A 244,764-nucleotide genomic window follows, 5' to 3' on the forward strand; every position below is an offset into this window, starting at 1 on the left:
CCCACGCGCTCGCTCGGCAACGCACGCGGCATTACTCCCCTTCTTTAAAAGCGCAACGTCTCGATGCGACGTGCCAGGAAAGAAAACAAACCAAAATAATGGCTCACTACGGAGGCTTGTAGAACAAAGTCCTATCAAGCGTATTAAAAACAGCAGTTCATAGTCCTATCGATCGTAGTACGGCTTGAGGCGTAGGACGTGGACGACCTCCGGTCGTGGAGGGTGGCTTGATGAAGTCTGTTCCGTCGGGCATCACCTCGTAGGTCAGATCCCCTAGTGGCCTAGTCGATGAAGCACTTTGTAGGGTCCGAAGTAGCGTTTTAACAGCTTCTCGCTGAGACCGCGGTGGCGAATCGGTGTCCACATTCACACCCTGTCTCCGGGCTGGAAGTGGACGCCCCGACGACGAAGGTTGTAGCGGCCGAAGTCGACACGTTGTTGGCTTTGAATCCGGAGTCTGGCGAGCTGACGGACTTCTTCTGCCCTTTGGGCAACCACCTGGGCATCGTCGCTTCCGTCGACAGCTGGTTCGTGGAGTAACATGGCGTCCAGCATTGCCGTTACTTTGCGACCATGAACCAGTTGAACGGGTGTCACCCCGGTGGTCTCTTGCACGGCCGTGTTGTCGGCAAACGTGACGTACGTACGGCAACAGCTCGTCCCATGTCTTGTGTCCCACGTCGACGTACATGGAGATCATGTCGGCGATGGTCTTATTCTCTCCATCAACCCGTTGGTCTGCGGGTGGTACGCCGTGTTGCGACGATGGCTGGTGTGTGGTTGAGATGAAGGATTTCTTGCGTTAGCTGGGGCAGTAACGATGATCCACGGTCTGTAACAATTTGGGAGCACCGTGCCGGAGGACGATGAACTCGATGAAAAACTTGGCGACTTCCACAGCAGTCCCTGCAGGAAGCCCTTTCGTTTCGGCGTTCCACGTGAGATAATCTGTGGCGACGACTATCCAGCAGTTTCCAGATGTCGATGGCGAAAAAGGGCCAAGTAGATCCATTCCGATCTGCTGGAAGGGTGCAGCTGGCGGAGGAATTGGCTGCAGAAGACCGGCCGGTCTCGTCAGAGGTTACTAACGTCGCTGGCACTCGTGACACGATCGTGTGTATAGGTGGACGGTTTTGAGGAGCTTGGGCCAGTATATTTTTCGCGAATACGGGCCAGTGTCCGGTTGTGACCAAGGTGTCCGGACGTAGGGTCGTCGTGGCAGGCTTGAAAGATCTCCTCTCGAAGGTCGGTCGGGATTACCAGCAGCCACGGCAAGTTGTCCCCGAAGATCTCTCTTTGTAGAGTACACATTGTCGAATGGCGAAGGTCGGCAGGGCTTGTGAGAAAACACGAGGCATGGTACTTCCGCGCCCTTCCAGGTGCTCTATTAGTGCGCGCAGCTCAGGATCATCTCGTTGACGTTGTGCCATGTCATCGGTGTTCACTGCGCCTAGGAAGCACTCGTCACTTGGCAGCAACGACGGTACTGAGCTGAGCAACCACGCTCACGACTGATCATCGTTACAGATTGCCCATTGCGTTGCTGGCTGACGGAAACTTCAACGTGGCGCTGCATCAATCTCCCTTGCACATCAAGCCCGTCGTCGTCGTCACTAACATCATGACTGTGCTCTTCTTCCTGCCGTCCTGCCATTGCTCTGTATTACGGGACTCCAGCGCCCCTGCGCTACAAAAGAGCGACGTGTCTGCTCCTCCTGACACTTGGCAGCAGCGACACCGTGGCAGCGACGGTACTGAGCAACCACGCTCACGACTGATCATCGTTACAGGTTTGCTGGCATTTTCCTTTCTCTAATAAATTTAAGTAAGGATAACCATCGCTGCTGCCTCAGCTGTTATCAGTTGACCTGCAATTATAATGTTTGTTCACTTTTGCGCTTTGGTTTTGTTTCGGCGTTGTCAAGTGACATTCCATGGCGAAGGACACTGCCAAATAATTTAGTGACTTCAAAGAAGAATTTCGACAAGAGTGGAAGTCTTTCAGGGTATCATTAGAGAAATGAAGGCTGATATAAATATATTTAAATACAGTATGAACTTCATGAACCACGAGTTCGAAGACGTCAAGGCAAAGTTTGCACAGTTTTAAAGGAAGATGCCGAGCTGAAGAAAGAAACGAAAATCTTTCGGAAAAAATCAGCCAAATAGAAAAGCGCCTAATCGACTACCGGGATCGGCTCACAGAAGCTGAGCAATATTCAAGAAACACCAACCTAGAAATCAAGGGGGTTGTAAAGCATGATCACGAAATACTTCCCGACCTGCTCAATAGGCTGGGGGAATCAATCGGCGGGTAACCGGTGTGGGAGTCACTGGTTTCCCTCCCCCGAGAAGACGTTCCGGGCGAAGTCGTCTGACTTTGAGCCCGGTCGCTCCGTATCGTGTTGGGGAGAGTTTGTCATAATCCCGGCCTACTCTCTCGCACTCCTCCGCGCATCGCCCGTTTTCGGAGGCCAGCGAGGGTGTTGAGCAAGCTCTCGGGGGGGGGGGGGGGGGGGGGGGAGGGTGAGGGAGGGATGGAGGGAGGGAGGGAGGGGAGGGGGAGTTGGGCCTGCCCTCCGAGTGAACGGCCGTGGTCGAGGAGTCCTGGATTGGACTCCGGGCAACGGGTCGAGCCGCGGCGTACGAGCTCGTCCGACCGGCGATGATTCGACGCTAGTGTTCCCCCTGGCTCTGACAGTCGGCGTCCCCACTACCTGTGGACGTCCGTCTGCCGAGAGCCCTGGCCCCTGGCCCCGAACTCCTGCGACGACGGGTAGCGACGTGAGCTCGTCCGACCGGCGATGACTCCGCTCGCAGTTACCCCTTTGGCTCTCAGGTCGGCGGGCGATGCGGGCACACTGTGTCCGCGGCTCGCTTGACTGCAGTGTCTTGTTGGGGACCCCTGGTACTCAATAGGGAGTTTTCGTAGATCGTTTTCGCCGTCCCGCAAGGCCCTCCGCAACCCGCTACGATAGCGGGAACTCCACAGTCAAGGCTATCGGCGCGCGGGCGCAGTAGCAACTTCGTTGCGGAACGCTTAGCGGAGGGGGCAGCGCGGTCTACGAAAACTCCCTATTAATAAACGCTGTAAGATACCGGGATCATCGTTGTTGGCATGGCGTTGGCCAAACCCGGCGCGGCGACCGCGCTCGCTGGTAGCCGTCGGCCGCGCGGTGGGGCGGGCATCGGATACCCCTTTGAGCACCGGTCCTCAGACGTGAAGGTGCGTAACCCTCCCTCCTTTATTCCCACACCGGACAAAAGCTCACCCGACAGAAGCTCACCAGACAAAAGGTCACCAGTTTTTTCACAGACACAGACAAAATCTCACCTCATTTTTATTTATTTTTTATTTTTTTTTGCTACCAGGGCGAAACACTGGCTGGGATAAAGTGCGGACGCGATGAACATTGCACCATTTTTAGGAGAACTGGTACCCCATCTCATGCAAAGGTGTCGACAGATAAGCCATAACAGGCGGAGAAGCCACGATTTGAGGGAACAAAAATAGGTCACCGAAATTGAGTGGAGCTGCAAGCTTGATTCACTCAAGGTATGCCGAAGCACCCTTGTGCCACGCCGAAGAAACTTTGTGAATCGAAGTTCTTAACCCGAAGAGCGACCGAAGAGGCGAAGTCAGCCTTCGGTGACCTTGCTTTTTCATTGTGCATATGTCACGCTAAACGCGCACATAAAGATTAAGCAGAAAGTCTTCATGACTAATAATTTTTTTTTCTAATCTCAGGTTAATATTTGAAGTGGGTGAATGGTTAAGAAAATTATATTGTTTCCTTCGTTGTGCATCGTAAAAGTATTTAGAATCAAGGATTATCTCAGGGTGATGTGAAAGGGAAACTGAAGCAAAACTGTATTGAGTTGCCAATTTTTAAAAATATTTTGAAGAAACGGGAGTTGGGCCTTTTGGGCAAATACAAGACAGATGACCACTTTAGGAAGCTGTGCGGAATTTTGGATAGGCTGGCGTTGTTTCCACCACAGCTTGTGTTCGAAGGACTATCCTAAATCAGGGAAAAGTCTACCGGTGACATAAGGTGACCTGCTGTGCTACTTGATTGCACGTATGTCAACGGCCCCTTCCGTTATGCTTCTGCTCCTTTCCATTGGACCACGAATATCCGAGGGACATCTGGTTTAGATCCGAACGTCCATGACCCCAACGACCGAAACGGGACGTCCAAGGGACCAACGCGGGACGTGTATTTCAGGTTATAAAGAACGTCCATTTTCTCTGCTCCTGTGGATGTCCTCTAGATGGCCGCTTTGGGATTTGCCCGATAGATCCCGGGCATGATATCCTCTGGACGTCCATTGTAACACAACATAAATCACTTCGATTAGAGGGTCTAGGATAGTGCATTCCAAAAGCCAGAGCAGCACTGAGCAACCGGAAAGGCCCCCAAGTTTAAAAAACTAGCGAAAAGACAGCGAGTGGGCACGCAAGCTGGTGGTAGCTAGCCAATCGTGTCGAATAAAGCCTCTGCGCTCGCAGCATGCAGTCTCAGGTGTTGAAGTTGCCTCCCATGGCTTTACCTTCGGCTTTCAGATTTTCCTACCCTAAACTTATTAATTTAATGGTGATGCGTCCTGTTTTCATCCCGTGTGTTTTTGTTTCGTTTTTGGAGTTATTTGCTGGAGAGGCTGCTAGATCGCCATCGTCATCAATCCTGTTTTTCCGGCTCCTCTGCAGCTAGTGCGCGCGCGAACGTTTTGGCGGGTTTTCCACTTCTGGTTTCGTCGTCTCGAAAATAAGGTGAGTACTTCATTGTATTCATTTAGTCCGATATGTATCCTATTTACGTAAGAAATCGGCTATACCGCCATTGTCTACTGAGGCATGTCGTAGCGTAGTAGCCCGCGTTGACTGTGAGTACTGTGCCACCATGCCTGGATCACGGCCGGCATACGCCTGCGAGAAAGCCTCCCGAGAAAAAAGAAGAACTTTAGCGCTTCTTGAGCATGCCAGCAAGGACATACAGGAGGTCGAGTGCAACCCCAGTGAACGTCGTCTCGAGCAACGTAGCACGCCTGCCGCTGCTGAACATGCCTGCGGATCCTCGCGGGGGATCCGCGGGCATGTTCCGCGGATCCCCCGCGGGCGCACCAGATCAAAGGAGGATCCGCGGGCACCAGGCTAAAGGGGACAGGATAATTTCGATGGTGAAAATAGCAGTGCCACCAGATGCGTCGTAGAAACGATTTGCTGTGGCGATGAAAGGGTTATTCGGTATGGACAATATTATAATGTGGTGTGGTGCAAGAAAGCTGACACTACGGATGCTTGTCCTCTCAGCAACGAACGAGCAGGCACGGAAGAAGCTGGAGCGTAGCCAATACACATCGGAACTAAGCAGCGACTCAGAAAGGCCGCAAGGCAAGAGGATGCGGAGGCCACCGCCCCAGTGGTCGCAGTCTGACGAGGAACCAGTGCGACACAAGCCAACAAAGGCAGCCCCCCGAAAAGTGCCCGCAGTACTGGCAGATTTTCCTCAAGGTGATTTGCTAAAAAATGCATCCTGTCTCGTGTTACATAAGACAGCCCTGAAAGTAAGGACAACTTGCTGCAACCAATGCAGTGTCGAACACTTCTTTCCAAGGCCTTTTCACTCCTGAATCAAAGGAGGAAAGCAGTTCTGCAGGAAGACAAAGTAAGTGAGCTTCCTCATGCTTGGCTCACATGTGGCTCATATCGAGGCATCACGGTGATGCTCAACACTGCAACACTGCTCCTAGCCAGTGGCTTGGCAATAGTAGTCTTTACTATGATTCCTCCTAGAAGTTTTGAAAAAAAAAAAAAAAAGCTTCCTAGAAGCCTGAGAGTGGCGGTCAAGTCCGAGGCTTCAGGAGGTTATTTTTCAAGTTCTTTCTTCCAGCTCCGGTACCCATCATGATTTGTTGACACTCCCACAGGTTTGTCGTGTATGAACCGAAGTTGGTACCTAAACTTCAGTTAAGCTGCCGATTTCTAAATATTTCTGTTCTGCTTTTGGTATCCTTCAGGCTCCAGTGTGCCGGACGACCTGGGAAATTTCGCTCCTGAGATTTGTGTGCAAGGTAAATTCTTAAAAAAAAAAAACAATATGTGCTGCAATTGAGTTTATCCACAAACGAATTTCTAGGGTAGGAAGAAATGTCATAAGGTTTTCTTTGTTAAAATTCAGATATGTACAGGATTGGTTAAAATTCAGATATGTACAGGATTGAGCAATAACATTACCTTCAACTATTTTTGTATGCTGTGCAGGTAGCAGCCACTCGCAAGCGCCCTCAGATTCCTCCGAGAACTGCAGCATTTTAGGCACAGGTAAGCATTTTTGTAATTGTATAGTAATGATGAGATTTATCAAAAATTTAACCCAGGGAAAACTTATGCTATTGCTGTCATTTCATACACAGCGATAGTCCTATTAGGAATCGTAGCTAAATGTTGTGTTCTATTAAACACTGCGGGTCTGTGTTGTCATTACTCGCAAACATGAACAAGCACCGGTGCTGCTAGTCTTGACTTCTTTTTCTACAAAAGCTCTCTCTTTTTACTAAAATATCTATCGCTATATGTACCGGTGTCTAGCTAAGATGAGGAATTTTGCTCATAAAAATGTAATGCACTGTAATCAAGAATTAAGCTGTCTCATACCAAAGGAAGTTTACTGTACACAGGTTACATATTTTCAACCTCCTATTGAACAACCTCAATGAATTACGTTGTTTTATATTTCTTAACAATCTCATGCCTTGTAGCTCAGAAACGAGTTTCCTGGAATTGACTGCTTTTTTCCCTTTCACTTACAGACATAAGGAGCTTGCAGGAATCCAGTTCACCTGTTGAAGGTAGTATTGTTTAATCATCTCCTATTCGCAACTCCAAAGGCTTCAACGTCACCCAGCGGAAAAGACGTGAAGGATAGCAACAGGTTGTTCGTGCCTGTTCAACTGTGCTGCAAAAACTGGCGCAGCATGGCAACTAATACGGGTAACAGAGAAATGGGGATTAAATGTGAACCGTTGGAGCTGCGAATATTAATACAGAAAATTTAATCATATATATGCTTTTTACTTGGGCAGTAAACTTGTTGCACTACAGCCTTGCATCAATCAAACATTAAATTGCATTAGATGAGGCATGCTAGGGGAGATCTCCTCAAGATAACGTCTGGACATGATCATGGCTTGTTGACTAGTTCTGAGACCTTGTGAGATATATTATCAATATCAAGATAAATAATAGTACAACCTTTTTTTTGCATCCCCAGTTGATTGCAGGGAGCATATTGGCAGCGACTAAATTTTGCAAATCCCAGGTGCCAGGAATGTGTATGTTAAAAGACCAAAAATTTTGCTTCCCCTTAAATTTTATGAACTCTTCAATTCACGAACAGTAAGGGCATGCAAATGCTAATAGTCTCTTGGTATCTCTTTTTAGGAGTATCAGAAAGCTGTCTAGAGGACATTTAGTAGTCTTAAATAGCATTTCTAAAGCCTGTGTACTTGTAGGGCTTCAAGCAAGCGAGCTACAGGATCCACAAGGTCAGGGTAAATATTTTTCACATTCTTTCTGGTAAAATTTCATTAAGTTCTAGATTTGGGGTGTAGTGTAAAAAAAAGCAGGACCAAGAAATAAATGACGCTGACATTTGGCAAGCTGATTGTGCTGGCATGTTTGGTTTTGTATGCTGTGCCTCTTTTTTGTATTCCTGTTTTCTTCTGCTTCTTAATTTCTTTTTCTAACCAAAGATCGTTTTTTGATATATCTGGTTGCCATAAAGAGTTACGGATAAGGACAGCAGTGCTTCCAGTGAAAGGGATAACGTGAGCTATCTAAGCCTTCAAAAGTGGTGAAGCCTGAGTGCACAGAAATGTATTGGGCATGGAAGATCACAAGGTTGTGTTTCTAACTATACTCTTTTCTACTTTTTCCCCAAGCAATTAATTTGAAGCGTCATTCAAGATTATATGGACCTCGTCATTTTTGCCCTTTGGATTTGTTGCTCAATTTTTTTAAGTTAAACAATGGAGTAACTATGTAGTTTCATTGCAGGAATTGTGCCATGCCCAATAAAAATGCAAGTGTAAACTATCTCTATCCTCGTGTAAAATATATTTTCAATTGCTTTCCTTTTTCATACAACAAGCATTCAAGCAGCACGTCCTGCGGCTGTTAAACATCATGCGCTTCACGCTGCAGCAGCATGGCGAGATGCTCAACAAGCTCTGCGCAATCCTTCCAGTCCACGCAGTTATTGCACACCCATCCCTCGTCGAACAAGCGTTCAACACACTACTTGACCTCCTGGCCTTTGAGAAAGAGTTGGATGAAGAGAAGGCTCTACGTCTTGTAAGTATTTTACTTTAATACTGCTATACAGCTGTGCGGCTGTTTAAAGGGTAACTTGGCTTAACTTCAGTTTAAGAGAACACTTCAGTTGTCTTTTGCATCATATTGAAAACCACATGACACAATCCCCTGAAAAGTTCATTAGACATTGTACGTAGAGAAATGTTTTGATGGGTATGCAGCTGTTGTTCGGTTTCTATTAAGCAGCTGACCACCCAGTCAAGTGAGGTAAAAATGGGGGCGCTTAATTAAAAGCAAAAGATGCCAGAGCGAAATGATCAGCGATGACGCGCAGTTCTGCAGTGGCTGCTGAAGAAAGAAGCCGGGTGATTCTCGCTAGAGCAGTTCCCATTTCTGCCGCGAGAAAGCGAGCAACGAACTGGAGACGCAAATAGGCAACATGCGGTGCAGTGAAGAGCTCCGTCAGTAGTGCTGTATTTGCGTGGCCAACACTGCACTAGTTGCGTTCGAGACATTTTACCACAAATATTTTTTTTTCACATAATCATGCCTGGGTTATGCCATGCTTTCCTGAATTAAGTTACATTCACTCAAAATATCCCATGCTGTCTATGCAGGTTCATGAGCTCAAGCAACTCGGGGGCAAGACTGCAAGCAAGGCCACGAAGCGGATGCTGACGTATCTGCTAACTGATGAGCTAGCTGCACAGTTCTCGTGGATCGGAAGAAAGGGAAAACTCAACTTTTCAGTTTTAAAGACTGCCACTGCAATTACTGGTAAGCAAGAAACTTGAGAAAGTGACTATTTCGATGTCAAACAAAACTTATCTACAGGTTTACTCTTAGATGTACGACATCACTTTTAAAAAGCTCAAAAATCAAATTTTTTAATATTTGTCCATCTTCCATGTAAATAGTAGCTTACTTATTTTGACAGCAAGAAAAAAGTCACGTTTGTATTGTTTACCAGCTTTCCTGTGAATGTGAAAACATTTTCTGGCTATTTTCATCTCAGACATTGAAGCAATCATTGCTGAATGTTTACCTCCTTTTATGCTACTTACTAGGCCAATGGCAAAAGATGTGGGCCTTTCGAGCCAGTCACAGTGCCTGGGAAGACATTTTCTCTTGAGTTGGACCTTTCTGGGAAACTGAGACAACAAAAATCCCTCGCACTGCTTTTCCCTCACTTAAGTAATTTTGTCTTTTTACCAGGTTAGCATGAAATGGACCTGGTTTATGTCCTACATAATTCTGTACATTGAATCTTTAGATACTTTGCCCATTTTGAATAACTTGTGTGGCCTGTCATTCCTTTGTAAGATGCACATTTTTCAAGCAGAAGCAAGTTAGACACTAGACAGCATAAAATCGGTCTTGTAGTGTATGGCAACGCTGGCTTGTGTTGTGGATGAGCAATGTAGCCAGTGCGGTATGACTATGGTGCCCGGGACGCGTCTCTGACTGGTGAGTGGTAAGAAGTGACAACCGCAAAGCAAGCAGTTCATGCTGTCAATTGTCACCATTCCGGCAGTTGGTGGTGGAAATACCAGAACACCAATGGATGTAAGGATTTCTGCTGTTGCGACGTTTCGAACCGTGTCTGGATAGTTTTTGTCAGCTGACTGTCTGCTGAGCGAACTGCAACAGGCGTTTGCCCTCCTGCTGTGCCACCACCAGGGCGCAACAGGCAACAACACGAAGGTGTATGATGCCACGAGCCGGAAGACGAAAAGCCAAAAATAAAAACTCGATAAGCACACCAGGTGAAGATGCGTTTCAGGCACTGTAGTATGACTGCTAAGCTGTGTTTCTTTAAGTGCACCAAGCAGTAGTTAATTGCACAAGCGCATGCTGGTATGATTCTTACCCTAATTGGAATGGGGACAGCTAAGGACTCGACTCAGGATCCGTGGGTTCTGCCAAGCAAATGTTTGCTCCATGTGCTCTGAGCTGCCTTGCACTAACATGATCGACCACTGATCCCCTTTCTTTTTTCAAGCATTTTTGGGTATAGTGTTTTTAGTGTTATGCACTAATCTGGTTTCAGATGCTGCAAAGAAGTTGCCAGGAGGTAAAGATGCCATCGAGGACACAATCAAGTCTTGGCTTCGGCACGCCCCTGAAAGGGCCAAGGGCCAAAGGTGCAGAGCACCTGAAGCGCACCAAAATGAAGGTACGCTTTTCATGCATGTGTAGCCCTAGGGATTTGAAAATGTTGCTTTTATGAGGCCAGTGCAAAATAAATAAGATACCGTAAAATACTGAGCATCTGCCTACTAAATACTAAGCACCCACTCCCAAATTTTGCAACATCTGAAAAAGAATGCGCAGCACACACTGTGGGTTCGCTATTTTAGCAAAAAGTCCTCATCGAGGTAACTATCCACGCCATAGTCCGCTCTTTGCGCAGCTACGGTCGGGTTCGTCCATTCACTGCCTCTTGGCTCCGGTGGACGAGAGACTGCACCAACACAGTGAGTCCATTTTCGACGTGTCTATTGACTCATATGCCAACACGCTTCGCTCTAGGACAGTGAAAGTCTGGACGCTGGCTCAGTTGCTAGTATCACCCGGTCGGTTTCCCGCGCTGCCGCAATAGACAGATTCACGGGAAGTTGGAAGCCCACAAAGAAAAACCGAGCTCAATAGAGCAAGAGCTTCCGCCGACTAGAGCCTCCGGCCCAAGTTTGGGGCCGGCTTATATAGCCTTTCGGGAAATGGACGCGCCCTGGGGAGGCCGGTAGAAGTTTAGCCCGGAAACGGGACGCATCCACAATCACTCCCAAGGGTGCGCCGGCGGCACTTTCACCTTACGAGGGCGAGGGAGAGCTGTCCCCTTCGGGGAATACGGCCTCGAATCCTCGCATCTGGGAAGCCGTCGCTATGATGGCAACGACCCCCCATGGCCTGCGCGTGGCTAGGGCCTAGATAGGGAAGAGAAACCTAGTGATTTCCACAACACGTAGGAAAAATTGATGACCTAAAGAGCGCCCATTCCCCAATTTTTGCAATTATCTCCTTACTTTGAGTGGGCGCTTGCTCAGAATTTTATGGTAATTCATCATCCCACTGATTACTACAACCATATTGCTTAAATGCAGTTGAAGTTTTTTCAACCCCCTCTGTGGAACAGTAGCTAATGCATCCCATCCCAGCCTGAGCCATTCATTTCCCTGCCAGAGGCTGCGTTTCTTTAGGGCAAAACCCCCGGTGGTTAAACAAATCAGGAGACTGCCACTATGGCATTTCTCAGTGCTGAAATTTGGGCCATAAAACTCCAAATTTGGATTGCTTTGCAGAATCTCATTTGTTAGTGTACCCCAGCTAAACAGACGGGACGGAGGAAAGGAGACAAACAGGCGCTGACTATGGTGCCCGGTACCCCTTCCGTGTGCTGTTTAGCTTAACAATACTTTTTTATTGTTCTCTTGTTTAACCGCTACAAGCCGACAATGTCCTTGATAGCATTAATTTTTTGGCTTTCAGTTGAATAATGTATAGCAGCCACAGTTTCTTGTTTATTGACCTGCCAGTTTTTTCTTTTTTTGTGAGGGTGTATAATGCATACCATATTTTTATTCTTTTTGTGCACCCCTTTCTGGATAACTATTGTACTATATTTGGACCGTACTTTTTTTTGTCTAGAAAATAAAATGTACTCCCCTTTATCTTTGAATTTCTAGAGTCGGATTGAGAGGCCTTGCAGCACTTCCGACGCTGGAACACTGCGATCTAGAGTCGGATTGAGAGGCCTTGCAGCACTTCCGACACTGGACACGGCAACCCAGCCGTGATGATGTCGCCTAATGTACCACTACTCATGCAGGTTTGCACTTGGTGCCTACTCATCGCTTCGGGCCAAACGTCGTCTTCATCGCCTATCGGATATCGCGCTGACATCGCTCATCTGCAGTTGCTACACGTGGCCAACATCTACAGCGCACCCTTCACGGGCACGATGACGTCAGAAGAACTTCAAGAAGCAGCGCCACCACTGCCTATAAAGGAAACGCAAGCGGCTGCGGGCGTCAGTGGACACGGCAACCCAGCCGTGATGATGTCGCCTAATGTACCACTACTCATGCAGGTTTGCACTTGGTGCCTACTCATCGCTTCGGGCCAAACGTCGTCTTCATCGCCTATCGGATATCGCGCTGACATCGCTCATCTGCAGTTGCTACACGTGGCCAACATCTACAGCGCACCCTTCACGGGCACGATGACGTCAGAAGAACTTCAAGAAGCAGCGCCACCACTGCCTATAAAGGAAACGCAAGCGGCTGCGGGCGTCAGTGGACACGGCAACCCAGCCGTGATGATGTCGCCTAATGTACCACTACTCATGCAGGTTGGTGATAGAAAACATGTTTTTCACAGCGATTACCACTGTTTGATTGTGTTGCCGTGTCCACACACAATTGCAGCTTGTGTACGCGATTGTTTCTCTGTAGCAGGCCTGTTGCTCATACTAGCTGGAGATGTGGAGGAAAACCCTGGGCCTATTACGCAAGAAATGTTTAATGATATGATTCGGACACAAAAGGAGATCCTTGCTAAAATTACTGAGGTACAAGTAAAACAGACTTCTTCGGAAGAAAGTATGCTACAAATGCAAAACAGGCTACTTGCGATAGAAAAAAAACTTGAGAGCGTAGGTGAAACTGAGAACAGGCTTGCTAAACTTGAAAACTCTGTTAGTGGCTACGATGTCGAAATAAATACTCTTGTAAAACAAATTGATGACTTAGAAAATCGTTCACGACGAAATAACGTTATCGTAAGGGGAATTAAGGAAGAGTCTTCTGAAAACGAGGATGTACTAATGAGGAAAATCAACAATGAGGTGTTTGACGCTATACTAGGTCAAAAACTGAACTCTATCCAACGTATACATCGACTTGGAAAAAAGATGACTGGTAGAGATCGCCCTGTAATACTTACAGTTGGGGATTTTAAAGAGAAAATGGCTATCATGAAAAACTGTGTCAAACTTAAAGGTACCCAAATTAGCATCAATGAAGACTATTCCAAGAGGGTTGTTGAGCTTCGAAAGAACCTGTGGAATTCAACCGCAGAGGAGAGGAAAAACGGTGCCAAAGTCAATCTAGTCTTTGATAAGCTGTGGCTTAACAATGTTCTGTACGCCTGGAATGAAGTCAGCAATGAGAGATACAAGTGTCGCGTTCCACCGGAAGCAAATAACGAGTGACTAAAACAAAATGATTCAGCATGTTTTAAAATATTAAACATAAACGCCAGAAGTATTGCAAACAAGGTTGACGCGTTCGAAAGCATAATGCTAGAGCACGATCCTGAAGTGGCCGTAATTACCGAGACATGGCTTCATGAAAATATCTTAAACTCCGAAGTTACTCCACCGAATTATTCAATAATAAGAAAAGATAGAGAGGGAAGGGGAGGCGGAGTTGCTATTATGATTAAAAATAACATCAAATTTGAAGTCCTTGAGGAAGTACGGGATGTAGAAGCATTATGGATCAAGACAAAATTGAATAACCGTACAGTTTATATTGGTGGCGTGTACAGAGCCCCGAATTCGCCAGTTGAAATGCTGTTAAAACTAAGGGGCTACATGGATTCCAATTTACGTTACGGAGACAACATTTTGTTACTGGGAGATCTTAATTTACCTGGGATTGACTGGTCATCATATTCTCATGGAACGGCGGAAGTAGCTAGTTGCGATCAATTATTAGAACTTGTATTTTGCTATAACTTATCCCAGGTGGTAACAGATTACACTAGAGTATGTTCAACAACGTCAACAATTTTAGATCTAGTTTTTGTTTCCGAGAGTTTAAAACCATATTTTTCGAAATGTGAAACCGAAGAAGGCCTATCCGATCATAGGATGGTACTCGTCTCATTGAATGTTACCCCAGAAAAATCGCACAGTCATTCAAGAAAGATGTTTTTGGATTTTAGAAGTGCTGATGATGTAAGCGTACTTGATTGCCTTGAACAATCGTTTGATGATTTTATGTTTCTTTACCAATCAGATGCTAGCCCAGACACGTTATGGGACTATTTTTCAAGCATGACGTTACGGTGTATTGAGCGATTTATACCAAAGCGCCCTAAAAAAATCGCGAACAAAAATCCTTGGATTACAAGGGAAATAATCCACGCAAAACGACAACTGAAGCGGAGACGAGCGAGTTCACATGGTACAGGTGTAGAAAAAAAAACTTGCATTCAGCGATTGAGTCGGGAGCTGAGGCGTCTAGTTAGAGAGTCTAAAGAAAGGTTTTATAGTATAACACTTAAAAAATTCCTTAGCGAGGCACCTGAGAAGTTCTGGCGGTACGTCAACCCTTCGGCTAAGTTCCAGCAGCGTGCCTCTGACCCAAAAAATGAAAAGCAGAGCGTTGAAAATTTTAGCACTTTTTTTTCATCCGTTTTCACCAACGATGATGGAAATTTGCCAAGCTTTAGTGATTCTTCCAACAATCCTCCCATCAATAACTTAGATATAAGTGAGCAAGGAGTTTTTAACCTTCTACTTAACATCGACTCAAAAAAGAGCCCAGGTCCAGACGAAATTCCGAATGAATTTTTAAAAAGGTATGCTGAGTGGGTTTCTAAATACCTTACTATCATCTTTAGATTGTCTATGAGTAGCGGTTCTTTTCCCAGCGCTTGGAAAATAGCAAAAATTATTCCCATCCACAAGAGCGGTAGTGTTAATGACGTCTGTAACTTTCGCCCCATTTCCCTTACTAGTACATGCTCAAAGCTCCTTGAACATATCATATCTAAACACCTACTGGCTTACCTTGAAAAATATGACATATTATTTAAATCGCAGCATGGTTTCCGCAGAGGTCTTTCCACGACTACCCAGCTCATAGAAACTGTTCATGATCTCTCTCAAAGGATAAACTGTCGTGGTCAAACTGATGTAATATTCCTAGATTTCGCAAAGGCGTTCGACAAAGTATCTCACCCCAAATTGCTATTGAAAATCAGTGCTGTTTTTAAGAATCCAGCCATCACGAAGTGGTTTCCTCTTATCTTTCATCACGGAAACAGTACGTTAAAGTTGGGGGTAGCAAATCCACTATGTCCCCAGTTGTTTCAGGCGTACCCCAGGGCAGTGTCTTGGGTCCTCTTTTATTTTTGATTTACATTAACGATCTGCGCAATGACATCTCGGTTCCAATCAGACTATTCGCCGACGACTGTGTGATTTACAATAAAATTGAAACATCGGCTGATCAAGTCGAATTAAACTGTAACTTAGAAAAAATTAAAAAGTGGTGTCAAAATTGGCAAATGGTGCTAAATCCTGAAAAATCTGTCTTCATGTCTATTACGAGAAAAATAAATGTTTTGGCTTATAATTATTGCATTGCGGGTGCTGAGTTGGAGAGAGTTAAAGAACATAAATACTTAGGCTTAATATTTACTCCTGATCTAAAATGGAACACTCACATTGATAACGTATGCATCAAAGCTAATAAAGCACTGTGGTGCCTTCGACGAAACCTCGCTATTGCAACTCCTGAAATAAAAAGTCTAGCTTATAAGACACTGGTAAGACCCGTCATCGAGTATTCTAAAATTGTATGGGACCCATATACCGTCACAAATTGCAATAAGCTGGAGAAAATCCAGCGACTCGCATCCAGGTTTATTTTTAATAAATACAGCCACGTTCATTCCCCCACAAAACTATGTGAACTTGCCAATCTTCCTACATTTGAATCAAGAACGAAGTATGAAAGGTTAAAGTTTCTTTTTCAGATTATTCATAATTGCGTAAAAATAAGGAAATCCGAGTACTTTGAAATTTCCTCCACCGAATCCTCAAGACATCGTCATAGCATGTACATTCCTAATCCATCTGTTAAAAACGATTGCTTTAAGTACAGTTTTTTTCCGAGGGCTATTAAAGATTGGAATATATTACCTGATTCTGCTGTGTCATCTATGTCGCTAAATGAATTTCTGGACCGTGTCAGTGATATTATTGTATGTGCTACAAACTAAAACCACTACAGCTTGTGTAAAGAAATGTTTCACAACTACGAAGTGATATTCGTTTCGTAAACTGCCGAAATGACGAAGCCTCTCAATATGTCTGTAACCTTTGTGTATGCTTGCGTGTAAGCGTACATGTTTGTTTGTTATTGTCCTTTTTTTTCTCCACCCCTGTAATAGCCCTGTGCAAGGGCTGACAGTATCAATAAATGAATGAATGAAATGAATCAGCAAGGAGCAGAGTGCCAGCGGGGAGTAGGAGGTCAAAACAGCTTTCCTTTGTGTGCATCTGAGGTTTCGCTTGCAAACTTTATATATATCAGACCACAGCAGTTTCTTTTGAAGTTCATTATGCAAGGCCTCTTCTAGGTGCATTTGTTTTTTCTTTCATACTTGCCTTTCACTGCCTGTGAACATCGTTTCTGTGCTCTTGTGGATTTGCACCGCAATATTTTTTCGCACATCTGATTTCAGGTGGAGTGACTTTTTTTTTTACTTTTCAGTGTACAAGTTTTTGCTGTGCTTTTTTTCACAAAAAAAAGGTTCTTTAGGGAAGTTGCATATAGTGTGGTGCACCTTGCAGTGGTTAGCTACCCTTGGTAATGTTGCAGTAAAACCACTGTGATCCACTGTGCATTCCAGCTGAGGTGTTGTTTTTGAAGTTGCCTTTGATGACAGGTGAAATAGATTTTAATAGAAAATTTTAAGATTTTTTGGTTTGAATTTTTGTGAAGAAATGTGTTCTTCCTTACACTTAGCATAACATTCGTCAAGGTTGTAATGCTTGTATAGCACTGTTTATTCATACTGTGATATTTTGAACATATCGAAGTTTAGACAAAGTGAATGCTTTTGAAGGGGTTTGCTTGGAATTTTTTGTTAACATGCTATAGTGTCGCTTATTTTTGATAAGATGTTACCAAAGAGGCTGCATATAGCATGGTGTACCTTGCAGGGGTTAGCTACCCTTGGTAATGTTGCAGTAAAACCATTGCGATCCACTGTGCGGTCAGACTAAGGTGTTGTTTTTGAAGTGGTCTTTGATGACATGTGTTACATTTTAAAAAAATTTTGTTTTGAATTTTTGTTCTTCTGTACATTTGGCATAATGCATGTCAAGGTTGTAACGCTTGTATGACATGTTTATTCATACTGTGATATTTTGAACATGACTAAGTTCAGTTGGATTGAATAATTTTGAAGGGGCTTGCTTGGCATTTTTTCTTTACAAACTATAGCATTGTTTATTTTTGAAAAAGATGTTACCAAAGAAGCTGCATAGAGTATGTTGTATGGTCGCGATCCATGTGCAGGCGATTGTCAACTGCTTTGTACTGGCAGCACCGGACAAAAGCGGCCATTTATGCACATTCTTTTTAATTCTCAAAGGCTTTGCGAACCAGGCGCAGAAGGGCATCCGATAACAAGAGTAAGCCGCCACTGCATTACGTGCCAGGACAGAGTGATCGACGATCCCCTGTTTTCCTTCGCATGAATCATGACTACCTTGCAAGGACTGCATGTTTACCCCTGCTAACATTGTTGCAGTATGATCATTGTGATCAACTGCCTGTTCCTACTGTGTTTTTTTTTATAAAGTTGTTTAGGTGTGTAGTTGCACTTAAAAAGTGTTGCTTTTAATTTTTGTGAACAAATCTGTTCCTCCTAACTTTTAGCATATGGTTCTTTAGAGGTACAAAGTTTGTACAGTATAATGTTCCTCGTTATTTTTTTTTTATTTTATTAAATCTTTTTAGAGTTAAACGATGTGACCATGCTGTTATGCATCATCTAGAGAGTGCAGCACAGTTAGCATGAACATGCCTTTGCGAACTTTTCCTGTTTTACTATGACAAGCAAAGCAAAGTCGCCAAAACGATTTATATGGTCGAAAGGGCTCAACTGGGACCAGACTTGTACCGTACGCATTACAATTAAGTAGTCAAATTACTTGTAATCGATTACTTTTTGGAGTAATTTAGTAATCAGTTGATTACTTTTATTAGGCAGTAATCACAAGAGTAATCTGATTACTTCTTAAAGTAATAAAATTACTTGTGACCGTTACAATTTGTCCATGGGACAAATTGTAACGGTCACAATTTGTCCATGGGACAATCAGGCTGCGTAAAAAAAGCTTTTTCTTTTCAATGCCCTCTTAAGCCACTATAACTAGTTGCTGCATCAACTGCAGAAAACTGGATGAACAGACATTTTTAAGAAATAAATGTGGGAAAACACGAGAAAATATGGCTAAGGAAAGTTCTGGCATGCGTAGGGAAAGGCATTTTGATGGAACCATCCTGACCGGTACGGTCCAGGTGAGCTCCAGTTCGGATAAAAAAAAGGATGTCCCGTGGATGTCCGTTATCCATAAAAGGTTATTCTTTGGACATCCGGTGGATATTTTAACGGGGAATATGTCTCTTTCTAATCATCCGAGGGACGTCCGAAAGTCCGACTTGGATGTACGTGGGATGTCACCTGGATGAACAATTTCTTTGCACAGGCCCATCCTACGGACGTCCCCAGTACGTCCCTGGGATTTCTGCGGATATCCTACGGACGTCCCAATGTTCTTTGCAGGATGTCCACCGGATGTTCCTTGGATATCTATTGTCCAATGGGTTCTGCGGCGGCATCCAGAGCGAATTATTCCCTTTGCCTGACTGTGCATCGACCACAACTGGAGTTTACCCTTAGAACGGTGGAATATACACAACGCCACTCTTCAGGATAAAGACTGGACGAACAACGCCTTCGAAGGATGCAATACCGGGTTCCAGAAGCTCGTCGACGTTCGATAGAGACACCGTTATGTCCTTTAATTTAAATGCGGTCTTCAAAAGTGCAGATTTTTCGTCTAGAGAAGAAAAGCGTATTAATATTAGTCGTGTTTTATAGTCCAGATGCCTTCCGAGCCTGTGTACTTTTTCTATCGTTGATACCTTCACACCTAGCTTCTCGTCAAAAATCTCGGTAACCACTTTCTGGTTCAACGAAACGGGTGATTCAGTAGTGTCTTTCACCACACCGTAAACAATGAGGTTGTTATGCCGGCTCCGGTTTTCAACCCTTCCATTGCAGTGACGTTTCTTCCTAAATGCTGGACATAATTCTCGCATCTTTTAAGGTCAGGCTCTAGTTTTGAGAGACACTCAACTTTAGTTTCAATCGAGGATAGCCTTACTTCTGTTTGTCTAATGTGTTCGTTGAGTTTGTTCTTAATTTCTGATCGACATTTTAGCGAATAACGGGGGCGCGCGTTAACCCATCCGCCGCGCTGCGCTTACGCCGTTTCGCGGCGACAGTCTGGGGCGGGTCATTACAAATATGTGAACCTATTTGGCTCACCCGAAAACGCCGCTCCGCGGCGTCCGACTATTCGCTAAAGCGTCATTCGGAGAAACGCGGGCGTTCGCTAAAACGTCATTCGATCAAGTGAGTGCCACCCCACCCGCACCACTACCTTTTTCTCCTAATTTTTTCCCCGAGCAGCCAATGACTGAAACGGTCTTTCCCACCAGACTGCTGCCATCACCTTCCTATCAACTTTCATAGAGCATGGAACTTATCATTACCTTTAATGATTAAGATCTGTGGTATTTATGTATAACTTACCCTTTATGTAGTAAGTCATGCATGTCTCGTTAATATGGACCCCCTCAATATAGACATGACACCATTTTCAGGACCAAGCTGGGAATATACGTGCATTTTTGTCTCGTTAATGTGGACAACTCACAGTATAAAATTTTTTTTTTTGTTTGGGGGGGGGGGGGGGGGGGGGGCCAAAGATGTCTATACTAATGAAATGTCACTGCACCTCGAAGGACTTTTTTTATGTAAAGTGAAGTGGTGGGGTTATCAGCTGATTTGTGAGTACAGTGTTGCGATGATTTTTTTTTTAAAGACACATACTCGAAATTTTGCGGCGATGTGCGAGGTCGCGTAGAAATGAAGTGCTTTAATGCGAAAGCATTAACTGTCCCATGGAGCGAAGCCGGCGTTGCCCGTAACCGTCTGTGGCAGAAAAACAGCACCTAAATTTCCATTCCCAATAAGACACAAAGAAAACCACAGCAACACAGATGCCCTGTCAAATGCCGGCAGGTCCATTCAAAGTCAAAGCGAACGAGCTTCAGAAATAGAACACAAAGAAAAGCAAAGCAACGCAATGCTTCGTCAGGGAAGCCTTCGTGTAGCCGGCAGGGTTTGCCGCTCCTGCGCAGTGGGGTAGCATGTAGGGTGACCACCCTCCTGATAGTCAAATGCGGGACACGCTGACCGGGTGGAGGAAATGTATTACCATGCACACCACTAAATGTGGCTGAAAGCATATTATACACCTGCACAATGTATTGCGGCCATAACGCTCAAATAACTTTCACACCCAGTGATGTGTATATATATATATATAACGGGCATGGTGGCGGGAGGCCGAAGGCGTGGGTATGAAACTGAGAAGAAAAAAACCCTAAGTGAAAAACAGCAACAACGGACGATTTAATCTTCGACGTTTCGGCCGGAGTCCGGCCTTCGTCAGGAAGACGAAGGCTTCCTGACGAAGGCCGGACTCCGGCCGAAACGTCGAAGATTAAATCGTCCGTTGTTGCTGTTTTTCACTTAGGGTTTTTTTCTTGTCAGTTTTATATATATATATATATATATATATATATATATATATATATATATATATATATATATATATATATATATATATATAAATTTTAATGACAAGTAAGCTATTAAATGTGTCTAAGTTTAAAACATCAAAATTGACTGCAACAAAGCTCAGTGCATCAAAGGTAAAGAAGAAACAGTAAACCTTTTTTTCGGCTTATTGTTTCCTGTCGATATACTTTTACCAACATACTCTTACTCAAATTTAGAACATTATGTTTTTATTAAAACTTGGGTTTCGGCTAGTTGGCCCACACTGAATTAATAGGATAAAAGCGCGAACAAAACGAGGACAGTAATAAGGTGGAGAACTGGGCCAGTTGGTTGACGTTATACATGTACTGTCGTGTTTGTTCCTCTTCGTAGTCCGTGTTTTCTGAACTGTTTTCCCCATCAAGTAAAACGAGGACAATAAAGACACAAAGACGACAGGACAGGCGCTACCTCTTCACTAAAATAGTTCATATCAACCCAGTTGATGTGAACCATGACACAGTTTTACTTTAAAATAATTGCAATAATTTATATTTCACATTTTGGTCCACAATTTTCCCTTGCAATGCTTTTCCAGCAGGGAGAGGGGCATCACAGCACATGCGCGTCAATCTCCTGCAAGAACGACGGTCGCTTCCCGCAATGCTAGGATAGTAAATAGCGCACCATCGCATTTACACGATTATCAGAGACCTCCACGCTTCCCCGCGCCCCTTTGTTCGGCAGCGCCATGAGATAAATTGTGAATTTTACGACAGCGTGAAATACGGGACATTTTGAACATTTTTGGATTATCTTGCGGGACGCGGGACACAAGCCCTCAATGCGGGGCAGTCCCGCGAGTCGCGGAACGGGTGGTCAACCTAGTAGCTCGATGTCACCGCCAGAGCACCGTATGCGAAGAGAGACGTGGCACGCCGCTTGTAGGAATGCTTTCGCATTAAGTGTCTCCAAGCACGTCAGAATCAAAAACTTTCCTTGCTTCACCAGATCGTTTCTGGACACTGTTGGGGTTGGACACCGTTCTGGGTAGGCAAGCCCGACAGATTGTTTTAACGCCTCGACATGTATCACATTGATTTAATCACTGAGCAGCATGGGCACATTGTACTTCGCCCAACACCACCGCAAGCTCAACCCTATTGAGCTCGCCTGGAGTCTGCATGGTCAAACGGCATGCTGCAAGCCTGAATACAACGTTCAAGTTTAAAGACTTCGAAGCTCTCCTGCCTGCTGCCATCAACCAGGTGACTTCAGACAACTGGGCAGCTTACGTGAAGCACGCCCTGACCGTCGAGAAGAGGATGTGGGAACTTGACGGCTTGGGCAGCAATGCCGGACACAGCGTTGTGGTGCCGTTGTGTGAAGACTCCACCCCAGATGACTCAAGCGATGATCTGGGATGTGAATCACTACTTTGGTAATGGAGACATTTGCAAGGAGCTGTGCCAATCGACACTGCAGTCTGGCTTCACTATTTTTTAAACGGCTCTCTCAGAGCCACTAACATATCAAGAACAGAGCGACTCCGAATGCAATGCCCTGCGTGTCTCTGGTTTGTTGATCATTGCACGACTTAACTGCATACTTAAATTAAATATAATGAAATATTCTAATAAGCTACGGAGTGCCCGGTAAGATGATAACTCAGTAGATGATGGTTCTTACCTTTTCAAATTGAACCAGATACAGATCCAAGATTACGCCAATTTTCACTGAAACTTGGGCGCATATCTGTGTGCTTTTCTCCACAAGCAATCAAACTGAAATGGGTCCTTTGATGCGAGAAAGACCACTGTACAGGCGGCCGCGTTAAGGGTTTGAAAGGTAATCTGATAAGCACACATCTTTTTTATGCTTCTCTTCGTGTGGATTTGTCCCATGGAAAAAAAATCGAAATTCTCAACTCCGAAAGGTATCCGAGCACAGTGCTAAATACGAAAAGGTAACTTTATTCTCAAGGTAACTCTCAAGTTCAAATTTGTTGTGCAAATCAGTCAACTAACCACAAAAAAACTGAAAACAACTTGCAACAGAGAGTAGGAGTCTGTAAATGCTCATCATTTACATTCTCCTCCCCTTCACACCCCTGCATGGAAAATCACTCTCGCGCGAGTTGTTGATATCTACCAGTCTTCTGCAGCGATCCCTATCGGTATGATATTTGGAACTTAACAAAATAATAATAGAAGTAGGGCCTCGGAACAAAAATAGCTTCTGCAGGTCGACCTGCGCTTGTTTCTGAAGGAAACCTCAATTCAACAAAAAAAAAAAAAGAAAACGCGAGGTGTTTTGTCCCCTTGAAACCAAAACATTGCAAAAGTACTGGATGACGGTGTAAATATTTAACGTCATTAAATCAGGGATGGAACTGGGCAAAGCAGATTTGGAGCAATCTTGGGAGCAGAAAAAACTGCAGTTTGGAGCAGGCTGGGAGCAACACGAGGTCTTGGAGCAAGTTGGGAGCAGCATACGAGTTTCAAGAATGTTGAAATAGAGGCTAAATGTCATAGCTGGTTTCCAAAATTAAAGAAAATATGGCATGCAAATACCTTTAATAAACTTTTAGGTGAAAATATTTTTCACAAAATTATGTGCAAAAATGCGCAAAACATGAAGCAAAACTGCACACGACAGTGTGATACGTGATAATCCGACTTGGAAAGAGGACAGAATATAAACAGGTACAAATAGCTTTTATTGCTCAACACCGATTAGTAAGGTGTACTAAAAATAAAAATGCATGTACAAAAATTTTTTTTATTTTGGTGACTAGAGTAAGATAATAATTGTCCTTGTTCATATAAATCTATTGGGACTTCGTCTATTGGGCGTTAGCCTCCGCTACAGCACTTGTCCAGACTCAATCCACTCTATCTTTTTTTCTTTTTTTTCGAGACCCGATTCAATCAACGATTGTGCATGCGCATGCTCAAGCATAGTCCGCGAATAGATGATGCGCTGTTCAAGCTGACGGTCTTCTTCCTGAGGAGGAGAAGGAAAAACTTTATTTGTCTTAGGGTGATTGTTGTGCGGGCAGGATAGGGAGCTTATCCCCGCCTGGTGGCTAAGAGTCCATGAACCCCAGCGACCCACTCAGCCCGTTGGGTGACCCTGTCCTGAAGGACCGGGTCCGAGCTGAGCAGCGTGGCCTCCCACTGCCCCAGGGTAGCAATGCCAGGCCCGTCGGACCAAGGGTCCTTCGGGCAATTCCAAATGACATGGGTTAGGTCTGCCCTCCCATGGCATAGCGCACAAGAGGGGTGAAGAGGCCTGGGTGTATATGGGAGTAGAGGACTGGATTGGGATATGAGTTGGTCTGGAGCTGTCGCCACGTAGTGGCTTGAGCTCGAGGCAGGGAAGGGTGTGGGGGAGGGTAGATGCGGCCGCCTTACTCGATAATGGCTTGTGATCTCGTGGAAGGTGACCAATCGGTCCCGGGCCGTGCGAAACTCCATCCCAGGAGGTGCGGGGTCCCCAGCCCGGTCGGCGAGTCCTCGGGCGGAAGTATGAGCGGCCTCGTTGCCAGGAAGGGAGGAGTGCGCAGAGGTCCAGATTAGGTGGACAGAATGGTGAGGAGGGTGTGTGGTGAGAAGGCGTTGGGTGTAGGGGGAAACTCGCCCCTTCATGAAATTACGGATTGCTGTTTTGGAATCGCTAACGATTGTGGTGGCGGAGGTGTTGGTCATCGCCAGAGCCATGGCGAACTCTTCCGCCTCTTCTGAAAGTGTAGTCTAAAGAGTTGCGGAGGTCAGAAGGGAGCCTGCATCGTTAACCGCCGAGAGGGCAAACGCCTCTCGGCGGGTGTATTCAGCGGCCTCGACGTAGGCCACGTCCTCTCGGCCGCCGAGGCGCTTATGGAGGGCCTCGGCGCGTATATAAGGCGCCTCTGTTCGTGATATTGAGGGTGCATGTTTCATGGGATAAGATAAACCTGGAGTGATTGGCGGATATCGAGGGGTAGGGAGCATTTGTGAGATGGGTTGGATGGGAAGTTAATCTGCAGCGACGTGAGGATGTGTCGGCCCGCCTGAGTAGTGGATAGCCGTTCGTATTGTGCGGTGAGATGGGCCTCAGCTAATTCCTCGGCCAGATAACTTTTACATTAAACCGTCAATGTTCACTGAATGCCGAACAGGCATCCGTTTTCGTCTCGGTTTATTAACTTCTACACAAAAAATTAATGAAATATCGACTTTTTCTTTCTCTCCAACTGACCGCAAAACAAGCCGTGACGTACGCTGTTTCCGGAACCGGAAGTTCTCTCGGCAGTAGGAGAATGGGAGCGTTAGCGGCGACGAGTTGGGAAGCGCCGGTAGGTTTTACTGCGCTGATGTCACCAACGTATTTTATGAATCGGCGCATCGCAGCTGAGCGAAATTCAATGAGATATGTTGCGCTACAGCGACAGCATGGGGTCCTATACCCCGGTATGCCTGTTGGGAAGTGCGGCGAGTCTTCCGGTGAAGACTCCAGAAGTCAACCCAACTGTCATTGTTGGTAAAAGGCGTCCCGTGTCAGTCGTTTGCAAAGCGACGTAGATGGAAACAAATTGCCGCGGCGTTTTTCGTTCCTCGGAGATGCAGGAGCGAGCCGACGTTAAAAAAGATACGTTTGAACTACGAGTGTCAGCAAGAGCCACGTAAATACCTGTTCACACTCGGAGCGGATGCGCGCGTTTGATGAAAGTGCTGTATTCACGCTGTTGGTAAGCGCTTCGGGACCGATCTTTTACGATTGCAACTCGATACTGACGCGACACTCGGCAAAGAAAGGTTGGACCGGCATTGGATGTATACCTTCCACGAACTGTTATAGCTCGACAGTGACGTGCAGTCTGTCAGAATAAAAATGGCATACCAATAACAAAGTGCACATACATTGTTACGAAGGTAATCCATACGGCGTTTATTTCAGCTTTATGTCACACAAAACAAGAATATAGAATCGACGAGAGTCCCTTTTCGACGAGTGTTCGTCAACACTGCCCCGGAAAACAAGGGAAAGAGATTGACCTCACCTCTTAATCTAAAATTGAGGTCAGCGATCAAACTATAATACGGGAAGGGTCCACAAGGGTAGCGCGGGCATATTCCATTCAGCACGCCAGCCGGTCGTAAGCAGACGGTCTTGCGACGAAGCAACGCTGCGCCGAGTCGGAGTGCCTGCTAGGCCTATATTCTGTGCAGCTCGCTTCGTCGGAGTCGGTGATTCGTGGCCATTGTCGTTCTTCTCGAGTGTTTGCGGATCCAGCGTTCTTGCTCGTCAAGGTCTGTTTTAAGTACTTTTTTTCTTGCTGCTTGAAGTCGGCACGCGCGAGAAGAACACGTAGAAAAATGAACGTTCAGTCAGTCAGAGTTTTGAGAGGAAGGAAAGCAAAGGAAATAAACGTTCGTCGCGACCCAAGCGACCCAAGTAACTGAAGCCGGCCCTGCCCTACTGCGCACGCGCAGTAGTTGCTTCGTTTACCACACGATAGATGGCGCTTGGCTCTCAGCATTATCAAATTTGGCAATTTTCGCCACACATCTCTAATTACGCTACAAAATGTGGATCTGAATATTATTTAACAAAACTTTTAGGAAACATTCACCGTCTATTTATTGTTTACGATCGCGGTGCTGGTGAGGTAGGCTCTTACCCAATAGGCGACATGGATTCGGCTGATGTGCTCCGTTTCCGCGGATGCATCGTAGGGAAAAGGCGAAGGAAAGAAGGCGCAAAAGAGTCCAGTTTTCTTTTAAAAGTTCTATAGCAAATCATTTTTTTTTGGCTCCCTATTTTTGTGTTTTTGTGTTTCTTTTCACACCTTTTACGACATGCGGTGGATGAAATTCGATATTAAAATCATTTCATGGTCCCTTTAAGGAGTCTATCGGTGGAGGTAGAGGGCGAGAGGCTGAGGGCCACCTTGTAGGTTTTTCTAATAAGGGCGTTAACTTTGTCGAGCTCTGCTCGCGGTAGGGGAAGGTAGGGAGTGGAGAAGACAAGTCAGCTAATCACAAAGGCTTGGACCAGCCGAAGCATCTCCTGCTCCTTGAGGCCAAGATGTCGTGAGGAGATTCGATGAATGAGTCGCAGCGTTTGATCTGCGCTTATTTGTAGTTTTTGCAATGCTTGTGCGTTCTTGCCATTGTTTTGGATTAAGAGGCCCAGAACTCGTATGGTAGGAACTTCAGGGATGAGATGGTTGTTTACTTGTAACCTGATTTCGGGAGGGGTCATGGCCACTCTGCTGGGGCGCGGTAGGAGGAGTTCGGACTTTTGTGGAGAGCAAGATAAGTTGGCCGCTCCCGCGTGTACTGCTACGATGTCCACAACGGACTGTAGCGTGGCCTCAATGTGTCCATCGCTGCCACCTCCCATCCACAGCGTAATGTTGTCTGCGTAGAGACTATAATGAGGTCCCGGAAGGGTTTTAAGTTTAGCAGGAAGGGGTAAAAGGGCTAAGTTAAAAAGGAAGGGGGAAAGTACGGAGCCTTGGGGGTACCGCAGCTTCCCAGTTGTATAGACCTTTTCATTTCAGTAGTTGCCTGACCGGCGGGTAGAGGGCGCTGGCGCAATCGCCGCCATTAGGTTGCTTCAATTTGGTCGGTTTCGGTTTCAACGTGCACGCGATCGTGGTGCTGTTTCATGCCACTTTCGATTAATTTTGCGAAATGAATTTCTTTCTAGTAGCACACAGCGAATGAAACAATAGTATTGAGCCACTTGGCAAACCACGAAGTGGTTTCGAGCCTAAATTGCGATCTTTTTTTTTACGAACACTATATGCGTCTGATTCCGTCCATCCTTAAATGCGGCCAGTTTCGGCGGTGAAACAACTGCGCTGATGCACAGGGAGGAGTACCGTTGTCTACAGCCGTACCCGCGGACACTAAGTTCAAGAAGAAAAAAAAAATTAAGAGCAGGACAAGCTTCCCCTGCAGCGTGCGCTCTTGCCTGCCGCAGTGCTTTGACTGTGTGTGCACCGAGCGGTACGGAAGGTAGGTAGCTCGCACTCAAGTCAGATATCGAACTGATCATCTTATATTGCAACAGACTATATTGCATGAGTGCTTAGTGAAAAAGCAGGTCGACAACATGATTACCAATCTGCTGAATCACCAAGAACAGATGAACTGACATGTGGTGTTACTGCAATCTAGTTGAGTTTGGACTTGCTAGGGTTAGCCGCATCGCGTTGGCATCAGTCTGTGCCGTGTGTTTTTCTTCCTTTTTTGTTTTGGACTCGTTCGATCTGGGATCACCATGTAACGCGCTACTACGAAGCACCGTCTTTTACGGTGGTTGTTATGGATATAAAAGTACAGTTTTTCTATGACATCCAGTCGTTCGCTACCTGAGGAGTGGCCGCTCGGAGGCGCGCCATGGAATCAGAATAGTAAAAGACGGTGAACGCCAAGTGAGCGCGTCGGAACGTTAGGCCTCGCCACCTCGGTTCAGCTCGAACTCGAACGCGGGACGCCGCCACGCAGGCTTGGACGAGATGGACCCTTCGGACGGGGACTCGGCGGCTGGTCACGTGAGTGAGAACGCCATAAAGGATCAACCGCCACAAGACTCGAGACCGCGAAGAAAAAAAACGTTGTCGCAGAAGGCCTTGCTTAACTACGAAGCGAACCGGGACGAGCAACGTCAAAAGCTCGACTGCGTCTGGGAGGGCATCGCAAACGACCTTCGGGAAGTTGAACAGGCTACAAACGCCGAAACGCAGCAAGCGGCGACGGGCCGTATCCGAAAAGAGTACGGTCGTTACCAAGCGCTGTCGGAACGCTACGTGGCCTACTTGTCGGGGATCAACGCGGAACAAAGCCAGCTAGAGCTAGCCCTTCAGAAGACAACGGATCGCGACAGAGCTCGCGCGGTTCAGAAAGCCTTGATGGACACCGGAAAGACGCCCGACCGCGCCACGAAGTCTCGGGACTTGGAACACGCTAACTCGGAGCACTCGTCGAAGTCTGCCGGGCCACGACTTCACGGCTCGAGACGTTCTGGAGGATCGACGCGTTCGGAACACTCGATTGCGACCACGACAAGCACGGCTGCAACGAGGGCACGCGCCGAGGCTGCAGCGGCGCGCACTCGTGCTTCTTTCACCAGAAAGGAAGTGGCCATGAAACTCGAAAGAGCAAGGCTCGAAGAAAAGGAGAAGAGTGCGGCTGCGGCTAACGAGCGCAGAAAAGCAGAACTAGACGCTGAGTTACAGATCCTACAGCTGGAAAGGGAAGCGGCTGCTATGGAAGTTCAAGCAGAAATCCTGCAAGCGGCTGCAGAACAGCACGGCGGGGAGCATCGCTCTGACCGAACCATCTCAGATGTATCAGAAGTCCGTGCTCAGCGCACTGTAGACTATGTGCACAATCAGGCTGCCGTCCACGATGGCTCAAACGAACTGCCTGCTGAGCAGGTTGCCCCAGAATTGAGTGGTGTGCTGAAATATCTGGTCCGTCGAGATTTGGTCAGCACAGGACTCGTCAAGTTTGATGATCACCCCGAGAATTACAGAGTATGGAAAGCCACATTCAAAAGTATGGTGCAAACTCTGGAAGTTACGGCAAATGAAGAGTTAGATCTTCTTGTGAACTGGCTGGGCCGTGAGTCTTCGGTCTATGCAAAGAGGCTGCGTTCAGTACATGTCGACAACCCCGCGGCGGGGTTGGAGATAGTCTGGGAAAGACTGGAGGACTGCTACGGGCGACCCGAAGTAATAGAAGATGCGCTCTTCAAGAGGATCGGAAGCTTTCCTAAATTCTCCGACAAAGACACTCACAAACTACGGGAACTGGGAGATCTGCTTCTGGAACTGGAAGCCGCAAAAGCTGATCCCCACTTGACAGGACTCAGCTATTTGGATACGGCAAGAGGGGTGAACCCCATCGCGGAGAAGTTGCCACACCGTCTCCAAGAGATGTGGATCTCGAAAGGCTCAAGGTACAAAGAAGATCATCACGTCTCTTTTCCCCCTTTCTCGTTCTTCTCGAAGTTTGTCCGAGACCAGGCCAGGATGCGGAACGACCCGAGCTTTGCTTTCGGCACAACGGGAAGCACCTTTCCGAGGTTCCCAAAGAATGAGAAGGTCACGTCAAGAGAAGGCTTCAGAAACACGCCCGTTTCAGTCCATGCGACCGACGTTACTCCAGGAGCCGTCGACCATTATTCGCCAGCCACAGCCGAGAGGATGGAGGACCCTAACAGACAGTGCCCGCTTCACAAGAAACCTCACCCTCTACGAAAGTGCCGTGTGTTCAGAGAGAAACCACTGCAAGAACGCAAGTCTCTGCTGAAACAATTTGGGATCTGCTTCAGGTGTTGCTCCTCTACAAACCACCTCGCAAGGGACTGTAAAGTTGTGATCAAGTGTGACGACTGTGACAGCACTGAACATACCAGACCGCTTCACCCGGACAGTTCCAAACCTTTGTCTTCGAGCCTCGGACAGGATCCCGAAGACGACACCATTCATCACGGACTATCACCTGACGTATCTTCCAAGTGCACCGAGGTGTGTGGGGAAGGTTACGGTGGAAGGTCCTGTTCCAAGATTTGTTTGGTGAGTGTGTGTCACTCAAGCACACCTCAAAAGGCTGTGAGAATGTATGCCATCTTGGACGACCAAAGCAATAGGTCACTGGCAAGGACAGAATTCTTCAACCTCTTTGATGTCCAGGGAGAGAGTTCGCCGTATACCCTCAAGACATGTGCTGGAACAGCAGAAACGACAGGAAGGAGAGCCTCTGGGTTTCTGGTTGCAAATATTAATGGCAGCGTGAAACTGCCTCTCCCAACCCTGATTGAATGCAATCAGATGATCCACAACAGGAACGAGATTCCGACACCAGACGCTGCACGTCATCACCCACATCTAAAGGCTATAGAGAGCCTCATACCTCCATTGGATGCGGAAGCTCAGATTCTGCTTCTACTGGGAAGAGACATCCTGAGAGTCCACAAGGTGCGTCAGCAGTGCAATGGGCCTCCTGATGCGCCCTTCGCTCAACGACTAGACCTAGGATGGGTGATCATAGGAGACGTCTGCCTAGGTCGCACACGCAAGCCGGACTGTGTCACCAACTTCAAGACCAATGTGCTTGAAAATGGACGACCCTCCCTTTTTGAACCATGCCGCAACCATTTTCTTGTCAAGGAGAAATTCACTGGTCCCGTCAATCCAACCCGGCATGTACCACCTACCCAAGGTGTACCCATCAAAGACTACTCCGTCGAAGAAACGACAGACACGTTGTTCCAGACGACAAAGGACGACGACCAACCAGCTCCATCGGTGGAGGACAGAAAATTCTTAAACATCATGAACAATGAAGTCTTCAAAGATGAGTCATGCAGTTGGGTAGCCCCTCTCCCTTTCCGCGTGCCAAGACCTCGGCTTCCTAATAATAAGGAGCTTGCACAGTCTCGTCTTGCATCACTGCGACGCACACTGCAGAAGAGACCAGAGATGAAGGAGCATTTTGCGACATTCATGAACAAGATGTTCAGGAATGGCCACGCAGAAGAAGCCCCACCGCTAGGAGAAGAAGAGGAATGCTGGTATCTTCCAATCTTTGGTGTGTATCACCCACGCAAACCAGGCGAAACCAGGGTCGTGTTCGACTCAAGTGCTCAGTTCAAGGGAACTTCTCTGAACAATGTTCTTCTCACAGGACCAGACTTGACCAACAGCCTGCTGGGCGTCCTGATTCGTTTTAGGAAAGACCTCTTCGCTGTCACAGTGGACATTCAGCAGATGTTCTACTGCTTCCTGGTACGAGAAGACCACCGAAACTACCTGAGGTTCTTGTGGTTTCGCAACAATGACATCCACGACAAAGTGGTGGAATATTGGATGAGAGTGCATGTCTTTGGTAACAGTCCATCACCAGCAGTGGCTACATATGGACTCCGGAAGACAGCACAGGAAGGAGAGGAAGAATTCGGCAAAGACGCCAGGGAGTTCGTCGAAAAGGACTTCTACGTAGACGACGGGTTGAAGTCTCTCCCTACGGCAGATGGTGTCATCGACCTGCTGAAACGCACGCAACAAATGTTGGCAGTTTGTAACCTAAGGCTTCACAAGATAGTATCAAACAGCAGTAGAGTGATGGAAGCTTTCCCCAAGGAGGACCACACAAAAGATCTAAGGGAACTCGACCTGAGTCACGACATTCCACCGATCCAACGCAGTCTTGGAATTTGCTGGGACGTAAAGAAGGACGTCTTCACCTTCAGCGTTCCAGTTCAGGACACACCATTCACCCGGCGTGGTGTTTTGTCAATGGTGAACAGCGTGTACGACCCATTTGGATTCGTGGCTCCAGTTACCATACAAGGGAAGTCTCTCCTACGAGAACTCGTCACAGAAACCTGCGAGTGGGATTCCCCACTTCCTGAAAACAAGAGGAAAGAGTGGGAGAACTGGAAGGATTCCCTTCAGGCTTTCGAGCAGCTAGAAGTGCCTCGCATTTATGCGGCCGTTTCACTTAGCACGACTCAGCAGAAGGAAGTGCACATCTTCTCAGACGCCTCGACCAAGGCTGTAGCAGCTGTGGCGTATCTGAGAGCCACAGACTCGGATGGTGCGTGTCATGTCGGCTTTATAATGGGCAAGGCTAAGCTAGCACCACGTCCACAACACACCATTCCAAGGCTCGAACTGTGCGGTGCGGTGCTGGCTGTGGAGCTGGCAGAGCTCATTCAGAAAGAAATAGACACACAACTAGATGTGGTGCATTTCTACACCGACAGCAAGGTGGTTTTGGGCTACATACACAACCAAACAAGAAGATTTTACGTGTATGTCGGCAACAGGGTCGAACGCATCAGAAAATCTTCACAACCAGAACAATGGCATTACGTTCGGACCGATGCAAATCCTGCAGATCTTGCTACAAGATTCGTGCCCGCAGCCCGGCTACAGGAGACGGCTTGGCTGACTGGTCCAGAGTTCTTAAATCGTCAAGAAGAGTCTTCATGCGTCTTGCAGAACGAGTTTGAGCTGATGGACCCAAACACTGATGCCGAAATCCGGCCCGAAGCAAGCGTCTCAGCCACCAGTGTGACCACAAATGGACTCGGGACTAATCGTTTCAGTCGTTTTTCAAGCTGGCCTAGACTGATGCGTGCAGTGGCATACCTCATACGTGCTGCTGGCAACTTTCGGTGCCCTTCTCGAGCCGACGAAGCTGACCTGCCACGTGGCGGCCTTCAATCAGGACAGCTATCTGTCGAGCATTTGTCTCTTGCAAAGAATCTCGTCATTCGCTCCGTCCAACTAGAAGCATATGCAAATGAGCTCGAGTGTTTGTCACAGGGGAAAGGAGTCCAGAAATCAAGTCCACTTTGGAAACTGGATCCTCGTATTGATGACAAGGGCTTGCTGAGAGTCGGTGGTCGCCTCAACAACGCACAGCTGAGTCAAGAGGAGCGGAGACCTCTAATCATACCTGGTAAACACCACGTCGCCTTGCTGCTTGTAAGGTACTACCATGAGCAGATCAAGCACCAAGGTCGACACATTACTGAGGGAGCAATCAGATCCGCAGGTTTCTGGATCATCGGAGCAAAACGCTGCATAGCGTCGTACATACACGGGTGCGTCATGTGCTGCAGACTGCGAGGAAGACAGCTGGACCAGAAGATGGCAGACTTGCCAGTTGATCGACTCAGTACAGAACCTGCATTCACATATGTGGGGGTTGACGTTTTTGGACCATGGAACGTGACTGCACGTCGAACTAGAGGTGGAGAAGCCAGCAGCAAACGCTGGGCTGTGCTGTTTACGTGCATGAGCATTCGGGCGGTCCACATTGAAGTCATAGAGTCCATGGATGCTTCAAGTTTTATTAACGCTCTCAGGAGATTTTTCGCACTCAGAAGACCTGCGAAACAGCTGCGATCCGACTGTGGAACCAATTTTGTCGGAGCATGTTCAGAGCTCAACCTGAGAACTAGTGGTCTCAACAACGACAAAGTACAAGCATTCCTTTCAAGCCAAAATTGCAGTTGGGTGTTCAACCCTCCTCATTCTTCCCACTTTGGAGGAGCTTGGGAGCGGATGATCGGAATCGCACGTCGTATTTTGGATTCCATGTTGTTGGAACACGGACCGAGCCGTCTCAGCCATGAAGTTCTGGTGACATTTTTGGCAGAAGTTTCAGCAATCATAAATGCTAGACCTCTTGTTCCTGTTTCGATGGATCCGGAATGCTGGGACATCTTGTCTCCGTCTACACTCCTTACCCAGAAGGTTGGTGGAGACACGTTACCACCCAGCGAGTTCAACGTCAAGGATCTCTACAGAAGTCAGTGGCGTCAAGTGCAGTGGTTGGCAGACTCCTTTTGGCACCGTTGGCGACGTGACTTCCTGACAACGCTTCAGAGCCGTCGCAAGTGGCAGGATAGCCGTCGAGACCTCAAGGAAGGTGACATTGTGCTCCTAAGGGACAAACAGGTTCACCGCAACGAGTGGCCTATGGGTGTGATTGTGAACACTTTCCCGAGTGCGGACGGAAAAGTACGGAAGGTCGAGATCAAGACGGCGACCAGAGGAGAACTAAAAACTTTCCGACGGCCAGTCACTGAGACTGTCCTTCTCATCTCAAAAGAAGACTGATCCAAAAACTTCAGTGCGTGTCCAGTTTGTAAACTTTGCGTTATGGTGTCATAGTGGTATCTCGTGATACCAGACGGGGAGTGTGGTGTTACTGCAATCTAGTTGAGTTTGGACTTGCTAGGGTTAGCCGCATCGCGTTGGCATCAGTCTGTGCCGTGTGTTTTTCTTCCTTTTTTGTTTTGGACTCGTTCGATCTGGGATCACCATGTAACGCGCTACTACGAAGCACCGTCTTTTACGGTGGTTGTTATGGATATAAAAGTACAGTTTTTCTATGACATCCAGTCGTTCGCTACCTGAGGAGTGGCCGCTCGGAGGCGCGCCATGGAATCAGAATATGACAAGTTTACTGTTTTGGTTTCCGTACACCAACCTTTTCTAACTTCGAGACTGGAAACGTCTTTTATGATGACTAGTTTCATCTAATCACGTAGATAATCTAAAAAAGTGATATTGTCTCAGTCTGTTTTATTTAAAGAAATTAAGCGCTCAAGAAATATTTTGATAGACTAGTCTAGGCTGACTAGAAAATTTCTTTAACTAAAGTACTCATTTACAGCATTTCAAGATATTGGCCTTATGAAATAAACTTCTTGTAATATGGACATTTGCTTACGACGTTCTCAAGTTATGAGAATGGTAAGATAAGTGAATGCCAGACTTGAAATAAAGTCTGCTGTTCATCTTTCGTAAAATTTGCCGAATGAAATTGAAGAGCGCAAAAGAAATGATCTCCGATAAGTTTGGCTGAAGTCGAACGCCAGGCGCCACCCGCTGGTACTGTGTAGAAAGCTGTTCACTGATTTGAAACGGCGCTTTGCACATTTTGACGTCGCCATCTACTGAAAGTAACTCCCTATTCGAAGTCGAACACCGGCTGCACACGGGTGATTTTCATGCAGGATTCTTTTCGGCGTCACATTTTGTGAATCATAGGCACTATCAAGCTGTCTGTGGCAGTTTCTTACGCGGGGAGTTGGAATATTTGTGTTGAAATAAATTAATTGAAACTACATGGTTATATTAAAAAAATGACTCAAGCAACTGAAAGACTATGGACAGGGGACCAAGCACGATATACAGTTCCGCAAAATTCATAAATAAACCGATAAAGCGAATGCTTATATAAAACACGCGATTAAGAACGTAAAACAGATATAGGTGTGATATTGCGAACAAACAAGGTGCTTAATGTTAAGGTACCATTATTTCTAGCATAAAAATAATTCAAACAAAAGGTTTGTTCCCGAGTCTTGTCCACAAGTTCCCTAGTGTAATCAAAAGAAACTGTTTTCGATCTGTTGTAACTACAAAATACCATGCTTTCAGGAAAAACACGTGGCTAATTATGCTGAGTCTTTTTGTTTCGTTCCTTGACACCAATGCGCACTCATATATATAATAACATTAGGCTTCCTGCTGCAAATGTTCCGCCCTTATTAGTAACAAAAACCTCAGTTCTCATAAGTTATTGGTATTTGAACCCTCGAGGCTCTCTTCAACTTATATATGTATTCAATGTGCGCAAGTGCTAACGCTGATACCTGTTTCTATAAAACCTCTTCACACGTATTTCGCACGCCGACGGTAAAAAAATATTCAAAACGTGTTACAAAATCAACTACAGAAGTTGCGCGCATAATGATGTAATGCAATTGCGTGGTAAGTATGAGTATCGGACGACACTTTACGGAGTAAGGCAAGAGACGCGGTCAAACGCGACGAAAAACACGATTTCAACGCATCCGCCAAGGCGCGGACGGGAGAGCGGAGCAACAAGTTGAAGCAACCTAATGGCGGCCGCATCACGTGATTCCAAGATGGCAGCGCCCATGCGGCGGAGGGTGAAAAGGTCTTAGGTGAGGGACCCTAGAGTAATGGTTGCCTGCCTGTCAGTTAAGAAAGCCTTGATGTACCCGTACATGCGGGGGCCTGGGTTAATGGCGGCTAGGTTAGTAAGGATTGCCTCGAGCGAGACATTGTCAAAAGCCTTGGTGAGGTCGAGGCCTAGGATGGCTCGGGTGTTGCGAGAGGTAGTGGGTTGTAGGATTTGATGCTTAAGCTGTAGCATCACATCCTGGACTGAGAGGCCGGCTCGAAAGCCCACCACCTGCGGAGGGAGGAGATGGTTGTCCTCCACGAACGCCATGAGGCGATTTAGGGTGACGTGCTCCATCACCTTCCCGGCGCAAGACGTGAGCGAGATCGGCCGAAGGTTTTCTAAGGCGAGGGTCTTACCCGGCTTTGGGATAAAGATAATTTTTGCGGTTTTCCAGGCAGGGGGAAGATTGCCTGTTTCCCAGCATTCATTCATGTATTTTGTGAGAGCAATTCTATGGATGGGTCATCCAGGTTGCGAAGGGCCTTGTTAGTGATTTGGTCGGGGCCGGGCGTTGAGTTGGTATGGAGCTGAAGCAGACTCAGCAGAGCCGCACGAACCTCGGGGACCGTAATGTCCAAATCCAGGAGGGGGTTAGTGGACCCTGCATACGGGGGCAAGGAAGTAGTCCGGGGGATGCCCATGTATCACGATTGGAGTTCCAGGAGGAGTTCGTCCTCAGTCCCCGGCCATTGGTGCAGGAAAGTATTAAGTCGATGCTGCTGCTCGTGCTTGCTTGAGGTTGGATCAAGGAGGTGACGAAGCAGAAGCCATGTGCGCTTAAGCCCCAATTGCCCTTGCAACTTGTCGCATATCTGGCCCCATTGTTGGGTTAGTAACTTCAGAGAATATTGTTAAATTTCTCTATCTAAGTAGGCTATTTTGCGGCGTAACGTGCGGTTGTGCCGCTGGGTTTTCCATTGCTTATGTAGGCTGAACCTCGCCTCCCAGAGACGAAGGAGGCGAGCGTCTATTGCCTCTAAGTGGACTTCGTCTGGGATGTCCGTGGTGTTCAGTTGAATGTCTGTCAGGAGAGTGAAGGTCCACTCTTCTAGGTTGGTAATGGTTTCGGTTGCAGATGCCTCTCTACTGGCCCTAAAGTCGTCTCATTTAGTAATGTGGAGGCGGTTGCGACGGGATTTCCCAAGGCACCCCCCTACCGTGGTTTCTAGTATGTAGTGGTCACTACCTAGCGGTTCTCCGAGATTTCGCCAGTTTAAAGGGGCACTGACACCCCAAAGGTCGTATTTATTTTTATTGTCTAAAACGATGCAAGTTGCAGCCATAGACACGCAAAAAAAACCGCAGCGCGAAAAAAAATTTTCCTGCGCGCACGCGCGCCTTTTTATTTTTGGCGTTTGATTTTCCCGCCTCTCGCCTCCTCGCTTCTTTTGATCGGTGACGTCAAAAATCAGGAAATTTAGAAGCTTTGTAGGCGGCATCTTTATAACATTTAATGACGGCAATCCTAAAACATGTTTTTTAACGCAATTGCGAACGCACTACGGCCCTTCTTTTTGAAATACCAAAAATCGGGAGTTCGTTGTGGTGCCGTCTCCTGGATTTGTATCCTCCAACGGAAAACAGGCGACACCGCTCAAAACCGGTCCGCCGCAACGCCGGCGCTAGCCGGCGCTCGCTCCTTTCCTCCTCGCTTTGGGTCGCCATGGCAACAGCAGGGAGTGGTGACAGGAAAGGGGACTCTCAGGTCTCCGCAATTTTTGACGTCAAGGCACCGGCGCCGATCGAGCGGGAACTTCGAATTCGGCATTTGGAAATTGTTTTTTTACTTCACGAATACTGAATTCCCAAATTTCAAATTTTGAGGGTAATGTCCCGGCATCGTTTTCGACCGTTTCGGATAATAAAAAAAAAAATGATTTTGATGTGTCAGTGCCCCTTTAAGAGGGCTGTGTTGTGTGTGAACGTTAGGTCCGGTGTCGTGTCGACCGTTACGCTGGTACCTATTCGTGTTTGCTGGAGGGGGTCGGTTACCAGGGTGATACGGTGTTGTTGCACTTGGGTCCATATATCCCGACCCTTGGGAGTGCATGTCCTGTAACCCCATGCCGTGTGGGAGGCATTGAAGTCTCCCACTATGACCAGGCCGTGAGGACCCGCCTCCCTTAGGGCACGGGAAAAGAGAACGGCAAATCTGTGTTTGCGAGCCGACGGGGGGCTGTATACGTTTAGTATATAGAGACGGGGGTCGCCTTTCCACTGCGGAAGGATTTTCAGGAAGACGTGCTCGACGTCAACTCCACCAAGGCTTTTGTATGAAGCGGTTAGATGTCTATGTGTGAGGATGGCGGTATTGGGTTCCTTATTACCAGGATTTTGGAAAGTTCTATAGCCGGCAAGTTTGACCGGGCCGCGGGTTTCCTGAATCGCTATGATATCGGAAGGTGTTTCGAGGGATTGTATGTAATGTTGGAGATTGCCACGTTTCCGTTGGAAGCTGCAGCAGTTCCATTGCCAGATAGTGGTTTGGTGTCTACTGAGGCGTGGCGGGGGGGGGGAGAGGTAAAGCCATACTCAGGGATGCACTGTTGGAGGTAGGGTGCGGATAGCGGGGGTGGTGGAGGATTGGAGGACCTCGCCTGGGATGATAGGTTGGTGAGTTGGTCCATTTGACCGGTGAGTTGGGCCAATTCGGAGGAGCGCTTTGAAACAATGCCTTCGATTGCCGTAAAACGGCTGTGAACGTTTTGCTCTAAGGTTTGCAGTCTGGCACTGAAAGTGCGAGACATTTCGGTCATTGACTCTGAGAGTCGGCGTAATTCGTCTACGATTTGGACGTCATTAGTATCGATTGCTCTACGCTTGGTAGGCTGGGCGGCGCTATCAGGCGAGGGTATGGCGACCACAACGGGTTGTGGGAGAGGGATAGGAGTGGGTGCTGGAGGGGTAACCTCTTTCTGTTTAATTAGGTTTCGTAATTCAGTATTTTCCTTCAGAACGGCAGTGATTAATTTCGTGAGGGTTTGGACCTCTCGCCGTAGAGCCGCGAGCTCGTTGTCTCTGGCATCACCACTCGTGGGGCCGGAGGCCACATTAGCCCAGCGCACCTGTTTGGGGGCCGCTGGTTGTCGGGGCGGCTCGTCGTGCGGGACCTGGCGCGGTTTGGACCTGGATCTGGATCGTGGTCGGGGTCTGGAGCGAGTACGGGACCGGGATCTGAATCCGGGCTCGGAGGGTACTGATTTGCGTTCCCTGGACCTGCCACGAGGGGGCGGTGGGGTTGAACTTTTGCTGAAATCGCCCACCGGGCGTTGTGCCTGACGGCGGCGAATGGCAGGGTGTTCTTGAAAGCGTTTCTTGCACCTCGGGAAACCCGTGGGGTGGGATCCTCGGCATACGGCGCATTTCACCTCACAGTCGTGGTCAGTGGGCGGATTGTCGATTCCGCAGCGTGGGCACTTATTGGCTCTCGGTGAGGGGCACACATCTGCCCTATGCCCGATCTTCCAGCAGATATTGCAGGCCTCAGTCTTGTGTTTGAAGAGTACGCAGAGGTAGGGGGCCCCGTGGTAGCTGACCCAGTGGGGCACCTCCGGGCTGTCGAAGACTATTAGCACGGAGTTAGTTTTTCCCATCCGGCGGGCAAGGAGAATAGCCAGGTCGTGATTGTAGTCGATTAGGTATCGGCTGATGTTGTCCGGTGTATCGTATTCTGGAACATCAAAGATGATTCCGCGTGAGGTGTTGGCAGGATCTGCCACGTATGTGGCCAGGGGATAGTTCTCCTCCCCGATGCATAAGGTGTGAAGGTTGAAGTACGTGCGCGCCCGCTCTACGGAGGGAGTGCTGATTAGTATAGAGTTTTGAGTAGCGTTGATTCGGATTTGGTCGGCGCATGCGGCGTCGTAGTTGGTCTGGGCAGCGTTGAAGATAAGGTCTTGCAGCTTGCCTGTGCTCATGGAGCTTAGGTTGAGGACACCACGTGAACGAATGACGATCTTGTAGTCGTCGTTAGGTAGTCTTGGGAGCTGCGGCGGGCGCGGTTTGGAGCCAGGCCTTGACGAGCTGCGGGAAGCCAGACGCTCGGCTGGGTTCGATGGCTTCGGTGAGGGTACTTTCGGCTGTCGAGCCTTCTTTCTGGCCGTATGGACTGGGATTCAGTCCGCATTGAGGTCCTCCGGGGCGACGACTTCTCCCTCGACGACGACCTCCATGTTGGGGCAAAGGGCTGGCAGATATTCGCCGCTCGTTGAACGAGACGCCGATCTCTCCGCGGACGTGCGGCGGCGGGCCGACGGATCGGGGCGGTGTTTACGCCAGGATCACGTTCTCCTCCGGGGTTCGCGGAGCCCGGAGAAGTCGACCGTTCTCGGTGGTGCCTGGAACGCGTCTCCCCTTCCTGAAGATGAGCTCTCTTCGTACTCGCTTCCCTCACACACTGTTCCTCCTCTTCTGCCTCTCGTTGGCTTGCTTCTCGACCTCTAGCATTTCCATGTAAACTTTATGAAACTTCACAGCTTGCGGCAAGTCTGCTGTCAAAAATTTTCGTGACATCAATGCCAAATCGTTTGAGGTAGCTCTTGACTTTGTGCATACCATCTTCAAATCGCTATCACGATCTGGCTGCTCGTATCTTGCTCCGTCATACGCCTTACTGCTCGCTCGCCTTTATTCCCAAGTTTTTTGCACGGGGCCGCGGGGCGGAACAATGAGAGCTGCGGGATTGCAATAGTGACAGGTTTGCACCACTATTCAGATCTTCAGCTGAAGTGACTCCAGGACTTCAGAAAAGCACGGTGAGCATGCAGCAACGGCAGCTAATGTTGGCGGCAGGTGTAGCAGCAGCAGCCTTCAGATACAGATCTTCGGATTCGGATCCACTGGCGTCCCATTTGGGCCGGAAGTTCCGGTGTTAACGTTGCCAACAGAAACTGCGAGACGGCTAATTTAGACGAGGCTCGTTTATAATTTCTGTTTGGGCGCAGGTTGGTGCAATTTTGTCCTGATTTATACTTTGGTATAAGTGTGAAGCATGAAAAGTTATTAGGCGCACAATGGCGCAATTGACGCAGCAGTTCCATCCCTGTTAAATATAAAAATATAAAAAAACGAAACAAAAAAGACAATATTGAGATATGCATTTTCGGTACGGCAAATGCCTAATCCGCCGATCAATCGTTCAACCAACTGCGCTACCCGAACACTTGCACGGGACGGGTGAGCACTGTAATATACAGCCACGTGAAACGTAAGTGCGACTAGCGCGATACCATTTCTTCTACTAAAGCCACGCTTAGCACAGACTCTTCTGACCGCAACACTACACGACGCAGAAAAAAGATGTAGACCTGTTCCTTTTCAACGATATTTCCATTTGGATCAACCCTTTTCCGGGAAGAACATGGCTTTCGAACGATCCCAGCCGTGTAGTTGACTGCTGCCATTCAAAACAACAACCAGGAATTAGCATCCCTTCCAGATTTGCGGCTAAATTGAGCGTATGCTTTCTCATCAACTGCTCCCGAAGCACTCGCTACTCTAGCGAACGACAACGTTGTGGCGGTGGACGTTCATCTGAAATTGGTAGGTCTCGCAGCAGATGACACTTTGAAAGCAGACGATAGCCGGTTCCTCCGGCTCTCGCATTTGGCGCAGTGACACAAATGCTCCCGCCGAGTGGTGTTTAATGCCTCGCTCCAACGCTCCTATTGGGTCGCATTGGCCGTAGCCTCCACAGTTCGCCAAGTTATCGTGAGACTGAGTATAAAGGCCCGTTCACACTCTTGCGACCGAGCTAGACCGAGAGAGACCAGACCGGTTTTTAAGCCTCTTGCGACTTCTTAGGACCAGCTCCGCTGCAACGGATCCGGTCCTAAGAAGTCGCAAAAGGCTTAAAAACCGGTCTGGTCTCTCTCGGTCGAAGTCGGTAGCAAGAGTGTAAACGGGCCTTAAAGGGGCCCTGCAATCATATTTAAGTGTCTACCTTTTTTGCGGTTTCCACGTCTCTTGGGGTTCAGGCAAGCTAGCGGGCACGGAGAGAGTAACTAAATATCAGTGCATCATATTTTCACCGGGCGACGCGAAAACCTCCTCCACCGACGAGGGTGACCCGTGGTACCGAAAGCGCGCGAAATGTGACGTCTTGGTCCTGGGCTTACTACTGGTTAGGGGTGTCGCGAACCGGCCGCGGTTCGAGTTCGACCAGGTTCGACTTTTTCGAACTTTTAGTGGAAAGTTCGACGAACCTTGCATCGAGGTTCGACTCGTGTGCGCATGCGCGTCAGGCTGGCTCGTTGGCTTCGGATTGGATGGTAATGGCTAAGAGATGAATTAAGTGCAGCGCTGATTGGCTATTTCAGTTAATACAGTACTAAAAATTAAGTTTTTAACTTCTTCAGTGATTAGATTCAGTTTCTTTTAATTGCAGCTGTTCACAAAATAAAATAACCCTTTGCATAAAAAAAAATTCTCCAAACCTAGACATGCTTGTATCAAGGGCTGGCCACACTGTCCACAAAATCGAACCGGTCGAATCTGGCGAAAAGTTCGAAGGTTCGTCGAACCGGTTCAACCCAGTCGAACCCCGAAAGTTCGACCAAAAAATCTGGTTTTACAAAAGTTCGCGACACCCCTACTACTGGTCAGAGCCGCAAGAAGCTTCTTTTTAGTCGAAATACAAAACATAAGTGGCACGAACCGTTTCAATTATTTATAAAAGTAGTTTTCGTTCAGTATTTTAGATCAGAAAAGAAACAAATGCAGTTTATAAAGTACGAAAACAAGAAATGACCCGTCGACATACCCGCCACCAAGCGATGGAAAAGGCGGCGCATACTAGAAAAGAGTAGTGGGATCAGGCGCCAACACGGAAAGATCCCGGATGTACGCAGCGGCGCTGCGGTCGTTTACGGATTGGAGGATCCGACCGGCTCCGAGCGTTCCGAAGGCCTTCAGCGAGTAGCTTTGTCTTGCGTTTTGGCCATTTCGCGGTACGGCAGCGTGAAGTGGGCTCCCATTCTGAACTGGTCTTTACCCCGTGTTTGCTGTCGTTGGTGGCCAATGAAATGTCATGCTGAATTAGTGTTTAATCGCGCAGCAAATGCAATGAGAGCCGCTCTGGCTGCCCGCGGTATACAGCCTATCCAGAACACGCTTTAGTGGCGCCCTCTCGCGCCGTCGACACGCAGCGCGGTAGTCGTGAGCGCTCGCTGAGCCGACTATCCCTCCTCTAGTTCACGGCCACTCAAGCAACCAAGGACGTCATGAGAGAAATTATTTTTTGCTTGTTTTTGTAATTTTAATTTGCCTATAACTTTTAAAATAAAGCGAAATTCGAGAAAAAAAAAGTTACATTACGTTACTACGGTCAGTGCGCTCAGGTTCGGTGCAAATTAAAAACCAGTAAAAAAGTGCTTGCAGGGCCCCTTTAAGCAGTCTTCATCTGCATTATCAAATAGCTGACTTACTAAATAATCACGCAAATATAGTTTAAATGGTACACAACTGTAGCAATCTCCAGATGTTTAAGAAAATGATCAAATTGTATTTCCTTTCAATCGAATAATATGCACCTGCTACTTGTGCCATTAGTTCAAATATGAAAATGTGATCAATTATATTATATGTAACAGTGTTTGTTCTTTTTTACTCAACTTTGTGACTCTTCAAATGTTTTCATCTGTGGACTTATTTTGATGTGAATTAGGCAATTGATGTTAATTTTTTTTTCGGTATCCTTAGAGGTATGTGCCGAGTGTTGTAATGGGGGCTGGTGGCCACGTCAGAGGACTTCGCGTCTTCTTTTGCCGCAACCGCCCAGACATATGCATGTCGAAATAAACTTATTAATATTATTATATCTGAAGCAGAAATTTCTCGCATGCTCACGGTACGGATATCACTCAACCTTGATCAAGCGCACCAGTGACCAATAGGGGAACCACTAGTTTTCGCAATAGGCTGGTGAGAGTTGTTACCTATGATACTACCGAATGAATGGATGGTAGTGCAAGCTACCACCTTTTGTATCGGGTGGTAGCTTGTGCCACCTATCCTAGGAACTTCACACATTGCCAGAGCAGAGTCGCACAACACTTTAAGCCGATCCACAGGCAAGTACTAAACTTACTCGCCCCGTGCCACTTCCATGATGCTCGACTCAAGCAAGGAACCAAGTGCGGCTTTTTCAAGTTTCGTTCTAAAGAGAAGGGAAACGCCATGAACCGAAACCAGGAACGAGGTCACCAATAACCACACTTTTAAGGCCAGATTAGCGAGAATTTTCTTATGCCCTGACAACCTAGCTAAGAAGTTATTAAGTCGCACGTATCGTAAGCTATGAAACACTTGAGTTGTGGTCATATTGCTCATACATCATTCAAAAGACACGACGACAGAATTATCTGATGCACCGCCTTTAACATGTTCGAAGAGTGTTTCTGTTTCACACATATGCATGCTTCGAACATGTTTGCACACAGCTTTTGTACGACCAATGTGACAAGACACAAGGAAGAAACATGGTCTCTAATGCCCGAAGTTCTATTTCGATCACATACTCTGGAAAAAAAAAGTTTGTGTTCTCAAGGCTCCATCGCGCGATTTTAATAAACTGTCGCACCGATGACGAGCTTAGGAATATCGCGAAACTCACTTCCCTAGAGAGAGCAAAACAACCACCGTTGTGTACCCGTACATGCAGGACTCGTTTGTGGAATGGCAACCATCTGCGCGCAGCGGGAGATGCTCATTCCCGATCTCCCCGTTACCAAACAGCCCAATCAGGGGCACCCCCGGAAACACCCTCGCAAACGCGTCTGCCTCCACGTTCGGCCTGCCGTGGTGCCCGGCGCCCCTTGCCACACAGGCAAATGCAAACCCCAGCGTCTGTTCCGCACCCCAGCTCCCGAACCCGCTGTCCACCTTCAGCCGCCGGAGCTCCTTCTCCACCGCCTGTGCGCCCCGAACCTCCGGCGAAAGCACGACCGACGCCGACCGAACCCCGTCGCCCGAGAAGCAGAGTCCGGCGCAGACGACGCGATCCGCCTGCGCCGCAGCGAGGGAGTCAAGCACGGCGCCGCCGAGCGCGAAGCGGTGAGGCCCGCAGCTGGCCACGAAGTCGTCCACCATCTCGGCGGCAACGTCGTTCTCGCCTTCGTCCAGGTCGCTGCCGATGAACCAGAGCACACACTTGACGTCGCGTGTTGCGTCGCCCACCGGCAGTCCCGCCAGGGTCTTGAACTCGTCGGTGGCGTACCAGTCGTCGCCGCGACTCTGCTTCCGGACGTGGGCTTGGGTGACCGCAAAGGGCCGGACTCGCGTTCCGTCCGGGAGCACGGAGGGCAGTAGTAGTCCGGAGAGGCCCTGGCACCGCTCCAGCTCCGTTGGGTTGCCGTCGCCGGGGGTGCCCACAACGCCCGAAGCGTGCCCCAGGAGGAGGTGGCAGGCGGAAGGGAGGTGCGAGCCGATGACTCTCGCAGCTGCATGAGAGAGAGCGGTTTTCGGGTGCAGCTCTAGAGACCGGTTTGCGCGTGCCGCACAAAGTCGGCGCTGCGTCGGCACTCAGCATTGCGTTGCGAGTGTAAACTCGAAAAGGCTGGGTCACACGCAACAGCTCACCGATGCGCTGGTGATATGGCGCAAAGCTAGTGCTGTGCCTATACACCTTTCCAAAAAACGCTCCCAGGCTGCCGCCATGTTGCTGATGCTGATGCGGCTGGTGCAACTCTCGTGCCCTCTATCAGCTAGAAATTTTTTACCACTTTCTTGGACTGTGAAGACCCGCTCAGCGCAGTTCTCAACCTACGTTTTTCCGGTTTTGCATTCAGCGTTTTCTCGCCCCTTTTGAAAGCTTTCACTTAATTTTTTTTATGCGTGCTGCATACCCTTTTTGTGTTATCTTCCATCGTGAGAAATAAGGCTGGTAAGTGCCTGCCATTCAAGCTTTTCTGAGATAATCCGCGTAGAATCCTCAGTCATCTCCAAAAATAGTTGTCGGGGTTGGGGTGGGAAACGGGTCAGTCGCGTTCGTTCCTTTGCCTTGGTGCTGTTGTGAAAAAAGGAAGCTCTCCCCAAAAAGTGCCCCAAAACGAAGTCCGCTTGAATTCCGTCCGATCGTCAAAATATGATTGTCGTCGACTGCGACTGTGTTATTTAAGATTTTTCTCAAATGAATTTTTTTCAGATAACGTTGCATCGTGTGGTACATACAATATATTGTTCGAATGCTAACACTTTCTAAATTGTATGTCCGTGTCCTGCCCATCGGTAAACACGTTATTTGTAAGCGTGAAAAATGCATGCCTTTCGGCTCTCTTCTGTTGCAATTTATTTTTGACAGCTAAGCACTTTGTCGTTTGACAAGCGGCAAATCGCCTGGCGCCGTCAAAACTTATCGTAAAAAACAAACACACTAAAAACTAGAACTATACATTCCAGTCGCACTCGTTCTGTTGTGCGCGTACCCCGCAAAAGTAGTTTATAGGTTTTTTATTGCTTTTTTTCTTTTTTTTCAAATGTGGTACAATGCTTTCTCACTGACCTCGGGAAAATACATGCACCAAGGAACACAAAATACAGCGGGAAAAGACGAGAATTTAGCCGCCAGCAGTGTTTGAAACTGCGCCTATCAAAATCGCAGTCCACTCGGTTAGGGTTACCAGGGACGCGGGGTGAGAATCTAGCCTCGAACCCAGGTACCGGGCTCAAAAACGGTTTGCTGCCCCTGGGGTCGAGTGTTTCTTGGAAAGGTCTATAGCACCGAGTTGAAGGTACACTGACGGGGATTTATGCTCGCCAAGGTTATTACTTGTACATGACATATAAGAGCCCTAATACCCAAACACACTTTGCGGCTCAAAATTCGTTTCGATTCCACCCGAAAACAGCCGGTCGAGAACTGGCAGGTTTAGTCACGCTAACTCTCTTCTTCATGGTCCCGTGCCGTTTTCTATTGTTTAGAAGGCACATACTCAATATTAAAAATAGAAAGAAATGATACCCATTTTTTGTTGCTTCTAAAAAGCTGCAAATACACTGAGTGAAAAAAAAAAAGAAAAAAGAAGTTGCACAGAGAATTGGAAGCACTCTATGCATTCTTTGCCTAATTCTCAACACGCATCGTATCGCGGGAGTCGCGGGCTGGACGAAGCGGACAAAGCGATGGCGGCGGATGACGGGCGTTGGACTTCTACTTCAGAAGTGTTGTTCGTGGTACCGGCGAATCTATCTAGCCCGGAGCGAGAGATCATTTACCAATCAAAACAATTAAGATTCATTCCGTACGACATGTCGACCACCAAGCTGATTCTCACGAAGACGCTGCCGAGTCGTCACCCCTTCTGTTTGAAGACATTGCTCACCTTACAAACACGAATTGTTAAGAGCTTGAAAAAGCACGAACGTCAAGCAGGAAGTGCTTGATCTTTCCGTTTTTCGTGTGATGTGCAAATTTTTCATTTGTTTCACACGGTTAAAAAAAAATGTGGTCGGGTGTAGCTTTGCGAGTTTTGGCAACTCTTTCCTCCCCTACATCTCTTCTCCCACCTCAGCCCAGTTTCGGTTTTGGTTTTGAGGAGTTGCGTTTTTGACTTTATCAAAAATATACGAGATGCTGTAGCAAAATATTGATTGGGTGGTCTTTCCACACCATATTAAATCGCCTGAACAAAAAATAAAAATAAATATTTTAGGGGGTGTCAGTGTCCCCTAAGGATGGTCCACACATTTGCATTTCATTTTGCTTGAGTGCATAGCTTCATATGACACCTTGAGCAATGTGTGCACGGCGTCCATGATTGTTCTTCTGTGTGAGCCCTCAAGGCCGCTGCAGGAAAATTTGTTTTAGTAGTCAGCAGAGTGTGGGTTGTGCTTTCACACTAGCCGAGCACGCTAATGTTTCTTACATGGTGCCACTCACTTGCTTTGGCTACACGAGGCTTGCCAATACTGGCGCTTAAATTGAAGTGTGATTCGACGGTTGCTGCTTCCACTCTCTCGCTTCAAATGCGAGGCAAAAAAGTTTGTGACATCGCAACTTCTGCTCCAAGGAAAAGCTGAAATACAGTCAAACCCGTTTATATTGAACTCACAAAAAAACGTTTACCAGTTCGATATAGCGGGTAATTCGTTATAAAGGTTTTAATGAATTCGATTCTCAAAAATCCACTTTATGCTGACATATTACACAATAAAATAGTCTTGCATCTTCTGCAGCTTTTTCTTCATTGCATCCGTGATATCAATATTCTTCTACGCTATCGACAGACTCCAAAAGGCTGAGGCTGCTGCCTTCTATATTTGCGCATTAGCGCCGAACTATGTTGAGAGCACGGAGCACGTCCGAGCAGGAGCACCTTCTCCTGCAGAGCACCGTTTTGCTTTGCAAGTTGGCTTTCCCCTAAGGAGGGCGGCTGCATCGGAGGAAAGCCAGCCAGCAGAGCAAGCTGGCTTTTTTTTCTTCCAGGCGGCAGCGTGAACTGCCTGGAACAAAAGAACGGTCTACGAACATTCTCTATTAGGGAGTTTTAGTAGACCGTTTCCGCAGCCCGCTAAGCATCTGCATAGTGCTCCGTAATCCGCCACAAGACTTTGAACTATGTAGACAAGGCTGGCGGTGCGCATGTGCAGCTGCGGCGTTTTCTTTACGGATACTGCAGCGTAGGAGAAAGACGATCTACTAAAACTCCCTATTCTCTTTTGCGGATGGAGCGGGGAGAGGGAGCACGGAGCCAACAACTCCTAGAAATTAGGCCACAGCACTCTTCCTGTGACGTCGCAATGGAAGGCCATCGGGGGCGCACGTCGAAGCGAAGGCAACGCGCGTGGACCTACCGTCGTAGCGTGCTTTTAGTCACATACGCGTGTCTTATTAGCGAAAATGAAAGCTGCACATAGCAACGGGTCTAGAAAACATGATTACACGGGCAAAATATTACAGCGCTAAATAATCGGTACGAAATGGCACGAGGTATGTGTATAAGACGTCTATAGAAAAATACGATTGTTCTAGGTCGAAAACATTGAGTCTGCAATTACTGCTGTAGGAATGCACATTTTAAACAGAAATACTTTGACAAAATGGCGAGGCACGCAGTGATTGGACACAGCAAAACAGATCACAGTTAAAAATCAGGTAGACGCAGTCAACGCGGACACGGCTAGACAAGTGCCACGATCATGTAAGTTATGTTATCGTGTGCAGTCACTGAATTTTTGCATTATACCCTGACCACATGGCAAAATTAATGTAATTTCGATTGAACGACATTATGACGTCGACAAATCAGCTTGTGACGCTCGTATAATCACTCAAGACCGCGAGCTCATTCAATCTCATATCATTTAATGAAAATATATTAAAGGGCAACTCCGCTCAATTCCGAAAAATTTAGGCTTCCATGTGATTCACATTCACAAAGCACTACTAAACAACTCTACGTCTTCGGATTCGCGAAATGTGGAATATTATTTGTGTAATCCTAATTTAAACATCAGCAGATACCGAAACCGAAACTTCGGTTGCGTCAGGCAACGTTGGTCTCGGGTCGTCAGAGTCATGGCACGTCACGTCGAACTACGTGGTCTTGTGACGTTCGGGAGGGAGCAAAAAACCAAGCGAGGTCTTCTTTTTTTTTTTTTTTTTTTTATTGGACGCGGGCAGGTTGCTTTGCATAACGTGGACAATGATGGACCGGGGGCGAGAGGGAAGGGGAGAAGACGAAAGAAAAGAAAAGGAGCGGAGACGCGCGCAGGGCAGCGCATCCCAGGCGCATCTGTGTTACGGTGATCACGTGGACGCCGTACAGCCAACACTGGGAGGAGAAACTCATGACGTCATCGTTCAATTTCGCTCTGAGAAGTAAAAACAAACAAAACGTGAGGATGACGTACACATGCCTCTGACGTAGTGGCTCAACGTTGGCCGCTCCATCTCCGTGGCATTGACTGCGCTGGTGATTGCGCCTCGCGCCGCACGCTAGAGTTGGCAGATTTCGGCGACTTGGCTCGCTTGAAGGTTTGCCGGCCAGTTTATTAAATATATAAACGGAATTAGATCGTAATATTTGACAGGGGGTCTTCCTATGTGATACTGAAGAGGGCTACATAGTTTTCTAAATGTCAAAAATGAAGCGGAGTTGCCCTTAAAGGTGAAACCCCACCCTCACTTAGTGTGACTCTAGAACAAGAGATGGCACTCGCATCTTCATCCAGACCTATATATGAGCAGATAAAGTTGTGTATGATGGCGCCTCAATAGAGTGTGCATTTTGCCTTCTCTTTGATTTCGTCATCCATGGTCATTGTTTAGTTTCTCCAAACTTGATGTTTCTACGAAGTGCGATCTGGTTTGTTTGCGGTGTTATGCAGATGGACGATCTGATAACCGACGGCACCGTGCGCCCAAGAGCGTCGCTTTTTGTTTTTCATACTTTTTGTGTTCTCGTATTTACTTCCCTTTTTATGCTTCTATCATCATCTTAGGGGCCTCTATGAAAAAAAAAAAAAGTTTTATTTTTGGCAATGACGCGCCGCGCTTTCTTTTCCTCGGAAAATCAGCCTGGAAATAAATTACGTGCCCCAGCGAGGAGCGTTGCTTTGTCGAACGCCGATAGACTACGCCGGCCCTCATGCAGCGGAAGCATCCCTCCGATTGAGATAGAAAGAAAACTACAACAGAAGCGTCAGGAAGCCGTCAAAAAGTGTGAAACGCCCCTCTGCCCTATCTTTGGTGGTGTGGTAGTAAAGAGAAAATCATTTTTCAATACATCTATTGTAGTTTTTTTTTTGTTATTGCGGTCCTGGTTTATGCCTACTATTACGTTTTATTATTATACCGCCAGTTGTTTAAACTTGCAAATGACAGATTCCCAATTTTCTTTTTGAACTAGTACTATACGCCAATAATTAGCACAAAAGCATTTATTTTTATTATTTTGTCAGGAGCCTGGTTCCAGGTTTCTTAGCTGTTTATTTTTATAAAACATGGAGGATGGGGAACACCTATCGACATGGAGGTTTTATAGTACCATTTTGTGGTCCAAACCTATTCCAGAACAGCTCTCAGTACTTCCTTTTAGCGAGGAAAGGAGTAGGTTGAGTGCTATATTGTTTCTGTTTCTGCAATGTTTAGTTTGGTAAATACATTAAAGGGCTCGAGAATCTGTCACATACTATACATATAGCAAATAAAAAGAAACAATCACAAAATAACTCATAACACTATTTTATTTGGCGTGATTTGACCTGTACACGGGTCGTCAAAGATAAAAAAAATAACGGATTACAAATTTGTGTTTTGCGGTTAACTATTGAGCATGTATTTGGCAGTGTAGCTGTTGTTGTTGTTTGTATTTTTGTGGACTTATTGGGGGTTCGCACATAACAAACAGCACATAAAAATGAATGGCGACGTTAGAAAAATTAGTTTACCCATTTCGCACAACCGCCGTAGAGGTGCGCGGCATCACTTCTTCGTTTTACGCTAGCTTGGTACAACTACGAGTGTAGCGTCTTCTAGCTGCGATCAAATGTTGCACCACAAATATTACTTCACCAAAGAAACACGACGCACAAAACGGGTTTTGCTGCGTCACCCAAACAATGCACGAAGCGAGCCGACGAATCTGCTCAGTCTGCTCGGCCAATCATGCCCGCTGTGTCACAAATGATGATGATGACATCTAACAAATGCCCTTGCAGTTTGTGCACGCTGACAGTTTGCTTCCATTACTGCGTGGATTCGTAGGTGTGTCCGTGTCTGTGGCATTTTCCTTACCCACTGCAGCCAGGGCACCGACGGGGCTTGCAGTAGTGTGAAATAAAGCCACTATAACTAAGCTAGGCTTAAAGTATCGACAACCGGTTCCCTCACTGCCTTGTGAGTGCCCCCATTTGTTACCTAATGCAAAGCGGGTGCAACCGACGATCGTTAAAATTAGAAAATGCGATTTCCCGATAATTAGATATGGTGTCGGAAAGCTTGGGTGATATAGTTGTCGCGCTCTGTTGTAGACCATTCTAAAGAGAGATGCGGGTTGAAGAACATAAAAAATGTGATTTTTGGTTTTATTTTTAAATTTTTATATTCTATGTATTAAAATAATAGTTACAATTGTGAAATGAGCCAAATATGAATTTGAAGTCATCCCGGCAATCCAGAATGGCATAAATTTAAGCCACTTCCGTGTGCAGCTTCAAATTGAGCCGTCGCTTGCCTTCCTATTTATGTTGAGAAGTAGGCCTAGCCATCTGATATCCATAGGGTTGTTCGTTTTCGGGTAAAACCTGATTTTACCCGATTTTTACACCCCAAACATGTTTCGGGAAAATCGGGTTAAACCCGATTTCTCCCCGAATTCCAAAACCACATAACCAACCTCTTTATTTTTACGCCGCACGGAGTTTGTCGTGCACACACGCTATCTACCCTACTTCGGGACAACAGTGACCTGTAGTTCATTTCGCAAGCTGCGTGCAGCACTGTGGACGCTACACGGCTCTCAACCAACCGCCCAACGAACGCGCCTAACTCACCGTGGCATTCTACGGAGGCCGGCTGAGGAAAAGCGACAATAGGCGTTGGGGCCTCGGAGGGACATTTTCGTTCCCCCGCTGTGCAGGTGGAACCGCCTCGGCACGCCACGTAGCTTCGGCCCTGCTGCACGCAGCTTGTGAAATGCACTATGAATCCCGCCTTTGATCGCTGAGGTGTCGACGCTCAACAGGGTCTCTCTGGTAGCATGGCCATCAAGCTGACGTCCAACCTTTCTCACGAACAACGTTCGAGCCAGTCAGTCGCGTAAACAGATCGGGAAAACTTAACAAGTTTATTTCATAGCGAAATATCTGATCGAGGACGACCATCCCTCGAACGGTCGGGATTTTTGTTGGCACCTGAGAGAGAGGAGGATTCCTTGGGCGGTACTTCCTTTGAAGCGACCGACGGCAGTCGAAGCTGGAGAACCCTGATGCACCCCCCCAGTTACCAGCTTGAAACACATCCATAATTTTAACGCATTAGCAATAAACAGCTCGTAATACCCTCCAATAACAAAGAAAAACTAATGTATTATTGAGTACATTCGTGTATTTAACCCGAAAAAATCCGAATTTCCAAATGTTTCCTCAAAAAACCCGATTTCTCCCCGATTATCAGCCTGAAAAATAGCACCCGATTTTTACCCCCCGAATTTAGAAAAATATAAAACCCGAAAACGAACAACCCTACATATCCATCGCAGTCTTCTGTAGCTTCAATTTCTCACTGAAAATGATAAACAAAATGTTCCTATTCCCACCGCAAAAGATTGTCGCGACACATCTATGGTAACATTTGAAAGTGTCTTTCTTATACAATTTTGGGGCATCTTCACAGTTTGAACACAAGAATTTTTGCTCTTAATATTGTCCTATCACAACCAACTTTGGCATGCAATAACAGTAATTCCTCATTATAATAAAGTGAATAAGACAGCAAAAAAAAGAAATGACCGCATCTCCACGTGGTGAATGATGTTGATTGGGGCGAAGCTCTGGTGGTGCGGATGATACTGATTTTGTTCATAGGTAGTGCTGATGGTGCCGATTTTTTTTTATTGCTCATAGGTAGTGCTGAGTTCCGGGTTGCATTTCGACTTCATTATTACTGCTTTATGGTCGGTGAAATGCAGAGCCAGTGGTTCTTCTAGCGAATCCATCCTAGAGTTCGCAAAGACTAGGTATATACACGTTGGTTATATACGCATTTAAGCATTTGACCGCAGCGTCCTCTCGTCTATAAGCGTTGAGCCAATGCATGCAAAGTTTAATGCGATTTTATACGCATTTGACCGCAGCGCCCTCTCCTGTATAGACGATGAGCGGCTACATGCAACGTTTCATCCATGACATCCCCAGCTCTTGAGTTACTACCACATTTCAGAGCCCCCTACTCATCCCGCAGTCGTGGCCGAGTGGTTAAAAAGGCCCTGCAATGACTTTTTTACTAATTTTTAATTTGCACCGAACCTGAGCGCACTGAACGTAGTAACTTAATGAAACATTTCTTTTCTCGAATATCGCTTTATTTTAAGTTATAGGCAAATTAAAATTACAAAAACAAGCAAAAAATAACCTCCTTCATGACGTCCTTGGTTGCTTGAGTGGCCGTGAACTAGAGGAGGGGTAGTGAGCTATGCGAGCGCTCGCGGCTGCTGCACTCCATGTCGACGGCGCGAGAGGGCGCCACTAAAGCATGTTCTGGATAGGCCGTATGCAGCAGACAGCCAGGGCGGCTCACATTGCATTTGCTGTGCGATTAAACACTAATTCGGCATGATACTTCATTGGCCACAAACGACAGCAAACACCAGGTAAAGATCAGTTCACAATGGAAGACACCTCGCGCTGCCATACCGCGAAACGGTCAAACCGCCAGACAAAGCTGCTTGCCGAAGGCCTTCGGAACGCTCGGAGCCGGTCGGATCTTAAAGTCCCAACGACCGCAGCGCCGCCACATACATCCGGTACCTTTCCATTTCGGCGCCTGATCCCACTACTCTTTTCTAGTATGCGCCGCCTTTTCCATCGCTTGGTGGTGGGTATGCCGACGGGTCATTTCTTGTTTCCGTACTTTATAAACTGCATTTGTTTCTTTTCTGATCTAAAATACTGAACAAAAACTACTTTTATAAATAATTGAAACGGTTCGCACCACTTATATTTTGTATTTCGACTAAAAATAAGGTTTTAGCGGCTCTGACCAGTAGTAAGCCAAGGACCAAAGACGTCACATATCGCGCGCTTTCGGTATCGTGGGTCGCCCCCGTCGGTGCAGGAGGTTTCCGCGTCGTTCGGTTAAAATATGACGCACTGATATTTAATTACTCTCTCTGAGCCCGCTGGCTTGCCCGAACCCCAAGAGACGTGGAAACCACAAAAAAGGTAGACGCTTAAATATGATTGGAGGGCCCCTTTAAGGCGATGGACTAGAAACCCATTCGGGACTCCCCGCACAGGTTCGAATCCTGTCGACTGTGCAAACATTTTTTCTTTTTTTAAGAAGACAGATGGGATGGCAATCGATGTGAGCACAGACACCGGATGGACGAGGCTAAACCCTAAGGAGCTTCGCCCCTAAAAATTTGATGAAAGCGGTAATTCCATAAAAGCGATAGAGCCATAAAAACTGCGCCAACAGCCTTGAAGGTGGGCGGGGTGTATGAACATCGGCCAACCTTCTCGGGGTCACCTCGACGTAGAATCCGGGAAGAATGGCCACATCCCTAGCAATCTTGAGGGAATGGCTTTCACTTTAACTCTGAGGAATCTGCGGAGCAATTGTCCTGTGTGTGTTGGTGCGTGTTCGCGGCCGGAGCGGGACCGTAGGGAGCGCCGCTACAAGCCTGGGGAAAAGACGGAGCAATTGTCTTCTGTGGGTGTTTGTGCGCACTCGCAGGTGGTGCCAGACCATTTGAAGAACAGCGTCTCGGCTGCACAAGATTCCTGCCTAGGGACGTAGGGAAAAGGGACGTTATAAAAAGGGCGGCCGAGTGTGTGCTCTTTGTGTTCTCTGGTTGTCCTCATGCCGAACGGCAGACTGTATATAGGTTGTAAGTAAATAACCAGTTTGAAAAGAGACACCCTGGCTCGCTATCATCCCTGCCCAATGTCCTGGTCGACGCGTGGCTCCAGCGGAGTTAGACTACGTGGGCAAGCCCGGAGTTGCAACAGCAGCTTGTAACCGCTTCCTGGTACGTACCCAGATTCAATTTTACCTCGTGCGCTTTTTTGTTTCTGGTTTGAGCATGATGTTGTCATGTCGTTGAGCAAACCCTCTGGAGTGGAGTTTAAGAAACTATGGGAAAAGAAGTCTGCAGAAATCGAAACCCAGTGGAAGCGCCTTCTAACATGGCTTGTTTAACCAGGTAAGTTACAATCTCTAAATTTTTTTTTCTTCGACATTTTAGAAAAGTAACGTGTGCAGCTAACACTACCTATCCCTTCTAGTGACCAGGTTTAAATCATAGCCGTTTTGTCTGCAATTTGGGGGTAAACAAAGGCGGCCTCAGATTGACATCTCGGTAGCTGAGCTCCACTTCGCTGTTCGACTGACTCGTGTCCAATCCCTGCTTCGGTGCACACTCGGTGACTACCTAATTGTGTCGGCACCGTCGTTGTACATGCGCACATCACAGAACACTAGTGATTGTTTCATAAAAAATAAACAGGCTTTGACGATGTCTAGGTGCTGCTCGTACAGATTGAACTAAACACTTAAATTTTTGTTACTGTCCATTTTGCAGATATATCTATTTACATTGGAACCTCACAATGTATATTTCAGTTGCTGGAGTTTTATAGCAAAATTTATTATTAGAAATGGGTAATTTTTCAAAATGTCTCTGTATGCTGTGGGAAGCCTTTCCATGCACACTTTGGCAACTTCAAAGGCTTTGTAAACTTCGTCTCATACTGACATTGACTGTTTCAATGTTTCTTTGGTCCCATTTCATATTCTTATCTATCCCAGTGTATTTTTATGGCTTTTAAGTGCCTCTATATTCTGTTCTGCGCGTGATATTTCTTGCATACATTGTGTTTGTGACGGCTGCGCGAGCGCTTGTTGAGGAAGAGTGCTCATGCAACCAACGAGGCACGATTCAAAGCAATTGACCTTTTGCAAAGCTATCCAAGCGGCAAAAAGCGCAGCACGAGTGTAGTTACACGCGCCGCATATATGATATTAGCGTCTGCAGCGTTAGCTTTTTAAAAGGAAAAAATACAAAAACTAATAGCGCTTCATACGTGCTTTGTCAATGCACCATAACCATAGCCTACACTAATATCAGTTTTGCCTAACAATAACTTTACCTGCGGTATTTTACTAAAATATTAGGCTACCTTTTTTTGCTAGGGAAATTAAATGATTTCTAGTCGAAACGAGTCGGTTTTGTGCACCAGCCATTAGAACGGCACAATAGTTGTTTTTTTTATACGTCTGCAGCCCAGTCGACCAGAAGCCAAGAGCAACACGAGCCAAATGCCCAGGAAAAGCTGTCCTGGCAGCAGCAAGCTGATGACTGTGCCACGAGGTCCAGCGACACCGGTGGTAACTCACCAGATGAACCCCAGGGGCCATTTTCAACGAATTCGAGCAACCAGAAACGCGTGTCGGACGACGATCCGTCAGGGGAAATGCAGTCTAATGATATAGGCAAGAAAGCCAGGCAAGCACGCGGACCTTTTCAGCCTCATCTCAGTAGCTATGCCAAAACAGAAGCCAATGATGGGAAGAAGCACAGTTTTTGCTTACGCTGGTTTAAAAAATTTCGCTGTCTTGAATACAGTCCAAGGAAAGACGCTGCATTTTGCTTTCCTTGTCGCGCATTTTCGCCAGAAAGCGGTATATCGAAACGGAACCCAGACACGTCATTTGTGTCGACTAGGTTTCGAACCTGGAAAAAAGCGATAGAAAGATTTAATCGGCATGAAAAATCTGAGGGCCATGTAAACAGTGTCATGTTGTGGAACTGCTCAAAGGCAAGCAAAACAACTGCTTATGAGAGATGAAAGCGTTGAACGACGAGCGAGTCAAGTTGAAGAAAAACGCCAACAAAACCACGAGATTTTGTTGAAGCGCCTAACTGACATCGTAGTTGTTTTCACGAAAGGGGGCAGGCCATTTAGAGGGCACACTGAGAAGGACAGAAGTGCTGAACAAGGTCTCTTCTTGGATGTAGTTAATCTCCTAAAAAAATATGATCCCGTGTTGCGCGATCACCTAAAGTAAGGTCCAAAAAACACCACCTACACCAGCAACAGAATACAAAATGATATCATAGAGTCACCGCATGAAGCTATGATGTATTCGATAATCCAGGACGTTCAGGGGAAAAATATCTCACTCATGTGTGACGAAACGAGTGGCTGCGGTCACCACGAACAACTTTTCTTTGTTATGCGGCATTTTTGCGACGTCAAGGACAGGGCAGTTAAGGTATTTCTTGCTCTCGAAAAGCTTACTTCTTTAGACAAGTAGCTCAATGTTTTCCATGCCGCAAGCAGTTCTCACTGGTCTCAAGGTTTCCTGGGATTCCGTAAGCTCTGTCTGCTTTGACGGGGCCTCTACTATGTCAGGACATGTTTCTGCGTTCAAGCTAAAGGCAAAGAGTAGAACAATAAGATTGTATACGTTCACAGCTATGCCCACTGCTTAAACCCTTAAACCTGGTGCTTGTAGATGGATGCTTGTCACAAGCAGAAAACAGAATGTTGTTCGATTTTTTTGGCACTCTACAACTTGTGTACAACTTCATTGAAAGTAGCGCTCTACGCCATGCTGTCTTCGAACGGATTTGTCAGACTGCCGGCATGCAGTTGAAAACTTTGAAATCTTTGTCCACAACTTGGTGGGCATGTCGGGCTGAAGCTGTGAAGGCCATTCGAGAGAGCTATACTGAACTGTTGAGTGCGGTCATTGAGATCGTAAATTCAACGAAGCACCCGGAAACGAGAGCGAAAGGCAAGGGACTTCTCTCTCAGTTGCTGAGCTTTGACTTTGTGTGCTGCATGGAAATAGCTCACCCAGTTCCACAGCTTATTTTGAAGGTTAGCAGGGCTTTTCAGGATTCTAACATCAACCTCACTACTGCACTCAATGAAGTCAGACATTTGCAAACGGCACTGCAAAACATGAGAGATGATGAAACAGTTTTTACGAAGATGTTTTCCGAAGCTTCTTCGATTTGCGAGACGAATGAAATTGAGATACCTGATGTTGGAAGAAGAAACATCTCAAGGCGAATTGACCAAACTTGGGCAAATGAATGTTCCTATGCGACAAAAGAAGAAGGGTTTCGTGTGTGTGTCTTCTTTCCTATGCTCGGCGCCTTTATTCAGGGTATTGAGCAAAGGTTCACGCAAGAGACTTTTGAGCTTGTATGTGCCATCCAAAACCTTTTGTGTGTCACTGCAGGGGATGAGCAAATAGCTCTTATTTGTAGTTTTTTTTAGACGGATACTAACAGCTTGCGGACTGAGATGCGACTTCCGAAGTCTCGAACAAACAACGAAACTGCAAAAGACATGACCGCCTATGACTGGCTGGATTCACTTCGAGAAAATGGATTGGGCGAATCTGCTCAAAGATTTTTCTCGTGTTCTTAAGCTTTTTTCCAGAATTACTATCACTAGTTGCTCATGTGAAAGAACATTTTCCAAGCTGACAATTGTAAAAACTAAGTTGAGATCCACTATGTCACAGGAACGGCTTCGCTGGCTGATGCTGCCTTTTGTCGAGCAGGAAATCGCAGCATCAACCAGTTTTGAGAATATTTTGAAGTATTTCACAATGAAAACACGCAAACTTTTGTTCTGAATGTCTTTCATACTGGCGGCGATAATGGTTGTGTTACTCCTATTGCCATTTGTACCCAAGTTCGATTCTCACATGTATAGTGTTTTTATACAGTTAACATTTGTACCTGCTTATTATAGTTTAGTTCTCATTTTGTTTCTTTTTCTGCCAGCTGAGTTGTCATGTGTTTTTACTATCGTGTAGAGTCCATTGCATTTGCCTAGCAAATGTGTAATGCTTGAGTCCTCGTGCGCTTCATTTATTTGTGTGTGTTTTTGTAAAAGCGCTTGCGCACTACAACTGGATTTGTTCATCGTTCTAGTGACTGATTATTGTGTAATAAATTCCTTTTATAAGTGCAAAGAATATGTCTCCTTCATGTTCTCTCCTCTCACAATGATTCTGTTCCCCAAAGCGTGGATATATTGCTCGGATTCTCCGAAGTGTGGATATATTGCTCGGAGAGTGGTCTAATAGCGAGTTCGTTTGACAGCACTCGTGCCCACGCGTGCTCACTCGCAGCGAGTTTGTTTCGGCCGACATTCCACGAGTTGTCGCACCCTCCGAGTTTGTTTCAGCGCTGACACTCCACGTATGCATGCACTTTCTGCACCGAAAAAATCGAGCGAGCGCCTAAATGCAATCCCGCCATGCCCCACTCTGGCGAGGAGTGGGAGCAGACGACAAGAGGTCGTCTGCTACGATGTGGAAGTCGTACAGCGAAACCAAAAGGAAAAACAAAAAGTGGATTTTCTGTTAAAAATCGTGTCCCGCGGGCAACGCAATCAAACGCGAGCTTAAATTGTGAGCGTCTGCTGTTTCATGAAGGAAGCAATTGACAACCCGTGCTTTATTTGCAAATTTTTAGTCGCTCTGTTGCCGTACAGACGCTGAAATATACCAGTGTGTAAAGAAATGCTCAGAACAAATGCATCAGCAGCCCCCGAAATCTTTATCACCATCCGTGTGCGAGTGAAAATTGCAACATTTGTCGACGAAGCTACCCCAGCAGAAACCTGTGTCTGCCCAATAAGCATCCGAGAAAGCTAAACATAGTGACTTTACCCGAGGCTTGGGCAACATCATCATGTTTAACATTTAAATGCGTCAGCTATCTTGCCCCATTGTATTTTGTTTGAGAAAGCTCTCGTTATCTACGCCCTCACCAAGGCTAAAATCTGGTCGACCTGGATGACGATCGAAATGAATGTCCCACTAAACGTTTCGCTGGATATTCCAACAGACTAGTTTTAAGCCGTACCCTTTCAGTGGTCCACGCATAATACCATGCTCAAACGAATCAAGCTTCTGCGCAGACAGCATCATCAGTTTTCTCCAGTATAAACGGTTATAAGAATTGAAAAATCGCAATCAGCTGCTTTGTAGTCAGCTGGTTGCGGAAATTTACGCCGTCTGTAAATATCTCTACGACACCCGAGTTGCTTGAAGTCATCACATATATAAACTACAGGTTGCAGCGACCAACGTTTATATATAAACGTTGGCAGAGAATGCACTCTCGCATTCCCACCGATCACGTCAAACAGAAAAACGCTAGTTTCGGTTTGAAGTCGGTATTCTTTCGACAACATAGATGGCGACAGCATCAGTCTTCTGCACTCGGTGCATTTGGCAAGTTTGTTTGAGGCCAGTTTTCCGTGCGACACTCCGCGAGTGCGATTCATTCTGGAAGAGAAGTCGAACAATGCTAGTGCGTGTGAAACAAACTCATTATAAGTTTGTACGTATGTAAAATAAAACTCTAGGTAAGCAGTTTGTTATAGTATGCACCTTTAATGTGAACAAACGCAAAAAAATTAATAGCACGAGGACACAATCATGCAGGCTGTAAGATGATTTTTAAAGTTCCAAGATACCCACATACTCACAAATCTGTCGTTGCATGTCTTCGCGAAGTTCAAAGACTTAAATTTTGGAGGAGAACCTAAAGAGATCGGGCGGGGGGGGCGCTCTTATACGAGTCGGGCCCCCTCTGACGCGGAACTCTGCGCACGCCTATGCTAACTATACTACACCTTATGTGCCGCCAACGCCACTTGTCAACGGCCCAAGCAATTAAGATTTATCTTCGTAACACCATTGTACTCCAAGGTCAGTGATTTCACCGATTCGGGGCTGACAAGGTGCTTGATCCAGTCTAGGTAATAGTATGCACCCAAAAAAACACCTAAAACAAAAACAAACAAAAAAAATTCAACAAAAATTTTTTTTTTTTTTTTTTAATTTGCCAGAATGTTTTAGAAATTAGTGTTGTTCGGTTTTCACCATTTTCTATTTTCTATAGCGGCGGATATTTACCAGTATTGTTTGGTTAAAACCGGACACTCTATGCCCCAGCTATAATATGCAAGATAAGTGAACGATGAATGAAAACCTTCGAGGTGGTCATCAGTGCAGGTTCGCTGGGAGCGGCCAGGACTCAGGAACGTGCCGGCCTTGCTGGTGGCAAACACCAGCGCGTGTCTGGGCTCGCACCAGGCTCCCCGGAGCTGCCTGAGGAAGCGGTCGGCAGCCTCCTCCGAGATGTCGCTGCTGGGTTCTCCGCTGGAGCCCGACGCAGCCTTCCGCTTGCGTTTCAGCATCTGCACGGTCGCAAGAGGGTAGCCATGTAAACTGTTCATCAGCATCGGGCAGGCTCTACTGGGTTTGAGAGAGGAAATGAAACCCGGCTTTCCCACCCGCATCGATATACCATGCATTGCAGAAAGCGGAAACTTTGTTGGAGTAGGATGCTAGCAGTGGGGACAGGATGTGAAAGTTTAAGACATGACGTCATCTGGATCAAAAGATGAAAGAGAAAGATGAAATTTCTCTATGGGCTGATATCCACCTAAGACTAACTTCTTTAAAACAAAATATGACACGGTGGTAAGGTGACCAGACGTCTTGATTTAGGCAGGGCAAGTCTCGGTGTCCCACCAGCATGCTTCTGAAACACCAGGACTCCTGTTTTGTCCCGCTTTGGCTTCCCTGAACCCCCAATAGATAAAAGATGTGGTTAAAAAAAAAGGATGCGCGAGTAAAGGGAGCTTTCTCCGATCATTGAATGTTGAATTCTTGCGACCAAGTATAGGCAACCGGCAATGCAGTATGGCACCACACGTTGTGCCATCTAGCGGCTGCAAAATAAAGAAACTGGGTAGGCTAGGACGACGCGAGTCGCGGGGGCTGCGGACGGGCGCATTCAGAAACCACGTGTGAATGTGGCATTTCGGATCGGCGTGAGCTTTTTGGAACACCTTTCCGTAGAAGTCCCAACTTCACGTCTCTATGAACTCACCGAGTTTGTGTCATCTGGTTTACTCCTAGAATTCCCCCCAAAATTAAACGTTGCTACTGCTGCGTGAAAGACGGCCACAGTCACGAAGGTGACTCAAGCGTAAAACTTTACCGCTTCCCTTCGAGATCTTGGGAAACGACATGGCGACAGAAGTGGATTACTGCAGTGCGATGCATCAAGTAAGTGAATTTTACAGAAACTGTTGAAGTGAACGAAAATATATGTGCAGGCTTGGAAAGTGGTCTGACGAACTCGTTTTGCAGACTACTCGGCAAAATAACGTATCTATACAAGTTGTATTATGAGTCGCTTAGACAGCCACATAGGGAAATATGGTAGGAACAATCAGGCCGATAGTTGCTTCGCTGTAACGTCGAGAATCGGGCGATCGGGTCTTCAAGCGAAAGGCCCGTCGGCCCGTTCTGGCACAACTAATGCTGTCCAGCACGTGCGGTCGCAGCCAAAATCTTCTAAACCTGCGAGTTTTCAAATAGTGGATTTTTGTGGCACAAAGTTTTGTTTGTTTCAGCAAATAAATCTAATGCTGACAGGCAACAAATGTGACGGCGTGCAGAAAGCAGGATCGGATGCAAAAGTTTTTCTATAGAAAAAGCTCTTGCAAAGCGTAAATATTCTTACACGTACGTACACTTTGTTGCCTGTCGCCTTTTTACACCAGGCTTTGCAATGCGCGTATGGTTATTCTCTAGCATGCAGAGTTTGGTTCTAATTACCCAAATTTTATTCTAGTGTGGGGGGGCGTCGGGAGGAGAGGACGGCCGAGCAAGGCGCGAGCGGGGGCCAGCCGGCGAGGAAAAAGGAAGAGCGTGCTGCACGAGGCTGGGGTCGGGCAGGAACAATAGAGCCGTTCTGGCTCGTCTGGCCCATGGCAATCCCTCGGAGCATTCCACCAGCGAGGTTCGGATCAGGACTGGCGGAAACGGCGAGCCCTGGCCATACCGGCCTGGGCTATGACAATCCCGGAGTGGCTCCGCAGCGAGACCCTGGCTGTGATAGCCCGTAACAGCTAGCCTACGCAGCACTGGCGTACAGGAAGGACGATCCGCAGGTCTGGACACGGACTCCTACTGCAAACTCAGAACGACGGGCGACAACTAGGGTTTGCGGGTCTGGACTGCCGGCTTTCAAAGACGGGCAAACAGGTAGTACAGTAAACCGATTCGCTGCCTTCTCATTGTGTTGTGTCACTTCCTGCGAGACGAGCGAAGCACATACCGATCGGGCGGCGATTATTACAGAGCAACCCCACAAGTGGTGAAGACAACTCAATCTGGTGTCCAAATGACAACTCTAGGATATGCTCTAAACACTTCGACCTATAAAGACTCCTGATGGTCTTAAAAAAACTGCATAAAAGAACCAGAGACACGGCGTGCACTTTCACACAGGGGCGGATGCAGGAATTTCCTGAGGGGGTATCAGGTGTTGGTTAGTGTACCATATCTGTATGTAGCCCCTCTCCCTCGTTTCACGCCTTAAATTTTTGCACATGCAAAAATCAAGAGGGGGGTCAGGACATCCGGACCCCTCCTCTAAATCCGCCCCCGCGTGGACTGCTGAAATCAGGGTTGCCGCCACTCTCCATGGCCCGACGGGCAGACTGGCCGCCCCATTAACACACACGCCTCCACTTGGAGCTGAATGCAGCACTCTCGAGTTTTGCGAGCTCTGATAACTGTAATTTCAGCGGAGTTTTCTCAACCAACTAGGCCAACAAATCATTTTGCTAGAGTTTGCTCAGGCCAGGCACGTAGCCAGGATTTTGTTTCGGGAGGAAGGGGGGGGGGGGGGGGGGGGGCGGCCATGGGCCCCCCCCCCCCCCCCCCCCCCCTGGCTACGTGCCTGGCACAGGCTATGCTGTTGGCTCCCTAGTCTTAAAGATACCCTGTTACAGCTGAAAGGTTTTGGTGCCTTCGAGTTATATGGTCAAGCAACCTGCAAGCATCAACGGAATGAGTACTGCCTGAAACACCTGACGGGTACTGCTTCGCGATGAACTACTTTATCAGGGAAGAAGAGGTTCAGCATAGGGACATCGGCGCCCAGGATCCACATTTCGCACAGCTTACCTCGAAGCAATGCGAGAACTTCGCGCGTCTGCACTTCAGTCGCTGCGCTGTCGAGTTCCATAGCGAGCACACTCTGGCGCAAGTGTTGAGCTGACGTCCATTCATGAAGCGAAGGATCCGCTCCGCGATGTCCGCCGAACTGCTCAGCAAGTGCCCAAACTGCGAGCTACACGCGTACATTGATGCATTCGGAGGCGAAGAGCTCACAACTCCGGAGCGGGCTTTATCGACAACATCGGCCATGTTTACGGTGGTGTCTACCTCGATGGAGATGGTCACGATGAACGGAGTAGCGATCCAGAGCACTGATCCAGAATCTCACAGAATCTAGACTCCCAGTGCCAACGTTCTTTCCAGAGCATCAAGGCAATGCACGAAGGGCAATTCTATTGTTCAGACCACGACGTCGTGGTTCAGACAGACGCTTTTTTAGCCAAGAATCAGGACGTGCGTGAATATAATGCGCCGAAAACACCGAAGGCGCGAAGCTTAAAAAAAAAAAAAAAATATGCAGGCGTTTACGTTTGTTACATGCGCCAAGCATCGGATGAAGATAAATAATATATAGTACACATTCCGAATATATATTTGGCAGAGTCGAGTTTACACTTCAGCGCCTTCAGCGCCCAGGGGATTTTTGCTGCTTGATTGCCAAGTGATGGCGGACGAACCCAGAACCAGAGGGCGGCTATGGTGGCTGGCGACGGCGGCGGCGGCGGCTGGGAGATGGTGGCAGGGACTGGGGTCCATATCACATGAGCGAATGGCGTTTTAGCGAACAGCGACATTTGAGCGAATAACGGGGACCCGCGTTAACCCATCCGCCGCGCTGCGCTTACGCCGCTTCGCGGCGACAGCCTGCGGCGGCTCATTACAAAAATGTAAACACATTGGCCCACCCGAAAACGCCGCTTCGCGGCGTCCGACTATTCGCTAAAGTGTCATTCGGTGAAACGTGGGCGTTCGCTAAAACGTCATTCGATCAAGTGAGTGCCTCGCTTGGTGCTGCTTTGAGGCGACATGTTCAAGTATTTTGCAACAAGTAGACGTTAGAGAGATTGGTTTGTAAATTTTGATGACTAGCGTTTCGACTTTTAAGAACTGGTAAAATCTTTGCAATGGACCTTTTCCAAATACCGACGGCACCAGGCGGTGGCTGCACGAACTAAAAATCGAGGAAGTGACCTAGCTGTGCTACCAATCGATAATGGGAGCCGAGCTACGCTATCAGTTTCTTCGCTCTCTGAGCTGCGTCCCGTGCCCAACGCGACTTTAAAGGGTTACTCCACCGATTTTTTGAGCTACCTCAACTAACTATATTTTCTGACTGCCCGGCCTTTACTCCCTCCGGTATGCTATTTAGAATCGCGAAATTCATAATAGTTATTTCGAAATCGGCAAATGAAAATGATGCAAAAACCAACATTCAAATATACGCGCGCTTTTCAGGGCCGTGACGTCAGTGGCAGGCAGGCTTGTCAGTCCAGCAAGCAGTCAAAAAATAGAATATGCCAATCATTTGTTCCGTGCTGGAGCGCGGGTACTGCAGCGAGCTTCCCAAGCATTCTTTTGCCACCATGAAACTGCTTCGAATCAGTTTAAAACAAAATCTACAGCCCAAAGAGTGAACCCCTGCTTTCCACTGACGTCACTTTTTCATTGTTGCCAGTAGAGACTTCGATCTTGAAAAACACGGTGAGGACCAGAACTGTAAATTCAATAACTTCGCGAAAAAACAATATTTTGACCTAATATTTGGGATACTATTTTCGCGATGTTTGTTGGTTAGTTTAGCAAAATTTAAAGCAAATCGGAGACAATGAAAAAATCGGTGGAGTAGCCCTCTTAAAGGGATACTACAACGAAATTTCGGCGCTCATTTTTTAGTCTATATGTGTTCAAACGAGCAGTATCACATGGAACATACCAATATCTTGTTAAAAAAGTCTCGAAAGGGAATTTTAAAACGAATTAAACGATTAGCAAAGAGCACCTGGTGGATGTCGCTAACGCCTCGTTTGTAATGCTCGTCTAGGAACCTTGACAGCTAGTGACGGAGGTTGTCTCGTCTCCGGCCACGACGAGAGAAGGGGGGAAGGAGGGTCTCCTTTCTTCCCGAGAACCCCTTTTGTGTGTCGCAGAAGTCGCTATTGTCCCCCTAGAAGATTATAGAAGATTAACCCGTCACTCAAAATTCGTACAAAAGCAGCCGCTTCGGCGGCTGGAACGACTAGGCCATCCTCTCGACGTCAGCCTCGCCGTAGCTTTGCTCGTCTTGAGACGACCTACGTCACGATTGCGTTGGATGTCACGTGCTCTAAGCTGGGCCTTCTCCGAGCGCTTGCCAGAGTGGGCCTTTATAACGAAAAATACAGCCACCAGAACACGACGGGAATATTTCAAATTTCGTTGAAGTATCCCTTTAAAGGCCTGTTCACACATACAGCGGAGCGCTAAGTTAGCGCTACGTGAGCGCTCCAAGGAGCGCTCATGTGGCGCTTCCAGCGCGTGACTTCGTTCTAATATAGCGCGTGGTTAGCGCTTTAGTAGCGCCTTGTTAGCGCTCCAGTAGCGCCTTGTTATCGCTCCAGTAGCGCCTTGTTAGCGCTTCAGTAGCGCCGCGTTAGCGCGTCATTAGCGCTTCTTGTACCGCGGTGCTGCGGATTAGCAGGTGCACTGCGGTTTCGGTTCCTGTGGTTGGGTGTGCATCAGCAGCACCATGGCGGACATGTGGGATGCTCAAATATAAATGCGACAAATGCTCTTACATACGCGATTAGTGCATATCTGTGTGGACGGCTTAACTCCCAGAAGAGCTTTCTGGGTGCGCGAAATCTTTCGCCACCGAGATACCGACGGGTCCCCGGCGAACCTTGTTCTTAGGCTGAGGGACCGAGACACAGAGCTCTTTCGAAGGCGATCATGTTTACCTGCGTGTCCTTGAAACCAGCGTCACACATATCGAATTGAAAGATATGAGGTCGTACCCAATCAATTAGTCGCTCAGAGTCCATGACTCTGGGTCGCCTGCCCGACCCTCTGCTTAGAGAGCGGCTCTATTACTTCCTCTTTTTTCAATGCCAAAGGAAAAACAACAACAAAGGAATCGCCGTGCACGCGCTATTCCGCAGCAGCAAGCACTGCACAAGGGGCGTGAGAGCGCTAACAGAGCGCTTCTGTAGCGCTAACAGAGCGCTTCCGTAGCGCTAATGGAGCGCTAAGAAAGCGCTTCTGAAGCGCTAACAGAGCGCTACATCACGCGCCAGGAAGCGCCACATGAGCGCTCCTTGGAGCGCTCACGTAGCGCTAACTTAGCGCTCCGCTGTATGTGTGAACAGGCCTTAAAGGGATACTTCAACGAAATTTGAAATATTCCCGTCGTGTTCAAAAATAAGTTGAATATGATCCACAATATCCGTAAATGACAATCGCACGTTTCTATTTTGAGCCTGGTGGCTGTATTTTTCGTTATAAACGGCCCACTCTGGCAAGCGCTCGGAAAAGGCCCAGTGGAGACCACGTGACATCCAACGCTATCGTGACGAAAATCGTCTCAAGACGAGCAAAGCTACGGCGAGGCTGACGTCGAGAGGATGGCCTAGTCGTTCCAGCCACCGAAACGGCTGCTTTTGTTCGAATTTTGAGTGACGGGTTAATCTTCTGTAATCTTGTAGGGGGACAACAGCGACTTCTGCGACACACAAAAGGCATTCTCGGGAAGAGGGGAGTTCCTCCTGCACCTCTTCACTCGTCGTGGCCGGAGGTGAGACAACCTCCGTCACTAGCTGTCAGGGTTCCTAGACGGGCATTACACGCGAGGCGTTAGCGACATCCACCAGGTGCTCTTTGCTAATCGTTTAATTCGTTTTTAAATTCCTTTTCGAGACATTTTTAACAAGATATTGGTACGTTCGATGTGATACTGCTCGTTTGAACACATAGACCAAAAAATGAGCGCCGAAATTTCGTTGTAGTATCTCTTTAAAGGGATACTACAACGAAATTTCGGCGCTAATTTTTTTGTTCTATATGTGTTCAAAGGAGCAGCATCACATCGAACGTACCAATATCTTGTTAAAAAAGTCACGAAAAGGAATTTTAAAACGAATTAAACGATTAGCAAAAAGCACCTGGTGGATGTCGCTAACGCCTCGCTTGTAATGCCCGTCTAGGAACCCTGACAGCTAGTGACGGAGGTTGTCTCACCTCCGGCCACGACGAGTGAAGAGGGGCAGGAGGAACTCCCCTCTTCCCGAGAATGCCTTTTGTCTGTCGCAGAAGTCGCTATTGTCCCCCTACAAGATTATAGAAGATTAACCCGTCACTCAAAATTTGTACAAAAGCAGCCGCTTCGGTGGCTGGAACGACTATGCCATCCTCTCGACGTCAGCCTCGCCGTAGCTTTGCTCGTCTTGAGACGATTTACGTCACGATTGCGTTGGATGTCACGTGGTCTCCGCTGGGCCTTCTCCGAGCGCTTGCCAGAGTGGGCCGTTTATAACAAAAAATACAGCCACCAGGCTCAAAATACAAACTTGCGATTGTCATTTACGAATATTGTGGATCATATTCAACCTATTTTTGAACACGACGGGAATATTTCAAATATCGTTGAAGTATCCCTTTAAAGAGAAAAATCCGTAGCGTTCACCCAAACGTCGTGTTTTTCTTTCCGTCCACTTTCTTTTTTTGTGTAACACAATTATATATATGCTGCAATTACGTGTTCTACTCGTCGATCTACAGCCTCATTCCGAATTTCCTCGATTTTTCGTGCCGACTTCCACCGCTTGGCATCGGGCGCTCGGGCGTGCGCGCAGAACGCTTCTCGGAAAAGGTCCATTCTCCAATCGGTCGGAAAAGATCCGTCTGATAGTGATATCTTAAAAACGATACCTAGATATTCGAACGCCATTCGCTATAGCGCTTTAAGAATTGATTTTGAACATCATCCGGTCCTGCGGCTTTCTTAGGATCAATACAAAGAAGCTACGGAGGAATCCCTTCCTCTGATACTTCTACGTCTGCAAATAAGGGAGCATTTTGAAACAAAGCAAATGTTGGTAAGTCGTCGTTATCCGCAGAAAAAAAAAAAAAAAAAAAAAAGCACTGACAAAATATTGGTTAAAACAATTCCCGATTTCTTCCTTGTTTTCAATAACCCTGTCATCTGTTACTACCTTTGTAACACTCTTTTGTGTTAATTGTCGCCAAAACCTTTCGGGTGAATATCTTATAAAGTTTTGCAGTTTTACATTAAGAATAAATAATTTAGACCCCTTTATTTTTGCCTTTAGTTTTTTACTCAATGATTTTACTCTGGCCCGTTGACAACCATTATTTTTCTTACGAGGTTTGCTCTACACCTGGATAGACGTCTCTTGTGATGTATAATGCATCTCTTGATACAAGGACTGTTCGGATTTCCTTTTTTTTTTAACTTGTGTTGGAACAAACCTAAGAGTGCAATCGAGGCCAATTCGTTTAAAGCTATGCTCTAGGTCATCCACTTCTACTAATGAGTTTCTAGCAAGACGTTCGAATGGGTCATAATTTAGGTCCAGCTAATCGACAATTAGTTCGTCATCAGCCCTTTCGAACTTTTGAAGATGTTTAAAGAGTCCTCCTCGGAGCTTTGAATCCTACGGCAAAATGCACGGTACTATAATCTGAAATTCTGGGATGATTTTCGCAATATTACGAGTGGTTTGAAAGAATATCACTGACAAATATCAGATCTACAGGGTGAAACAAGGAGACGCCAGGCTCTTTAAATCGACCGGAAAATTCGGTTTCTTAAACTATCGCGCTACGACTTTGTGCAGCGTTGCCCACAGATGGTGCATTTTTTTTTTTTTTTTTGTAAAATTTGTGAAAAGCTAACTTACCTGAGGAACAAGTAAAGAAAGAAAAAGGCTTAGCTCCTATGGAAACGCAGCGACGCCACCGGTCTGCAAACATCACGGCGCCGTTTCGCCCACCAAAGCAACTCCTTTTGAACTTACTCTAAGTCTATAAGGAACTCAATTAACTCATTAAGATATCCAGATGGAACCTGTGGAGGACGATACACGATATGTTTTTAATTGCGGTGGCGCCTTCCATCGCCGAAGCATTAAAAGATGACGCACGAGGACACAGCGCACATGAACTACCAACTCGCCCGAACTTCTGTTTTAACATTAAAAGATGCTTTAACTATTAGGGCAACGCCTCCTCCTCTACTTATCTGTCTTTTCAAAAAAGATGATAACCATCGTCCGTCCCAGATGAATCCAGCCATGTCTCAGTAATAACCACCACGCTAGGGTCATGTTCAATTAAGATGCGTTCTAGTTCAAGCATTTTATTTACATTACCTATTTGATTGAGTTTAATCAGTAGGAAGCTTTCTCTGTATGATAAATGAAATCGTAAAATTTCATGCTCATGAGTATGTACATTATACGTAAAGAAATCAACTCTGGTTCGTTGCGACATCTCATCCGTAAGTTACACCATTGATCTTTAGCTTATCGCATGCATGAAAAAATACCTTTTCTCCTCTCCTTCTATTTTCGTTCGCACTTTCCCAGAGCTTGCTCATGATCACTCTTACATTTTTGGAAGTCTTCATTAATAAAGAGGCGCGTACCTTTTAATTCTTTTTTCAGTTCTGATAACATGCTGCTTTTTATTATAGTTTCCAAGACAAAAAAATTATTGGCCTCGGCTTGCCCCTTGTCATCCTTCCAAGACGGTGGATTCTTTCAGCGGATGTAACTTCAAGCGCATTTTTGTTTTAAAAATACTTTCAACTACTTTCTCCACTAAGTCTTGTTCTGTTTCCCAGTCGGATTCTGTAACACCGTGGATTTCCAAATTATTTCTTCTACTCCTAATTTACAGGTCATCAATTTTCGCTTCGAGTTTCGTTACGGTCGCTCTCAATAGTGATATTTTTATTTGTGTCTCACGAATTGTCGTAAACAGACTACCCATCTTAGAAGTAGATGCCTCGACAGACTACAATCTTTTATCGAAGCTTTTCTGACTTTGAGCTATTTTTTGCTATGTCAGCCGCCATCTCTCTCTGGCAGTTCAGAATCTGCTGCAATGGGCCAGGATTGGGTTCAACATCCCCGCACATTATAAGCCTTATGATCGGCTTTCAAATAAGCGTGTTTGCTTACATTCTGCTGACGTGGAAGTAGGAGGTATGCCTCTTAAATCGCTTGTATTACACTAAAATTAGAAGTACTTACGCGTCGCAGACCCAACCGCGTACCGCTGTTCTACGACGATCATCCGGTTGGCAGCCATCTTAATAGAAACTGGCCTATTGACCTTTGCAAAAATCACCTTCTGTGCGCTGCCATTTTTGTCTGCTGGGCTGTGGAACGCCTTCTGAGCATGCGCTGTTGCTCTGCTGTGCGGTATATCAGACGCTGCGCATGCGTCCACAGCTCAGTGACTCGGCATTTTTCGCCCACGTGATAAGCGATGGAAAGGTCTATAGGCCGTGAAAGTTGCGGATACTTCGTTTCAGCTTAAGTCAAGATGCAGCCGACGCTACGAGGTCCATTCAAGTAGGCTCAAAAGTGCAAGTCACGAGGTTTATGATTGGTTCAGCGGTGATAGAACACGTGACAAACAGGATGATGCTGTTCTTTTGATTGGTTCAGTGGTGATAGAACACATGACAAACAGCATGATGCTGTTCTTTTGACGCCGTCTGATTGGTCTCATTAGCTCGTAGCGTCGCCTGCGTTTGGACTTCAAGAGAAACCAAGCGTAGTCCTCGCGCCTATGAATTTCATAACACGCGGAACATCATATTATTTTAATTTTTTTTTTCAGATATGTGATAATCATATTGGGGGATCCTCAGAGCTGGCCTGCCAAATCCCGAGGACGTTAGGCTTGGCGTAACCAAAGGCTAGTAAACCAGGGTACGAAATGGGGCTTCATTGAACTTGTACAGATCGTACCATTGTCTGAAATAGATAACCGGACGTCTCTTGCAATACTCCAAAATGTGCTGATTGCGGACACGTTTATTGAGTTCCAACAAAGCAAACAAGTAAACATCCAAAATCAAGTGAATTTTCATCTAAAAAATAACCTTAATCTCTTTGCAAAAAAAAAAAAAAAAAGAAACAGGATATTAGGTGAAGAAACAAGGATAACATCGACAAGTGAACCAATAAGTCAACGATGTAGTTTACACTTTTAGTCCTCACCCCCCCCCCCCCCCCCCCCCCCAGAAAAAAACAAAACCTTGGTTTCTTCAAGCTATGACGTACTCTGTTTCATTTCAAGGACAACCGCAGGCTATCATGGAAAACAAGAAGTACCAAAAATGTATCGTCACGGCGCTCATAGACATTTTTTTTTATAGAAATCTATAACGCACAGAAACAAACACTGGATCTATTCACTGTGCGTAATAGGCTTAGCCGGTGCGAGCAGGCCACTGATCTCTACTCCAAGGCGCTGGATGGCGCATGGTTGCTCTCTGAGCCTGGAGCAGGTGAAGCCACCGGAGTTCGATGCTCGACCCGGAAATCTGGTGTCTGCTGGGCTTCTTAGTTGATGTTTTGCTTCGTGCTTTCCTGAGTCTTTGAGTGGGTTTTAATAATTACGTTCTGACTTAAATCCCAGTAGGAGGGAATTTGATCGTGGGACATATGCACACTTGATCAAATAAATCTAAAAATTTGCAGATTCAGTGGCTTTGGGGGAGACTTCTCTGGTCCACACGCGCCTCTACTGCGCAACAAGCTGTCTCTCTTGAGATGACAAGAAAAAAATCCAGCGCTCTGGACGCTTGTCACGCTCATCAAACTATAGCACTCGGAACAGTTGAAAAGCCTGCCAAGCGCTCACTTCAGGGACAAGCCATTTACTTCCGGTGGCTTCATACCTGTTTGGTATGACACCGCCGGTTAATGAAGATCAGTGCTTGATCCTTAAATAACAATGGGGGTCATTAATCGCCACTAAACACTGACAAATTCGTCAACTATTATCTTTGCCTTGGAGTATTTTTTGTTCCTTCATACACAATAAACGCCAGAACTCCAATTACTGCCTGCTGCGCACGAAATGTCTCGGTGCAATGGCACAAAAATCACTGGTACAACAGCATAGAAGCCCTGCGTTGAGTATTCGTTAGTCCCCATACTATCCTGAACGCATACTTTTACCGAATACCAGCGGAGCGCTCAAGCAACTGAGCCTACCAGGGGCTGGCAGTCACTAGCAAACTGATGTTAAGAATTGCCACCAGTCATAATCATAATCACCGCAAGGGTGCTATCAGTGTACGTCTATAGCACGTTGCAACTCAAGAAGAGGAGGAGGCGAAGCCTTTTCCTTTTCCCCTTTTAACACAGCGAACGCTGGAGTCCGCTCTCCTCTCCAGCATTTGCTCTGCTAATGTGGAAAGAGGAACGGACTCCGCCTCCTGCTGTTTTTGAGTTGCAACGGACTACAGTTCCGGGGGCTCTGGAATAAGTCACACTAATCTATGGGACCATAATTCTGGGGATCAGTTCCGGGACTGGTCCCGGGAGTAATTTTGGGGGTACAAGCAAGATCGGTCCTCCTCCTGCCGAAACGCCGACGACCTTGCGACCTGTTTCCCAGTGACGAACGGCCCCCTTCGCTGAGTGTTTCCAGGAAGAGTAGTCGGTACATTATCTGGAATTGCTCTAACCGGTCAAAAAACTTTTTTTCCGAAATTGCACGCCATTGCCTGTCCGCCATTGTTTGAGCACGTACTCTGAGTCTGTACTGGACACGGCGAGGACTCGAATCCAATCATATGCTTCGTGCTCAAGAAGTAGTGAGCGCCAATGTTGCTTGCTGTACTTTTGAAAAGGGTCAATTGAATGAGTGAAGCGTGCCTGGCTTCTGATGCAGCACGACATGGCAGCAGTTGAAAAAGTCAGCGTAAAGACAACGAACTCGTTAGACGTTCGTGTTTATACAGCGCAAGGTCGGTCTGCCTTTAAGGTGTGGTAAAAAGGGTTTACGTTGTAGCTGAGAAATTTGGCCAGTACAGTACGAATGCTAGCCTGATGTATTTAACGTACGTAACGCAGTAGTGATGCACGACAGTACGCCGGCACGATTTTCACCCAGCTCGAAACGGGAAGGGGTTCGCGCAGTAGACCACAATGATGAAGGTGCGCGCATGCCGTGCAAGGAAGCTGAGAACGGGAAATGCCGTCGTTTATTATACTGGACTGGCAGCCGTCGGGTTCGACTACGAGTGAGTTCGCAAATCTGACGTATGGCTCACTGGGCAAGTTTTTCTGTGCAGTGTGGCTCCCAATCATCATCAGTGCAATATTAATCAAGTGTGTCCTTAGATCGTCAATTTGCGGTGATAACTCAATCTACGGGCTCTAAGCATCCTAAAAAAACCCGAAATTAGGCTTATGGGTGGCTAATTTTTTTGTTGAAGATTCAATCGAAGATCGTGACACGCCTCTCTTTCTGCGCCCTGGAAGAAACGCCAAGGGGCGCCGTCGGAGGACGTTTTCAAACAATAATTGCTGTAGTACGTCTTCTACACCCACAGATTTGACTTTGTTGTCAAAATATAATCGCAACGCGCCTAAAATATGCAAATTGGTCATGTTTTATGCCGGTGGTGGACTCTCAAGGACCCCCCCCCCCCCCCCCCCCCCCCCCATGAAAAAAACGTGTCCGCGTATTTCACTTATTGTGAGTGAACTAGGATATCTTGCGACCTAGAACTGGTAATATTTATTGACTAAGGCCCCAACAAACAATGTGCTTTCAAAAACAAGCTTCTGCGAAAGTACTTCACTGCTTTATAGGCCTTTTGATCTACATACCACCCTGCATTTTTCCAAACCGCCAGAGGCAATCTTCATAAACTTTTCAAAAGCCTTCAAACAGGTCCCCCATAACAAATTAATATCCAAACTCACAAATCAAAACGGCAACAGTAACGTTGTCTCCTGTATTGAAGCTTTCCTGTCCCATCGTACTCAATCTGTGATCGTCGATAATGTCACTTCCCGCCTCTGAATGTCATCTCTGGGGTTCCTCAGGGTTCGGTTCTAGGTTCGCTACTTTTCCTAATTTATATAAAGGATATTCCATCTTCATTATCCTCTGCAGTCTGATCATATGCTAAAGACCTCTTGCTCTATCGACATATTTCTTCCATTGATGACTTCACAACCTTGCAACAAGATCTAGAGGCATTAACAACCTGGTGTCTTTTATGGCTCATGACCATCAGCCCGGATAAATGTAAAATAATGTCATTCTCAAGATTACAAAATAAAGTTCTTTTCTATATATTCTATTTTATCTGGCGACATTGAGCGGGTAAACGCGTTTAAATATTTAGGGGCGTAGCTCTCTGAAGATTTATCATGGAAGTTACGTCAACTACATCTGTTCAAAAGCTAACAAAAAACGTTAGGAGATTTAAGGCATATTTTTCTCGCGAACTCTTTTGTTGAAGTTTAGCTTATATCACACTAGTCTGAAGTATGCTCTAGTAATATGAAACCTTCATCGAAGCTATTTAATTAACCTACTGGGAGCTGCCCGAAATCGTACTACTCATTTTATCACTCGTAACTACTCCTGGAGAAGCATCTCTCATTTAAAGCAATCCCCATTCTTACAAACTCTCAACACTCAGGAAAAAAAAAAAGGTTGCCTGTTTTTTATGAACAGATTGTATAGTAATCCCTGATCTCCCCGAGCCTTTCTTTCTCCGGCCCGCCATATTTCATCTCGCCTCGATCACCTGCAAAGCGGAATCCATCTTTTGCAAAACCAACAGATTGAAAGAGTCTGTCCTCATGCTTGGTAACTAGCAGTAATTACAAATGTTTTTCGCACGAGATTCCTAAATTGTATTGAATAATGTGTATAGACTGATGTTTCCTGACCATCACTTTCTTTTTTCAGTGTGTGGTTTTCGTTGGTTTTAGATATAGAAAATTGAATTTGACACACCCCTTATGTAATGGATTTTCCAAGAGGCCCTTAAAGTAATACACTGAGATGGAATAAAATTGCTAAGGATACATTGCGATTTTTCGGTGGAGTCAGAAGGACTGCCAGGAAAATCACAATATGACTCTCCCTGATGGCACGTAACGCTGGAACCGTGTCACTCGCCAGCCGATTCAGTTAGAAGAAGAGAGAATGTTTAGTAAAGATTCGCGGCTTTGTTTCATTTATTTAGCAATTCCCTGGCTCAGTAAAGGTCGTGGCAGAAGCACTACATAATATCGATGAAATACCGTAACAATGCGCCAGGCACTGCCTACGGCACAGTTGTTTTTAGCCCTTGTACTTACTTTTCGGTCACTTAATTAAGCCTGGCCCCGGCTGAAGAAAGGTTTCTAACGCTCACCGATGTCTTGCCATCAATGCAGAAAAAGGTGCGGACAAATCGGTTCCAACTGACGACTGCAGGTTTATTCCAAATTGCAAACACCGACACAAGTATAATAATAATGCCTTTATATTTTCCATCAAAGCGATGGGGCAAGTTGAAGGAAGAGAGCTGACCAGTCAGCTTGACGGGCTCCCCCCTCTCCAGAAATTACACAATTAAAGATCACGAAGGCATACAGTACACATTGAAACATATAGAGCACAATAAAACAACTCTATAAATGCTCAACACAAATTTAAAAAACTGAAATTTTATATAATCATGTTTGCATCAAAAAAATAACCTCGAATTTTTTTTTGATGTTGATTCAAGTCATATATTGCAATGTTTAAAAATTCAGCAATTTTGAAAGTTCACGTTTTATCGTTCGCTCTCCGCAACTTGTTTCGCACGATTAATTGTTGCAAATATCGGTTATACCGGTATTATATGTGACTGTTTTTCTAGATTAACATGCTAATCGAACAAAAACATGCGCAAGGTTTAATGGTTCGTGCTTATACCCTAAGTTTAAACGATATACATACTTGTGAAATTACATTATACAATATTTCTGAAACAGTGGAGCAAGACGGGTGGTCATACATAAAACGTTTCATATATTCTTACGCATAACTTCCCGTGTAACACGCGCATTGTTTGTAAGCTCTGGAGTGTGATATTTCCTAAGACTAAACGACAGTACTTTAGGTGCGAATAAAATAGTGTGTTGTATTGACTGTGGTCACAGCAACCTTCGTAAAAATAGTCAGACTGCAGGCGAACTGGTGTAAGTTCAGCATGATTGTAAACCTGAGAGTGGGGTAAGAAAAGGAAAATGCAAAGGGAAACAAAAAAAGACAAACAAGAACTCTTTTTTTTTTTGTCTTCCGCGTTTTCTTTCTTCTAACCAAGTGTCACGCTTACAGTCATGTGAAACTTTCGTGTCTTTTAGGCGTTCGACAAAACGTTCTGATTCAATTAGAAAGGATACGGGAGACCCGCGGTGGAAGAAAATACATAACCGCTGGCCTAGCCAATACTACCTAGAAGACAAGGCCCGCGCATCACGTCTTCGTTAGCGGATCCCCAACCCTCCTCAAAAGTGCCAAACACGCCAAGCTCAACAAGAGAAACCGCAAAACGGCAGACACGTCCATCTTGGCGTCGCCGCGTGCTGGCGTCACGATCGTTGTCAGACGCCGCACGATGCGCTGGCAGCGACGCCGACACAACCTAGGCGATGCTGTTTGGATCCCCTAGCGATGACGCTTGGTGCGAAGAAGGGGGGGGGGGGGGGGAGGAGGCGCGTACCTCATTTTCTAGATGGTATGGGCGAAGCCCGTGTTTTTGTGCAGTCAGCGTGGCAGCTTGCGTTCCATCTGACCCACCATGTGAAGGAGGCCGGCCAACATGGCGGCGCAGAGGTCCAAGTCCTCGGCATTGATGCCGGACACCGTGTCCGCCTCCGTGTGTCGCATGTCCTCGTGGTAGTACCAGGCGGTCACGAGTCCTGCGACGGGCACGCCGGCGATCCTCCAGTGTTTGAGTTGCGTCGCGCTGCCGCCCTTCAGCAACTGGTTAGCGCCGATTTGCTCGAACTCCTTCAGCATCTCCCTGGCAATGCACACAGTGTCGTTGTTCTTGACCGCCGACAGCGCCAGGCCCAGGGGCGCGAAGGCGGCCAAGTCGAGCTCCAGGGCGAGGCTGACGTTTCCGCTGTCCGAAGCGTGACGACGGTAGAACTCGGTCGCTCCTTCCCCGCCCTGCTCCTTGGCCGTCCACACGACGAAGCGCACGGTTCTCTTGGGCCGCAGCTGGAGCTTCTTGAGCGCCGACAGCGCACTCCAGATGACGAAGATGGCGGCCGCGTTGTCGACCGCACCCTGACCGATGTCCCAGCTGTCGATGTGGGCACCCACCATAATGTACTGCCACACGAGAGAAAGAGCACCCATTTTAACGTTCAAATAATTGGCATCTTCTACTTTTGACATTGTTCGCCTTGTCACAAATGACAGAAAACACACCTCCTTTCATCGAATTCTTGTGATTCCGCCGCGTAACAGCGAGGCAAAAATTAGAATATTCCACGACCTGCAGCCGCGGGCGGCGGCCACGAGAAACACGCGGCATGACGTCAATGGGATTCTTGTAGAAAGATAGCAAGTTGTGCGAATACCTGCTGGATAAAAGGTAACTTTTTTATAAATCTTGTCGTTCCAACATAAATATAAATGCGTCAAAAACCTGGTATCATCGACAAAACTTTTATTATACGGAGTTTTAGTGGCGCCATCTATCTTAGGTCCACAAAACCGTCAGCTTTATCTGCTACCGCGAACAGCCCCCAGAAGCCGGAGGTGGAGGGGTAGGGCCGGACGGGTATGGCCAGACCCGGATGAGACTTTCCTCCTTTCACCCTATTGTTCGCGCTGCGCCTGCCAGCACGTGGTCACGCGGTCGCGAGCGGATGAATTCTCGCTGCTCACTGATGGCTCTAGAGAGAGAACTTTACCAGAACCCCGTGCCTACCCCATCGACTTGACTGCGCACGTGACCCGGAAGACGATGTACGAGTTGAGAAATGGCAAAAACCTGGATATTTTTCATTTTTTAAAATAAAAACTAGGGTATCCAGACAAGATCTGTTTTCTGTAGTTCACTTCAGAAGTGTCAGGCATCAACTTCCACAATTATTTAAGCAAAGCCCTGAAATTGTTGCACAGCTCCTTTAATGTCGCAGACACACTGGTCTACATCGAGCAAAACGTACGGTGTTCGATGCAGACATGACGAGAGAATTGTCTTCGCCTCACACATGTTCGAAGCATGTTTGCTTTAAACATGCACATGGTTCGAACACGCACAAAGACAGTCTCGTATGACCAATATGACAGGAGCGTCACGTAAGTAAGAAACACGCCTCGGACAGTGTCTTCAGACTGTCCTTTGTATGATGTATTAGAAGTGGGACCGCCGCTTTAGGCTGGTTCAACATCTACGTTCTGAGTAGGACCAACTACGTGGCAACTTCTTGCGAACGCTAACGACGAACGTTACTACAGTAACCGAGGGCCGAGGGATGTTTCAGCACAATCAGCGTCGATGTCTGAACCATGGCTTCCAGTACGAAAGGATAATCGTGGCTCTGTTGTGTTGCACCAAGAGGAGGGACTAGTTTTCAGGTCATCGTGAAAACTAAAGGCCTATAATGTCAGTGATGTGACGAAAATGACGAGCCGCGTCTTCCCGCAGGTGCAGTTCAGAGGTCTCATTTTGGTCACCGCAAGCGCCAGAGCAAGGTCTAATTTGCCTCTCTCGGAGAGAGCGAAGATAGCGTTTGTAGACGGTTCGTCCGCTAACGTGAGTGAAGAACGCAGATCGTATTCTACAAATCGTCAATTGCAGACGGAAATGAAACGAGAAAACACCGTCCGTCGTCTGCATACAGACCGAGAAAAAAAGGACGTTTATCGTTTGCTACCTGTCTGTTGAGGTTGGAAGCAGGCTGAAATTGTGATCGTCTGCTATTTCACTTTGGAAGCCATTGACAACTCGCGGATCGTTTACAAACTTGAAGTTGTTCTGCTGCCGTACACAAAATGACACCAATCGGTGGGTGAAGGAGTACTAATTAGGCAACCACGTCAGAGGCCACCAGACCTTTCTGGCGTTGTGTGTTAATGAGACGTTTCCATCAACTTTTTGCACGATTGTGAACTCGCGAATGGGTCAAAAGTCGCTAATTGGTTGTTATGCATGCGCAAGTTACGGCGCCACGGCCAGTCAAAAGCTGAGAACGTTCTTGCTCTCATCTTAACCAAGATAGGACCCCGGGCCCGAGTTCCTTCCGTCCCACGCGGCGTTTTGTTCCACAAGCTCTAAAGGGCTAGTGAAACCTCGTTCCAGAATGCATCAGAGCTGAGTGGCCCTGCCTGCGGTCAGCTCAACGCGTTCGAATACCCCTCTCACCTCCTTGGGGTACTTAGTCCCCATCCAGTCGGCCACGATGTTCCTGGAGACGACCTGCTCAGGATCTCCGGGCTCCAGCTTGAGGTAGACCTGCACCTCCTCTCCTGCGGCAGACAACAGACAACCGTCACGCAACCTTATTATACGCAAATGGTTAATTTAAAAATACATTATGATTGTGAAACAAATCCACCTGGGGCGGTTTGCTGATTAACGCGGGTACCTCTCCCGTTGACCCAAATCTCCGCAAGTGGGATTTTCTGGCCAAGCAACCGGCTCATGAACCGTTCATAAATAGTGCACGAAGCCCTTGTGCACAATCTATGAGACGTTCTTTGATTCGCTTCAGGATAGCATTAGGAATGTTGTTCTGCGCAAATCAGAAACAAAAATATCGCTTTGCAACCATCCTGATAATAATGCAATTAATGCAAAGGTTCAAGCGAGCTGGACAAGAATGACGATAATAATTAATGGAGAAGAGGAAGAAGGGGGACAAGGAACAAACACAAATCTCCAAACACAGCTAGGTGGCTGTTGCGCGACGAATTTTCTCGGTCGCGCATCAGTCACATTACTATGTTTAGAGATTTGTGTTTGTCTTTTGTTCTCCTTGTTCCCGTTCTCCAGGTAATATTATCGTCAACAACCATGCTCAACGCTTTGCGCCGGCTCCAGCACTTAATTTTCTGTTATTCCTTGCGGCGCGCTCGCTTTTCAGCCTGTAACTTTATGAATGCATTAATATTTGCTACAGATGTTGTATAGCTAAAAACGGGCTGCAACTTTGGTTATTCTTCCAAACGCATTTAAATGTGGTAGTTTTTTAGGGTGGATCGTCCTCTTATTTAGGGTTGTGCATATGGCAAGATGATCCATCGTCTTTCGGTGCCTGGAGTGGGTTGTGCTCTCAGTTCAGGTGGTTGCTAGGGCAGGGTTTTTGTATAGAAACAGATTACGTCATGCCATCCTCTTTGCGACGCTGCGCGCACTTCACTTTAGCACCACCCGGATACAAAGCGGTGCGCTGAATTTTCTGGATCACCAAGAGAGGGAAAGCGCGCTTTCCTGCCCTTCTGCTCCTCGTTCCGCGCGCTTTTTTTACGTCACCTGTTACTGCTCCTCTTTTTCTGGCCCTTTCCACATATTGTCACGAAAGACAAATGATGAGGCGATGAAAACTGAAGCAAACTAAACGTTTACTGGGAAGAAATTGTTCCCAAAACACAATAGAAAAAGGCTAGCGTCGCAGGCGTCGATTTCGGCTAAACAGCAAGACCGAACCGCTGGGGCGATACTGACCGTGGCTCGCCACGTGGAGACCCTTATGTGCACGTGTCGGCTCCTGGAACAATCGACGTAGAAGTTTCGTCGTGTAGAACATTCGGACCTCGAACAAGCAATAGGGTTCTCGAACAAGCCAGTAGGGCTCTCGAATTTACCAGAAATCTAAATTGAAAGAATAAATAAAAGACGCGGCGCTCCCAGGAATCGAACTCTGGGTTCGATTCCTGGGAGCTAGTCAAGCGCGGTAACCACTCGGCCACGCACGCGCTCGCTCGCGGACGCGCGTGGCAATAGCAGACATGTACAAATTACTCAAAAAAGGTAGTTAAGTTAAGTTACTGAGTATCGACGCCAAAAGTAATTGGAGTAGAGTAGAAATTACGCATTCGTAATAGTAATTGAGTGAACTACTAACTACTGTAAAAAGTAGCGAGTTACTTTGAAGTTACTTTCGAAGTTACTTTTTTATATATTTGTGGTAGCAAAATGAACAGCAGTTTTGATCAATGAAAAACCCTGCGAGCCTAAAATAAATGCAGTCTATTTATGGCTTGCGTTTTCGCCAAAATAGTTTACTTGCTCGCAGAAGCAATTGACTTTCAAAGTTCTTGATAGGAGAGTTTTCCCCTTTTCCTTCTAAGGACGTCCCCAGCCCACCTAAATAGACGTTCCACCGACGGGCTGGATGGAACTGCAGCGTTGAATTTGAGAAACAGGCTGTGCAGGGTCGGGTAAGCGAGTGTCGGCATCTTAGGTGTCCATGACGAAACTTGTGAGGTTTGCCTCGGGTAGAGGATCTTTAATAACAAACTTTCCTCCTTTTTTTTTTTTTTTGTTCGTCAAGTTGAGATTGTTATGTCTGGCCCCTCTTCATTCCGACGTCGTTCTGAGAGTACGCTGGGCGAGTGCACCAGACCGTCAAGGGTTCAAGTGTCGCGGCACGACGATGAGATCATCCGGACGACTGCGCGTCCCGTTGTAGTGCTAGTACTACGCTACTGAAAAAAAAAAAATTGTTTTGGTTTAACAGATAATGAATCGAAGTATACTTCGCCGCTAACGCCGGGTCCAACAAAAGGATCTCCCAAGGGTAACTCGCAATCCTCGCCGGCGACTACAATATTCTGACGCGCCTCAATCATTTTTAACAAAAAGGAGGTCTCCCAGGCATAGATGGTCGGAAGGACGCGAAGGATTACGTGAACAAGCATCGTCGCTCGTATACAGTTGCAGCTGTAAGCGGGAACGTGCTCCCATGCATGAACGGATTATCCATACCAGGGTTTGTGCGCGGGGCAGTCCGGCTTTGCAAAGGCGTATGCGCTGACGACAAGGCGCCCAGCTGCGAGGTCATTCCTGTGGCGCCTCCCGTGGAACCTACCGCTTGAGTCAGAACTCACTAAAGACAGACAGCACGAAAACAACAACTCTCAGAGTGCCCCCCCCCCCCCCCCCCCCCCCCCCCGTCTTTCACGGTTGCTGCTGGAAACGCGGCGCCTGCGTGCATTACCGGATTAGGTCAATACCCGACCAAGGCTTGTTCAGCATCTCTTCCCGCGTTCGTGCGCGCCGGTGTTATGTTTTGGCTGCTCGTCGCCACCTTGGCCCAAGGACGCCTTCCCGAACAAGGGGGCCCCTTGTTCGGGAATGCCACTTCATCTGCCGGCGTCTTATTCATTTCTGCGCTCAAACTTTCGTAATGGGCAAAATTAGCACTATATAATTTCGAAAGTAGTTAGTAATTTGAGTAGAAGTTACCTGAAAAAAGTAGTTAAATTAAACTACTAATTACCCAAATAGAGTTGTAATTGAAAGTTACCAAGTTACTCGAAAAAGTAGTTAAACTACAGTAGTTTGAGTAGAGTAGTTGAACTACGTCCAAGTCTGGGCAATAGGGAGTTTTAGTAGACCGTGTTTCCCGCTCCGCTAGCCCTCCGCTACGAAGAAACCGCCACTGCGCCTGCGCGCCGATGGCCTTGGCTGTAGAGTTCCGGGTAGCGGAGGGGCTTAGCGGAGCGGGAAACACGGTGTACTAAAACTCGCTAATATCTCCACTCTACGCGCTTTCTCACACCACCTGCTTTTGCTCCTCCCTTTCCTGCCTGCTGTGTCCGTAGCTTTATTAGCAGGGCACTCAGCATCCACGCCGGTGACCGCTGTTAGATCCCTGGCACTGGTTGCCGTTTTGTTCCAAGATCGTTTAGAAGTTACCGATGGACCGACCTACGCATTTTGTGCTTACGTGACTCATGAGGTTAATTGGACCCATAAAGCTACGACTTTAATAATTTAAAACTAGCGCTCTGAAAGCAAATCAGTAAAACAGTAGTAGCCTCTTGCGCTGCCACGACCGAGCCAGACGAACGTCTCGCTCTATTTTGCTACGAGAGTGACGTGCCAACGCCGCTGATTACCAAGGTTGCCGTTTCTCGAACCGGCAGTTTCGGTTTTGACGTAGAATCCCGAAACAACATGTTCAGGCAAGATATCTACAAAACTACAAAAGACACCGAAAAAAACAAAAATTACACCTCGTAATTCAGAGACGCTTCCTGAACGAAACCCCGAGATCCAGAATATGTAGCAAAGTTAGCCTGTAAAGAAAATCATCGTCTATTCGTTTTCGGTGAAACGTTGTTTCTGACCTTCTACTTGAGAATTCACGGCACTTGGTTTCGGAAGTCTCACGTTGAGTGAGTTATTTTTTTATTTTTTTTTTAAATATTGAATGGGGTCACGCAGACTAGCAGCTTGTGGATTTCCAGAATCCTCGAAGCAGGCAGTTCGAGACACCTTTCAAGAGGAACTCTGGCAAAATTTTGAGACACTGATTTGACCCGAAATCGGTTAAAGGCAGCAATAGGCACGTCTATAGACTATACTCTCTATCACATAAAGAAACTTAGTAAATGAAATCCGGCGCTCCTCGCGGAGCATTACTGATTTCCCAGTTGGTTGGACTCCCTCTTTATGTGGGGAATTAAGATATATGTAGGTGTAGTTTAGATTAGATATACGCTTATTATCAAGACGTACACCTTTCATACGCCAAAAGTATCGCTTTTTCCTTGATCTTGTAGGAACTACTTCGCACGGCGTATGAACAACGCGCAAAACTTGCTTTTTGCTTGAGGTCAAAACAAGTAGAGTAACCCGAATGACCAGTAACAATAATTATTTTTTTTCGCGATGTTAATGAAGTTTAATATTTGGGCCGAAAAGCTGAGGCTCTACTGGCAACACTGAAAAGGTGACGTCAGATGTTCTAGTGGTGGGGTGAAACGAGTGCTACTCAAACTCCGACAAGCTAAAAAAAAAAAAAAGAAACGAGGGGGGGGGAAGTATGTGCCAAATTGTTTTTTGTTGTTGTCGTCTATTCGATTTGCAAGTTAAACAACCCGTCACGTCACCTCACTGTAGAGTGCGGAAAAAAATGAATATTGCTTTTGTCACATAACCTTCATTTGTCGCTTTCTCAGTGGCTATCTTGAACTTAGGCATAATAAATGGCAGACCGGAATAAGTAACGCCTCGGTATTCCGAACAGCTGGTTAGTTTGGGTAGGTCCTAAAACCGCCTTTACAGGCTCCGTATATACGTTTGACTTTGTAGCACTACGGTGCCTGGATCCCGTCGGCGACTAGTGTGTTTACCTCGTCCCAAAAAGTGGTTCTCGATATCCACTCGATGACGTCACAGAAATGCCACGCTGTCCCCGGCCGCGATCCTGACGATGTCGCGGCAGCAATGGTGGATGTGGCAGACAACTGTTCAGCTGCAGGGCACTCTCCAACTTGACAGCATGCGGGAGTTTTGACAGCGAGGGATTGCGACGTCGTGACGACAGCGACACTCGCGTTCCCTGGTGCTTTCTACCGGAACTTCTACGGCCAACCACCAGAATTACGACATCTGAGAGCATAACAATCCGGCTTTTGTGACGTCATTTCCGGAACACTTTCGATGCACGGAAGGGATAGAACACAGTGAATGAAATAGAACATATCAGTCGGAGACGCGTTCCAGGCACCGCATGCTCGGTCAGTCGGCCGTAGTGTAACGCCCACCTCTCTTGGTCATCCTGGCCAGCAGGTCGGCATCCAGCTTGGTGAGCACGGCGGCCGCGATGCGTGGCGTGCCCTTGTCGTAGCCCGTGAGGCCCGCGTACAGGGCCGTGCCCGTCAGGGGTTCGGGGGCCCTAAACAGGCAGGCCAAGGCGCCCTGCCGGGCCGCCTGGCTGGTGCCCCGCAGCAGGTAGCTGGCGTAGTTGCCGCTGCCCTTCCACTCCGGCAGGTACAGCACGATCCGACCGCTCACCTACGACGCCACGGGTCCGATTTGGGTCACCGCGAGAGCAAGTGCGAGATCAAATGGACCATCCAGAAATATGTGGCGCATTATAACGATCCCATGTACGGCACGTGATACATCACCCAATGAACGGGAGTCGAAGCCAGTTATTTCAGAACTCAAAGAAAGCAGAAGGACAGCGAAGCAAAGTTGGCGATGACCTTCTTTTGTTTTCGTTTCATTTTCCGTGTGCTCTGAACACCCAGTGATAAAAAAAATGAATCGTGGAGTCGGCCCCAGTGGACAACGGAAGAGCTCCACTATTTCCCTCGCCGCCCACCTAAATGTGGGATAACCGTGAGGTCTCCTGGAATTTTCCGGCAGGATCTATTTGCCACTTGCAGAGTGAGTGAGGATAGAGTACATAAACGGTTCGTCTGCTAACGCGAGGGAATAGCGCGATTCGTTTCTTACAAAGCGCCATTCGCGCACGGAAATAAAGCAAGAAAGCATCATACGTCATCCGCTACCAAATTGAAAAAAAAAAATATATATATATAATCTGCTATACGAATCGAGTGCTGTGGCGAAGTGAGATCGGACGCGGGCTGAAATTGTGGCCGTCTGCCATAACCCGCGTTTCGTTTGCAAATCTCAAGTTGTTCTGCTCCCGCGCACAAGCTGACATCGGCCGGTGGACGAAAGAGTACTAAGGACAAGCACATCAAACGCATTGAGACCTTTCTCGCTATTTCTAAGTTGTTCAGTCGTTCCTGCCAAAATATACCAAACGAGTCAGAAATTTTTCTTCAGTTGATTACGCAGTAAGCTGTGGCGCCACGTCCAATCAGCAGCCGAGAACGCCCTCGTTCTCACCTCGACCAAAATCGGACCCCGGAAGCGAGGGCGTTCGACCGACTCACTCACTGCCTGGAGGTTGTCGAAGGAGCGGACGACGCTTAGGGCCGCCGTCACGCCTCCGGGAGGCGTCCCCACGGAGCCGCCCAGTCCCAGGATCTTGAGCCGGCGGGACTCCGGCTTGACGAGTCGTGCCACCTCTCCCTGGCGCTTCCAGCGCACGGCTAGCACGTCCTCGGTGTGCACGTCCTGGAAGCGATCCAACCGAAGCTTCTCGACCAGGTGGTCGATGGACTTCTCCAGCGTGGCGCTGCCCAGAATGCGCTCGCTGTACTTGTCCACGAATTGCACCATCTGCTGGTACGCCACGCCTGGGAGAAGATTGGGGCAGTCGCCAAAACGTACGACTCACCAAGTACCGCGCCCTACCAAAGCCACCTAGAAGACAAGACCTGAGCACGACGTCATCGGTAGTGGGTCCCCGATCCACCCCAAGCGGCAAACACGCCGAAGCTTGCAAAGTGGCAGACTTGGTGTTACCGCCTTCTGGCGTCGCGTTCATTGCGAGAGGCTGCAAAACGCGTGGGCGGCTATGCTGACTCATACGGCCTCTTCCTCTCGGATTACTATAGTTCATTTCACTTCATGTCTGTGGAAGCCGAAGCTAAAAGCACGAGCATATTGCCCCGAACGGTGCGTGCACTGCAGGAGCGCGTGCTTTTGGCAGGGCCGGTGAAAGACCAAAGCTCATACTTGTACCTTGTGCTGCGCTCACAGGGAAACGAAGCATACACAAGAGGAGGTGGCCGTGCAGTTCTCGCAGAGTTTCAGTATGTGGCGCTCTTGTACGTTGATGAAAGGTAGAGACGTTCGCAACAAAATGTATTTGCCTATTTAAGCCGTAAAACATTATCAGCGCTGCTCCTGATCACGTCGTGTGAATGCGCCAGTTTTCTGCCAAATACTCAACAAAAGCATTTAAGATAAGATACTAGATACCCATTTGAAGATGTATTTGTATTAGTATTCATGTCACTTTTACTACGAACTATCTTGAGTACAGTTCAATTTTTTGAAAAAGTAATTATATTACAAAGATACTTGGCTAGTCTTGCAAGCTGGTAATATAACAATGAAAAGTCAGATGCATTTGTGATGACTTTTCTGAAAATCACATTTTGCTGTGATCTTAATGAATTTCAAGAAGCGCCTGGACTGCTTCAATTAAAGTTTAATTTGAAATAATTCGGGATGTGCAACATAATGCGTGCCGAAATATCTTAGGAACAAACGGGACTCGTGTATTGTAGACATGGTACCTGCCGTGCTTTACTTTCACAGCCTGCTCTGCTCATGACGCATTCATGAATAAGTCTGGGATACACCTCGCCTCAATTTCGGGGGGACTTGACATATAGTCCGGCATTGTATATCCATAACAGCCGAACTAGAAGTTGATCAGGCAGCCAGACTTGTTGATGAGTACAGGAGTGAAAGGCACACGTGCACGCTCAGGAGAAGCATCGCATTCGAGGACAGCATCCTATGTCGCTGATTAACCACCAAAAGTGAGTACTTTGTCCCAACAGTCAAACACAAGAAGAAGCAACTGTACCTTTAAACTGTCAAAAACACATTAAAGAGGCGAAGGGGGAAACACAGGAAACACAGGAGAGTGTCCACAAGACCAGACTTGTTCCCGTTAATTGAAAAAAGTAATTATTTACAATTACAATTACTTGACCTAATATGTAACTGATTACCCTTCCTTACAAATTACTCGCAGTAAAAGTAATCGATTAATCGATTACTTTCGATTCGTTACTTTACTTGATTACTTTTCCGTTATTCCAAAGAAACTTACCGTGTGTTTTGGGGGCGGGATTTACTGCCGCATCTAAAATAAAACCCGGATCAAATGCGCTTCATTAATTTTTCCACATGTTTAGGTTAAAAACTTTAAGGGGTAAAATCTATGAAAAATAAATGACTTAAACTGGTGTTTGAGATAAATGGGTGCTGCGCTGATCGGCCGAGACAGTGGTGCATCACATGAACATACCACGAATACATTTTGGGCATTCTGGTGGAGGCCACATGCACACACCACTCCAAATAATCCTTGTTTGTCATCAGCGTACTGCAGAACACTGCTTCCACATGCTTTCACTGACTGCTTCGTGTTGGTAAAGGACTATTTTTGTTAATTTAAACGGTTTAGGAGTAAGAACAAAATGGTCTACTTGCTTTTGGATACGTTTCCAAGACTGTTGTTTGATGAAGGATGTTATCCGACCAAATGACTTCTTTTTTTCTAACAAAATGGTGAATTGGGCCAGTTTCTAGTTCACACAATTGAAATGGTAATACTCAAATTCACAGCTGAATTGAGTATGCCGTTAGGAAATTATCAAAAAGTATCATCATCAGCTTTCAGCACTCACCCACGTCTCTCACACGTTTACAGCCGCTCTCCTGTCTCAACTCGAGTATCCATGCCAGCCACTGCTTATTCCGCGTTTCCCTTTCCCCAAAGGTTTGGTCTAACTTCCGGCACGCGCAGTCCGCTGACGAGAACCCCCATCATCCCCAACTGGAACTTCCAACATTTTAGAGAGCAGCTCTTAAGGCCCTGTCACACTGAGGCAACAGTTGGACAACTCTATCCGGCAACACTGGGAAGTCGTGTTGCCGGCGACCCTGTCACATCAAGGCAACAACAACAGTCGGGCAACATGCTGTTGCCGCCCGGCAACCGTGTTGCCCGATCTGTTGTCCGACAACCCTGTCACACCGCGCTGACGGCGGGGACAACGCGGGGAACACTCGGCCATCTTGATTGTTTACCTTCGTTCGTGTGCGGCGCGGAATCGCTGCAAATGTGACTCTACAAAGTGCTAGTGCGCTCGAGAGGCCGGGAATTACCACGGTACGACATCAACCAGTGACTGTGATTAGAAAACTTGACACGGGGAGTATTTTCCGCTCTTTATTTTATCGAAATGATCTTCATTCGCTGACAAAGGAGATAGCCCTAACCGAGGAAAGTGACATCGCTGATATATGTTCGGGATTTACGCCACCGTATGGAGTGTTTCTGTCCGGTTCTTTCATGCAATTCCTATTTCTACTGTAAAATTGAGTTAGCGCCGGCAGTACCCCAAAGCGTCTTTTGTAGCGCGGTGTTGAGCCGAACTGACAGTGCTTCAAAACTGCGACACCGACACGATCGGCCTTCATAACAATCGGTGGAATAAATATTTTTCAACGCTGTCTACTTGATCGCTTCATTCCCCCAAAACGTCATGGGAATTTCGAAAACAAATCAGGTGTCTGGTAGCGGCTGTTTCCAAGTTCCAAGAATCGACAATCATGATCAGAGTGGTCGTATTATGCTTCGATTTTTTATTATTTGGTTTTCTGGATCATTTTTATTATACTTTATTAGCGGGTGAGTAGGCATGCCATTTTATTTCCCTATCAGTAATGTGAGCTGGTCTCTCGGCAGTTCTAATTTCAAAACCAGGCTGAACGTTCACGGCCGTAGCTGCGACCATTTCGAAAATCGTTTTCCGTATCTACGCAGCAAAAACAGTAAACGAAAATATTGTAGCTGCACGCCAGCCCTAATTATTGTTAAATAACGTTTTCCAAGTAAGACTTTATTGATAGGGGACTAGCTCTGCCATCGAAGCTATCTATGTTGTCGTGTTGCCGGCCCGAAATTCGCTCAGCCAGCGATCAGGGCAACACACGTTGTCGAACACAAGTTGCTGCTGTTTTTGTTGCCGAAAGCTATCATACCGTGGCAACATTTTAGTTGTCGTCCATGTTAATTGTCGTGCTGTTGCCGCGATGTGACAGGTTTGTCGGACAACACGGGGAGTGAGCAACAAGTTGCCCGACTGTTGGACAACGTGTTGTGTTGATGTTGCTGTCGTGTTGCCTCAGTGTGACAGGGCCTTTAGGCGCCCGTTTCCGGCTTGAGCGGCGTCGCCGTCAGCGTAACCAAGGTCACCCCAAGGTTACGTGACCCCTCCCAAGGTCACCACAAGGCCACGTCACCCCCGAGGTCACGTGACCCCTCCCAAGGTCACGTGGCCCCCTCCCCCCGAGGTCAGGTGACCCCCCGGAGCATATTAAAGAATGAGGGGAGGAGGAGGAGGGGTCTACCCTCCCCTCAGTACCCTTCCCTCCTCCTCCTCCTCAAGAGCTGCGCTCCAATTCGGCGTTACAGGGAGTTGTAAACCGTAACCGTAACCGTAAATTATTTACTGGTAACCGGTTTTAACCGATATTAACCGAAAAATAAAAATACCAGTTCTTCTCAGGTATGACCTGGAGAAGGGATCTTGAAATGTCGTGGCCATTTGACAGAGTTACTGTCAGCGAGCGGTGCATCTGGTAATACATTTCCATTCAATCTAACTTTAGGATTAAGAATACTTCGTTAAAATCAGTGTTCGAGCTTATAACGAAAAAGTCGAGATTTTTTTTGGTTCTCAACATGCGGCTTGGACGTCTGAAGCCATTTCGGCAGTAGCACCCCCTGCCTGCTCATTGCCCGCCGTCGAAATTCACAAGGGTTTTAGACCGATCTCCGTTTAAACTGACAGCAGAGTTTATAATGCAATTTTGCTGTTACAATAAGCTGCCGGTGTCACATCGCCGACGCATGTTCTGCTTCACGAACCCACTAGTGGGAAGTCACATGGCACAAAGCGCAAAGCTGGTTGGCCTGCAGTATTTAGCTTTTAGAAAGCTCAGGCGTGAACAGGGGCCAGGCCCCACGCTGTTGTATGTGTGTTTGCGGGGTGGGCGCCCTTATGCTTAAACTTCAATAAACAATCAAGAGCAAAAACAAAACGCAGACAGGGGGGGGGGGGGGGGGGGGGGGGGATAGTTATCATTTGGGTTCGCTCTCGTTTCCGACTTCTCAAAAGGACCATTTTTGAAACGTCCTTCTAAGTTGGGCCGGCCGCACTTGGTTCGCTCTCGCTGCATCCTTCGCGTTTCATCTTAAAAAAAAGGGGGCATTTCAACCTGTCGGTGTCGTAGCTTGGTCACCGCATATGCCCGGAGAAGCTTCTTCGAGTACGTCCCTCCCTTCTTCCAAGTGAACTGCACGCACGCGCTCACATACACGCAAGCACATGCTTTGATCCCCCGGCTTGGCTTAAGGTTCCTGAAACACGTCCGTTCTGCTCTTAAAACATGCAGCGAAGGTCAGGACAAGGTAGTTGGGTTTTGCCGAAGTGGCCGTAGGCGCTGGGCAATGAAGCACCGAACTGCGCCTTTGTGTCAAAGCACGGTTTCTGTGCCTTCCTTCTCCCGAGCCACAGGAGGGTGCACTGGGACTAGTGAACCCCACCCCCCCCCCCCCCCCCCCACACACACACACGCACACTCGCACACACGCACACACACATACACACTCTATTGCTAAGAACACTGCGCTGTCGTGTTTTCCGAGAATTCCCCTTCTCTCCTTGGGGCTAACACTCCCTTCGCCGCGAACCCGCATCTAGTGTGACTGCGTTAGAAGAGCGGATATAATTGCATCGTAATAAAGTAGAAAGTTGGGCTAGTTGGTTTTGGTTATACATAATGACAAATACACAGCGCAAAAGGACAAAAAGGGAAGAGACACACCGGGTAGAACAGAGCGCTGACTCGCAACTAGATATTTTAATAGAAGAAAAAGAGAAAGAAGAATATTTAGGTCACCATAATTCGCACGTGTAACCTGTGCCATGATATGTGGTCGCTATGGCACGCGCTGGGCCTTCATAGTCAATTCCATCTGTCTCGTTGTCCAACAAAGAGTTGGAGTTCATGAAACTGACTATGAAGGCCCAGCGCGTGCCATAGCGACCACATATCATGGCACAGGTTACACGTGCGAAATATGGTGACCAAAATATTCTTCTTTCTCTTTTTCTTCTATTAAAATATCTAGTTGCGAGTCAGCGCTCTGTTCTATCCGGTGTGTCTCTTCCCTTTTTGTCCTTTTGCGCTATGTATTTGTCATTATGTATAATTGCATCGCCCTTTTTCCACCATATCTTTTTTTTCGCCGGATGGTGGAAATGTAATGAGTAATTGCGTGTAATTCGTTACTCAAAAAGTAAAGGGATTACTTTAGAAATTACATTTCCAAAAAAGTAATGGATTAATTAGTAAATTACAAAAAAAAAAATGTAACGGATTACAAGTAATCCCGTTACTTGTAACGGATTACTTCCATGTCTGCACAAAACCACTTCTAAACGCCTTCTCCTGCCCCCTTCTGCACCGATTCGAACCATCCTTCACGAATTGAGATCAAGATGGTCAAGATTCTAGTCATGATCAACTAGTTTATAAATGACTTCACTTGGTGGAAAACTAGTATCAATGATTTTGGGGGCGAAACATTGCGCGCATTTGAAAGGAATTGAAAAAAAAAAAAAGCTTTTGAACGAGCTTTATTGCAGCACAATAAAGCCAGCACTGTTTGGCCGAGAGAGTGCCGATGCTACCATGAAAACGTGTTCGCGCATTTTCATACTGGAATCCTCTGAACAGGCGATTTCCGAAAATGGTTCATCGTAATCATACCGAGCGTCGGCGTCACACTCCTCCGCTGACGGAACCACTCTAGCTCTAGACAAAATGTGGGGTCTGAGTGAAAAATCCCGATGACAAAACCAGCACTTTGCTAGCCTTGAGCGTGACGTGCCATTCAAAGACAGCTTGAAGAAAACTTAAGTGGGCAAGAGGGGCTACCCATTTGATATTTCTTTGGCATTTGGAGACTGCGTTTTGCTCGGGTTTTGTTTCCTGTTCTGTGTTCGGTCGCTTGACTCCAAGTTTGCAATCGGTTCAGCTTTGTCCTGGAATCTGACGATCTCTTATTCTGTAGATTGTTCCAGCGCAAATGTTTTTTCAAGGTTACAAAATGTATTTGAGATACCGAGTAGAAGATTCAAGATAGTGAGACTCTAAACAACAGACTAAGCGTATCTACAAGATACCAAAATACTACCGAAAGTATTTGAAATATAGTATCTTGAGTAGAGTATTCAAGATAGGCGCAAGTCTGTAATGCGCACACTCGAACCAACAGGGAGCACAACCAACACCACCTGGAAGATAAGGCGTGCACCTACCGCCGCCGCCCCCCCCCCCCCCCTCCCCAACGTCATCAATGGCGGATCTACGCAGCGCCGCCTATTCGCAACTTTCAGCGATGGTGATACCGCGGAGTGAGGATCGCGCTCCCTAGCTCCTGGATGGTTGACTTCACAATAAATGTCCCTGCCTACACCTTCCTGGGGTGAAAAAATGAAAGCCGATTACAACTCCTTGTAACGCCGAATTGGAGCCCAGCTTTGGAGGAGGAGGAGGGGAGGGTACTGAGGGGAACCGTACTGAGGGGTCACGTGACCGGGGGGGGGGGGTCACGTGACCTGGGGTGGGTCACGTGACCTTACAGTTATGCCGACGCCGCTCAAGCCGGAAACGGACGCCTAAGAGCTGCGCTCTAAAATAAAGTAAGGCTCTAATACAGCTCGCATATAGCAAAACTGTAACTACTTACCGTCGCAGACCCAGCTTCGTCTGTTATTCTACGACGATCACCCAGAGGACAGCCATTTTGATGGAAACTAGCGCGCCCCCTATAGGTCATGAAAGTTGCAAATAGGATTCCAGAAACATACGAGCGCTTTTTATCTTGACAGTCTACGAATAAAACCATACCGTGTGTCATCCTAATATGTAAAACATTGAAGGCCACAAGCGCGAGGTCCTTGCTTTCTGTACCTGTGGGGCCACGTGATAAAAATGATGTTTGGAGATAAAATGCTGGATTTTTTACGTATTTTATTCATTTTCTGAATTATAGCGGTCACTTATATCATACTGTGTTTCGGTGATTGATTTGTTTTAGAGCGCAGCTCTTAGGCGCCCACTTCCGGCTTGAACGGCGTCGCCGTCGGCGTAACCGTGAGGTCACGTGACCTTCCTGAGGTAACGTAACCCCCCTGAGGTCACATGACCCCTCCCTGTTGTCACGTGACTCCCCTGAGGTCACGTGACCTTCCCCCAGAAGTCACGTGACCTTCCCCCAGAAGTCACGTGACCTCAGGGAGTCCCCTATCCCTCAGTACCCTTCCATCCTATCCCTCAGTACCCTTCCCTCCTCCTCCTCAAGAGCTGCGCTCTAATCCGGCGTTACAGGGAGTTATAAACGGCTTTCATTTTGTTGTAGCGCTTAGTCAAAACCTTCGAAACTGCATTTTAAAGCCGTAGCCTCACGTCATGAGGTTCTGGCATGCGGCCGGGGGAAGAAATGAGTAAGGTGGTGCGTACATTTTTGGCTTTAATTTATTCCAAACACCAGCATAGCGTTCTGACTTGGCTTTTCTTGCAGCGCTTGATATTATTATTTGGCGAAGTTCCAGAGTGTTAGTCGCATATTTGCCGAGTTGCAGGGATGGGCAAATACATGGAAATATGTATCGAAATACAAATACAAAATACTTCGTCAAAAATGTATTTAATTACAAATCTAATTACATTTCCAGAAAAGCATTTAAATACAAGTTACAAATACAACCAAATGTATTTGGTCTCCTCCAAATACTTTTCCAAATACAGTCCTCAAAATTTGCGTCAGCGACTTCAGGGCACCTGCAACGGGTTTCTGGGTATCTCATTTTAATTTTGCATCGCACACTCTCGAGTTCGTGTGCGAGGCTCTAGTAACGTAATAAAAATATAATCACAAAAAAATGTAATCAGCTTGGACGTGATAGGTGAAAGAATTACAGTTCAAGCAACTTTTTTTGTCGATCACATTTTGGAATAGACAAACAAAGAACTGAGACGGCCAAGAGGCGCAGCACTAGCCAGAGAATTTTTTATTGTTGCAACTCTCTCCAGTTAGGAAAATCTGGACGACCCGCGCATTTAGAATGTTCCAGGCAAAAATATGGATGGAAATCATGCTGGAAAGCATCACAAGTTGTCACAGGTACTTATTTAGCCAGTCTGCCTGTGAATGTCGATTTCGCCACTATTCTTGCCCTGGACTAGCACCGTAATCACAAACCACCGTAATCACAATTGACTGGGAAAATCTTAGTTTCCCAGTCAATTAAACTTTCTGAAATTCCGAGAGATTGGAAAACTGGAAACATAACCCCTGTGTTCAAATATGGTGACCGCCAACTAATTACAAACTATCGGCCAATCTCCCTAACTAGCGTATCATCTAAGCTCATGGAACACGTACTTTACCCCAATATAATCAATTGTTTAGAAGATAACAACCTCCTTTTTAATCACCAACATGGTTTTCGAAAAGTGTGCTCTTGCGAAATCCAACTAACGGCGTTTCTTCATGACATTCACGTAGGTTTTAATACCAACATTCAGACTGACGCCATTTTTCTCGAGTTTTCTAAAGCGCTTGATAGGGTCCCTCATCAACTTCTTAAAACAAAAACTTAACGAATTTAAGATCCATCCCGCTATCGTAAATGGGATATCCGAATTCTTGACTAACCGCACCCAGTACACCACCATTAATAACTCTAAATCCCCCTCGTGCCCTATAACCTCAGGCGTCCTTCAGGGTAGTGTACTCGGGCCCTTACTCTTTTTAATCTACATCAATGATATTCATGAGCACATCTCGTCATCAGTTCGGTTATTTACAGACGACTGCGTAATTTACAGGCCCATTCTCTCGCTCGACGATCACCATACCTTGCAAGCTGAAATTTCACAAGTTATTCAATGGTGCAATAAATGGCTGATGACTCAATTTCGACAAATGTAAATCCCTTTCGTTTTCTCGCCGTGCTCTTCAACCTTTTTCTTACCATTTTGACGCGTCCCCCATCACTGTTTGCAGTTCATATACATATCTCGGTATTCATTTAACATCTGACCTTTTATGGACGTCTCACATCAGTAATATAGTAGCTAGCGCAAACCGTACCCTCGGTTTTTTGCGCCGAAACCTGAAACCCGCAACACCAGAGATAAGACAACTAGCATACTCAACTTTCGTTCGGCCTGAGCTTGAATTCGCTTCTTCTGTGTGGTGCCCTAGGCAATCTTACCTATCTAACAAACTTGAATCCATCCAAAACAGGGCTCTTCGTTTTATTTTTTCTGATTACTCACCATTCACGAGCATATCTGGATTGCGCGAAGCAGCTAAACTTCACATGCTTTCATTGAGGCGGCGAGTGTCCCGTCTCTCTGTCCTTCACCGAATCTTTCACCATAACATGTCTCTTCGTGAGTCTCTGCTTTTACCCCCGTGGCAGATTTTCCCCCGCTTTGACCACTCCTGCAAGTTGCGGCCCATTTTTTCGTCAAATACTTCATACAGTGATTCAACTTTACCTTTGGCAATAAACGATTGGAACATACTACCAAATGACATTGTTACCATAACTGACACACATAAATTTGCCGCCTTTGTAACCACTTTCATCTCTGCTTTATCCGGCTAGTTCCCTCTTTTATTGTGTTAAAATTGCGTGCGGAAGTGTTTGACTAAGAAAAAAAACAAAAAACGAATGTACCATTCCCTTGTGTAATGCCCGTAAGTGCCTTCAAGGATAATAAATGATGATGATGATGATGATGATGAAAGTCACTAAACGCTTGTGCTTGATTGAGAGACACTGCATTCGGTGCAGAACGTAGTTTTCTTCCTGCTCTGGACAGTGACAATAAATTTGAAGGATGTATTTTCGTCCACAAAATTGTATTTAATTACAATTGTATTTGAAATACGCACGTTTTAGTATTTAAATACACACGTCAAATACATTACCCAATTTGTAATTAAATACAAATGCAAAATACACAAAGTATTTGAAATACGTATTTCAAATATTTGTAGTTGAAATACCGCCCACCCCTGCCGAGTTGCTATATATTGTTTGACCTATGTTTGACTACTTGTTAAACAATTCAAAGTGCTTTACTTAGTCCAATTTGAAGCCGAGACATTCTAACATTATAGTATGCATATTTATCTAAGTGGTACGTTAAATACGTAGTTCAAGTTCCGTCACACATTTAAACAACACTCCTGTTAAAAAAATAAGCAACAAAAACCAGGTGTATATAGTGTGACAAAAAATTACATGTTTTTCTTTGTTTTTTTTTATTGCAAAAGTAAACTAGGCATTGCCGAACGCTCATCCTCCGTCCAAAGGTATACAGCTAGATGTCCCAACCAGATGCCAAAGTTTCAGCTCGGACAGACACCTTATTCAAAAGTTATAAGTGATTTTCTGAAAACTTGAATGGGAAAATGGAGCCCCTTTTTTGCCCGTTTTCGGTTTCTGGTGCCATACAGACCCATGTATTCGAAAACTCCGTCGGCCGTCATTTTCCCAATGAAACTTTCAAAAAATCACATAACTTTTAAATAAGGTGTCCGTTCGGGCTGTAACTTTGGCATCTGGTTGTGACCTCTAGCGCTACCTTTGGGCGGAGAATGAGTGTTCGGCGATGCCTAGTTTATTTTTGCTGTAAAAAAACAACAACAACAACAAAAAACAACTGTAAAATGTTTGTTTGTGACACCCTGTAAATATTTTGAAACATGATTAACACGCTTTTTAATTACTCCGCCAACTTCTGGTCCGCGAGCAACAGGCTTCGCACCATCTTATTTTTCTCGTAACGTTGTCTTTAGTTTTGTGGTCATGTTGCAATTAACCAACTTGGTAGTCAATAAATATTAATTAGCTTCTACTTTTTTCGAAGCAAACTTCGTTAGCATATTTTAAGCCAGCCATATATCACGGTGACTTAAGCCCTCCGAATCGTAAATATTCACATAAAGGTTCGTCATGCAAATATATTTGCAAGAGAGAAAATAAACAAAAAATAAAACACCCTTCTTGCAAATGTTTACCAACAAGAAATAATAATGTGAATAAATATAACCTTACCTCGAACACCTTTCCGAGTTGCCGCGAAGTAAAACATGCTGTATACATATAAAAATAAACAAAAACTAAGGGAAGACATAGTGCTAAGCACAATGATCAGCACGCACCTAGACGGAAGTCAACACGATACCTTGTTGCGTGAGTGCCTTCTGCGCCAGAGTGCACAGGAAAAAAATACTCGTATGCGCTCGCGCCTTGACGAATTAGAAGATGGAAACAGACGAGGTAACTTAATCTTTCACGGAATTGAGGATTCCGATCGTGAAACATGGGCTCAATCGGACGAGAAGGTAAGAACGGCGTTGAGTCAAGCCATGAACTTGCAGATTGACGTGGAATGTATTGCTTGGGCGCACAGAATAGGTGCCTTCTTTGCTAGCCGTTGTTGTCCGCAAATCGAAAAATTTGCAAACCTAAAGGCTCGTGATAATATTTTGAATTCAAAACCAGTACTAAAAAATAGGTGTGTTTTGTAAACGAGGACTTTTCGCCGGCAACCCGTCACGCACGACGTAAGCTAATGGAATTCGCGAAGGGTACGTATCCAAATGTTGCATTTACTTTGTATTATAACAAGCTTTATGTCGACAAAAAAGTCTTTTTTATTTTTTGGAAACTGACTCCGCCGTTCAGCTTGGGGGTCATCAGGAGGCCGTAGCAAGCGCTTAAACTAATAGGTCATCTTCTAGCCTAGCACAAACATCGTCATAGCAGATTAACAGCAATAACAGCCATCGTCCGCCTGTTGAACAAACTTCGATTATTTTTACTAATATGCGGAGTGTCATAAAAAACCGTGACGCAATTAATGCCGTTTTAGAATCATCATCTGCTGATTTAGGTATACTCACAGAAACGTGGCTCTCTGCTAAAATACGTGACAGCGAAATTTTCTCGTGTGGTATGCGTTTCAATGTGTGCCGCTATGATAGGGAATTGAAATCCGGTGGTGTGTTAATTGCTGTATCTGAGAATATGACATCTTTCTGTGTGAACATTTCAACTAATCTTGAGTGTCTTTGTGTATGCGTTAGTGCAAGCTATAAACGTATAGTTCTTTGTGTTTGTTATAGACCGCCGAATTATTCTGCTACCTTCCCCAATGAGCTACACGACGTTCTTAATTTTATTTTAACCAGGTTTCCTGACTCTCCCGTCTTTCTCTTGGGAGATTTTAACTATTCTAGTATAGTGTGGACTGGTGTGTGTTCCTCTGTTCCCCTAACTCCTCAGAATGTTTGATTTTCTAAATGCATGCGTTGATTTCAACTTAACTCAGCTTGTCACAAAGCCTACACGTGTTACAGCCACAACTGCCAGTATGCTTGACCTTGTATTAACTTCCTCACCCGATCTTGTTTCTTAAATGTCTCATCTTCCTGAACTCAGCGATCATTGTACGTTACACATCACCTTAAATTTACCTGTAGTTATTTCCTCGAAAGGAACCAAATTCATTCTAGATTATAAGAAAGCGAATTTTGACGCCATTAACAATGAACTCGCTCTCTTTGTGGATGGCTACATCGATTCTTTTTCACAACAGTCAGTTCAAGAAAATTTGAACCTTTTTAAAAATATTGTTAAAACACTCATGGGTACATACATTCCGCTTCGATCGATATCGTCCCACACTAATTCTCCTTGGTTCAGTGTCCAACTCAAGCGGCTTTCCAATAAGAAAAAACGGTTGTTTAGGGCCGCTAAGTTTTCTAACAAACCGGATCGCTGGTCAGCCTATCACGACGCTCTTGTGGAGTACAAATCTGCTATTCAAAGCGCAAAACATTCTTTCTTTAATATCACCTTGCCGACATTACTAGGCACTAGTCCTAAACGATTTCGGAACACTGTTAACAGTAAAGACAAGTCGTCTATTTCGCTTTGTGTTGACGGCTGTGCGATCCCCAGTGATGTAGATCCTGAACAATGTTTTTGCTGACTCATTTTCAAGTTTTGTTAATTCGCCATCTTGCTTACTCCAGGAATATTATTTATACCTATGGACCCCATTGTAATTGACCCCACTGGTATTGTTAAACTAATAGAAAGTTTAAAACTGTCTCCTTCAGCTGGTCCTGATAATATTACCTCATAGTTCTTGAAAAACTTAATTATGTATTAATCTATTATATTTTTCTAAACAATTTTTTTAGTCTCTTGAACGTGGTATTTTACCTGACGACTGGAAGGTAGCCAGGATAATTCCATTGCACAAAGGAGGTGATGAGCATTCCCCCCTTAACTATCGTCCAATCTCGCTTACCTGCATACTATGTAAATTACTAGAGCATATAGTATACTCCCAACTGGTTAATTTCCTGGAATCAAATTCTTTTTTTTTTACAAGGGCCAACATGGTTTCCGCAAATTTCATTCTTGTGAGACACAGCTTTTGTCATTTACTAGCGATCTTCATTCCATCCTTGATTGTGGGTCCTAAGTTGACTGTGTTTTTCTAGATTTTAGCAAGACTTTCGATACAGTCCCTCACCAGTTGCTTCTATTAAAACTTAACAAATTAAGTATTGATCCTAACGTAGTTTCCTGGATAGCCTGTTTTCTAACTAACCGATATCAGTTCTTTATTGCTAATGAGAACACGTCTCCCCTCACTTCCGTCACATCCGGTGTTCCTCAAGGATCCGTATTAGGCCCTCTATTGTTTTTCATTTACATCAATGACCTACCTAATTGCGTCTTATCATTAATAATCTTTTCAATGACGACTGTGTAATATATACTAAATCTACTAACGACTTTGATGTTTTAAAGCTCCAGACAGATATCAAAGCTGTTTACCACTGGTGTGAACTTTGGAATATGGAACTTAACATTACTAAATGTAAAGTCATGAGAATATCACGTCCTAGTCCTAATGTGCCCTTCTACCATCTCAACAACGTTCCTTTGGCCCCTGTTTCTTCTTATAAATATTTTGGCGTTCACATTACTTGTAACCTCTCATGGAAACTGCATGTTAAATATGTCATCAATAACGCTAGCCGCATGCTAGGCTACCCGAAAAGAAACTTTGCTATCGCACCGTCAGCCTTAAAATTAACACTGTATAAATCTCTCGTTCGCTCCAAACTAGAGTATGCTTCTTCTATCTGGGACCCCAGTCAGTCTAATCTAATTAATATCCTGGAAGCGGTCCAGAACCGTTCTGCCCGTTTTATTCTAGGTAACTATCACCGCACTGCGAGTGTAAGCTCCATGAAAATCACCTCGTCCCTGCCTAACCTCTCTCTCCGACGAAAAGTTTCTCGTTTGTGCCTTTCCCACAAGATCTATCATGCTAACCCGTACTTGAAGCAACGTCTTTTCATCCCACCGTTCTACATTTCACCTCGCATCGATTATCACCTCAAAGTTGGAATTTACAAATGTAATACCAACGCATTTCTACTATCATTCGTCCCTAAAACTTCTTTGGAATGGAATCACCTTCCGACTTCCGTAATTTATATTATTGATACCCAAATGTTTAAAAATGCTATAAACACTCTTTACTGTCCTGAGCTGCCATGATACCTTATGTACTCTGCCCTTTTGTTTCGTTCTGCGTGTTATTTTGTTACTCCCACTCCCATCTTTAATGCCGATTGGCCTTGAGGATATTTAAATAAATAAATAAATACATAAATAAATAAATAAATAAATAAATTGATTATCCAGGATATACCCGGAGCATCATGTCCAAAATATCAAGAAACAGCTCAGTTCTACCTCAGACAAACCAGTCGCTACGTTTATAATATAAGCGGGTCGTACGCAATCAAACAAGAGAGCGCCGCGAATGGGGCAGGAGAAGCAGACGACGACCCGGCAACAGCCCATCGTTGCGCTTCTTTGCCGGTGGAGGCTCTGGCTATCGCCAGACTGCGGCGACCTCTAGACATGTACTCTGGTTATATAAGCTTCTGTGCACAACGCATTGGAGAGGTCACGTGAATCCTTGCAACGCTCTCCTTCAACACATACCAGACAGCTAAACAACAACAACAAATGGTGGACGAAATTACGACAGTGAAAACGCCCTATAGACCTTTTCTACGCTGGCACGCCATCTTGAATCGCGGAATATGCGGTATGCGGGAACACATCGTGTTGCTCTCTCTATCCACACTACTGGAAGAAGCTCCCGTTTTAACCGCGAAGGTCTATCATGCCTTTTCTAAATTACTTTACTTCTTCCAAGTTGTAATGCCTTGTTGTTGTTTTTATTGTTTGTCATTTTCAATATTGGATTTCCCAACTACGTGGCTGAAAATAAGTGCAAAATGTAATATGAACCAGTGTTGCGGAGTTGCCACTCCGGAGTTGGAATGATTCCGGAATCATTCCGCATTTTCTCGACCCCGGAATGGAATGGGAATGGAATGGCGGCAACGTTGAAGGGAATGGAATGGGAATGGAATTAGATGTCTTTTGCCCGGAATGGAATGGGAATGGAATGCGCCAAGTTCTTTTTCTTTATTTATTTATTTATTTACGTTCAGCTATATCGAGCCAGGCATCGAGTCAGCTGTTCAGAAATAAAATGAGCGGGAAACTACAAACCCGCGTAAGGCCCTAACAGACTTATACGCAAAAAAATGCAATAAAAAAGCGTCAAAGCAAAGAACAAAGGGGGGAGGGGGGGGGGGGGGGCGGCGGTGGCGCCTTTCACCAGTGAAGTTCAACACATATCCGAATGCATCTGCGCCTGTAATATTGCACAGCTGAAGGGTACGTCATCAGCCGACGTGAACGTGACCCGCAGCTCTGGTGATCCGATACCCAGGAAGGAGGCCAGACGTGGCCTCGCTGTGCGGACCCAGACTTCGTACACCTGCGATTGTCTCGAGCGGGCTGTTTCTCGGAGAGCTCGCACCTGTGCCGGCCATCTCAGGTCGATCGCAGTCCACGAGGTCTCTGTTTGAATGATGCTAGACGAAACTTGAGGATTGCCATTCATGCGTTGGAAGCGGAGGGTCGGCAGATAGGACCGTCACAACAGGGATGCTACCGTATCGATTTTTCAACCGTAACAGAAGATAATACGTGTGCTTCAAGATGCTTCAGGCGCTCCACTTTTCTCGAAAATTCCAAATGCAACTGCCCGCATGGTCTTCAACGAGGTAACCTACAACGAGAGTACGTACTGGCCTTTCATACAGCAGCGTGGGTAAAGTTTCATGTTCAAGGCAACACCTACAGATACAAGAATACTAGCAATATTAGTTCATCCCACCGTGACGTCATGTGATCAGTGTTGACAGGGGCGCCCTTATTGGACAGGGGAGTGGTGATGTTTTGATGGAATTTATTTAGAGGTCGAAATCTTTTCGCATCACTGGTCATACAGACAGGATGCCATGGAAGGGAGCGCGGTCAATCCTTGACGGAACCTTTTTTCAACCCATTGAAGCCTCTTCGTCCGGAACCACTGCGTTCAAGGCAAAATGCCAAGCCTGCGGGAAAGTAATTTCGCGACAACAAAAAACTTCCACTTCAAACTTAAAGCCTCATCTCAGTTGGTGTCTCAACGAAATTTGAAAAATTTAATGCATTATCAGTATTTATATTTCTGTCCTCCCTAAAATGTATTCCTGTATTTGTATTTCGAAAGACTTTTTGCCTCTTTTTAAAATGTATTTCCGATATGTATCGTGATACATTTTTACAGATATATTTGAGACTTGGGTATCACTATTTTAGCAACTATTTTCACATATTCCAGTATTTGTATTTCTAAATACATTTTTGAATATTTCTGCCCAACCCTGCAACGCAATGCGGCTGTTAAGTGAAATTATTCATAGTAAAACATATCAAATAGCGCAACAGAAAGACAAGGACAAGAAGTATACAGGACAGGCGCTGTATACTTGTCCTGTATACTTCTTGTCCTTGTCTTTCTGTTGCGCTATTTTATATGTTTTACTAAGATGAACCAACTAGCCCAACAACTTACCTTACGAAACTATTCATGTTTAGGAATTAGAGGAATGGAATGGAACGATTCAGCCATTCCAGGAGTGGGAATGGGCCCATTGTCCCCATTCCTAGGAGTTGAAAGGAATGGAATTATCGAAAACTCTAATTCCCCGGAATGGAATTGGAATGGAATGGAGGTGCCCATTCCGCAACACTGATATGAACCTTTCCAAAAAGAGCTTTCCGGCCGCCGCCGTTTCGCAACTCTCGCGAAACCTATCAGCTAGAAATGTCTGCCACCCCCCTGGACTGTAGAGACCCAATCAGCGCGACTTCCCACCTGCGTTGCGCATTCAGAGTTCGCCGGCCTTTCTTGAACGCTTTAACTTTATTTTCCTGTTTAGGATCCTTACCTTTTCTGTGTTATCTTCCAACGCGAGAACTAGAAAAAATCGGGCAAGTAGCCTGCTAGGCCTTAGCGGGAAACGAATGAAGAGAGAGCCGTCAGTAGAGATAAAGGATTATCTCCGCTGAGATAATATGCGAAAAGCCTTCACGGCTATGTTCCCGGTCTTCGCGAAAAATTGCTGGTTGGGTGTGGAGTAGGGGACGGACCAGACACGCCTGTTTCTTTGCATTGGTGCAGTGCAAAAAGGGAGATCTCCAGAGAAGGTGCCCTAAAACAAGCCAGATTCCGCCCGTCGTGCAGTGACTGTCGTCGAAAGTGTAGATTGAATATGCTGTGTTATTTTAGATCTTCCAAACAAATCCTGTGGGGATAACGTAACATCTGGGGGGGGGGGGGGGGGGGGGGGTGTTACATGTAGTATGTTGTTCGACTGATGAGACACGTTAAATTTATTGTTGTGAGCAGGCGATCTTGTGTGGCCATATATTTGCGACAATTGCTGTCGTACAAAATCTGCGTAAAATAAAACCAACATTGCACTAGCATTCGTTTTGTCGCATGCGGTGTCAACACAAAAAGCATTAATTGACTTGTTTTAGTTCCCAAACAGGGTACAATGCTTTCTCAAAGGCCTCGAGACACCCTACTTGCCAAAAAACACCCAAAAACATAAAATCGTACTTTTCGCCCACAGTGTGCGAAGAAACGAAAGCGATAGCTGCAGCAAGGTCGCAGAATGCGGGTGGAATGATGCCATCACGTACCTGGGGGGGGGGGGGGGGGGGGGGGGGGGGGGGACGTAGTTAGCTCTCATTGCCATGGTGGTTGGCGTCGTGGATACCACTGACGACCGCCACCAGTGCATGGTGATCTGTAAAGTGGGTAAGCGCGGTGGAAGTTTATTAAACCATCCAGCATTATGCGTAGCAACTGGATACTGCCAATGTGGGGTTTCGGATGACGCGAGGAAAGTTTGAAAACAAGTCTTTCAAGCAGCCGAGGCGGAAGCCTCCTTTCGTCGCGTCGTTACTGGTGGGAGGCCAGGCCCTTCCCATCTCCGCGTTGCGCGACCGTCGGAAAATCCCGACTTCCCTGGTCTCGCGCCAAGAGCGTAGAGAAGGGTTTTTCCGTACCGGCGACGACAACGGACGAGGTCGAAATCTTTACTAAGCGTCGCCCGTAAAGCTATCGCTTTGAAACAGTTAAACGCAGAAATCTACCCGCCATCAGTGCGAAGGCTGCCACAGCACCAATCAGTCGGGCAACACTGACGGCTCTCGTCGACCATCAGCTTTTTTTGCCGCTTGGGGCAGGTCGGGAATCCACTAATATTTACCTCATTGACGACGCGAGTTCAGAGGACGAAGCGAACGAATCACAGAGCCGATATTTATCCTTTTTTGTTATCATCATGTTTTCTTTGCGTTCTAAAATCGCAAAATTTAAAACAAACATGAACCGTTTGGATTCCAGTAGTGCGTCGAAAAGACGACAGGTGGCGCTGCGTAATTCCGGAATGGTTCATTTTCTGGGCGCGGTCGCCCGGCGGCCTGCACCAGCCAATAGACCATTTGCTATATTCCCCAAGCGCCCCGGCCCGCGCTAAAAGAATCACTAGAACTGCGTTCCTTCAACTCCTTAGTGAACGGTGATTTCAACCCTATCCTTGGCTACACAGCTTTCCAGCGTAATTCGGAGTCAAGCTGAACAAGCGCCTTATAGACCCTTTCAGGCAACATTTCATGGGCGCCGCCATCTTGACGTCATATGACCCTGCCGCCATAGCCGCCCTTCAGTTTCTCGCCGTTCCTCCGCGTTGTGTGCTGCCACTACCGGGGCTTTGTTTTCGCGTTCTTTTACGTTCCGCGTTGAAATCGTGTGTTTTCTTTCGGTCTTTTCGATACTTCGGGCTTTCATTTAATCATTTGATATCTATATTTCAACATATCTCTTGTATTTTCTTATTTATGAAATGAAAGCGGACAGCGATTGGATCGACGATACAAGATTATGGCTTCAGAGACCATGTAAGTTCATCCCATTCTAACGTTTTTTTCGCTAATAAAGGGCAGTCAACACCATTGCGACATATGCAAATTTCAACTGACGCAATAAGACTATCCAGTCGTGCTTCTCGCTGCATGTGCGCGCTTGTTTCAGTAAAGCCGACCCGGATGTAAGCGATTTAGCGTGCGACGGAGACGAGCGACGGCGACAACGACAAGAGTCAGTGACGATGGTTTCTCACTGCCGCCTGTTGCATCGCTCGGTTTTTTCGGGTTTCTAGAAAACGTCACTCACCGTCTTGGTCCCTTGCTCCCGTCGCTTTCATGCGGTTTGCCTCGTCGCGCGACTGCCCGAGCGACAGCGAAGCGGGTCACCGTCGCTTGTCTCGTTGCTCGCCGAACCGCTTGCATGCGGTTTATACTTAATATCGAGGCGCCAATGGTTCAATGCTATGTGCATGGAAATAATTGAGTATAAACCGCGTGTAAGCGATTTGGCGAGCGACCAGAGAAGCGATGGCGACCCGCTTCGCTGTCGCTCAGTCAGTCGCGCGACGAGGCAAACAGCATGGAAGTGACGGAGCAAGCGACCAAGACGGTGAGTGACGTTTTCTAGAAAACCAAAAAACCGAGCGATGCGACGGGCGACGGTATTTGTAAATAAATAATAAAAAAATAAATCTCCTTCGCTCGTCTCGTCGCACGCTAAATCGCTTACATGCGGGCCGGCTTTACGGAAACGAGCGCGCACATGCAGCGAGAAGCACGACTGTCATAGCCTTACTGCGTCAGTTGCAATTTGCATATGTCGCAATAGTGTTGACTGCCCTTTATTAGCGACAAAAACGTAAGAATGGGATGAACTTACATGGTCATTGAAGCCTCATAATCTTGTATCGTCGACCCATTCGCTGTCCGATTCCATTCCATAAATAAGAAAATACAAGAGCTATGTCGAAATATAAATATCAAATGGTTAAATGAAAGTCCTAAATATCGAGAAGACCCAAAGAAAATACAAGATTTCAACGCGGAACGTAAATGAACACGAAAACGAAGCTCCGATAGTGGCCTGTGCAGCACACTGTTATGTTGCTAGTTAAGCTCAGGAGGATGGTTTAAGAAAACTGTTTAATATGTAACACACGGGATCATGGCAGCAGCTATGGCGATTGCTCGTCAGTTCTAAACGCAACAGCGCGTGCCACCTCCTGCGAGCGTGCTCACTGGATGTCCTCTTCTTCTAAGATCAGAAAGCCTCATGACATCATAACATGCCCCCCTTCTTCTTTTTTCTTTTTTTAAATAACGCAATGCGATCGCGGCACTTGTCAGTCTCTGTATCGTAGCGGCTTCACCACGACGCGTCGACTTCTTGTTGTTTTTTGGTTATCCTGTTGACCTTGTAGACGTGGAAATGTGTTCAAGTGATTCGTCATTTCAAGCTGTATGGACATAGTCTTCAGCAGCTTCGTTTGAGACTGTAGGGAAATAGTTTTCAGCAGCTGTATTCGTTTCTGCTGTTCCATGTGCTTTGGTGTGGTACCGGTTGCGCCTGTAAGTCCTCGATGTGTTTCTGCTGCTGCTTGTCCTGGTTCCACTTATTCTCCTCGGCACGAGACTGCTCCAAAAGGGACTCATACCGCCGGGAGAGTTCCTCTATCTCGACTCGGCTTGCTGGTGCCTCCAAAGTTCTCGCTGTACCCCCAGTGCCCTCGGTGACATGTTCCATCGAGGCTTCCACTTTTTGGTTTGGCGCCTGTACCAACCGTTCTTCAGCCTTGAGATGCTTGTCCTTGAAGAGGCGACAGCGCTTTTGCAGCTGCTGGTTTGCTTGCCAGAGCTCTTGCAGCTCCTGCATGGTCTTTTGTCTCACTGCGCCCTGCTGCTCCTTGAAGACTGCGAGAGCTCGTCTGGCTGTTGCCCCCTCTTCTGTGAGCTGAGCGCACCTGCCCTCCAAACTGCGTTTCTCTTGGGCTGCCGCGTGAAACTCTTCCTGCAGGTTCCTGTGTCTGTATACAATGTGGTTATACTTCTCCAACAGCTGGGAGTGGTCTGTCTTCAGCGCTGATAGTGCTGCCTCACACTTGGCCGCTTCGTCCAGCGCAGTACAGTGATCGTTCTCCATCTCCTTGGTGACCTTGACGTGCTGCTCGCGCTGAGTCTTCAACTCCTCCTCGAGGCAATGTCGTGCCTGTTTGAAGTTCTCAGCTAGCTGTTGGAAATGTTTGTTGTCGCTGACGAGCATCTCAGCTTGCTCCTCCAGGCAGGAAAGTTCTGACAACAAAACGTCGGCTTCGCTTTCTAGCTTTCCGTTGCGTTTTAGGAGGCTGCTGACTTTCTCGTCTAACCTCTCGCACTCAGTTTCTGCCTTCTCGGTAAAGGAGCTTCCGTCTGCTTCCGTTTGCGACGAATTGTTACACCTAACAGCATTCTCTCTCTCTCGCAAAGTCTCCGCCACCTTTTCGTGTCTCTGCTGCCAGAGGCGACTTTCATTTGACACGCATCTAATTTTTTCATTCGCAGATGATTTCCACTGCTGACTTTCTTGAGCGAGGAGCTCGTTCCTAACTGTCAAGGATGTGACCCGTTCCTGAAGCACTGCCAGCATACGGTTCAAGTCTTCCAGCTGACTTGCTTCAAGAGACACTGCAGCTTCTGACGACTGGTTGGTGTGCTCGATGATGCTCCGGACAAATGCTTCGATGATGCTCCGGATAAATGCCCCGAGATCTTGTAACGGCCACTGGTACCGGTCCTTTAAGTACTGATAGTTTTGCTGAAGTAGATTGAACTGCTCCTCTTTCTTAGCAAGCTGGTTTTCCAGGGCCTCTCTTTTGCGTTTTGCGATGTCCAACAGCTTCTTGAGGTACTGAAAGGCACTGAACTCTCTTTGTTCGGAATCATTCTGAACTAGCGGCAAGTCCTCGCCACAGTCTTGAAGAAGGACATCTTGCAAGATGCAGTACTCGGCAGAATACCTTTCGAGCTCAAGCTGGGATGCTTCAAACTTCTCCTTCAGGGTGTTCGCTTCCTCCACCTTGGCATCTACAAGCTCCAGCTGCTTTGACAAATCCCCACTTAGAGAAACTAACTGGGCTTTCAATGCTTCAGACTCCTGATACTTGGCACGAGAAAATTCTGCTTGCTGCGCTTGCATCTTCCCCAGGAGAGCCGAAGCTGCCTTGCACTCGCATTGAAGGGCCTGCTCACGGCCAAAGCTCGCTTCGATATTTCTCTCGTGCTCCAAAGACATTCGCTGCATTTCTGCCTTTGCCAACACCAACTCTGAAATCATGCCTTGTCCCTCTTCTGAGCGAGATGCCAGCATGCCCTTTTTTTTCTTTGACCGCCTCTCCAGCTCTGTCCCAGTTTGCGCAAACTTGGTTGCTTTGGTTGATGGAAGAGGCCCAATTGCTATGCCTCCCAAATGGATCGTTTCATTGCGGTCATTGTTCATGAATGAGTTGGAAGTTTCTTCTACTGCAGAGACACGTCGATATCCGTAGGTTTTCTGCTGTGTCTGGTTGCACATTCGGGAAAAATGTCCAAACTTTCCACAGGAAAGGCAGTGCTTTCCGTAAGCTGGGCAGTTTCGGGGTTGATGGGAAGTACCACATCTCGAACATGAACTTTGCTGTCGGTTGCTGGATTGGTCTTTTTGTCGTTCGGATGGTTGATGCCTTCGTTGCGCTGCTCTGAAGCTAGATGGCTGACGATAAAGTCCATCAACTCTAACTTCGTCTTCAGTTTTCTGAATATCATTCACGTGTTTCTTTGAGATTTCAGCTGCTTTACAGGTTGAAATGATTTTGTCTAGGGTTAGACTCGGTTCACGAAACAATCGTTCGCGCAAAGCCACATCTCGTATCCCAATGATGATACGATCACCAATGAGCCTGTTTTCTTGAGCTCTGTAGTCGCATTTCTGAGCCTGCAGTCTTAGCTCAGTTACAAATTCGTCAATGGTTTGCTCTGGCTTTTGGCTCATTGTGTTAAAAATGGCTGTCGCTTGTGTGACGCTTTTGTAAGGTGCATACAGTTTATCAAATTCGTGCAGTATCTGATCTACTGCATTCTCTCTTTGCCCGCTTTGACCATCTCCCGTTGGTTGCAGAGGAAAGGTTTGCGTAATTCGTCTTGCCTGAGGTCCAAGGCAGTGGAGCAGAAAAGCTTTCCGAGTTGCGATAGGCTTGGATGCATATTCACAGGCTGCCTCGAAGATAAGGTACGATGATTTCCACTCCTCCCATGCTCTTGCTGGGTCGTCACCAGGCTGGAACGGAGCCGGCGGTTGTAGGAAAGCAGATGCCATATTGTTGCTGCTGTTGCTTGTTAAATGAAAAATATGGACGTTGAGCTGCATCCCACTTCTGACACCATGTTATGTTGCTAGTTACGCTGAGGAGAATGGTTTAAGCAAACTGTTTAATTAGTAGCATACGGGATCAAAGCCGCAGCTATGGCGATTGCACGTCAGTTCCAAAACGCAACCGCGCGTGCCACCTCCTGCGAGCGTGCTCACTGGATGTCCTCTTCTTCTAAGATCAGAAAGCCTCATGACATCATAACACACACAACGCGGAGCAACGGCAAGAAACTGAAGGTCGGCTATGGCGGCCCGGAAAGCGCGCGAAGGGCGCGCCGACTGGTGGCAGCTCGAGTAACTGACTCGCTGAAAGCGTCTATATATCCCAATGACCTCTCATATAGCTTTTAAAAATTCTCCTCAGTGTCAGCGTTTTAGGGGTGAAGCTCCTTAGTGTCTATCTAGACTTGTCCGTCCGGCGTCCGTGCTCACATCGATGCCATCCCATCTGTCTGTTAAAAAATATATATATATATATGCGCAGTCGACAGGATTCAAACATGTGCGGGGAGACCCCAATGCATTTCTAGTCCATCGCCTTAACCACTCGGCCACGACTGCGGGACGAGTGGGGGGAAACGAGGTTTGGGTTTCTATATGCTGCCTACGAGAACCAAGTAGCGATAGCAGACGACAGAGTCTAAACGACCTCCTCTCTTGAGCTTCTCGGCGTTACCGCTACAATGCGTCGATTTCGCTGGAGTCACCAATAGCCGCGTCAGCATCGCTACCAGTGCGTCCTGCAGCGTCTCAAAACGACTGCGACGCTAGCACGCGGCGACGCCAAGACACACGCGTCTGCCGCTTTGTGGCTACTCGGGTCAAGCTTCAGCGTTTCTGCCGCTCAGGGTGGGTCGGGGATCCATTAACGATGACGGAATGCGCCGACCCCGTCGTCTAAGTGGTATCCGTCGAAGTCGCCCAGTAGGCCGTGGCCCTTGAGGAGTAGCCAGCGTGTCGATGAGCCGCGTGCGGCGCGCTTCTTCGGGTGCCACCAATACCACTTGGAAAAGAAGGCCTGGACATGACGTCATCGTTAGTGGATCCCGCTCCAAGCCGCAAACACGCTGAAGCTCGACGACAATCGCCGTGGCAGACGCGTCCGTCTTGGCGACGGTGCCTGCTATCGTCGTGCTCGTTCCGAGGGGCTCCAAGACGCGCTGCCGGAGATGCTAACGCAAAGTATAGGTATCACTGCGTGGATCGACTAGTGGTGACACGTTTATGGCGAGGGGGATAGGGCACACGCGTTGTCTTCTAGGTCAGTCGTCCTCAAATAGGGGTCCCCGAAGCTGCCTCATCAGTCAAGCCCGGCAATAAATGTTGTATTCATTCAGGTTGTTAAGAAATGTTCCCATTTTCGGGTGAGTTTTCTCGTGTTTAAGTCAATGAGCGAAGTATTCTTCACACCAGCCCTTAGTTATATCCATCTATCAAATCATTACTATAATTACCCTATACCTTTCCCTTCCCCTCACCACAAACGGGCTCCTCCGTCATCCTCGCCGATCCACAAGGGGTCCGCGAAACATCAAGGGTTGAGAACCACTGTCCTAGGTAGCCTGGCACACCTCACAAGAAACATTCGGCTGACTGGCAAGGGTCGTTACCTTTCTCGTTCCCGCTAGTGAAGAAGGCGATGATCTTGCGCACATCTTCGCTGGCATTCCGCAGCTCCGCAAACTGCTCCTCTGGCACGATACACACGGCGTTGGCCTGACGCGACGCCAGGAACACGAGCACAAGAGAGACGAGGAACGCCGCCATGCTGCTGCCGCGCGTCGAATGAAGCAACGCGACCTAGAAGACAGGGCCCGCCCGTGACGTCACCGTAAGTGGCTCCCTGACCCGTCCCAAGCGGCAAATAGGCCGAAGTTTGACGAGATCAGCGGAAGCGTCCGAGCGTCAAACTCCGTGTGTTCTAAACTCCCCGGAGCTTGTCATGTATGCGGACGATACTAATGCATTTTTTACTTCAGCTTCTAAAGCATCCCTAGAATCAACGGCAAACAGCTATTTGAAGCATCTCTCAGTATGGCTTCCAAACAATAGATTACAATTAAATGCAAAGAAAACAAAATATATAATTTTCTGTCCTGTAAATAAACTCGACAACACTACGGTGACTATACGTTTTAAACATGAAATTATAGAGGAGGTTAGCGAACAAAACTTTCTCGGTGTGTGGTTCATTAGCGAATTAAATCGGAATATTCGCATAAATAGGCTAAGCACCGAGTTATCTAGAGCCGTTAGATGTATATACAAGATACAAAATCTTGCACCCTTTTAGCTAAAAAAAAAAAATAATTTGTATTACTCACTATTTTTCTCAAAACTTCATTACTGTATTTTAGTTTGGGGAACGACATCGCGACCACAAAGTTTAATGGACTGGCCGTCCCACAAAAAAAAAAGTTCTACGACATATTTTAAAACCATAAAGGTAACACCCAAGTTCTCCCACCGGTTCATTATTCAATAAACATGGCCTACTCAAAGTCAATCAAATCTATTATTTTCAGCTATTACAAAAAATACACAACGAAACCCTTTTCATGATTTCGCCAGATGACTGTAAACATTACACACTTCGACACACCTATAGACGACCTCCTAAAATACGCACACGGGAGAGAAACCGCAGGTTTTCAAGTCGCTAAAATTTGAAATAGTACAGAGGGACTAACTGATGTTAAATATAATCTACTACAATTTAAAAGAAAGATAAAAAGAAATCTTGGTAGGCAGTGACACTGCGTTAGAAAACCTATGTAATTTCATAAATTACGTTCATATTTGATATTTGGTGTTTAAGTATTTCGCTCAGACTTTTAACCTTTTTCTGACAAAACCGTTGTGCGGCTGCTTGTTTTACTTGTTTCTATGTACCTGTCCTTACATCATGCTGTCGAAAAGGCAAAGAGCGCACAGTAAACGGGGACTAAAGGAAGTGCAAACAGGACAGGACTTTGGTCCCCGTTTACTGTGCGCTGTTTGCCTTTTCGTCACTATGAACCAACTAACCTACATCGCCACCCTTATTCACATCATGTTGTCTTGACGGTATTTTTTTGCGTGAACGTTTTGTCCTATCTTACAAGGCTGTGCTAGAGCTGTAAGGGGGGCAGAGACCTCGTCAGGCATCACGCCTTTAGTCCCCGCCCACCTCCAGACCCGATCGGAAAAAAGAAATAAAGAACGACGCTGCACGAGACGCTGGCGGGGATGCTGGGTGTATCCACTAGCGATGAGGATTTGGGGAAGAGGAGGCGCGAGCATCGTCCTCTAAGTGGTATACGCTTGTGTAGCGGTCGTGTTTCCCACTTTCGAATCACTGCTCGCAATCGATGCGACGTCTACTTTCGCTAACCAAGGGAAGCTTCGGACGCTTTGCCCGAGCAATACCACTTAAAAGACGGTGCCCGCGCCGCCTCCTCCCCAACGTCATCACAAGTGGATCCATTCAGCGACGCGTCTTGCAGTGTCTCTCAACGAGCGCAACGCTAGCACACGCCGACGCCATGGTGGACACGTCTGCCCCTTTTGCGGCTGACGTCGACATTTGGGTTATTAGGTATTTCGCGGTTAAAAGTATAAAAACACAGCGCAAAGACACGGACAAAAACGAGAAGGTTAGACGAACAACAGCTCTGTTGTTCGTCCGCCTCCTCGTTCTTGTCCGTGTCCTTGCGCTGTTTTGAATGTTTAACCGCTCTGCGGCATCTGCCGTCGAGCTTTAGCGTGTTTGCCACTTGGGTCGCGTCGGGCGATCCACAAAAGATATGACGTCATGGACAGGCCTTGTCTTCTAGGCGGTATTAGTTTGCCCGAGTCCACAGGAAAAGCTGCTGGGCCCGCGTCGAGTTCCTTTTGGGTGTCTTAGCTGGTCGAAGAGAGAGCGGCCGCCCGGAAAGCGTCGCGTTTCCGAGGCATCACGAGAACAATGGACCAGTATCGGTTCGTTGCGGCGGGAAGTCAGGGCCGGCTTGCTGCGAACAGCGTCTTACCTGAGACTGGGTGAAAGAAAGCCTGCCAAGCCAGGGGCCCGCGAGTGCTTGAGATTCGACCTGAGACGCCACTCCGCTCGTGCGCTAGCTTTGGCGGTACTTTCTTTCGCCCTGTCTTAGCTAGGGGCGAATTCAGAGGAGGAGGGGGGGGGGGGAATAATAAAATCCTTGGTATATACCAGCCAAAGCTTATATTTTGGTGACGTAGCAAATATTGGGTCAACAAACTAGATATGGGCAACGTTTCGGCCGTAACGTCATATCCCAGCAGACTCCCCCCAAACACACACACACACACACCCCGGCCAGCCGAATGCCTACCGCCCCTCCAAGGCCTGACCCGTAAATCCGCCCCCGGTCTAGCTGAGACACTTCTGTACTTCTTTCACTCTGTCTTAGCTGAGACGCTTCTTCTATACTGCGTTCACCCTTAAAGGAGCGATGCAACAATTTTTGTACTGTGCACAAATACCGCTTAAATCGGATCCCTAACGTTAATGACCTATGAAACACGCGTTCGTTTTTCACCCCACGCAATAGAAGTCCCAGAAAAAAATTTAAGAAAAACGAGCGGCGTTCACCCCCTCAACTCGCAGCCAGAACAAGCGGCCACGTGATCTGGAGCCGATTATATGCCGCCAGTGTTGATCATAGCCACGCGCAGGGGTTGGCAAAGCGCAGGACACGCGCTGAGTTCCAGACATTGTTATGGCTCGGCTGTTGTCGTCGTTGCAGCGATTGGACACGGGTCACAACCCGAATGCTTCTCGAGCTAGCAATTGTCACGAGCCCAAGTCGAGTGCCCACGCAATGCTCGGGTCCAACCTATGAACCGCATTCAAATATCGTCACTTGGGTGTACTGCGATCCCCGAGTTACGTCATCAAATTTTGCAAAGGAGAGATTGAATGAAAATGATCGCTTTTGTCCTTGAAATTACACCACAACAAAGGAGTTTCTTGGCCAATGGTGTTGCGTGTGAGTATCCTTGAGTCCGAGGTGTGCCAGTAAGCTAGTGTAGAGAGAAAAACATTCCAATTGAATATCGTTGCACAGCTCCTTTAAAGGAGCGGTGCAACGATATACAATTGGAATGTTTTTCACTTTATACGAGCTTACTGGCACTAGTGGGACTCAAGGATACTCGCACGCAACGCCACTGACCAAGAAACGCCTTGGTTACGGTGTAATTTCAAGGTCAAAAGTGATCATTTTCATTCAATCTCTTCTTGGCAAAATTTGATGACGTAACGTGGGGATCGGCAGTACACCCATATGACGATATTTGAATGCGGTTCATAGACTGGACCCGAGCATTGCGTTGATGACACTCGATTTTGGCTTGTGATAATTACTAGCTCGAGAAGCATTCGGCTAGTCACCCGTGTCCAATCGCTGCAACGACGACAATAGCCGAGCCATAACAATGCCTGGAACTCAGCGCGTGTCCTGTGCTTTGCCAACCCCGGCGCGTGGCTGTGATCAACTTTGGCGGCATATAATCGGCTCCAGATCACGTGGCCGCTTGTTCTGGCTGCGAGTTGAGGGGGTGAACGCTGCTCGTTTTTCTATAATTTTTTTCGGGACTTCTATTGCGTGTTGTGAAAAACGAACGGGTGTTTCATAGGTCATTAGCGTCAAGGATCCGTTTTAACCGGTATTTGCGCAATGTACAAAAATTGTTGCATCGCCCCTTTAAGCTGAGACTAGAAGCTCCGCCTTCAGCGCGAGCTCGCTGGCCTCCACAGCACTTTGGTTGCTCGTGCGTGCGCATTCACACTTGTGTCAGCAAGGGTAGAAAGCTCGGGCTAAAGGCGGAGCTTCTAGTCTGCAGCTTAAGGGTCAACGGAGTAAAAAAAACCGGTCCAGGTTCCGCTCTTTAAAGCCGGTCGATAGCGCATTCCCCGAGTGAGACAGAGGAAATACCATGCCGTTTGGACCCGGGGAGACGAGGCATAAAGCTCCTCGGTGTGTTTGCGTTTGTCATGCAGGTAGCGTCAAATGCGCCAGTGCACGAGGGCCATGTCTCGAGCGGCCCTTGGAAGCAACTTGCGGCGGCCCTTGGAAGTGAATGGTGGCGGGGCACCCGCTCGTGGTACGTGTCTCGATCGCATTTCCGCAACAATGCTTGGCGGTACTCCTAAGCGTGAATTATTTTCCAGGGACATTAAAGGGATACTGAACCAAGGAATTTGGTGTCCATAATAAGTGGCGCACGTTCTTTCCACGAGCCAGCAGCCGCCGGTGTGCGCGAGCACAGGCAACAAAAATGACGTCACAGACCTCCATTCGTGGTTGAGATGACAGTGAAATGTATGGGCTTCGGACCAAAGGAGAATAAAGACAAGTCTTTCATCTACACAGTGGTGCCTGGTGTAAAAAGTAAGCGATGAATTGGTCTAACAAGCACGTAGCTTTCACTTGTAGAGATGAAAAGCCTGTCTTTATTCTCCTTTAGTCCGAAGCCCATGCATTTCATTGTCCTCTCAACCGCGAATGGAGGTCTGTGACGTCATTTTTGTTGCGTGTGCTCGCGCACACCGGCGGCTGCTGGCTGGTGGAAAGAACGTGCGCCACTTATTACGGGCACTAAATTCTTTGGTTCAGTATCCCTTTAACGCAGCAAGATACCAAGCGACTCCATCGGCGGCCGCGGGCCCGCCAGCCTCAATAGAGTTTTTTTTAGTAGACCGTTTCGATGACTCCGATAACGATACCCGATATTCCGGCGTTGCCTTTGCCCATGCATCGTATCGTTATTGGGGGTATTGGAGGTATCTGAATGATCTACTAAAACTTTCTAATGATGGGAGGCTAAATTAGGGTGATGCTAAACCCCATTTCACTTTGAAGCCACAGCCCCGCCGTTTATACATCATACAAAAGACACAGAGATTTATCTGCAGACGTGATGACATCTGCGAACGCTGTTCAACGAGTGGACTTTGGACTTCGGCTTTTACGCGCCCGAGGAAGAAAGAACAAAAAAACAGACGTGTACAGCCCAGCACACGTGTGTTTGGGCGCCGCGGCCCACGCCGGAGAGCCTCAAAGCTTCGTGTCTGGGACTGACCCGCAGCGCGAAAGCGAGAGGGCCCCCAGTACTGTACGTCACTAGCAGCGCGGCGTAGAGCAACGCCGCTGCATCCACGGAGGCCTCAATGACAATTTAGGCCTAGCGACGAGTACGGAAGACCCCACGCACGGCGGCAGCCGCGCGTGGGGTCTTCCGTACTCGTCGCTGCCTTTCAGTTCGTCTTAATCTTTTTTTTTTTCTCTCCTTTTTGTTCTACTGTGCTTTACGATTTCCCTTGTTCCTTCTCCTTCTTACCTCAAATTAATCCAGTCCGTTTATATTTTCTTCTTTTTCTTTCTAATGATGGGAGGCTAAATTAGAGTGATGCTAAACCCCATTTCACTTTGAAGCCACAGCCCCGCCGCTTATACATCATACAAAAGACACGGAGATTTATCTGCAGACGTGATGACATCTGCGAACAGGACTCAAGCATGTCCGAATCATGTTTGCTTCCTACATGATGTCTACAGACCGTTTTTGTATACCTTAGTGACAAGACCGCTGTACCAGGTAAAAAAACGAGTCGCCCCTTCGCCGTACTATCGTGCCTGGGTTTACCGCGTCTAATAAAGTGGTCCCTTAATTTTCGCCTGATGACGTTATAGAAATGCCATGTTGTAGCCGGTCGCGATCCTGACGGTGTCCCAGCAGCGGTGGTTTATATGGAAGAGGCCTGTTCTGCTGCAGGTCACTCTCCAACGTGACAACCCCCGGAAGCTTCGGCAGCCAGAGGTTGGAACGCCATGACCACGGCGGAAAAAACACATTTGAGTGATGCCACTAGCCGCTCTTCCCGCGGGGAGCGAGCGAACTGATCGTGTTTGGAGCTATAGCTGTGAACCTGGCTTGGAATCGACAAAGTTAAGAAAAGTCAAAAACCAAGAAGGATTAATGAAGCGTTTTATATAAAAAAAGACACGTCACAATTGCATTCGCACACCATCAATTTATTTACTTAAAGAAGAAGTGAAGTTTCTGGATGGCTGTTTGTATTAGTGGTGATTGGTTGTGACGCGGGTCGGGCAGAGGAGGGTGTGTACATGTGATCACGACTTCTGATGAAATCTGTTGACAGTTAGCGCCTGTTCTGTTGTCTTTGTGTCGTCTTTGTCCTCGTAGTGTGAGAACTTTTTTAATCTTTTAATGAGTATAAACCAATTAGTACAAACCCAAAGTGTTTGTGTCGTTTGCATCTGCAGCCTTGGGCTTTATGTCATGTTCAAGTGCGAGGAGCTTCCACTGAAGAGGAAGCGACCCCCTCTTCAGCATTCCCTCTGCTAAAGTGTAAAGAGATGGGAAGAGCTTACACTTGACTTTTAACCTGTCACCGACTATAGCAGTGTTGCGTTTTGTATACATGTTCGTGCTCAATGTCAGAGTTTTGACGCTCGCACACCCGAGGAAAGATGACATGCGTTCGTCGTGCGCACGACCGGATGGCAATTCAGTGGAATGGCTAGGCCGTCTGGAGTCCCGTCACTGCGTGAATCCACTTGAGTAGGACCCCTACTTTGGTGAAGACAGCGGGCACGCCGTCCTGCGCGCAGCCCCCGGCCTTGCCGGAGCTCGCCAGCCCAGCCGCGTAGTAGCGGCCGGCGAAGAACTGCATGAGGGGTCCGCCAGCGTCTCCCTGGACAGCACACAGCGCCCTCACCGTCAGATTTCGCGCAACACCACATAAAAAAAACTAGTTTCTCAAGTGTTTTTTGTAGCGTGAGCTACACTGGTCGAGGTTGAGCAGTTTCGCGTGGCTGTCAAAGAGCCGTGCTGTGCAAACGCAAGGAGCAGTGACGTCACACGGCGCACAGCTGGCGCGCCGGAGCCGCCGCCGCCGCGCGCGTCTCGCCGGTTTGCGCATGCGCGAGGAGCACTGACGTCACACGGCGCACAGCTGGCGCGCCGGAGCCGCCGCCGCCGCAAAGCGCGCCTCGCCGGTCTGCGCATTCCAGAGGAGTGGCGTCATAGCCGCAGCAGACGCATTGGCGCCGCCGCGTGCCCAGCTGTGCGCCTCCGTTGCGCAGTAGCCAAGTCTGACGCTGCACCGGAGCCGCTTGATAGCGCCTCTCATTTCGTGCGCATAAGCTCACGCTACGTATATCCTGGCATAGCCGAGCTAAGCCACCGCAATTTGTTTTTTTTTATTGATAGACGAAGCACGCCCACAGAATGGTTCTACATTTCATAAAATCTACGTAAATTGCTCTTATTTTCAGGCCATGCATATATCTGATCTTCTTAGTAGACAATTAGATAGGAATTATTTTCTATTCGGATGTTTCAGCTAGGGTGTCGCCACCCTGGCGGCCCACCTAGCTCAGAAACGAAAACAGGGAGATTGTTTTGCTGTGTAGGCTCGCAACGTAAATGACGGTGGCTCACAAGTACCGCGAGAACTAATATTACGCGGCGATGGTACGATAAACAGGCAACGTGCCGTGCTATTAAACCCCATGCGGCAACAGGACGTCGAGCGATCACCGCCGCTCGACGGTGATCGTTCGATCCAGTGGCATGGGTTCCCCCCCTCCAAGAAGATGTTCTCTTACTTTACACTGCGTCTTCTTCACGGTCTGTGTGTTCTTGATGGATGAATGATTCTCATGGAACTGCCTTCGGGCGTAAAAGTAACCGTAAGAGCGTAAAAGTCGATGTTATCATCGCCGGTTCTCCCCGCCTGCCGAGATCGCACTATCTCTATACGAAAGTTGCCTCGGTCGACGGATGGTCAGCGAGAGCTTCCGTGTAGATTCTGAAGATTAATTCTTACAGCTAAGGTGGGTTAAACGTTGCTTTATTTTGGATATAACGAACGTAAGTAGACCAAGTGCATTAGAAAGACTTAATTGCGGTTTTAGTGCGTACGCGTAACGGACAACTCTGCTCCATCGCTTTTTTCTGAAAGCTTTGCACGTTTACCTTTGCAGCTGGCAAACCCATTTCGGTCCATCGCAATTTAATATGCGCGTAAACAGAATAAAGCTCTGATTGATGTTCACGAAACTGAAATGATCTTAGACGCGCGCTTGTCTGGTTAGTTGTTTCCGAACGTTTTGAGCGCTCACCCATTAATCAAGGTTCGGTCGCTGGTCTCCGGCCACTTGTTGTCTTCTGTACCATACTGCCTGTTGGCGATCAACGCTTACCCCATAAAACCAATAGACCGATGTCACCATTGCAAGCGAACTGCGCAGGAGCGCGATCCGGAAGTCATCCCTTTCCGACTTCCCGGCTACAAAGGGCTGCGCGTAACATCATCGTAGATTATCGTTTGGGACGCCCCGGTATCAGCTTGATTGTTCTACATGTCTGTTCTTCATAAGATTCTTTTTTTGTGATGCCTTAGTTTGTCTGCAAGCGCAGAAAAGCAGTTCCAGTCGTCTTATCGTTTTAGAATCGCACTGTCGTCTGCTTCGTCGTCGTCTGCTTCTTCGTCTTCGTGAACGCGCGAGCCCATTGCCATTCACGCGGTGGTTCCACTGTAGCCGGGGGAAAAAACAACCACGCCACTACTCGAGCATTCCGGCTGCTCGAACGTCTCAATTAACTTGGAAACAAGTGAACATCTAGTGTAATGGCAAAGAACAAGAAAATTTGAGGAACCGGCGGCTCGGTGATAGCACAATGGAACAGCGTCAAATGTGTTGGCAAAAAGCTGAGCGTGGTAGTGGTTAGTCTTTTGCATAACGTTTAATCAATAATGATGAAAGAGGAGCTAAAACGACTTTCTCGTTGAGGGGTAATTTTCTAAAAGTTGTTTCATTCTGGCTGACAGCCTGTGTATTCGGTTTTATTTTGCTTGCGCAAGCTCCAAACGTAACAGTCGCCCGACGGGGGAAGCTTTTTTCTGCGGTCTTGATTGGTGTTAATGCAGAATGGATCAGTAACGTCAGCCTAATAGACCACCACAGAATGGGTGAGGTTCGTTTGCTACGTTGGCGGTAAGTGTTGCACTTCTAAATTGCATTATGTTGGGTTTCCACGTTTGTATAAAAAAAATAATAATATTAAGACTGCTTCCGAAAACACTCAAGCCTTCGAAGTGTCGGTTCGCCTATGATGAGCTGAAATTCTTGGGCCACGTCGTGAGCGCTCAGGGTGTAAGCCCTCATCCTGCAAAGACGTCCGCTGTCGCCGAAATCCCGCAACCATCAGACAAGATTAAGGCCGTCCGAAGGTTCCTTGGGCTGTGCGGCTACTATCGTTTCGTTCATGACTTTGCACAGATTTCTGCACCGCTGACGCATCTGACGAAGGATGACGTGCAGTTCCAGTGGGGAAAGGAGCAAGAACAAGCGTTCGACGAACTCAACCGAAGGCTCGAGTCCAGTCGCCCCCTGTCCTCGGGCATTTTGATCAATTTGCGGAGACAGAAATCCACACGGACGCCAGCAATACCGGTCTCGGTGCGGTACTCGTTCAGCGACAAGAAGGAGCGGAGAGAGTAATTGCTTACGCAAGCCGGGCGCTGTATTTCGGACCCCACAAGGCACTTCATCGACTTGGAGATCTGAACTACGAGGTGATGCCCGACAAAACAAGAACATCAACACGTCGCCCACCACGACCTGAAGTCGTCCACGTCGTGCGCCTGAAGCTGTACAACGCTCGATAGGACTGTGGACCTTATGTGTTCCAGATGACTCTGTAGTTTATCGTTCTTTATTATTATGTTTTGTTTTGTGTTGCATCGGGGCGATGCACTTTTTAAAGGGAGGAGTAATGCCGCGCGCGCAGCTGGCCAAGTAGGCAGCGCGCGCGTGGCCTAACGGTTGTCGTGTCGGCCTTCCGCGCGAAAAGCCAGGGTTCGATTCTTGGGAACAAGCACCAGGATTCTCGAATTTACCAGAACACTAAATTACAGGGGTAAACAAAAGACACGTCGGTCCGAATGTTCTACGCGTCGAACTTTATGCGGCGATTATTTTAGAAGCCCACGCGTGTACATAAGGGGCTTCGCGTAGCGAGCCAGAGTCAGTTTCGCCAACGTTCGACCCTGCTGTCACGCCGACCTCGACGCCCGCGACGCTCTGTTTTCTTCTGTTCGCTTTTTATTTTTTGGCACAAGTTCGCCCTATTAAGCGCTTAGTATCTTCAGTTATTATCGCCTCAACACTTGTCATTCGTGACAATATTTTCGGCATGTTTTTTGTGTACTTATAAATAAGAACTGTACTTGAAATACACTCCAAATAGAATGTAGTATATTTCAAACGTCTTAGTTTTCGCTAAGGGAATTTATAAGTTAAATTATAATATTTTCTACAGTAATGCTGCTCAAGATAAGACAAAGAAACGGAACAAGGAATGGGGTTTTGATAGGAAGGAACAACAGCAAGGATAGTGCAGTGCGGCTGTGTTCCGGGTCAACGAGGAAAAATGTAGGACGAAGAAGTTTTTTTTCGTAAAGATGGATTTTTTTCCCCCCCTTGGAGGAGAGTTTAACTTTGAAGTTTTTTTTTTTTTATTTTAACCAATTCAGTGAAAACCGTCTCGGAGTTAATTTTCGGTGTTTATCGGTATTGACCAATAACACAGAATCCTAGTCGTAAGCAATCTTAAAAGGGATCAAAACCGGTATTTAGCCTCTCCGGTTGTAAGCAGTCGCCAGTTTGTGAACAAGTCTTCAGTTTAAAACTGTCATAACCGCAAAACAAATCGTAATTCCCCTTAAAAAAGATTTATTTTACAACTTTTTTGTTGACTTAATATTAGGGTTCCGTGTTTTGGGTATATGCCAATAAGCGCCGCAAATTAGCCCACAAGGCGGTTTTTTCTGAATCGATGGAAACCGGAAAACCCCAAATCTAAGCTATACTTAAAAAAAAAAAAAAACAGCTTAACGGAAAGAAATTTTCTACCCTACTTTGATTTTTCTCGTTGACCCGGAACGCAGCCGCGCTGAACTGCCGTTTGTGTTCTTCCTTTCTATCACAATCACATCGCCCCGTTCCCTAACCTTTACCAGCATTAATGGAGAAAATATTATAACTTATAAATCGTAGTATTTGTCACGAATGACAAATGGTGAGGCGGCGAATAACTGGAGAAACTAAACGCTTAATGGGGCGAACTTGTTCGCAAAACAAAATAGAAGAAGGTTAGCGTTACAAGCGCCGGATGTCGGCGAAACAGCAAAATCGAGCGCTGGGGCGAGACTGGCTCCGGCTCGCCACACGTGGGCTTCTAGAACAATCGGCGTAGAAAGACCGGCGCGTAGAACATTCAGACTTCGAACAATGAACACGGTATTCGAATTTATGAAAACACGGCATTTCCAGAAACAACAAAAAGGTGCATCTGCGGTCAGGCATCAAACCTCGGCCTTTTGCGTGGAAGCCGAGCAAGATAACCATTCGGTCAAGGGCGCGCGTTCTCGCAGACGAGTGTGGCAATATTCTCTCCACAAGCCGGATAAACACCGAATTCGCTCCGAGATTAAAATTGGACACAAAAAAAAAAAAAAAAAATTCAAATGTAAAAAATAGACACCGATAAATAACCCCCGAGTTTGAAGAAAAATAAATTCCGAAAACACGGAGCCCCACTTCGTTTTGTTGCGAACTATGTATCCACTCATTTTATATTGCGCTTTACGCACCTTGAAGATAAATGAGGTAGTGAATGCATAAGTCAATAATGCTCAAAGAATAATGCTTTTAAGAATGGGCAGCGACCAAAGTGATATAATGCAGGAAGTGCAGTAAATGCAGTATTTAATCCCTTAGCGAAAAGAGGCCGTACTTCAAACGAATTTGAAATATATTGAATGCGAATATTCATTTTGTATTTATTCTGTATTATTTTGGCCGCATTCGAAATACGCGCGTAAGGTATTTAAAATACATCATAAATATGGATCAAAACAGATTTCAGATATACCAAAAATATACTTCCTTCCCACTCAAGATGCCATTTGTGTATTAAAAACGGGCTATAGAATTTTTTTTATATCAGATTTTGTTAATAAATGCTGTTCCTGTGGTATTTGAAATACATTTCACAACTACACATTACAAACGAACACAAACACCATGACGCACTACACACCTGATTCACAGTCCCGTTGACTGCCCTAGAGCCTTATATAGCCTACATATTGAAGGTAATCCTTTGACCGGTGACCATCTCTGCACTTATTAAGGTTCCAAGTATTCGATCTTCTCCTCGGGAGTCTGTCAAAGGGGAAACAGTGTTTTGAGGTTCGTGGATGATATCTCTAACTAAAAAGCATTGTTACAACTAATAATAATTCGGCGCAGTCGCTGAGACAATATCCACACAAACGGCTCCTAGAAAAAATGTTATTGCTTCTCTGCATAGCACCACTCAGGACGAAGCGAGTCAAGGCAGTTTCTTCACTTTAAAGGGGCGGTGCAATGATTTTAACACTGAACGAATGTGCAGCTTGTATTTTTTATAACGTTTACTTCGGCATAAGTAAGAGAAAAAGTGCCACCATACCCCAAAATACCTCTATTTTGCTGCGTAATCGCAGAAGAAAAACCCCTTTTTTTTCCCAACCTGCGGCCACATGGTGGCCGCAAATGGAACCTGTGGTGTGACGTCATTCGGAGTGGTTTTTGTAGGTGATAGTGTTAGGCAATTGTAAGCTTGATTTAAGGTTAAGTTTAAAAAATCTTGTTGTTTAGGCATGCAGAAACGCTTCAAAAGCCTAATATTGCCGCTAAAAGGGTATGAACTATTTGTGGCGCCATCTACCGCAAGTCAACAGAACCTGCCGTCGCCGTCATCCGTCGACGCCCGTGGCGCCTACGGCGGCTACACGAGCAACCCGGACGTTTTGTCTTTCCCTCGCTCGACGGAGTGCGTTGGTCGTGGTCCGTAGTATCGTGATATCGTTATTGTTCCTAGTGTCTCGACCTCGACTTTGACTTTGACTGCCCGCTGCGCCACCATGTTGGTCGGGAATCGACGGGAGAGCGGGAGAGCGGCGAGCCTGGCGAGCCCCGGCGAGCGCTGGGGAAACGGAAGCCAGAAGAACCCAACCGGAAACCAACGCCACTCCGAATGACGTCACAGGCGAAGCTGGTGCCGCTTCAATGTTGAGTTGAGGGGTGCCGCAGATACCAATTTCTTTTATTTTTTTTAATGAAAACTAGGGCAAGCAGGAAAGAATAGTTTTCGGTCCTTCGTTTTATATGTGGCCGGGATCAATTCCCGCAATTAATTAGCCAAAGTCCGCAAATTGTTGCACCACCCCTTTAAGACACTGTAAACGACTTCATTTTCGCAGGACCTTTCGCGAATTTCGCGAATCGCCTACGATTCCGAAAAATAGGCCCCGCGAACAATTCCGGTAAAATGTCAACACATTAAAATCTATATTTCGATCCCAACGCGTCGCGCAAATTAGAATTCGGGAATCATTTCAAAACTCAAAATTTGACCTAAATCGCAAAATATTGAGCCCGCGAAAAATAAATATTTTAGAGTAGTTATTTTGCTTTCCTTTACTAGTTGACTATTTAATATGGTCGTTAACGTCACTATATTAAAGTCACTACTCAAATCACGTACAATGGTGAGTATACACATTCAGTGAACTAAAATTGTGCTAACACAACCACGCCAAACATATCTGCTCACAGCACTCGCTGAAGCTTTCCAGCATCAGGAAGTGTTGTGGTTGTAGTTCCCGAACCCCATTTGTGATTGGTGTGCAAGAAACGCATCACGTATGTCCTTGATAGAAAACAAGCAAACAATAACATAAACTGGGCTGATTTATGAGTGTGATGCTGCAGGACTCAATTGAAAAACGAATCAAATGTTGTTTTTAGGCACTTCAGTGTACTCCATATCTGCTTGAAGTGAACTTCTAGAAGCGAGCTTTTCAATACTTTTGATAGTTTAAGTAAAACTACCAAAGTATTGCAGCCAAAACGTACTTAGAGTACAACACAACAGTATTTACGATTTCCAGGTATTTTAAGAGTATTTTGCACGTATTTTTGATCGCTGCATTTTTTATCGGGGTTGGAGTATATTTTGCATGAAATAAATAAATATTTTAAGAAATCTATGTGAAAGGTATTTTGTGCCTACTAATTTAGTATTTGCATATTTCAGGACGCATGAAGGGAACTTCAAATGTAGTTTAAATAACGGTATTTCAGAAATATTTTTAGAAGTATATTTTAGTTCTAAGTAAAAAAAGAAAAGAGGCGTATATTTTTGGTCTATTTTTGGTGTACTTAGAATTATGAAATGTATTTCAAATACACTCAAATTAGAATGTGGTATATTTTAAACGTATTAGTTTTTGCTAAGGGATGTGCGATCTTTTAAAATTGTTTAGAAGACTTCTAACCAGTCATTGCTGGGAGTGAGAAAGAACATTTATTTGTGTAAAGTTTCTAGCTAAATTTAGCAGGGAAACTGACACGGTACAAAGGTCACGTGACGTCAATTTTCCCGCTAAATTTAGCGGGAAAACTGAATTGGTTAGTAGGTCACGTGACATCATTTTTTTTCGTCAAAACTAGCGGGAAAACCAAATCGGTTTATTGGTCGAGTGATGTCAATTTCCCTGCGTAATTTAGCAGGCAGACCAAATTAGTCTGCAGGTATTGTGACGTAAAGTCAGGTGACATTACTTTTTCCGCAATATCTAGTGAGGAGACTGAACTGATGCTTCAGTAACGAGATGTCAATTTCCCCGCTGCATTCAGTGGGGAATGGACGACCAAATGGACGAAGGTTCGGGATTGGGGGAGGGCAGGTAAATGCATTTTCTGTTGGCTGGCTGTGATGATGATGGTGATGATGTTGATGATGGTCCGCTCACGTCACAGATGTCTCTTCCCTTGTTGGTGGCGCAGATGAGTCCTTCGACCGATCGGTTCTTGAAGTGATGACTGCACGCGCTCCTGGGCACCACGTTCAGGTACACCTCGTTCGGCGTCGAGCTCAGCGGTCCGTCTGAAAATAACCGAGGGTCAAGAGGACTCTTGCACATGACGTCACTTCCGGAGATGGTTATACCAAGCAGCGTGTTCGAAAACTACAAAATTCGAGGTCATTAACATAATTTTAGACAAGCCCCGAGACTGGAGAAAAGACGAAGGACAACACACAGAGTATCAAACACAGCTGAAATTTATTCCACAAGGGTTCCTGCTTGTTAGGGTTTTTCTGCCCTCACAAACCAGAAGAAAAGAGAAGGATTGTTAGAACACTCTTTACACAAAGGACTTGGCACGAAGCCAACATAGGTTGGGTTGAACCTGAATTAATTCACTCGAACATCCTGATAAGACACACAAACTACGTAGAACCCCTTTTTTTCGTAACAAACCAACAGGACCGTGGGCAAAACCTCGAATTTACAAACACTCAAAAGAGCAAAACACGAACAAGTATACAAAAAAAAAAAGACGAAAATATCCTTGGAGAAGGGGAACAAGAGGGACAAAGGACAAACACAAACCTCCAAACACATCTAGGTGACTGGTGCGCGACCGAAAAAATACGCCTGGTCCGCGATACCCGGACCAGGTGGATTTTTTTGGTCGCGGTCGTGTTAAACTTTTCGGTCTTGCTAAACTTCGGCTCGAGGTTCCCTCCCCTACCCCCCCCCCCCCCCCCCCCCTCCCTCCCGATCACAGGAGTACTTCCCAAGCAGAGAAATGGAACGCGTTTTAAATCGACAGACTGGTCGCGGTTTGGTAGTCTTGGGCCATACAGCTACCTTATGCAGAGTTGGAGTACTTTTGACTCGGGATTATTGAAAGTAGTTCGAGTTTTAATAATTTCTCGGCGTGGTCACGCGGTCGCGAGCGGATGAGTTCTCACTGCTCACTGATGGTTCTAGAGAGAGAACTTTACCAGAACTCCGCGCCTACCTTATCGACGTCACTGCGCACGTGACCCGGGAGACGATGTACGAGTTGAGAGGTGGCGAAAACCTGTATCTTTTTCATTTTTTAAAATAAAAACTAGGGTATCCAGGCAATATCTGTTTTTTGTAGTTCACTTCAGAAGTGTCAGGCATCAACTTCCACAAATATTTAAGCAAAGCCCTGAAATTGTTGCACAGTTCCTTTAAGTCATATCGCCGACGTGGTAATCGGATTCCCGGACGTCTTCGAGGATCCATAAGGCTTTTAGCATGCAATTTTCGCATATTCTTGGCTTTGTTTCAACGTTGGAGTGTTTGAGAACCGATGCAAAATGTATTAGTCGCAAGGTGGACTTCGGGGAAGTTGTTTAAGCCCCAGGTAACAGCATAACCACAGAAACGTTTAGCGAGGAAGTTCCTGCGATTTTTATTTTTGTACTATTCAACTATTTTACGATAAAGTTTTTAAGATAAAATCTTCGCATTTTTTTAGCTTCCTTTGAAAGTTTTAATTTTTTGAAAATCTAAACGAAAGGTATACCTCGCTTGTAGGGCCTAGGGGAAATTGTTTCAGCCCTGGGTCACCGAATAACCATTGCAACTGTGGTATCAGTGTGATAACAGTGTAACAGTGTGACAGTGTGACAATGACAAAGCTACACGTGGTGTGCTCTGGTTATCGGTGACGTCCGCGGGATTGTCTGTAAAAGGGCTGACGAAATAAAACACAGGGTTTCCTTTTCCCAGACGTCCCGTGCGAATGGTTCATTCTTCGTTGCTCGCAATCGCACGCCGATAGTACGGCGGCGCGACATGGTATCAGAAGTGGGCGTATCGTCAGTCTAGGTTCGCGCAGAGCCGTATATGTAGAGAGTTTGGTCAATGGGAGGCGCGGGCAGAGCCAGGGCGTGCGGCAGACTCGGAAAGAGGGATTGGCATGCTCTCTTGACCAACCAGAAGCCGAAAAGAATCCCCTAGCGGTGGTAGCGAGAAACAATTCTGAGCCGATCGATCATCGAAGGACTATGTTCGTATATGGTTTTAATAAGTGCGTAAGAGTGAAGTGTAGTAACTCTTTGTGGTTAAAAATAGGGTGCATGTGTTGTTTCATCATGATCATGCAGAATGATGTAAGAAACGAATGCGCCGCTCAACTCTGTTTTGCGCGGACAGAGTGTGACCGCTCGGACGGCAGATTCCCGGCGCTCGGCGTTTGGCGTAAGGGTTATGTCGATCTTTCCGCTAGTCGCACTCTTCCACCATCATTTCGGATGAGCGTAATTAAAACATCACGTGTACCATATTTTCAGCCATCGAGAGTTACTCCAATGCAGTTATCAGGTTTGTTTCTTGCGACCACCGCCAGGGTATTATTTCCGGCTTCTGGTTGGTCACATTCGAATTTCTGAAGACGCCCTGGAACACGCCCAGCCCGCTTTCGGCCAATGGCGCCGCTTCATTTGTCTCCTATACTTCCCAACGAATGGCCAAACTCTCTACATATACGGCTCTGGGTTCGCGAAAGCAAGCGTAAAAGACTATGGTGAACGAAACACCACCGGCACCTACGGGAACGTTTGGACTTCAACAGCCACCACAGCTGGACTTTGACAACACAACAGAGTGGCCGGCGTGGATAGAACATTTCGACGATTACCGCTTCGCCACAGGCATCAACGAAAGAACCGGTGAGGCACAAGTCCGCACGCTATTGTACACAATGGGCCGGCAAGCAAGGGAAATTTTTGCCACGTTCGACCTTTCGGCAGAAGAGGCAAAGGACTTCGACCTCGTCAAGCGAAAGTTCGACGAGCACTTCGTCAAGGAACGAAACGTCGTGTATGAAAGTGCGTGTTTTCACCGAAGGCTACAGAAGCCAGGAGAGTCCGTGGACCAGTACGTTACGGCACTGCACGTCCTCGCAGACCGCTGCGAATTCGGTGAGATGAAGCGACGCATGATCCGGGACCGGTTTGTCGTGGGGCTCCATGACGAGAAGCTTTCCGAAAACCTGCAAATGGACGCCAAGCTGACCTTGTCATCGGCGTTAGCCAAGGCACGCCTCAAGGAAGTGGTGCACCAGCAGCAGCGAGAACTTCGTTCAGGAGAGCCCGGTCAACAGGCCTGTTCTTCGACGAAAGAAAACCTGAACGTAGACGCCGTGAGCCAACGCCGGGATGCACCTCGAAGAAAAGTCTACGGGTCGGAAACATCACATCGGGATAAGCAGTGTTCATTTGTGGAGGCGACCAGCATCCAAGGTCGGTGTGTCCTGCAAGGGCACAGAAGTGCTTCAATTGCCACACCAAGGGACATTTCAGCCGGGCCTGCAGGAAGGAGTCGGCGTCGTCTCCAAGAAAGGTACAAGTGTCATCCGTACAACAAGAGACTGGCGAACTTTTTCTGGAGGCGATAAATGTTCCGGACGCGAAAGTGCGGTATGTCCAGATAACCTTGAACTCTCTACCAGTGTTTGCTAAAGTTGATTCAGGAGCAGAGGCCACTCTTGTACCGTCTACGTTTCCAGGCATTCCGTTTAGGCTGGAAACAGCAAGCGAAGTACTGACTGGTGCGGGAGAAAATCGCCTTACGGTACTTGGAAAGTTCAAAGCTAAGTTAATCTGGAAGGACAAAGTGTCGATGCAAACTGTCTATGTCGTGAGTCCGCTTCGCCAGGTACTTCTAGGGTTACCAGCCATCGAGGCTTTGGGAGTAGTAAATTTCATCGATGGTGTGTCTCTTGATAAACAAAATTATGATGTTCTGTACCCGCAGGTGTTCAATGGTCTTGGAACCATTCCGGGAGAATACAACATCCGATTGAATTGGGATGCGGTCCCGTACGCTATACACGCGCCCCGACGAGTCCCGATTCCTATGCGTGAGGCGGTAAAGCAAGAAATTGAAAAAAAAATGGAAGGGATGGGAGTCATCCGGAAGGTCGATGGTTCTACAGACTGGTGCGCCGGGATCGTTCCGGTCTTAAAACCGCCCGGAGACGTACGCGTGTGTGTTGACCTCACACAATTAAACAAAAATGTCCAGAGAGAGCGATACGTGCTCCCAACGGTAGACCAGGCATTGGGACTGCTCGCGGACGCGACGTATTTCTCAAAGTTAGATGCTAATTCGGGATTTCACCAGGTAAAACTAGCAAGGTCATCCCAGGAACTAACGACGTTCATAACGCCCTTTGGAAGGTTTTGTTTCACTAGACTGCCCTTCGGCATTACGTCAGCGCCTGAATACTTCCAAAAAAGAATGTCGGGAGATTCTAGATGGCCTCCCTGGCGTAGTTAACATGATGGATGATATCCTGGTGTTTGGTTCGGACAAAGCACAACACGATGAGCGCGTGAAAGAAGTCATGGACAGACTCGCAGAGTCAAACATGACACTAAACGGGGCGAAATGTGTGTTCGGTGTAAAAGAAGTTAGCTTTGTAGGTCATCTTCTGAGCGCAGATGGCATAAGGCCTGACCCCAAAAAGCTGCAAGCGGTCAAAGATATGAAATCGCCTACAAACGTGTCGGAAGTACGAAGCATTCTAGGTATGGCCAATCGCTTGGGCCGTTTTCTGCCTAATCTCGCTCAGAAAACTGCACCGTTGCGAGAACTGCTAAAAAAAACCACGGAATGGGCTTGGGGCCCCGCTCAGGAAAGTGCTTGGAACGATCTAAAAAACATGATTTGTTCTTCCGAGTGTATGGCTAAGTATGACTTAACCCATCCGACAATCCTTTCGGCAGACGCGTCGTCATTTGGGCTTGGAGCCGCTCTCTTACAAGAGCAGCAAGGGGTACGACGGCCTATCGCTTTTGCTTCGCGGTCTTTGACCAAAGCTGAGATTCGCTATGCGCAGATTGAGAAAGAGGCGTTGGCACTGACATGGGCTGCCGAAAGGTTTGACGAGTACCTGAGGGGCTTAGACACGGCGTTCGAGACCGACCATAAGCCTCTAGTTACGTTGCTGGGACAAAGTCCGATAGATGTGTTGCCGCCTCGAGTTCAGAGGTTTAGAATGAGGCTAATGCGCTATAGGTTTAAAGGGCCCATGAAACGATTTTTGGGTTGGGATAAATCATTTTAGATTGGGATTTTACTAATAGAACATCGTTCAGTGGGCCAAAAGAAAAAAGGTAAAAAGTCAAAAGCCTGACATTCAGTGCGAAAATTTGAAAACACAGCGGACTATTTCGTTCCTTCTCCCCTTCGTAACCGCTCTGCCTTTTCACGGGGATACATCCGCGGTCCCAAAAGCGTGTCATCGGGTCCAAACTGACGTCACACAAAACCGGACCTCATTTAGTACCTTCACCCCTAAGCTGACATTGTGGTGGAAGCTACGCGCTTGCCGGACCAATCAGCCACCTCCGTTTCATCACCTGACTTCATTCTCTGCAGCCACATTTGCCACACTTACGCGGCAAAAGTGTGGTGAGCCCAAGGAGCACGTAGCTTCCACAGCACTGTCAGCTTAGGGGTGAACGGGCTAGGGAAAGAAACTTCTGTCTGAGTTTTGAGCGACGGGCTAATCTTCTAGGGGGAGAATGGATGTGTCCGGGGATTACACGAACCAGGTTCCGAGCGGGGGGGCCTCCCTTCTTTTCGTCTTCTTGAACTGTTTGGTGGAATGCGCGATTTATGAGTTGAGGAGGAAAGCGAAACAGGAAAAAGTTGGATGTTTTGCCGATGCCGATGTTTTGTCGCGGGCACCTCTCAATCAAATGCCAATGGAAAGGGAACGTCTTACAATTCAAGAGGTGTTAAAGTTCTCTCAGGGATGTTTAATGGGTCTTGAAACAGGAGACGATTTGTTGTCACGTGTAAAAAACAAGTCAAACTACAGACGAAGTGTGTAAAACGCTGGCTCAGCTGTCTCGTAAGGGCTGGCCTAAAAAACCGTCCGTCCCGTGCTCCGTTCGTCAGTTCTGGCAAGAGGGCTGGCATAACTGTGTGTGATGGCTTTTTGTTAAAAGGTACAAGATTAGTTGTTCCCCAGGCACTTCGTGAGGAAGTGTTATCTTGCCTGCACGATGGGCACCAAGGAATCAGCAGATGTCGAGCTCTTGCACAAGAGTCTGTTTGGTGGCCTGGCCTAAGCAAGCAACTAGCAGTGATGATAAAAAACTGCAATGTGTGTACCGAGTTCAGTTTTCAGAAGGCTGAACCGATGATGCCGACCATGACTCCACGTTTTCCATGGGAAAGAGTAGGGGTCGATTTGTGCAAAATAAGGAACTCTGACTATCTTGTGGTTGTAGACTATTTATCAAGGTACCCGGAAATCTGTGTTTTCCCTTCGACTGGCGCAACCGTTGTTATAGAGAGGCTTAAAAGCATATTCGCTCGTCATGGGGTGCCAGAGACTGTTGTCTCCGACAATGGTCCACAGTTTGCATGTTGTAATTTTGAAGAGTTTGCGAATCTATACGGTTTCCAACACGTAACTTCAAGCCCGAGGCACCCTCAAGCCAACGGAGGAGCGGAAAGAATGGTGCAGACAATTAAGCGGCTGGTGCTCAAATCAGCCGAGCCTTACTTAGCTCTCCTAGCCTATAGGGCCACCCCAGGGATTACCGGGAAAAGCCCGTCAGAAATCCTTATGGGCAGACGTCTACGGACACGCGTACCAATGCTTCCGCAGCTGCGCCTTCAAAGGAACGTTGACTTTAAAATTTTGGCGATAAAGGATCGTCAACTAAGAGAAAAGCAGCGCAAAAGCTTCGATAGGCGCCATCGGGCTACGGAGCTTTCTGAGTTGAAGGCGGGCGACAAAGTGTGGGTTTCTGACAGAAAGGCAAGGGCAACGGTCGTGGCCCAAACAGAAAAACCAAGGTCTTACTTGGTTGAGACCAAGCCAGGGGTGAATTTAAGGCGAAACCGCCGAAACTTAAAGGTACTGCCAGCGGAGGCAGAGGACGATGAAGGCGATATACCGGACAGTGAGAGTGACGTAAGGGTCCAAGATTCGGAAGCTAGAAGCGATATAAGTTGCGATCCTTCTCCAGTGACTACGAGGACACCGACGACCGTCGTAACCACAAGATCAGGTAGAGTAGTTAAGAAACCGATCAGACTGGGGATTGACGATTAAGCGGTATCCTGAAGAGTGTTTCAGTTCTAACGTATTATTTTTGGTTGCTAACATGTTATTATTTTCCTCCAAAGAAAGGGATGTGTGTTATCAGTGTGATAACAGTGTAACAGTGTGACAGTGTGACAATGACAAAGCTACACGTGGTGTGCTCTGGTTATCGGTGACGTCCGCAGGATTGTCTATAAAAGGGCTGACGAAATAAAACACGGGGCTTCCTTTTCCCAGACGTCCCATGCGAATGGTTCATTCTTCGTTGCTCGCAATCGCACGCCGATAGAACGGCGGCGCGACAGCAACTTTTAGCGAGGAAGCGCCTGCGATCTTTAAAGGGCAACTCCGGCCAAAACTCAAAATGAAATAAATTACTGATATCGCTGTAGTGACACAAAATACGACCCCAGCCAAAATATTACGTCCGGGGAACGCCGCATTCTCATCTAATGGCGATAATAAAAATGCGACCCGCCACGAACCGCTGCTCCTTAGCGGGCGGCCAGCGGGTTGCCGATCGCTAAAGCAACTTTGGGCCGTGACGTCAGTATCGTTCTCTTTCTTTTCCTCCGGTCCGGGCGTTGCGCGGAGTGCGCTTCTTTGAGCCGCTACCCCCGCTACTTCGGCATGTGATTGGCGTATTTAGCCGTTGCTTTTATCTGTAGCCCGTGCAGCTTCGGTATAGCTTTTTGCTTATTTGCTTGTGAGGACTCCAAGACTCGTTTTAGTGAGCAACTCGGTGCGCCCAAGACTGCTCAGCTGTTCCTCGAAAGATGCCGAGTACAACTTGTAGCGCTGTGGGCTGCTCAAACAACCCGCTGCGCAACCCGGAGGTGCTTTTTCGCAAGTTTCCAACGGACCGGAAATGGGAGAACGTGCGGGTGAACGCTGTTCGACGAGTGGACTTTGGACTTCGGCTTTTACGCGCCCGAGGAAAAAAGAACAAAAACAGACGTGTACAGCCCAGCACACGTGTGTTCGGGCGCCGCGGCCCACGCCGGAGAGCCTCAAAGCTTCGTGTCTGGGACTGACCCGCAGAGCGAAAGCGAGAGGGCCACCAGTACTGGCACCAGCACCAGCACTGGCAGCGCGGCGTAGAGCAACGCCGCTCCATCCACGGAGCCCCAATGACAATTTAGGCCTAGCGACGAGTACGGAAGACCCCACGCACGGCGACAGCCGTGCGTGGGGTCTTCCGTACTCGTCGCTGCCTTTCAGTTCGTCTTAATCTTTTTTTTTCTCTCCTTTTTGTTCCACGGTTGGGCTTTACGATTTCCCTTCTTCCTTCTCCTTCTTACCTCAAATTAATCCAGTCCGTTTATATTTTCTTTTTCTGTTTCCTTTCCTTATTACCTATCGCGTGGGTTCATTTCTATGGCTTCTTTTTCTCCCCATTCAAAATAAATCAGTTGGGAGTCAGCACTCTTTCGTTCTACCTGTCTTTTTCTCTTCCTCCGTGTTCTGTGCGCTGTTTTATCATGTTGAACTTTATCTGGAATAAACTCCAGGTCTGTTTGAGACTCTGTGTGTTGTGTTGTCCTTCGTCTTTTCCTCAGTCTCGGGGATTTTGTCTAAAATTATGTGAAACTTTCACCAGCTGGTTTGCGCCCTAACTTTTTGTACGTCATTAAGCCGTCCGCGGTCCTGCAAGTTGTGTTGTCTTGCGGGTAGCGTCCAATATGCCAAAGGACAGATGCCCGAGCCTCGTGAAGCTCTCGCAAGCAAATGGATGCGCACCACTGAAATAAACGGCCCTTGGAAGCGACTGGCGGCACTCGCTCGAGGCACCTGCTTCGCGCCATCGCACAACAATGTTTCTCGGTACTTCGAGAAAGCGGGAAGCGTGCATTTGATGAAGGGCTTTTACTGCCGGTGATGTGTAATTTATAGACGCTTAGCAGCAGCTGTGCATGGGCGCCGCCATAACCGACCTTCAGTTTTTGTTTCCTCTTATTCCGTTCGCTTCACTTCGTCATTAACATAGCAGGCCAGGTCATTACTATTTTAGATTCTACCGTGTCCTTCCCCCCATCACTGGTCTTTCTGCAGACTCGTCAACGCCCGTCTTTGATGGCTCGGTGTCTCGGTGTCTCGGTAAAACAAGAGAAGGTCAGCAATGGCGGACGTAATTCGGCGCGTGTGTAAAGCGTCTATAGGCCGGAAGCGCGTACGAATCACAGGGGCTTACAGGTGTGCACGCGTCCCCATCCCGCCACGAGCGTCTTGCTTCCGGGCGGGTAGTGGTCTCCGGAACTTGGCAGGCAGAGTGGCCTGGCGGCGTCCTTGCCCTCCTCCTGGGCCAGGCGCAGCAGGGCGGCATCGAAGTACGGGTGGCTGTAGCCCGGGTGCACCAGGACCCGGCTCACGGCGTGGGCCGCGCTCTGCTTCTGCGGACGGCTCAGGTCGTGCGCGCCCAAGAGGACCCGCAGGCGCTCAGGGTGGCCCACCGCCCTGCCCGAGATTTGGAAGAGTGTACGCAGGAGGACGAAAATAAAATTGACTGTCTCTTTGGCAGTTCCCAAATGAGCGCCATGAAGGCATAACATTTGTAGCGCTCCTCCTTATGCGGGCACAGTAAGGAGGCCACTTAAAGCCACATTGAGAGTTTTCTTTTGGTTGCTTTCTGAATACACGAAGCTGTTACGTGATACTGTGACGTCACGTAGCGTCATGGTGCCAAGTGATGCCACGGTGTCACATGACTCAGTCACGTGACGTTATGATGTAGCGTCATCGAGGCCACATGCCACGGACACAAAATCTTTGGGGCCTGCCTTATAAATTGTACGCAGTTAATACTAGAGAATATATATACACTGGGGTGCTTAGAATGTGCTTACGACTAGTGTTACCAGCGCCCTATCCCGCACATATATCAAAAGTGGTCCCCAGGTGGCAACACATGACGTCACAGGAGCCGGCGTGTCATGTTGCCGGATGTCACGATCCTGGCGGTTGTGCTCGGAATCCTAGTAAAATGTACGAGCGAAGTTGAATATCGCTGTTGTGGACTCTCAACTCCTGGCTGCCCAAGCTTCCGAAGACTGTCAAGCGGGGGAACGACCTGCAGCTGAACAGGCGTCTATGCTACGGCTATACCCCCGCCGCTGGAACACCACCAGCATCGCGAGCGGCGACAGCGTGACGCTTCCACGACGTTGTCAGGCGGAAACTGGGGGCACAGTTTTTAGGAGGCGGTAAAAAGTCGGAGGCGCGTGTACGAAACACGCTTTTTAATGTGAACAAAAAAAGTGCACGCTTTCCAAGAAAACATGAACATTTAGGCGAACGTGCGCGTTTTCAGCGAGGACATGAACCACGAAAACAAAACGACTGGCCTCCTTGCTGTCGTCTCCTGTTCTTTTATTTTTTTTTTTTCGGGAGTTTAGGGTAGGGACGAACAACAATAGCGGACAACCATCAGAGCGTGTGAATGGCTACAGCCTGCCTTACGTCACGAGCATGCTTCACGGCTTTTCCCAAAGACGCAAGCCAGCCGTACCAAAATGTAACTCCCCCCCCCCCCCCCCCCCCCCCCAAACCCTTAAAAATGGTAGAATTTATTGGGAGATATCCTATATCTAAGCGCGTTTGATTCATATTAAACCACGTCATGGTTTCGAGGAAGACACTTGTAGCAACACTAACACGTCTAAATCTTCTTTTTTTTTGTTTTTTTGAAACGATTGAAAACGATGCCTCGACATTACCCTCAAAATTCGAAACTTGGGAAATCAGTATTTGTAAAGTAAAGGAAAAAAAAAATATGTCCAAGTGCCCAATTTGAAGTTCCCGCGCAATCCGAGCTAGTGCAGTGACGTCAAATATTGAGCCGTCCTGCGAGTCGAGTTCCTCTGACGCCTCCGACGTGTCGTGTTCGCCGACGTCCCGCGAACAACCGGCTGCGAGCAGACGACGCTTGACTTTCGAGTTTCAAGTTATTTTAGGGTCCTTTCACCGATATCAAATTTTTTTAAACGGTGTGAGCTCAAAGAGAACGAGCAGTGGACTTTTGTGAGCGACGTGAGGGCCCATGTCGCGCCGGTTCTGCGTGAAAGGCTGCCCCGGCGGAGTCACAACCGAAACCACGATACAGACACCAACTCCAGTTGTTTCGACCGTTTGACGATTTCCATTTCGAAGTCTGAGAGGTCGTCGGTCACCTAAAAAAGACCACTTCGTCCGATCTCCCGACCCTCTGATCACCCTCTGCTGCATGCGTCGAGCGCCGCCATGTTTTTTGCGACGGGGGATTAAAAACCAGGAGGCGACATCACACCGGAATCCGATTTTCGGTATTTCAAAAAGAATGACCGTAGTGCGTTCGCAATTGCGTTAAAAACCGTGTTTCACGAATGCCGTTATTAAATGCTATAGAAATGTAGCCTACAGAGCTTCTAAATTTAATGATATTTGACGTCTCAACTAAAAAAAAAGCGAGGAGGCTGGGACGGCTAGGAGCTGGAGAGAAGGGCGCCAAAAATGAAAAAAGGCGCGCTCGTGTAGGGGAGCTTTTTTCTTTTACGTTGCGGCATTTTGTGCGTGTCAAGGACTACAATTTGCATCGTTTTAGAAAAAAAATAAATAAAAAAAAAATGACCTTTGGGGTGTCCGTGCCCCATTAAAGGTCAACTCCGATCGAGAGCGAAACCAGAATAAATAACTACCATCGCTTTAGTGGCACGAAATATGATCACAGCAGAAATATTACGTCAAAGTGAAACCGCGTACTCCACTAACACCGATTTTAACGATGCGACCAGCTGCTCTTTAGTGGGCGGCAAGCGGGTTAGCTTTCAGTCAAGGAACACTGGCATAGTACCCTTGTGACGTCACGTCGCAGTGGAGCGATAGTTGATTGGTTGTACCGCGTACCGCAGCACCACGGTGACGTCACGTCGTAGTCGTACGGTTGACGGTCAGTGTTGCCATCCCTTGAGCAGATAGTTTCAGTTTTGCCGTAGACGGCCGAAACCAAACTTTGGAGCCGCGATATTTATAAAGCTACACGCAATATCGAGAAAAAAATAACTATACCTTTTAAGTCAGGGACACCACTTAAAGACCGGCGACCAGTTTGCGCCTTCCACTTTTCCCCTGCTCCCTCCTCTCCCCTCTTGTACCCTGTCCACCGTCGCCTGTTTCCTCCTCCACCATGGTCAGGAGGATCTTCTGCCTTGCAGAATCTCATGTCTGGTCGTCGGCCTTTAAGCTGAAAACCGACGTAATCTCAAATTCAAAAATATTGACCGCGAGTTGCCCTTTAACGTCCCTTGAACAACTATGGTCATGCGGAGGTTCTCACTCGCTTCCAACAACGCCAGCTGCAGTGAGGACGTAGCCATTGCCAATGTACGCTCCAGCACCGGACAGATTTCCGCGATACATGATGGCAGCCTGCGAAGGATACAAGACGAAATAACAGTTACTGAGTGAAATATAAAGTCTACCAGGGCCGTTCAAGTTTGGCACGTACTTTTGTTCATAAGAAATCGCTGAACAAGTGTGGCTTGACGTAACATGCGGTGGGTGTTAACGTAATCCTTATCGAATATACGGCGCCCAGAATAATGCGTTTAAAGCATGCGCAACAGTTCCAGCTTTCAGGGCCTCGAGCAGTGTGTCAGACTGTGGAGCAGCGGTGCAGATATAAAATTTCTGGAAAAGTAGGAAGTAAGACCGGCCGATATCTCGAGACGATTGCAAGCACAATATCGGGAACAAAATATTTGACGGAGATATATTGCAAAAACGGTTTCAACAGTAGCTTCGTTCAATTTACCTGCACCTCCTGCACCTGTGCATAAAAGTGTAGGGTAGTGTACTTCCGGTATTTGTATTGAGATACGACCGGAAGTGCACCGCCCTACACTTTTCTCCACTGAAGAATAGGGTGACCACCCGTCCCGCAACTCGCGGGACTGTTCCGCATTGAGGGCTCGTGTCCCGCGTCCCGGAAGAAATTTTAAAATCTTCAAAATGTCCCGCATTTCACACTGTCGTAAAATTCATTCCGCAACCCATGGTGCTGCCGAATAACGGGGCACGGGGAAGCGCGGAGGTCGCTGGTAATCGTGTGAATGGCATGGGTACGCCATTTTCTATCCAAGCATTGCGGGAAGCGACCGTCGTTCTTGCAGTAGAACCGACGCGCTTGCTCCGTTGCCCCTCTCCCCTTGGTGGCAAAATATTGTAAGAAAAATTGCTCGCCAAACTTTAAAATATAAGATACTGTAATTCTTTTCATATCGCTGCGTCACAGCAAAAGGTTTGCCGTGGATTTCTTTTTTTTTTTTTTTTACTTTTTAGTGAAGACAATTACACAAGGGAAAAAGCCTGCAACTCACAAGGGTCGAAAAAGAACATACTGTTAAAAATTTCACTCTAAAAAAAAAGCCCGTGCGTCTACTTTCACACACAAGCCTCGACGGGCCAATCACTGCGAGTTACGGAAGCAGCTCAGCGAATGACGATGTAGAAACATATGTTTAGACCAAAAAACGCAGTCTGAGTTGTGACATTACGCAATGCAAGCGTGACGTTTTGCATTGCTTAACCCCTACGGCGTTTTTCGGTCTAAACATATGTTTCGGCGTCGTTATTCGCTGAGCTGCCTCCGTAACTCGCAATGATTGGCTCTCCGAGTGTGGTGCGAAAAAGTAAACGCACGTTTTTTTTTTTTTTTTTTTTTTTTTTTCTTAGAGTGTAGCACTATGTTGGTAAAAGTAAGCGTTGACAGGAAACAATAACCAAAAAAAGATTTACGGTTTTTTATTTCCATTTGATGCATTGAGTTCTGCTTCAGTTGATTTTTATGTTTTGGGTTTTGACACATTTAATAACACATTTGGCATAAAAAAAGTATATCACTGGGAGTAAAAAAAAATATTTGAGCTGAATTGCTGCCTTATGCGAAATTGCTTTGTGGTCTGACAACACTGAGAGCGTTGCCATTTTAATGTTGGCAAGCGTTGTCGGTACCAAAGCAAGGTGGAGGCATCGGAGACAGCCGTACGGACGATGTGCGATGGCGCAGCAACTGTTTTCCGCCTTCTGACCATATTATGTGGACGAACAGTTTAAACAGCCTAGCGCAACCGTCTGACAAAACTTTCGGAGGCCTGTGCACGCTGGCGACAACCTCGTCGGTGCAGCGGACCAAGTCCTATGCCTTCGCAGTGGAAGCTTGTTGTCGCCAGCGTGTGCACAGCCCTCCGAAAGGACTAGGCCGTCATGCCTTTCATCTTTGAGAACACTTTTAATTCTTTTTTCCATGCGAATACGCTTTAGTCGTACTGTTTAGCGGTACACTACTCCACGCAAATACATAACTCAAAATTGTTTTTTTTTTTTTTAGTTGTTACTGGCAGAGGGTGTTTTGGTGGAACGCTTTGTGTTCTTCCAAAAGAAACTGCCCTGGGCAATATTTTTCAATCGTTGCAAAGGGCTAAAATTGGTTACAGATTGCATTGACCTCAAGCACAGTCGACGGATGTTACGCTATTAATGTAGATTTGTTCAACACGGACAGAATAACTGCAGTGACTTTTTTTCAAAACTACCGCCAAGCTTCTTTGCACAGAACAAAATTTCTACCTCGGTTGTGACAAAAAAAAAAGGAAATTGTAAAATGAAGTTGGCACCGTCCGTGTTGCTTCATTCGACGTCCGCAACGTAAGTCTTTGCCGCCGCCGACATCGAAGTTTTAGCCTCTGTGATGAACCTAACCATACCGCTGTTAATCATACGCATCTTCAATTAAGCGCGAAACACATGTACGACGAAACCGTCGGATCCGACGTCCGACCGCGCAATACGACGGTCGGAGGCGATGGCCTTTCAACGCTCTCCGATGCTACGAAAGCCCTCTCCCCCCAAAGTCATTCCGGCAGTCCGCACGTCGGATCGGAAGGTTTCGTCGTACATGTGTTTCGCGCTTTATGGTTGGTGGCGTAGATTATTAAAACTGCCATTTCTTTGCCTCGCTTAACAGACCTGGTCTCGTCCGCATGCATTGAGCTGCTTGCGCATCAAGAAAAAGGCAGGCCGACACTACAACGTACATAAAAGAAGAGAAAAAAAGGTCATAAACAAATTGGGTACAACTTCGTGAAAAGATTAGAGCCCAGTTCAATAGTTGTATGGCTTCACGCGGCGCGATAACGTCTGCATGTTTCTTCGCGTTGTCACCGATTGTTTTTGTTAAAAGCTGCCTCTCAAGTAACAAATAAAAAGAAGAAAAAAAGGTGAACCCTGTTCACGTTTGCGTTCACGTCACGCACAAATCAAAGATTTATCGCTGCATCGTTGGCATCGCATCTCTCGCACAAAGCGTGGTCGCTTGGGTCGGGTCTCATGGTTTCGTTTTCTCGCCACTAACAAGATGGCGGACGTAGTTCTCGGCGCGCTGCTAGATGGCGCTCTACATTTCGCATATGGCCTATTAGAAGGTGTATAAACAGCACAGGATATTAAATGTGTTAACAGAGCCTCGGTTCGTGGTGTGCGCTTTAATAAACTTCCTCTACCCCCCTGCCTCCCGCCCCCACTGCCCCGCTGTCCCGCATTTCGCTTGCAGGAAGGTGGTCACCCTACCGATGAAGGAGGTGCAGGTAAAAGGTAGCTGCGAGCAGGGCCACATGGCTCGCGCTTCTCTAACCCATCATCCTCCCTCTCTACCTCCCCGACGCCCCCCGTTGAGCTTCAGGAGGTGAAGTCGAACCAGTAGACGCTTTGTTGAAAGTCGAAAGCCTGTCTTGAAAATTCTGCAAAAAATGTTGATTTTGAAAAATAACATATTTACATCCACCAATATCTAGAGAGTATTCCCAAAAATTTTCATTAGTTTACACTGCATAGTTACTTTTTTTATAACTTATTTTTTGTCCACCGAAGCTAAAGAAAAGGTAGGATTTGAAGCACTTTGAATGCATTTTTTTTTTTCGTTCCACTTTTCGGTATACATTCCATTTTAGTCAATCTATCGTTTGATAGTGGCAATACAGGGAAGGCTCGTTTTGCACTTTTTCTGACTGAAATTTAATAAGGAGTGCGGCTAGGGAAGTTTTTTGTCACTTTACGAATGTCTTTTATGAAAAATGTTGACATTGTGTCGAAGACACAGAAGACCAAAAAGTTGACCAATTTCGCAGAAGAGAAAATTGATAGAAATAAATTACTTTTTACAAAAAACTTTTCATAGCCGCACCTCCTAGGCATTATGCTACATATCTAGCAAATAAAAATCTTGAATATAGTGATAGTTTTCCGACGGTAAATTAACTAAACAATATAGGCGTGTTGCTGGTAGAAGCTGCTCTAATTTCCTTCCCACTTAACCGACAGACCTGAAATTTTGTTGTGCATCCTCTAGCATGACCACCAGCCCACTCTGTAAATTTCATTAATTTTAAGGCAAGGGTTCAAAAGTTGACCTTCCCAGGGAGTGTGACCCCTTAAATTTCCCGCTTTCCTTATCCTAAATTAATTAAGGTGTATCCACACGACGGACCGGGCCGCGGACCGATTGATCACGTGATGCGCGGCCCGCGGGCCGCCCGGCTGCAATGAGCATCCACACGGCGGACCAAAAGAGCAGACGACAGAGTGAACGGGCCGGTCTAACCCTCAACCTCACAGCTCTGCCAATCGCATGCAGCGAGCTGCTTTGAGGCTATTTGTAAGGAGCCAAGATGGAGGTTGAACGAAAGAGACGTTTGGCCGCGGTGGCCTTGGCGTTGATTATTGAGGACGAGGAGGACTTAAGTGAACCGAAAAGGGCATGCATCTATTGCGCACAAAGCGGGGAATTGCTCCACTAGCGCGATGAAGTAAAAAGTTGCATCGTTGCACCATGCCGCCATCGTCACACAACAAAAAGGTTCGTCTTCTTCGTCTTCAACAGTTGGCGCCAAAAGAACACGACTTGGGATTTGGATTCCAATCCAAACAACAAAAGTCAGCTTGTTGCCAGACTTAGCACTTCAATTATACTAAAAACGCCGCGGTCCGCCGCCAAGGTCCGGGCGAGAAATGTCGCTTGGCTTTTCTCACAAGCGCGGGCCGCGGACCGCCGGCGGACCTCGAAAACCGGTGACGTAAGATCACGTGATGCGCGGCCCGCGGACCGAAACAGCAATTTGGTCCGTCGTGTGGATACACCTTTACCAACACGCTCAACCATCTACATAAATTCAGTTTCCCCGCTAAATTTCGCGAGACTATTGACGTCACGTGACCTATACACCAATTCAGCTTTCTTACCAAATTCAGCGGTACATTTACTTTCCGTGATACCGATTTCATATCGGTGCTGCCACGAGGTGCAGCTGTCGCTAAACGCTTGTGACGCTAGAATGTTTCGCGAATCCAACGGAATTACCCAGCAATTTGCCATACCTTTCTTTTTTCTTTTTTTTTTTTATAGAGAACGTGAGATATCACCAATCCCCAACTCACCAGCCATGGGAACTTGTTGGCGAACACCTGCGAGCCGCCGACGATGCGACCTTGGCCGTAGCGGTTAGCCACTCCGCAGGCTGAGGCAGGGAGAAAAACAGACAATACCATAACCTAAACTTGAGACGTCATCCTGTCTATTTTCTGTCCCTTCTACGTTTTGATGTTTCTTCTCTACCCCAGTTTCAGGTTAATTCAACATGACTAAGCATAATCTGGACAAGTGAAGACGACCACCCTGTTATCGATCTCAACCGCTTCCGAAAGTCGCCGCGTCTGCAGCCCAGAAACAAACTCTGTCTCAAGTGTGTCGTCGGTGCGACACAACCCCAAAATAACATCGCAATGTTTTTTTTTTTCTTTTTTTCTTGCAAAACTAAATTACGCGTTGCCAAACGCTCGCTTTCCCTCCAAATGTAATCTTATAGCTGTACGGACTAGATGCCAAAGCTTGAGAGCTCGTCGTTTTCTGATTCAGAAGTTACAAGCGATTTTCGAAATAGACATTTTTCAAAAGGCCGCTTCATCGCCTGTCCCCCATTGCTTGATCACGTTCTGTGAGCAAGCATTGGACACGACGATTACGTAAGAGTTCGGCGTGAACTGGGCTCAGCTCGTATTGGATACGAGTACCACGCCAGCGTTCGGCAAGCGCTCGGATCCAATCACGCGCCTCGTGCCCTAAGAAATGGCGACCATCAATGTTGCTTGATGGAATTTGAAAATTGTTTATTGTCACTAGAAAATGGTGGCCGCCGAAGCCCACAAATGCTTGTTGCTGTTTAATAATAATAATAATAATAATAATTGAATTTTATTTCTCTCACAACTTGACGGCGGCGATCGAGGAAAAAAGCTCCATACGCAGCTTAACGTGTCGTTGACCGCCTGCTGTGTACAGCGACGGATGGACAACAGAAAATCTAAATATACGAAAAAAAAAACGATATACAAATGTCACCAAAATGCATACAATAGAGGAGCATAAAATTAGTAAATGCCACTAATAATCATAAGCAACCATAAAAAATGATATAATTTCACTTATCGTAATTTTGTCACAATTTTTAAAATTTTTAAATATTTAGTAAATTGGGGATATTGTATTTTAGCGTTTGTGTGCCATAATTTGTTCCTTGCAGCGACCAACAACGACGTCAGCTATCGTAAACGGGCCCCAGTTTCCAATTGAAATCGTCGGAAAATCTCATTACTTTTTAATAGCAAAACGCTTAAGTCTGAAACTTTGGCATCTGGTCCAGATGTGTAGACTCATTTAACTTTTAGAAACACAAGCCGTCTCTTGTCTACCAAGACACTTCCAGTCGCTTCGTTTCGGCAGTCTTTCCGAGCCTGCAGATGTCAAAATGTCGTGGACGATAAAGTTCCACTGAAATCACGAAGTTGGGGATTTAGCGAAGTCCTTAATTATGCTGTGTTATTAGAGATATAAAAGGCAATCGGTCGTTTTACAGGAGTAATAAATAATCCTCGATAAATATCTCGCTCACGGGTCCCTTAGCATACCACCTGGAGAACTGGAAATGAAATATCTCATGAACGTTACAAAACGCGTGGATATGGTGAGAACTGTTGGTACCCTTATTTGACCGGAAGTTCGCTGGGACGTAAATTGCCAACAGCGCCTCTTTCCGGAGCTTTCGAAAGAAGGGTCTATGGCTAGGCCAACATTTGGACGGAAACTAGGTTTTCGGCGATGCGTGGTTTACTTTCATGGCGAAAAAGACGCCGCAAATATCTTTAGGGGACACCCTGTATATTTCAAATACTGATTTTAGGGATGGGTGGATGAATGGATAGATGCTAACGGCTATAACCTTTATAACGGGTGGTGGCTTGCACCACCCAGCCTATAAATTAAAAACCAGAAGTATGATTTTTTTGTTTTGCCTATTTGCTTCACCTCTGCAATTTCGAAGCTTTCACCAGGTGGTGTGAGATATCACCAAATTAACCTTTGGAAGATTGGGCAAAAAAAAAATGGTTGGGGGGGGGGGGGGGGGGGGGGGAAGGTGGGGGCGGGTGTATTTTGCCATATTCAGTTACCTGCTTTCGAAAGTAAGCGCAGAACGGTGTTCGCGGTAACGAGCGTTACAAGTACTGTGACCAGTAACAGCTTCTTTTTTTTTCGGTAACGCAGTACATACTACGTTACCGAAACCGTAACGATTAGAGTAGTTAGATTACTTATTTCGAGTAACTGCTAACGTAGTTACGTTGCCTGTAACATTTTCCCCAAACCTTCACAAAAATTTAGGCTTCAAATTTTTTTCGTGTTTCTAGGCGCAAAATCATGAATTCGCGCGTTTTCCGAATTTTTCTTTGCGTTTTTTTTTCGTCTTGTAATTATAGGAGGAACCGTAAAAAAGTAAGGTAATTATATAAAGTTTCAGCATGGACATAATGTTTCTTGAAATATGGAGCTTATACATACTTTTAACGCCAAAGCTCTAAAATGTTTTGATTTACAACAAGAAAAAAAAAAAGAAAGATGTTTACAAATCTCTGTAATGCGAAACTATAGCGCAGCTTTTGAGGAGGAGGACGGGAGGGTACGGAGGGGAGGGTATGCCCCTGCTCCTCCTGTGTCATGGTGTAATACGCCAAAACAACAGGGACAAAAAAACGAAGGGAGAACTAAACAGGACGCGGCGTAACCTTCAACTGAATTGTTTATTTGGATGACAGGATTTAAAAAAAATATATATATATATATAAAAGCAAGCACACTTGGCAGAACACCAAAGATATGGTCTAAAAACAATCCCCCTCAAATGCCAGCGTCATTGGTTCTTCAAATAGTAGAATTCTTTATCAGTCAAGGACAAAGAGGGAGCGCTTATACAAGTATTGTCGTGGTGGGACCTAATCAGGAAGGCTTCGTGAATTTCTCTCGCCGTTTTTGTTTTGTAATGGCCCATGACACAGGTGTCACCAAAGATGGGGCTGCACTTTTCAGAGTTGGGCCCGCAATCGTAACGGTCACAGTGGACCGCTAAGTGACCAGACGGGGACTGCCTGATCGCCAACGCATGCTCTTTGACCCTATCATTAATGCACCTTTAATGCTAATGCACAGAGGTGCATTAAGGATAGGGTCAGAGAGCATGCGTTGGCGATCAGGCAGTCCCCGTCTTATATAGCGGTCCACTGTGACCGTTGCGATTGCGGGCCCAACTCTGAAAAGTGCAGCCCCATCTTTGGTGACACCTGTGTCATGGGCCATTACAAAACAAAAACGGCGAGAGAAATTCACGAAGCCTTCCTGATTAGGTCCCACCACGACAATACTTGTATAAGCGCTCCCTCTTTGTCCTTGACTGATAAAGAATTCTACTATTTGAAGAACCAATGACGCTGGCATTTGAGGGGGGATTGTTTTTAGACCATATCTTTGGTGTTCTGCCAAGTGTGCTTGCTTTTATATATATATATATATATATATATATATATATATATATATATATATATATATATATATATATTTTTTTTTTAATTCTGTCATCCAAATAAACAATTCAGTTGAAAGTTACACCGCGTCCTGTCTAGTTCTCTCTTCGTTTTTTGTCCCTGTTGTTTTGGCGTATTACACCATGGTGCAAAACCAACTAGCTATACACGAACTCATCTCTGTTACGTCACGGCGCGGTGGTGGCGCGTCGGACGCACTTCCGGTCCGGGGCTGTGGGCGGAAGAGCCCATCTGAGACGTGTATTTCTGCGTTGTTTTTAGAGGAACCAGACAAAAACCTGCCTTCTTGTCAAAATGCTGCGACTGGGGCTGTACCAAAAGGGTCGAGAAAGGTTTGAAGGTCAGTTTTCATGCGCTCGGTTCGTCCGAGAACGTGGATAAATGCCGTGAAAAGGGAAAACCAGACGCCGTCGGACCACGATAGCTTGGGCGGGAAGCATTTTGGGTTGAATTCACGGATACTTCTGGCCATCCGATTTATTTGTTTTGTTCCAAAATGAACGCCGGAAAACCGTCAAGTTGTACGGACCACCTGCGGACTACGTTCAGTGCGTCCTCAAGTTCAAACGGTTGCCTGATCGTTCGAACTGTCGTCTGCTCTTTCAAACGTTTCTGCTTGTCGTCTGCTCTTTTAGAGGACACCGGCCCGCAGACCAAACGTGGGCCCGGTACTTGCGATAAGAAGTGAGTGCAGGCCTCAAAAGACTTAAGTTTGAAGGTTGGTAAGCAGGCTCGACGTAAACAGTAGATACAAGGAGATGTTGATCATTGTTACCAGTGGCCATCACCGACTGCCTGATTCACTTGGTTAGATTCTGCTTGCGATTTTCAGTATCGACGTCGACCATCTCAGCTACATTTCACGCTTTTGCAGTCAGAGCGACGTCGCTACTGAAAATTGCGAGCGAAATCTCAACATGTGAATCAGGCATTAGCGTACATACTGCGGCGTCCACGCGGAATGAATCGCCACATGTCACATCATTCACGCGAAGTTTTGCGGTGTAACGAGCCTCGTTAATTTCGCTGACGCCGCTCAAGTAGTCAGACATCGTTAGGAGGACGTAGAATCAACAAATCCAACGCGAAAAAGAGCGCGGGGACTCATACCGAGGCCAACAACATCGCATTTCAATGGTTTGTTTATGGGCGACGGCGAGCTTCGTGCCCACACCCCCATCGCGCATGCGCGGCGCCGGTGGCGTCCGCTAGGGGCGCTCCGGGCGCTCCGGTTTGTTTGTAAACATGAGTTGGTGTATAGCCATCCTTATCCTCCTATGTACCCTCCCGTCCTCCTCCTCTCCTCCTCCTCCCCTCCTCAGCTTCCCCCTCATCCTCCGCTTTTCCTCCTCCTCCTCCTTTCCTCCTCCTCTCCTGCTGCCGCTGAATTTGTTCATGGGCACGTTACACGAAATGTTTCCGCTAAATTTAGCGGGCAAATGTTTCTGCTAAATTTAGCGGAAAATTTTTCCGCTAAAAAAAATTTATCCGTTAAATTATAACGGAAAACTTTTCTGCTGAATTTAACGGGTTAAGTTTTCCCATTAAACTTAGCGGGGAAACTGAATTGTTATTGAGGTCACGTGACGTCGATTTCCCCGCTAAATTTAGCGGGAAAACTTAACCCACTAATGATACCGCGAAACTTTTTCTGTTAAATTTAGCGGGGAATTTTTCCGCTAAATATAGTGGGGAAAATTTCCCGCTAAATTTAAAAGAAACGTTTCCCGTTAAATTTAGCGGAAATATTCCCCCGCGAAATTTATCGGAAACATTCCACCGCTAAAATTAACGAAACTTCCCCGTTAGATATAGCGGAAAACTTTGCCCGCTAACTTTAACGGGGAAAAGTCTCATAATTGGTAGTTTTCGTAGGCCGCGTTTCACCCTCTGCAACGAAGAAGCCGCTACTGCGCCTGCGCGCCGATAGCCTTGGCTGTAGAGTTCCGGGTTTCGTAGCGCTTTGCGGACAGCCGTTGCGGGACGGCGGAAACGATCTACGAAAACTACTTAATAGAGAGTTATGATAGATCGTTTTCGTCGTCCCGCAATGCTCTCCGCAACCCGCTACGAAACCCGGAACTCCACAGTCAAGGCCATCGGCGCGCAGGCGCAGTAGCGGCTTTTTGGTTGCGGAGGGCTTAGCGGAGGGGAAAACGCGATCTACAAAAACTCCCTAATGCAACGCGCGGTTACGCCGACGCCGAAGTGGACGGCGACGCCGACGCCGCTCAACCCGGAAACAGGCGAATAAGAGCTGCGCTCTAAAAGTAGCGCAAAAGTAACGTGCGTTACTTTTTATCGGCAAAGGTCACGGTAACGCGTTCCTTTTATTTCGATGTGACGTAGGGCGTTCCTTTTCTTTTCATGCGACGTAGGTCCTTAATGCGTTCCTTTTATTTTGTTGTAACATAGGTTAGTAACGCGTTCCTTTTATTTTGATGTGACGTAGGTCGGTAACGCGTTACTTTTATTTTGATGTAACGTAGGTCGGTAATGCGTTCCTTTTATTTTGATGCAACATAGGTCGGTAACGCGTTCCTTTTATTTTGATGCAACATAGGTCGGTAACGGGTTCCCTTATTTTGATGTGACATAGGTCAGTAGCGCATTCCTTTTATTTTGATATGACGTAGGTCGGTAACGCGTTCCTTTTATTTTGATGTACGTAGGTCGGTAACGCATTCCTTTTATTTTAATTGACATAGGTCGGTAACGCATTCCTTTTATTTTGATGGACGTAGGTTGGTAACGCTTTCTTTCTATTTTGATGGACGTAGGTTGGTAACGCTTTCTTTCTATTTTGATGTGACGTAGGTCGGTAACGCGTTCCTTTTATTTTGATGTGACGTATGTCGGTAATGCATTTCTTTTATTTTGATGTGATGTAGGTCGGTACGCGTTCTTTTTTCTTTTGATGTGATGTAGGTCCTTAATGCGTTCCTTTTATTTTGATGTAACATAGGTTGGTAACGCGTTCCTTTTATTTTGATGTGACATAGGTTGGTAACGCATTCCTTTTATTTTGATGGACGTAGGTCGGTAACGCGTTCCTTTTATTTTGCTGGACGTAGGTTGGTACGCCTTCCTTCTATTTTGATGTGACGTAGGTCGGTAACGCGTTCCTTTTATATTGATGTGACCTGGGTCGGTAACGCGTTCCTTTTATTTTGATAAGACGTCGATCGGTAACGCTTTCCTTTTATTTTCATGGACGTAGGTCGGTAACGCGTTCTTTTTATTTGGATGGACATAGGTCGGTAACGCGTTCCTTTTATTCTGATGGACATAGGTCGGTAACGCGTTCCTTTTATTTTGATGTGACGTAGGTCGGTATGCGTTCCTTTTCTTTAGATGCGACGTAGGTCCTTAACGCGTTACTTTTATATTGATGTAACGTAGGTCGGTAACGCGTTCCTTTTGTTTTGATGCAACATAGGTGGGTAACGGGTTCCCTTATTTTGATGTGACGTAGGTCAGTAGCGCGTTACTTTTATATTGATGTGACGTAGGTCGGTAACGCGTTCCTTTTATTTTGATGTGACCTAGGTCGGTAACGCGTTCCTTTTATATTGATGTAACGTAAGTCGCTAACGCGTTCCTTTTATTTTGATGTGACGTAGGTCGGTAACGCGTTCCTTTTATTTTGATGTGACGTAGGTCGGTATGCGTTCCTTTTCTTTAGATGCGACGTAGGTCCTTAACGCGTTACTTTTATATTGATGTAACGTAGGTCGGTAACGCGTTCCTTTTCTTTTGATGTGACGCAGGTCGGTAACGCGTTACTTTTATTTTGATCTAACGTAGGTCGGTAACGCGTTCCTTTTATTTTGATGCAACATAGGTGGGTAACGGGTTCCCTTATTTTGATGTGACGTAGGTCAGTAGCGCGTTACTTTTATTTTGATGTGACATAGGTCGGTAACGCGTTCCTTTTATTTTGATGTGACCTAGGTCGGTAACGCGTTCCTTTTATTGTGATGTGACGTAGGTCGCTAACACGTTCCTTTTATTTTGATGGACGTAGGTCGGTAACGCGTTACTTTTATTTTGATGGACGTAGGTCGGTAACGCGTTCCTTTTATTTTGATATGACGTAGGTCGGTAGCGCGTTGCTTTTATTTTGATGTAACATAGGTCGATAACGGGTTCCCTTATTTTGATGTTACGTAGATCGGTAACGCGTTCTTTTTAATTTGATGTGACGTAGGTCAGTAACGCGTTCCTTTTATTTTGATGTGACGTAGGTCGGTAACCCGTTCCTTTTACTGTGTTGGGACGTAGGTCGATAACGCCTTCCTTTTCTTTTGATGTGACGTAGGTCGGTAACACGTTACTTTTATTTTGATGTAACGTAGGTCGGTAACGCGTTCCTTTTATTTTGATGCAACGTAGGTCGGTAACGCGTTCCATTTATTTTTATGTAACATAGGTCGGTAACGGGTTCCCTTATTTTGATGTGACATAGGTCAGTAGCGCGTTCCTTTTGTTTTGATGTGACCTAAGTCGGTAACGCGTTCCTTTTATTTTGATGTGACCTAGGTCGGTAACGTGTTCCTTTTATTGTGATGTGACGTAGGTTGCTAACGCGCTGCTTTTATTTTGATGGATGTAGGTCGGTAACGCGTTACTTTTATTTCGATGTGATGTAAGTCGGTAACGTGTTCCTTGTGATGTAACGTAGGTCGGTAACGCGTTGCTTTTTTTGTTATCTAACATAAGTCGCTAACGCGTTCCTTTTATTTTGATGTGACGCAGGTCAGTAACGTGTTTCTTTTATTTCGATGTAACGTAGCCGGTAGCGGGTTCCTTCAATTTTGAAGGAATGTATTTCGCTACTTTTTTTCAGTAACGCCTACGACACTGCAGCAGAAGGACCCCTTCAGCTGCTCGTACGATTACGCGTGGATGGTCCTCATTGTGAGGTATGCTGCGCTGCGAAGTTACTTTCAACGTACACGTAGACTATAAGGTTAGAGAAAACGATATGATAGGCAGGAGATAACACGGCGTACACCTGAAAGGGCATCTACGCCGTGTTATTTTTTGTCCGTAATCTCGTCTCCTGTAACCTTACAGTTTGTGTGTATGTCCCATGTAACTTCTCAACGCAGTACACGTCTGTCGAACCAGCTAACCAAAATCCAAGCACTGGATAATCCTCGTTGCCGAGCCCCACCCATGCCAGGAGCAATGGTGGGAATGTAGTCTCCAACAATATAAAAGACCCACTCAACGATGCAGTTGCAGTCGGCTGCGCTGAATTTCCTGAGGCTGAGCCCACATTGCTTACGAAGAGGAAATCAATGACCCTGTGTACTATTGTCCCCCTAGAAACAGAGTGCCTCGTGCAGGCAGGTAGCCGGGGGGGGGGGGGGGGGGGGGGGGCATGGGGATATGGGGAGGAAGGGCCCGAACCCCATGCCTCTTCCCCCCCCCCCCCCCCCCCACCCGAACTCTTTCATTTTGCTGGGGAGTCCTCTCCTTCATCCCCCTCATACAGCATTTTGTCAAGGGCGGCCCCACCCCCCCCCCCCCCCCCCCGAATCAAAATCCTGGCTACGCGCTGGCCTCTGGCCAACATATGCTTGGCACTACCGCATAAACTGACTCGGCGCGACTAGGTCTTTCATATTGTGGGAGGATGTACATTGTACATTTTTTTCTTTTTTTCTTTTCCTCAATCCGTACATTGTGTTACACAGCATAATATTGGGAGATTTCAAAGAAATGAGTGCAGTCTGAGGGAAGGAAGGTGGGTTTACTTATTCACTGATCAGCCGAGGTTGGTCCCACCTGGGCCTGCCCGCACTATGCCCACACTACGCCAACGAGGGACCAACGTTACGTGAATTGTGTAGGCGCTGCGCCAGCCCACATCAACCACTGCGGTCCACATGGGCCTCACATCATGTTTTTTTTTTCTTCAATAAGCTCCTTAATAAACAAATGAACGCTTTGCACAGGGTACGTCCCGTAAGGACCAACACATTGGGCACGACTTTCAAAACTTTAGTTCCAAAACGTGCACACTCAAGTTCGGAACACGAACGTAGTAATTTGAATGTAGTTTTATGCAAATTTTGTTTGAGAGCTTGACTTGGAGGTGATAAGATATTAAAATTAAGCAAAAAATGGCAGCCGCGCATTTTCTATGTGCTATACCTAGGGTTATGAGTTTTCGGTTTAAACCAATAAAAGTAAGTCGAATCCATTCTCTAAAATTCTGTTTTCACCGAAAATGGTCAGTTCATTAGGGTCCGTAGAGATGGGCGGGGGAGGGTGGGGGAGGGGAGAGATGGCGTTTCAAGGTTCGACATTGTGTGGCCTCTTCGTGATTGCCCTCTTCCAAGGTTCAACATGCTACAAAAAAGGTCTTGGGTTGTCCTTCGTGGGACATCTGTGTCCATTCTGTGATCGGACGCCAGTCTGGCCAGTTCCTTGTCCTAAAAAAAAAGTTCGAATGTGGGCTAGTATAAGGTTTTTAGCTTCATGCAAGATCTGCAGCCAGAGATTAGTGAGTACATGAAATTTATTGTGCTTCAAATCGTCGCACCGTGTCTCTTTTGGTAGACACATTTGGTTGATTGGCTGATTTTGGATCAAGCAGCGCTTCATCGCCTCAGCCTGCCAGTGCTCACGTTGAGAGGACATTCTCGAAGCCCAGGGTCATTAACAGGAAAGAATGAGTGTGGATCAACGAGGTGAATTTGGGAAAGTACATATGTGTTTACTATCATAAGATCACGTAATCCTGATGTACAGAGGGTGAAGTTTCAAGTTTTTGGGCACGGACTTGTTTGTACTTTGTGTTTTTTTTACAGTTGCATACATTTGTTAAATAAAATGTCGATGTTTTTTTTTTTTTTTTAATCTATTTGTGCCATTATTTCTTAAAGGATCACAAATATCAGAGTTACAAGAATCATCTGATCCGGTGTCCAATAATGTTTCTTTCATATTCACCGAAAAAAAAACGGTAAACTTTTGTGGGCATAACTATACACCGAAAAAAAAAAACACGAAAATGTAATCTTAAAGTAAACACTGAAAAAAGTATGCCGAATTTTGAAAAAATAAAAAAAAAACGAAAACGCGGAACCCTAGCTATACCGGATGTTCCACGTCTGCACACGTGAGCTTGCTCCCAGGTGGTCATGGTTCATGTATTTCGTTAATAGTTGGCGTTTTTGCGTTCAGCAAGTCACCCAAAAATGGACTCGTAATCCAGTGTGCACACGACAAACAGGCTGGTATAGGACATTGGAAATGCACGGAGTCAGATTTTGTTTTATTTTTAATATTTCACTACCTGCGAGTTCCGCTCTAAAAATAAGCATAAAATCTTCTTGCAAAATTATGTTCGCGTGCCTATTTCTCGTACGCAAGTTTAGAATTCAAATTCACAAGGCGTTCCAAATGTATTGGTTCTTACATCCGCACACTGATTCTTAAGTTTCAATTAGAAACTTGCTTTGAGTTACTCGCATAGTTTATAAAAATGCAGGACTGGTTCACACGGGTGGCTGGAACGCGCCTTAGATGCCACATGGGCATCATCGCCGTTGCCTCCTTCCCAGCACCAGTGATGCTGCGTGTGTGACATCACACCCACGTTGTGGCAACATTTCGTTTCGTGTGATACAGCCTCCAAGGTGAGTGCGCTCGGCTTTATAACGTCACCAAGAAAGACCAACGTTGGGCGCTCACCAAGCACGTTCGACTTGGACATACGATTGCTGTCTTGTAACGTGAAACGTTCTTCGGCTAGGTGTTCAGCATTTCCTGAAGCCCAGATAAAAGTGTGGCCTCGAGGCTCGACACTGATTGGTTGTCAGGTGGGAAAGGAGGAGTGAGGTGCTGGACGCTGATTGGTTAACGGGGAGTTCATGTGACCAGAGGGTAAACCAGAAGGAGTGAGGTGCGAGGATGAGCTCGACCACCTGTGCGCGCTGAGGAAGAGTAGCTCGAGAGTATAGGAGGCCCTGGAAGAGCGCCATGTTTATCAGCCCGATTAGCGGTATTATCGGTTCATTCTAACAACAACTATCAAGTGCACACATGGCACGTGTTAAAACATCTGATGAAGAGCGCCGTGAACGTGGGCGTCTAGCGTCTGGAAACTCAGAGTATCGCCAAACGTTTGTGATGCTAGAACTTTTCACGTATGCAACAGAATTGCCTAGCAATTAGCCATATTTATTATTATTCATCTTTTTTTTTTTTTTTTTTTTTTTTTTTTTTACGAAAGAGGACAGCACAGATGATATTCACTCACACGGAAGGTTGGGCCTTTTGAGCGGCCTGACGGCGTTTTCGAGCTGCAAATTTCGCGTGTCGTCCGACTCTCGGCAGAGGGTGCCCCCGGTCACGTTCCAGATGAACTCCGTGTACCTGCGGCCGTATGTATTCTGTGCGTCAATATTATTTCCCATCATTGGCGAATGATGCCGTGACTTTTTTTTTTTTTTTTGGTGTGTGTGGGGGGGGGGGGGGGGATTGGTCATAATTTTACATGGTTTTAGAACAACATTCGGGAGTTTGCCATATTTTTGTTTATTGCAGAATTACCTTCATACTCAAGCTAAGTTCGATTTGGTCCTAAGAAACGTAAGTGAAGCGTAACCGACTGCCGAATACCTGCTCGGCAAGCTCCACCGGCCACGAAAAAAAAAACGGCCAAGACAAAAAAAGAAACAGGCTAGATTCCGGGACGTTTCGAGAAGGCTTCGCCAGCTGCAGAAAGTTCAAAACCAACCGCAAAAAAAAAAAAAGGGGGGAAAGGAAAGGAAACGGCCTACGAAACCAGAACGCGGCGACGCTGACCAGATACCACCTATGAAGTTAAGGCCTGCATCTTTTTCCCCAAACGTCACCTCTACTGAATCCGCGCAGCGCCACCTGGCTTGCGTCAGCATCGCCGACAGCTCGTCTTGCAGCCTCTCACAAGGAGCGCGAGGTAACCACGCAACGACGCCAAGACGAACGCGCATGCCGCTTTGCGGCCTGTATCGTCAAGCTCCAGAGCGTTTGCCGCTTGGGGCGGGCCGGAGATCCGCCAGAGATGACGTCATGAGAAGGCCTTGTCTTCTAGGTGATATCGCGTTGACAAGGCGTCGCTTGCTTGGAAGTCTGGAACTGGAGTCAGGAGCACGCTGCGTTGCTAATGAAACGCAATTCCGCGTATGACCGGTTTGATCAATAGATCTAAATAAAACAGAATTTTGCTTTAGTAGATACGAGGGAGCTGAGAACAGACTGCGCCACAAAAGCCAGCCGGTTTCGGTGAAGGTTCGTGCGGCCGTGTTTACCTTGAGACACGCGTGTAGATGCCAGGGAACCCGAGGCGGCCACAACCGATGCCCCATGACACGACTCCGACCTGGAGCCAACGGCCGTCCCCTCGCTTCAGCATCAGAGGTCCCCCGCTGTCGCCCTGCCAACGTGGACGACGCAGGTCATCACGGACAACATGCGCTTCGGCGGGGGCCGGCACGAGCGTCCGGCCCGCATGGGGCTGCCGAAACAGACACGCTTTTGCTGTGCATGGCAAGCGTACGTATTCAGTGAGGACATCAACCACGCAAACAGATGGCTTTCCTCCTCGATGTTGTCTCCACCTCTTTCTTGTTTTCGGGAGTTTGGGGACTGACAACAACAACGGAATCCTTGACGACAGCCAGCAGAGTGTGTAAATGACTACGTCGCGCTCTACGTCATGAGCACGCTACAAGGCTTTGTCCAAGGACGCCAGCGGAAGGTGACTCTCCCCCCGGTAAAACACGTCTGAAGGCGGGCCAGTAGTGGAGGAAAAATCTCTACTTCCGTTCAGCAAATGCTGTGAAGAAGCGTTTTATTTTAGGTGTGCCCCATGATGCGTTTTCTTTCGCAAGTATAGCGACAGGTGCATAAATACACGTGGCGCGCACTCCACCTAGCGCATTTAGCTACCAGTACGCCTTCCACTCAATGCTTGCAAGAAACACCGATCGCAAATGTTAGACACGGCAATAAAGACGAGACTAACACTCATGGAGGCTGCTTCCACAACCTTGAGTGGCACTAAAATACGTATCCAGAGCAACCCTATGCCTGCAAGTTGTATTTCAGTTTTATTTTCGTTTTAAGTTCCACGCTACATAGATGGCGCCAACAATTGCCACTAGTACAAGTGATCTACTGTAGCCAGGTGGCACCACTAGCCACCATCGGGCCCGTGCCCTCAGGCCGGTCGCCCCGGGAGTTTGAGCCCCATGTTGTTAACCCCTGATATAAACAGTACGGTTCAAGAACACCAACAAGTCGGACGTCTCTTTCTCCGTGTTGTACGGAACGGCGTTCCTGGAACGCGTTCTTTTTAGGAAGAACGAAGGAACGCTGCCGTTCCATTTTGCGTCGGTGGAACTGGAACGGGAACTACAAGAACAGAAGAAGGAACGGCGTTCATTTTTCTTCGTCCGGTGGGGTAATTTTTATTTTATTTTTAAAAGGGGAATTCTAGAAAAGTATTAAAACAATATCTTTACGAAGAGCAGGATCTCGTTAAGTTTTTTGTTAGGGTTTATTTTGTGGGGTCCTCGATTGGTAACAGAAGGGTGCAGGAGAGCTATAGTGATAATTGATTCTCTTTTCAGTGCCCGAGACTGCGGTACAGAAATAAAAACATTTAGTCGAAGGAAAAGACAGAAAAAGGGACGTCTCAAAATCAGCTACTTTCTTAGCTTCCACGAATCCTCATACACCCAGAAATCTCAGGTCGACTGCAGCCATCACTGAACTTCAATAAAAAAACCTACAGTTACAACAAAAGATAAGATTAAAAGACATCAAACGCATCTGTGTACCCCAAACATTGGCCAGATGCACAAGAATTCACCTTTATTCCCTCTCCACTTCTCCCACCTTCAAACTGGACAACAAATTCAACCTTCACGAAGAGGGACTGGTGGTTTTCAAGACTGACCTTCCAAAAGCCCTCCCCTCTTCTCCACTTGCTCGTCTTACGGACAGCAACATCGAAAAGCAAACGTTGTTTAGTTCGAACACGGGAGTTTGTTAGATTGAAACGTGTTAGGTTGTAAAACGCTCATGCAATGTGGGGCAACAGTACATTTCGCTCGTCTGCATAGCCCACCACAAGTATGAATTCGGCAAAACGCTGAGATTTTTAAAAGTGAATATATCAACAAATCAAACCTTGCTTTCGCTTGTTTTCTTCTTCTGGTGTCCTTCTATCCCGGCATTCAAATTTGTATGTAGCTATTTGATAGGATAGATAAAAAAAAAACTTGGTTTGATCTAAGTAAATATGGTAATTAGCAAAATACGAATGTAAGTTGAATATGTAACGTATTGTAACAATACGTTCCATTTTTTTAAACCGTAACGGGACTGAGTTTCTTTCTCGCAGATGGAACTTGTAACGGGAACGCGTCCCAAAAATCAAGAGGAACGAGGAACGAGCTTCCGTTCCTCTTTCTGAGGACCGTGTACAACACTGCTTTTTCCCGGGGCCTTTCCCGCGCCCCCGGGCTCCACCGGTCACCACCGCATCATCGGCATGTGAGACCCTCTCAGTTCCTCAGGCCCGCGTGGGCTCTGCTCTTCTTTCATTTCACAGGTTACCGATTTTACCACATTTTGGCGACGAGCGATTTATTACACTTTGGCGACAAGGTTAATTACAACACAAGTAAAGCCAGAATCATCAGACACTGCCAGGGTCGACTTGCTGGTGAATGTGGGTGTCTCTACCCGTGGTTAAAATAACCGCAAGGGGGATTTTGGGGTCCCGTGACCGGCTCCGTGTGGAAACAGCCACTGTAGTGGGGAGAAAGTACCCGATTCCGCTCAGCAACGTTAAGTTTTGCGTATCGTTTTCTTTTTTCTTTTTTTTTTTTTCGCATAAAACACGATTTTTGCTTAGAGATGGCTCCGCGTGCCACTCCTAAAATAGACAAATATCATGTATTACTCTTAAACCGCGGGCACAGTGCTAGTACATCATACAGAAGTCAATCTGCAGGCACTGTTTGAGGCATACTCAGGTACGAAGCAAATATCTGCTTCAAACCTGCTCGAGGCAAGCACCTTGCCTTTCGTATGATTAATGAGCAGTGCGACTAGGGCTCTACTTTTCAAGCATATATGTGCTCCGGGATACTTTTTTAGGGTGTCTCCGTCCAGCCTTCCTATAAATGAACACCACTGTGTGCCTTATTTACAACAGTTTGTTGGACGCGGTATGCAAAGTTGCAGTCCCTCATAAAGGCGGTTCGCTGCAAACATGATGACAGAACTATCTTCGGGCACACTTCAAGCAAGCGCTTCATACTTGTACTTCGAACTGTCTGCAGAGAGTTTCTTTGTGACGGGACGATCATCAAAGTAAGAAACACGTGTCCGCATGCGCACTGTTTTTTTGTATGATGTACATGAGCAGTGTGGTTGCGGCCTAAAAGCGTCACCTGGCAGGTGTCCTCCTTGTTCCCTCCTGCGCAGAGGTTGTTGTCGAGGATTTCCTCGCCCAGCTTCTCTCTGCACGCCGCCAGGCTCATGAAGGGCAGCTGGGCCAGCTTGAGCACGTCGCTGGTCTGGCTCACTGCGCTCAAACGAGGGCCAAGCCCCTGAGAACCAGCCCTCGGAGGAAGGCATCCGACGAGAGAGCTTGTTTAGCCAAATTGACGGGACCATTCTACGAGCAAGAAACACGCCTCAGGTAGCGTCAGCACACTGTCTTTTGTATGATGCATTAGCAGTGTGATCAAGGTTAGGCTCTTTTTAGAAGCGCCAGAGCCACCAAGGGGGGGGGGGGGGGGGGGAGCGTTCAGGGGCATCATGGGAACTGTGAGGGTGTTGCGCCCTTTAGCCAAGCCTCACCTAGTCGAGCAAGGTGGCGCTCACTAACGCCCGAACTGCAGCACCATGTTTAATCTACTCATGCATCCAGGCGAGCTAACGGTCTTCAAACTACTTCTAACATTGCTAAAACAAATGCCTTTTTCCTTTTTTTTTTTATCTGCGAAGGAAAATAAAATACATCAACCCTACTCTGTTCGCCCTATAATTTGATACTGCAACCAAAGCTAGAAGCGCGAGGCAGCCCCCGCTTCTGCTGTGAGACGTGCATTTCTAGCGCGAATGCTCGTTCTGCGGAAGAACGATTTAAAGCAGCGACCTGGGGGCCTATGTTGCGATTTTTGGACTCCTATGGCGACCAAAAGGAGGGAAGCGCCAAAAAGAGAAGCTTTAGGAAAGCCGAGTTTCAGCGGCGCCTCGTGGCGAGGCCTGAAACTCGTTTTTTTTTTTTTCGTCTTTTTTGTGGTGCATTAGGATGTGTTGGCATCTATGGTGTTGGCGGTGGGCGGGCGCAGCTCATACCATCAGGTGTTGGCTGCGCAAGCCAAAAAAACAAAAAAGCAAACTAATTGGACTCCTTTAGTAAGCTTTACATAGAGAAAAAACATTTTACAACGTGAACGCGCTTGAAACCAGAAAGCGCGATCAGCTGGTACGCGCTCACAGATAACTGAAGAACCCGACAAAATAGGAGGACCGAGTTTTTGTGCCGCTTAGTGAAAACGCCTGTCACAAGGCGGCGCTGAAACGCGGCCCTCAGCCGGGAGCAGGCTCTTCCAGAGGCAGCGCTCAGATGCCGTGGTCGTAAGTATAGAGTTGGAGCCTTCCTGCTTGTGGCATCGGTTGGAGTGGGTAAACGGGGTGTAGCTCAGCTAATTCCCGTAGCCAAAAACAAAAAAAAAAACACGTTGGGTGCGTGAGTGATATCTCGCTCTTTTGGCGCGTGGCCCTCGCGCGATGACATTTCCAAAAAACCTCATACGATCTTCTGCGCAGCAAGGACGAGAACAAAAGCAGAGAACAGAACACAACAAGACGCAACTTTCAACTGAATTTTATTGAATACGTGTTACGCTATTTATTGTTTCAACCATAGTCACAGTGACAACGAAACAACAAAAGCAAAAGAAAACCACCATCACAGAGCATAACTGGAAAATAACACTATCTCGTTCTCAGGGAAAACAATTCCTTCTCCGATAACACAATCGACAGTATAGCAACACACGTGTCTCCTAAATAATCAATGTGCTCGGCTTCTAGAAGCCGAGCACTTTGAAGGAATTGTTTTTTTCTGAGAACAAGATAGTGTTATTTTCCAATTATGCTCCGTGATGGTGGTTTTCTTTTGCTTTTGTCGTTTTGTTGTCATTGTGACGATGGTTGAGACTATAAATACCGGAACTCGTATTCAATAAAATTCAGTTGAAAGTTGCGCCTTGTCCTGTCCTGTTCTCTGCTTTTGTCCTCGTCCTTGCTGCGCACAAGATTGTATAAGATGTCAAACCAACTCGCCCAAACAACAACTCTTCTTGATTTCCAAAGAAGGACGGTGACCCATCCAGAGTGATGGCCCATCCAGAAAAGGGCATTGAACAGACGTGGTGTGATTGAGGGTTTCTCACCTCATGTGGGCAACGCAGTGCAGCACAGGGCGGTGGCAAAAATTTCCGTCTGCCTTACACAGGGACCCAACGCGAACGTAGGCAATCTGGTTCTCGGAGGCGGTACGGCGGTAGCAGCAAACGACGGAGCTGCGACCCTCACTGCTCCCATAATGCCTCACGCGTGCCGCTTGAGGGCGCGCATAATTTTCCAGAAAGATCTATTGGCAAATCAATCTGCACTCTTTGGTCGCGAGGTCATGCCAGGCGCGGGGGATTGCGAGATGTTTTGCCGCCGATCATGAATTCCCGTTAGCTAAAGGTTCCTCTGTGATCGTGTGGATGGTGCATAAAGAAGGGAGGCTTTCTACAAAAACACTCCTAGTTAGAACAAACATTACCAGAAATTTGTGTTTTCCCTTTATTTATTTGTTTAACTTTTAACCGATTTTGTATTCTTACACAAGTTGATGCGTATTTATGTCTTTTTTTTTTTTTTTTTTTTTTTTTTTTTGCTTAAAACTCGAAAGTCTACGGTCTATAGTTGCAGCCTTAGAAGGCCAGAAGGAAAATTTCGTTTATCACAGAGTAGCTGGCACACGCGGCGAATAGACCTTTCGGGAAATATGTGGCACCCTCGCCTACTTAACGCATTGTGACGTTCCCATGTACGGTACGTGAAATTACCCAGGAATCGAAGACTAAGCAGAACATCATTCAGCATTTTGCGATTGTGGGGCGCAGCTAGAAGGCAGAATGAAAGCAAAACAAACTATGTGATTACCTCCTTTCGTGTTCGCTTTTTATTTCGTTTGTTTGTTTTGATTTCATTTTTTTGTCATCATTTTTTGTTCATTTTTAATGATAAAAGAGAATCCCGCCTCCAAGATGTACGAAGCGTTCGAGTCGGCACGAGCGTGCATCTGAACTGTCCCACAATGAACCGTTTTCAAAAGTACGAGTCATCTACATAGTAGCTGCTTGCTGCGCCAATTACCTTAGTTGGGCATTGTTTGGTCACGCATTCTAAGCATGTACGCGACACAAGAGTTGCGTCAACGTTCAACCTCAACTCCGATCCAATCACAGGCTTCGTGCCCAAGAAATGGCGAACGCCAATGTTGCTTGATGGCATCTTCCGGAAAGATATATATTTCAAACTGACGTGTTCGCAAAGCGACGCGTCGGTCAAGAGCTCATCAGTGCAGACCTTCGGTGACGCGACCCCAGCCGATGACGGTGAAGAGCGGCTTGCCCTCCAAGGAAGTGTCGTTGGTCTCGATGCAGAGGGGCGACACGAAGTCGTGGAACACGATGGGTTCGGAGAGCACGAGCACCGCGATGTCGTGCACGTACGCCACTCCGCGGTAGTCCGGATGTACCCTGCACTCCTTGACGGTCACCGGCAAGGGCGTCGACGAGATCCGGTGGCCGCCGAGCACGGCACGCAGCTTCTGCTCTTTCTGCCTGGACGCGAGCAGAGAGGACGCTCCACTCTTCAGAAGACAAAAACTACCCCCGTTCGTTTGTCTATTCGTGGTCCGCCGTCATGACGGATCAGGGTAAAGAATATAAATCGAGACGATTTAAATCGTGATTAAATCATGATTTGAATCACTTCACTTCTACTGCCACAATATAAATCAATAAAAGCAAGAACAAAATCGCCAAAAATAGTTTCTGACTTAGCTTGTCTCTCATTTTATGCTTTCGATGTGCAATTGTTTTGTAACTATATTAAATAACCATCAAACAAGAACTATTGTAGCAGTTTGAACACGAGCAAAAAGCAGTGATCTTTGGAGCAAATCGAAACGTAAAGACTCTTTCTACCTTCCTCTTTGTACGACATTCACATATGGTGTTTAATTACAAGCAAATCATAACGCGAAAGAAAGCAGCAAAATAATGGAAAGCAACGCCATACTGAAAGCAAATCATAGCGTAAAAACTGCTATAAAGGATTGTTTTACGAACTAAAACTCTACTAAGGCGGGATTTCCGTCAATAGAAATTTATTCATTGAAGTGTACTTCGAATGTACATAAATTATCTCGTCCGCATTGTGGTCAATAATGTGATGGATTGATCAATCTATCTGCCATGTTTAAAAATACATCTAGCGATAAATAGGAACTATAATTTTCTAGCTAAAGTGATCTTAATTAAATTATTCTGATCTAAATTAAATAAATTTGATATATATCAAATAAGTCAGATTTAAATCAAACAAATTTGATTTAAATGAAGTAAGTTTTATTTATATAAAATAAATCTTACTAATTTAAATGCCAGCCTGTGACAAGCTCATCTTGTGGCCGGATCAGGATATTTTTCTTTCGCTAGCAAACACAAAGTGGTCACGGCGTTTTTTACGCTGCAAAACCAATCGGAGAAATTGTCTACTGCACATAGAAAGATCGAACATTCACCGTGGTGAAGTTTACCTTGGGAAATTTCAAGATGTAGGTATTTTCCTGTATAAAAAAACACACACAAAAAAACAAATAAACTTGCCAAGGTAGACAACGACCGTGTTGGCACACGATCGAGTTAGCGATGAATGTGACTCGTGGCGCCATCTCCCGATCGGAGCCGCTAGCATACAACAGAGTGCGTCGTCTACTCGCTGTGCCTATCGGGAGATAGAGTCTCATCAAGTTACATTCGTCGAAAGCCAACTCGGTCGTCCGCGAACACGTTTATGTTGTCCCACCTGTAACAAAACATAAGGCTGGCTCACACACTTTCGACTGCTTACGACCGTGCGCCTTCAAACCCCTTACGGCGATAGAACACAACCTCTACACCTTTAAGGGGGTGCTGGACCACTACCGAGTAGAACGCCGAGCCTACCCAGAGGCTCACAGCACTCTCAACAAGGCAGAATCCACCATCCTCCGTCAAGTCCAGACGGAGACCTTCCTCAACCCGGCGCAGTTGCACTCGTGGTACCCAGATACTATACGACCCGTCTTGCAGGAACTGTGGCGAGATCGCTACACTCCACCATATACTCTGGGGGTGTCCGGAGCTGCTTCTTCATTCGAAGAATAAGGAGTTCATCAAGCAAGCCAGGCAACCAGGCGCCTGGGAATCCTTCCTGCGGGATCCTGACCCCACGACTCAGAAAATTCTAGTCCAGCTGGCCTCGGACGCCGCCGGGAACATCGCGTTTCGTCTGTCGACCGAGGGGATCGCTTCGTCAAGGGTCTCTCCCTAAGAGAGACTCGGTTGACGCGGGGATCTAACAGTCTTGGACCCAATAAAGTTTACCTCACCTCACCTCACCTCACACTGGGAGCCGTGAAGCCCTTGCAGTTTCAGTATATTCCCTATTTTTATCGCGCATCCTTTTTTTTTTTTTCTTCCTTGGCTCGAAAAACTTTTGGCAATGTTAGAAACGACAGTTTCTCTTATGTAGTACGCGTCTATTTGATCCCTAAAATACCGCAAAACTTAGTAAAATGCAGTTCCAGGGTCACCTTATAGATGGCACTAGAGTGCCAGTGTGTTGTGTGTTCTTTCGTCTGCGAGAACTTGGTCCTAATTGGCGCAAGTATGTGTACGGGCATTTCCATACTATTGACAAATGACTCAGAAACTCAACAAGTTTGTGTCTTGTGACTTTATAAAACATATGCAAAATTCTTGCCAGCTATCATCACCATGCCACTAAGAGCCGCCATGTTGGGTGCTTTCACATCTTCCAGTTGTGGACGAGCCGCATCTGCATTTAACTCGGTTTTCATAATATTAGGACCACTTATTTCTGCACTCAATGGGTTGCTATTTAGTTTTGGTTCAATAAAAAAAAACAGAAAGATGGCTACAAAATTTAGGAAAAGGAATTGTCACCAACGAGGCCGCCAGACAAGTAGTGAACCTGGCCATTCTGGTCAGTGAACGACCTTTATTGAGGACGTTGTTTGAAGGGATTGTACTAGACTTGCAGCAGATGGTCATATTTTAGTTATGACTTTCGAATTTATTGGGCACAGGAACCCTCCAATATGGCGGAAATTTGATAATTGATCAGGAGTAAACTATATGGCGCTTCTTTTTGCATATGGCATATTGCAAGCATCACTGTAGAAGGCGTAGTCAGTGTAAAATCATATTGAATGTGGCAGTAGTATTCCTATGAAACCACATATGCTGAGTGGCACGGGACTGGATGGTGCGTGCTATGGGGATATGGCCTGAAGAAGCTTCCACTGGGTAGTGGAAAAAATAGTAGTGTCATGGCCTCCTCTATACTGACAAAGCCTGGCAGATCGCCACGAGACACGGCCGTTTAAAGTGAAAAGGTAGAGCGGCAGGCAAGAGCCACGTAACGGGCACCCCGCTGCGGCGAGGCACCGAAACACACTTGTCCCGAGCGATAAAATGTCCGCTTGTGCTTCTCGCGTTCCTCGGGCTACCGCTTTTATTCTCGTCGGGTTTGAAAACCACGTTTCGGGTCCTCGCCGTTGCAAAACCTGTGCGCTGACTACAGACTTCCCGAGAAATGCTCTGTGCTACCAAATCCTTGCGCTCCAAATATGCGACCGGGCACTCTCAGTGGCTCCGTCGTCGAACTGCCAGGCTTTGTGAGTATAAAGGAGGCTATGGTAGTGTGGTCTTTGTGCTTTTATTTTTTTTATGTCCTCTCTTCTTCGCTTGAAGGGCATTTCGGGAGGTGACTGCCAGTACTACATAGAAGACAGGGCCTGCGAATGACTAGTGAATCCCTGAGCCACCCCAAGTGGCAAAGCACACTAAAGCTCGCGACAGACGCGCTCGTGTTGGCATCGCCACGTGCCAGCGTACCACTCGTTGTGAGACGCTGTAAAACGCGCTGGCCTCGATGCTTACGCAAACTAGACGGCGCTGCGTGGGTCCACCAGTGATGACGTCTCTGCGTGTGTGTGTGTGTGTGGGGGGGGGGGGGTGCAGGCCTTCTCTTCTAGGTAGTATTACCCCCCCCCCCCTCACCCCTGGTTAGGTGCGTGGCTCTTTGTTTGGGCAGGCACTCACTCGGTGCAGCAGTGGGCGGCCGTGAGAACGTGCTGGGAGCCGATCACAGAGCCTCCGCCTACCAGTTTCTCTTCTTCGTCCACCAGTGCCACCTGCGCAGTTACGCATCTCCACTCAATGGACCTTTTCCACTAAGCTTCCGCGCGTACGTAAACCGCTTCCCTTGGCCTTGCTTCCCGCTGTCCTCATTTTCGAAGGGCAAAGACCAACCTATTCAGCACGACCTAATACTGACCCCCACAGATGAATCTGCCAGCGCGCATCTTGTAGTACATGACCGCGGCCGCAGCGTTTCGTCACGACGCGCCGCAGCATAAAGGCTTTTTTTTTTTTTTTCCTGTGGTATCCGCATATCAATGGAAGGCGCGCAAGGCCAACACCACGTAGGTGGTGTTGCCAAGGCGCATCGGCCTCATCTGGTCCTGACCTGCTCTCCTCGCAGGCTTTGTGGGATCGAGTCGTCTGTCGGTGGTCGCGTGACAGATTCATCATTAGAGGCGCCGGTTGCCAGCACAGTGGCTATTTATGGATAATCCGAGAACGTGCCTCATTTTGACAATGGCACAAAAGCTGAGGGGATGTTACACCGGGCGACGGCGGTAGCGGAATCTGAGCCTTGGGCCTCGGTACCTCGGAGGCGGCAGGTTTCTAATTTGTCTGGGCTACCTCCCTGGAGCCTGATGCTTCGACCCCTGTGAGCAACAGCAGCACCATGCTCCATTATATTGTGTGGCTGCCCTCCATTGCTGCCGGGGAGGGAATTTTGTTTCTCCCACAAAAACAAGGGTAAAAGAGAAGCTTTTTCCCGCACTGTTCCTACAATCTACCGCGGAGCACAGATTACTACCCAATGCAAAGGAACTTTTAACCTTGAAGCTGCGAAAAAATAGTTTCGATTGCTGGCGTCCGGACAGCCACTTCGCGGTCTGCCCGGGTCGCTCGTCCGCCTGCCCACCCGTGACGTACGCGGGTAGGGAAAAGTATGCCTGTTTCATTGTTGCAAAGTAGAGGGTAGCCTCCTGGAACCCTCGCGGCCGGTGAAACATAAAAAAATTCAATAACTTCGCGGAAGACTTTTTTGCTTTATCAAATATTTTGGCTATCAACTGAGAAAAGGTTATTGATGCGGTCTGCCAATTTTCAGCCAAATCGAAGACTATCAAAAATCGGCGGGTCGGCGCACAAAAACGCGTTGGTTTGGATCGCGCTTTACCAGCGGCCGGGTCGCTGCGTGCGCTGCGCCTCCATGAAGAAAGCTTCTCTGGTGGCATTTTTTTTTTCAATTACGCCGCACGAGATCCAATGGGAGCCTCGTTCCTTGATGACGCGCACCACCCAATGCGAGCATAACCCATCAAAATCGGCTGCTGGGAAAAAGGATTTAAGGTGCCGTTTGACCAACGTTCGGCGTGGTTTCAAAACGGATGACGTCGGTTCGCTCCATGGGACAGTAACGCTTCCGCAATAAAAAGGGCGGCGAGACGTCACGTCGGGTCGCTCGCTGATTGGCTCAAGCGAACGCGTCGAGGGAAAAATTGGGCCCAGACACGTCGTCTCCCTGCGTCGTCCTCCCCGGCGCGCGACCTTTTTTCAATACAAAAATAAGCGTAAAAGACTCAACTCACGACTCGCGTTTTCCCGCAGTGTGAATGCGCCCTAAGCCGGGCGAAGCGTTGAGGTTGGGCGGCTGCATGCTGAAAAACAAGTTTGTTGCTCGTCCGCCGTTATTCGCCGAAAAAGTGTTCAAAAACCTTGTGTAAACGGTCGTAGCTGCCTTTGGAAACCCGTGAAAATATTTACAAATGCGCAGCACCGCAGGAAAAAGGCACAAGTCGTCGAACGCAGGCCACGCAGTCAGGCGGTGTGATGAAAGTACATGCCTTAGCACGCCGAAGTGCTGCGTTTCTGCCTGCTTGGATACCGATAAAAAATCGACGCCTATTGGATGTGTTATCACTTCGAAAAGGTTTCGCTAGTGGAACGTGCGCGAAGATGCATGTGCCTCTGGTGCACACTTTTACTTTGCTTCGACAACTGTATTTGTAACTTGAGGACTACCAAAAAAAGCGTAAAACTTAGACGAAGGACGAGTGAGAGGAATGTACACGACAAGCACTGACTTACAGCTAAATTTTTATTAGGAAGAAAGATGAAACCATCGGAACCACCAAAACACCGCCGATCTTACCAATGTGATTACAATCTTTCTTCGCAACGACACATGTAAGTAATCTCGCTGCCAAACAGGGCAATGGACGGCCATCTGACATTCATACCCGGTGCGAGGAGGGTATACGTGTGTCATTTCCTTGTCCATTGCTTTGTTTGGCGGCGAGATTGCTTACATCTGTCGTTACGAAGCAAAATTGTAATCGCATTGATAAGATTGGCGGCGTTTTGGAGGTTCGATGGTTTCATGTTTCTTCCTAATAAAAGTGCAGTTGTAAACCAGCGCTTGTCGTCCTCTCGCTCATCCTTCGTCTGAATTTTACGTGTTTTTTTTATTTTTTTTTTTTTTGTAATGCATCACCAACTTGCCCAAGTTACCACTCTTATACAAGTAACTTGAGGAACTCGCAGACGAGAAACGAGTTTGAATAAGTGGCGTTCGAAAACCTACCTCCCGTCTTGCACTGCCTTGCTCTCTATCTGTGTTGCCATGTGACGTAAGAAATACAAATTCATTCGAAATTATTTCGAACATTGCCATGGTTGATAGTACATGATAGCAAATACATTTTCTTTTCTTTATTGATAGCAACCACTGATCAGCGATAAAAGCCCGCCAGAACAGCTGGACAATCCAGAGCTCTGCGACCGACATGTATGCAGCAAAGACATGTACACGCCACACAGCTTCAAACTTTTCCCGAAGGGTTAACACATCCACACGGCGTCGATTCTTGATCGGTATTCAAGCATGCGGTATCCAAGGCATGTCCTTTTATCACGCTGCTTGAACGCTGACTTGCCTTCGACGAGTTGTGCCTTTTTTTCCTGCGATGCTGCGCTTTCGTAAAAATTTAAACGGGTTCTCAGAGGCGGCCACGACCGTTTACACAATGTTTTTAGAAACTTCTCCGTCGAAGAACGGCAAACGAGCACAAAAATGTGCCTTCTAGCACGCCGCCGTCCAGCCTCTGCAACGCTTCACCCGGAGGACTTTACGCAGGCCCAAGATGGCCAATTCGGAACTTCCCGTTGCAACACTTGCGCAGCAGCGACAAAGTGGGGCAGGGCAGCGTGTACCCGACGGGTTACAAGAAGTTTGATGGTGTGAAATCAGTGCTGGGGTAGCTTACGCCAGCAAAAGTAAAATATCAAGCAAAATACTGTGATATTTAGGCTTCCCTTCGACTTGCAAGTTGTGCATATGACATCACCTCACCGGAGAGCACGGGAAAAACAGAATTTTGTTTTTTGTATACCTTATTTTTGCAGTTTTTTCAATAGCTATTTTGAATTTGGAGAGAATAAATCATGCCGGGACAAGTAAAGCCTGTGTATTCTGAATCCGTGCTTTGTCTGGGTAGCTCGAGAGACCGCCGGAGCTGGAAGAACACTAGGTTAGGTCATGGGTCAAATGGGATTACTTGCGTCGACCCAAAGCCCTACTATAAAGCGAGCGTGTAAGAAGTCGGATAGCACCCACCATCCAGGGAAACCGATGCGCCGGCTTAGTTTCTTCTCCACCCAGAATCCTTGACCGAACAGCATTCTCCACACCACAGCCTGAAACCCAAAGGACAAACCGCGCTCCATTACATGGCTGGCATTGACGTCACATCAGCCGTCGTTGCTCCAGACTATGCTCCGGATGCCCCTACCTTCTGCAATATGCGTTTGGCACCATCGAATTTATTCTTCTCTGGAAACCTTGCCGAGAAGAACAAATTCGATGGTGCGAAATGTATGCTGCACAAGGTACGGGCACAGGAATGGTAAGGAGCGAAAGCGGCTGGTGCGGTGCCTTACGACGTCATGTGCAAGGAATGTATTCCCGCCAGGCGGTTAGCGATATCGACTCCGTTAGAGTGCCTCAATGTTGCTTGCTTGCTGGAACATTGAGGCACGACTCCGATAAGGCTGCGCTGCTCCGTTCAACAACTGCGAGGTGTCGCGTACATGGAGAGGCATAAATAACCCAATACCACTTAGAAGGCGAGGCCCGTGGATTACGTCATCGTTAGCACCACTCAGCTTGCGTCAGCCTCTCCGCCAGCACGTCTTGCAGCATGCCAGGACGAGTGCAACGCTATAGCACGCGGCATCGCCGAAGCGCGCGCGTCTGCCGAGCTTCAGCGTGTTTGCCACTTGGGGCGGGTCGGGCACCCACGGATGATGACGTCATGCGCATGCCTTGTGTTTTAGTTGGTATTGCCTAACCGCCTTAGCGTGCGCTGGTGTAACAGGGAAGCTGCATGCATAGGGATGTCTTACTGCAGTTCTGTTGAAACACGTAGTTTTTACCGCAGTCTGAAAAAAAAAAAGAAAACATAACCGGAATTAAACGAGGTTGAAAGGTGCACTGCAATAAGCAGTACAATTTCTGACACTTTTCTATGGGGTGGCCGTACATCCCAAGTAGCACAGTTCTCTGTGCCAAAATTTTGTGATGCGTCACATTGACAAGGAGACGTTCAGCTGGAGGTTTCCAGCTGAACGTAGAGGGGACAAAACGAAGAAGATTAAAAGAGACACATACTGCTGGACTATCAACCATTTACCGAAAATCTTTTTAGTCTACACTCATGAATTATACTGTTGTGTTCCCAGGGGTAACTTCTTCAGTGTGATCTTTGATGGATAGCGTTAACATGTTCCCGACTTGGTTGTTCACATGGGGCACTGTTTGAAGATACAGCTTTTGTGAACGCTAACCATCAAAGATCTCACCAATGTAGACGCTACCCCTTGGAACGTAACAGTATTACTCATGACTGTAGATGAAAAAGATTTTCAGTAAATGGTTGATAGTCCAGAAGTGGGTGTCTCTTTTTCTCTTCTCTTTCGTTTTTTCCCTCTACGTTCAGTTCCTTCAAAAGCATGTCAAACCAACTAGCTCAGCTCCAGGCAGTCACAGATTGACGTCACTAAGTAATAGGTACCAAGTAGCTCAACTTAAGCCTATGGCCAAAATTTCTGTTTTGTCTGTCAATTTCTGGCTTTGAAAGCCCCGAAGCCAAGGCACATAAACAAACTTGTTTGACCAGGGTCGGGGTATTTCGGCTCTAAGTCGACAAACAATTGGGCGCGAAAGTTAGGCTTCGCTTTTTAGATTTCTGGTTATTATCTGGCCTCTTTGGGACTCAGTTCGTTTCCCCCTGGCAACTTTGGGCCTAGATTGCCAACCAAATGCCAAACAAGTTTGTATTGTTTGTTCATACCAACGTTACTAAACCACTCAGTTGGGAAACTGCCATAGAGACTGCTTTGAAAAAGTGGCCCCGATTTATCCACGAACATCGAGCTGATGACGAACACAACGCCACCATTTCTCCCTGCACGTTACTTCTCTTTTGGCTTTAATTGGCCATTTCGGCGCCGAAACAGATACAGCGGAAGAGGTTACAGGAGTGCCCACACCCCGGTCTCCCCAGCGGACGCACCGCGTATACCGAAGTTAAAATGCACCTAGGTCGGGACGCGCTACCTGAAAGCACCGCTGAGGCATGGTAGTATAAAAACAATATTAATTGTGCCGCAAAACCTTGCAAACTAAAGATTTTAAAAACAGCACGCGCCCTTTATTTTGTACTAAACTCACACAAATTTCATACAAAAAAAAAAAGTCTTTTCCGTATGTTTTTACGCAAAAACAGGCTTTCTAAAAGCTGAAGGTGATTACAGTACAGACAAACGATAAAGAGTGGCGCTGCTGTCGTATTTAGCTCGGTCTCTGTGGACGCCAGCGGCCCAGGTTTCGACGGCCAGTTTCCCAACTGAGTGTTTTAGTAACGTTGGTTTATACTGAGAACTAAATTTATGTAAAATTATACGTTTTCAGCTTTTAACTGGGCGATGCAGAGATTTCTGTACTTTTACTAAATAGCGCTTGCTACTTGACATTCATAACGTATAAAACACACGTTGATATTTTTTTTCTCTAGCCCAGTCGCAGAAAAGATATCTGGGAAAAACGAGCAGAATTCAACCCCTTACCTCGCACTGAGAGTAAGTGGCCATGTTATCTAGAGCCAGTTATATGCCTCCAACATAAAAATTAAAAACGAAAACATTTTTTTTATTTACTTTGTTTAAAGCGCATTGAACTTGAACGAAATTTGAAAACGCACCATGTTATATAAGTTTCTTCTACAAAAACAAACAATACAAACGTATATTGCATATGGTTTGGAAAGCAATGAAGTTTGTTGTATGTGGCGTTCGTATGAGTGAACTGCTTTAAAAACTAATTTAATGAATCAGAAGTTTTGATCAAAATTATTTGCAGAGATGAGCTTTGCAATATAAAAAAATATCTAGGCCCTAAATTATAATCATAAATTTAAGTGCTGACTGTGAGCCTTGAATAGACGATCCTAGAAACCTACTGCGGACCTTTCGCTTATGATTTTGGATCGAGCGCGAATAAAATATATCACAGACACCAATCGTACAAAATGGTTCCTGGTCCAGCTCGGAGCACGTGGAGCGAAAGCTCCCGCTGCAGAACCCAGGATACTGGGTTCAATCCCCGCCCCTGCCCGTTTCGATCTGGATGAGCATCGTACCGGCGTGCGGTCGTGTATCACTACTGTGTGGTGCACGTTAAAGACCCCAGGCTAGCGGTTGTACTGCACTGGCTAAATTGCTCATCTACAGCTGGGAGACTCGTCGCCCTTGGAGGCAGACCAAGTTCTAGGCTGTATAAACATACACACAACCTAATTTTTTTGGTTCCTGGTCCTTTGAGATTTTATTTATTTAAAACTAAACGTGTCTGAACTTCCATTTATAAAGCGTTGTCCTTCGCGCGATATGCGCAACAGCATAAAACGGTCTTTCAAGATTGACCGGGACGTTTACAACTACATAAGAAACGACAAATCCGACAAGCGTAGAACTACGTCCTTTTTTAAAAGCATTCCTCGTCCGCGTCCAGGCACCGCTGTCACCATTTTAGCAGATCCCTGATTCCATTGGCTTTGAAAGAACCGGGCTGCATATGAGTGCAGTCAGGCACGTAGCCAGGATATTGTTTCTTTGGGGGGGGGGGGGGGGGGGGGGGGGGGGGGGGGAGCCGTTCATTACAAAATGCTGTATGAGGGGGAGGGGGGAGAGGAGGTCCCAGCAAAATGAAAGATTTCGGGGGGGGGGGGGGGGGGTACTGGGCCCCATGGGCCGCCCCCCTGGCTACGTGCCTGACTGCAGTGACATGAACGTGCCCCTCGCCAAACTGTTGACACCATTCGTACATCCCGTTGTCCGCAGCATATCGTTTATTCATCATACTGTGCTTGCAATCTTCTCAAAATGAATGATAGTTTAGCTTTCTCCCTTACCAGAAATTCGCACCGCTGCTCCACAGCTACAGAGTCCACACACATTGCGCGCCGCCATGATAGCTGCACGTGCTGCGCGTGCGTCAAATACGTCCTTCTGGGAGCAGGATGGATTACATGAACTTCGTCCACACGTTTCATCATGTTACACTTGTACAGCGATTTATTATGGAAAAACGTCCCGGTCAACCTCTAATGACCCTTGTAGAAAAATTTTAAGAATACTAAAAAATACGAAGCTACCCCACTGCCTGAAAAACGTGAAAGCTACATTAATGCGGGTATGTGCCAATGAGTTATACGGCCATGGTGATATAATATAAGGGGTATCGCACTAAGTGGGTTATTTAACTAAAATTTGTTTATTACACTTTTTTAAACATTGAAGAGAAAGATTTGGTTACAATTTAAAATTTGCTAAGCGTCAGTAGAAACCATATTAAATAGACTGCAACACCAGTTACGCTAATATTGCAAAAACGCGCACGCGTTTTTTTGTATTTTTTTTATTCGCGTTTTTGCATTGTTAGCATTGCGCCCATGGCACAGGTGGTAACTTTAGAGCACGCTTCCCACGCACTCCAAATTTTCCTAAAACTCACTTATTTGGTTGTTTTCAATTACCTTCAGCAAGTTTTTAATTAAAACCATAATTTTATATTCACCAATTAAAAGGTTAATTAACACAGTTTAGTGAATTATTGGACTTATCATGACGACTAGCCCCCTAAATTATATCCATCGGGACATATATAACTCACCTGCACAGATCTTATTAGTGTAGCGTTCACGGCTCCTTTTGAAACAAACCTTTAAAACCAACAGGAAACGTTCTGTACAATATTTCTAAGACTCAAGCAGCATCCAACAGACCATACCAGAGAAGTCAAATTTATGTGAACAACCCATCATGCTGAATTTTTGAAGACACGGTAGCGCTCAAAGAGAAGGACGAAAGGAGGAGAACTGGGCGCTGCACGCACAGTGCATGAAGTCCACAGTGCACGGTGTCCATTTCTCCTCCTTTTGTCATTGTCGTTGATCGCTACGATATGCATTCTCAAATTCAGCACCAACTCGCCCAACAGTCAGCGCTGTTCAGTTCCATCGTGATCATGCGGCTTCGTCAGCTCACCGACATGCTCGCTGCCCGCTACCAAGATGGCGCAGACGATGATGACCTCGCTCAAACACACCATGGTCAGGCTCTATGAGCTCACGTACGCAGAAGCAAGGACATGTGCCAATAGTCACACAACGGTGTCGGCCACTTCACAGATCTGGACAGCTGAATGTCTCCCAGCCTGACAAGGCACGTTTGGCTCCGTGCACAGGGGACAACATATGGTACCTGAGCGTCGTCCATTTGTGGGCAAGCACAAAGAGCCCAACGCCAGCTGTGAGACGGAGCAAGAAGCAATGGCATTTCGTGAAAGCGCTGATGTCGAACGCGTAAACCGGAGGTGCGGGATGAAGGCGTCTGGTCCCTGCAACCTTCAGCAGGACGGACGATAAATTCAAGGCAGTCACGGCAGTGTTCAAGCGTGCGAGCTGACAAGCCTGTATTGGATGCTTTAGAAGTAACCCGACTTATTTCGTTATTCCATGCATTATATGTCAAACGTTCACGTTCAATTCTATCAATTTATTTACGTTGCTACAACGGCCGCAATACAGAGACTTCAGATGAGGGGCGGGATAATGAAATACACAAAAAATTGTTTCAATGGCGGCCCTAAAGGATAAGCTGGAGCACTTTTCAATGATTCTGAGTTATGAGCGGACTTTATAGCTTTTCGTCTTATGAATTCAGTGATGGTACTTTGGCAAAAGTAAACTTAAACCGTATTTATGTCGAAAAATACGTGCAGCCATTGCCGCGGGGCATGCGGTGAGCCTCATTGCCCCCAGTTATCTGTCCAAAGCCTCGTCCTCATAGGCATTACCGAGCCAGTTAAGTGGTGAGCAAAAGTTATTGATCCCGTCGATGACGTCACCTATAGTTTTCTCTCCGTTCTCGCGCTTTCCAGCGCTCGGGCGAGGCTTCGTCAATCGGCGATTACGACGCTCATACTAGAAGAACAGAAAGAAAACTCAAGACTCGTTATTATCGAGATGCCTGCATCAAAACTTTCACAGTTTTTTTTTGTTTTTTTTTTCGATTTCAAGGACCTTTTTAGCTTCCCATTAGGATGATCAAGGGTGTCGTGATCAAAATTGCGATCAATTTTGATATAAAAAGGACGCAAAAACTGATTATATAGTAAAACTTGCCTCCTTTAAAATTCTTTAAATTGGTCTAGCACCTAATAGTAACTGCCATCAATACTTCGGTTGCAACATAGCCCATAAAACCAAAAAAATTAAAATTTGATCACCAGACTTTAGTTAGTCAGCCAGCGTAACCATGACGGTTAAGGGCGATTTACACACTGGCGTTGAGTCCCACCGAGTGTGACTGCAACTGTTTTCTAAGCCACTTACGATCGCGCCACGCAGCAGCAATGGCGGTTGTAAGCGGCTTAAAACCACGTTGCCATAGCAACCCGTAAAAGGATTAACGTCGCAAGCCGTTGCAGTCGCACTCGGTCGGGCTCACGCGAGTGTGTGAACCACCCTTTACTTCCATATCTAATGACCGTTGAGCATTATAAATACATCGCGAAGACGACAGTCATAAACCAAAATGCGATAAGGTTGAAAAACCATGAAATATACACCGAGATGGTAACGAAAAAAGCTCTAACGTTTCAGGATCAATCAATTAATCAATCAGAGTCAATCAATCAGAGTTTTATTGTGTTTTCCAAACTGCTTTAGGGGCCTTTTTAGGATTACATTTCACATTATAAAACAGCACTGAACTAAACCAACTACACGGCAATCCTAACCACAATACTATTCTTGAACTTTTTAAAAAAAACTTATCTTAGAAGATAAAATAAGGTCATTAGCATATGAACATTATTCGCTAAAAGGATGAAGTTTTTTATATAAGATACCAATTCTTCAATGTAATATATAAAAGTAATTTTATCATAATTAACAAAGAGGCTTGTAAACGATAATTCAATGGATTTGCTGTATTGGCTTATATGTTCCTGTAATCAACAACCTAAATCCCAACTTATCGTACGAATTCGTTCTATGTGTTCTTTCTTTTGGAAATACAAGTTTAATATTATATAAATAATGTTTAAATCTTATATCTTTGTCAACAAGATCCCATCAACTGGTTCAAATTATATTTTTTCGGGGTTTGACATGGTGGACGAGGACGATGAAAGGAAACAGACACGACAGGACAAAGGCTGTTTTTCGTTTTTTGAAGCTCTTACACCCACCATGCCAAACTTTTACCGACTCGCCCAGTTCAACACCTTGTTATTTTTTCGGAGGCTAGCTCAAATTTATTTATATATGCTATACACAAGTCTTAGAACTTTTTAGTTTTCTTTTAATTTTACATGGCAATTAAAATTATTTAATAGCCTTCTTTCAATTTTTTATGGTTGTCTATTAAAATATTATATTTTTAATTTTTTACGTTATTTGTATTCTTCAAGGTTATACTAATAATAATAATAATCTTTAATAACTAATTCTTAGAGTCAGGATCAAGTTCCAGGTCTTGTCAAAGCCTCAAGGGCTTGTGGGACTAGACCCAGCAGTTGCAGCAAGCTTATTGAAAATGTTCACATTGTCACGTACACACACTCACACACACACACGCACAAACACGAATTACACACCGATGACATCCTCTGCTCAAGGCGCAAGTTCACATTTCTGTCGGTCTTGAAAAAGAGCAGGAAAACGCGTAGTCTCATCAGAAAAGAAACGCACACATACGCACATGCAGTAGCCCGAGAATACAATGAAGACCGTAGTCGTATCGGAAGCAGCAGCGAACTGCCAAGGCCAACTTACTTCCTCAAAAACAAAACAAAAAAAGAAAGGACGCGCTTGTCTTTTTGCAGAATTGCTTTTCTTAAGGAAAAAAGAAGCTTTTTATACTTTCCAAAAAGAAAACAATGAAAGATTTGCGCAATCGCAGTTAAGATAAACGCCATCAAGGTTTTCACATGGATTCTCAACATTTACCAACTTTTTCTTTTTCACATCATAATTTTCCTGATCATCTAATTGAAATTCAATTTCCCGGATCTCCTCTAATTCTTGTAATGGTTGTCTTTAAAACCCAGCATCTCGTTCTATTAATTAAGTAAAATATTTGTTATCAAAATTTATTTTATTCTCATTATTCACCTTATCAATTAGTAAAAAAATATATATTTATGTTGTGTTATAGAGGTGTAGACCCTTTGAAATTCATATAATGCAAATTGTCTTTTAAATGTTGTCATATATCCTTTTATCTTTAAATCCAAACAAAGTTATGTACTCGCAATTCATTTTTAATACCGGTGGAATGCTATGTAAATCATGAGCGATACATATGATTGAGCAATTCTTTCTTGATATGGTAAACATATCTCAAACTTTTCCCCGTGATTTTTTTATGTCGAGTATTTCCGAAATCATAAATAACAATAAGATTTTGTTTAGATTCATCAAATTCATAAACGTCTATTATATAATTTTCATCATCAGTAAAGAATGCTACTTCTTCACCTGTCTTTTCGCTCAGTTTCTTATAAATATTCTGAAGGAATTGCTGTTCTCTTAACATTTTTGCATACAGATACAGCCTGTTGTAATAAACATAGTCAAACTGTAAATTAAAAACGTAATTTGTTTTGTCAGAACCACTTGGACGATATACTATATTTCGAAGTGGCCTTACTAGTACATTCCCACATATATATCTTTGACTCTGATAAAGTCTAAACAATCTTTCATCTAGTATAGTGAAATATCTTAAGTCTACTGGAAATAATAATCAATCAATCAATCAATCAATCAATCAATGTTTTTATTCGTGCCCAGGAACAACCTTGCGGTCCTAGTACAGGTGCACTGTGTTAACATGTAAGGCAGAACAGGGCATAAAGCAATAGTACGGACAACACACACAACGGAAAAGCCCTAGAAAAATACACTTAAAAATTATAAAAAGTAAACACAAAGTCACAACACACGATAAGCTTAATGGTACTACCGCCACCACCAATTGCTAGAAAGAAAGAAAAAAAAATGCATTCAAAGTGGGGAATTTCGGCGTGAACGCTGCAAGTTAGTGCATACAGTTCAAATTTAAGTGATGGCCTTTAACGTTTTTACAAACTGCAGCGTGTTATTGTTAAATATGTCGAGTGTTTCAGAAAAAGAAGAATTATAAGTATGCCCAAGTCTGGACACAGGATCGTGGAGGTTGAGTAGACGCCTGTTGCAGAAGGACGCATTTTGCCTTGTTGTTTTTAGAGGAATTTTTAAGAGTACTCTTGACGTCAATACCGTGCAATCAGTGATGGCGTGGACAAGTTTGTATAAAAATAAGATATCGGCAAGTTCTCTCCTACGAAGCAGGGTAGGTAGTGCCACGCTACGCTGAACAGGGACAGGGACATAATAATAATAATATTTATTCATGAGAGAAGAATTACCAAGTTCAGGTTCGGACCTGGTCAAAGCCGGCAAGGGCTTGTGGGACCAGATCCAGCAAGAGAAGAATCAAAGGGCGAGCTCGCATATTGTCACACAGTATGTAAAAATAAAAGAAGAGAAGAAAATTACACAAAGAATTGTCATTGCTCCCGCAGGACGAACAACGGAGTTAGCCGCTGGGCCAGCAGATCAGTCGGAGCAATAAATAAAAAAACGGCACTCATCGGCGCGCACACACACACACACACACACACGTACACTTGTACGTCCGTATTGAAGAAAGGCGAAGCAGAACGTCGGGACGAACAGACCAAGACTGTAGTTACAAATAGTGTAGGGCACTAAAAAGAAAAAGAGCACCAACGAAAAAAAAAATCACTGGGCAAACTCGCAGAGGTCTTAGGGCCTCACGATGATGCAGATAAAACAACAATCTACTTCGGGACAAAATTGAGAAATGAAAAGGAAAATAATATCGCAAACAGAATAATCAACGTTTCACCGATATCATATGAAGCTCACAGTCACTGTCGCGATACGTCAGAAAATGTTGTTTTTAGAGTTTTCTTTAATTTCTTGTTTGAGGTAATGGAAAATATTGAGTCTGGTAAATCATTGAACACTTTCGGCACATAAAAAGCGCGCCTACTTTCACCAAATCGCGTTCTCACTCGTGGTATGTCGAAACGAGAGGTAGTCCTAAGTTCCCGCGGCGAATCTGATGGGACCTTAAATTCGAGGGGGGATCGGTGGCCGAGTGGGCTGAAGCGCACACCCAGCTCGACGCGCGTGGAGCGAAAGCTCGCGCTGCAGAACCCAGGGATCCTGGGTTCGAGCCCCACCCCTGCCCGTTTCGATCTGGATGAGCATCGTACCGGCGTGCGGTCGTGTATCACTACTGCGTGGTGCACGTTAAAGACCCCAGGCTAGCAGTTGTACTGCACTGGCAAAATTGCTCATCTACAGTGTAAACCAGTGTCGCCCCTACTGGCAGACCAACCTTACACTGTATAAACACTAAACGTCCAATTTGACTTTGACCTTAAATTCGCTCTCCCAGAAGTGGCGCCAGATCACCGTTTGGAGAAAGAGGGAGTGGAATGAGGGCAGTTCAAGCGAACCAAACAAGTTAGCGTTGGCGAAAATGGTGTGTTATACGTGACGTTCTTGAGGATTGCGTTTAGAATTCGGTCAATTCTGGAATGCCAGAAGAGTGGACAATTAAAAAAAATTGTGATCCCGTACCTTAGTACACCGTAGGCCAGAGCGTGCACAACCCTTTTCCTGATGGAGAAAGGTAGGAATCGTTTTATGTTGTATAGCATACAAGACACTGACCTCAGCCGTTGACAAAGATGCGTCATATGAGTAGTCCAAAAAAGATCGCAATCAAAGTAAATGCCTAGGTATTTGATCGAACTAACATATTCTATAGGATCACACTGAGTACACAAGCAACCGGAGTTGTGGAGAAATAGCGGATAGGTCAACCCTATATTCTTTAAGGGATTGCAGAAACATATAAGCTTTGTTTTAGAGGCATTTACTCGAAGCTTGTTTACCGAAAACCAGTCCATGACGCTAATTACATCCAGTTGGAGCATGTCCACTGCACGCTGGTACACTAGATGGCGAGAAAGCAAAACAGTGTCATCAGCGTACTGAAACATTATTGAATTGGTAATGGATGATGAAATGTCGTTCACAAATATGTTAAATAACAGTGGTGACAAAATCGAACCCTGAGGGACTCCAGATCTTAGGAGGGCCTTTGCGCTATGGACATTGCCTACCGCTACAACCTGTGTGCGATTTGTAAGAAAACATTTGAGCAGTGCGTGAAATGGGCCACGAAATCCCAATCTATACAGCTTGTCTAGGAGGATGTCATGGTCTACTGTATCAAACGCTTTAGCGACATCGATAAAGAGTGCACACACATACATGTTGCGTTCGAAAGAAGAGTGAAGGAAGTCTGAAAAGGTTTCTAGAAGATTGGTGGTACCACGACCAGCGACAAAACCGTATTGGTTTGGCGATATTACTGCGTGTTTCTCAAGAAAACTTGACATAACGACAAAAAGATGTTTCTCCAGAATCTGTGAAATACAAGACAGTATAGAGATAGGCCTATACGAGGAAATCTCGTTTCGTACACCACCCTTAAAAAGCGGAACTACCAGAGCTTGCTTTAATTCGTTGTAGACAATGCCAGAATCCAGAATGTTATTTATCAGAACGAGAAGTACGTCCTTTAACGAGTCATAATTCCGGCATAGGTCACCTACTGCAATGCCATCCACACCGGCCGACCGGAAACGTTTAAACCCAAAAAGATAAGAACGCAAGTCTGGCTCCGTTAAAGAAGGAAGAAATGCAGATTCCGAGATTGACGAGGCTGCGGGCAATCGATCCCCAGCACAGTGAGATGCGACAACGCCTGCGCCTGCGAAGGAACGATTGAACTTGTTCACAGTAAGAGTGAGATCAGTGCCGAAATGTTTAATTAGACTATCGGCTACGTTCGCTTTCAGGCAGCCACGAAATTCATTGATAATGGACCAAGTTTTCCTGACATCAGAACCAGCGTCAGAGATCTTTTTAGCAAAGTAGGACCGCTTCGCTGAACGAATGAGAGCGTTTACACGGTTCCTGTGGATCTTACAATCCAGCTTGAAAGCGGCATTGTTGGGAGAACGTCGACTCTTTCTCCACAGTTGCTCTTTGAGTCCTATGGCCTCAAGTATTTCAGAAGTCATCCAGGGCAGTGTGGGCCTGCGTTTCTTGACATGCACAACCTTCTTTGATTGGCCTCGAAATTTTTGTATAACACTAGTAAAATTTTTATATAAATTTTCGCCGTTGACAGATGACAACAAAGCTGCCCAGTCATAACCGGCAATGAGCCGATCGAACATTTTCAAGTCAAGCTTCTCAAAGCGGTACCTTGCCTCAGTCACAGGAACTGCCTTAGTAAAGATACATTGACAAGCCACAAAGTAGTGGTCGGCTAGTTTTTGAAGAATTACGGCGGACTGAATGGAAGCATCAGAAGCGCGGACATTAATATGGTCAAGGCATGCAGAAACAAGATTCCCATTTAGCACTTCCTCTCGCGTTGGGCTTTGAATGGTGGATGTTATACCATGATCCGAAAGAAGAGATAAATATTCGCAGACGTGTGATTTGGAACCCTTAAGCATGTCAATATTGATATCACCTACTAACCACACATTTACTTCATTAGTTAGTCCCCGCAAGTGTTCTCTCAGCTCATCTAAAAAGCTATTACAGTTTGAGGAAGGAGGTCTGTAAACTGCTAGCAACGATATTTCATGGCTGAAGTTTGAAATCTTAAGAGCCAGACTTTCTGAGTTCTTAAAGGAGACATCGATTTTAGTTACTGACCACGAGTCCCTGACAAAGACACCGATCCCACCTCCTCTAGTATTGACACGATTGTAAAAGAAACTATGAAACCCTGGTATTGTGAATTGTGGTAGCCATTCAACGCTTACATTTATCTCGGTCAAAATAAATGCATCAACTTGGTCGCAGATTTTAGTACTAATTACCTTGAATTCGTCCCAGTATTTACGAATGCTACGAATGTTAACGTGTACAGCTGCGAAACGATCTGTGGAAGACGAAGCAAGCGTGTCACTAAACGAAGTAAAGTCGGCATACTGGGAAAAACTTGTCATGACGGTTAAGTGATAAGATCGATATCACGTTTTCGAGATATTCTCACGGGAGGGACGCCCTCTTCTTTTCGAGCGAAAATTCTCCCGTTCTTTACCCAGACGAATTTATATCCACGTTCCCTTCCGCGCGAGCGAGCGAGCCAGAAGAGTTCCCTGTTAGATGGTGTGAGGTTCTCATTGAAATATACTTTGCCCGGTGTGCCCTCACTAGCCAAGTGCCTAAGCTTGCCACGTGCCTGCATCCATCGGTCTTTGATGGAAACTGACGCAAATTTCACCAGAATGGTTGGATTCTGATCTCGCTTGGATTGTATCCTCTGTGTCGACAGGACATCAGATGGTAGGTGTCCTTTGAGTCCAAGCTTGTCTGCAAGCCCCACTAAAATAGGAGCAAGTGCCTCGCTGGAAGCAACTTGCATTCCCTGAATTTCCATGGTGGAAAGGCGGCTATGTTGCTCAGTCTCATTTATCTCTGATTGCAAGGCTTGGATAGTGTTGGCCTGCTCAGACACCGTGAGCCGCAGAGCTTCCATCTCAGAGTGAATACCTTTGATTTCTTTTTCGTGCACTGATGTTGCTTCTAAAAGGCTATCATATTTCTGCGCTAAGAAGGTGATGGAAGTCTTCACTTCAACAGATGCCTTCATAAGCTCTATTGAGGGCTTCAAAAGAAGTATCTCATTCACCTTCCCTGGAAGCTCCATTAGTAAATCTACGCTAGTCTTCAGGGAAAGCAGAGAGTCTAATTTTCTATTGATTTCGAAGATTTGTCCCGTGAGCGTGGGGGAATCGCTCTGGGAGATCACGTCACTACTCTCGTTGGCTCCGTCCGGAGTGGAGTTGTTGCCTTTCGATCGACAAGCTCTGCATCGCCATTTTTCTTTTTTCTCGAGACTCATCGTGGCAAAGGTCGAATCGGCGATGCCGGAACATACCTTTCCGAGATGGTAGTTTTGAGCGCAAGTTGAGCACGTCATGAGGCGACCGTCAGGCGAGATGGGCTTTAGACACCCGCCGCAGGTTAGGTACATGGCCGCGGATCGCAGTGGACACAAGGCGCGGAGGAAAAGAAACGCGAGCAGTAGTAGGCAGGCCAGGCAAACCAAGCACTGAATCGACACCAGCTTGACGCGGGCCAGAAGAAGCTCAGTAGTGTAGGGGCGACCAGTTGCCGGGCCACAATGAACGAAGGTCGCTGGGTGACTGACCTCCAACGTAGTATAGCCTGGGGCTGGGGTTGAAATGATCACGGGCCGCAGGCCAATACAAGGACGAACGTCTGACAACGGGTGGGACGTTCAGTGGTGTCGGCAACAGCACCCGTGAGAGGCCACGGGTAGATGACTCGAGGGTGGCTGTGGTCGATGGACGGCGATCGCAACTGAGTGGAGCTTCTATGCTCCAGGGTCCAGCGCAATGGCAGGGGTGGGTTAGGCCTCGTTCCAGTGAACTGGTAGATGATCTAAAGGTCCTGCTCCGCGGTGCGGTGGTCGGGGCCAGACCCTATGCTCAACGACCTGAGCTTCTTTAGGGCCGTCTTCGCGTAGCTCAGAGATGGCGACGTCTCAGATGACAATATGTACAGATCGAAAATCGGAGAGCACACCGATGGAACATCTCCCGCTCTCGTCGTCGTCGTCTTTTGATAATAATAATAATAATAATAATAATATTTTATTCCAGCATTTGATTTGATATTTGATTATTTTATATATATTAATTATTTGATAATAATAATAATAATAACAATAATAAAATAATAATAATAATAATAATAATTCTTTTATTTTCTGTGCCCACAAACAACTATTCAATCTCCACTGTATTGCACTAAAATACTAAAATACAAATACCGCAAAAACTAAAATACAAAATACAAATGCCACAAAAAATCTCATTAAGATATCTGACAAAAGGCATCCATTCACGAACAAGCGAAGTAAATCCCCGAAGACACATGAAATTATCAAGGCGATGTTCCTTATTGAAGGCCAATTGAATCCGTGACAAAGGCGATAGAGGGGACATGCAAGATGGATAAAACGTTCATGCATTTCGGCTGGCCCTTGATCGAACATTGAAGTGAATGGATCGTAGTAAATCCATTGACATGACGTGACCATGAAGAACTTTATGAAGAAAAACTAAATCTTTGGACTGCCTCCTCACGGCAAGTTTGTATAATGCAAAACGGTGAAGTAGCGTTTCATAATGATAAAAAGACATCCTTCCAATATAGCGGTCATATACAATTCTTATCTCCCGCTTTTGTACATCTTCGATTTCTGTTGCCTGACCAAGAGATAATGAATTCCAGATTACCGAGCCAAATTTTAACCGTGATCTAACTAGTGACTTAAACAAATGCAACAAACAAGAGGGTGATGAGAACCGCCGACATAACCGAGAAATAATGCCCAACTATCTTAACGCAGCATTAACAGTTATAGACACGTGTTCTTTGAAAAAAAATGTGAACTGTCAAAACGGACACCAAGATCCCTTACAAAAGATACCCGGGGTATCAAGAAGAATTTTTGCGTCACTAGCACAGGAAACAACATAATTTATAAACAAAAGCGGTCCCAGTATGGAGCACTGGGGCACCCCGGATTTAGAAACAAACTCGTCGGAGTAGCTTTCTTTAATACGAACAGAGTTTCGACGGCCTTTTGTAAAGCTAGAAAACCACGTGCACAGATGTGGGCTGAAACCATGCAGAGCGAGCTTCTGTAGAAGTAAGTCATGACTAACACGGTCGAACGCTTTCGACATGTCGAAATGAATCGCATCCACCTGTCCCCTACTGGACACAATTGGCGCTGAAGAAATTTAAAAATGAGCATAAGTTACATTCTACCGATCGCCCCTTCAAAAATCCATGCTGAGCTTCAGTTATCATCGGGCTTAGATAAAAGTAAAGACGCTTATGGACTACTTTTTCAAATACTTTTGCAAATCCACATAACAGTGACACCGGCCGGTAATTGTTAACCAATGTAAAATCACCGGATTTAAAAATAGCCACAACTGCGGAGAATTTCCAAAGTTCGGGGAAATAACCCTGTGCAAGAGACAAGTTGAAAATATGCCTTAAAACTAGAGCAAGAAAAGAACAACCCTTTATACTAAAACTAAGTGTGCCGTGAATGCCGTCAAATAAATTCAAGTATAAAAAAATATTGTTTATATAGATAAAAATCCCGTAAAGTACGTCAACATGTTAAGGGACATTATAAAGAATAAAAAAGTAATTAAGGATCGAATGATACATAACAGAGAAGCGAAGGAATCATTAGGAAATGATACGCAATTAGAGTTAGTATTCCGCTACAAGAGCTTAAATACCAGACTGAGACGATACAAGATCAGTATGCAAAGATAAAGGAACCACCATTTGACCTTGCACAATTATTAGATAAGCCGGGTTTGCCAGCCACTACTGCACCCTTGATCGCGAGTCAGAAGAAATCGGTGAAACTTCTGGTCGGGATTTTTATAGAGAATTTTAACTACCTCGTTCGGAAGATACCTTCAATGAATATTGGGATAATATAAATGAACTTGCCAAATCATTAGCTGAATATATAAGACTAGCATAATTATTTCGAAGTCGAAAAGGACAACTAAGCAAGGAAATAAAAAAAGCTGGTGATGAACTGCAAAAAAAAAAAAAAAGAAACTGTTAGAAGCACAATATAGTTTTGTTAAAGAAAAAATAAAATTTCTTAAAAAGTACAAAGATGGTCTGAGGAAGACTATAATAAATGCGGGAAAAACCTTTGGAAATGGTATTTATAAAAGTGTTGATTGGATATTAAAACAAATATGAACTAGCATAAACGATAATATGATCAAATATTTCTGTATAATTAATGAGGGATATTATCATTCATAAAGCTCATAAATGGTGAAGGTACTGTAAAATTTCCCGAGACAGAAGTTAGATCCAAAAAGAAAATATTTTATTGCAATGGAAGAATGTGAAACCCTTACACATGGCATAATATATCGGCAAATTTAAAAATACCGTTTTACCATACATTTCTGATAAAGGGAAACGAAAACATATAACCATTGACGATGGTAATCATGATTGTGATTCTCTGAATTATTAAATGGTTAAATATTTTAAAATGCCTGAAGAGGATATCCCAGGGAACGCGACATAACAGCACACGACAAAACAGCACGCGACAAAACAGCACGGTCAAAACAGCACGCGTCAAAACAGCACAGCGTCAAAACAGCACGGCGACAAAACAGCACGCGTCAAAATAGCACGCGACAAAACAGCACAGCGTCAAAACGGCACAGCGACAGAAGAGCACGTGCCAAAACAGCACGGCGTCAAAACAGCACAGCGACAAAACAGCACGCACGTAGCAACTTTGAGCGCGCTTTTCACCTCTCTCTACGCGAATAATTTCGAACCTCCTTGACCCTTTCATTTATTGTCGCTAGGTTATAAAGGAATTTATTGCCTATTTCGGTGCTTACCAAACTCCGCAAGCCGGAGACACCCCCACGCTTTTCACGAGACTACAAGAGTCAGTTTCAATGATTCAATGATGAGTACTCGTGTCAGTCAACATAATAAAATGTATGCTGAAACTAGCTAAACTGAAATCCATAAAAAATACTCAGGGCAGATATTGCTTCGCGACCCCCCACTGGATCTGTCGAACCCAGTTTGGAAGGCACGGAAGTTGGTAGTAAACCACAATTTCTAGCACAACAGGAGTTACCGATCGGCATTCAGCGAAAAGCATTCCCGTAAGGTGACAGGCGGAACGCTTTAAACAATTAAATGCAATTGTTCTAACCTCCTTTTACAGCGAAGCTGTTGTTGGTACGTTTGTCGGATTTTTCCGTGTCGTTGATAGAAAAAATAGGGTCGAAGGTCAAACGTACTCATAACATCAATTGCCATTGTGTTCATCGGCTTCGCTGACCAAACATGTCAGCAAGGATGAATGTCAATCAAGTTTCGTATCTTAATTCAAATGTAGTGGGGATGAGTGTGTCTTATTCGGCAACCGCTTAGTTTTACAGCCGCAATTAACTGTGGACCTCATGGACGATTACATTTATAGCGGAGACTGCAAAGTGAATGAAAACATATTTGTGACAGCTCCTTAAAGTTAGAGATTCATCGTACGCTGGCAACCTTTTTGTAGTTTTGACGCTGACATGAAGGTCTTGCAAATAATGCGCCACGTAAGCGAGAGTTTAGGTATTTCCGCAGAATATAAGAATAATTCCCAAGATGCTCACTTAGTGAATTCACCATCAGTCTTTCGCTAAAGTACGCGATATGTCCTTCTTTGGTTTGGCACGTAAATTCCCAGACATTACTTTAGCAGCATATTTACGATATACTGCTAAAAGTCTTCTGGCTACCGATTAACATCCACCATAGAAGGAAAAACAAACTTGGAGACAGAGGCAAGAGTAAAAATGATGTCGTGAAGAATACATTTTATTTGACTCGCTCTCCTTCAACATTCAATTTACATAATGTAGGAAAAGCGGCACCCCAAAAGGGTATCAATGAGGGGCTGAGCGTCATACTGCGACAAGATATTTCGTAGCTTTTGCGAGATCTTTGCATAGGGCTTTGAGCCCGACGGTGTGCATCCCCTTTGGCTGTCGACCATCTTCTGCTGGGTGAGGCTCTGCTCGGTTTTGAGTGCTTCGATGAGTCGGTATGGGTCTGGATGCTGGAAACCGAGGGAAGACTGCAGACTTCTGTGCCATGCCTCCACGCTGTTGTTGGTTTTGGGGAGCTCGTCGACGACGCGTTCATGGCAGCTCCAGAGGGACGGTGGGAAGGGTGGCTCCCGGCGGGTCCGGTTTCTTCCGAACGGCACGCCAATGTAAGTGCGCTCGAAGTATTCAAAGACAGACGATGTGCTGGCGTCTTGATTGCTGACGTGGTCCTGAATGTCTTCAAACCCTGCATTCATGATACGCTCCTTTACATATCGTCTCGTGTTCATAGAATATTGAAAGACTATGAGCAGTGTGCTCTTTACGTCTGCTTGCAAAAGACGCGGCCGAAGTTATACAATTAAAAGGTTAACAAGAAATTGCCCATCGGATATATGGTCGTGGTCTGAAATTCAGTGACACTACTATCCCTAGCTTAAACCCGCAAGAGTAATTAAAATAACTCATAAACCACATGCACTTTTATAACGTCGATTTCGATGTTGCAACGAAGTAAGAAAGGCTTGGCCTTCAGTGGCAAGGCGTATGACAAATAATTATTTCGTTTAAATTCCTCAATTGACCACTCTTCAGCGTTTTTCTGAACAATATAAATTAAAAAAAATGTGAACCCACCTTGCGCAACATCTGACTGTTTCAGGAACGCCAACGCCGGCAAGAGCTGGACAGCCTCACGAAAACGCGAGTCGTTTCGATATTCTTGCAGGAACCCACACTCTTGGATGTGTCGCTGGATCGACTGTTTCAGGTGAAAAAAGCAAGCAGCTGCCGTCGCCGCTGGAAAGATTGATTTGAAGGCATGTATAGCTGCTTGCTCAAAGTCCGACAGGAAACTTTCTGGTGACAGGCCTGGCTGGAGTTCGAGCAACTTGTTGAACACTCTTGTGTATAGGTGGCCGTGGTCTTACGTTTCAGCAGACAATACATTATTGGCACTACCCTCCCTGATACCAATGCGTGGATGGTGTACAGCTGATAATAGATGCAGGGAGCTATTTTAAACGTTCCGTCTGCAAACCAGTGAGGGCTGCTTTGTAGCGTCGTGAGATTGCCCCGCGTTCCCAGCATTATCAAGCGGTCCGGATCTCCAGGTCCTCCGTCAAACAAAAGAAACTGCTGGCCGTCAGCAAGTCGCACAAAACCCGTCGTAAGCACGATGTCGCTGGGTGTGCGTGGTGCTGCCGGAAGCGCCTCCGTGCGTCGGCGTTGTCTCTGGAGAGCTCTCGTCATGGCTGATACAGTTGGCAGGGCAGACCTCTGGAATTCTGAACGAAACTGCAATTAAGTACGGACATTCAACTGCTTCATACGCAAAGTCGCGTATGCTGCTTGCAGAATTAAGGCTGGAATTTTTCAAAACTATATTGATGACCATTTCGGAGTACTGGATTGCACCTGTAAAGCTGAAATGTCACTAACCTGATAAAATCCTTGTGTTCTCTGCGATGACCGTTCGAGCAGTATCCCTAGAAGTGGCAGATTGTATCTTCATGGTGCGCAGCACAGAAGCTGCCACATTTTTTTCCATGTCTGGCAGGTGGCTTATATGGTCCTCTGTTGCCTGAGAAGGAAAACAACTTCAATGTGTATTTATTATTTACGTGACACTTATTTGGATTATATTCCAATTTTTCTGCGGAAACGATCGAAACCGATTTGTAATGTCGGCAAGAACTCTTGTATTTCTGTGTACGGACTAGTTTAAATTGAAGGCCTCAACCAAAATCGCCGCAGAGTTTATAAAAAAAAACGGACCTGGCCATTCTCCAGCAGCGGGAAGTAATTAAAATAAGTTCAACCCTCATCGATTAAATATAAGTCATAGTTATATTTAATAAACTCTTATCGAGGGTAACATGCTTTCATTTAAAGACGTAAGACATGGCATATTTACAGCGATTTTTTCTGTGAATATATTTAGAACCAATGCAGTGATGAAAACAAAAGAAAAAATGTGAGCCATACCTTCTCGACCACCAAGCTGTCACCATTTCCATGGGTTGCTGCTGATCCTCGACATCCAGACACGCAACACCTCCACAACACGCGGTCACAAGTCCTCCGGGCGACACGGTACGAATATCCCCTGTACATTAACTTCTCAGACCGCTCCTGAGTTAGCACGATGCTTGCCATACTGGAAAGCCTTTGGCAATGCGCAAAACCACAAGTTTGAGGTATCGTTATATAGGCTCCTTGCACTGACGTCACATCGCATACTTTTGAACACCAAGTAAAAGGAAGAGAGGGAAGCTGCTTTGGTAAGAATTTCGAGTGACAGGCTAATCTTCTGGGAGGGAATAGCGACGCTTGTGCAAATCCGGGAGGCACAAAGGAGGATCCTGATAAAAGGGGAGCTCCTTCTTTCCCTTTTCTCTGAAGGGCATCGGAAATGACTTCATGTGCCAGCCAGCGAGTTGAACGCGGGTGTAGCACGATTGTCCCACGTGCAGAATGCCTGTCGCAAAAACTCTTTGCCTTTGACCCGCGTCTCAAAAACGCCGCGTTCGGCGGCCCCCTTTCATAATGCCCGCGTGCCAAAAGGGAAAGAAAACGTCTCAAACTTAGCAACAAACTTTATTGTATCTACGCCTTATACACCCCTCCTTCGAACGTCGCCGTCACCACATTGGGGTCTAGGACATTTCGGTGTAGGACATTTCGGTGTAGGAACTTTCGGTGCGGACTTCTCGGTGTGCGGCCTTTTCGGTGCAAGACATTTCGGTGTAGGGACTTTTCGGTGCATGGACATTTCGGTGTATGGATATTTCGGTGCATGGTCGTTGAACACAAAAGGGACACCCAAGATTTGGTTTTCTCGCCCTTGTAGTATTTATCTTTCGCCCCCAAGTTGATACGAAAAAGTAATTCTTCCTCTGTTCAGCTTTGTTTCCTCGAACGCTACAGAGAACGCTTCGGCATTCATAAGAAACTTTTCCCTCCTTTTGGTTCATTCTTTGTAGTTGACAGAACAATGGACCTTTCTGCTTCTCTAACTTTTTGTGTTCTGAAGACAGCCATCTTTTTTTAGAAACGGGGATAAACGCTAGTCTTATCGCCTCCGACAAAGGTTGATAACCGTGCGCCTCTTTCGGGAAGCCGGGATCGGGGAACTTGTGACGAAAAGGGTCAACAATGCCAGAAACTTGCCTTACCTTAACCTTACACTTTGAGAACTCGATGTTATATGATAAGCATCTGATATTTGCGTGTCGCCTCGTCGTATACCAACCGGTGTTGGTTAAAACGAACAAGGAGGTGACTTTGTTGGTCTGATTCGCCTTTAGCGGAAAGATGAAACTTTATACGGGCTTCAGGACAAAGCCATGGACGAAGCTCAACACGATGCTTCGAAGAACGGGGCCGCCGCCAGGAGTAGTTATAGGTAGGACTCCGTGTTTTCGGATATATCCGAAAAACTCTGAAAAGCACTCGCCGGCTAAAATTTTCGTTGATTCGGGTTTATCTGAAAAACTCCAATATCGAAGTCAAAGCACAAAAAATATTAGTTCTAATATAAAACGGTACCAAGAGCGCTCACCAGTGCCCTTCCAAAACTTGTATAATTGCCAAAAGAGGCTCATCTCGTCAATATGCGTGCCATCAGCGACAATAGCTGACGAAATATGACGGCACCTATTACAGCTACACATGAAGGCACCCTAATTACAGCAAGCTCTGAGATAGAGTTCCTAACAACCGTGATTGCACCAGCTGTAAAGTTCGTGCAATAAAAGTGAATTTCGTTGTCTTCATCCGTGAATTTCGTTGTCTTCATCCGCCGACGGATGAAGATCCGACGGATCTTCATCCGTCGGCAGGACAGCAGCAGCTCGTTCACCATGCTTAAACGAGTCTTCTTCTTTGTCCAGATTTTGCTGCTGCCTTTCGGGAACCTTGACGTGATTTCTGCGGCCTCGGATGAACAGTTTCAAGATCGCATCGTGGTGATTCCAAGCGACGTGACGGGTACCGTGAATTGTGCTGACGCACAATCTTCCCCGATACCCGAGACTGTTCTGTGTGACAACGACAACCGCGGTCACGTGTTTACGGGCTACTCTGTGACGCCCACCGGGATGACTACGGCGCACATCGACGGCATAAAAACCTTCGGACAAGGCTTCGACGCCAGTGGGCAGGACAGCAGCAGCTCGTTCACCATGCTTAAACGAGTCTTCTTCTTTGTCCAGGTATGTGGAAGAAGGAATGATCATTGTTACCGATCCGATAATCGTTTTTTACTGCTGGTGTCTTGCCCACACCAATATGTGCATTTTTTTGAGTGTGTCAGAAACACTGTTCAGTCTTTGCTACGTTGTGGCGACGTTGAGGCCAATCCGGGTCCCATGAGCGATGTTCAGGCTAAGCAGTTTAGCCAAATGTATGATCTTTTACAGAGCTTGAATGCTCGCTCGCTTCAGTTTGAACAGGGACAGGCAAGGCTGCTTACCAGTGTAAATGAAATAAAGGAAAACCAGAAACTTATGCAAGAAGAGGTGGCTGACATTAACAAAAGGTTGCATGTCGTTGAGACTAAAACAATCCTTCTTGAAACAAAACAGCAAGAATACGGTGTCGCCGGTCAAGCAGCTGATAGCTTACGGAGCGAAAACATCGCTCTGCGGGAGCGTCTTGATGATATGGAGGACCGGTCTCGTCGAAACAACGTTATCTTTTACGGTATTCCTGATATTGCTTCAGAAACGTGGAGTGACGCTGAACAAAAGATAACAAGCCTGCTCTCCGAATGCTCCTTGCCTTCCATAAGCGGAACATTTGGTATAGAGCGCTCACATAGGCTAGGGGCATTTGCTGCGAACAAATGTCGCCCCATCATCGTACAGTTTTCTTCTTTCAAAACAAGGGATCTTATCTTATCTTGCAAAATGCAACTAAAAACGGTAGGCGTGACAGTCAGTGAAGATTTTTCTTTTGCTACTCGCCTGGCTAGGAGAAAACTAATAGAATTTGGCAAATCCCAAGGAAGTACTTTCAAACTGCGTTTCAACAAGCTTTATCAAAATAACAACTGCTATACGTACAACCCCCAAGAAGACCGAATATGTGTGTCAACCTCGTTCCAACGCTCTGAAAGAAATGTTAGCGTGCTTCCACTAATTTCAGCCCCCCTTTCTCAACCGTCCGGCTCCGCCTAGCGGTCCGAGAGGGGCGGGGGACCAGTTAATGTGCCAGTTGTTTTTTCTAACATTCGAAGTCTGATTAAAAAACGCGATGACTTATGCTCAATGATTGACTCATGTGATGCTGGTTTGGTTGTGCTCACTGAAACTTGGCTTTCCTCTCAAGTTAAGGATTCTGAAATATTTCATTGTAGTAAAAGTTTTGATGTTTACCGGAATGACCGCAAGGAACGTTCTGGAGGCGGAGTTTTGATAGCAGCTGTGCCTGAACTTAAATCTTTTTTGATAGACATAAAATCTGATCTTGAGATAATATGGGTAGGTCTTTCCATTGTACACAAAAAGCTAGTATTAGGCTGTTGCTATCGTCCTCCAACAGGATCAAATACTTTTGTTGAGCAACTTCATGATGCAATTAACCTTGTCCGTGTTCGCTTTCCAAACTTACCCATTTTTCTTATGGGCGACTTTAATTATCCCGGCATCATCTGGTCTGATTTAAGTTCTTCATCGAAAAACCCCTCAACTGAATGTAACCAGTTCTTAAATCTATGTTCTGATTTTAATCTTTCGCAAATTGTAAGATTTCCGACAAGGACAACAGACTCCTCGGCGAACGTGCTCGACCTGATACTGACTGATACACCTGATTTAATTTCTGATATTTTATACCTTCCTGGTCTCAGTGATCACTCGTTGCTTAATTTTTCTTTTATAACTCCCGTGTGCCGTAATACAAAACAGATCAAACAAATTCGGGATTACAAGAGGGCCAACTACGCAGCGATTAATGAAGGTCTGTGCTGTTTTTTGGAGGACTTTTTGCCAGAGTTTTGCGAGCGTTCAGTTCAAACCAATTGGGACTTATATAAAAACAAAGCCATTTCTTTATTTAATGAGCACATTCCATTACGCTCAATTATAACAAACACACAGTCTCCATGGTTCACTCCTCAACTCCGAAGGCTCTCAAATAAAAAGAAACGTTTGTTCAGAAACGCAAAGCGCATTGACTCGGAGGAATACTGGCAACGTTATAATCTCGCAGCGAATGAATACAAAAAAGCAGTCGGGGAGGCTAAATATTACTTCTTTAATGAGTGCCTACCATCTATGCTAATTAATAACCCTAAACAGTTTTGGAGTGTAATGAATCCCAGTGTTGAGCGTTCCCTTCCACTTAGAAATGAGTCCGGTGAAATGTTTCCCAATTCACTGTGTTCAACTGTTCTCAATGACATGTTTTCTAGTGTATTTAATAATGTTACTGATTCATTTTGTCCATCATATCCTTCATATGACTTTTTTCCCATGAATCCAATTGTCATTGATGAGTATGGTATTTTAAAGATTATAGAGTCAACTAAACAATCATCGTCATCTGGTGTTGACAATATTAACTCAAAGTTTCTAAAGAATACAAAAGAATATACATCAATCATTTTGTCTAAACTATTTGAGCAATCTCTTTCACTAGGTCAGCTTCCAGACGACTGGAAAACTGGAAGGGTGATTCCACTGCACAAGACTGGAGACAAACATTCCCCTTCTAACTTTAGACCCATTTCACTCACAAGTATTTGTTGTAAAACGATGGAACATATAATTTATTCTAATCTGGTTAATTTTCTTGAATCTAATTCATTCTTCAACGTTAACCAACACGGTTTTAGGAAATTTTTTTCATGCGAGACACAACTTGTAAGACTAACAAATGATTTCCATCGCGTTCTAGATCGTAGTTCACGAATTGACAGTGTTTTTCTTGACTTCTCCAAGGCGTTTGACAGGGTCTCTCATAACCTTCTTCTTCTTAAGCTTCACAAACTTAACATTGAACCGCATGTACTTTCGTGGATTCGCGCATTTCTAACTAATCGTTCACAGTTTGTAAGTTGTAATAATACCGACTCGTCCAAAGTTTCAGTAACGTCCGGAGTACCTCAGGGATCTGTGCTTGGCCCTCTTCTCTTTCTCATTTACATTAATGACTTACCATTGAATGTAACATCTTCTATTTGTTTATTTGCAGATGATTGTGTTGTATACCGCGAAATTGTTAACAGTTCCGACATCTTACTTCTTCAAAATGATCTCGATTCCATCTCAAGTTGGTGTGACTCTTGGCACATGTCATTAAATGTCGACAAGTGTAAACACATGATAATTTCCAGGCGAGTTAACGATCCTCCTTCCTATATCCTTAATAATATGACTTTAGAGCGGGTTGACACTTACAAATATCTGGGCGTTCACATCACATCTAACCTCTCATGGGAATCGCATGTTAACCACGTCATTTCCAATGCCAACCGCATGCTTGGCTATCTAAAACGTAATTTTTTCCAGACTCCTTCGACTTTGAAACTCTTTTTCTATAAAACACTAGTCCGGCCAAAACTTGAGTACGCTTCTGCTGTTTGGGATCCTAACACTGAGAGCCTCGTCGGCGCCTTGGAGGCTGTCCAGAATAGATCTGTGCGTTTCATTCTTTCTAATTACCATCGTACATCAAGCGTAACCTCTATGAAAAAATGCCTATCCTTGCCAGCTCTTTCTTTACGCCGAAAGTTTTATCGATTAAGTTTATTTCAGAAAATATTTTTTCACAACCCTATACTTAAGACTGAACTCCTACTGGAGCCATCCTACATATCATCACGCAATGATCACATACATAAAGTCGAAATTCCACAATGCCACACTAATACCTACTACAGATCATTCATACCTCGTACGTCTGCTGACTGGAATCACCTTTCCACATCCATCGCCACAATTGTTAATCCTGTTGATTTTAAAAAAGCTGTATCAATACTACTAGAAGTTGATTGTGATTTGAGTGTTCCATTAACTTGTACGTAATAATCCCACCCCCCTCTGTAATGCCTTCGGGCCCTGAGGGTACCAATAAATGAAATGAAAATGAAAAAAGTGTGAATAGCTTCTTTTTATTTTGTTCACCATTTTCGGAGATCTGGAAATTGACCAGAAATAAAATTCGATAAACTCGTAATTTCTGAGAATTCAGTATTTACCGAAAATAAACGCCGGTAAATGCCAGATTTTTGAGAAAAGAAAACACAATAAAACCTCCAAATTTGACGAAAGCTAAACTCCGAAAGCATGGAATCCTAGTTATATGCTATAAGTAGTTTTTGGTCTAAACCGAAAAACACAAATAAGGGTATGCCGATTTCTTTTTTTTTTTTAAGATCACTATTTTAGAGCGGGAAGAGTAGGGGCAGGGGAGGGAGGAGGTAAGTCTACCCTTTGTTCGGCTGCTATGTTATGCTCCTGCGGTGTCCAACAATCAACCCAAGATAGCTTGTCCGGATATAGGCTTATCACTGGAATTGCCTTTTGTAAAGCCGTTCCATTCAACAAACCTTTTTTCTCTCCTAGAAGAATTATGGAGAAATTGACAATACGGACAAACAAGGCAGGAATTCGTTTTCTTTTGTTTCGCCTTCAGCGGGTGAGGTGCGAAAAGGGGGGCACCCCTGCATTTGGTCTTATGTCACCAGTTATTTCTGCCCTTTCCAGTTAATTTTTCGGATTCTATCCTAAAGGAAGGAAGGTCCAGAAGAGGACATAACGCCGCAGATGTGAAGCGGAGGGAGGGGGGAGAACTTCCGGTTTTAGAGGACACGCCCCTATTGGTGACTCACTTGTGTGTCGCCTCGTCGTATGCCAACCAGTGTTGGTGCAAACTAACTCGTCACTTCCCTGAAATGGCTGTGTACTTGCGAAGTAACCGCGGTGGGCTGAAACTTCTGCACGAAGGCTTCGAGTATGACAAGGAACGTTGCTTCAAAGAAAAGGTGAGCCTTTCACTGAGTTTGCGATTCAAATGCGATCTTTTTTTAATAGTACGAAGATTGTTACGCCGACTCTTCCTGTCTTTAGCTAAGTTATAATTTATAAAAACGCCTATTCCTCGCAGACATACTGGCAATGTAGCCGGAAACTGGAGTGTAAAGCAAGGGCTCACACTATTGACGAAGAAGTTGTCAAGCTGATCAACGAACACAGCCATGCTCCCAGCCGACTGGACCAAGAGGCCAAGTTGGCGTACTCATCAATGAAGGAAAGAGCACGGACGACTGAGGAACCCAATCAAGCCATCGTCGGACGCCTGGTGGCCGAGATGACACCGGAAGCTTGCAGTTACTTACCGCCTCAGGACACTGTTAAGAGAACATTAAGGTAAGTGTTATACACGAATGTTACGAATTAACATCTTTGCTACCTTAGCAAAATATATGCCACCTCATATGCTATGGAGATGTCCAGTTTATCATCGGGCTAGCCTAAACATTTTTAAAATTGAAAATATAGTAAAATAATAATGAGTAACCGCCCTATAGTTGAAACGTGACAGCAATAATATTTCCAACTTTTTTGCATGCAGGAGGGCGCGGGCGATGGAGCAACGGCCGATGCCTCTCCCTTCACGCTTAGAAGACGTCGTCATCCCTGCGCAGTACGCGTCGAAGATTGACGGGTCCAGATTCCTGTTGCATGACTCCGGTGTGCAAGACCAGGACCGTTTCCTTATCTTCTGCAGCCCGCAGATGGTGGATGTTCTCCGAACATCTAAGAAGTGGTTCGCCGACGGGACGTTCAAGGTTGCGCCTGAGTTGTTTTACCAGGTTTACAGTCTACACTGCGAAGTGGGCGGCTCCATCCTGCCTGCGGCATACATTTTGCTAACGCGGAAAGACTGTGGGACGTACACGCGAGCCCTGAACACCGTTAACGCCGAGTGTGGGGGAGATTGCGAGCCAAGGACCGTCACAGTGGATTACGAACTGGCGGCTATCAACGCTTTCAGGGCGGTCTTCCCAAGCGCCGACGTGCGCGGGTGTTTTTTTCACCTGTCGCAATGTGTCTACCGCAGACTTCAGTCGGAAGGACTACAGGAGCTGTATGCTTTTGACCCCGACATAAACCTGGAAGCTCGCATGATCCCAGCTCTTGCAATTGTGCCCCAGGACGACGTGGAGGGGGCATTCACCGAGCTTGCGTCCAGCATCCGCGCAGAACTTCTCCCGGTGGTCGAGGATGTGTTTATTGGGCGGCTAACGGCACGGGGCAGAAGAGATGCGCACTTTCCAATTAAGCTATGGAACCACCACGACACCGTTCTCCAGGGCGGCTCCAAGACCACGAACTCAGTGGAAGCCTGGCACCGGAGCTTCCAAGCTCATGTTCAGTGCTCGCACCCAACTCTCTGGAGATTCTTGGAGGTGCTACAACGAGAAGACGCCCTGCAACTTCACCGGCTTGGAAGACTCGAGATGGGCCAGCGCTTCAAGCAGGCCTCGAAATACGCGAAGGCTGCAGAACGGTTAAAGACACTTGCTAGAGAATACGACGCTAGTGATGTGCGACGCTTCCTTAGGGGAGTTGCCCGCAACGTGTCGTTCTAGGTCCCGGGCCATGTGCCTTTTGTAAATAAAAGTGGTCCACATTACATTTTGTGTACTATTTTGCTTCTGAATGCATTTGGCTTCGGACTTTTGCTTGATAATGAAACCCACGACTAACCTATGATGTGTATCTTTACCTGTTTCTATAGTATTCAGAAGGCCTATAATCTCGAGCTACTTTCCAGAAAGAGCATTCCATCAGGAATAAAGTCAGACAAGCGAATAAGTTTGTGTTTAGCTATACACCTGCTAGCTAGGAAAATATCCTCGTAGTGTGAAAGAGGAAAGTAATTTAACTTGTTTAAGGTATGTATGTCTTAATAACGAGCAGAATCAACCGTGTTTGAATTGGGACAAGCTTTATGTCTTAATGAATACAACTGTTATATTTTATGCGTGAACATAAAATGTCCGAATAACTGCAAGTAAGTTCAACTTCCCGAACTTCAAATTTACACCGAAATTTCCGTGCACCGAAGCGACCGTACACCGAAAAGTCCGTACACCGAAATATCCGTGCACCGAAATTTCCGTGCACCGAAATGTCCGCACCGAAACGTCCTACACCGAAATGTCCTACACCGAAATGTCCGGATCCCACCACATTGGATGATCACCGAACCGCAAACAATACATTAGAACCGCAATACAGCGAACCGGAAACAATACACCAGAACCAAATGGAAACGTGCCCTGTCGTTCCCATCTTCACCCAGCACACCGGGTCCAAAATAGAAAGCAGAAACACGAGGTCGTTACCACCGCACCCGGAAGGAATATCACCGGACAATGCATCACAAGCACTGGGAAATATACACTAACCTTCACCCCCCCCCCCCCTCCCCCCCCCCCCCCCCCACCCACACACACACACACTTCACTGAAACTTGAATCACACAGAGTCACCCTCTATGCCCCCCGTTATGATCCCGAACTGAACAACGGCAAAATAACTGCAAAAATACTCCAAAAGCCGGGAGACGTCATAATTAAAATAAGAACGCCGACTTGACATAACATAAAAAACAACTTCATTAGACGTTTCGCCTCCCATGCGGGAGGCATCATCAGTAGTTACACAGCAAACGCATTTGCTGTGTAACTACTGATGATGCCTCCCGCATGGGAGGCGAAACGTCTAATGAAGTTGTTTTTTATGTTATGTCAAGTCGGCGTTCTTATTTTAATTGTGGCAAAATAACTCTGCGAAGCAACCCCGCCCCCTCCTAACTTCACCCCACACGAAGCTTTGCAATCGAAGGAACTTTTTGGACTGCCTTCCAAGTTGCAAAGACGCATGGTTGATGCAATTTCCCGACGTTTTTATGCGAACAGTTACTCGCACAACACATCTCATCTCCTCACGCTCTTTCTGTATGATTTCCGTTTTTGACCAGTTTGCTGTACGTTCATTGCATTCCTGGAGATGCCTCGCTAGTTCAGAGTTTGAAGCGTTAATCCGCACATTCTGTTTATGTTTTGTTAATGCATCTTGCAGTTTGACCAACATATTTAAAGCCGCATTTCAAGGGAATTTCGTATACTATCCCACTTACACACGAAACAGAGCTCTCGCGATGCTTTTTTTTTACATAACTTTTGTCCTGCTTCAAAAAGAGTCAATTGAGATGATTTGGAATCATATGTAAACACAGTGTCAACCCCAAATCTCTCTGCACACGCTTTCAAGTTATGTGAAATGGCGTGAAAATACGGGATTGCAGCCCCGTTGGTTCTTAACACTGCCCTTCTCTTGTTTATCTTTGATCTGTAGAGAAAGTTGCCGTTTAATGAAGGCCTCTTGATAGCCGGCACTCTCCAGCCTTACCCATTGTCTTCTTAAAGACTGCTTCATGGAATCGGTGCATGACCTTTCTAGAGCGTTCTTAGTCAGAGACCTCACTTCCATTGCCTTTACGATTTTAGAATGGCAACTCTGCTCCGACAGAACGGGCTTCGGCGCCTGCTTATTCCCAACACAGCCCATTACCCACATGAATGCGTAAATTCAAAAATTGAATGACATTCTCCTTCGGGTTTTCAACAATGAACCCCAGCTCCGGTATTGCTGACCTTATTACATTTTGTAGTGAATCCGATAACTTATCTTGAAAAGTGCAAAATTAAACAATCAAATTTGGGGGTTTTACGTGCCAAACCAACGACGGGCATCTGGCACGTCCCAGCGGAGGACTGAGGATTAATATCGGCCAGCTGGGGACCTTTTGACGAGCATCCGAAGGCTCGGTGACACGGCACCTTTCCCGAAATTAGCCTCCGTCAGATTGGGGGCACCTCAACCAGGATTCGAACCCGCCACATAGGGATGCGTAGGCCAGCGCTTTCGCCTCGGAGCCACCGAGGCGGCTATTGAAAGTGCGCACAATTATGCCGTCCACATACCTTCTAATAAAGCTTCCATCTGAGGGCAACTTTGTTACCTTCTCAACCATAACTCTGTATAGGGGGTTGAGGTAAAACTCGGCCAAAAGAAATGATCGACGAAGTAGACAATTGCAGGAGCTTGAAGTTATTTCCAGGCTGATGCTGAAAAATGGTCCCAGCTTAATGAATCAACGCTTTGAGCGCTCTTAATAGTTTTAATTGTTTGGTACCCTGAAATTGGTTTCGACACACGTTCAAGGATAATATCATCCTTTTCTTAAAAATAATTTGAAACAAATTTTAAATCTCTTCTATCTATACATCATTCCACTAACGGCTCTCTGGGCGGCGCCATTTTCTTCGACTCTAGCGCCTTCTACTTACATCCGGGTACTTGTTGACAGTCCGCCGACGTTGGGCGGTACCCGCGTGCCCTTGATTGCGTGAGCCGTAGCGCGCGCGGGATCTAGCCGTGGCTATACCACGGCCGCTGGTATCGCTGCTTCTGTTGTGAGGGTGCTTATGAATGTCTGTTTAAGTAAATTGAAGAGAGTTGTTTTTGCTTTATTAAGAAGACACGTTGCGTACCCTGACTCGTAACGGATGGAAACTGCGTGCGCTAACGGCTCGCCCGCCTTACGCGAGTAGCTATGTTTTTTTTTTGTTTTTTTGTTTTTTTTTTGCACAACTGTGGAAGTAAGCTGTGACTTTTTCGCAATCTGGTCGGCACTTCGTTACCAATTTCTTCCATATTCTTATGAAAGAAGGAAGTTTAACGTTCGCCGTGACGAGTAATTAAATTAGTTTACAAGCTCAATTTCGGGACCAACATTCGTTTGGCAGCAGCGTCGCGAAAAGTTCCCAACTCATGTAGCAACTTTTGTTTTTCATCTATTTTATACCTTGCCTAGCGTAAAAAATGATATTTTTTTAGTTACTGCGTTTAGATGTTTGTGTAAAAAAGAAAAACGAGGTCGAAAATTGCAGAATTGATTGATATATAGTTTGCTCTGATAATTTCGTTTTGTACCAGTATGCTAACTCCGTTAATACTTCTTATTAGCTGTGGTTGCTTCATTTTATTCTGATCAGTTGTTTAGTGCAAAAGGCGATAATTATCTTGATACGTCAGTGTTGAGCGTTAAAAAAACTATAACAGGTAGCGTTTTGTGAAAACAAAACAGACCGTAAAGGAAAAGGGTTGGGCATTGCATGGCATTATTTAACAGCTAGCGGAGAAATAAAAAAAAAAAAATACGTTGGCGGCGACGGCATCGCATTCAAGTCAGTGTCCTAAATGCTGCTGTGTGGTCTTTTTTTTTTTTTTTTTTTTTAGAATTAGCGAATGAGCAAAAGTTATTGAGAAAAAATCCGTAAGTTCAAGTTATGAGCGATTTGGTTTGCGGCGGTCCGGCGAGGTTCTGTAGTACTCGTCGTTTCGTAATTACCACCTAAGCGTAAAACGCCCTCCCCCCCCCCCCCCCTCTCAAAAAAAATATTGGAGATGCGCCCATTACAAATACATTGATAAAACTTGTAAGATAAGGTGACTTTATGTCAAGCGTATTCAAGGTGCACTATGGGCACCGATTCTACGGGGTTCATTCGCCGTGAATAAAATGTCCCGGAAACACGCGGCTGCAGCTTGCAGGCAAGAAGTTGTTTTGTGTTAAATTCAAAGATTATTGCCTGACGAAGGCTTCAGTCAAGTAGAAACCGGTGAAGCAGAAGCAAGCCACAACCTCAATGCTGTTGCCGTACAGCATGGGCTGAGCACACCGTTGCCGCACACGCTTTCTGTTTTGTTTTTTTTTCTTTTAACAACTAACAACAGCACATTGCCGTGCGATTGATTCATTTATTGTAGACGACATCACCAGCACACTTGCGCGTCAAAATTAGCGGAACTGCTCGAGAAATAGCCAGAATACGCACCAGTGGGCCAAGGAGCTTTCATTTAATTTTCATTTTCATTTGCTTATTTGTTGTGCTACAAAATTTGGGTAAAAAAAATCAATATCTGCTCCACTGAGGGTGTGCGCATCGAGTATACTCCCCACTCCGAACTTGCTCCCAAGAGAACGGATTCGACAAATTGGCCGTCGACGAGTTGACTTTCGACGAATCGGCCTAGACCCTCCATGCCTTTACAGTGCCCAGTTTTAGACATGCACGTTTTCGGCTTAAATGGATGCTGAACCGAAATATGGATTCCACAGAACACGGCGGCAAAAGCGTGCAATGGGATGCTACAAACACCAGAACATCACTTATACAGCGATGCCTTAAACGAATAATCGTATTTTTCAAAAAAAAAAAAAAAAAAGGAGGCGCATTTGACAGATATGTTTACATCTTGTTTTTCCGTGAAGGAGAGATGGAACGGCCTCGCGTCTTCTCCGTTTCGCCGCCTTAAGGGGACAAAGCGAAGAGAGGAGGAAATGAGATATCTTGACGTCACGCACCCCGTCGGCCTGGTTCAAACTCGACTTCTTTCTCCAAAAATACGGCCGTCCATTTGAGATATCGCCTTACGAGTAGTGTTGTAGGGACTGTAGCGTCCCGCCTACATCTCCTGCATTCTTTTAAAATCCATATTTCGGTTCACCATTCCTTTAAACCAAATGAAACCGGTAGAAGTACGCCGAATTCATTTTTTTTTTTTCAAATTCAGTTTTAATTGAAAAAGGTCCGAATTTTTTAGGGCGTTTGAGGGGGTGGGGGATGTGATTCATTATATTGACCGTATGGCCACTTTCTTTCGCAGTTTTCAGCTTGTTTCCGAGATCAGTTCAACTTTTAACAAAAGCTCCGGGGGCGCAGGGGTTTTCAGAACGAAATCTGTGTTTTTCACCTGATAGAGATTTGTGTTCCGAATTCTTTGTTCAAAGACGTGTGTTTAATCGTGAACTGAACAATGAAAATTAAGGGCGTCCGTAAATGCCGCACATTTTTTTTAACACCCCTAGTGTAAGGGTTCTGGGAAAGACGGCTGGTTTCTCGATCGGCCGGGCGACGGTCGTCTTGTCCGGCGGCGTGTATGATGCTCCCTCCCCGTTCGTTTTGTGTAGTTTTATTTTTCTAACGGGAGACCGCGTGGGCCTTTCTGCCGACGCGGCCCCCCTGGAGAGCGTCTTCCTGTGTCTCCCCCTTCGGGATGACCCCTCGGGAAGAGATGTTGTTTTTTATTTTGAATCTGGAGGCTTGCGCATTCTATGGGGCTTCTTGGGTTTCAACCTGGGGGTTCCGGAGAGGCGCCGCTATGTCTGCAACGGGATGCACGGACGAAGTTACGGAGCTGTCGGCTGTAGTCCGTTGGCAAGTTAACGAATGTGTATCGACGCCCTTGCCAACTATTGGACGGTGGATATCACGTGGCTCCAGCAAAGCTTTGAAATGATTGGTTGATCCTCGCCCGAGAGTGAGGGGGTCAGCGTCTTCAAAAGTCCGTGACGGGGAGAGAGAAGCCCCTTTCTGGCTTGGACTTGGACTAATTTGGAGGACGGCGAATTCCCTTTGCTTTGTATATACTGTGTACAATAGCTCGTCACGTAGAAATAAACGGTTTAGACGAAGTCCTCCCGCATCTGTCGCACTCTTCTGATCACGCACCGAACAAGGCTCATCAAACAATTGGCCCCGCAAGACACCGCCGGGCAGTCATCATCTATTCAACCAAGGGACGAACCTTTACTGGCGCAGCTCGACAGCGATGAGCGAGCCTCGGTGACGATCAGAGGATCAAGAAGGCGACAGAGGTGGTCCAGCTGAAGCTTCCTGGCTGGCCAGGTGCTTGAACGGAGCGACCGACGGAATCCGCCGACAAGCAGCGCTGAGCGTCAGGGAGCGGTACTGCCGAAGCGGACTGGCCGGTGGAAAGCGGCGCATGCGGCACATCGACGGAGAGAAAACCACCTGGGTCATCGGACAGCAACGCTGAACGACCGGTGGCTGAAACCAGGGACCTCGAGGGTCAGGAGTTCCGAGGCCAAGGACGACTACTGAGGACGCAATATCCGGGCTCTGGGCGTCAAACTGCAGCAACGTTTGCGCCGGGTGAGTGGGATTTCTTCCGTCGGGTCGAGGTTGGCATGGCTGGTAGTTGGTGGGACTTATGGTTTTGACGCGTCAGATGCTGGCCGACATGGAGAACGGGTTAAATGGAGAGAACTCGCAGGGGACAGGAGCCTCTGGTCAGGGGCTTGAGGCGCCACAGGGTGCGACAGGAAAGGAATCGGAGGCGGTCACAATTCGAAGGCTCGAACTAGAATTTGAGTTGCGGAAAGCGCAACTTCAGATTGAGTCCGAAGAGCGGATCGCGTTGCGCATGGCACAGCTAGGAAAGGAAAGTGGTCGACCTTCGTCCTCTGGGTCGGAAACAGACGACCAACGGCACGCAGGCTTAGACCCGGTTGCGCAATGCGCAAAAGTTTTGAAAGGGTACAGCCTGCCATGTGACGCGGACGTTCCTCTATGGTTTGATAAGGTGGAAAAATTGTTTACCACGTACCAGGTGCCGGGTAGTGGTCGAGTACATTTGATTATGCCGGTGCTAACGGAGCGTGTCCGCTACCTGCTGCGCAGTCTAGGGCAAGACGATTGTTTAGATTACGAGTCGGTAAAACGGGCGGTGCTGAGCGAACTGAAGCTCACGCCAGCTGAGTACCTAGACAGGTTCGATGGTGCAGCCAAAAGAAAAGATGAAACATGGGCTCAGTTCGCCTCCCGTGTCCGAACCTACTTCACGTATTACCTTCAGGTGAGAGGTGCGGACACGCAGGAGACAGTAACGGAGCTCATGGTTGCTGATCGGATTAAGGCGAGCCTGAGTACCGATGGTCTGGAGTATGTTCGCCTTCGCGAGGGAGAAACTTGGTTAAAACCGGTCGAGGTGGCGAGGGTGTTACAGACTTATGAGCAGGCAAAAGGGAAAGGAAGCGCCACAAAACAGGTGTACGTTCCAACAGAACAGTCAGGGACGGGGCGCTCGCCAGGGTTCAAAGGTCCCGTGAACTCGGGTCGAGCAGCTGTAAGGTGTCATGTATGTCATGAGCAGGAACACATTGCCAAGCACTGCCCTCGCGCTTCAGGTAGTGAGGTGCCTCAGGGGCTGGCAAATGTTCCTGAACCAAAAGGGCAGACAGACAGAGTGTTAACCGCTCGGGTTGAGGTGAGGCGGTCGATTTCGGAGACGGGCCGCTCGAAGCTACAATTGGTTCAACTGGAGTGCGGCGACGTACACACCGAAGCAGTGCTCGACACGGGTACCGAAATGACGGTAGTACGGGAGAGCCTGCTACCTCAAGCTTTGAGGGAACCGTCGGGCACAGTGAAGCTAGTGTCCGCTTTTGGCCACGCCATTGATGCCAATCTTGCAACACTTCCAATAAGGTTGAGCTGTCCAGGGGCGGTAGAAAATTCAACTAAAGCCGACTTAGTGTGCGCGCTCACCAATCAGCTGGCGGAAGGGGTGAACTGTTTGTTTGCCTGGGAAGATTGGGAACTGTTGAAAGCTAGGAGCGGTAAGGTCCAGGTGCAACAGGGAGGTACAGCGGCCTATCCTTGTGAAGTTGAAGAACAGAACGTTGGAAGAGATGAAGACAGCGAAGCACTGACTTGTGGGGTTGGCTAGGTAGGCCTCGGCCCTTCAGTGTTACAATGTAACAGTCCAGCATGGGAAGGGAACCAGTAACGGAAATACTGACGCGTAGTGTGGGCTCAACAATTTATGTTGGGAGTCGACTGAGTGATCATGCCATGCCGCCTCGGTTAGACGTGAATGTTCCCCTCACCCGTGCCGCAGGGCGCTGTGGGGCTGTGAAGTGAATTGGCGAGTTGAACTTGGGGACCCAAAAGGACGTTTTTCTCGTTGCTGTTGGAATACGTTCAATGCGAATGTTACGCTGTTTTCCTCTTTTTCAGCCTTTGGGATGTCACGCACGTGTTTTGGCCCCTTTCAATGTTTGCACTGGGACATTCCGGTTTGTTAAAGTAGAATCTGTTGTCTTTATGTGTTTTGTTTTATTGTCAGCTTACGATTATGTTTGCACGCTTTGAGTCGGTTCTGAAGAACTTCACGTTAGTGTTATCTAGTTTTATTTCTTTTGCGTGTGTTTAGATTAACTGTTTAGCAGGTCCAAGGAGGACCAGAAACAGTCTTGGAGGGAAGGTGTAAGGGTTCTGGGAAAGACGGCTGGTTTCTCGATCGGCCGGGCGACGGTCGTCTTGTCCGGCGGCGTGTATGATGCTCCCTCCCCGTTCGTTTTGTGTAGTTTTATTTTTCTAACGGGAGACCGCGTGGGCCTTTCTGCCGACGCGGCCCCCCTGGAGAGCGTCTTCCTGTGTCTCCCCCTTCGGGATGACCCCTCGGGAAGAGATGTTGTTTTTTATTTTGAATCTGGAGGCTTGCGCATTCTATGGGGCTTCTTGGGTTTCAACCTGGGGGTTCCGGAGAGGCGCCGCTATGTCTGCAACGGGATGCACGGACGAAGTTACGGAGCTGTCGGCTGTAGTCCGTTGGCAAGTTAACGAATGTGTATCGACGCCCTTGCCAACTATTGGACGGTGGATATCACGTGGCTCCAGCAAAGCTTTGAAATGATTGGTTGATCCTCGCCCGAGAGTGAGGGGGTCAGCGTCTTCAAAAGTCCGTGACGGGGAGAGAGAAGCCCCTTTCTGGCTTGGACTTGGACTAATTTGGAGGACGGCGAATTCCCTTTGCTTTGTATATACTGTGTACAATAGCTCGTCACGTAGAAATAAACGGTTTAGACGAAGTCCTCCCGCATCTGTCGCACTCTTCTGATCACGCACCGAACAAGGCTCATCAAACAATTGGCCCCGCAAGACACCGCCGGGCAGTCATCATCTATTCAACCAAGGGACGAACCTTTACTCCTAGCTTCCGTCCACTAGAGAAGGGCATAAATACGATTGTTTTATTGTCGTTTCTATGGTCGACGCGAATTTACCACCTCCCGCAGTCGTGAAAGTGGAGGAAAACACTCACTGAGTACAATGCTTGGAAATGTCTGGATTTTGATATTTGCCTCTCCGACCGAAGTGGTAGTGAAGCTCATGTTCGTTTTGTGTACAAAACAAATACGAGTACATGACTATAATGACAGATCACGATAGGGTCCCAGTGCATCTTGCAGAACATGTCGTGTCGGCTGCCACAGACAGAAGTCATTGCTGTCCGTCCCCCCTTTCTATGTATCTTCCTCATGTTTAATTACTGTTACCAACACGCTCGTTTTGTACTCAAGTAAACCAGTACCTGGTTTACTCACTAGACATTTAAACAAACACTTTTAAATATTGCATTCTCGTCAGTAAACTGCTTTTCGTCAATAAACCGAAAAGAACCGAGAAGTTTATGAGTCTACAAATATTCACCGCAATAAACCGAAAACTTCTGTTTAGAATAAAAACCGAAAAAGTACGCCGAATTTCAAAATATAAAAAAAAAACACGAAAACGCCAAACCCTAGCTATATTGTCAAGGTCCTGTTTTGACACTGTGCTGTTTTTTCGCGGTGCTGTTTTTACGCCGTTCTCTTTGGTCGCTGTGCACTTTTGATGTTGTGCTGTTTTGTCGCTGTGCTGTTTTGACGCTGTGCTGTTTTGACGCCGTGCTGTTTTGGCACGTGCTCTGCTGTCGCTCTGCCGTTTTGACGCCGTGCTGTTTTGTGGTGTGCTATTTTGACGTGTGCTGTTTTGTCGCGGTGCTGTTTTGACACTGTGCTGTTTTGACGCGTGCTGTTTTGACCGTGCTGTTTTGTCGCGTGCTGTTTTGTCGTGTGCTGTTCTGTCATGGTGCCGATATTCCAATTTTCTTTGCAGTACTACCAGGTATTACTAATAGAATATCAAAAACCCTAGGATAGAAAATGGTTTTCAGAAAAGATATTTATTTGAGAAAAATAGTTAGATTCAAATAATCACTATATGAAATCATAAGGAAAAATTGCAGCGATTGGGGATTTTCCAGCAAATTTTGAAAGCAGCGGCGTAGACTTTCCATTTTCCCGGGGGGGGGGGGGGGGGGGGGGGGAGGGGCAGGCTGAGAACTTCTCCGGGGGGAGGTGTGCTCTTCCACGCAATTTTGTTTACACCGGCAATTATCAGTAGTTTATTTTAGGGGGTACATTTTACAGCGTATGTATAATGCCATGTTTCCGTCGCTGTGTGCGTTATTTTGTTTACATGCCACTACTAGAAGCTCGTTACATGGCACATAAACAGCGTCTCGGTAAAGATCATGGTCATGGCCCGGGGGGGGGGGGGGGGGGGGGGGGGCACGAGCCCCGATGCCCCCCTGTAGTCTACGCCTATGGTTGAAAGAGATTTTAGACAATATTTATTCATTGTAGTTAAGTGAAAAGTCAAAACTTCTTATTCAAATGATGATGGAATTGTGATGAAAAGGATTTACTTTACACGTTTGTTCCAGTGAGCCCAATTCATTGCTAGCATTTAGGCCAATCCCAATGAAGTTTGATATACAATATAGTGAGATCATAGAGTTTTCTTTGAGAATTACGGATAAAAAATAGACAAATTAATTTCAACAAAAAAGAAATGTTCCATTGCATTAGATATTTTTTCTGCACCTCTGTAAAACATGTTCTATAATAAATGGTTTTACTTACAAATCATCGTCAACACTTTCATAAGCATTCAAATAATGTCTATTTTGATATGTAAGGTACGTTTTTAACGAATTTATTAAAATCCATTTCATCTGGTAACTCATTTTTTCATCAAGCAAAACCTAAAATGATATCATTTGCTAAAGATACAATTGCAGAGGATAAACCGAAATTACAAAATGCAGCAATCAAACTATTTGAAAATGCCTTAAATAATCCAATACAAATCGAAGCTAAAAATTTTTCAAAGAACGTATCATTCAGATAGTAAAACCGAATGTACAAGAAAAATATCATGAACTTTTACGCGGAGGAGGATGACTAATAAATAAAAAAATGGGCGAACAATCGAAAGTTCTTAATCAACTTGCATGCATTTTTTATCTTATAAATTGACTATAGGAACTTACGGGAACAGAAATACATATTTCAATTGATGAACGTCATGATTTTAAAAATGTTATAAACTCACATGACACTATAACATCTCAAAGGGTGTAGAATTCTTGTGTCCCAACACCAGTGAAGCCCTTAGTTTTTCCAAAAGTGTGATTTAATGCAGACTAAAGATTGTTAAAAGTAATGACACAAACCTCAATGATGTTGATATTGTTACATTTGTTCATGATATTCATGCGAATGTATTTTTAGAAATTATATGAACTGTTAATGGTAAAGAAATTGAACATAATATTTTTCCTGGAATAAGTTCAGCGATCGAAAAATGAATCGCCTACTCAGATGATTTTTCCCGATTTATGCCCACGTCCCACATATGAACTAAACAAATATAAAGTCATCGTAGATGCCCAGAAGACTGTTGCTGGTGTTAAACCCAAGATATAACAAAGGATTTGCCAAGAGATATGAAATCACCAAAAACTTAAAGATTGTACAAGTGTATGTTAAGGTCATAGATCTAATAAGTTTTTTTTTTTTGCAGAATTGATAAAGTATTTGAAGGAATGACATGCAAGATAGTTCTAACTAAAATACTTACGCATACATGTTAATTACGCAGAAAATTGCAAAGTTATATTGACAGGCTACTGTGGAAGATTCCAAAGATAACACCAAATTTAAAAGCTCGAGCCCTCTTAACTGAACAATGAAAGAGTAATGAGATTGTATCATACGAATGGAGACATTTTAGAACCACTAGAACAATTGACGTTGATAATGCAGATTATCATAGATTTTTACGGTATATTATATAGACCAAAATGTATTTATATTGTTTTTTACACATTTCTTGAATCAATTCTTCTACTGAAAACAACATCTGTTTTGATCGCTTAAACCTGGAAGCTATGAATGTAGAAGTAAACTGTCGTCGATTACTTCCTAATCATCGTGACTTCACACCAACCAATTTTGTTATTGACGATGTCTATAATGCCTTCTTGAAAGCCGGATTTAGAACTGTAGACGTAGATACCGGGAAATTTGTAACAAAACGAACATTTGCAAAGTATCTCTCCAATATTCTGTTTCGATATTACAAATATGCCAATGAATGCATTCGAAAATGCATGCACATCTCTCAGCGAAACGTCTTTTATTTATTCTTTCAATTTCGATTTCTGGTAAATTCGAGGACCTTGTTGGGGCTTGTTCGAGGTCCGAATGTTTTACGCGCCGAACCTTCTACGCCATCTTGTAAACCCTGAGATAGGTTGTGTTCGTCCGTTTTTTTATCGTTCCCCATCTCAGGGTTTACAAGATGTCGATTTATTACCACCTCGCCTGCACTCTCTCACTGCTTACAATTCTTCTACGCCGATCGTTCCAGAAGCCCACGCGTGAACATAATAAGGGGCTCCGCGTGGCAAGCCGCAGTCACTAGTGTCGCAGCAGAGCCTTTTATACTCTGTGTCGCAGGCGCCGCCATCGACGCCTGCAAAGCTAGCCTTTTCCTATTTGGTTTTGGGCACAAGTTCGCCCTATTAAACGTTTAGTTTGCTTTAGTTTTCATCGCCTCATCAATTGTCGTTCGTGGCAATATAAAGTACAGTAAAACACAGTTAAGAAATCACCATACTCGAGAGGGTGGTTTTATCTTAATCTTTGGAGACTTGGCAGCTTTAGCAGCCAGAGCTTTGCCACTTGTTGTCAAAGAGGCCTTAAAGGACACATGCAAAGGGAAAAAAAAAAACATTTTCTTTAAACAGCTTAGATGGAAAAAGGATATCATAAAGCATTTTTACAATCAAGAAAAATAATTTTTAGAGCTATATTTACGGCGCTATACGAATTTGTAGTTGGCGCCGGTGGGCGCCGCGGAAAACTGGCCCTTGTTTATCACGTGACGGACCCATATTTGTCACGTGGTGCTTGCGCTCTTTCGGAAGCAACGGCCAGGCGGCGCTAGCAGCGTGAAAGCGCACGGTTATACCCTGTCTCGTTGCAACTTGGCAAAGCGTGAGCGATAAGACCCACATTGCGTGCCGAAGGCCTCGAAATGCGCGACGTATACGAGCGCAACGCACACATATTTGAGCATGACGCAGCGAAAAGCCAGATACTTGTCCGGAGTTGAGGCGCGCTCCGGTGATACGCAGTCACGTTCCGATTGGCCCGCCAGGGCCGTGGCTTTTGCTGTACTGGCACGTTACGCGATCACGGCCTCCTGGGATACCCAGTATTTCTTGCTTCAGACACTAGGCTAAGAGGCGTCACCAGAGTAAAAGCTCACGTTTGAACAATGCTGTCGCCACTCCCAGGGGTACCCAATATTTTTTGTTTCAGTCGCTAGATGGCGCCAAACCAAACAGCACTGCAGGTTGCCTATGGCCTCTAAAAGTAACTTATTCATCTTTGTTTGAAGTATAACAAAAAACTAAGATGAATAAGTAACTTTTAGAGCCCAAAGGAAACTCCTGAAAAGGCGCAAGCAGAGTGATAGACCTGTGCGCCGGTCAGACGACGGCGGCGGCGCCCCGAAGCAGACGAACTTGTGCGGCGGCGGCGGCGTGGAGAAACGCGTTGAAGCGGCGTTCGCACCATAGAGTTATTACAACAAACGCTAGAGGCTCAGCTGGCGCTAGTGTGCTGTTGCAAATTGAAGCAGACAGCAAGCAGTCAGAAATTGACTTCCGATAATGCATTTCTATACGCCTCGCAAGTGGGCTCATTTTCGTCTTCTGCGCATGAGAAAGGAAGTAGCGGTGACGTCAGAACGCCGAGCCCTGATTAGCTGATCGCGACCCCCTATCTCAGCGTCGTCTGCTCCTTTGCAACGCCGTCTGCTCGCAACATCGTCTGCGTCTGTCTTACCTTTCCTGCGACTTTCGGAAGTACAGGTCTTTACGAGCGAATTCGACTTCGCCTTTCAGAGAGGGCAGACGAAATAACTCGAGCGGTACGTGTTTTTGTCTAACAACTAGCAGACGCGCATCAAGGATGGAAGTCAAAGGACTCACTGGCGAGGTGCCCCGAGGCGCCGAGGTTTGTTTGCTAAGAACCGAGAGCGAGCGTGTTGTCCGCAAGTTCCCTCCCAAATACCTTTTCCCTCCTTTCGTGCGCGGGGAGACCCCTCATTCTTTAACGGCGTCGGCGGGTTGGCGCAGTTAACGTCGTCTGCTTTACGTCTGCTAGTCAAAGCGATGGCTGCTTTATCTTTCCTGCGTCTGTCGGAGATTCACCGCTTTTTCACCGGCGAGAATCACCGTTGCCTCGGGAAACAAGGAGATAACAAGAGGGAGAAATTGACCTTTTAATCTAAAATTGAGGTCAGCGATCAAAGTATAATACGGGAAAGGATCACAAGGGTCGCGCGGGCATATTTCATTCAGCACGCCAGCCGGTCGTGGGCAGACGGTCACCGAGTCGCGGAGTGCCTGCTAAGCCTAACTGTGGACCTCGCTTGGTCGCGTTCGGTGGAATCGTGGCCGTTGGAGCTTTTCCCGGATGTTTGTGGATCCATCGTTTTTATTCGTCGTGGTCTGTTTCAAGTACTTTTTTACTTTTTTATTGCTGCTTGAAGTCGGGACGCGTGAGAAGCGCACGTAGAAAAATAAACGTCCGTGGGTCGTCGCGACCGCGACGCTGTCGGCCATGCTCATTTGATCGTAAGAAGTGCGTAAGACAGCTTCGGAGCTGTCGTAGGATTTCGTCGGAACCTGCGCAAAACTTACGAAAATTTCGTTTAGTGAATACGAATTTGTTCTTAAGTTTTGTCTTACGCACATTTTTGGCGTAAGATCGTTTCGTGAATCTGGCCTCTGCGCTTCCGAAAGTGACAGGAAAGGTAAGGCAGACGCAGACGACGTTGCGAGCAGACGACGTTGCAAAGGAGCAGACGACGCTCAGATAGGGGGTCGCGAACAGCCAATCAGGGCTCGGCGTTCTGACGTCACCGCTACCCCCTGCGCAAGAAGCCGACGAACTTGCCCTCCGCATAGGAAAAGCGAGTCCATTTTCTCTCTGCGCTCGATTATAAGAGCACATCTCACCAATAATTTGTACATACTAGGCACATTGGAACATTTCTTAGTCACGCAGACGAAATAATTGGTCAGTTACAGTATTCTTATTTGAAATTCGCGGCATTAAAAACGGTGTTAAAACCGCTTCGTACGTGTATTTACGTGCACTGTCGGACACTGTTAGCGCGAACACGGCGTCGACGCTTTCCAGCATGGGGGATATACGTGCCAAACGAACGAACGACATGTGGAAAACCAAGAGAGACGGCAAGAACTACGCAGTAACACTGGGCAAGTAACTCCTTGTGCTTGCAGACGATCAAAATAAGTTGAAAGTCACGTAATATAGTCCGATCTGCTATAAATAAGTACTGCTTTATTCTTTCTGCTCATGAATATGTGCGAAGATGCCTGTTCTGTGTTCAAATCATCACCCGCATGCTCCAAATCTTTGCAAATAGGGGGAAGCCAGAGGACAGGTGCGCGATAAAAACTGCCCAACATAGGAAATAATAAGAAAACACACCTTTCATAGCCCACATACTTTATTCTTTACGTTTTGAACGTTTTTTTAACCGCTCGTAGAGATGCACGACGGGGTCATTTTCATATAGTGAGAGGACAGGCATATTAGCAATATTTAAGCACCAACGGAATGCTGGCGAACTTTGAACACACTCTACATTCCTTTCGATCGTTATTTTGCTTAGAATCGTCGCTCGTTTCTACATACCTGCCATGGAACAGAGGTTTGGGCCTGAAATATAGCGAAGTTTAGCATCGTTCACTGGTAAAGGAAAAATGCTGTAACTAAAGCAATTACACTTTCACAATATTAATAAAGGTGCATACTACCGGGTACAACCGAAATAACAAAAGTTATTAATGTTATTTTCCGTCGACGAGACAAAATTCACACGCGTTTTCCCATAGGAATACACAGGAAGACTGGAAAAGTAGACTGCATGCTGTCTGCTTCAATTTGTAACCGGAAGTCCCATAGACACTAGCGCCAGCTGAGCCTCTAGCGTTTATTGGGTTTATTGTAACAACTCTATGGTTCGCACAATGCTCAGCGTGCGGCGGCAACGCAGCGCGGCGGCGCGCGGGCCTACCACGTGACCAGCGGCGGCTCCCGCGAGCGCCAACTACAAATTCGTATACCGCCGTAAATATAGCTCTAAAATTTTTTTTCCGTCGTTGTAAAATCGTTTTATGACATCCTTTTTCCATCTAAGCTGTCTAAAAAAATGTTTGTTTTTTTTCCTTTGCATGTGTCCTTTAACAGGAGCCGCAACGGCTGGAGCTGCGAAAGCTGTTGAGAAAATTGCTGGCCAGGTTAAGATAATTGGTAAAAAAAAAATAATAATAAAGTCACCACTGCAGAGATGGCAAAATTAGTTTAAACGAGTAATTAAATTACCTTACTAATTACTTTTTGAAAACTGCAAAATGCAATTAAATTATATTACAAACTACCACTGACCAATAGTAATCACATTACAATTACTTTCCAAAAGTAATGAAATTACTTTGACATTACTTTTTTATACCTTGAGGCCGCAATTCGTGCTTATGTTATTTACAGTATATGTACTATAACTCAGAACTTCCTGTTTACACCGTAACCGCGTCATGCACCTCAAAGTGAACCATACTGAACAGTCGTTTCGCTGGCGCACAAAACGGAAGTGTGAAACACAATGAAGCTTCTTTAGATGTGACTCAAAGACAGTCGACTTACCGGTTTCGCTCCTAATTCAGCGGAAACGGTCCTTAGTTCAAGGGTGATATTGAGCAAGGTCCCAGGCAGTACACCAATGTTGGACTTATATTGGAGCAGCAATGGCAAACACTGGCTCTAGAGGTTGGTCCAACATTGGCATTCTGGCCAAGCGCAACTTCCCCCAATGTTGGCCCAGCCATTGGCACCAACGTTGGGCCATCGTTCAACCCAAAAAGGATAGAAGGGTAGGAGAGGGCATGACGCCAGCCGCGTATACCCTCCACAAGCCATGCTCCCTTGACGCCTCGCCTCTTTCTCATTTTCCTCCTTACTCTCCTAACTTACCAGGGTAACGTGACCAGATCACGTGACCGTAGCTAGCCTTCGTCTAGCCATGGGGTAATGACATACACCACAGTCTAGCTTTCGATCTGATAAAACCTACCGGACGGAGCGCGCGCAAGCCTGCAAGGAGTTCTACAATCAACCATCCATCTCACACGTGACATGTCACGCGCACCAATTGCCAGAGAGATCTACGGTCACGTTGGCCACAACATCGTTTAAACTTTTTATGACTAGGCTTCACCAATATTGCAACGTGCCCTCTCCTAGTATTTCTAACCTCCTTGGTTCAACCAATGTTTCAGCCATCATTGGCACCAATATATTGGGCCATCGTTCAACCAATGTTCCAACCATCATTGGCACCAGAATTGGGCCATCGTTCAACCAATGTTCCAGCCATAATTGACACCAATGTAACGCCATCCTTTAACCAAATTTCCAGCCATCATTGGCACCATTGTTGGGCTATCGTTATACCAATATGTCAGTCATCATTGACATCCACACTATGCATCTATGCCAATTTTGGCTTTCACACTAATTCAATGGTTATGCTATCATTGGCATACAAGTTCATTTATTGAATAGGCAGTTATAGGCAGTCAAGAGCTAATTCACTGATCTCAATGACAATTGCTGGATCGCGCTTGCCGCTCCCGCAAGTGAAGCCGCCGGACGCAACCCCGCTGGGATACGATTTCCCGTTTTGCTAGCCTTTTGCTGCGGTTTTCCAGCGTGCTGTAGACACGTTTTCTACTCGTTCGTCGTCATTCGCCGAGGAAGTTTTTTGAGACTCTGTGTATTGTTGAGACTTGCCGTCGTGAACACGCGGAAAATTTTACGAAAGCGCAGTGTCGCAGGAAAAAGGCACAACTCGTCAAAAGCAAGGGTCTGGCGGCGTGTTCAAAGCTTCCTTGGCACGCCAAAGTGCCGTCTCTCTGTGCGTTCGCGCGCTTGGATACCGACCAAGAATCGACGCCGTGTGGATGTGTTTTGCGAGTGCAATGTGCGTGAAGCCGTATCAAAAGGTACAACTCGTCGAAAACAAGTGTCGCCGGTGTCGCGGCGTGATCAAAGCTTCCTTGGCACGCCGAGTGATGCATCTTTGTGCCTTCGCACGCTTAAATACCGGTCAAGAATTGACGCCGCGCCAAAGTTCTGAACGTGTGTCGCGCGTAGAAGCCTTCAGATCATTTATATATATCGGCCACGGAGTTCTGGATCGTCCAGCTGTTCCGGTGAGTTGCTATCAATAAAAGGGGGAGATCTGTACGTGTTCTTATGTACTATATTAACCATGGCTATGTCCCAAATCTACTCTAATAGATTCCGTGGGAGCACGAATAGGGCAACGTTGTGGAGCCAGGGGGGTTTTCGAAAGCAAAAGTACAAGACGGCGAGAATGAAAATCTTTGAAGCGCGGCCGATATGGTCGTGTGCAATCTGTTGACCAATTACAATTAGGCGAGCCGCGCTCAAACGTCAAGTGCAATTAAGTAGGTTGATAATAAGCCAGCACTGATCAGTGATGAGGAGCTGTTGTGCACGGTATTGTGTAAATCGCCTAAGGACGAAAAAAAGACGTACCTTCCCCCCATCTTCCGTCGCTAGTGGACGCTGGATTAAGCTCGTTCCTAAACCGCGAGGGGAAAAGACGCTGATCCAGAGGCACGAACAGCTTCACGCACATTGCACTCGCTAAACACATACACACGGCGTCGGTTCTTGGTCGGTATCCAAGCATGCGAAGGCACAGAGACACGGCACTTCGGCGTGCCAAGGAAGCTTTGAACACGCCGCCAGCCCTTCCTTTCGACGCGTTGTGCCTTTTTCCTGCGACACTGCACTTTCGTAAAATTTTCCACGTGTTCACAACGGCAAGTCTCAACAATACACAGAGTTTTCAAAAAACTTCTTCGGCGAATGACGACGAACGAGTAGAAAACGTGTCCACAGCACGCTGGAAAACCGCAGCAAAGGCTAGCAAAAACGGCAAATCGTATCCCAAGCGAGTGAAGTCCGGTGGCTTCACTTGCGCTGCAGCGAACAAGCGGGGAAGCGCGATCCAGCAATTGTCATAGAGATCAGTGAGCTAATTCATTGGCGTGTCCCAATGTGGGTGCCACATCTTTAATGCTGGCAATGCATTTAAATTATGGTTATTCCAACATTGGGTTTTAAGAACCCCTGGCCTGATTTGTGTTAGTAGCCCACTGCAAAAAAAAGCGTTCTGGGTACAAATGGCAAGATCCTCCTATGCTTTGTCTATGCCCTATTTTTTTTTTTGGCGAGCGAATGATTAATTCATGATCAATTAATACTTTTTTTTTTAACTTTTATTGAAAGGGGCTACGTAGGAGGCTCAGCGGGGAGCCTATGCCTGGTCCTGGGGAGGGTCCTGGGGCGAGTCCTGGGGCTGGGGAGCCATTAAGGCTTCCTGCCGCCTCTGCTAATCCCCCGGGCACCGCGCTTGCGGACGGGCCGTCTCTGGGAACGGTCCGAGGCGTCAACTCCAATGTCAGCTTGTTGTAGAAGGCGCCGGCTCCCTTTTCCGGCGTCTGCAGGTCAGAGTCATTTGTCTCCGAAAAGCCTTTCCGTGATTGACCGGTTGCGGCCTTGCTGTTTCGGGGGAATCAAGATAGCACCGAATGTCAGCTTATCCCGCTGGCGATACGCAGAAACCTGTGGGAATGTGTGACGGGGACTCAGAGACTCGTGGGCGCCATTAATAGGAAGTCGGGGTCGCCTGAGCTGGATGATCGAATTCCTTGGCTGGGTCGTTACAACGCGTTGAACCGACGAGCGGCGAGGGGCTGGATTCTTGCCCTTCGACTTCGACGAGAGGCAAGAACGCTTTCATCTTTCGCGGGCTACGGAAAGATAATAAAGCAGGTCACATAAAGAAGTATTTGTTCCCCGGCCGCTGCCTCTTCTTGCGCTGCCCCCTAAGAAAAAATAAATAATTAAATAAAAAAAGTGAAAGCCGTTTACAACTCCCTGTAACGCCGAATTAGAGCGCAGCTCTTGAGGAGGAGGAGGGAAGGGTACTGGGGGGGGGGGGGTCAAGTGACCTTGGGTGGGGGTCACGTGACCTAGGGGGGTCACGTGACGATGCCGATGACGTCATCAGTAACGATGACGATGCGGATACCGATGACGTCATCAGTGACGTCACTGATGACGTCATCAGTGATGATGACAATGACGATGCGGATGCCGGTGACGTCATCAGTGATGATGACGATGACGATGCGGATGCCGGTGACATCATCAGTGATGATGACGATGACGATGCGAATGTCGGTGACGTCATCAGTGACGTCACTGATGACGTCATCAGTGATGATGACAATGACGATGCGGATGCCGGTGAGGTCATCAGTGATGATGACGATGACGATGCGGATGCCGGTGACGTCATCAGTGACGTCACTGATGACGTCATCAGTGATGATGACGCTGACGATGCGGATGCCGGTGACGTCATCAGTGACGTCACTGATGACGTCATCAGTGATGATGACAATGACGATGCGGATGCCGGTGAGGTCATCAGTGATGATGACGATGCGGATGCCGGTGACGTCATCAGTGATGATGACGATGACGATTCGGGTGCCGGTGACGTCATCAGTGACGTCACTGATGACGTCATCAGTGATGATGACAATGACGATGCGGATGCCGGTGAGGTCATCAGTGATTATGACGATGACGATGCGGATGCCGGTGACGTCATCAGCGATGATGACGATGACGATGCGGATGCCGGTGACGTCATCAGTGACGTCACTGATGACGTCATCAGTGATGACGATGACGATGCGGATGCCGGTGACGTCATCAGTGACGTCACTGATGACGTCATCGGGGGTCACGTGACTTGGGGAGCCACGTGACTGGGTGTCACGTGACCTTGGGGGTCACGTGACCCTGGGGGAGAATCACGTGACCTTGGGGAGTCACGTGACTTTGGTTGTCACGTGACCTTGGGGTCACGTGACCCTTGGGGAGGGGTCACGTGACCTTGGGGGTCAAGTGACCTTGGGATGACCTTGGTTACGCCGACGGCAACGCCAACGCCGGCGGCGACGCCGACGCCGACGGCGACGGCGACGCCGACGCCGACGGCGACGGCGACGCCGCTCAAGCCGGGAACGGGCCCCTAAGAGCTGCGCTCTAAAATAAAGGCAATCTTTTGGCCTGGTGGCTTGTCGAAATCTTTTGGAGCGGAAATTAGGAAAACGACAGGCGGCTGGTTACTGCCGGAAGGCGGGGGGGGGGGGGGTATTAATCCATTTTGGGGTGGCAGGACAAATTGGAGGGGAGGCGGTCGCCACCCCTTGCCTCCCTTTGGCGGCCTCCCTGAACTGCGCAGCCATAGGGTTGTTAAAAAGCTTCCCGTCCTCGAATGCATCCGAAGAAATTCTCAGCGTGGTCCTGGCTCAGCTTGTGTGCCAAGAGATACTTTAGGCGCTCCTGACCGCCAAGTCTCTGATCGAAGCCATACGTTTAAAAAACCGACTAAAAGTTTAATTACTTAAAATAGCGAAGAACCTAATTAGTATACTGGACGTTCAATATTTCTAGGCATTTTGGCAGAAACCAATCGGACATCGACCTTTTTTCTGTACGACGCATGTACACTCGATATACTAAGCAGATAGAAACATTTTGACCTCGACTCAAATGTCCCAATCCAAATTTTAAAAAAAAATGAAAACAAGAATGCGTAGGTAGTTGGAGGCATTGGAACAACAAATAAAAAAGGGGCATACTTTTTTTTTAATGGCGGCACGTTTACAAATATTTATCTAGTATCATTGGAGCCAGCGGCGTAACTTTCCATTTTCTCGGGGGGAAGGGGGGGGGGGGGGGGGGTGCTGCGCATTATAGCGATGGGCGAATATTTGGTTATTGCGAATAGCCAATCGAATTCTGTTGTATTCGGCACTCGCTTCGAATCGAATTTAAGTATTCGACAATATAGGATTATTCAACCTTTCTAAATACAGCCAAACCCGACTGTATCGAACCCGTTTAGATCAAATTATTCCTAATATCGACAAATGTTTTTTGAACAGTGATGTTACAGTGATAATATATAGCAAAAACTATGGCTGCATCGAACAAAAATAGCAGCCGCTCCCGATATATCGAACTGCCAAGAGCGCCGTTCTGCTCTGCAAGCTGGCTTTCCCCCAACGCGAGCGGCCAAGCTTTTTTCTTTTTTTCGGGCGTTTGCGTGGGGAGCGGAGAGAGGGTGCTCCTTGCTCCCTCTCCCCGCTCCGTCCGCAAAAGAGAATATTTTTTCTTCCAAGCATTCAACCGATTTAACGCGGCCGCCCGAAAAAAAAAAAAAAGAAAAAAAAACTGTTCTGCTAGCTGGCTTCCCCCAACGAGCCACCTGTTGTAGGGGAAAGCCAACTTGCGGAGCAAAACGGCGCTCTGCAGGAGAAGGTGCTCCCGCTCGGACGTGCTCCGTACTCTCGGCATAGTTCGGCGCTAATGCGCGAATATAGAAGGCAGCGGCCTCAGCATTTTGGAGTCCGTCGATAGCGTAGAAAAATATCGTTATCGCGTATGCAATGAAGAAAAAGCAGCAGAAAATGCAAGACTACTTCATTGTGTAATATTTCAGCAGAAAGTGGATTTTTGAGTCAAATTCATTAAAACTTTTATATCGAATTACCCGCTATATCGAACTGGTAGACGTTTCCTCGCGAGTTCGATATAAGCGGGTTTGAATTACTCTGGCTTGAATTTCTGGCCAGGTGGAGCAAGCTTCCGACCATTTTGACCATTTCGTGCTCCCAAACTCAATACACTTGAAATTAACAATTACAGTACTTCTAATACCAAACAAGAGCAAATATAAAACTATAGTTTAAACATATCTTGTGGTATTTGTTGCTTGCACTATTCAAACCTCGAGTCTAGGACGGATTTTGAAAGACTAAAATTTCTTAATTATTAATGAATAGTGTTGTGCGAATATTCGAATTTTCGAATAGCAGTTTCGAATATTACGCTATTCGATTCGAGAGCAGTTGTAACATTCGTGCCTTTCGAAGTGTTGGCAACCTCGAGTCGCGTGTTTGTTTACTGTCTAAAACTACGTAAGGAACAATTTCTAAGATCAAAAATATACTCACAGGTTCGGCAAAACGGTACAAATATTATGGTGGGAACTCTCAAATATATTCATCGTAGTCATTAAATCAACTTTGTTTAAAAAACGGGCAAAAGAAATCGATTAATGAGCTCAGCAACGCCTCCGCCATCTTTGCCAGTTTTGGCGCCCTGCATTCCAACAATTAACTCAAAGATAAATTAAATAAGGTCTCATTTTCACAAACCAGCCCACTTAATAATTGCATGTCTGCAATAATTGTCTTGCATGCCACTTTGCGGCCAAGATTTTTGAACAGCAAGTATTCGATGTTCGATTAGAAAATATTCGGCCAAAATCACTATTCGTTTCGAATTCGATTCGAAATCAAAATCCACTATTCGCACAACCCTATTAATGAATATGTAAAGATAATTATTTCCAAGTTCTTAAAGACGAAAAATTTAGGCACCGGCATAGATTATACATAAGAGAATATTCTGTGAAAAACGATTGCTTTAAATTTAGTTTTTTCCCAAGAGCCATCAGGGAATGGAATAAACTGCCGAATGAAACGGTGACATCATTATCCATTACGACCTTCTTTCACTGCATTGAAAACGTTTTGATATGTGCAAGTAACTGATGAGTATCGTGTGCATGGGCGTACCAACCGGGGGGGGGGGGGGGGGGGGGGGCAAGGGGGGCACTTGCCCCCCCCCCCCCCCAGTTCTCAGAGTGGGGGGGCAAGGCATGCGTTTTGCCCCCCCTGAAACGGCCGCCACTGGGCAGAGCAGACACAGGCCGGCGGCGCCCAAGGAATACCAAGGGCACTGCCCCCCGACCCGCGCGGGCATATTTTTAACGCGCAGGCGATACAAACCCTAGCAACGGTGCTCACGCACGCCGGATTGGCTGGTTCGTAAAGCCTTGCTCCACGAACAAGGCTACACGGTAACCTTACGGAATCCATCCGCGAGACATGGGCCGGACGGGCCGTCCAGACCAGGACGTAGGCCCTTACACAAAATAAAGTTTTGCTTGCTTGCTTGGAGATAGGCGCTGCCGCCGTCAACATAGGCAGCGGATGCAATGCGAGTTTCCGAAGAAGTAGCGTAACTTAGTGGTGAGATGTCTGCCTCATACGTGTCAGACCCGGGTTCTATTTATGGTGTGGGCCGGCTCACTTCTTTTTATTTTTTTTCTCGAACATTTTGTTTTGTCGAGGCATTTGGCGATATTTACATTTCTTTTTTACCATTAACACTAAAAAAACGAATGTTGTCGACGAAACATCGCTAAACTAAATCGTATCGACTCTATTTACGGAAGTGCATGGGGGGGCAGCGGGGCTTGGGTTGCCGACCGGACGCCGCAAAGCGGCGTGTACGGGGGGTGGGGGGGGGGGGGGGGGGGGGGGGGCTAGGTGGGTTAATAGATTTGTAATTAGCAGCCGCACACCGTCACCGCGAAGCGGCGTGAACGCAGGCGCGGGGGTGGGTTAACGCGCTTCGAGTGATACACGAGCAGCCCATCCGGCGTGAGCGTCGTTGTTAGGGGTTCTATCGCCTGCACCGTAAAAGGAGCAGTGTGTGCACCTCCTGTAGTGGGCAAGAATTCCTACATTGGAGAGAAGCGGGGACAAGCCCTTTCTTCAAATGCGTCAAGTCTCCTTGAGCATCGGAATACAAAGAAACGCCATATTCGGAGCTAATCCCACAGTTACTCGACCTCTCTTGCGTCGTGTCTGTTCGCTCCCCGCGCCTCGTAGCAGTGTTGTTGCAGTGGGGGGGGCTCGTTAAAATTTTGGGGTTTTTTCGACTATCTAAATCACTTTCTTCCTTCCCATCCCCCCCTTTTCTACTCCGCATGCTTCCCCCTCTGCAAATATCAGCTGACCTTCCGACCTCTGTTCTCAGTTGATAGGCAAAACAACCACTAAAATTAGAAAGTCACTCGGAAAAGTAGTTAAAGTAAACTACTGATTACTAGAATAGAAATGTAATTAAAAGTTACTAAACTACCCAGAAAAGTAGTTAAACTACAGTAACTTGAGTAAAGTAGTTGAACTACGTACAAGTCTGGCCTGGCAAGCGCTCTGCGTAAGTGTTTTCACTGATCTGCCTAGCCCCGCACACCATCACATGGGCCAAGAAAGGTGTAGTTTTACTGCAGAGGAGAAATCAGCAGGGTCCAAGATGGTGACAATGGAGGATGGGGGACTGTTCCAGTGGCTGATGGCTTGAGAAAGGAATGACCAATTCAAAGCGTTCGTAGAGCCAGAAGTGTGTTTGATGGTGCAGACGTTGTTGAGGCGAGAAGATGTTCGGTCGAGGGGTAATAACAAAGTGGTTTTGAGGTCGGGAATGTGGTAGTAGATTTTGTGAATAAGGCACAGCTGAGAGACTTTCCTTCGAAGCTGCAAAGAGGACATGGTTAGTTCAGTTTTTAGCGCCGAGACACTGAAAGAAAAGTCATAAGTGGATGAAATGAAGCGAGCAGCTCTGTTCTGAACTGCCTCTACAGCGTATTGATGAGGTACAGTCGATGGGTATTCCAGATGGTTGAAGCATATTCTATTTTTGGTCTGACGTACGTGTTAAAGGTTAGCTTAGGGACAAAGGGTGGAGCGATTTTTTAAGTTACGTCTGCTTAGTCCAAGAGTTCCAGATGAATCGGCGGTAATGACTTTAATGTGGTTATTCCAGGGAAGGTCAGATGTTAGTCTTACACCAAGGTATTTATACACAGTAGCGGTCTCAATCAGATCGGAGTCCAAGAAGTAATTAAATGACAGAGTGTTTTTTTTCTTGGTGAAGTGGATTAGTTTGCGTTTATACTTGTTTGGTGACATAATCCACTCTTTGCACCAATTGTTAATTTTATCTAGATCTTCCTGAGGCTGGTTATTATTTTGCACACAAGTTACTTTGTTATGGATGACGCAGTCGTCGGCGAAAAAGCGTTTTTTTGAAGAAATCCCAATGGGAATGTCATTAATAAATATTAAAAAGAGTAAGGGCCCAAGTACGAACCCCAGGGGAACACCAGGAGATACATTTATTAAGGAAGATTCATGATCATCATGGACGTGACCTGTACACGGGAAAAAAGAAAGTCACGAATCCATGCAAACGGTTATTGGTCGAGGCAAAAAGATGATAGCTTAGAAAGAAGGCGTTGATGGAGGACACGGCCAAACGCTTTGGAAAAAAAAAAAAAAAACTGCGTCAGTTTGGACGTGACATTCAAGGTTAGTGTGCAAGTCATGGATGAAGTCGCAGAGTTGCGTTTCGCAGGAAAGTACCTTTTGAAAACCGTGCTGCTGTTTAAAGAAAAGAAATGGGGTGATAGGTGCCTCATGATATTGGAGTAGAGGATATGCTCAAGTAGTTTGCAAGAAATTGAAGTCAATGAATTAGGGCGATAATTAGATGCGGAAGAGCGGCTGCCCTGTTTAAAGACTGGGAATTACCCTTCCCACCTTTTGGTCAGATGGAAGGCAGCTTTGAGATGAGGACTGAATGAAGATGAGTTTCAAATACTCACTAGAAATAACACGGGTGTTTCTTTTAAATTTTAGGGTTGATGTTATCGGTTCCAGCGGACGAAGTAAGTTTTAGTTTATCAATCAATGTTTTAATACCAGCGGAGTTAACGTTAATAGGATGCATGCGCTCGTAAAGCTCTTCAGGGAGAGTGGGGACGAAGTCCAAGCACTCGTTAGTAAACACTGATGAAAAGTATTCGTTAAACACAGAACTATCATGCTCGACGTTGCACATCCGACTTTCCTAACTCTCCCCATCTTCCTAAACGTCCGTGTGTGTCCTAACACCAGAAACCGGAATTTTAAAGGTTAAAAACGGCACGTTGCGAATATGGAACGCGCACTTTCATGCAAAGCTGACGTCAAGTGACTCAAATCGAAAAACATGCATATTTACAGTATTGTTATCTCTTCTGGTGAAGGCTAAACAACCGTTGCATCCGTTTTCGCGCACGAAACGGTGACTCCCAGAGAAAGTAAGAACGCAGTGATTGTCTTTATTTTAACAATGTAAACACACTTGCAGGCGTGCGCTGATGAAGCCTCAAAATCAAAACTCTCGTAGTGTGATTCGTGACTGCTCCGGCTACTACCCAACCTCGTTGTCACGCCACTTTCTGCAAGCAAACACTAAAATTGCCAGTAAACACACAAAAGCGACATCGATACAATTATCTTGTAGAATATCACCTTATTTAATCATAACTGTTTCAATAGGCACTACAAGTTGTATTTATTTTAAGAAGAAGCAAAATTTTTTTCGTGAGAAAAAACAAAATATTAATGTTAAGTCTGGTAACGTTGTAAGTTTGCCGAATCATTGCCACATCTTTAGAAAACTTCGACAAAAGTTGCGCCGAATTTTCGATTAAGGGGGGGGGGGAAGAGGGTCGGGTTTGCCCCCCCACTCAAAAACAAGTTGGTACGCCACTGATCGTATCGTCTTGATTACGTGCCAGCACGGGAAGTTATCAATGAAGTGTCAGCATTTTTTATGAAACCAAGCGAAATGCGAGAACTAGTAATATCCCGAGTCATCGCCCACCCCCCGTTTTGGGCGAAATATCGATTTCGTAAAAAGCACCGAGTCAACGCCCACCCCCCGTTTCGGGCAATCGATCTCGTAAAAAAAGCACCGAGTCATCGCCCAGACCTGAAAAACGTCAATTCCGAGCCCCACAAACGGCAAACAGAAAAAAAAAAGAAAAAAAAAGAAAGGGCGCTTTCCTGCGTTTTCACGACTCCAAAATCGGAGGATGCGTGTGCAGAAGAAACACAATAAAGATAAGAAAGCGAACCTATATTTATCTGGCAAACAAAAGCAGACACTTTCCGATCCTTTCTCTCCTGCCCGCACCTCCCTCCCCCCTTCCCCTCCCGAAAAATAAATAAATATAAAAGGCCAGAAGGTCCTGGACGCGCGGATCATAGGGTCAAAAAAGATCGTAGGAGGGAAAGAAAGAGATAACAGAATGCCGCTTTATGTTCTTTATTTTTTTTTTTATAACTGAAAGTTCGTTTTCACTGAAAAGATAAGTCAGGCCGCGAAACCGCAACCTAAATAGCCAACCGGCAACGGCCAGGCGGCGCCAGCAGGGTGAGAGTGCATGGTTATACTTTGTCTTGTTGTAACTTGGCAAAAGGTAAACGATAAGTCCCCCATTGTGTGCCGAAGGCTTCGAAATGCGTGACATATACGAGCGAAACGCACACATATTGGAGCATGACGCAGCAAAAAGCCTGATACTTCCCCGGAGTTGAGGCGCGCTCCGGTGATAGGCAGTCACGTTTCGATTGGCCCGCCAGGGCCGTAGCCTCCGCTCTACTGGCACGTTGCGCGATCGCGGCTCCCTGGGATACCCAGTATTTCTTGCTTCAGACACTAGACTAAGCGGCGCCACCAGAGTAAAAGGTCACGTTTGAACAATGCAGCCGCCACTCTCAGGGGTACCCAATATTTCTTGTTTCAGTTACTAGATGGCGCCAAACCAAACAGCACTGCAGGTTCTGCGAATACAAGTGGTTCAGAACAAAAAGCCTCGTTTGGATTCGATTTTCTTTCTCCAAAACCTACTCCGGCCGACTTGGCATTCTTTGAGAACGTCGCGACCACTCCGTGCGAAGCAGGGCCGTAACCAGGGGGGGGGGGGGGGGGGGGTTAGGGGGTTCTGACCCCCCCCCCCCCCCCCCGAAATTTTTTTCTGGGTACGGCCCTGGTCGGTGCACTTGCAGCCAGCCGATTTTAATCTCCACCTCTGCGCACGCGCAGTGGCACCGGTCGGCTACCGGGTACCAAACGGCAGCATCCCCCCTGGGCCGACCCTCGCGGAAGGGCCGAGCGTGGATTAGGGCCGAGAGAGCCGGAACTGCCGAGTGCGGGGGCTAGGCCAACCACTGCGAAAGGGCCGGGAGGGGTGTGGAGGCCGAAAGAGGGGGGAAGGCCGGGCACGGCGGCAAGGCTAAGGGAAGCGTAAGGGCCGATAACGGGGGTGGGGATTAGAGCGATCAGTGCACGCGTGGCTCCTTCGTCGACGCGGGAATTCGTTGGAAAGAAAACCGATAGATGGCGCGCCCTGGTTTCGCTCCTTTCTGTTTGGAGATCTGTTTGGTTTGACGAGTCTGGCGTGGAGCACGGTGGAGGAAAAATGTGTTTCTTCCACCGCGGCCTAAAAACCTTTCTTTTTTTAACACACATGTTGAGCGAGCGAGCGAGCGATTGTCACAGCAGAGTGAAGTCTGGAAAAGCGAAACAACGTAATCCCGCTGCATGAGCTCTCGTGCATCCAGATCCTCTTGCAGTGCTATGAACTCGTGCTCTAGCTTTCGCTATAATACACGGGGCTCCTAAATTGTCTCAACATCTTTGTATTCTATGTGCTTGCCCAAAAGGGCACGGGCACAAGCCCTGTTTGCATAGAAGCCTCTTGGCTCCCCTCTAGGCTGACTGGCGCAGTGTCTTCACGCGGCGAGGTCAGGAGCTTCATTTCGTCGCGTACCTTCCGACTTTATGAGCCCTCACAGTGAAAGGCAAGAGGCAGAACCTCAGTTTTTTCTGCACCCCAGCCAACAGAAGAAAAATAAACTTACAATGATCCCAAGGATAAATTCGGAGTATACTTGATGTCTGAGGTGGCCAAAAAAAATAGAAAAAAAAAGAAAAATATTTTTACGAGGGAAACTAAGCCTATCGCACATATTACATATTCTGTGCACTCCGAATCATCTGTGCGACCGATCTAGGTAATTTGCAAAGAAAAAGTCTACTAAGCAAACGTTTGGATACAATACAAATGAGGAGAACTACGGAATAGGATTTGCTCCTTTTTGATCCAAAGGCCCGACAGAATTCTAAATTGAAACCCGGATCACACTGTTTACACCTCATACAAAAGACACTCTGACAGACACGATCGAGTCACCGCGAGAACCGTGTTTCGAATGCCGCGTACCATGTTTCTTCTTGAACTCATTGCCCTGCAGCATTCGAAGAACGGACCTCGTGGTGACTCGCGTTCGAACCTGTCTGCAGACCGTCCTTCGTAGGATTTATGAGCAGCGTGACCCCAGCTTAACGTTCAGGTATATATTTTATCATGAAAATCCTGAAAGATATTACGTAGTCGGGGGCGGTATGTCATAAAGCAAAAGCGACGTGATTGCCATGGTGGGGAAGAACAATCAGAGATGCTTAAAAGAGATGTAAAAAAATTGCAAGGCGAGTAAAAAAAAAGAATTAAGATTAATTAACCGCGTTTCTATGAGAAAGCAATTGACGTTGCACTGAGTTTCTATTTGTGCACGAGCTCACTAGGTAGCCGGACAAAAGCTCACCGGACAAAAGCTCACCGACGAAAGCCCACCTAATTTTTTTGGCTAAAGACAGGCTGGGATAAAGTGCGGGCACGATGGACATTGCACCATTTTTAGAAGAACTGGTACCCCTTACCATACAAAGGTGTCGACAGATAAGCCATAACAGGCGAAGCGACGATTTGGGACCAAAATTTAGATCACCGATCTTGAGTGGAGCTGATAACATAAAACTTGCCGGAGCACCCTTGCGCCACGCTGAAGGAACTTCGTGGATCGAAGTTTTGAACCCGCTTTTTCAATGTTCTTCTAAACGCGCACATAAAGGTTATGCAGAATCTACTCATCGACATTGCAAGAACGCAGTGGCATATAATGATCAGTGGTAAGCGTGTTTCACATGCAGCGATTTCGGCCCTAGAGCGGCGCGATTTCTGCCGTCGCGGCGCTCGTGCCGCTCAACCGCTGGTGCTGGCCAAAGCGCCGGGACGGCAGAAATCGCACCGCTCTAGGGCCAAAACCGCTGCATGTGAAACACGCTTTAGTCTGGAAATACCTTTAGCTTATTACTGGAAGCATGCTTAAATAGGCTGGTTTAGGCGTGTTAGCTTTGCCTCCAGAAGTTGAAGTTGCTCGAGCGCTTGTAAACTTTGTTTAATTTTGTCAACGCGCGATTCAGGTGTATTTCTGCAAAGTAAAAAAGAAAATATCGTGGTACAGAAATTATATATGTTTTGCTGTTTCTTTGTGCATATTAAGGCATCTGAACCAAAATGGGTTCATCGGGACCGCCAACTAGGGCCGCCGTTATGTCCACGCGTCTATGCCTCGCCATTCCGTCGTGGCCAAATGCATGGGACTTTCGCTCTCGATTATTATGTTAGACAAGCTTCGTACCCCAACTACGGGTTTATGGGCAACATTTCGTCTCAGATGAGGAACCTCTTTGCGATTGACTAGGGAAAAATGTATCCTGAAATGTGATTATAAAAAGACGGCTCTCTGACTACGGCACTACCGCTGCCACAATAAGACGCAGAATGCCTCCAACATGGCGTCAAGGCACTGATAGCAGACGACAATGTTGGTTCCGATTTCGAGTCTAACCAGAAGTGAGTTAGGTGCAAAATCTTATACTTAAAGGCGCAAAAGAAATGAGCACAAAGAAGTAGGCGCGCACACTCGGAGCGCTACAAACAACTGAATTTTATTTTGAAAAAAAAGAAGAAAACGAACATATATACACACTTTATTATACCTCACCCCAAATGAACCTGAATTCCTTATTTGATGAAACGAGTGACGACGCACTCATGCAACCGTCATACTCATTTACACTTTCTGCAGCTTTTTTGGATTCCTACTTCCCCGGAATCTGTGTTTTATCCAGCAAAGGATCACACGAACACTTATTACAGTGGACTTCGAAGTTCCATGAAGGAGACCGCTTTACAGAATGTTGACGACCTATGTACGATCAGGTTGTGCACGGAAGCACCCGATGACAAAAGCTCCGTGTGAAATGACCACGACTGACACACCGTCCTTTTGCCCCGCCTTAAAATGGCCAGTTTCATCAGGAGCGAATGACGCGAATCCCCAGATAAGGTGGCCGGGTCCTCACCGTGACGGCGGAGCACTTTGCTTCTAATTAAGCGACAATAAGTGGGCACGCGAGCGTATGTAACGTAATCATGCCGTCTTTGGAACAATGCTGGTTGAAGCTTGCACAGGGATTCTGCACGTGGGGCTATCATGCTACATACGTACGATCGCCCATATGTCGTTGATATTTTAGACTACCGATGTAGCGCATCCCACATGTTTGTGTGAATGTTTTTTTTTTGTTTTTTTTTTTTTTTGCGCATGCTTTTTTGTCTTTGTTTATTTTTAAGCATAATCTAATTAGCTTCAATGGTGATCTGAGGGAACGCCAACAAGGCCGACAATTTTCTTAAAATTTATACCGACCCGTTTTTTTTTTTTTTTTTTCGTTGGTAACCATTTTATTTTTATTGTCTCATTTTGACAGTAGGCTTCAAGTTGAGTTTCGAGCTTCCTGTCTCTCAGTCACTTTTTGTCCTTTTGCTCTAGAGTTTTCTTGTATATATATATATATATATATATATATATATATATATATATATATATATATATATATATATATATATATATATATATATATATATATATATATATATATATAAGCAAACTTTACCTCAATCGTTTTGGAAATTGGGACACCCGGATAGCAAATTTGAGCAGAGACAGACGGAAGTATTTGAGAAAGGGGAGAGCACAGGGGAGGGGCGAGCCTAACGGCCTCGGAACGGATTGCTTACCAAGGTCGCCCGGCTAAACTCCCATGGCGCACCCTTTCTTTCCCTCAGAAAGGGCGAGAGTCGTGATGAGAGAACAGTTACCCTCCCGTTTTCCCCACACAAATCTCCTTTGTGGGCGAAGAGGACTCGGCGTTCTTGAGCGACAAGGAATCCGTTCATTCCTAAGCTGACAGTACAGGGGGAGCTACGCGCCCGCCGGATCAGTCATCACCTGCCCCGCTCTCTGCGCGTGGTTACGGGAAGGAGCGTGATCACGTGATTAAAGTTAGACGTGCGATTGGTTCACCAAACACCTTGGCTTCCATTACCCTGTCAGCTCAGGGGTGACGGAGTCCAGCCCGCGAAACACACACAGAAAATGAGGTCACGTTGACCAAGGCCACACGATAAGGTAGGGGTCGACTGGAGGACGGTGGGGACTAGGGTGCCTTCATAAGCGCACATGAAGGCTCCCTAGTGGGTACTGTTCGACTGGTTCGGGGAACTTTCGGCAAAATTCGACGAAGTTCGCCATCGTGAACAGTGTTGTGCAACCGGGAACTGAAGACGGGCAGAAACAGCTCTTTTCTCCAAGAGAAAATAATTGCAAGATCAACGTGCGCATATCAGGACATCGTGGTGCCAGTTTTTAAGTTGTTTTAGTGCATTTTATTGCTTAGCGGACTGATTTTATCGTGCGAAGCGGCTCGGCATCTTCGCCATCCACGCTACCTCTACTGGAAACGGCAAAAACGGTGTTTTTAGAGCTCCGATCACCAGCAACGCATTCCGTCTTAATGCCAAGTGCGATCTTGAACATGCGGATTGTCAAAACTTGTGCCACTAAATAAGCTACGCTTCAGAGTAACGGTATCTCAAAACGTCCCATTCGCATTTGAACCGTGCACATTTCGACCCCTTCTCATTTGGTCCTTCTCGTTTGAACCTTCTCATAAGATCCGAATCGTGTTTTTCGCAACTGGACCCCATTCTCATTTCGCCCGTTCGCGCTACGACCGAATGACACTAGTTCGGCATGCTTCTAACGTTGTTATGCCTTCGCGGCCTTGTTGATGAGCCTTCCCTTAGTTGGGTTCCCAACATACCATCAGATATATGTTATGTGTAGAGGTACGCACTGAGAATCGTACATTGACGCCTGCTTCCCTTCATCTAAGCAACCAAGAAAAAAAAGCTATGAACATTTAATTCGGAAACTTTGTTTGAACAGAAATAGCATACATAATAGCAGTGGTTCTCAACCATTGATGTTTCGCAGACGCCTTGTAGAAAGGCGGAGATAATGGAGGACCCCGTTTGGGGTGCGGGGAATAGAAAGGTATAAGTTATCATGGTAATGATTTAATAAATAGATATAACTAACTGCTAATGTAAAGTAGCTAGACTTATCTCATTGACATATACACGAGAGTACTCTCCCGAAATTTGAAGCGTTTCTTCTCAACGTGAAGAAAGACAACTAATATTGCCGTGCGTGACTGATGAGACAGGGCTTCGCGGACCCCTAGGATGACTTCGCAGACCCCCTTTTGAGAACCACTGCATTATAGAAGTGGTGGCGTTGTCCCACGTTGAGAGACCTCGAACAACGTGACATTTCGGAATATGATCTGACTGCGATAAATAGTTGGTCTGTTTTATTGTCAGCTAGTAGCCTTTTAGGACGACCTCGACGCACTGCTAAAATCCTTAGCAGAGAGAGTATGCCTGCAGTGTGGCACACACACGCAAAGTATATCAATGTATTAATATTACCCTAAAAAAACGATTTTGGTATAGAAAGAGTCAAGTGCGACGGGGTCAAACCGAGATATTTTTGAGAATGGCTGTTTTGAAAAGGGCTAGGTGAGAAGGGCGAAACGAGAACGGGCCCTAATGAGGAGAGTTGGAATGCGAAAGACAAAACGGGAAAGGGCCAAATACGGCGGGTCAAAGCGAGAAGATCTTTTTGAGAATGGTTGTTTTGAGAAGGGCCAAGTGAGAACGTCGAAACGAGAACGGGCTCAAATGACAACCACCCCATTGGCCGTATTGTGGCTTAAAATCATGGTTGGCAGTTATGTGAAGCTTTATCTGAAATCACAGAAAACGCTTTTTTGTCGTCCACAAATGTTTAAACAGTTCGCGACAAAGCAAAGCTGTATTACATCAGCTTCCTTGTCAGCAAACGGAGTGCCGAAACTCTAGACGCAGCTCATTTAGTGGCTCTAGTCCAAACCATGGATATACTCTCGGCAGCCCCTAAACACCTGTGACCTTCCTTTGTAGCGTGCATACATGTCACTACTACCTTCGACGGACCGAAGACGCAACGAACCGCCCTTCCTTCCATGTGAGTGACAAAGAGAGGACCTCTTGAACATCGGGGACATGTGTTCTTGCTACGCAATGTACGCTTTGTCATGATCCGATGAGTTTGGACTGCGTCGAACTCTGTGACAGGAATATTCGACGAGTCCAGCCTGTAACCCACAGAGATCGGCCCGACAGGCCTTATACAGCCCTAAATGTAAGTATTTTTTTATTCTAATAGACTGTTAGAGACGTTCTGATTGGTTATTCTTTTATGTTCGAAGTCATTTTTATTTTATTTTTCCTGTTAAAATATGGGTGTCTTCGTGTCGCAAGATGTTTGCCTCCCAGTATATCTAAAGCTGAATACCACAGAAGCGTTGGTTAACCCTTATTTCCCCAAATTTGGTTTGTTGGCTGGAAGTGGAGTGCCAGTAATTTTCTTTACTCGTCAAGCTTTTTTTACGTGCGTGATTTATTTGAAATTCTTGATTGATTCAAGCGTTATGTTCTGTTCAACTGTAATGTTCCTCGTATAACAGACTATTTATTGAACTATTGCAAGAATAGGGCTAAGCAATTTATGGATTAACCTTTCTACTATTTTATTAATTTCTTTAATCACTATCAGTATTTAATACTAGATCGATTGAGCTCTGAGTTAGGACAAGTCGGGCTAACAAAACAACAGTTAACGCCTATGCCGGCTTGCTGGAAACAGCGTCTCAGCTGAGACAAGGGAAAGCACTGCCAAAGTCAGCGCAGAAGCTGAGCGCGACTCACACCTCGTCTCAAGACGCTCGCGCGCCCCACCCTTTGCAGTGCTTTTTTTCACCTATTGTCGGCTGGTACGCTGATTCCAGCAAGTCGGCCCAGGTGTCTTACTTGCTCATCTATTTGTTATATAAGGCAGTACTGCTATCTCCTAAAATACTCAAGTTTATTGTATAAAAAATAACGAAAAATATTCGCTGGAAAAGAAAGTTTTCATTATAGAAAAGTAAACATTAAAAAAGTCGGTAGGCCTTTCTGAGATTTTATGTTAGAGAGCAACTGAATCGATTAATCGAACAGTTGATTAAAGGGCGACGATTAATAAAGCTATATTTTATTTGGATATTCATAATTGACAAAGGTAAGAGAGAACTGACAGCGACTGAAGATGAAAGGTAAATGAATATTTAAAATTACAGTGGTATGAGGTGGCCTAGCGGGAACTGGCGCCTGAATCGAGGCCCCCGATTCTGTTTCTTTCAGAACTGTGAGCCCAGAACTCTGCGTGGGATCCCGGCCATCACGTTCTTGCCCGGTTCACAGCTTGCAGGGGTGAATCCTGGCACTCATTTTTGCTTTAATTTTTCTTTAATCGTAATACCTAATAAAATGTATTGACGGTACACTTTGAATTGCATGCTTCTATATTTACCTGGATGTGATAAAAAAAATTCCACAGTGAATGTGGCTTGTTTACTGCAGCTTTCTTTTCAGATGTACATGTAGTGTTCAACTGACCACTATAAATACATCTGAAAAGAAAGCTCTATGTCCGCTAAAATGGCTGCCGAAAATAGTACAACCCGCGCTTGAAATCGGATGCCAAAATTTAAATAGACAGGGCATAAGGTTGGGAGCTAATATTGGATAAGCCAGTGATTAAGGTTTGATGCCAATATTGGTTGTAGGCTTCACAATCAGTAGTGGTCCAATGATGGCTTAGGTGTTGGTGAAATTGTGGCCCAACGTTGGGCTTAAATTTTGGTTAAAAGGCGGTCGAACCATGGCATAAATGATGGTCCAATATTAGCCTAAATATTGGTTGAATCGTGGTCCTACATTGGCATTAGTTAATGGTCCAACGTTGGATCGGGTAGCGGTTTCGAGAAAATCAACATTAGGCCAACATTGGAGCCAATGTTTGCCATTTGCGGGCCTATTTGGTCAAACAATGGTGTGCTGCTTAGAAGTTGGGGCGCAGTAATCGTCTAAAAAATAACGCACTATGTTTTTGTTTTTTTTTGGAAGCGATATGTGCTTTGTCGTCCGCTCTCAAGCGCGTTCTCGCTGGACTGAATCATCGGTCTTCCTCGCGCAGATTCCGTCTGCGACGCAGGTGACTTCTACAGTCATTATATAGAGCTGTGACTCTAGCGTGCAGTGACTTCCAAGCATGCTTTGCCATCCGTGATCCCTCAGTTTTAGCAGACCGTTTTTGCACCTTCGATACGATACTTCAGCGGTGCGATCGGCCATGGAGTAGTTATGCCTGGGCGCGTAACGGGCCGGCTAGAACCACGGCTACTGTTCTAGCACCGATTACAAAATTTTTATTCCGGTGTCGTAGCGGGACTCAACAGTTTTAATCATGACTGAAAGTAAACATCTTGCTGTCCTTTAGCTGCGGCAAGTATATTTGAGATTGCTAAAATTCGTGATAGAGAGAAATGAAGAAAAAAAAACACGAGATGGGCATTCTCGTTTTTTCTATTTATCTTCCTAAAAAGGTGACGCAAAATACCGCATGCGTCCATGGCCTAGCGGATAAGAGGGCTGCTACTTTGGCCTACCTAGCGAGTGGATTTTTAATTAAAAATATAAAAGAAACCAACCCGTCCTGGGTTTCGAAACCCAGGACGGGTTGGTTTCCCTCATATTTTTCCTTATGAAACTTTTGCTAATAAACTGTGCGTTAAAAAAATAAAATAGAAAAAACAGGTTTCCAAACAAAACTTCTCCGACCAAACAGGTCCCCACCGTGCTCAACGCCAGACTCGTCAAACCAAACAGATCTTCAAACAGAAAGGAGCGAAAACAGGGCACGCCATCTATCGGTCTTCTTTTCAACGAATTCCCGCGACGCCGGAGTAGCCACGCGTGTGCTGATCGCTCTAATCCCCACACCCGTTCTCGGCCCTTTCGCCTTCCTTAGCCTTGCCGCCGTGCCCGGCCTTCCCCCCTCTTTCGGCCTTGACACCCCTCCCGGCCCTTTCGCAGTCGCCGGCCTAGCCCCCGCACTCGGCAGTTCCGGCTCGCTCGGCCCTAATCCACGCTTGGCCCTTCCGCTAGGGCCGGCCGAACTGGTAGTTTTTCCGGTTTGCTGTTACAGCAAACCGGAAAAACTCCATTATATGCCACCGATGCACATGATTCATAGGCGAAAATAAGACAATAGACACTTTCAAAATGGCCGCCGTTGTCCCCGAAACACCCCCCCCCCCCCCCCCCCGAAATTTTTTTCTGGGTACGGCCCTGGTGCGAAGTCGGAGTGCGTTTATAGAACGCCGCTTCCTTTTGTTTCCTAACTGAAAGTCCGTGTTCGCCCAAAAGATAAAAAAACGCCCATCGGTAAACCGCAAAGGGGGCAAACACACAGGCATTCTTCGCGAATGCCGCGACCTCCGTGTGCCTACCGGTAGTATAAACCTGGAAACAAAACGTCATTTTCCTTTCCCAAAAAGCATCACCCCCCCCCCCCCCCCCCCCCACACACACACACACACACACAGACACAAGCCAATCGGGCGCCGGCGCAGAGCGTAACCGGTGGCTGCGTTCTGAGGACAGGGAGTTTTCGTAGACCGCGCTGCCCCCTCCGCTAAGCGTTCCGCAACGAAGAAGTTGCTACTGCGCCTGCGCGCCGATAGCCTTGACTGTGGAGTTCCCGCTATCGTAGCGGGTTGCGGAGGGCCTTGCGGGACGGCCGCCCGCAGCTCCGGTTGTACTGCCACAAAAAGTTGTCAAGGAGCCGCGCGCGCGCACGCACAAACTCGAAGGTCAATAGGGAATTTTCGTAGATCGTTCTCGCCGTCCCGCAAGGCCCTCCGCTACGATAGCGGGAACTCCACAGTCAAGGCTATCGGCGCGCAGGCGCAGTAGCGACTTCTTCGTTGCGGAGCGCTTAGCGGAGGGGGCAGCGCGGTCTACGAAACTCCCTATTGAGTTTGTGCGTGCGCGCGCTTCCCGCGGCAACGGTCGCGCCCGCGGAGAGAGCCTTTTTATGGTTTTTGCTTTTGTCATCTTATTTTTGCTTTTGTACTGGGTTCGTTTTAGGCGTCGGTTAAAGGCTGCCGGTTTGCTTGGTTCCGAAGTCGAAAAGGAAGCGGGGACCCGCTTTCCTTTCGGCTTTCGTCACCTTTGCTCGGTCACTGTGGCTTATTGCGATTTTTTTTTCTTTTTCTTTTTTTTTTTTTACGATGTTTCTCTTTTTTTTTTTTTTTCCGTTCACGTTGGACCGAAGGCTGCAGCGGAGGAGGCGGAAACGAGCTACCCGCGAAGCAGTGGATTTCGCTCGACAGTAAAATGAGTCGCAAGTAAGATACGAACCGAACCCGAAATTTGGTTCAGTTAATCTCCTGTCTAGCTTCGCTATACACAGACAAAAAAAATCGCATTTTCAAACTTTTTCGAAACTTTTTGAGCTCGGTACCCGAGTCATGGCCCACCCCACAATTTTCGAGAATTTCAGGCGGTGGGGGGGTGGGCGTTGACTCGGGATATTACGGTAGGTGTATTAACATCTTGTATCTTTTTGCTTTTTATCGTTTGTACCTTCCACTCCTGTAATGGCCCTGTGATAGAGCTAACCGTATCAATAAATAAATAAATAAAACTTTGATTCGAAATTATTCAGCCAAAATCACTGTTCACTTCGAATTAGATTCGGAACCAAAAACCTCTATTCGCCCATGCCTAGTGCATTACCTTCTCGCCAGAACTGGAGATTGAAGCTAACGAAAGCACACTGGGATTCCATTTCCCATGTATTTTGTCAATAAAGGCAACGCGGGCGTTATTTTGTTTATATGCCGCTACTAGAAGCTCGTTACATGGTACGTTAACATTGTCTCGGTAAGGATCATTGCCTGGGCCCAAGGGGGTGGGGGGGCAGAGAGGGGGGCATGAGCCCCGATGCCCCCCCCCCCCCCCCCCCGTAGTCTACGCCTATGTTAGGAGCTTCATTGCATTTCTACGCCTATGACTGTCTGACCCAGACGATGTTTTTTCGTGTGCCATGGCCGTGAGAGTATCAAATAGGGAGCAGATTGGTGGTTTTGAACCACAAAGCAGTTTTTGAGTTGAAACACACAAGCTTACAAAACTATGCTTTTATTGAGAACAAAAAGGCACACAAAAGTGCTGTGCACAGTACAGTAAATCATAAATATAATGCAGTCATATAGCCAGTATTACGCAAAACAGAAGTATGTTATACGGTGGATGTCAATAATATGTACGAATAACAATGTGAAACCATTCCATCGTACTTGTCTCTGGGTGTACAAAGTGCAGAAACACTTAGGTGTGTGCTACATGCCCCCAAACATTGTACTTTTAAAACTGAGGTATACTGGATTTCCTGAGGGGATAAAACTTGGATACGTGGGGCATGGTACATCTCCAACCACACAGAAAATATGATGCGAACATGAAAGTGCAGAGAACCAGGTACCACAGCAAAAGTGTGAGCTGAAACCTGACTTCAAGTGCAAGAAACCTGGTCGTTTGTCCAACACAATCCTTTCGCTCACACGAAATGTGTGGAAACTGAAACCGAACAAACAAGATGAAGAGGCTTGAGCCTTTTCATCATGACAAACAGCATCATGCTTTGAACAGTATCCCTACAATGTTTGTTTACATTTTGCCCAAAAGTGTGACCCCTCACTAGTAACCCAAAAGCCACTTCAGGCAACAGACAGACTGGATAGCCAATCAAACACTGCCAACAATATGTGCAATGGCTTCTTGATGCAAGACCAAGCATGGGCTGTCCCTTGTATTAGTGAAGACACTAGTATTCGAAGCTCTCAAAACGTCAAAGCTGGCCCCCCATGAACTGCCACAGCCAAAATGGTAGACAATGGTACAA

General features: G+C 46.3%; 9 protein-coding genes across 9 annotated transcripts; 5 read left to right on the plus strand and 4 right to left on the minus strand.

The window, feature by feature from the left end:
* The first annotated feature begins 7,888 nt into the window (after positions 1-7,888).
* On the plus strand, positions 7,889-10,516 carry LOC115320304. The gene is made up of 4 exons (XM_042289006.1): positions 7,889-7,903; positions 8,090-8,356; positions 8,935-9,094; positions 10,368-10,516. The coding sequence occupies exons 1-4, from the start codon at positions 7,889-7,891 to the stop codon at positions 10,514-10,516; spliced, it is 591 nt and encodes a 196-aa protein (XP_042144940.1).
* A 1,858-nt stretch (positions 10,517-12,374) lies between these two features.
* Positions 12,375-15,096, plus strand: LOC115324702. Its single transcript, XM_040206052.2, has one exon. The coding sequence runs from the start codon at positions 12,375-12,377 to the stop codon at positions 13,527-13,529; it is 1,155 nt and encodes a 384-aa protein (XP_040061986.2). The 3' UTR covers positions 13,530-15,096.
* Positions 15,097-23,554: 8,458 nt separating this feature from the next.
* On the minus strand, positions 23,555-41,052 carry LOC120836942. The gene is made up of 3 exons (XM_040206049.2): positions 40,889-41,052; positions 39,561-40,590; positions 23,555-23,986 (listed from the first exon to the last, which is right to left on the minus strand). The coding sequence occupies exons 1-3, from the start codon at positions 41,050-41,052 to the stop codon at positions 23,846-23,848; spliced, it is 1,335 nt and encodes a 444-aa protein (XP_040061983.1). The 3' UTR covers positions 23,555-23,845.
* Positions 41,053-44,978: 3,926 nt separating this feature from the next.
* On the minus strand, positions 44,979-65,455 carry LOC115308457 (F-box only protein 22). Its single transcript, XM_029966395.3, has 3 exons — positions 65,180-65,455; positions 62,184-62,391; positions 44,979-45,932 (listed from the first exon to the last, which is right to left on the minus strand). Exons 1-3 carry the CDS (start codon positions 65,420-65,422, stop codon positions 45,103-45,105), a joined length of 1,281 nt encoding a protein of 426 aa, XP_029822255.3. The 5' UTR covers positions 65,423-65,455; the 3' UTR covers positions 44,979-45,102.
* A 12,842-nt stretch (positions 65,456-78,297) lies between these two features.
* Positions 78,298-114,458, minus strand: LOC8024794 (carboxypeptidase Q). The gene is made up of 5 exons (XM_029966360.3): positions 114,302-114,458; positions 88,080-88,381; positions 86,930-87,179; positions 81,576-81,679; positions 78,298-79,531 (listed from the first exon to the last, which is right to left on the minus strand). The coding sequence occupies exons 1-5, from the start codon at positions 114,456-114,458 to the stop codon at positions 78,959-78,961; spliced, it is 1,386 nt and encodes a 461-aa protein (XP_029822220.3). The 3' UTR covers positions 78,298-78,958.
* A 6,277-nt stretch (positions 114,459-120,735) lies between these two features.
* Positions 120,736-174,694, minus strand: LOC115308428 (transmembrane protease serine 9-like). Its single transcript, XM_029966350.4, has 12 exons — positions 174,604-174,694; positions 173,816-173,895; positions 170,164-170,255; positions 166,355-166,611; positions 163,150-163,283; positions 159,994-160,118; positions 158,961-159,076; positions 147,191-147,270; positions 142,038-142,129; positions 138,921-139,183; positions 129,589-129,722; positions 120,736-121,410 (listed from the first exon to the last, which is right to left on the minus strand). Exons 1-12 carry the CDS (start codon positions 174,659-174,661, stop codon positions 121,237-121,239), a joined length of 1,605 nt encoding a protein of 534 aa, XP_029822210.3. The 5' UTR covers positions 174,662-174,694; the 3' UTR covers positions 120,736-121,236.
* A 26,811-nt stretch (positions 174,695-201,505) lies between these two features.
* Positions 201,506-202,770, plus strand: LOC120838279. The gene is made up of 4 exons (XM_042289007.1): positions 201,506-201,641; positions 201,764-202,026; positions 202,232-202,587; positions 202,655-202,770. Exons 1-4 carry the CDS (start codon positions 201,552-201,554, stop codon positions 202,768-202,770), a joined length of 825 nt encoding a protein of 274 aa, XP_042144941.1. The 5' UTR covers positions 201,506-201,551.
* Positions 202,586-203,282, plus strand: LOC120838276. Its single transcript, XM_040208124.3, has one exon. It carries the CDS (start codon positions 202,785-202,787, stop codon positions 203,250-203,252), a length of 468 nt encoding a protein of 155 aa, XP_040064058.1. The 5' UTR covers positions 202,586-202,784; the 3' UTR covers positions 203,253-203,282.
* Positions 203,283-209,781: 6,499 nt separating this feature from the next.
* LOC120838277 lies at positions 209,782-211,269 on the plus strand. Its single transcript, XM_040208127.1, has one exon. The coding sequence runs from the start codon at positions 209,782-209,784 to the stop codon at positions 211,267-211,269; it is 1,488 nt and encodes a 495-aa protein (XP_040064061.1).
* Positions 211,270-244,764: the final 33,495 nt, after the last annotated feature.

Source organism: Ixodes scapularis, unplaced genomic scaffold (genome assembly GCF_016920785.2).
Source record: "Ixodes scapularis isolate PalLabHiFi unplaced genomic scaffold, ASM1692078v2 PGA_scaffold11__112_contigs__length_91849675, whole genome shotgun sequence".
NCBI lineage: Eukaryota > Metazoa > Arthropoda > Arachnida > Ixodida > Ixodidae > Ixodes > Ixodes scapularis.

Coding starts and splice junctions, on each gene's coding strand:
- LOC115320304 (XM_042289006.1), top strand. Junction 8,357..8,934: donor AAGAGAAGGCTCTACGTCTT/GTAAGTATTTTA, acceptor CTGTCTATGCAG/GTTCATGAGCTCAAGCAACT. Junction 9,095..10,367: donor GACTGCCACTGCAATTACTG/GTAAGCAAGAAA, acceptor ATCTGGTTTCAG/ATGCTGCAAAGAAGTTGCCA.
- LOC115324702 (XM_040206052.2), top strand. CDS start 12,375: ATGATGTCGCCTAATGTACCACTACTCATGCAGGTTTGCACTTGGTGC.
- LOC120836942 (XM_040206049.2), bottom strand. CDS start 41,052: ATGGTATGCACAAAGTCAAGAGCTACCTCAAACGATTTGGCATTGATG. Junction 40,591..40,888: donor CAGAAGAGGAGGAACAGTGT/GTGAGGGAAGCG, acceptor CCATACGGCCAG/AAAGAAGGCTCGACAGCCGA. Junction 23,987..39,560: donor AACCAGCGGCCCCCAAACAG/GTGCGCTGGGCT, acceptor TCTCCTCCTCAG/GAAGAAGACCGTCAGCTTGA.
- LOC115308457 (XM_029966395.3), bottom strand. CDS start 65,422: ATGGCCGATGTTGTCGATAAAGCCCGCTCCGGAGTTGTGAGCTCTTCG. Junction 62,392..65,179: donor AGTTCTCGCATTGCTTCGAG/GTAAGCTGTGCG, acceptor GCGACCGTGCAG/ATGCTGAAACGCAAGCGGAA. Junction 45,933..62,183: donor CACTGATGACCACCTCGAAG/GTTTTCATTCAT, acceptor TCTCTCATGCAG/CTGCGAGAGTCATCGGCTCG.
- LOC8024794 (XM_029966360.3), bottom strand. CDS start 114,458: ATGGCGGCGTTCCTCGTCTCTCTTGTGCTCGTGTTCCTGGCGTCGCGT. Junction 88,382..114,301: donor CACTAGCGGGAACGAGAAAG/GTAACGACCCTT, acceptor ATCTTCTCCCAG/GCGTGGCGTACCAGCAGATG. Junction 81,680..86,929: donor GGCCAGGATGACCAAGAGAG/GTGGGCGTTACA, acceptor TGTCTGCCGCAG/GAGAGGAGGTGCAGGTCTAC.
- LOC115308428 (XM_029966350.4), bottom strand. CDS start 174,661: ATGTTTTCTTTTTTTTTTTCAGACTGCGGTAAAAACTACGTGTTTCAA. Junction 160,119..163,149: donor ACAAGGAGGACACCTGCCAG/GTGACGCTTTTA, acceptor CCACGTTGGCAG/GGCGACAGCGGGGGACCTCT. Junction 147,271..158,960: donor CAAAAGGCCCAACCTTCCGT/GTGAGTGAATAT, acceptor TCCCTGCCTCAG/CCTGCGGAGTGGCTAACCGC.
- LOC120838279 (XM_042289007.1), top strand. CDS start 201,552: ATGGCTGTGTACTTGCGAAGTAACCGCGGTGGGCTGAAACTTCTGCAC. Junction 202,027..202,231: donor ACTGTTAAGAGAACATTAAG/GTAAGTGTTATA, acceptor TTTTGCATGCAG/GAGGGCGCGGGCGATGGAGC. Junction 202,588..202,654: donor GAACACCGTTAACGCCGAGT/GTGGGGGAGATT, acceptor CAACGCTTTCAG/GGCGGTCTTCCCAAGCGCCG.
- LOC120838276 (XM_040208124.3), top strand. CDS start 202,785: ATGATCCCAGCTCTTGCAATTGTGCCCCAGGACGACGTGGAGGGGGCA.
- LOC120838277 (XM_040208127.1), top strand. CDS start 209,782: ATGGAGAACGGGTTAAATGGAGAGAACTCGCAGGGGACAGGAGCCTCT.